The sequence below is a fragment of the Archocentrus centrarchus genome, chromosome 12 (genome assembly GCF_007364275.1).
Source record: "Archocentrus centrarchus isolate MPI-CPG fArcCen1 chromosome 12, fArcCen1, whole genome shotgun sequence".
Taxonomy (NCBI): domain Eukaryota; kingdom Metazoa; phylum Chordata; class Actinopteri; order Cichliformes; family Cichlidae; genus Archocentrus; species Archocentrus centrarchus.
Genome location: NC_044357.1, coordinates 4396075 through 4684432, shown reverse-complemented (window position 1 = coordinate 4684432; position 288358 = coordinate 4396075). Strand labels below are relative to the sequence as shown.

The 288358-nt window shown below is 40.5% G+C and overlaps 12 protein-coding genes and 1 pseudogene across 21 annotated transcripts; 7 read left to right on the top strand and 6 right to left on the bottom strand.

Annotated features, from left to right (window-relative positions):
* Nucleotides 1-54612: 54612 nt before the first annotated feature.
* LOC115789800 (uncharacterized) lies at nucleotides 54613-56735 on the bottom strand. The gene is made up of 2 exons (XM_030743322.1): nucleotides 56139-56735; nucleotides 54613-55418 (listed from the first exon to the last, which is right to left on the bottom strand). The coding sequence occupies exons 1-2, from the start codon at nucleotides 56681-56683 to the stop codon at nucleotides 55310-55312; spliced, it is 654 nt and encodes a 217-aa protein (XP_030599182.1). The 5' UTR covers nucleotides 56684-56735; the 3' UTR covers nucleotides 54613-55309.
* A 10674-nt stretch (nucleotides 56736-67409) lies between these two features.
* Nucleotides 67410-122062, bottom strand: fcho2 (FCH and mu domain containing endocytic adaptor 2). 2 transcript variants are annotated; one of them, XM_030742226.1, is made up of 30 exons: nucleotides 121928-122062; nucleotides 111658-111749; nucleotides 108556-108630; nucleotides 108316-108457; nucleotides 105820-105972; nucleotides 105480-105584; nucleotides 104209-104307; nucleotides 89509-89605; nucleotides 84967-85011; nucleotides 84766-84835; nucleotides 84645-84669; nucleotides 84379-84429; nucleotides 83578-83635; nucleotides 83225-83400; nucleotides 80889-80913; nucleotides 79447-79486; nucleotides 79173-79255; nucleotides 77646-77735; nucleotides 74582-75085; nucleotides 74025-74140; nucleotides 73806-73929; nucleotides 73535-73618; nucleotides 73235-73294; nucleotides 72615-72726; nucleotides 69928-70083; nucleotides 69039-69171; nucleotides 68151-68350; nucleotides 67993-68057; nucleotides 67693-67857; nucleotides 67410-67614 (listed from the first exon to the last, which is right to left on the bottom strand). In XM_030742226.1, the coding sequence occupies exons 1-30, from the start codon at nucleotides 121958-121960 to the stop codon at nucleotides 67592-67594; spliced, it is 3201 nt and encodes a 1066-aa protein (XP_030598086.1). In that variant the 5' UTR covers nucleotides 121961-122062; the 3' UTR covers nucleotides 67410-67591. The 2 variants fall into 2 exon arrangements, with proteins under 2 accessions (XP_030598086.1, XP_030598087.1); XM_030742227.1 differs by lacking the exons at nucleotides 73535-73618; nucleotides 74582-75085; nucleotides 77646-77735.
* A 3083-nt stretch (nucleotides 122063-125145) lies between these two features.
* Nucleotides 125146-148991, bottom strand: tnpo1 (transportin 1). 2 transcript variants are annotated; one of them, XM_030742264.1, is made up of 25 exons: nucleotides 148872-148991; nucleotides 148649-148760; nucleotides 147303-147378; nucleotides 146531-146680; nucleotides 145325-145431; nucleotides 137941-138074; nucleotides 137019-137100; nucleotides 135964-136086; nucleotides 134416-134534; nucleotides 134033-134093; nucleotides 133657-133825; nucleotides 133031-133183; nucleotides 132688-132913; nucleotides 132369-132540; nucleotides 132081-132167; nucleotides 131888-131995; nucleotides 131438-131596; nucleotides 131242-131329; nucleotides 131058-131156; nucleotides 130877-130972; nucleotides 128977-129052; nucleotides 127039-127138; nucleotides 126872-126946; nucleotides 126475-126614; nucleotides 125146-126387 (listed from the first exon to the last, which is right to left on the bottom strand). In XM_030742264.1, the coding sequence occupies exons 2-24, from the start codon at nucleotides 148751-148753 to the stop codon at nucleotides 126507-126509; spliced, it is 2673 nt and encodes an 890-aa protein (XP_030598124.1). In that variant the 5' UTR covers nucleotides 148754-148760; nucleotides 148872-148991; the 3' UTR covers nucleotides 125146-126387; nucleotides 126475-126506. The 2 variants fall into 2 exon arrangements, with proteins under 2 accessions (XP_030598124.1, XP_030598125.1); XM_030742265.1 differs by having other exon boundaries at nucleotides 148649-148784; nucleotides 148872-148984.
* A 742-nt stretch (nucleotides 148992-149733) lies between these two features.
* LOC115789196 (MOB kinase activator 1B) lies at nucleotides 149734-156859 on the top strand. The gene is made up of 6 exons (XM_030742487.1): nucleotides 149734-150049; nucleotides 150996-151162; nucleotides 153915-154008; nucleotides 155102-155235; nucleotides 156455-156618; nucleotides 156723-156859. Exons 1-6 carry the CDS (start codon nucleotides 150036-150038, stop codon nucleotides 156798-156800), a joined length of 651 nt encoding a protein of 216 aa, XP_030598347.1. The 5' UTR covers nucleotides 149734-150035; the 3' UTR covers nucleotides 156801-156859.
* A 4102-nt stretch (nucleotides 156860-160961) lies between these two features.
* Nucleotides 160962-165873, top strand: dck (deoxycytidine kinase). Its single transcript, XM_030742864.1, has 7 exons — nucleotides 160962-161183; nucleotides 161471-161586; nucleotides 162923-163116; nucleotides 163398-163545; nucleotides 163700-163815; nucleotides 164067-164166; nucleotides 165403-165873. The coding sequence occupies exons 1-7, from the start codon at nucleotides 161081-161083 to the stop codon at nucleotides 165427-165429; spliced, it is 804 nt and encodes a 267-aa protein (XP_030598724.1). The 5' UTR covers nucleotides 160962-161080; the 3' UTR covers nucleotides 165430-165873.
* A 293-nt stretch (nucleotides 165874-166166) lies between these two features.
* LOC115789682 (electrogenic sodium bicarbonate cotransporter 1-like) lies at nucleotides 166167-196946 on the top strand. Of its 4 annotated transcripts, XM_030743199.1 has the most exons (27): nucleotides 166167-166507; nucleotides 171559-171632; nucleotides 172468-172635; nucleotides 177107-177239; nucleotides 179235-179395; nucleotides 179489-179668; nucleotides 179880-179978; nucleotides 180587-180663; nucleotides 182077-182234; nucleotides 182336-182423; nucleotides 183399-183553; nucleotides 184521-184637; nucleotides 185048-185222; nucleotides 186058-186191; nucleotides 187138-187400; nucleotides 187826-187878; nucleotides 188014-188199; nucleotides 189504-189617; nucleotides 190094-190255; nucleotides 190581-190759; nucleotides 191688-191760; nucleotides 192483-192551; nucleotides 193618-193791; nucleotides 193903-194067; nucleotides 194208-194301; nucleotides 194600-194673; nucleotides 194772-196946. In XM_030743199.1, exons 1-26 carry the CDS (start codon nucleotides 166488-166490, stop codon nucleotides 194641-194643), a joined length of 3315 nt encoding a protein of 1104 aa, XP_030599059.1. In that variant the 5' UTR covers nucleotides 166167-166487; the 3' UTR covers nucleotides 194644-194673; nucleotides 194772-196946. The 4 variants fall into 4 exon arrangements, with proteins under 4 accessions (XP_030599059.1, XP_030599061.1, XP_030599058.1 ...); XM_030743201.1 differs by lacking the exon at nucleotides 179880-179978; XM_030743198.1 differs by lacking the exon at nucleotides 194208-194301.
* Nucleotides 196947-204053: 7107 nt separating this feature from the next.
* Nucleotides 204054-205602, top strand: LOC115789599 (neuropeptide FF receptor 2). Its single transcript, XM_030743079.1, has 3 exons — nucleotides 204054-204387; nucleotides 204516-204615; nucleotides 204708-205602. Exons 1-3 carry the CDS (start codon nucleotides 204054-204056, stop codon nucleotides 205600-205602), a joined length of 1329 nt encoding a protein of 442 aa, XP_030598939.1.
* Nucleotides 205603-215400: 9798 nt separating this feature from the next.
* LOC115789620 (probable global transcription activator SNF2L2) lies at nucleotides 215401-225017 on the bottom strand. Of its 3 annotated transcripts, none has more exons than XM_030743106.1 (7): nucleotides 224957-225010; nucleotides 224761-224859; nucleotides 222886-223115; nucleotides 219507-219612; nucleotides 216735-216836; nucleotides 216474-216618; nucleotides 215401-216328 (listed from the first exon to the last, which is right to left on the bottom strand). In XM_030743106.1, exons 2-7 carry the CDS (start codon nucleotides 224854-224856, stop codon nucleotides 216195-216197), a joined length of 813 nt encoding a protein of 270 aa, XP_030598966.1. In that variant the 5' UTR covers nucleotides 224857-224859; nucleotides 224957-225010; the 3' UTR covers nucleotides 215401-216194. The 3 variants fall into 3 exon arrangements, with proteins under 3 accessions (XP_030598966.1, XP_030598967.1, XP_030598965.1); XM_030743107.1 differs by having other exon boundaries at nucleotides 224761-224801; XM_030743105.1 differs by having other exon boundaries at nucleotides 224761-225017.
* A 3638-nt stretch (nucleotides 225018-228655) lies between these two features.
* On the bottom strand, nucleotides 228656-238006 carry LOC115789309 (KN motif and ankyrin repeat domain-containing protein 1-like; annotated as a pseudogene).
* A 5342-nt stretch (nucleotides 238007-243348) lies between these two features.
* fbp1b (fructose-1,6-bisphosphatase 1b) lies at nucleotides 243349-246068 on the top strand. Its single transcript, XM_030742714.1, has 8 exons — nucleotides 243349-243656; nucleotides 244094-244256; nucleotides 244344-244436; nucleotides 244743-244883; nucleotides 245012-245149; nucleotides 245284-245403; nucleotides 245536-245725; nucleotides 245836-246068. Exons 1-7 carry the CDS (start codon nucleotides 243487-243489, stop codon nucleotides 245722-245724), a joined length of 1014 nt encoding a protein of 337 aa, XP_030598574.1. The 5' UTR covers nucleotides 243349-243486; the 3' UTR covers nucleotide 245725; nucleotides 245836-246068.
* Nucleotides 246069-256597: 10529 nt separating this feature from the next.
* gas1b (growth arrest-specific 1b) lies at nucleotides 256598-258707 on the top strand. The gene has a single exon (XM_030742844.1). The coding sequence runs from the start codon at nucleotides 257038-257040 to the stop codon at nucleotides 257812-257814; it is 777 nt and encodes a 258-aa protein (XP_030598704.1). The 5' UTR covers nucleotides 256598-257037; the 3' UTR covers nucleotides 257815-258707.
* Nucleotides 258708-263451: 4744 nt separating this feature from the next.
* On the bottom strand, nucleotides 263452-269838 carry c9 (complement component 9). Its single transcript, XM_030742068.1, has 11 exons — nucleotides 269765-269838; nucleotides 269573-269657; nucleotides 269260-269410; nucleotides 269040-269181; nucleotides 266901-267039; nucleotides 266577-266798; nucleotides 266223-266463; nucleotides 265978-266118; nucleotides 265590-265765; nucleotides 264996-265230; nucleotides 263452-264058 (listed from the first exon to the last, which is right to left on the bottom strand). The coding sequence occupies exons 1-11, from the start codon at nucleotides 269836-269838 to the stop codon at nucleotides 263901-263903; spliced, it is 1764 nt and encodes a 587-aa protein (XP_030597928.1). The 3' UTR covers nucleotides 263452-263900.
* A 9295-nt stretch (nucleotides 269839-279133) lies between these two features.
* dab2 (DAB adaptor protein 2) lies at nucleotides 279134-287638 on the top strand. 3 transcript variants are annotated; one of them, XM_030743140.1, is made up of 15 exons: nucleotides 279134-279328; nucleotides 281691-281953; nucleotides 282046-282185; nucleotides 282360-282458; nucleotides 282553-282684; nucleotides 283322-283405; nucleotides 283669-283695; nucleotides 283786-283833; nucleotides 283943-284005; nucleotides 284760-285389; nucleotides 285883-286009; nucleotides 286111-286716; nucleotides 286798-286991; nucleotides 287103-287184; nucleotides 287317-287638. In XM_030743140.1, exons 2-14 carry the CDS (start codon nucleotides 281818-281820, stop codon nucleotides 287172-287174), a joined length of 2358 nt encoding a protein of 785 aa, XP_030599000.1. In that variant the 5' UTR covers nucleotides 279134-279328; nucleotides 281691-281817; the 3' UTR covers nucleotides 287175-287184; nucleotides 287317-287638. The 3 variants fall into 3 exon arrangements, with proteins under 3 accessions (XP_030599000.1, XP_030598999.1, XP_030599001.1); XM_030743139.1 differs by having other exon boundaries at nucleotides 287100-287184; XM_030743141.1 differs by lacking the exon at nucleotides 284760-285389 and having other exon boundaries at nucleotides 287100-287184.
* Nucleotides 287639-288358: the final 720 nt, after the last annotated feature.

The following is a 288358-nucleotide window of genomic DNA, read 5'->3' as shown; positions in this document are numbered from 1 at the left end:
TTGCTCTTGATCTCTCTGAAGAAAGAAGAAAGCAATCTATCAGTTTATTACAGTGCACTTTATTTAGCTTCACATAGGAGGATCTCCACTGTTTTTACCTCATTTCTATTTTAGTGGAGCCTGACAGATTGATACACTCTCTTTAATACTTAATGACTTTCCCAGTCTAAACAAATAATCAGTCTCTCAGTAGCAGAGCTGAAGGGGCTATCAATTCCCTCTTTAGGGATGTAGAAGGGAGGGCTGGAGGGAACCAGGCTTGATGGCAGGAGAGGTGTTCACCAAAGAATTTATCCTCCTTGTCTTTGGCTTTCTGCGTGGTGCTGCTATGAGGGCGGTCAGTATAGTGACCTCTCCCCAGTAGGAGGGGTCCTCTTGTGACCTCTATATTCCCCTGTATCCCTTTCCAGCCCTGGCTCAATGCAGGCCATTCATGAGGGTGTGTTTATCCTAGTGATGCTCCACAGGGACAGACTGCTATCAACTGCTATTTTATGGAGCCTGAGGGGCAAGCGGAGTGAGAAAGGGAGAGCAATGGAAGCGTTTAACTACTCTTCTCACACTCACACACAATAGCATTTCTATTCACCCCTTCACTACATGTTTGTTTTTCTTCTTCTTGCCCTAAAATGGTGCTATAATGCACCTGATTCTGGTTTTTCTTTCTTTCAAGAAGACACCTTTAGGCCACATAAATGTAGAAGGATTGATATGCACTGAAGAATAACACAAACTTTCACTCTCTCACACTGCCTTAGACAAACATACAGTTGAGGCACACCCACCGAGAGCAAGGAGGAGAAAGTCAAGGAAGTGCTGAAGTACGTCTTACGGCGCTTAACCAAGTGAACCTTGAAGTTATTTAGCTTCCTTGGAACCAAGCATCTGGATCCCCCCCAAATCCAATTCCTACAAAAACTCCCCCTCACCAAAACCGGCCTCCAGGGACCTGCCGTAGGACAGGGCAAGGAGGAGGAGATGCGTACACGCTCTGTTTTTACAGCTGAGATCATTAAAGTTGTACGTGTGGGATTAGACAAAGAGCAGAACAAGGTTGGTGATGTCTTAAGACATATTCACATTTATAGGAAAGAATTTGCAAACTCACACTGGTCTTTGGCCCTAAATTGTGGAAAGGTCTGATCTTCCCCCCTCTGTTGACCCATCTCGTTAGCCTCTCATTTGTGAGCTTCTGTCCACGACCTGCATTTCATCAGTTTTTATTTTGTTTGTTGCTTGTTCAATATAATGTTGACAAATACTTTGTTTAAGAAACGTCATTAGTAAGTTACAGTTGCAACATACACTTCCTGTACAGTACATATAAAACAAACATTTACTGTAAGTTGTTTCAGTTCCTTTTCAACGTGGATGCTTTGAGGCAACAAGATTGTTAGATTCAGGGGAAGCTCATGGTTTGAGTTAAAATAGTTCCATTCACAGCATTAACTGCATGTTACAAATCTCCATTTTACATTTTGACATATTTCCAAAGGTTAATGAGTCCTGTTTTGATTCAGTGGTACTTTGGTGACCCAGAGTGCAGTTTAATACTAGTGCAAAAACCCCTTGAACAGGAGCACTGGAAGAATAGAGAGTGCACCTGTTTACAGTTCAACATACCCACACTGCTTTAAGAAAGAAGTCAGTCAACAGTGATCACACAGCTTAAGTATTTTTTTCTCATAGCAGCAGATGTAGTAAAAGGAAGTGGGTATTACTGAGGAGTTGTTAGTGGGTGATGTGTTGCTTGTAGTTCTTCATTTGACAGCTCACTGTAGCTGCTCCTTCTAAATCTAGCACACAACTCAGAGAATCCTCCTACCAACAAAAGCTGATCTATGGAGAGGTTATTATATAACTAATGGTAATCCACTGAGTAAAAAAAAGATGATGACCATGACTACTATAAAAACAGGATCCACCTTCATTAAAATGTAAGCGTTATTACTTATAAAGTAGGATATATGGTTATATCTGTGGCTCACTGATGATTATATTATCATTTACAGCAGAATTTGCAAGAGCAGCACAGATGGACAAAGTGCAAAAAGCTGTGGGTAAAAGCAAAAACCCCAGTCGCTGAATGGTAACATCTTGCCCCCCCACCCCCCTTTAATGCACCTCACTGTGCTGCACTGACTGATTTAACTTCACTTTGACAAGAACACTTCTGCCCACACAGAGTAAACACACACTAATTAAAACATATCTACTTCAGCTGTAATGGCTGAAAACATGTAATTGAAAAACTGTGTTTTTCCATTTAGTGGCAAGCTCATATCAGGTATTGGTCATAGGTCCAGTGCAGTGTAAGTGTAAAGGACATGCTATAATTGATTTATGGGGTCTTCTCTGGAGGAGGTTGTTTGTCTGGTGTGTACTGAAGAGTGTAGCTGCCATTGAAGATAAGTCTTCTCACAAATACCAAAAGAGCATGCTCACATTAGTCTGCCTGATTGCATTGGTTTCCACTTTGGTTTAAAGTCAGTTTTTAAATTGTCTTACTTATGATTACTCAGCAAAGCCCCCAAGGATATTTTGTCTGTGGTCTCCTGGCTGTTTCACCAAAGACAGAGCTTTTGCAGTTGTAGAAATAACTGCAGAAATATTTGTGTATGTTGTTGTCTTGTAGGCTTGTCGCCATGTTGCCACTGCATTAAAACCATCAAATAACTCAACTGCAGAGCTCCAGACTCATCACACAGCTGAAGCCCCTTCCATAAATAAAGCACTTCACCCACTGTCCACTGCTTTTTAGCTACATCACTTGCTTCAGTCTAACTCAGTTGCTACAAGTTGCCTAATGAATTTTAATATCCTGGACAAGCCCCCATTTGTCAGTTTGAATTCCACTCAAAACATTAACTTAGACATAAGAGAAGTTAGGTGGACTGAAGAGAGAGATTAAGTAAACTCACTGGCCAGCTTTTATAGACAGGAAGACCCAGGTGAGCAGTATTTGGTGCTAGCCTATCAGCAAATATAGTCAAAGGGCATGTTCAGTCGGAAAATACTGAAGAACCTTTCAATGCATCAGTGTGCAACAGTCGACACCAAGCTTTAATGTATGTTTTCTTTTTTTTTTTGGTAGGTGTGTCAGAAGTGCTACCCAAGGTTAACATTTGAGGTTAACATTGCAGCGCTTAGGTAACAAAAGTGCTACCTAAGCTTTCATGTTTTTTTTTTTGTTTTTTTTAAATCCGGGTCTGCCTGCAAAATAGTGGGAGTGGCGCCACACTTGAACATCCAACACTGGCTCTTAAAAGCCAGTGAAGGACTACATCATCCTCCAGAGAGCCTGCTGTATATGAAGGTGTTGTGGTGAGTGATGCCCCAGGATGTTTATTTTAAAATCCCCATAAGTGAGGCTGCTGGACAAAGACAAACCACAAGGAAAGCAAAGGAACCTGCACTTAAATGCTGTTAAAAACCAGGCACAGCACAATGAAAAAACACATCTTCCCACCATCATACGCTGCTTTTACACCAATGTGCAAATGGTGATGATTTTTCTTCTCCTCTTTCCTGCTTGCTGCCATCCTCACAATCTACTGTTTATGCAAAACCACAATCATTTTGCAAGATCACATAATTTAAGGGCCCGTGGCCATCAGTGTAAACACAATGTAACACATCTGATATTTTAGGCACCTATCTGTACAAACTTTAACTTATAAGGCCCTCTGCGCGTATGTCTTTGTTGCACACAAGCTTTTATGTGTACTTTAAGGCCCTGCTATCTTTAGTTCCTTGGGAATATCACAAGAATGCCTAAACTGGCTGCTTCCATAAAACTCCTGCTATAGTCCTCCCACTTTGAGGTTTCTGGCCTTAACATGCTCTGACATACTTCAGTAAATATAATTTTCTTTATTTTTTATGATTATTTCTATACCAAGCCATGCTCTTCAAAGGTTTTTAAAATCTTTTTTCTTCTTTTGCTAACCCCCTTTTTTTTTTCCTCAGTTGTTGAGTCCATGGCCAAGGAGCCATGACCTCATGCTGTAATTTTAGTCTAATTCCATTTGGACTAGAGGAACTCAACTGAACAGTGCTTTGATTTGAGACCAAAAGGGTTAAGAAACTGCCACTGACTAATAGCAGAGGTAAGGATGCTTAAAAAAATAGAGATCACTTTTTGACCTTCTTCACTTCCTCTTTCAATTGTGGCTCTCAATCATTTTTCCCTCTGAAGGGCCACAGCTGCATATGTTTTCATTTATGAGATGTTATTGCTGTTGCTCTGCAGTACAGTTAATTTTGCACATTGTATTGGTGCTTGCACTAAACATTCACTTTAATGGATTAAAATGTCTTATCCGGGAAACATGGATATTTGGTTTCTTGCTGAGAACTGAATAAAACATCATGTTTCATGAAGCAAACACCTGCAGCTTTGGATTATTATCTTACCACAAAGTTGGAAAAAAAAGAGCAAACCCCAGTGTGTGCCATGCTGTTTCTTGGAGTGTCTGTAGATTTGTTTGTCCTATACAAGAAGTGTGGTACCCATAACCCAAATCATACACTTTGATTTGTTTCTACATTCACACATGACAATGATATTTTAATGTGTCTTTTTCTGCAAGGGGTGAATGCAAACTGCTGAAATGATCCTTTAATAAAATGACTGCATTGTTAATACAAACAGACAAAAATACCGCAGACCCATGGGAATTAAGCATTTCTCGGTATGAAAAGTGCAAAAACAGGTTAAGCGCGCCTTTAGGTGGGTTTTTCCTGCGTCCGAGGTCACAGAACTTTAAGCTGCCTGATTTGCATAGGGGAGCTTTCCAGCCATCTTGGCACAAAAAGGAAGGTGTGTGAGTTGAAGTCTGGGTGTCAGTCTGCTGCAATTGAATCAGCGGTAAGTTGTGCTGCTTGGGAAAAATGCCAGTGAGTACAGAGCCACCAGTAAATGATCCACTCTGAACTGTTAAACGTTGTCAAAGGATGTGTTTTCCTTGTTTTTGACAGCTTTTTTTTTTCTATTAAATGCTTTATGTGCCTATTATTCCTCTCATGAGGAATCTGTTGACTATGTTGTTGGACATACCCTACTGTCCTCTGAACATTGTTCCTGAGGGGTGTGTGATTCCTCGAGCACGCTTACTTTGAGAGAGCTCACGAGTTAGCAGCACCCCACCCCACCCCCATTCTCACTCCAAGACAGACAGGTCTTCTGAGCTCCCATTAGCACAAAATCACATAATACCCATAATGTGTTTTGTCTATTTTCATCTCAAACACGCACCGTCTCTGTGACACCGCCCTCCTCCCTACTTTTTTTTTTGAGATAGTGGGTCCTCCTCTCCAAAATCCATTCATCTCAGTCTTTTGTCGCCACTATTTCTCATGCGGTGTGTGCTCTCGGCCAACACATCAGGTGATATTCCAGGGCTTTTATCATGACGTGAATAAAGCACAGTACCTTCAGGCCCATTAGGAAGATGTGCAAATGTATCTGGATATCATGAAAGACATGGCAAAGCTAATATTGAGATGTCAAGATGATAATGTAAAGATAATGTCTCTGGGGAAGGAGTGCAGCTGAAACGCTGTATATATATATATATATATATATATATATATATATATATATATGTATGTATGTATGTATGTATATGTGTGTGTGTAGCAGGTTTATTTGCCTGGGTGGTTATACAGTGAGTCCCATATGAGGCATCTCGTGCATAGAGGACCCAGGGACACTAAAACCACACGCAGCATTTGTGAGAGATTATTAGAGCGAAAGATATCGAGTCTGTTTCTCTGGGAGGAGGTTCCTCGAAAGACTGAAGCAGAGGATGGAGATGCGAGCCAGTGCGTGCATGCAGACCATAGGGCTGAAGTGGGGCTTTCTTGGTTTTGTTTTTTGTGTGTGTGTGTGTGTGGGGGTGGTGGGTTCGGGGGGGGGGGGGGGGGGGGGGGGGGGGGTTGGGACTTTAAAAACACTATGACTCACATTTAGATATATAACAGTAACACACATGGTTCTATTGTGACATTACTATGGCAGTGATAGATTCAGTGACATTATGCTACATAAATATACAGATGATGCACTAATAAATCATTTAGGGGCAGAGCAGCGCCTGCTCAGCTTCATTCTTGAAAACTATCAGAATGCAGAATTGCAGAAGCATCACTTGGTTTAACACTTTTTAACAGTGTTCACAAAAACCACGTACGTTACTGGGTAACACTAAGACCTTTAAACCCGCTATTTACAAACAAATATAGAATTTAATCTAATTTTTGTAAAGATGCAAACCCAGTGTCGTGAGCAAAAATATAACTTAGCGATCTTTGCAGCTGGATGCTGTTTGTGAAAGCTGCTTCCCAAAGGAGAAAGTTTCTCTGCGCTCACCTTAAATCTCAGAGGAGTCTCCACAAGAATGCTTTGTAATGTCAGCTAACCTGAAAGCCATTCATAATTCAAAATCAAGTTTACTTAAGTGGGACAAGTAAACTTGCAGTTCCATTGACATTCACTGTGCGAGGACCATTTACATCTGGTATTTATATTTTTGATATTTTTAAAATATCGTGTAATAGATTGTTTTAAATTATTTTAGATTATTATTATTTTGTCTTTTGCAGTACATAATCTTCCCCCAGGTTGCCAGAGAGCCACGCTTTTAGAAAAAAATACCCTGTGAGATGACTTTCACTTCTGAATACTTGTTACCCTGCATGTTACAGTCAGTGTTGTATTATTAAATAATTATGACGCATTTAAGTGTTAGTGTGTTAATTTTGATGAAGATTTTCATGCTAATTTCAACTACCTCATGTAATGTTTCCAATGTGGTGGGTCAGGACTCCCAAATGAGTCCTAATAAATATGAATCTTCTCCAAATTAGTAAATAGTTGAAAAAAAACCCCCAACATGTCACAATTGCGCTTTTATTTAAATTTAGTGCTCTAAAAATTTTTCAAAATAACAATCCTACCAAAGCAAAAACATTGGGAACAAGTGCTATAATCTGCAACATTGCATCATGTTTTAAGAGCTCATACTGGGTTTAATTTATACAGTCCTAATCTGTAAAATGTATTACTGACTATAGATGTCAAATAATGCACAGCAGTGAAAAGCTGCCATGTTTACCTCTGAAACATGCCTGTGGACTGTGGCCAGTGTACAGTCAAATTTAAAGTACCTTGAACATGGCAATCCTTGAGTAAATGCAGTCACATGCCACTCCTCTCTGTACTGTTTTTTTTTTATACCTGTGTAACTGCTGGTTGAGAAGAGCTACAGTCAGACCTTTTAGTAAAAAGTGGCTCAGCAGTTAGTTGTTACTCCAGCTGAGAGACTGAAAAAGCAACACTGGCAAGGCCGAGGGAAAAGTACATCAATAACACAGCTAAACATACAAGAAACAGGCCTGCTCTCCCTCTCTGTCTCTCTCTCTCTCACACACACACACACACACACACAATACTGCCTGTACTTTTCTACATCTCTTGGGGGAAAAAAATGGAGACATCAGATGCTTAAGCTGGTGGAGAAGATGAAGGTGAACGGGCCGGGCTGTATGAATGAAGGTAAATGACACTGGAAAACCCAGCCTGATTCCAAGTGCCCCTGCTCTGAAAGTTTGCGTGAGGCAGCTTAACGGAACGTCGGGTTGTTTTTCCGCTCCGCTGCTTTCTGGACTGAACTATAAACTAAAGACGACATCCTCTCATTAGTCTGCCCTCTGTAGCAAAGCCAGGCCATTTAGTGTACCCAAAAATCCCATTGTTTAATTGTGCGGGTCAAGTCAAAGGTCTAGCAAAATATTGATGAACTTTTTTAGGGAACGGAGGGAGGGGAGGGGGGCAGTGAGGCTTGAAGCGGTGGGGAAGCAGGCGAGGGCAGAGGTGCGAGGGCCACAAACACAGCTGTAGTGAAGCAAACAGAGCCAGAAGGGCTGTGCACTGAGAAAACAGAATGGCCACGTTTCACAGTCACATTTGCACAGCAAAATTACAATGCAAGGGATCAGCAGAGCAACACACATATACAGCTGACTCACTCCTCAGTCAAATCAGAGCTCAAGAGAACTATGCATGAAATTAGAGCAAGAACATTGATGCCAATAGACAACAGGAGAGAAAGCACTCACTTCCAGCAGTGCAGTCATAACAGCAGCAGGCCCGTAACACGAGGGAGATGGTATACAAACGGCTAAGTGTTATGGATTACACTGTTTGTTTAAATCCATGTTAGGTGGATTATGCTCCTTCACTAAAGAGGGTTGTTTGGGGGTCAAAGGCCAGTGAGGCAAAGGCTGCTAAGAAGGTCCTCTAAACACAGCTTTCTCTCTAACCTCAGGGAATGTCTGCACACACCACTCTTCACTCATGACCCACGTTTGTTAAAATCTAAAATGGTCTAAAGGGGTGTGGGAAGGGTTAACAGGAAGAAAAAAAAATCATGTTGTATTTATGCATATGGGTCTGCCTCATTCCAATCCACATTTTTCAGCTTTTAACTTGTTGCTTTATTACAGTATGTTTATGATAAGGCAGTGATTTGTATGGTTTCACATCAGGGCTGAAATGAAAAGAAAAGGGGACACTTTGCTCTTTGGGTCAAAGTTCAAATACTGCATCTTGGCCTAAAAAATAACAAAATGCCAAACTTCTAATAGCAGTGCTCACCTTAACACAACCATTATTTATTAATTAAATTAGCTCTGCGGGCCGTTTAGACACTCCTTTGACCAACGCTCTCGATCCCATCAGCCAGCGCTGGGATTTAAGCACACAAAACAAAAACAAAGTGGTCACTTTATGCCTCAGGCGCGTTTCTGGTGACATTTAACAGCAAGGAAAGCTATTTCCTTTACCATTCAAAGCCAAACGCCCTTAATTGCTCAAGAAGTCTGCTGCAGTTTGGAAAACACTTTGTGATATTTCTCGAGCTTGATCTTTGCGGTTCACTTGAGTCTGTGTTTATTCCTGTGTGGAGAAAATTGGTTTACTCGAGTTGTAATTTTGATATGACACTAAAATATGCCCTTGAACGCGCACCATTTGGAAACCTTTGTAGTTCTAATGGCCATTCATTATGGGTTTCAAGATACGTTTATGTTGTCATTAAATCTGACTAAACACAGAAACAAACATGTCCCAAACGCAGCTTATCTTTTCAGTGGAGTGACCGGCAACGATGCTATTTGGCAGCACAAACGCAGCCTATCAGATCAGGCTGAAGTCATCTGTTAACCAGCACCGCATCGACCGGGATCATTTCACTGATAAAAATCTTGGGAACGTTTCTTCTCGCAAACTACAGCAGATCGCCTCTGTGAGCGGGCACCCGTGGGCTCCCACAGGGAAAATGGAATTTCCGTTATGCTTTGTCAAAGCCTTCAACTTACCATCAGCAAGCATTCACCGAGTCAAACAGCAAAAAAAAAAAAAAGCCCTGAAAAACTCCTCTCTGGTGTGCGCGCAGCGAAAACGTTCACTTTACGAGTTATTTTAACCTCTCACCCACCTCTAAAACTTTAAGACAAAGAGGGGAAATACACCAAGTGATAGCGGCCGCTGTCACTTTATGTGTTTCAGAAATTGGAAACAAGTGTGTGACAAATCACTGAGAAACAGACACATCACTGCCTTCTGTCAAGAAACACCTGGTGACACTGGTGATAAAAGCTCTTTAAGACGCACTCCACAGTTTTATTTTCCACATTACAAACCTTGCAATTATGGAACACTTTTTAAGAGTTTATCCTAAAAATTAAACTACTTCACAAGCGGATTCTTATTTTTGAAATTAAATATTTCAGTTGTAATGATTTTTTTAGGCTATATTTATCAATGTTCCGATTACAGACACATGAAATAAAAATTAATATTTACATAATAAAATCTGGCTAGAATTTTTTTTTAATTTAAGTCCTACCATTAAAAGTGTTTTCCATGTAATCAGTGGTTTATTTTCAATTTTAATTTTTTTGCTAAAGTTAGTGAATTTACAAAGGTGGAGCAATCACAGGGCTGGAGCCACCAGCTCTTTTAGTTCAGCTGAGGTAAACCTGCTGACTGGAGCTTTTCCAGTTCAAACTCTGCAAACTGGCCTGATTAGCAGGAGTTTAGCAGCTCTTAAGGGAGAGGAGCCAAGCGAGTTGTGATGCCCTTTCATGGAATTATTTTCACGGTGTTAGTCCTGAACGTGGAGCGTCGCCTGTCTTTAAAGAACTGCAGTATTTACAGCCCGAGGGTCACTTTGAGAAAGTCTAAATGTACGTTTAGCATCACATAAATGATTAAAAATGCATTTTATTGTGAAACCCACTGACCCTCCCCGCCTGCGCGCAGTATGCGAAGGTGAAAAGTGGTGAGTAGATTTATAGAGGCTTATAAAGTTTGGTCCAGTGTGTCCTTTAAACAAAAAAACTCTTTACAAGTGGTTAAATAAAAGTTTTAAATCGTTTAAAAAAATGTAGCAGTAATAATTATTTTTTGGGGTGTTTTTTTTAACCACCATAGTAAGTGAAAGCAACCTGGCAAATTTTCGTTTATTTCGGCAGGTCTCCGACTTTTCAAAACCTCCAGCGGCAGGAAGAGTTTACGAGACTGATTTTTGAGGTACTTGTAACTTATCTCGAGTATTTAATTCAACGACACAGTGAATGTAGCTGTAAAGCTTTTTTTCTTACGCAACCCAGAACATTTGGACCCAATCTACCACTCCAGCAAAAATAATGATAATTAAAATAGTAGAACAGCATTGCACGGCTACTTTAAGCACGTTTTCTCGCTATTTTTACTTATAACAGCAAATTAATACAGTATGATGTTGCTATTATTTGATTAACACCTTCCACCTCGCTCTATAGTCACACAGGCCTGTAGTCAAAAGCTTTCCCGAGGAAACACTCATCCCGGAACTGCAGCCAGCATCGCCCATGCGCGACCGGTATATTAATTATTAATCGCTTACAGCTGCTTAAGGTTTACAGTTTGGCGTCGGCACAAGCTCCTCAGCGCACAGCAATCCTTTCCTGGTGTCCCTTAATCAGGATTGTGTGTTTGCGCTCTAATTATTCATTATGCCCTGTTTTAAAAAAAAGAAGAAAAAAAAAGAAGAAACAATGCTTTCTGTGCAAAGGGATTGGCAAAAAAAAAAGAAAAAAAAATGTTGCAATTTAATAAATCGACAAATTCTCCACCTCGAGTGACTGAACGGATTTATTCGGGTTTTTCTTTTGTTTGTTTGTTTGTTTTGTTTTGTTTTTTCTCTCCTACATTCAGGCTCAGGCGCTCAGAAGGAAACATATGCGACTCATAGGTCTAAACTGTGTTGCTTGGCTTTACAAGTAAAATATTAATGCCGAACAGTCAAGCTGATGAAAAATCTGTTTAAAAATGGATGTTTTGTTTTGCCGTAGTCTGAAGTGAATATGTTTTGGAGGTGGGGGCTTCATGTGGGGGCTGAGTCGTGGTGGGAGGTAGGCTAATTGATGAAAGGGGACGAGTGTGTTTTGCCCGAAAGCGAAGGAAGCTGTTCTCCTTTCCTTCACTGCCAAACACACTACAAGCGCCTCACATTTTTTTTTTTTTTTTTGGCAGATCAAAGACTTACAAAAGGTTTGAAAACAAACACAAAAGTGGGGCTCCAAGCCTGCCAGATTTAAGGAGCAGGAAAATGATTTTTTGTTTCAGTTGAGATTTGTTTGATTTCCTCACTGGTGTTGTTGCTTTTCGTAACATTAGAAATGCTGTTTGTTTATTTATTGTGAACGAGGTGGCAGCAAGATTTTGTTTTTTGTTTTGTTTTTTTATTATTACCAAAATCCATCCAAAGATCTGCTGGATGATCAACATTTTCTCTGTTCTGTATTTTCGTGCTCACCTTTAATCAAGTGAACACTTGCTGCTTGTGGTGAGGGGGACTTGAACTCTGTATTTGCACACACACACACACACACACACACACACACACACACACACACACACACACACACACACACACACACACACACACACACACACACACACACACACACCAAAAAAAAAAATTAACTCTGCAGGTCTTGTGTCCAGCAGGGGAAACTTTTCTCCGGAGAAACAAAGGATGTGCTTAAACTTTGTAACTGAAAAAGAAAGTGATGCAAATTATTGTTATTAATTTCTTCCAAATTTGTTATTTTTATTTTTGTGGTTATGGATGCATTAAACTCAGAATATAGCCTAATATGAAGATACATTAAGATACATTTTTTAATTAAATAATTACAAATGAAAAACTGAAATTAAAGTTAATAACTACGGACTAATTAGCCAGTCGTGACAAAGGTTGGGCTAAATCTGGTTGCAGGCTTTCTTTCACGCATGGTGGATGTGCTCATTGGCTCAAAGCTGGAGTTGTGTTTGGTTGCAGATAGTTTTGGTTCTTTCTGCTAATTGACCGGTGCTCGGTGTGAGCCATAATGTGGAGGCTGTGAATGTGGGCCACTGCTCCCCCGAGAGCCGAAAGGAGGATACCGAGAGGCAGAGCCACTCTATCAGCTCCCCTTGGAGAGAAGGTGAGACTCTGAAACTTCTTAACAATCAGATATAAACCTGAATGATACTCTGGAGGGACCAACACTGGAGCGTAAGCCAGCGGGAGCATACTGAGAGATTAAAATCCCTCTATCTAATAATCAGCTCAGTGTTTTTATTGCGCCACCTTCACTTCCTCCATTCTCTTTTTAATTCGCATTTGAAAGTCTGGAATTTGGGCACAGAAAGCATTTTATAAGTAAAAGTGACATTACTCTTGACTCTTTTCTTTTATTTAATTTGCACAGTTCCACAGAATTCGTAAAATCTCATTAAATCCCGCGATAAAACTACTGACGCCTGCAAATCAACAATAGGCCATGTTTGGGAGCCTGACAAATAAAAATTTTTAAAAGAAAAAAAAGCCACATTTTTGTTTGTGCTGACTAAATGTAGTAATGTGGAAACCTGCAAATAATAGATTTAATACCTAACAGATGGCTCCATATTTATCTAAAGTTTCAATAATCCACATGTATTTATTATTGCCTCCTATTATTAATGGAAGTCTAATAATCCTCCGCTTCACCGCACTGTCAGTATGATGCTGCATGAAGGCCTTAAAGTGTGAGTGCTATTCCTTTTCTTTTTTAGCAGGTAGATTACATCCCAGAGGGAAATCAAGTTTATATGATACATTTGCCTCTAAATAGCTGCTTTTTCAATTAACAGCAGACATGTGGCACTATTCAGCATCACAATGCATGCTATATAATGAGAGGTGATTATGAAAACTCATATCACTGTGTTCAGAAAATGATCAGATTATGATGTTAATGAAATTCTGCAGACATGAAACAAAGAAGAAGCAGAAGGGAAAATGCTGCTTTAACCTCCTGAATGGGGTTGGGAACATGATGTCAGACTTCTCCACATCCAAATTAACCTCCAGCCGTGGGCATTGATTTGCAAATCACTGCCATATAGACCTCCGGTGACTCCCTATGCTATTCAGTGCATCTAAGTTCAACAAGCGCTGCTGCTCACCTGCTACTGCTTTGACTGCTGCCAGCTGCCAATTAACACCTATGGCATGTTAATTAGGCCGCAGAGTATACCACTTCAGGAGACTTTTCAGACCCCTCACCACAAGTGCCTTTATTTTCACAAGAGCTCATGTTGCAATCTGCATATGCATCTTGCATGGGGAATCAGGAGGACGCCAATGTGGGCTACTGCTGAGTCGTTTAACTGCAACATGTGGGGATCATGTGAAGTTTGGGTTTAATTAAACCAGTTTATTGTTGTGGGTTATAGATTCATGTTTAGGGCAAGGATGAGAGGAAGGTAACTGAATTAGACGAGGCATAATTTAATTAAGAGTTTAAAAGCGAATATATTTAATGAACACATTAAAATCAGCCAGAATGTCACAGTTCTTTCAAATTAGTTTTTTTTTTTTTTTTACAGCACTTACAGACGAGGAAATGACTGTAAAGTCAACATAAAGGCTGAAATTGACCAATGGAAAGCACAGAAATGAAACATTGGCTATTAGATAGGAGCTGTATCCAGTACCCACATGCTGTTCAGTTTCTGCTGCTCCCTCATACACAAGCACGGATGAGTAAGACAAACAAACCTTGAAAGTAATTAACAAATGGCTGGCTCTTCTCACGCACAACTAACCGTGATTCATCTCCACAAATCTGGAATCAGTCAGCTCTCAATAACATAAAGAACCTGCCCGAGCAACAGCTTGAGTCCAGAGGTAGAGGAATGTCTCAGAAAATAAGACAAATGCACAACATGGCATCATTAGTGCCAAAAGGGATACTAGAGGTGAAGTGGGTGTTTGGGGGTGGAGGAGAGGGATGGAGGAGGACAGGGGAGCTTGTGTGTGTGTGTGTGTGTGTGTGTGTGTGTGTGTGTGTGTGTGTGTGTGTGTGTGTGTGTGTGTGTGTGTGTGTGTCCTGGGGTCGGTGGTGGTGGGGTGATCATGAAACATTACTCAGAAAAGAAGAAAACCACCTAAAAGGCTTGAGAAACACAATGACACATCAAAAGGGAAAACCTGAAAACCGTGGCATAATAAGACTCATGAATAAGCTCTGATCCCAAAGGGAACAATGTGTGTTTAAGTGTGTGTGTGTGTGTGTGTGTGTGCGTGTGTGCGTATGGTTCAGGTATTACATAGGTTGTGGGGACCTGCGTCTCTTTACGTAGTCACGTTATGGGTGTGTGTCATCCTGCTGACACACACCCATAATGCTGAATAAATATAAAAGTATATTTAGAAGTGAAGACAAAGTGAGTATGAGAGTAGACAAGCACAGTCCCAGAATTACTCTGAGTCATGTGAAGATATCAGGAGGACCTTCATTCTCCACATTATTGAGTTCACTGCTTCACATAATTTCAGTTCTTGAATCTGTTTCACAGTTCAGCCTCTTCATCTCTTTGATGCATGAAAACTAAGTGAGAACATGTTGAATGTTAAAAACAATGGGGGAAAAAAATCTGTTTTAGTTTATTAAGATGCTAAATGCTTCCATTCAGCTTTAAAAGTTCTCATTTGGCAGTCTCAGATCAGCAATCAGCCCCCCGACAAACAGCTGATAGCAGTAAAAATAATTTTCAGGTATAAAGAACCATAACTCATGGTCACATTATTTAAATGTGCACAGTAAAAATCCATAATTTTTGGAACACCATTTGTGAGGCCGACCTTTTTGATATCAAATGAATATTTCAGCAACTATCCGTGGGGTGCTGAAACTTGGTGAACAGATTTGTTCCAGTCAGCACAAATTTTTATTTTATTCAAAATTTTAATTTATCCAATAAGTTTGGTAAAGATAAATCGATTCATTAAAAAAAATCATCCTGACATATATTTTGTGTTAAGTGGAAGAAAGTAAACATGGTAAATACCGCCTGCATCCATGTATCCTGAGCCACAGACTGTACATAAAAGATGGACATATGTTCCTGCATATGGAAAGTAAAGCTGATGACGAAGTGCCTTAAACCTGCATTCTTGTTAATGGACAGCAGGAGGCAACTCCTTGCAAAAAGAAGCATAGTTGCATAGAAGTCTATTGGGAAAATAACCCTAAAACAAGATGGGAAGAGCCAGTGTGCTGGAGTCAGGGCTTCAAAAAGGGACTTCACAAACCAATAGGCAGCAACTCTGCAGCTATGCACTGAGCATGTCAGCATGTTGCTATTAACATTTAACATTCAGTGTCACACGGGACACAAATCAGTGTTTGAGTGATGCTTGCATTCTTCGTCATCGTCATTTGTTGCTTTGTTGTTAGAAATAGAGTAAAAATAGATATAAATGAATAGTAAACTGTAAGTTTTCCTAAAATATAGGGTTAAAGTTGTATTAAAAAGTGAAAATGTATCTCTACAGGATAATGTTGACTTGCATGCCTGCACTCTGAATAAACACTTCTGATTAAACTTTGCTGCAGCAGATGCTATTGATAAGTAAATACAGAGCAATAAAGTACAGACGTGGAAGAGAAACAGAGTCATCTGGGTTCTGTATGCCCACATAGCACTGCGACCCATTAGTGTGTGTGTGTGTGTGTGTGTGTGTGTGTGTGTGTGTGTGTGTGTGTGTGTGTGTGGAGGTGGGTGGATAACCCATTTCTGCTTTCTTTCTTCAGTTTTATGATTTGTCAACAAACAATTCGTTAAGTGTCCACTGTTTCTGAGCTGACCCCCACCACCACCACCACCACCACCACCAATACTATGACATCATTTCCTTATTGTTTGGCCATTTCTGCTTTGAATCCAAAGTAAAGTGACACTGTGCCAGAAGTTAAGGGATACAATATAATTCCCTTTTCTAAACAGCGAGAGGCCAGGTTGGTATAAGCAGAGTCTTTGGTCATGTAAGGATATTGAAGGTCAGATTGTTCTCATTGTGTTTACTGCCTGTGTGAGTGATGTGGTTATGTAGTAATGCATTATGCAGGTTAACACAAGTTACTGATGGAATTGCTTTTGGACCACAACATTTAAAAGCATCATCATTACCGTGCATCTGAGGTCCTGTAGTGTCAGAACTAGCTTAAAAAAAACAGGAAATGCTGGTCAGGAAAGTTGGTGCCACAGATTAAGATCATGCAAATGTGTTACATTTTTGAGGAAGTTGTCTCTACAGTTGAGTTCTTTTGTGTTTCATGATGTCAACTTATAAAGAAGGGGAACAGAGACTCTAAAAACTGAAAATAAAAATAGAAGAGTGAACACAAATTAGCTGCCTGATAATACACAAAATGTCAAGAACTGGGATTCTGAATGGAATTTTTATAGGAACACTATAAAAATTGATGCACCTTATAAGCTGAGATTAGAGATTGTCAGACCTGTTGCCCCGTGACTCCTTAGGGGATTTTAAAGACTATAAAGATCAAATCAAGTACAACTTCCTCACCTCAGGCTTTGCCACAACAGTGCAGCTTTGCACAGGTTTAAAAAAAAAAAAGCTGAGCTGGAGCTGGACTCCAATTCTGACTGAACTTTAAGAGTGTGATCTTCTAATGCTACAACTAGCAATTAGGGTAACTGCCAGTTCAATAATGTCCAAATAGGATTTTAGTAACCCTATATCTCATTTACCTGTAAATGTGCTGCAAGGTGGCATAAAGTAATTTTCAAAAGTTTAACAATCCAAGAAAGAAAGAAAGAAAGAAAGAAAAGTAAGCCACTTGGATTTTTCCCACATTTGGTTCTGATATTATTAATACCCTTATTTTCCTTAAATTGTTGTTATTGTTACTTAACATGATGAAAGGAGAAACACTGTTGAAAAATTGGTTTATGTTACGGTCTGAGATCTGACAGGGTGCATGGAGTGGAGTTTCCACGTCTAAACACACACACACACACACACACACACACACACACACACACACACACACACACACACACACACACACACACACATCTCAGAAGCACAGGACTGGGGACTTAAGTGGCAAACACTCTGCAGGCCTGCCCAATTTTCAAGGCGATTTCCTAACTTGAGAAAGAGCGGGCTGTGAATAATTGTGGCTCTCTTCATGCTTGTGATAATAATGTTATTCTAAAGGGGTGAAAGTGGTACCAATGGTGGAAAAAACGCTTAAGAGGAGAAAAAAAAGGGAGAAAGTAGGATATGTAAGAAACCACACATTCCAACTTGCTGCCAAATTACTCCTTTATCGTGGTGTTTCATTTACTCTGACAATTAGAGCAACGCAAGGACTTTGGTAACACCACTCTCTTGCTCAAACACACAGACCATGTGGTGATGAATGCTGGTAAACTCTGTTTTTTTTTTTAAATGTTTTCTTGAACTCCCCACTTTTCTGATAAATCAGCTCATTGAAACACAGACACGGAAACGCTGCCGTACAGAACAGCTCATTATATCTGTCATCTTTGGTAACTGCTTCTTAATGTCATCGCACACTCAGAGACTTTAAATTTTGATAGCTGGTTATTTACTTGTGTGCAGCTGGGTATGTATTTTTACACTTCTTAATTAAATGGGATGAATAAATAGCAGCCCTTTAACTCTTTTAAGTTCAAATTGTTTTTTTGGGGAGGGGGGGTTTGCCTTTAATTTATGATGATTTTTTTTGTGTGATTGATCACTACAAGGCATAATTGTCAGTGAAATAGTCACAACAGAGCAGTCTGTTTCTTTGTGTTCATGGACACCTGCAAGCTGTCGATTTTTTCCATTTATAGTCGGCTTGTTTTTGACCAAGCACAGGCCCCCATTCTGCTCTGGATCTGTGTATATTTTTCTAGTTTCTTCTGCTGCCTGCCAGCTATTTTTCACCACGGCTGTTTGGCCAAGATGTCGGACAGTTGTTCAATGGATGCAATACAATCAAAGAGAGCATAAAAGATAGATGTAGCTTCCGAGCCTGAATAGTGAAGCCAGCACAGAAATGACTTAAAACTTGTCACATCTGGCCAAAGCCATAACAAATGACGTGAGGTGAAACCATTAATCCTGTAAAAGAAAAAAAGCTTTTATTTGAAATTAACAGAACTAAATAAAGACACCAAAGAAAATAAGCCAGTCAGTAGTGCTGGCATGTTTGGTGAGTGAGGTGGTGTTTGAAAAAGAAAAGCCAAAATAGTTCTACAGCACATGGCGCTTGGTAGCAGAGTTGTTCTCCTGTCAGGTGTTCCCAATCACTGATGACCCAACCATACCTGCTGAGCACCTGCAACACAAAACAGCCAGACAAAAACAACCTGCCAGCCCAGCAGCTAAAAGAGGCGGGGTCATTACAACCTGCATTCTTTTTAATGGTCACCAGGGGGCGATACCTGTGGCTACAAAAATAATTGCAGTCCTATAGGAACCTGTTGGGAAAATGGCTCTGTGACCGGACCTCTGTACACGTTGTCTTGATAAGTTTCTGGGCTCGATCAGCCATTTCAGGTCACACTGAATAAAATGTTAAGTCTAATTTCATGATCCTAAGTTTCAGAAAGGAGGATTATCCGGGATACGCTCATTGGCAAACAACATGGGTTTGACAAGTCGTTAACCAGTGAGCCGCTCCTTGCTTGTCACATCAAATTTCAAAGCACCAGGATGGTGACAGTGAAAGTGCTCCCCTCAACGGTTCAAAACAGGACACAACTCAGTGGGTGATGTCACAGTGGGTAAGTCTTCTATACTGTCTATCAATACAACACTTAGGCACTCCATGGATTCACAGCTTACAGCAAAGCCTAGAGGGTCAATCCATGAAAAATCTGTGACCCCCTCAGATTCAGCTCTTTTTTTCTTTTTTATCTTTATCATATCTTTGTCTTCTTTTTAGAGGTGATCTAAATACTGGTAGTTTGAAACAGATAGAAAACTGCTCAGCCTGGGCTGCATGGATGACAGCAGGTGAGAATACTGTCTTTGACTGGGTGCATTAACTTAAGCCTCATCATATCATGTATGCAGCTATAAATACGTTTAAGACCAGCCTAAGCACCAATCTGAGATATTATCAAAATACTCAGTGTTAATTAACTAGCTACTAAATCAATCATATACTATACCAGTTACAAAGTAAGTAACTCTTTATTATAATCACATTACTCTTTTTGGTAATGCAGTAATGTATTTTATGAAATTCAGTAATCACATTACAGCTACGATTACATCATTACCAATCTCATTGTACATCCTGTATAATGACAATAAAGGCATTCTATTCTATTCTATTCTATTCTATTACTTGTATCACAAAGGCTCTTCAATTATCTGCACGATGGGCAGATAGAAAGAAAAAAATCCTTCCCCTTTCTTCCTGCACTTGCACTGCAGTCTGTTGATTTCAGTTTGTTTGCAGAGAAGAGAAAAACGGTGGGGCGGTCTACACATTGTGAGCACGCGCATGACAGGACAAGCGTGCAATGGTAAAGTTCAAACTGTGTCCAGGCCAGAAACAACTCCATCTGCATAGACAGCATGCTAACACAGAGTTAGCAAAGAACCCAGAGTGAGTGTATGCCAGCTCCAGTCCAGCAGCCAGATCCTGACTGTCGACAGGTAACAAAGGCAGCGATGAGCAGTCAGAGTAACACACTAGCCTCCACGTCTACCTATACATATTTCTGCATATTTCTGTACATATTTCATTTTGAAGTCTCTTTGGGCAGGTTTCCAACTTTGCGTGCATGCTCAAACATTAAAAGAAAGATCGGATGGATGTACTCATCGGGATGGGGATTTGTGTTGGTGTGTCTGTGGGACTGTAGCCCAAGGTTCATGTTACAGAGTAATGCAGAAGTCATGTACTAAATTACTTTTCCTGGAGAGTAATTAAGTAACATAATGCATGATGTAATAAAAAGTAATAAGGAATGTATAGTGCATTACTGTTTTTGAGTAACACCTCCAAAACTGCCTAGTCACAGATGACAGACCAACAAGGCTGAAAAGACTATGAAAACAAAAAGACTGACAAGCAAAGATAGTAAAGACTCATGTGGCATGCTCCATGTCACCTGACCCACTTGACAAAAAAAAAAGAAGAAGAAGAAGAAGATGCATGACAGATTCATAATTAAATAAAAGCTGCATTTTTAAGTCAGTCTGCACAGGTATCTGCTGTTAGTTCTGCTGGCTCTGTTTAGGAGTTTGTGTGCGTTGGTGTGTTTGAAAAGGAATGAGGGGAGACATTTGTGTACACTTTCAATGTTTTGTCTGTGGTTTGAATGCCCAGACTACTCTCTCATTCTCACTGTGTGTGTGTGTGTGTGTGTGTGTGTGTGTGTGTGTGTGTGTGTGTGTGTGTGTGTGTGTGTGTGTGTGTGTGTGTGTGTGTGTGTGTGTGTGTGTGTGTGTGAGAGAGAGAGACAGAGAGTGAGTGAGTGAGATACCTCAGAGAGTGCTCTACAGCTTCTTTGTGTATGAACTGAATAATGCATCAGGAGATTACCTTCCTCTCATTCTTATCTCACTTCTTATCCTCATCTCTGTCACTCATCTTAACCTCCAATCTCTCGATCATTGTTGTTTTTCTAATATTCACCTATGGTTACATGACCTTTGTTCTGTGTCTCATCCTCTGCCATCAATCTACATCGTCGCCCCTTCTCCCGCTCTCCCCTGCTGCCCTCCCTCTGTCACTCAGCCCCTCCCAAGACTACTCATGCGTAAAGTAGTGGGGTGAAAATGCTGTGCTCTCGGCGCAGCTTCTGCACGCAACAGTGCTGAGTTCGTGTGAGAAGGCCAGCAGACGTGATGCAGCTCCACATGGCTGTGCACAGAGGAGAGAAACAGTGCAGATGGGAGGGGTGTAATAATAATAATAAAAAAAAAAAAAATTCTCTGTGGTCCCTGTTATCCACAGCCAGAGGTCTCAGCTCAGCCGAAACCATGGCAACATTTCACACTGATGAGATTTTTTCATTGCCATCTCCAGGGTCAATCAGGCAGGTCAAGGTGAAATGGCTGCCACTCACGCAATGCCACTCTTAAAGGGGGGAGGGGGAGGAAGGGGAAGTGGACTGACAGAATGCATTGAGAAAACAAACAAAGCTGAGTGACTTTCCATTTGTGTAGGAGGACTCCTAATGAAATCTGCTGCTCACAAATCCCTGGGCATATTTCTTTTTAAACACATTGATTTAAAGTGGTGATTACCGCGAGGGCTGTGGGAGGAGGAATGGGTCCAAATCACAACCATCACTCATTCCCGTTTGATTTTCAGGGCTCAATCCTCAAAGGCCGGCGAGCAAGCTCTTTTGACTCCCACTTTTCCCTCGGGTCGCCCGCAGCCACTCTCCACACCTCTACTGATCCTGGTCTCATTTCAGGGGCGGGTTGTAATGGAGTCCTCGCCCTCTGATGTATGTTCCTCCAAGGCAGCGGGCCGTGTGGGCCGAGCTGCTGAGCAAGCGAAGGCCTCTCCATTACAGACGGGTTAACGTCTTGTGTCAAGCTTTGGTCTGTGTGGCTGCAGTTGTGATAACAACATAATGACTTTCTACCTCTGATTACCAAAGACTCAGAAACATGCAGGATCAAAGTAAATAAAACAGAGTAGCACCTTCAGCTAGAATAATAAACGCCCTCAGAAGTGGTGCATGCTGGGAGGATTACTCATATTTTTTCATCTAATTAGGACAATACATCATTTACATTTCACATAATGAAATGGGGCCAAATGGAGAGGCACAGGTTACTCAACATGAGGTAAGCTAAAACGCATGAGCAGCCCAGGAAAATGAAGCAAATGTATGAAATATAGAGATTATGTCTAATTATTTTAACAAAAAACATGAACATTTTTTAGTTAATTGCTGTAATTGTAGTCGTGGTTTATATCTTGAGTAACACGAGACAGAAAATCATTCAAGATCTATTTCAGTTTCTTCTTTAAATAGACAACTGAATTGGAAGTGTTTGAACGTTTGAGTGTAGGGTCCTAGATCTGAGTGCATGTGAATGGGTGTGTGTGTGTGTGTGTGGTGTGTTTTGTGAGATGCCGCAGGTGTCTCTGTGTGTGTGGTCCCATAGTGGAGGTGCTGGCCATATTAGGGAGGGTCTTTGAGTGAGGAGGCCTCTTGGAGAACCATCACTCGCAGGGTTAATATCTGTTTCCCATCTTTTCCAAGTGGCTCTTGAGGAATTGCGGGTTTCCCCATTTTATTTTCAAAAAGGGGGGAAAAAAGAGGAGAAAAAAGCCTTCTCTTATGAAATTACAAGCACTTGAAAAGATCTAATGTGGTCTTAATTGTCTCGCTGCATTTGACAATGGGTGTGGAGGGAGGCCTTGGGATTGGAGGAGGGGGGCTTTCAAGTGTGTTTCAAATTACAATTCTTCTACAGAAAATGTGCTCAGCGCTGTTGTGAGGCTTTGTTGTCTTGAACAGGATGAGAAGGTGCAGGCTTTGGCGAGGTACTTATTTAGGAACAAAAAATAGGAAATGAAATGACAGGCTCGAATATAAGCTTCTTCTAATTGCACAGAATCAGTGCAAAAAGCACCACAGTAATACCACAAAGTGCGATTAAAGAATTAACAGTTTAGTTCGGATGCTGTCAATATGAGGAAACAACAGCAGCATCTATTTTGTGTTACAGGATTGATGTTGTCTGTATTACCTCTAGTGGCTGTTGGCATACAGAGGTCACCATACAGAGTCTCTGAGTGAGGCACACATCACACACTCCGATCTGCATCCTGTTTGCTGCTGACAGTCAGGGCCTATTTCTTTTAAGCTTAAGCAACTGATATTTGTGTACCCAGCTTTAACTATACTGGATAGAGATTTACACTTTGAGGCACTGTCATTAAATCAGAAAACATCCATACAGGTCAGCTGCAAACTAAAGGTCGTCACTGAATTTAAATAGAATAAATTAGACCGAGGGTTCACAAAGGTTTGACTGAGTGCCAGTCTATAGTGTCAATACATGATTTAGGGTTGTGTAAGAATAATGCATACATCAACACTTTTAGTAAGTGTAATATTTCCTTTAAAATTGTAGTTTTTGTTTATAATTGTCATTTTTTGTACCAGTTTATGCTTTATTTATTAGAGAGGTTTGTCATCACTGAGAAGGTTAAGTCTGGTGTGATGTTAGAACAGAAGAGCTGAAAATGAAGAAGTGCTCCCTTTTTCTCACACTGAGCTGCTAAGGACATTCTTTACTTGTCGCAGCTGCAGGTTGCAAAAAAAAAAAAAAAAAAAGTTACCAAATGCTGCCAGTGGCCTGTGGGCTGCTCTTTGAAAACAGTGCCGTGTCCTCTGGGATGCATCTGTCCGTGTTAAAGAGAGACTTTGTTTTAGCCTGTAAAATGAAGACAGTTCAGAGTCATACAGAGCCATCCTTATCGATACAGAAACAGCTCTTCTCCTGTTTTCCTTCCATGTTACTGTAGTTATCTTTTGACTGTTGCTGTCACCCCTTAAAGTCTCGCTCAAGCTTGTAACATCCATCCATCCATCCATCCATCCACTTATCCTTTCCAGTTTATCAGCAAGTTTCAGTTAATCTAAAATCATGCATAGATTTGAGTGTAATTTGGTAAATAACCAAGTAAAGAACAATCTCCTCTCTTTGCATCCTTAAATGTTGATTTGCACCGGATTAAAACCCAAAGAATCACGTTTCTACATTCAAGTGCAACAAGAACCCACAGAAACTGAAGCCAAAGTGATCCCTGGGACTAACTGATGAGTTTAACTATGTATGGCCACCCCGGCTGCCAGTTTTCTCCTTTGCCAGCTGCTGTAGCCTAATTAGCCAATTTCAGTATCACCCTGCCAGAAAAGATGTGTTTCCATGTATGTGAGTTTCCCTCAGCAGTCATTCACTTAAACATGTTTCCCACCCTCCGCGGCTAGAAATCTGCATGTGGCGCACATCTGGGCCTTCATTCATGAACATTCGGGGTACTGAGGTGGTTATCTGACGAGAGGAACACACAGGGAAATCTGGCAGGCCCTTTTTGCTTACTGTGTGACCGGCTCAATGTTGACAGAGAGATGGTTTGAGGAATAAATGTGTTTGGGATCCCACGGAGCTCAGTCGGGTTGATATACACAAGTGCTTTTGTTATTTTCCTGTTTAACTGTGAAAACTGCCTCCACTGCATCTTGTAGCACAAGCTGCAACAATGAGAACAGCTTACAGTCTTTGATTATTTTAAAAATGAAAAAGTGCAGCCTTTGCTCTACAAGGGATTTATAGCTTACAAAAATAAAGAAACAAAGTGCACACACGCACACACACACGCGCGCACAAACAAACCATCACTAATTGGATCAGGGCAACTCTTTGGGGCTGATTCAGTGACCATGGAGCCCCTATTCTCTGATAAGCAGGGATCTAACCAACACTGGCTGTCTGTGTACTGACCTCCACAGTCACTTAGCATCCACTGACACCTAATGCAGCCAGCTTATTCTCTCCACTGGAGCCAAATGTCTGCTGATGGTAGAGACCACCATCCCCTCTTTAGTTTGGGTGCAGTGGTCCGCGTACGCACAGACCAATAAAGTGTGTCACCTTCCACCCACCCACCTCTCATTAGGACGAGACGACCTGTGCAAATGACTCTTGGGGTATTCTATGCGGGTGGTGGGCACAGGGGTTTCCCACTCACTGTGTCGCATTGGCTCAAAGATAATAATTAGGCTCAGGGCTGTGCTGAAATACCCTCAGAGTCTGGTTCTGGTTGGATTTATACAAGCATTTAACATTATGTGGCTTTTAAAACAATTTAGAAAAATTATACCCCGGTGATAGTGCTCTTAAGTTGTGGTTTTCCCCATTACGCAGAGCATGTGCAAGGCAAGAGTATGTAACAGCAAAAACCTGCATGATATTAATAGTATGCACGGCAGCAAATTTGGCAGGGAGGTGGCTACTTCACAGACCTCACTAACAGCGATGCAGTTTTCCCATGCTTCATAAGTCACCCATAGCCTCAGTCATTTGCTCTCAACAGCTTTTACTCTATTTTTGGATTAACCCTTAAACGCCACGGCCGTATTACGGACAGCGTCAGCCCATCAAATGTGAAAAACACGATCATTTGAAAGGACAAAGCTTCACGATTCAAACAATGCAAAGGTTTTTAAGATGCCAATACCACAGTAGTCTTTATAAATGAGAATAGAAACCTCGTCAAGCATCTTGAATAATGACATGTAAAATGTCTTGGGCTTTCTCCAAATCAGAATTTTGACATTCAAATCACATTCGGTAATTTCCTTACAACAGTCTGCATAGTCATTCCTTTTTTTTTTTTCACCTATTAATTTCTTGGAATAATGACCCAGCAGTACGTGTACGTGTATACATTTTATGAAATAAAGCTCTTTAAGTCTCATTTTACTGAACTTTACAATAAGCAGTAGGAATTTTGCTGAAGATGGTGAAGATTTAAATTGGCTTTTATTCTAATACTTAAATCATGATCGAGCTTTTAAGCAAGGATGAGATGAACCACAGCAGGGGAAAGCTGAGGCGGCAGGCAGAGGGGTAGGATTCAGATGGCATGAGGTAGAGGGAGGGTACAGCAGCAGGACAAGTGGAGCTGGAGAAGGGAAACTTAACTAGGAAGGTTGGCAAGGCACTGTCCAAACTGCAACTACTGGAAGTAGTTGCAATTTGGAGAGCAGGGGTATATATACTGCAGGTTAATAACCACAGGTGTGCTGGGAGAGCAGGAGAGGATTAAACCATGCGTACCACGCACACACAAAGGAAACCAAAGAATAAAGAAAGAGAAGCGCAAGCAAACTTAACAACTGTACTTTTTACTTACTTAATAATGTTACATGAGAAGGTGAATGTAGTAAACATCACACTGCCATGAATTCACCAATAGATATTTGTGCCACTCATAGTTTCAAACCTTTTTGATTACATAGCTCTGCCTGGTGGTAATTGCACTTTTGTCCACACACTGTTTCAAAGAAATAAAAAACTTTGAAGTTCCCTAAAAGATTTAGTTGAGTAAAAGGTAGTTTACTAGAGCAACAATTGCTGAAGTCTACCTGTCTGATGCACTTCCTGATGATTACCCAGCTCTCCATGTCTTTGGTCTGGTACCATGTGGTTTCTTCTCATCTTAAAATGAATAATGTGAATGAAGTATGCTGTTGTCCACAGTACTTTCCAGTAGAAATAAGAAGTACCTTAGAACTATGCCAGTACAAAGACAGCTGAAGACTTTGTAGCCACTGGTTTTTCATGGTTGTGATGCTGACAATAGTTTGCCTCAATTATTCCTGCTGAATTTACAGGAAGTGGACAGGAGTAGGTTAGTTTTGCATGTAAAAAAAATATGCTCAAGAAAAATAATACAAAATGCCATGAAAAAATGTATCAACATATTTTTTTTTTGGATTAATCATTCTATTTTTAACGATGGCTGTAACTCTGCCTTAAGTGGAGTTTTTGGGGTTAAACTCTTTTACAATTTGCACAGATAGATGGATTATTTTATTGAGTGAAATATTCATTTGTAGTTACTTAAAAACTAGCTTACTAGTTTTTAAAAATACTTCTGCAAAAACAGGCCTACTTCACATAAAAATTTTTTTATGTAAGAAACTGTTGTTGAATGTGACAGTGAACACACCGATCAGCTTTTACACTCTGGAAGGTCCAGGTAAGTTATATTGTCTGACAGCCTCCCATGTCAGCATATTACCTTCTAAGACAGGTAAGGAAAGCCTCCAGGTCTGCAAACGGGGCTGTCACAGCACACGCAAGCAACACACGCACCGGCTTGCATGTATTTCTTACACAATTGCAACTGAAGTTATTGCTGGGGCTGGAATTGTTTCTAGATATAAATTTTACGATTAATGGTTCACTGTCATGACTGGGAAAATGAAAACAAGTAGGAAATGAATGTTGTGGAATCTAATGTTCACCAGCAGTAATTGGTTTCAGCTGCCTGGTGTTTGCCTCACAGGTTGGTACAAATAAAAAAATCATCAAACATCCAGAACAATGAGCTGACGGTATAAAGCACCATCAAAAGTAATCGACTGCAGCTTTGCATCAGCGGCACGGGAAAGGAACAGGACATTTTCAGTTGGAACAGCGGTGACAAACAAGCATTGAATCAAAACTTCACAGAGTGGCTGTTAAGTCCTACAACATGTACACAGACCATCATCAGATGCTATTTTGCTGTTAGAAATTGAAATTAATCTCTGACGCTCTTCCCTACTTGAAAATAGTTCACCAGCAAAATGTTAAACGCGATCAGTCTTTACATGGTCATCTGACATTAGTCGCATCCAATTATGGTTAGAAAAAGTGGGGATGACGCTCATTACGATGGGTGGAGATGTTTTCTCTATTCCTCTCCTTCACTTTTTTGACAGATGCTATAATTCAAAATGTGCGAGGAACACTGGTGTAAGTTAAATACTGAGTGTAGCCCACACTCTTGTCTGACTTAGCTGGTGGTCCGTTTGAATTATGGTTGAGGAAATGTTTTGTGCGTGTGTGTGTTTTTAACTTTTGAAAGGGACGAAAGAGTCAATTTTGACAAAGCCATCCTTAAAGCATCCATTATGTCCTGCCTCATGTGCTGTCTATGAACACCACATGTTGCTGGTCAATGGCAAGAAAAATATGACTTTCTAAAACACTTGTGGCAAGTTTACAGTGCGCTTCATTCACTGCGTGTCTGTCCTGCTCTCTTTGTGTCTGTTCTTATAAAAACACACACATAAACGCACATATGAAACCAAAGAAAGAAGAACGAACTGTAATGGCTGACGGACAGCATTTTGGGTCAAAGAAAAAGGTGACATCTGTCAGCAGTGAAATGAGCAACACAAATGTTCAATATGTGCTTTGCACTGTGTTAAAACTCTGAGAACAAAGTAAAGAAATATTCATATCCTCACGTTAAAGGATGGATTTAGAAATTTTTTGATGTTGTCTACAATGCACTGAATCTGTATATGCAAAGGCTGTTCTACAGTAGTGCTCTGTGCCACGTATCACCATCAATGCCAAAAAAACGATTAAAAACTTAAATTAGACACAGCACCAGGCAGGGTTACATATTTCTTCATTTCTACAATCACAGGCCCTTAGATCTTTTTTTGTGGTTCTCAGATTTTGGCTGAAATCAAATCACTGGTTGAAAGCAGCCCCAGTGAGTAATCTGGTTTAAGTAACATTTGCTAAAAAACAACAATAGCAAAAAAGAAACTACAGTCGTTGCCTATTTTAGGTTTTATCAAGCTTTATAAAGAGATGAAGTTATACATGCTAAGTGGGAGTCGGTGGGTTTCAATCTTAGTGACACAGACAGAGAAAAGTTTGTCAACTTGTTCTGAAAACACAGTTTTAGGTCCAGGCCTTCAGTGGACTCCAATAAACCCATCCTGATTTTATTTCTCTAGTTTTGGCCTTTCTTTTCTTTTCCTTTCTTTCTTTCTTTCTTTCTTTCTTTCTTTCTTTCTTTCTTTCTTTCTTTCTTTCTTTCTTTCTTTCTTTCTTTCTTTCTTTCTTTCTTTCTTTCTTTCTTTCTTTCTTTCTTTTTAGGTCTGTTGCTTTACTGTCAGCTAACATAGCACACTTCCCCTGTTTTGCATGTATTCATCACCCAAACAGGCTAGCATCTAACCTCATTGGAGCTTGACATCGTGCTGCCTCGGTGGCATGGTGGTTAAGATAAGATAAAACTTTAATGATCCCACGACGGGGAAATTTGTGCATTACAGCATCTCAATACAGAGAAAAAATGAAAAGGATGAGTAAGAACAAATAACTAAACTAAAAACTAAAACTAAAATTCAATAGAATAAAATAAAATAGCAAAAAACTATACACATATACATAAGCACTATATACATAAATATATATATCAGTGTCAATACCCACATTTACATATACACACATATACACACACGTCAAACACTATATAAAGATATCAAAATATTATATACATTTGTAGCCGGTAAGGTACACAGCATACACGGTATGCATTATATGGGTGAGTGTAATAAATAAAATGTATCTGACTGTATGGATAAAGTGATGGCAGTGTAGGTAAAGTGTCTGTTGCCTCACAGCAAGAAGGTTTGAATCCACCATCTGGGGCCTTTCTATGTGGAGTTTGTATGTTCTCCTTGTGTCTGTGAGGGTACTCTCAGGGTACTCTGGCTTCCTCGCAAAGACATGCAATTAGTGAGGTTAGGTTGATTAACTTAACCTCACTAATTGGTGATTCTAAATTGCCCATAGGTGTGAATGTCTGTCCCTCTGTGTTAGCCTTGCAACAGGCTGGTGACCTCTCCAGGGTGCAACCTGACTCTCACCTTATGGTAGCTGGGATAGACTCCAGTCACCCCCCCACCCACCCGCCTGCCCGCCCCATGACCTTGAAATAGATGAGCAGAAGAGGATGGATGGATGAGATGCTGTAGTGCTTGTGGCTTTTTAATTTATCTGGACTTTGGGACAATTTCTTTTCTAAATACGTGAGATGGTTGGTCTTTTGTCTTCCAGCATGCTAAATATGCCTAAGCTATACAGCAGGGGTGGCCAACTCCAGGCCTCGAGAGCCAGTGTCCTGCAGGTTTTAGATGTGTCCCTGATCCAACACATCTGAATCAAATGGTTGAATTACCTCCTCAGTATGCCGTCAAGTTCTCCAGATTCCTGCTAATGACTTCTATGTGTGATTCAGGTGTGTTGGATCAGGAACACATCTAAAACCTGCAGGACACTGGCTCTCGAGGCCTGGAGTTGGCCACCCCTGCTACACAGGGATTGTTGTATGCGCTTCATCTGTTTTTAGCATCATATTTCCTTGTTGGCTTCAATAATTTAGGAGCCATCTCACCAATATTTCGAATAGAATTGCACTGGTCAACAACCATTTTTGCTACTGGGATTCTTTCACCTGTACTTCAACCACTTTCACTTGCTGACTCCAAATCTGAAAACCGTTTTCATTTAGCACATCCCATTTTTTTTTTAATTATGATGTTCCAAGTATTGGAGAACTAGGATGATGACTTTTGTCCGCCAAATCTGGGCCATGTCTGTGACAAGCATGGGGAAAGATTTCATCAGGATCTAAAAGTGATGGAAAACCAATACCAGGGAAAATTTCATCCGAGTATGATGGGTGACTACTCTCGGTTCTTGCAAAGAGAGACGGATGTGCAGTACAAGCAGAAAAGCAAGTGCTGCGAACATTTTTGAGCACATTGACCTCTTTTGATGCTGAGATAAATTGACAGAAATATATATACACCAAATGGTTGAGATTACGGGACAATGCTACGACTTCAGCAAAACTGAAAGACTGAAATCAATTGAAGAGCCCATTTATATTCTGAATGCTTTCGAGCAAAGTGAGTATGTTCTAATCCTCATCTGAAAGTGTCTCAGTTATGAATTCACATTGTTGGTTTTGGTCTTATTTTTCATTAACAATAAAAAAAATACACAATATTTATATATCTTGACTAACATATGGTAAATGGACTAGTTCTTATATAGCTCTTTTCTACTCAAAGGACTTCAAGCACTTTTTTCTACATCGCTGTGCTGTCTATCTAACATTCGCACTTCAATGAACACATCGGGAGCAACTCATGGTATCTTGCCCAAGCATACTTTGGCATGCAGACTGGAGCAGCCAGGAATCAAACCACCAACCTTCTGATTAGTAGATGACCTGCTCTACCTCCTGAGCCACACCCACCCCAATAATATTAATAAACTGTGTGCCAAATCAACTTTATGTACTACTGTTCAACTTTTGTCACCTTGAAGGAAGGAAAATTAACATAACAACATGCAATACACCCCTGCAGCTCTGGATTTACCAAAACACGAGCTTAAATCAGTCTTGTCCAAACTATAAAAAGATGTACAGTTGAGCTACAGTTGCAGCTTCCATGATTTCTCCAGCCAAGAGTTTAAACTGGTTTCTCTGTTCTTCCTCCCAAAAATTCGCTCTTTCCCCACAGAATATTTCCAAATTTTTACGCTAAGTGTGTGCAACCTCAAAATGAGAGCCAGCCCCACTCATTAAACAAAAGAATTAAAGTTCAATAAAACTGATAATTCTTCAGTTCAGTTTTACAGCTAAACAATGTTTTGAATCAACCATATCAAAATGAGTACGACATCTGTGTGATTGGTCCTGGCTGAAAGAGTCAGAGCCGACTGCTTCCACAGACCAAGATGGGGTTTAAATTACTGTTGCCTTGTATTAAAAAACGCTCCATCATGAAGACTGACCTGGAAAAAAAAAAAACATCTTTAAATTCAGGACACCACTGGATCAAACTTTGAATTGTGATGATACAAAGTATGAAAAGAAATTGATTGATTGGTGACCAATTTGATATCCACCTGTTGATCCACCTGGCACACTGTCAGCTGCTCAGTGAAAACACAGTTCTGCTAGAAAACTCTCAGAGCAATGATAGTGGACTAAAGCAAACACTCAGCCAATAACCTATTTAATATTTTACATCCATTTTGCACTCGATGATTTTTTGTTATTGTGTGAACAGCATGTATAGATTTTGTAAGCATGAAGTGACTGTGAGACTGCGGGATAGTGTTGGAGGACATGGTTGCACGCACTGTAGATAAAAGATAGACTCGTGAAGCCAACATGAAGTGCCCTAAACCATAATTTTTTTCTCTCATGACCAGCAGAGGATAATTATTGTGTTTCTTGATTACATAGAAGTCGATTAAAAAGGATCCCACTTACTTGATTTATGACCTATTTATTGTCACGGTCCTGGCAGGTCCGCTCTCTTTTGCTTCCTCTGTGTTTCTCTCCCTCTCTCTCAACTCTCAGGTGGAGTTGGGCAGGCCTTGGTGCCTTGTCCTGCTTGTGAGTGGGGCATCACTGACCTCCACCCACCACACCTGTTTGTCATAAACTCATGAACTTTTTGGACTAAAAGGCCAGCTGAACCCTCCATTCTTTGCCAGGTCGTTGATGCCCTCACGGTGGTAATCAGGCTCTTAACTCATAAATGTTTTTGCTTGTGCCTTCTGTTACATAACTTTGTTCTCTCCATGGCTGGAATTGAGTTACCTGCAGCATGAAGGATTCCCTCATTGTTCACCTTTTAGGAAAGGACTTCCCTTTAAACCTAAGCTAGCTTTTCCTTGTCATTGATCACCTAAAAAGCTCACTCTCCACTGACTCAGTTTTCTGGAACCTTCACCTGAAGCTCGTAAGGAAAACACAAGTAAGGACTCTATTCAAAGTTGTACAAGCAATTCTGGCAAACTACTGCAAAATAATGCTGCAATGACACGAAACTGGCCTCTCTTCTCTGGCAGTTCTCAGTCCCTGTGCAGAAAACCTACTTACCTGAGCTGGCCTTGAATCCTATCAAAATAAAGGCACCTAAATCTTGGTCTTGAGTCCATCCATTCCTATGATTATGACGTTTATGGCCTTGTTCACTAGATCTTTTTCAGTACAGCTTTATATTCTTTTTGTAAATCATGGCCCCATTTTGAGTAAAATGATAAGAGTGCTGTCCTCAGGTTTCTCACTCATTCAGTCAGAATGACAAATTCAAGGATTCAAACCAATCCACAAAACAATGGATGACTTCACAGTGGCTATTATATACACAGATCAAGCATAACATTATACAGTACCAGATAGATAGATAGATAGATAGATAGATAGATAGATAGATAGATAGATAGATAGATAGATAGATAGATAGATAGATAGATAGATAGATAGATAGATAGATAGATAGATAGATAGATAGATAGATAGATAGATAGATAGATAGGGAAGAAGACCAAGGCAGTGTGACGCTGGGAAATATTGGGTCCTGCCAACCATGCAGATGTTACTTTGACACGTACCACCTATCTAAGCATTGCTGCCAGCCATGTACACCCTTTAATGGAAACTGTATTTCCTCATGGCTGTGGCCTCTTTCAGCAGGATAATGCGCCCTGTCACAAAGCAGAAATGGTTCAGGAATGGTTTGAGGAGCACAGCAATTAGTTTGTCATGTTGATTTGGCCTCCAAATTTGCCAGATCTCAATCCAATTGAGCATCTGTTGGATGTGCAGAACAAAAAGTACGATTCATGGAGGCCGAGCCTCACAGGACTTAAAGGATCTGCTGCTAACATCTTGCTGATACCACAGCATACCTTCAGGGGTTTAGTGGAGTCCATGCCTCAGTGGGGCCGGGCTGTTTCGGCAGCAAAAGGGGGACCAACACAATATTAGTCAGGTGGTCATAGGCAGGTTTGACCAAACAAGCTCTGATCAGATTTTTAGGACATCCAATGTCTACTTTCATTTTAATATATGTTGGTCGGATATGTTGATTATTCTTAGTCAATTTAGGAGGTGTCTAATGAGTTTTGCTGCAACAAAGATCAACAGAAGGTAAAGTTGTTGCAGAGTGACACAGTGTGCTCAAGGAGGAGATCAGGTTGGTTAGGTTGGCCAGCCAAACATGAGATTTTAACCCTCTCAGGTTCAAGTCATCATCAGTGATAAACTTAATCCTATCCTGTCATTGTCTTTTTTTTTTGTTTTCTTTTTAAAAAATGTTCTCTCAAGTCTTAGCAACACAGAACAAGGGGACACAGACATTAGTAACTCTAAATGATACACAGCAAAATCTATTTACGGTTTTTCCAAACAGCAGTTTTTGCTTGTCTTCAAAACATAGGGTCAGGGTTCAGGGCTAGGGTTGGTGCAGTCACTGATGATGACTGTTTGCTTCCTGTTTCCACCTGAGAAACTATTGGAATCTATAAAGTAACTCCAATGCAAAGGTTGGACCATTGTAACAATGATATGATCATTGAGCTCTTTCTATGGATTGTGTGAGTTATACAAGAAAACGGGATCTAGAGTTGTTTCTAAGAAAAGATAAACATCTGGAGTATAAATTTCTATGATGACAAATTGATCGACTTATGAAAGAGACTAAGTAGATTTCATTATAGTTATAAATGGACACTAAATTTGCTCATTGCTGGAACAATGCATATTTCCACTGAACGCGAACTGGAAAATATAAGCATGATGGAGGGAAAATGAAGGAAAGGGACTGATAAAAGAGACAATGTATCCCAGCTGAGTAATGCAAGTGGCAGATGAACTGAAAACAATATCCCATCCACCGGGCTTGCCAAATTCAGTTACGGATTTCGGCTCTAACCTATTGGAACCCTGGAGCTGTTTTGAGGGGAGTGAGCAGGAAAGCAAACAGTATTAATCCTCAAAAAGTTCAAAATATCTTCCTGTCATAACAAAGGATTGAGCCCTTGCTCTGCGTAAAGTCTGCAAAATAATATTAAGTGCAGATGTGAGGGAAGATGGAGGCATAAACACTGGACTCTGTCTTCTATAAATGTTTAAAAATGAGCCCTAATGCAGAAGGGCTGTGGGTATTTGCCCAGCTGTTGGATAAATAAGCAGTGAGATTCAAAGGCTGGATAACCTCCACCAATGCCCATCAAACCAAACAGATGAGAGGCCATAATAATCTGCTCCATTCCCAAATAGGACAACACTGTCTCCAATTAGCATTTTGCCCTAGTTCCACAGCAGGGAGCAGGGTGGAAATTTGAAAAAGAAATCTGAAAGGAGAATTTTGATCTGCCTTAAATGGAGCTGGATGCCAAAATACGTGGCAGAAAAAATGATTTTCTTCTATTGTTTAATGATGCTTTGTTAACATTCTTTTCCTTTTCATCCACAACGCAAGTGCAGTGTTTTGCTATCTAATGCAAGTTTCTCTTACTGTCCGCACAATGAAATCACAACAATTAATAAAAGCAGGCCGGCTATTTTCTTTACAAACACTGACATCACATCCATTCTGTTCAGCTTTTTGCTTCATAAAGGAGCTCAAACTGTGATGATATGTTTTACTTGGTCAGCCGTCGGCTAAAAGATGAACAATTGCACCCTCGGTCACATTTAGATCGAAAATGCTTTGATGTGCAATAATTGGCAACAGCGTCCTTCCAGAAAAAACAGGACATCTTTCAAGAGATTCGAGAACTGTTTTCACTGCCGCTGAGCTCACGGCTGCTCGTTCTGTGCTACGTTGGAGGGGGACGGAGAGCATAAAGAGAGTAATTAAAGTGAGGTGGAAGAAGTGAGCCGACATTCATCAGGATTGAGGGAGGAAAGCTGATGCTGAGTCCTGAGCCAAACCAACAGTCTAATTCTTCATCTCCAGTTATTTTCTTGGCCTTTCCACTCTCTGAAGTTTGTTTTGTCATGGTATGGTCAATTCTTTTCAGCCCAATCTCCTATTTCCATATTTGATCCTCACTATTGATTGCACAAATACAATTTCCAAAGTTATTATGTAATTAAATGTATGTTTTGCCGCTGGATACTTCAAAAGGCCGGATACTTCTGAAGGCATTGCTTTCTGCTGATGTAATAATTTCCCTGGGATATTGAAAGCAAACACATTAGGCCTAAAAGAATTCAAAACTTGTCTTGGACCATAATGCCTGGCTTTTTGATTGGCGTGAGGCATGGAATGCCTCTTTTCAGTGGAAACCAATGGTCGTCTTTAACAGCCTGCGTTTTCCAAGCTCCCATGCAGTGTAAATTATAGGATAATAGGGTGCAGGCGATTGTAGACTCTGTTTATTCAATCCATTTCTTCACACAAGTTCCCATTGCCTTTTTCCTTCTTTCTGCCTTGTGTGTGGCGGTCCTCTGATCCCTGACCCTCGCCATGTGTTTTCACTTTCGGCTCTGATCTCAGCTCTGTGACCAGCGGGGAACCAAATACAAATTGAACAGTAACCATTCACAGGCCACTCTGTTTCATACCACCGCTAAACCCGCTTTGTCTTCCCCAGGAGGCGTTCAGGGGATAGCTCTACCCTGGTTTGCTCCGAGGCTTTGAGTCCACTCACAAGCCATCAGTCATCCGACAACAATGCGGTTTACTGTAGCTCGTGGCACATTAGGCATCTTCTAAATCTACATCACATTATTCCCCTTAAAGAAGCAGCAGACCACAAAAGACAGGCCAAAATGAAAATGTTTAAACTTGCTTCCAGAGTGATGAGCAGCAGCCCAGGGAAAACACTAGAGAAAAGAACAAATCATCAGTGTTTGGGTGGTGTGCTTTTTATTATTTCAGTTAAGGTGAAATTTTCATTAGGCCCGCAAGCCCCCTCCTTTTGAAAGCGAGCCCTTTTTTTCTGTGAAACTCGCTGGACAGCAGCCGCTCGCAAGTGGTAGGGTATGTTTGTTCAGCTTTTATTGGGAGATGTGGTTTGAAGAAGTTAAAAAGAACCCTTTTGTTGTTCTTGGGGTTCATATTTTTTCTGGAGCTGCTCCACGCTCTGTTTGCTTCCCCCGACTGAAACTGAAAAGGGTAAAACCTGAATGCAATAACTCAGCTAAAGTGAAGACAAACTCTCCAAAGACTTGACAGATAATCTCTCAGATAAGATATAAATCAAGAAAACTACCAGCAGCAGGCTTTTGTTGAGAGTGGCTGCCACAAGTCGTGCCTGGACAGTTGAACTTATACTCTAAATGCCCATCTAAGACTTAGCGAGCAATTTAGCGACCTGACATAATGTAATCCGCAAAACTGAGCCCAGGCTTGCACCAAAGCTTTAGAATTTGATTAAATGATATGGCACAGATAACATCTACGGGCTATTATTGAAATATTAGTCCAAGGCAGGACATGCGGATACGCCGCAAGTGCATAAAACATCCCTACACGTGGGTTTATGATGTGATTTTCAATAATTTTTCTTCACCCAGATTCTCCCTTGGAGTCTCTTTATTAGAGTAAAAACACATTCATCACCTGTTTCACATTAACGTTTCACGCATGCAGCCCCAACCCCTTGTATCTTGTAAACTGTGCTTCGTTTACTTAGCCTGGCTTTCATTGCAGCCATTTTGCATGCTTTACCTTTGTTTAGTTTATTAACCCAGGGGGTTACTTAACCTAAACATCCCAGCTGAATGCTTCAGCTTTGTGTTTGAACATTTTTAACAAAAGTCTTCTTCTTTTCTTTTCTTTTTTTTTTAAACACAGCTGAAAGTGGTGCTAGGTGAGGATGATAGAGGTTTTGTTGCACAGGACAAGGAGAGACATATATTTATGGAGGCTAGCTAATCAATAAAGCTCAAGTTTAAAACATTTGGCATTCCAAGATCCAAATGTATAACACAGTGCTGACCTTTGATGCCAAATTTTGCACGTTAAAATTTACAACGTGCAGGAAAAGTGCAAGAATTAAGGCTCCTGCACTCACTATTCTGTCACACTTTGTAGCACATGAGCAATTAAAGCTCGCTCATTTAACTTGAGCACTGATCTTTGTCCTAAAACTAACAAAAGTTTACCTCCTGTCTGTCTCCCAGGCTGCATCAGTCTCAATAGCACATACCCAACTCTCAGGGGACTTTCCTTTATCAAATAAAGGCTCAGAGCAGCATTGAACACAAGAACAGCCCAAAGCCCAGAGTGCACACTGAAAGTTGAGGGAGCCTTTCCTCATGTGCTAAACCAAATATATCCCCAGTTTAAGGACCAGTTCCACGGCTAATGGCAGGCGCTGGATTCCCATGCTCCAGCACTGTGTCTCTTCCAGATGCAGCCAGGGGAAAATGGGGGAGGCACGCTCATGGGTGGTCTGCCCCACATGGTCCCACACTCTGCGGTTTGCGCCCTACATCTGACATCTCTCATCTACAGTGGCTCTCAGCTGGGGCGCTCACAGCTCACATTCTCTGTGCCATTTTTACTGCAACAATGTTGAGCTGCAGGACGAGGCTGGAACTGTTTACCATGAAATATCTTCATCAGAGCGGCACACTGCAGATCCGGCTTCATATATACCAAAACTTACTTTTTTTTCAACAAAGGATGTTGCAAAAATTCTTCATTAAGTTAGTGAAGTTCACCATTTCACCACTTTCACCATTTATCAAGTAGACGGCAGTTCTTAGTGATTGTTACTTTTGTCTTTTTATCCACTTACTGTACGCCTGCATGCTGCCTTTTAAATAATACTTCGACATAATAATCGACACTTTTATCTACTTTTATCATGCTCAGATAAGTGAGCATTAACTACTTATGCTGCACCACAACCATTACTTTGCACGCATTTGGCTTAAAGAGACTCTCACACGCCCTTGCTACGGGGGTAAAATCGATCATTTTTAAGCCAGAAGGTTTTAAAATGTTCATACAAATCATGCTGATATTTTAGTAGTGAACACCATACAATCTAGGTAATATGTGAAGGGGATGTTAGATCATTTATGTTGAAGTGGATTTATCCTCAAGCCCACAAATACCACATTTTATTGACTTTCATATGCTGGAAACCTGATGTGAAGTACAGGAGGACAATTAGCTTCATAATAACATTTTATGGGAATAATCGATATAGAGCAGAGCAGAGATTTGGGCTGGGGCGAGGGCTTCAAGTGTGGTCTTATGCGCGCAATACACGCAGTGAGGATATGGTTCTCAGCTAAGTTCTCATGAGCAGAGAACCAAAATTGTTGCAATCAGCTTTCAACCCAACCACACACGTAGATAAATACTGACACAGATTTTTGCTTTCCCTAATGAAAAAGTGGAGCTCTTCACGGTGCTGCGTATCAAAACAGGTGACATTTTGTCTTTATTATGCTGTCTTCATTATGCTGCTTGTTAATATCACACCTTTTTTATTATAAATAATTTATCCTGTAGATCAAATTTTTGTAATTCATAAATTTAAACATTTCAAATTGTAAGATGTATGTGCAGTTTTGACACAAAGTGTTGTAAAATGTCACTGATAGTTTGACATATGTAAGTGCCTTAAACCTGTATTGTTATCTAATGGCCAGCAGGGGGCAATAACTGTGGTTGCACAAAGAAGTTAGATTGTATAGCTGTCTAAGAACAAATAACCCTACTATAAACTTGATTTATGACTCCAGTAAACCTAATCCTGGTGAGTTTATTTTCCAAATCATTAGTTTCAAGTTATATTTAATACAGCACGACCTTCATTTAGTAAATTATGATCCCATTTGTTGTAAAATAGACAATAAATCAGAGTATGCTCAAGGGAGCGTGACTGACAAATCACCATAAGAGCACGCAGCCTTGCTGGCTTCAACTCGTCAAGTCAAGTTTCAACAAGATGATGACAGTCAAATTGCTCAACTTGAGGCTTCAGAACCGGGCTTCATGAATTGGTGGGTGATGTCACAGTGGTTCCATCCACCTTTTATATGCCGTCTGTCCTAAAAACTTTGATCAGGATGCCTCCTTAGCAGTAAACCTTTGGTCTCATGTCATCTCTTTTAGCCTCAAATTGATTATATTGAACTGCTCAACATGTTGAAAACCTCTCTTAAAAAGGGTAAACAGTGAGCTACAATGGGACGTCAACAACAAAGCATCAGTATCTGATGACTTGGGGGAGAGAGCAGGTTGGGAAGAACATGATCTATAGCTATGGCGAAGAGTCGAAGAGTGATGTTCTGTAAATACAGCAGTTGTGAGAAAATCCAGATGCAATTGTAACATGGCCAAGTGTTTTTGAGTGCATATGTGTGTGTAAAGCAGATGGGTGGTTATAAATTTGTCTACTTCAGAAGCTGTTTTGCAAATATTTTATGCACAACATGTTTTTGAGAGACGTTCTCAAAAATGAGCTCCAGAAGATTAACCGAGCCAAAGGTGATATCATTCATCACAGCACCGCAACTGCGATGCAGATGAAGATGTTTCCGAGCCAAGAGATGACACTGATCGGGGTTGTGAATATTTCACAACCTTATCTACATCACACATAAACTAAAGGCGTCAACAAGTTTGCAGTGAGTCAGACCTCAAGATAACTTTATTGGTTATTGTCATCAGAATAAATCCAGGTCCTATCAATATGTATTGTATGCATGTGTAAGAGATAAATTATGGACAGACGGAAGGGATAAAAATATTTTTGGAAAGTTGCAACAGCGTCATGGAGCAAGTTTAAGAGCCAACTGTAATTCCAGCAATGCTATCAGCTACTACAATGCAAAAAACTCAAGTTGCACCATTTTTGTTCCAAAAATCCAGTAAACCAACATACTGGGGGGGGGGGGGGGGGGGGGGGGCATGATTGCAGCATAAAGCGTCATCTTGCTCACACATTAATTGTGCTCGTCATATGGACCGAAGGTTAGAGCAGCAATAACCACAGCCATGCAAAACAAATATAAACTATATGAAATTAATCAAATGTAATCTGATGAATGTTAACTGTTGTGTTTGGCAGCAGCTGTATTTAAGTTGCTCAGCAGCCTCTGTTTCAATTCAGCCTGACAAGAAAAACCCAGGGTCCTACTTGTTAGAGCAAATTCTCCAGTTGTGTAAAAGCTTTAACCTTTAAGTTTGGTTAAGTCCCCAAAAATAAAAGATGCCATTTTTATCGGACAGTAAAAGGCCTCCCACACATGTGCATATGGATTAAATGCTATTGCAATGTAGCCAAGTCCTCATCGGTTTGATTAAAAAAAAAAAAACTGAGGGATTTTTATTGATTGGTTGTTCCTCATACAGTTTCATCTCCACTGAGCACATCACTACAAAGAAACCCATAATTAAAGGAACATGTTGAAAAGGGCTTTTTTTTTCTAAAAAAAAAATAAAAATAAATATATATATATTACATAATAAAGCAGGGAAAGATGGTCTCATGCTTGCTGACAGTAAATTAATATTTTCAGCATGAAATATTAAATGTTGGCAATATTAGTGACACTTACAAGAACAAACCTGGAATAAATTTAATGCCCTCCACTTAAACTCATCAGAATAATGAAACGCAGCAGATAAACTCTAAAAAAACTTAGTGAATCATTCTGTTAAAGTAATATCTGTGAAAATTTTCTACACGTTTGTCACAATGTGAATCACACAAATTTAAGAAAAAAAGACAAAGATAAAATTCCAAACTCAAGAACTTTTTAAACCAGAATGGAAAAAATGCAATATTATCCTGACTCTTTGGACTTTCATAGATCAGGTAATGATAAGAGGGTTTTTTCCCCTTTCAAAAATTGGTATTCAGTATTTAAGAATACGGCTCTCTGTGTCCTTAAAGAGTCTGGCTAAACTGAACGCTTCCTTTATATTTTCCATGTCTTTTCATGCCTGAACATAGGACTGGATCGTGTAAAGGTAAAAGGTGAAGATGTTTCAGCTGATGTTGCTTTTGGGAGGGAAAGCAGCAGCAGCTCTCTTTGTATCCTTGAAGGTTTCTGTATGTATCAGGTAGAACTGGTCACAGTCTTTCATCTACTGGAAAATGCACAGAAGATCTTCACATTGTGGTTTAGAGAGGGTTTATAGCCTGATCACAATATTTACCCCCTGAAATTTTGAATTCTAGCTACATTTCTCAAAATCTGAAAACAAAAAAGCCACATGTGAAGGATATTGTGTAGCTGCTTGTTCCATCATTTAATTCAGTGCTTACATTACACTGATTGGAAATACATTGTCCTGCGTTGTGTTGCATTCTTTTTTATGGGGATTTCAGTAAAAGCCACCAGAAACATTGTTTTGGAAGGAAATTACAAACGTTATAGCTACAGCAAAAAGAAATTCATTAGAAAAGTGCTTTGAACTAAATGCTAATGTCAACACATTATTTAAATTATGACCAAAAATAGCTGTTTTTATAAAGTTTGGGACCCCAAACTGTTTTAGATATTTCCTGGTGGAAGCGACAACCTGCTTTGGCCTTTACTCTATCAACTCACTTGTGCAAAGAGAAGTGTAAGAATACTACGGGCAATTGTTTGGTGAATTCACTGCAGGCTAGTACTTCAGCTTTCCTGTGTGCTGCTTCCTGCATGCTCTGGTCAGGCAGCACCCTCGACTAAACCGCACAGAGTAATTCCAGCAGTGAGAAAAGTACAAAAGTCCAACCTGTGATCCTTAAGGGAGACATAAATGTCTATATCAGTATTTCATGGTAATCCAGTTGTTGAGACTATTCAGTCCTAAACACCAGTGTCAACCTTGTGGTGGTGGTGCTACAAACTAAAAGTTAAAGGATCTATGAAAACCATGGTGTTTCTCTTGAAAAGGGGAAATGTTATTATTATTATCTTATGGGTGTGTATATTTCTGCTAGTATGACTACAAGGTATAAGTGTGTGCACGTATGGATGAGTGTGGGCATGTGAGGCAGACTTCAGTGTACATACACATACACAATGTTTATATGTGTTTGTCAGAGAAAGCTTTGTTTCTGGGCGTGTGTGGGGCGGGCGTGTTTGATTTCAAAGCACCGCAAATGAAACCTAAAACTCTGGAAAAGCTGACAAAACATGCCGATCCCAGGTGGTTAATGGCCTGGGAGAAATGACCAGTTGACCAGCATCATAGACGACCCCGTTCTGATGTGCCCTCTTCAGTGGCTGACCCCCATCTGCTAGATATTACTCCTATAAAACTCTTCTGTTTGTCCAACATATGTCAAGGATGGGTGGTCCTGAGATAACATGGCACGGAGCCTGCATGTCATGTTGCTGAATAACACTTTACCTCGTGTCCTCAGCACTCTGTCAAAACAGTTATAAAGGGGAAAAAAGGCTGCTATTGTGGCAAGTATGATGTCAGGCACAGAATGACAACCTGCTCATTTCTTCATGACGCCACAAGGATGCAGGAACTTCTATCTTCTTTCAAACTGCCACGGCAACCGCTGATCACACCGTGTCACCCAGATGCCTCAAGAGGACACAGAAAAGAAGAGTCTGTTTCAGAAAGAAATCTACAATCTGGGAGCTAAGTTGTGAAAGTTCCAGGTGTCAGGGGTGAGAGGTTGAAGGTCCTTGTAATGTGGGTGGTTCTGATGAAGCCCTGTTTGCAGTTAATGAGGGCTAAACAGACACACTGATCACCCCTTTAATTCGCAGGGAACTAATCACTGAATATTCCCTTTGACAAGAGAGATTACACAGAGCCTGAGGCCGGACAATAGAGATTTGCCATGTAATGTCTGTGCTATAGACGGGGGACACAATAAAAGAGTGGATCAGACCATAGGAGAGAAGAATTAGAGGAGGGGACAGCAAGGAGGGGGTGGATGTGACACTGGCCAAGAGGTGCCACCTTTGGAACAATGTGATGATGGGGGGGGTATAACAGCGCAAACCTCAGAATCACATGGGTCAATTATGACCTTAAGGAATGACCGTGGGTGTGAGGCATTTTGATTGGCCGACATGAAAAAAAGAACTCTCTGCTTACACTGTTCCCCTTTATAGCAGTGCAGTTTGCTTCAGCGCTGCAGAATTTTACAGCGTCTTTTAGCTTATTTTTCTCAGCAAAAAAAAAAAAAGATGAACCCATTGCCTCTAACTCAGCAGCACCAAGGGGGAGACGCTACAGTGACGCTTACAGTAGCGCCAGATGTTCCTCATAGACTGTATATAAAAGATGAACATTGTCATGGCGCGATCATCCATTGCCTTGAAATTTAACACACTGGTGGTTGCCTTTCTTTGTTTTTTTGGAGCCAGAGGTGATCTTATTTGAGGGCTGTTATGAGAAGGTGGAGTGCTAAGTTACCCTGCTAAAGCTAACAGGCCTGGCTAGCAAGGTGCATTCATATACCGTATGGGTGCATCTCACAGATACAGAAATATGCTAAGTAGTGCTAAGTGGCAAAATTTCATTCACCAAAACTAGACCACAAATGTCTTGGATAAGCTAGTAGGACAATTAACAGCACAAAAATTGTGTAAAATTGGGCACTTTAACATAGGAGTCTATAACTGTTGACTTGCTTTTGGGCTCCAAGCTAAAAGCAGAGCTACAGCTTAAGCTAATGGTGTCCCCAAGAGACATCACTGAAAATCTGTCTTAATTTTCCCTCATTTTTGCTGATCTGTGTTTATGAGCAGGTTTAGCATATACACTTAATAAGGTGGTCAGACACTGTATGTCACTTTCTCCTCACTTTCCCTAAAAAAAAAATAAATAAATAAAATCCAAATAATAAAAGAGAACATTTCACCAAATAATGTGATGCCTCATAAGTGTCTATCAACCACTTGTTCCATGAATGTCGTTTTTGCTCACTGTGGAAAAACCCAAGGGAAGGATTAGGGTCTCAGCCCATCAAGCAGATGGAAAGCTCATAACTTGATGAGGTCGAGTTCGCTTTAGCGGTTTTCAGTGACACAGATGACTTTTACAGGCAAAATTATTCCACACTAAAAGCAGCGTTCACTCCTACATGTGCGAATATACAATATATGCTTACCTTGGTGGTCTGTTATTACACATGACATTTGGACAGTTACATTATAATGTCACCAAATCTAGAGGCTTGGGTTTGTCGTGATGATTTTTAGATTCAGTCGTTAAATAGCGCGCAAGTCAACCCTCTGCCCTTAAAGTGTGAACTGAGATAGAAGCTCAAAATTCTGGGATCCATTTCAGAGATTTCAAGGAAGTTGTATTTCAAACACTGGGAATACTTGTTACTGGAGGTTTTGTTTCACATGCAGCGTGAAGATGCTGATTGTGTGCATAAAAGTGGACCCAAGTGCAGGATTGATACTGAAAGTACAAACAAGGGAAGACAAGGAAGTGAACACAGAGGGAAACAAAGGCAGAGAAACACAGGAGACACCAGGGAAATGTGAACACTTAGGCCTGAATTAGGCTTCTGCCTCGTTCCTACGTACATTCCCCTCTTTGTGTTTCCTGTGTACTGGTAGGTTTATTCAGAAAGGATGTCCTTAATTAAAGCTCATGTCTCTTTGTAAGAACAATTTATAATGTGACAGAAGCTGAGGGTTGAATAAAAGCTGTTCTGCAACATGGGTGATAAGCTGCTAAGCTCTCTAGCTTTCCCTGTCCTGATAGGTCAACACTATCAGGACAGTTTGCTATAATAGAAGTACAATGTTTATCTCAGTGTAAAAAATGCGACTGCCTTTACTTTACTATTGCATGTCCTCTGAAATGACACACAATTTTAATTTTTTAAATGTGGGTGTTATTGGATGCAGTGCAATGGCTGTGTCATCCCATGCAGGGCAATTTGCTGGCATGAGTTAGGTCCACTTGTGTCCTTAGAGGGAATGGTCACTTCAGATCAATACAAAGTTCTGAGCAGTCATCTTATGGTCTTTGCGGTCACCAGATCTCAACCAGATTTTGGACCAGCATGTTAGACCCCATTCTACGGTATCATCATAAAAGCATCAAATAGGGAATATCTTTTTTTCATGTATTATTCCACCCCACCTGTAGACTTCCAGCGGCTTGGAAAATCAATGCCAAATAGCAGTGCAGCTTCTATGGCGGTCCAACACCTTTGTGAAATACAACAAGTTGTTTTTTTCCTTTAATTTGTCACCCGTATGCATATGAACAGTCTCAGTGGGGAGTGCTTTCAGGATTGTGAGAAATACCACATGACAAAGGCTGTGCAGAAGGAGGGTAATAAGTCCAGACTTGCTATTTTTGAACTTGTGTCCTGTCCTGTGTTATTTACGCTGATCCGTTACTTTAACTCATTTGTTGTCTCACCATTTGTTTTCTTCCTCGGCTTGATGTTCCTATATGTCAGTCATATTTTAGACCCGTGGTTTTCTGTTTTGCCAAAACATCCTTTGGGGTTTGGCATGCATGTTGAAATGAAGGGATGCATGCAACATGTTGTACAAGTCTGTGAACTAGGACAGGATTTTCCTTGCCCCCCCCCCCCCCCCCCCCCCCGGCACGGACCACCAAAGATGTCAGTTCCAAATGCAAATTAATTACAATCTCAAGGATGATCCCATTCGTCTTACATCAGCTGCATGTTTCTGATCCTCTCGTCATGTTTGTGTGCATTTACTTTTAAGCTCTATTCCACATAACTTCACATACACTGAAAAAGATGTTGACTCCCAAAGGCTCCGTGGTCATGGGAATATGAAGCTGCACATTGAATGTAAACTCCCAGTGGCAGTCTGATGAGAGCCCTTTGGCTAAGGACATGTACAGTGTAATTTGTAAAGTTGCGGGCCCTGTCACTGGTACTTTGAAGGAAGCGCTATCCTCTCTCACATGCAGTTTGAAACTACAAAGATGAATCGTGAGGTGCCAGGATGGAGAAGAGGGGGTAGATATACTGAAGATGCAAAGGTGAAGATTCTGACTGTGGTGCCTTGATTTAACAGCTGAAGTTTTGAAAGGCCAGTGCGTATAAAAGCCTGCCATCAACACATATAATCTCTTAGCTGAGCCCATTGAAAGCTGGGTCCCAGGGGTTAATTCTCCCTTCACTCCATGTTTGAATCAATTCCTGACTCACATTGAGATGAAAGCCACGGAGTCCCAGGACCGAGGCCGGACTCCGAAGGCCCACTGATCCTGGACGACTGGAGTGGATTATTGCATGTTCGTCTCGTCGGACCTCCATTGGGACAGGGAAACTGAAAAGAAAAACAATAATTAGAGATAATTGCTTGTGTCCAAACACAAGCATTAAAGCCCTCCTCCCTCCCATCTCCTTTCGTAGTATGTGAGGTGGAATGAAAGGGACACCCCCCTGTTTTGACAGCTGGGCAGGCGAACATAATTTGTGACAGCTGAACTGAAACGTCTTTAACCGCAGGGAGACACAGAGAGAGAGCGAGAGAGAGAGAGAAGGATTTGGGCTGAGAAAGTAGTGGTGAGAGGGAGAGAGGGAGAGGAGATCAGACAGAGAGATCCTTCCCAAAAGAAAGGAAGAAGATGTCAGAGAGGGAAAAAAAGAGGGGAAAGAATTAGGGGAAACTGACTGCTGTGTAGTGATGTGGGACCTCAGCAGAAATGGATGAACAAGCTTAAAAGTGGGAAATTCCTCACACACCATAAACTGTTTGAAATAAGTCACAGTAGGACAGCTTAACATCAAATGCAAGCGCTAAAGAACTGAATATTAAAACAACAGAGCTCGGGTGAACATGGTGTCATACCAGGTCTGACACATTGGGTTAATTTGCTGCTCCCTGGAGGTGACCCCTGAACTTCAGGGACACGGGGGTCGTTGAGACCTCGGAGTGAGACAGCCAAAATCATGTCAGTCTGAGAAGCCGGGTCATGGGTCACCTCTGATATTCTCGGTATATGGGCCAAAACAAGGACCATATGTGGACGGAAACACATTTGAAACAAAAATAAGTCGTGATTTTCCATCTTCACTCCAAACTGGTGCCCCCCCACACTGCCCTGAACATCTCGACCCACCACAGACTTTCTGCCCTAATTCAATAAAGTCATAAATACCAGCGTAACGGCAAATTGACATAATGTTGGCTGCGTGCCCTTTAAATTGTCAGTGACAGAAGTTTTCCCAGAGGTGAAATATTAATACAAACACAGGATTTCTTTTCCAAAATACCCAGCTCCCAAATTCTCCCATGTTTACTTTTCTCCTTGGTCCTAATTTCTGTTAGTGTGAAATGTTATACTTACTGTTGTATTTACTGACAGGGGAGGAATGGAAACCTAGGAACTGGGAAAGTGATCTTTATGGCTCACATTGCTCAGCCAAATAAGAGCCTCTCTGTGCTTTCATTTTCACTTCATATGGAACGCTTAATCCTTTCTTCCAGCTTCCCCAGCAGATTACATTAAAAAAAAAGAACCTATGCATTCTGTTAAGTGTGTCAGGGTGCTGTAATTCATGAGACAAAGGTCAAAACATGAGCACAAGCTTCATATTAGAAGGATCACCGCTGTTGTTGTTTCTGTAGTACCTGACTCCAAACTTTCTTTGCATTCAGTAAAAAAGAAGAAAATATGGAAGGTGACAAAGTGAAACCACGTTATTTTTCTAATGTACATCATTTACTGCTATGATACAAGGTCTGAAAATACATTTCTATCATGAATAATCATATCATAGGAACAAAAAATTCATAATTCTGCAACATCATAATACTATCATGTTCCTGAGTGAATTGGTGGAGTTTCAGGGTGTGTGTGTGTGTGTGTGTGTGTGTGTGTGTGTGTGGGGGGGGGGGGGGGGGGGGGGGGGGGGGGTGAGAATTTTTAAGGTATATTTTTAAGCTCTTGTGCAGTGCATGGGGTCTATGTGAAAAGTGGCACATCACAAGGCTGGAGTGATTGTTCTGTGTCTGTCATGGTGTAGAAGAAGTATTTCGATCCTTGAGGCAACTATTTGCTGTGATTTGGTGCTATATGAAAAACACTTAGGTAAAATTCCCCCACTTAAAAGCATCTCTGTTATATTTTACTTCTTAGTTTTTATTTGAATCCTCGAAACATCTTCCCAGAGAATACTGAGAATTGGAGTGAAGAGATTCAAACTGACAAGCAACAAGCTGCAGCAATTTAGTGCAATCCCTGCACGTATCTGAGCAAACATGCGAGTTGTATTTTGATGTATCGTAACAGCTTCTTCAGAGCAGATTGCCACCAACATAAAAACAAAGAGTATTCAAAACATAAAGAGAAAGAAAAATGTGAAAGTCAAACTGGAAGACAGCCTCCGAGACCTTATGCACCATTCACTTTACTGAATCATAACATTTATCAATTTTGTTTTTATTGCTAAAATTATTGAACTATGAGAAACAACATTTACATTCTACATATTATCCAAAAATATAGGATAATAAACTGTTAATCTACATATCACAGTTTTCTTCTGTCTCTTCATTCTACATTAAACGAGTAAACTCGTGATAAAGATGCCCCAAATAATTTTTTTAAAAGGACTCTAGTGGACCTGTAATGTCAACTAAATAAAGAGCTAACCAAAGTCATTATTATCTTGTAAAGGGATATGGGGATTTGGAAACAGAGGAAAAAGAAGAAAACGTTCCTTTGGCACCTACACTGGACTTTTCCTTCTCACACAAATCCCTGAGAGTCCGTTGCGTGATATAACACACACAATTTTAACACACAGGACTTTTCTGCCTGCATTTATCAGCGATGGCCACTATAAAATATCCCACATCTGGCATCATAATTACTAATGCAATCATGTCATTTTAAAAGCTCTGACTTGTGGAAGCAATAAAAAAAAAAATCTTATAAGGAGCGCTAAAGCCAAAATTTGATCAAATACAAAATTAAATGCTGTCTATAAATGTAATCGCAGGACTCTTTTTCTTCGCCGCATGATGTGATGTCCTCCTGCGCTCTAACGACAGAAGACACGTGTAATTGCACTCAGAATAGTCACATCCAGTGCGGTTGCCCTTCTAACATACATGGCAATTTTCAGTAATGTAGCAGATGACCTCGTTGTGCTCTCTCCCAACGAGCTGAACACCTGCTCTCTGAGGTAAGTCACAGAGGGAGTTGGGCCAAAAAAAAAAAAAAAATTGATGGGAAAGTTATTCACGAGTGAGAGAGAGAAACACAGGAAGGGGGTAGAAGGTTAAACACACAGGGGGAGGGTGGCAGCATGTGGCTTGCAGTCAATAAAAATAGCTTGAATATTAAAGTGGATCAAAATAAGTGTGCGTGCATGTGTGTGTGCGTCCTGGGTGTGGTTTTTAAGCACTTTAACTGGCCTTTGCATATGTAAGCATGCCTCTAGTATAACTGGACATACCTGTATAGCTTGTTTGTGCATTCATATGGTGTTGGTTAGAAGTGGGATTGTGAGTTTCTGAGTCCAGCTCCATACAAGAGTGAGCAAGCCAAAAAAATGGGCTATTATGCTGAGGAGATCTGCAGATGATTTCCTGTGGGCAGGCTGTTTATCAGATCTCTTGAGGCTCATCCCCATGCAAGTGTGTGTGTGTGGGTGTGTGTGTGTGTGTGTGTGTGTGTGTGTGTGTGTGTGTGTGTGTGTGTGTGTGTGTGTGTGTGTGTGTGTGTATCGAAACAGAAGTTTCTTCTTCCTGTATCTAAAGGATAAAATTGAATGGAGCTTTGTAGTTTTCATCAAAAGCATGCTTTTGATCTGAAAGTGACAAAACAGCCAGACCTGAGCAGTCAAGCAGTCACTCTGTCTCTGTGGGTGCATGTGAGTTCACTGCATGTGCGTCCGCAAACTTCATGCACAGACACAGATCTGCTCGCCGGGTGGTGACACTGCTGGCGAGCGAACTAAAAACTGCAAACGACGAGAGCTGGAACAACAGGAAGATAATTCAGATTTGATTGGTTTCACGTGTTCTTCATAAACAACAAAAGTTTTCCTGCGCCTCCAGCGTGTTTTTTTTTCCTGCAAACATGGAATCCATTTGTCCCCCAGTCTCCGTGCCCCGTAGTGGCCCGGGCTCTTACACATACACACACACACACACACACATAAACTCAGAGTGAAATGAAAGCAGGCACAGAGTGAGCCCACCACTGTGGCACTGGAAATCTTTTGATATACTGTCAGGAACTTATTTTGAAAACAGCCACTTTCAACTGCTAAAAATAATCACGAGGGACTCTGAGACGAAAATGTGAATGAGGTTTGCCAGCTCTTGTACTCCAGTCAAAATAACAAGAAATGATCTGTCAAATGCTTGTGTACTTTAGTGCCATTTTAGTACAAAAAAAAATATGCTTGAATGCAGCCAGTTCTACACTATATATGTATGGGAGTGTGCATGACATTTTAAAGGGCAGATCCACTCAAATACAAGAAAACATTTTTTTTCATTTACTTCAGGAGTAAAAGTTTTACGAATTTCAAATTTCTTTTAAATTGGGGCTTGCATTCATCAATAAATAAATAAATGAACGCCAAAAAGAGTCATGGAAAGTAAAATTATATAAAATTAAAAGATTTCTGCAAATAAATAAAACCCACCAAAACATTCTGAAAATAGTTAATAAGTGAATTAGGACTCATGATCCACAGAGACTAAAACCCCCTCAGTGCTGTGCTGGGTAGCTGAAACATTACTTTAAATTCTAAACCTTAAGATTATAGTAAATCAGGTGGAAGAGTGGGAGTGTTTAATACATAAAATTTTGTACATATATCAAGATATTTGTTCTGTTTGTGCAGATAAAAAACAGATATTGTGATATTTTAACTGTTTGAAAACCTAAAAAGAACGATGTGGTGCTGTTACACAGAGCTGAATAAGGAGAAAAACTCTAGCACGGCTCCGTTGTTAGCTACAGGGTGGAACAAAAAGAGAAAGTCCTCAGATTGACTGGGGGTAAGAGACCCCGCTCCTCCTGGGATTAAAAGCCTCCATCCCACAAACCCATTCGTTGTGTCTGCTACACTGTGACAATTTTCATTTCAGCTGTTTTGCTGGATGGAGCTGAACTGGGGGGTGGGGGGTTTAAAAAAGTAGCTTGATAGCTGTTGATGTGATGGTTTGATTATTCTGCTGTATTTTGTTGATAAGAAGGTGATCCATTCATTTAAACAAAGCAAAATCTTTCAACAGACTGAAAGTCAAAGCCTCCCATAAGGAATTAAAAGCTCCCAAAACTCATCACCAGCAGAAGTATTACTGTAATGTTTCATTTATTTATTTACTTACTTACTTAGCGTTATTATTTTGAAGATTTTACCTGCATCCATGAATTTGAAATGATCAATTGTGTTTTAAAAACGCAAACAAAAGCATCTGTGTGTGTTAAAATAAATGTAATGTCTAAAAAGAAAAAAAATTATATTTTTCAAAAAATATCATGTTTCTTTGATATGAGTGTGTGTGTGTGTGGGGGGGGACTTCCTCCCTTCTCTAAATCTCACATATAACTTATCATTTAAAAAGACTGTATTTACTTTAGCAGATCTTATGTAGCCTACATTTTATAGTCATAACCAACATAGACAGTCAGTCTGAATAAGTGTTGAAACAAAACAGATTCTAAATATTTTAGGTACGTTTTTCTACAGTCTGTCATGTGCGCTATAGCTTTTAATAATTCAAAATAAAAGTTCTTTCGTGGGTTCAATGATATAAGAGAGTTTCCGCCTGAACACCAACTTCAGCTGTTTGTGAGCTACACAGAGAAAATATTATTACTCTTATTAGCGTGCGCCGTATGGGAGTATGCTGCTGTAACAATGCAAACACAATATCTCCGTCCACTCACTGCCAGCATGCAGAACAAGGTCAGAGCTAATTACTCTAGTCTAATGATGATTCCCAGGGATTATCTGAACCTTTGGTATTTTTTTGATTTCAAAAGTAAAAAAAATCTCAGATGCATTTTCCAAATCCGTCCACAAATGTTTAGCTGGGAGCGAATGTGATGTAAGTGAGAGGGCCTCCGGCTCGGGCCTCCGCCTGCACAATCAGACCACTTTAGGGGCCGCTCAATATACACGCTCAGCCTGAAAAACATCACGTGACCGAAAAAAAAAAAAAAAAAGAAAGAAATTCTGACTGACCGGGAGAGTTAGTCCAGTCCAGAAGAGATAAAAACGAAGGAAAAAAGCACCTGTTGTCTTCAGAGAGAGCTTTACATATTACAGACTGACGCAATCAGCGGTTTAATTTGGAGAGAAGTTACAGAAATAATCACATATTAGGAGATTTTGGAGGCTGCCAAACATTTTCAGCTTTTTTTTTTGTTTTTTTACTCGTGATTGTAAATAATTGATTGTTGCTGCTTTCCTTTCCTTTTTTTTTTTTTTTTTTTTTTTTTTTTAAAGATCTCCAGCTGGAATTAATAAAGTGGTTCGCCTTATTATTAACCACAAAATTACTGCTAATAACCCATTCATAACCTTCAAAACTCATATCAGAAGTCATTGTGGGGGGATTTTGTTGGCAAATATTGCCACTTTTTTCTCCTCTTTTTTTTTTTATTACGGACTTGTTATCGTTCAGCATGTTCCGTAATACTTTCATAAATCGTCTCCAATTCTCCAGAATGGTGAAATAATGGCTCTTGTCGGCCACCCGCATTTTACTGTGCTGTAAAAATAATGAAAGTCATATTGCGCTGCGGTTGCAGAGCTGCACAGGCAAACGGCACAAGTTTGAAGGAGGTCTCGAGGTTTTTTTTTTTTTTTTTTCCCTAAATTGCTATGAATTTTCATTTTTGAGACAGTTTTTGGAGCTGTTTGCTGTAATGCGTGCTTTTTGGAGCAAAGCCGAATGTAAACGTAAGGAGGTGTTTAGCAAGAGTTGGAATAATTATATTTGTACTTATCAAGTCCACATTTCCCGAGCTGAGCCGAGAAAGAAAAATGTAATTCAGTTCAGTTTTCGCCGCTGCCAGAATAGAAAACACAGTGGCCATAGAGAGAAATATCTAAAGGGGTTTTTATAAGTGTTCATAAACGTCTTCTAAATCAGTCACAATTAAGCAGATAATTGAATGAAGCCACGAATCAATAGATATCATCAATACACTCATTCGTTAAACTGAACTTAAATATTTTCCTATGTATCACCTGTCGGTGTGAATGTAACATCTGCTTCTGTGCTTCATATTTACATAAACTTTGTTTAATGATATTTTTTTTTACTTTATGCATTTATTTATTGATTTTTATATCATCAACGTGTCCAAATGAGATGAACATCAGCTAAGATCGTTACGCCCATCTGCGATATTATAAAGCAACTTTTCATCACATGACCATTGGAAGTGCTGCGTGTCTGCCGTAGTGCACAAAAAAAAGGACGCATTTCAGCTTTAACGTGTAAAGAAGCAAAAAAATGCAAGAAAATAAAAACAGATAAAACTGAAATAAAGGCAACAGCTGCACAGAGCAGCGCAGTGTATGAATTTATGCTCACTAAATAAATTGCAGTGGCAAACTTTTATTTACATTTTTATATATTATAGAATACCAGCAGTGGTGGATACTGCAGGCTACCCGTGTGGTTAAATAAATAAATAAATAAATAAATAAATAAAACACGTGACCTAACCCGGTGAATGGAGGTGTATTGATTTCCTCACCCTTTCTGCCCCCGTGTGGTGCAGTGACTCTTGTGTTTATGCCGCACACAAGCGACACTGAACTCTTACGGAAACTTTTCGGCTGCCTTCAGTGTAATGATCCCACAGGACAGCGTGAAAGACGCCAGAGCCTAATATTTTATAATTATTTTTATTTAGCAGTTAGAGGAGTACGAAAAACAATTTATTTGCTTTGATTCATTTATCACATTTTACACAAATCCCATTTTGACACAGATGTGTCTGCTGCATTCTGAAGTGATCATTCTGTTTCTCTAAACAACACACAGATGTGAGAATTGTGACAAAATTCGTGACATAGTTGTAAAGTTTTCTTTTCTTCTTCTTCTTCTTTTGTTATTAATTTACCCCCAACAAAGAGCCTGAAGAGAACAGAACTTTTCTAAAGGCTCTCTGGTAAACTATCCCCATGTTTATGTCAGGCAAGAGTCTGCATTTCCTCTGCTAACATTCACTGGGCATGTACAGTGTTTTGTGCAGTCACCGAGAAACACGCACAGGATGAGTGGTATGTGTGTGTGTGTTCTAAGCTGAATATAAACTTGTGTTTCCAAAACCGTCGAGCGCTCAGACAGAGGCCTGGACATAAATCTCGATCTTAATGAGGTTTTCTTCCAGGGAGCCTCGTCTTAGCGGAGTTCAGGATTTCATACATAATTATTACGTGAAGCCTCCACGATAACACACGTGGCACAAGCTCAGCTATACTTGTTTTGCTGAGGAGTGAAACAGCACAGATACTGGGAGCTTCACGTTGCAGGACATGCTCAAATAAATCGCTTTAACATGACATCTTTTAATTGATTATCAAGAAGAAAAAAAAAGGAAAAATCAAAGGCAGATGTGACACTCCTAATGAGTTTCAGGAGATATTTAGAGAGTGCTGCATTTGCCAGAGGAAGGGGTGATGTCTTTGTATGCAGGTGGATTTGAGCAGGTGGTCTCGTCATTGGTCCCTTTTTCATCTCCTGTCTTCTGTGGGCTTTGAGAAAAAAGAAAAAAAAAGAGGGGAAAAGCATATCTCAGGCAGGCTGAAAGTAAGTGAAGCAGTAGTTTACAAATGTTAACAGGTCCGAATGGTCGTGCTCAAAGAACAACTTCAGTGCTTTCTTTAGGTTGAGCAGCTTTTCCCTTCTATTCCTTTATTTGACAACAGGACCTCTAATAACCTTTTATAATATTACATTGGGCAAATATGCATAAAAATTCCCTCTCCATTAAAAAGCTCATGCATGCTGTGAAAATGTCTTTAAATGGGATGCAGTACCACAGGAGGATGGTTATTTATATATATATATAAGATGAGTGGCTATTTGGGGTTTAATCATTTCAGTTTCACTCACACAGTACTTGGCTGACTCTGTGAAAAGGCTAAGAAATTCTATTATGTTGTTACTTTTTTCAGAGTTACAATAAGCAGCACTCACGTGGCACATTGCTCAGTAATTTCAACAGTAATCAACACTGAGGTGTCGACTATCAGACAGACCTTAATTACACTATAATTGACTGGGAGCGCAGTGACGGCCAAAACCACTTTAGGCCAAGTGAAAAGTGATCTTGTGGCTAATACGAAATGAACTCTGGCACACGGTGTCTGTTTTAATGAGCTCTGTGAGAAGCTGCAAGTTTTAACGCTCTAAAATTTAAGATTCACTCTTTCCCTGTAGGTTTTATTCACTCTAGTGTCAGCATATTGTACCTGCTTCTTCCGTAGCCTGGCTGCGCAAATCCTGCGTTGTTGGCATAATCCACAGCATCATATGGAGGCAGTGCTGCATCAGCATCTTTCGCAGGGCCGTCAGGCTGGGACTCACTGGCCTGCCACACTTCTTCAGATAAATTCACTGGTATTAGTGATGGAATTGGCATTATTGGTGAAACTCGGAACGCGTGTAGCATACTTTTGTTGATGCTTCCATCATCCCTCATGTTCTCATACAAGAAGAAACCAGTGAACAGTAAAATAAGCCCGACCGCGACCTGGAAAAGGCCCAGCATTTGCTTCAACAGCAAGTCGGGATTGTCACGGTGGAGGAACCAATCCAAGGCGATGTAGATGATACCCACCATCATTACTATGCTTCCAGTGGCCATCAGGCATTGCCCAGGCTTCTTCTTCTCCCACAAATTACTTGCCTGAGGAGGGCTTTGAGCAAATGCAGCTTTGGGAGTGGGGTCATCAGGAGCAGTTGTGCAGGATTTTCCAGCATTTTTGGTCTTCATTGCAAGGTATTTTCCCACCATGTTGAAAGAAACTTCTTTAAACTGGGCTACGTTGTCTCTCACAGTGAACACCAAGTTATCCTGGGTGGAAACTGAATAACTCTTTAGACTCTTATAGAGGACGTGTTATAAATTAACTTGTACTTAAATCCTGTTGGCCTTACTGGTTAGATATGAGGACTGACACCAGTCATCAGAGACCATAACATATTAACAAAAAGAGAGATTCCCGCATAGAAAATGAGCCATCCTGCCACACACGTCTCCTGGCTGTGCTGAACTGCATTACTTGTCAAAGACGGCTATTGCTGAAGTCTAGCATGTGTGGTGGAAAGGCTTAACGACATATCACGCTGTAGTATGAGGCTAAGCACAGAAAGTGAAAATGCACATCACACGCAGCCTACGTATCTGTGTGCACTACAGCTAAAAAAAAAAAATGAAAGAAAAACATGCAAAAATGTTTTTCTGTAGAATTTCACAGCAGTCTGCCTTTTACCCAGAGGGCAGCCTGAATTTGCCTACACTGGATCACATCGACGCTGAATTGCGTGTAACCAGCCTGTCAGTCACAATGCAGGATAATGCGCCACTGATGGCAAAGCAAAACAAAGAGTCTTCAGAGGGAAACAACTGACTATCAAACACACCACGCCAACAGCTGATTAAATCTAACCTGTGTGTGTATCTGTGTCCTCGAATGTGCGTCTGTCTGTTTACCATAGCCTCAGCTCATTTCACTTGGCACTAAAGAACAAGGGGACAGATACAAAGGATCCATATGAGCGCAATGTTTAAAGAACCTCCCAGAATTTAAGCTGCGCAGATTCTTTTAATTAGCAAACTCCAAATATTTATGGAGTGAACATTTCCTCTCTGGAAGGAAGGAAAGTTCTCTGTGTGTGTGTGTGTCCTGTTGACTCACTCTGGTGTGTATTGATCTCTGGGGCTTATGCTTCGTTTCACTTCAGCTTTGGCATCATCCTTCAAAACCGTATCTTTCCAGGATTTAGACTGTCACTTTTAAACCAAAATAGTCACAAAGTGGCAACATTACAAAAGGAAAAGGGGTAATAAATGCTGCCACTGAATTGTGTTCTCCAAAAGGCACCAACATCTCAAACACAGTCAAGAGGTCCAGTTCAGTGACTTGGATAAGATGAGGTGACACCACCCCTAAAAATACATTTAAGTCTTCAAGTTTGTTCAGGTTTTCTTTTTTTTTTTTTTTTTTTTTTTAATCCAAGATCCTTATTTTTCATACATGTTGCAATCTGTGGATTCCTCTATCACTCGTCCCACGGTTTCTTACCCCTTCATCCCAGTTAAAGGGCAAGGTGACATTTTGCAGCACTCATCCACCCAGCCACCAGTTTTCTTACCCACACTGAGGGAAATGCATGATTTATGATATTGTTCTATATAAACTAAATGAGTCAATTCATTCCCAAATTAGAAAATGCTCCAATATCATCATCAATATCTTAGAGAGAAGCAAAGCAGCTGCGATCATGCCAGGCCGCTAAAGAAGGACCAAAAGAACCGCCATAGGAATTGAGATGTGACCATTTCTCAGTCGTCCCCTCCCCCATATACACACACTTAGACACACATGCGTACCATGACAAATAGCCTGTGACGTGCCTCTGTGAACATGGCACGAAAGGGTCCACTCCCTTTCCCCAGGGCTAATAAGGCACTGGAGTCTGCTCCTGGGCAGATCTCCTCTCTGAGTCTGAATTCTACTACCAATAAAGAAAAATCTCATGTGAAGCGACAGCTGTATTTCTGTTAGTGTTTGCAGTCGCCAGGTAGCAGAAACACAATTGGTGCAGTTCATTGCATTTTCCTGACCCCTGGGCCTAACAATTTGCATGACTCAACATTGTAATGTGCAACAGAAGCAGAAGGAAGAAAGGACTCACAATTGGTCAGTTGGAATTCTGTAATCAACCAATAAGAAAGCTTGATTAGATTATTTCCAGCTACTTACATTCAGGTTGTGTTTGTCAGTCAACAGAGAAAGCATCCCTGTGATTATGAGATATTAGATGCCTGTTATAACTTCACAGATTCAGACTAAAGGTAACGTTCAGTTACTGTTAGCCAGATAAAAGTTTGAGTTTTTTACTTTTAGCTTCCAGTCAGATCTGTTCTTTGAGTCAACAGAGTTCTGCTTGCTCAGTGGAAAATATGACAGGTGCCCTTGCATGTGAGTATGACATGTTCAGGGTTTGAGTTATTCTTAAAGGTCTGCTGGGTTTTGGTACAAGCACGAGGAGAAAGTTAAGGAATGCAGAGTGGTGTAGTAAACTTACACCATGCTTGTTTACTCAGATGGTTTTTCTCGTGGTGAAGAGGGAGATCAAATAGGCACATCAATTATAAATTGTGCATAAAGGTTACTGATGTGGGTCTCACTTTCAGGATAGTATAACTCAGCTCTATGGCTCCAGTGGGCCTTTGGACAAACACAACTGTGATGGTGGACAGCAAAGACTTAATGCTCCCTGCGGCCTGACTGTTCCACGGAGCTGATGCAACGTTAAGTCTCTCGCAACCGATACCAGACGCAGAAGGACCAATTCTTCTGATCAAGAGACAGCCTAGAACATAATCCCATACATAATATACACTGTTCTTTCTTTTCCTTCCTTTTTCTTTTCACAATCAAATATAATATGGTGCCAACAGAGCTTTAGCAGCGCTGGTCAAATACAATTGACAATACTATCAGTCTTCCCATCCAGCTCTTGAAATGAATAAATTTATTTACACTATGATGTTACCCATTTCAGTTTGGCATTTCCGCTGCTGCTATTTTGGTTATTGTCTTAAGCCAGACGTCATCATATCTGGAAGAGAAAGTATGATTTCTCATGTAACATCAGCCACATGTTGCTCGAGAGATACAACCTATGGTTGCTAGGGAAAAATGTATATTCCCTGACTGGTTAGTGAGTCCAGAGTCTAAAGTCTTCTCCAGCATGCCCCAAAGATTCTCTGCAGAGTTAAGGTTTGAACTTTGTGATGGTCAATCCTTGTGTGAAAGTGCGGGTTGTGTCTCATGCTCCCTGAACCACTGTTTCACAATTTGAACCGACTGATTCCTGATACTGACATCTTGGAATATTCCCATGCCATCAGGGGAAAAAAATCCATTGATGGAAAAACCTGGTCGTTCAATTTATTCAGGTAGTCAGTAACCTAATTTTTTTACTGCATCAGTTAGGGTTAAGTAACCTGTTGCCAACCAAAATACTTTAATCAGTAATGAACAACTTGTTTGTTAAATCCAGGTGGTGACTTTTTTTTTTTCTGTTATTTTGTTATATTAACTACAACAGGAGCCTGGAGTGTCCTCAAGGGACCAACAGGCACAACGTAATGTGTAATAAGCTAATCACTTTATAAGTGAATGAGTCGATAGTCTGTCAGTCTTTGAACCCATCAGCTAGTCTGCTGACATTCAACAGTTTCTGGGATTCCAGTGTAGCCACCACATATCCAGGCTTTACATTTTCATTCTCCAAGCTCTGCTTATGAATAAAGATAAACACCAAAAGCATTGCCAAAAGTATTTGCTCATCTGCCTTCACACACAAATTAATTTGACTGATATCCCAGTCTTAATCCATAGGGTTTAAAATGATATCGGCCCACCCTTTGCAGGTATAACAGCTTCAGCTCTTCTGGGAAGGCTTTTCACAAGGTTTAGGGGTGTTTATGGGAATTTTTGACAGTTCTTTGCATTTGTGAGGTCAGACACTGATGTTGGATGAGAAGGCCTGGCTCACAGTCTCCACTCTAATTCATCCCAAAGGTGTTCTATTGGGTTGAGGTCAGGATTCTGTGCAGGTCAATCAAGTTCTTCCACACCAAACTCACTCATCCATGTCTTTATGGACTTTGCTTTGTGCACTGGTGGGCAGTCATGTTGGAACAGGAAGGGGCCATCCCCAAACTGTTCCTACAAAGTTGGGAACATGAAATTGTCCAAAATGTCTTGGCATGCTTTCAATGGAACTAAGGAGCCGAACCCAACTCCTAAAAAACAACCACACACCATAATCCCCCACTCCACCAAACTTTACACTTGGCACAATGCAGTCAGACAAGTACCGCTGTGCTGGCAACCACCAAACACAGACTCATCAATCAGATTGCCAGATGGAGAAGCGATTCATCACTCCAGAGAACACGTCTCCACTGCTCTAGAGTCCAGTGTCAGTGTGTTTTACACCATCGCATCCAACACTTTGCATTGTATTTGGTGATGTAAGGCTTGGATGCAGCTGCTTGGCCATGGAGACCCATTCCATGAAGCTCTCTACGCACTGTTCTTGAGCTAATCTGAAGGCCACATGAAGGTTGGAGGTCTGTAGAGACCTGACTCAGCAGAAAGCTGGCAACCTCTGTTTACGATGTGCCTCAGCATCTGATGACCCCGCTCTGTGATTTTATGTGGCCTACAACTTTGTGGCTGAGTTGCTGTCATTCCCATTGACTTCCACTTTGTTATAATACCACTAACAGTTGACTGTGTAATATTCAGTAGTGAGGAAATTTCACAACTAGACTTGTTGCACAGGCGGCATCCTATCATGGTACCACGCTGGAATTCACTGAGCTCCTGAGAGCGACCCATTCTTTCACAAATGTTTGTAGAAGCAGTCTGCATTCCTAGGTGCTTGGTTTTATACACGTGTGGCCATGGAAGTGATTGGAATATCTGAATGATATTCCAATCCTATGATATAGTGTGTGTAGACCAGTCAAAAGTTTGGGTGCACCACTTACAAGGACTACTGAGTGGGATGGTTGGAACAACAAAGATCCATGATTGCATCAAGAAGATGGCCACAAAGAATCATGTGCTTAGTGCATACCCCAGACAGCAGAAACCCAACAAAGAAGAGGAGAATAAATCATGGGAAGAATTGGCTAATATTGAAAAATCCTACCAATGGTTGGACAAAGCTGGACTGAAAGACAGTGCAGAGGCATTAATTTTGGCAGCACAGGAACAAGCTCTAAGCACAAGATCAATAGACGCTGGGGTCCATACCACACAAGGCAGGGCCCCAGGTGCAGGCTGTGTAGAGATGCCCCTGAGAGAATCCAGCACATAACAGCAGGTCCAAGATGCACTAACCCATTCATGTGAAGGATGTGGACGGTGAAGGTAACAGTGGTCCTCGTGGTAAGTGTGGAAAGTGACCCCCAAACTGTGAGAATGGCTCCAGCAGATTTCAGGAATGACATTTGAGGTCTCTGTCCAGAAGACTGCAGTCCTATAAACAGCTAAGACACTGCGCAGGACCCTCAAGCTCCCAGGCCTCTGGTAGAGAGCCCAAGCTTGGAGAAGGACAACGACCGCCCGCAGGGCAAGTGGGGAATTCTTTTATATATATGTGTGTGTATAGCTGATGGTTTTTGATTGATTGATTTACTTTATTTTGGACATGTAAAACAACAAACCAATATACATATATTGGCCTATATGTATACACACAGACATGCCTATGTATACACATACACACATACACAGAAACATGTAAATTTCAATTTCTTTTAGACAAATATCGTTCCTGTTTTGCTCTGGACACAAACCATGTACTTGCATGCAATCAAAGCCTGCTCAAACTGTCAGTAACACTTGGGCTACTAGTGGACTGCAAATAAAAACCAGAAAGTGTCAGGTAAAGTCTCTGTAACCCATTCATATCTGTTTACAGAGATTAGCTACAACCAAATGCTGAACAAGATGGCAGCCACTTTTCACTCAAAGCTGCCATGCCTTTAAAGATGCAAATTTTAAGCTTCAGTACAGTTTAAACAGGTCAATAAAATAAATAAATAAAAATATGAAGATTGAGACAGCCTCAAATGGATGTGCCAGGAGCCACAGTTTTTGGCACTTCCTTTTTCATGGGGTTGTTGCTTGGTAGCTCCAAGTTTACCGAGATGTGAAAGTAGTGACCACCGTATTACAAACTTTAACTCTCAACAAGAAAGCAAATAAGTGTTTTTTTCCCCCCACAAAACATCAAGCTGTTCTCTTTGGCTCTCCCACGCACATTATTAGTCTTCCTACCTGTTACAGCCCACACGCACAGATCCAGTGATCCTCTCACACTGTATACATTGTCTGGCCGCACGCAAGAGGCTACATATGGACCAATACACTTTTTGGATACAATTTCAGATCACATATCTCACTTTGGCCTTTCAGAAAATAACATCATACACAAGGGACCCTAAGATCTTTTCCTCTCTGTCTGAGCGAGGCGGACAGGGGAAAGCAGAGTCAACACTGATGGCTCACACGTGTGGCTGTGAATAAGGCAGCTCAGAGGCTGTATTTCAAACAGCAAGGAGGATGTCTTCAGGCGGAGAGACACAAGAAATGACTGAGTGTGTAAACATGCACAAGGTGTTGATGTAGTGCAGAGCGTGTACACACAGTCATGTGTGCACCCTTCTAAGCAAAGCACAGCATGAGATTTTCACAAAGCAAGCACTAAAGCCCATAACTGTGTCCTGAACCTTTGTTTCATGCTCCTCTTACATGCTGATAGTTTTAATATAAACTTTTTGACATGGATTATGGTTTTTATCTTGCAGTGCCAGACAGATGCCTTTCAAGGGCCATTTCAATCAAAGACTATTTTTCCCTCTATCCTGAGGCACTGTATTTATCAGTTCAAGTCAATTCAATGTGATTTTCAAATATTCCAGGCTTCATACTGAGCTCAGATTTCACTTAAAGCACACCCATCTGTCTCAGCACAAACTAAAATGTTCACATAAGGTTTGCTTATTACTGTGAGAATAGACGGAGTCTTAAAATGTGATGCTTTTGTGGTTTGGGTTCCTTTTTGTTTAGTTTCATTTTGTTATATTTTTCGCCTCTTGGCTGTTCTTTAGATCCTCAGTTTGTTGTGGCTAGGCTTTTTGTTTGTATGTTATTCTGGATTTCGTGTTAGGTTGGGTGTTTTGTGTTTGTTCCACTTCCTGTTTTATTTTGATAGTGTCATGTTCCTTGTGTGTTGTGTTCAAGTTTTGCTTCCTCCTGTCTCTCTGTAATTATGGTCAGCTGTTTTCCCACCTGTTGTTACTCCCCTCATTACCCTTGTGTATTTATTGCCTGCTCTTGTCTTTGTCCTTTGTCGGGTCCTAAGTCTATTGACGTTTAGGTAAACGTTTGTGCTGAGTGTTTTGAGTTTTCGAGTTCTTTTCAAGTGTTTGGTTTTCGTGTAGCTGGCCTCTGTCCAGTTTTGTTTTTGTGATATTTTCAATAAACGTTGAGTACTATTCAGCTCTCGTTTCATGTCCTGCTCTGAGGTCCTCTCTGCCCCGCCTGCAGCACCCAGCCATGACAGTTTGAGATACATTCTACAGCAATTAAGCTGTAGTGTAATCATCTCTTAAGTAAATATGGTCAAACTTACATGCCTAAATAGATATATACCCTTTTTTTTATTATTTATTTTGCATCTGTACACTGCCACGATAGGTTTTAGATCAAACAAGCAAAATGTGATTGAAGTGTCGATTGCTTTAATTCAAGGGGTTTAACAAAAGTATTAAATTATAATTGTATATACTTAGACAAACTAAATAATTTTTAATTTAGCAATTTATTTCTAATACTCGACTGTTTTAAGTCTCTTACCCATGGACACCACCAAATGCCGCATTTCCTCCCGGGAGATGTTCTGCAGGCCTTTGGTCACATTCAACAGCACACACTGCCTCATGAGGTACTGATGGACATGCTTTTTGAGACCCAAGATGTCTACATGACTGTGAGCCAACTGTCGTCACAAAAGTGATGCCTTCGTATTGTAATACCTACTCTGAATTTCTTATATCTTGCCCCTGACAAATACTGTGGGGTGAGGGAGGTCCTGGGTTCACATCCCGGATGAGCCCCCATTTATGTTACGACCTGGCTCAAAAGCTGGTGGAGACTGACACCAGAGTTTTAAGAAATATGGGTTTTATTTCAAATCACTTGATAAGCGCCACTACAACAATTGCAACCCAGTGAGCATAAAAGCAAGTAGTGGTGAGTCTCCAAAGCCAATCTCAGACATGCCTCTATCCACACCTCATCAGGTATAGTAAAGCAGCAATTAACCAAGGCAGCTCCTAAAAAATTTCACTGCCTCTGCAAAGAGAGTAGGGGTTGCAGAGGGGCAAAACACCTTCTATGATATTAATAATAATTTTAAAAGACTTAAAATAACTAACTATGCCAACTAAATGCCTGGCATTCCAAACCCTAGAGCCACGCAAACACACCAACATGTCAATTTGACAAAACACAACACAAAAAGACTATAATCATGATGATCGCCCAAGAAATCACACAGAATGCACTTAAAGTAGTCATTTTCATATATTTGTATATATTCATATATTACACATTTAATACAGGCACAATAAGAAATCATAAAATAGAGACAAAAAGTGGCAGAAATATTGGTAAAAATGTATGAGAATCACTTACACAATCTTGCTCTTTTTAAACTCTAATACAACAAATAAAGAAAAAGAATGGAAAGTGACCATAAAAGGAGCCTTGTAGGTTCAATTTGAAAGTCTTTTAGGGACAGCAAGAACCAGCTTGCTAACACTGAATACAATTAGAGAATCTGCATACTATTTTTTAATGCACTTGCCTTCTTTGACCAAAACTAATGATAAGACTAATTCAGAGGGAACACAGTGTGACACGTGATGTACAATTTCAGGACTTTATGTAAACTCATTTCAAATGCCTTCAAAATATTTGGCTTATTAAATTTCAGAGTCAGGTACAAAATTTACTTCTACAGACACTTAAATGAATGTTTTCCTAATCCATTTAAGAAGGTAATATTAAAGGCTTGAAGCTCAAACCAGGTGCTAAGAGTCATGTAAAAGACTAAAAAAATGATTATATAAATCACCCTGGCCAGATATGATGTCTGAAATAAAAGAAATGATCTACTTCGGAATATTTTCAAGTGAAACACTTGATTTAAGTATCTTTATGAGTCTAAATTGCTTGTAAACAGATTACAATGAGCCCTGTTTCTCAGCACTGAGGACACAGTCGTATCTGAGAGGTCAGTTGGCCACATGATGCACAGTGTATCAAACTCCTCTCCTTAAAGGTTTCAGCAATTTTCAATCACAGCTTTCAGGCAACTTATCATGTCTCCAAACATGTCACATTCCAACACATCAACCAATTTCAGGACCATGCTAAGAATGAGGTCAACGGGGGGGGGGGGGGGGGGGGGGGGGGGGGGGGGTAAAAAAAACCTACAAAAGACAAAATATTCAGTTAAGAAGTAAAACAGCCTCTACAACACTAGCCCTCCATTAGTAAAAGACAAGAATGAAGCACTAAGAGTCAAATGTGGCCACTTCCCACAAATCCATCCATTTCCTATGCCTACTTGTGTTGTTCATAGCTACAAGAACTGTACCATTCCCCAGCATATTCCGGCTGAGAAGCAGGACAGGCCACTGATGTAAGACAAATGGCAGTGCTGTCTGACAATATCACTGGATTTCTCAGTATTGGGCAATCATGATAATAATTAATTTGGCCTCAAGGTGCTACTTTTCACTAACATCATCTGCTGCATGGTGAGAGTAAGAGAGGCGTCTGATGAGCTTCAAAGGCCAAAGAGTTATAAAAGAGTACACTGATTAAACTCAATCACAGGAGGCTAACAATAATCATTCATTTCTGGAAGACACATTAAAAAGAGGACACATTTTCCCTTTGATATCCAAATAAAAGAATAGAAAAAAAATATCCACAAATGGCACATTGTTGGTGCTATTCTCAGTGACTGTGCTGTAGCATACAAAAAGGAAACGTTAGATTCAGGCACATTTCATTATTAAAACACAGAAAAATAAATCACTGACAGCTCTCGAAAAAGCCGGCAAGTTAAATTTGGAGAAATGTCCCTTGATTTTTTTTTTAAATATATAAAGCATCTGACTTTTGACACATTTTACAGTCAAGTCAATTAAAGGCTTAAAAAAAAAAAAAAAAAAAGGCATGCCTGAAAGGGGAGTTTACAAGTTAAAATGCACAATTTTAAAATGAGCACACTGATCACAGGACACCAATAAGGACGATTGTTCAAAGAGCTCCATGGATTTCACCACAGAGAAATGCAGCTTAAAACCCCGAACACTAACAGAAATTGGTTGCCTATTGTTCCACAGTATAAGAGGAGGCACTGAGGTCAGATTTTTTATTTATTTTTTTTTGCATTTTCTGAAAGCAATATATATATTTTTTTTAAAGATCAAGTCTCTGCTGCATGTCTGTGACTACTGTTTAAGACAGATTCTACCTTCATTGCTTCATTGCACCAGTTTAAAAAAAAAAAAAAAGAAAAGAAAATCAACTGAAAAAGCTGATTTGTGAGCCGAGTCAAAGGTGGTCGAGCAGAATATTCAGCATTATTATTTACAGTTCAGACAGAGAGAGAGAGAAATTGTTTTTTATATTCCTTACAGGTTCTTGGAAATTGTTTACAAGAGGGGAAAGAGCTGAAAGATTGTTAGTGCACTTTTTTTTCTTTTTTATGATTTCAAATATAACATAGAACCATAAACTGTTTCTGACTATACAAAAAAAAAAAAGAAAAAAAAAAAAAAAAAGGATTTGATCGAAAAGCATTATTAGACTTATCTACACATTTCCTGAAATCTCATCTTAGTTTTCTTTTTTTTTTTTTTTTATTTCTTTTTAACAGTGTTCAATACTCAGTGCTGTTTTTGTTTTGTAGTGAGAGTCTCGCTTCCTGAATCAAACTGTGACAGCTTATCCAGAGGTTCAGGAGGCCTTGCGAGTGAGTTGGCATGTTTTGCTCTTGGTTTCTTGACAACCACAGTGATGGGGTCACCTCAGCAATCTGCCATATAACGCCCTGAAGACAAAAAATATGTTGTTGAGTTACTAAATAGTGGCACCTGGCGCATATACATAGATCAAGCTTTCTACACACCTGTGGCAAATCTCTTCTTGCTGAGAGAAAGTCTGTATCCGGCTCCCTGCAGCTCCATGTCCACTCCTGACAGGGTGCTCCCCTCGTTCATAAACTGCACTGCCAGAGTGGAGGGGTGTGATGGCCCATTTGACAGTTCAAACTTGGCCCTCAGGGACCCAGCACCTGGGGTCAAACACAAACAATTACCTTCACTTACCAGGAAGTGAGCCGATTCTGTTCCTCGTTGTGGGATTGTGCACCAACTTTTATATTAAACACATTTGTAAATATGAAAAAAATAACATATGTATTTCTTACCTTCGTTTTCAGATTTTTCTGAGATGTCGCTCAGCTTCCATAGACACTTATTCTGCTCTGAATTCCTAAAAATTAAATTAAAAAATAACACAGTGAAACATCCATCATAATTCCGTGTTGTCCTCCTGCTAACAGTGCCAAGAGACACTACATCTCACCATATGGAGTTGGGCAGAGACTGCATGCTGGTGACTCCTCCATCAACAGGCACTAAGATCTGTACGTTGGTGAGGGGACCAGGGGAGTCCATGGACTCTGGGTTATAGCGGTAGTCTATTCGTAGGTCCGTTGTACTTGGTGTACATTTCCAGTATACAGCCAGGTTGAGGGGGGTGGAATGGATCCCATCAGACATCACCTGAACACAGCAGTACAGGATAAGTATCAATCTTTTCACAATACTACTTTTTTCTTTACAGGTAGCCATACAGCTATTATAACAAAGGGGATGGTACAGCCACCCCCTTTGTTATAATGGGGTGACAGTGGTTAGCACTGTTGCCTCGCAGCAAAGAGGTTCTGGGTTCCGCTGATCAGCTGGGCACTTTCTATTTGCATGTTCTCCCTGTGCATGCCTTTGTTTTATCTCCCGATACTCTAACATTCTCCCACAGTTCCCAAATTGGCTGTAAATGGCCATATATCTTTGTGTGTTATCCTTTTGTTGGACAGCGGATCTGTCCAGAGTGTATCTCATGCTAAATGTCCAGCCACCTCACAACCCTAAATAACGGTTTAAAGAAGTGTTTTTTAAAATGTCCTTTGTATTGGGATGCAGTATTTTAGGACTACAGTAGCACATACACCAGCACAAGCCCCACATCGTTAAAAACACAGAGAGGTTCAGTGGATAACACCGATGACTTCGTGATCATGCAATGCTCCGCTGGTAAACTTTGGGTCCCAGCATTCACTGTGGAAGCCGACACAACCTTTTACTTATTTTTCAGAAAGATGCAAAAAAATACATATTTCCCGTAGTGTCAACCTACTGGAAATATATTTTAGAAAGCATTCCTATTTCTATTCAATTCTGACTGACTGACCTGGTATTTTAGGATGTCTACATTATAGTAGGAAGCTGAAGGATTCTGTTCCGAGGCTTTTCTGAGGTAGGACGTCAGTGCTTGCATGTTGAACCAGAAGTCCTTGGAACTTGAGTCACTTTGAGAAGGATCACTAGAAAAAAAGGCAAACAGTCAGAAAGATGGATACACATGCACACACACAGAAGTAATAATCACAGGCTCAATTATTCATTGCTCTTCTTGGCTTTGTGTGTAAAGCGCCAATAGCTTGGAAAAAATTACCCTGTTATATCCAACCAGCTACTAAATCATGAATTCCATTTGAGTCAATTAGTCCTGCCATGTGGTCTGGGGATAACTGAGAGGAACCAGAGCGGGAAATATTCAAATAAACAGAAAAAGATGTTGTTCTTCATTACTTTTAGGGCACTCTGCAGTTTTAAAATAGATCCAACTAATTTACTACCTTATTAAAGCTTGAATTAAAAACCTTTGCCTGAGACTAAAGAGGTGAGACATGTAATAAGAGAGTGAATAAATAAAGTGTTGAATGAAGCAGCTGTTGGTGAACTCTTATTTTATCCTTTGCCATTTAAGGCATCTTTTTGAAGAGACATGGGCTGCTGAGAACCTGGCTGTTAATGTCTGGTGGAAAATACTTCCCTGACAGCTTAATGCTAGGTTTATGTCAGATTACTAATTGAATTTCCTCTCACTGACGCAGACTGCATTTCCGTGATTCTTGCTCATATCACCGAGTCCAGAGTCCTCTCTCACTTAACCATGACTGACAAGTTATCGACTCAACAGCTCTGCTAAAATTTTTTATTACTAAGCAAATTACTAAGCAAAATGTAACCTGGTTGTACTTAAACTATTTCTTGACCACCTTTTCTGGAAACCTCACCTGTATAATAGCTGTTGGTTGGGTAGGATCTGCTCCAACCTGCTGGTGTTCTTCAGCTTGAAGGTGAGGATGGCTGGGGAGGGGTTGGTAGTGAACACCTTGATGATGCCCATTGGAAACGACAATGTCATGTCTCCTGTAATCTTCACAATGCACCTGCAGAGTGTCACCAATGGTTTAGCGTGTTAATTTCAAGTAGACTTTTTAAAACATTTTCACAAAGCTACAGGCTAAAGTACAACAGTCTCATGTAAAACCAAATAGGGCCAATATGTGTTTCCAACACTTCCTGGTGGCAGACAACAGTGTATCTTAACCTTTTCCATCCAATATACCCAGATAGCTTACTGGGTATATATGTCCACTTTTTTTTTTTTTTGAATCCTTTCAGCTTCTTATTCTGTATTCATAATTTGAGCTAGCTAATTTATGTTTATCCATTAGGTTTAGTAAAAAGTTTAATTAGTACTCTTAGCTTACAATTTAAATGCTAACCATAATTTCTGTTAAAAAATAATCTACCCAATTTTATATTCCAAATTTAACCCAGCTCTTTAAAATGTTTATCCAGTCACCTTTGAGGTTACATAAGGAAGAGCAACATGTGGAGCCACCTGCTGTGGTGGCCCCTTGTGACAATAGAGCAGCTGAAAGTAGCTTTTATTTAAACTGTTCATCCATTAAGGTTAGCTAAAAATAGAATTTATCAATAATATTGGCTGTTTATTGTTCAGTCACACTAGAGTTAAAATAGGAAAGCAACCTCTTGCAACTAAGAAAATCTGTGATTGTGGTTGTCAGTCTGCACCGATGAGTGCAACTTGTGTGCAACGTGTCTTTGCACTAGGGGACTAGACCGAACTGGTTGCCAACTGGTTGCATTCTGGTTCTAAAAGCAAGGCTGCAAGAATGGCCCATGTCATTCTGCAGTAAAATTGCTGTCCTGCAGGAATTATGTCAGTATTTGTGAAGAAATTTCTGTTTCAAATCTGTGAGGTTCTGTCTGGACACTGAATGTAAGTAGTTAATGTGAATTTCTGTTAAACGTGAATTTCTGTGCATGACAACAAATTGTGATTTTTACTAATTTATCACACTGTTAATTGCTGTGTTATCACAAACAGATTGCATGCAGTTGCCAACTTGAACACATTCAACTGCAAATTGGTAGCAGACTGATAGGAGAGTGACTGTCTTATTGCTGTCTTGATGCACCAACTCCCAACAGCCAATTGCTGCTGCTTTGAAGACAGGAACTGAACGTGAGTGGTCCCCGCCTTCGAAGCAACCATTTCAAAAGCAATGTGATTGCAAGTTCAATTCACACAGTCGCAATATCTTTTGTTGTGGGTCAGATTCAGGAGTTATTCACGTTATTAACAATTTAAAATGTTGCTTTGGTCACTATTTACGATATGTTGAGTTCCGCAGATTATCTTTTCATTGTTCTTTGTTTTGGTTTTTTCTCCCTTTCCTTTTTTCTTTCCTTTTGTAATATTGGAAAAAAATTCAATAAATAAAATGGCTATTAAAAAAAAGTTAGCTATACTCTTTGTGAACTATTCAAACCATTTTGTCCACTGCACAGTATCTATGATTCGTACAACCACCAGCAGTAAAATACACCATCATGGCAATTACTATTTTAGCTTTCTGTTACATACGCATCACAATGAATTTCAAACTCTGCAGATTCCCTTAGGGAAAATCTATTTTCAATCACAAAGTCATCTCTTAGTCTTTTGGATTATTCTATTAATCACCAAATGAGCATTACGACCATTGAGAGCCCCAAGAGTCATTTTCAAAATGCTTGTTTTGTCCAATCAGTAATCCAACAATCAAATTCTACATAATGTTCTATATAATAATATACAATATAAGAATAGACCTTTGAGAAGGTGGAACTACATTCATTTATCAAAAAAAGCTAAAAATAACAAATTTGGTCTAATTAGTGGTCGTACTTTAGCACCAGTAATTCACGTTTTAAAGATCTAAGAGCTAACAAAAGAATGAAAAGCTTGCAAACCTTTTTGTGTAAAAACATGTCACAGCTCACCTCAGTAATAAATATTTGTCTCTTTACAGTACATTCCTGTTGTAGACTTGTGTTTCAGACTTTTATCAGTCTGCAATATACAGTAATATTGTATGCTTCGAGAGTCTAATCTAGAGCCATTTTAGGGGTGAGAAGGGTCTACTTTCAGCAGAAGTCTGGCCTAAGTTGTGGTGGTAAAGACCCACAGTTGGTCTCAACCTTGCACTCCATCGCTGATGCATTGCAAATGAAATGTTCCATTTGCTAATCCCTGCAAAAATAAGCCTTCTGCACAGCAGCAATTTAACAGCAGTTAACCAATAAAAGGCTGTATGTTTTCTCTGCCCCAGACTATAATCTGCTCCACAGAGGTTATCCACTCTGAAAGAATGGTGTCAGACTAACGCAAAACATTCCACACATGCACAGCAAACGGGAGCTAACACTCAGCAAAATGCAAGTCCAGAGGCTTATGGAGTGTGTACTGCACATTTGGCTAGGGACCACACAGTAAAACACTATGCACTGTATAAGTCATAGCATCAACATAAACATCTTATTCTTCAACTTCAAATGAAAACAATGTCTGTGTGAGCGCAGGTCCAAGTCCAGGCCTTGGAGCAGCAGGAGGTCATGTGAGACTCACTTAGTGGGATCAGCTCCTTTGAAGTACGCATTAACTGATTCTGTGAAGGCCACGGCGATGGGCAAAGCATCTTGGGATGCCAGGGTCACAGGGCTGGGACCGCGAGACGTCCCTGAGAACGAGAAAGGCGCAGAGTTAGAGGTCTGTTGACCCAGCTGCAGATCAGACTTTCATAACAGTCCAAAGCTCACATCAGAATTAGGACGGTTTGATCATGCAAAGGTGCATTATAAAATTATTGCATTTCATGAGGTCAGCCACTCATACACTGCAAATCAGTATATTCTGTTATTTTTCAAAAAAAAGGAAGTGCAATTTCTTTTTAGATGTTTATGTTGCTTTAGTTAAAATGAAGTACTATTAGGCAGTCAGAACAACCTTAGACAGCAGTCAAATCATTCCTCGCTTTATTACTTTAACAAAGAAATATTTATCAGGTTAGGAGCTGATCCTGACAAATGTGAGAATCACGCTTAAAATGTCAAAACAAAACTCACAAACAAGACAAAGAACTGCAACCACTGCAAAGCAAGATGTTGGGATTGTCTATCCATCCGGCCCATTCAGCAGACTGGTGTTAGTTTTAGCTAAGAGCCCTCTAATATGAACTTCAATCATACCTGCTGGAGTTTCACACCGCTTCTCAAAGGTAGGCAGCTTCGCTATGAACATATCATCCTCTTTATGCCAAATTAAAGGCATAAAGAGGGAAAAGAGGAGATACACAAACCCAAAGAGAAGAAATATGAGGAAGTGATGCAGAGCACAGTTCCCAAATGTGTGATGACGATGGCAGGTGAACCTTAAGCTGTTGAGGCTGTTATAAATGCATATAAAGTTGATGACAGTCTTGGAATCAGTGAAATGTATGTGGAGTAAAACCACAGTGATAGGAGGTAGGAAAACAAGGGCAGACTCACTTTGGTTTAGTAGAAAGAAAGGAGAGAGGGAGAGCAGCTCAGGCTCTGGGGAGGAGAGGGGGAGAGCAAAGGTGTGTCCAGCTCCTGTAAGGAGAGGTGTGAATGTTGGAAAGTGAGGGGTGGGGGGAGAGGACAGCGGGCAGCACATTGCAGTGCAAAGACAAAGGCACGTGACAGACTGGTGAGGAGCTGAAGAAAAGGAGAATAAAATAAAAGAAAGTAATACAAGAAAGATCATTTAAATATGTGTATGCTGAGGAAATGCTCCTACCAACAGTGGGGGTGTTGCCAGCACTGAGTGAGGCATTGGAGGACAAAGAAGAAGAGCTCTCCGCCCGGGCGAGGGGTGCAGTCGGAGGAGGGCTAGATGTTTTAGGTGGACTGAATGGCCGCACCTGCGTTAAAAGGATTCAAGCAGGTTACTGTTAGAATATATGAAAATAGTTTTAACAGCAATAACATCAATGTATGGATAATAATATAAATGTACAATTTCATTGATTCCCATGAGTTTTCCAGCAGGGAGTTTGGGTCTGGAGGAGGGTCGTGGAGGGGGCACCAAGGCTCCAGCTGCCAGAGGGGTTGTAGGTCGGTTCGGTACTGGCACTACACACAAAAACACATTTTTGTTCTGGTCAGTGCTAGTTAGACTGCATGGAAATTGGGTGTAAAAAAACATGTTTATATGGGGGTGCAATTCATACAGTTAGATACAGCAAGCTCATGCATCACAACTTCTTGTTTAAAAATTAAAAAAAAATTAATTAATTAATTAAATACTTAAAACAGGAAAACAAGTAAAAGACATTCCAAAATAAACTGCACAAAAAAAAGAACCCAAACACAAACATTGCAAACCAAGCAGTGAGTTACATAAAAGAAAAGAAAAGAAAAAGAAAATAGACATTTGCAAATACATGTACCTGTCACACTTAATTACAAAATAAATGCACCAAAAATAACAAAAATAATACAGTTAAATGGAAAGAAAATATCAAAATAATCCAGCAAACCTCAGGCACAAGACATGTCCTTAGCATCAGTTACCATTGAATATTTTACTTGTTGGAGCTGCAGCCCTATCTGTAATCCCAGAGAAGGCATCACTGAAACAGAGGCTGCTGTCATCTCTGCTACTCGCTGCTTTATAGTGGGCATCAGCAGAATCATCACACGGGAAGCGACTTGACCTGCTGGAGCCTGATTGCAGCCTTTGGAGCTCCTTCACAGAAGACCCAGAGCCCTGACACTGAGGTGGAGTGAAATTATCACTGAAGGCAATCCACTGGCTCTGGGACCAGGAAATAGAGGAGAAGGTGTCAGCACTCTTTGGAGGGCTGGGTGTGGCCGTGTTTTTGATGGGGTCAACTGGCTCAGTTGGCTGGGTGATGGGGGCACTCTGGGCTCTCGCCGGTACGGGCTTAAGTGCTTGGAAAGGGTTTTCTGGTGAATCCCATGGAGAGGATGTAGATGACGAGAAAGAGGAAACATCTTTGGATTGTTGGCTCTCTGCCAAGGGAGGAGATTGCTCCCGCTGTGGCGCTCTCTCAGCTGAAGGAGGCAATGTGATTGACAGAGGCGGTAAACATGACAAATGCAAAGACATACTGTAGTACACAGTTAACAGGAACAAACTGCCTTGAATCTAAACATTTTAAGGGAACAAAATTAAATTTAAAATGTTAAAATTAACAGATATATGCATGACTTTACACTGCAAAGTAAAATAATGCTAGAACAGTAGACACATAAGTAATCATGTTGAATTTAAAAATCCCATACCAGCATGGATTAGTACATGTTCACTAGGGTCTATGCTCATTGCAAGTAGCATTGTCAACCAGCTGCTCTCCAAAATAAAAGAGAATGGTGACATCTATGGATTTGAATCCAAGTAATGACTGTGTTAAACAAATTTTAAAGCTTTCGGCTGTTTCTGTTGATTGACTAATCAAACACACTGAGCACATCTTTAGTTCAGGCAGGCCATGAAGTCAAGCTTAGCTGATAACAATGCAGGCCCACATCAGCTGATGGCTCAGCTGATACCAATCAGCATCCAACTGGCAAATCTCATTTACAACACGCTGTATAAGCTGCTTTAGTTTGATGCCCCCTGCAAGCTGCTTTGCAACCCACCCCCATTCCAGCTCCTCCTTTCATGCTGTGTCTGACTTCATCAGTGTCAGATCTGTTGTCACTGTCTCCTGCTCTATGCTGTGCAGTGGCCACTCTCTGCTGCTCTCTTCACCTCCAGTGTTACATGTCAGTGCCTGGAGGTGTGGGGAAGTCTCAGAACAGAGCCAAACCACCAAATATAAATTGCTGCCGTTTTGTGATGCAGTCTGATTTCTGAACTGGTGAGCAATCTCGTAAGCCAAATCCGTCTGCAACTTTGCATTGTGTTAATGTGTTTTAGATCACTTGGGTCAACAAAGTATCATAAGAATAATGACAGTGTACCTGCACATGGGCATTTAATCATACAGTAAAGAATAAGAAGAGAAGATATTTGTTTTGTGTAAGGACACATTAGATCAAAACTAGAACAGCAACCTCCTTGCGACTAGGAAAAATTAGTGGTTCCCCAGTGACTGCATTGAAGTTTTTTGCTGTTGCAAGTACTTGCAGCAACCAACTGGTTCCCCAGAGGTTGATTGCTGGGTAATTGCACAGGTCACCTGGCAGGACGCAACCTTGTCTCCAAACAACTTGAACTGACTGCGATCACTCTCAGACAGGTTGGTGAAGGTTTGCAAATAACTGTTGTCTAATTTGTAAAAATAGATAATCAACATGTTGCAATCAATCTGAGCCAGCCTGTGCCACGAGCACCACTTGCCTGCAACAGGGGACTCAACTCATCTGGCTGATAGCTGGTTGCATTCTGGTTATATTCCTATATAAAAGCAAGGTTGCCAAGCCCATATGTCATTTTGCCATTAATTTTGGTCGTGCCACGGTCTTCAACCACTACTTTCCATAGTGTGACTGTAGCACCCATGTAGTGCCTGGCGAACGACACAATACGACAAAGTTGATGTCTAATTGACATCACAGCCACTGTTTCTGCCAGTCGTGCACCTGCAGCTGGGTTAAAGACACGAGTGTGTCACGATTGTGTCTGCCTTTACCGCAGTCTTATTGATATATCTGTACAGAAGGTCAGAGATCCAGAGATTATACAGAAGGAGATGCTGCAGAGGTTTGAAAAGATGAGACCTTGTGAAAAAAAATTTGGAAAAAAAAAAACTATTGTTCAGGAGAATGCTGCAGCAGCTACCTGCGCCGTAACAGCGAACATAAATGGAAGTGGCTGTGTGGTGATGTTACCGGCGGCGTGCCAACGCAGCAGTGGATTGGGGCCTTTTTAAAGTATAACTGACCCAGATCTATGCTGTCTCTGCGGTCCATTGATCTTTTCACACATTATGCTTTAACTTGTGAAAGTTAATGCATGGCTTTTTTCTCCATAAAAGCAGTGATTCATCAGCTTTCAAGAGTTAATGCATAGCCTTTTGTTTACACAAAAACCAATTCATTGCCTTTCACAAGTTAATACATAACTTTTTGTTCACACAAAAAGGATCTACAGTTAAGATTAAAATTTATATGTATATACAGATATTTCAAATTTCAGTAAACTTTAATTACTAGAAGGCAATCCACTGGCTATTGCTTGATTTTTGTTTTAGTGTAGCACTAACGAGACTGTTGAGCTACACTGATAGCTATAGTAAATAATATTTAAAGAGCTTAAGTTACACAGAAACTCTCTGTAGCCACAGTCTTTAGTCTGTTGGCACATTCTTACAGAAATGCCATGCATATTTGAAATTCAAATATATCCTCTTATTAGTAATTAATGTGCAAGGTGGTGACCCTGATTTTAGATAAGCTTATGGTAGCACATCCTGATTATTATAGGCAGTATAAGTCACATGCATTTGAAGTACAACGCACTCCAGCATTTACATAAGGGGAAATTATATATATATAAACAGATTTGCCATGCAAAAAAAAAAAAAAAAAAAAAAAAGTTGTGTGGTATTGTTTGAAAAAAAAAAAAAATTGAAATTACTCTTTCATAAAAGGGGCGAACAAATTTTACCTGATACCTCTGGCAGAAAGACATCTGAGTCTGAGTCATTCACCAGAAAAGGTGGAGATGGAGGGATTGAAAAGAAGATAGAGGCGAGGTCTGACAAGAACAGGTGAAAATAATCAAGCCAACAATAAATCCAGTCATTTAAAGTCAAACATTATAATGAAACCATAAAAGAAAAAAAAAAAGAAAAAACAAACAAAGAAAAAAGAAAAAAAGAAAATCCATGACCACAAAATAAATAGATATATGCCATATATAAAAAAAAAATCAAAGTAAAGCTTTTAAATACCTCTCAAAGGTTAAATGTGTCATGCGTGTATTTGGAGCTGGTAATACTGCTACACTGTACACACAGAGATTTAAAACGCTGAAAGCGGGGACTTAATTCCCATCAGCATATCCTAATCAGGGCACTTTTTGATGCTCTTTTGACTTTTAAGCCGCGACCTTTGACAATAACAAGACTCTGTTTGACAACATACGTGCCAGCGGGCTTTATAGCTGACCCTCTGACCCCAACTAGGTGCCAATTAACTGTGGATTATGCTTAACCTAGGCAATGGGTCAATGATAATGTCACTCTCTTTAAACATTGGTGTTGCGCATGTAAAGCCATGAGAGGCAAACTATTGATGTTAAATGCATCAAAAGCATTCAAATTTCTTGCAGGAAGGTGGAGAGACATGTAATCACACTACATATACTTGAAGATGTGCAGATATGATCTGAGCGTGAAGAAGAGATGATGGAGACCTAATGTACAGACAACGGTGAATAACTAAAAGGGCAAAATGCCAGGTGGGAGAAAGCCTACAAATTCTAACAATCTGCTGACTTCAGGCTCCTTTTCCTTTATATGGGACTACTCTCACAGCAGAGGCTTCCAACTGAGTAGCTCGGAAGAAGAAACAGAGCAAAAAGTTAATGAGTAAAAACCAGAACCTTTGCAGCATGACTGTTTCTTGAAGTAAGACTTTTCAGATTTTCATGCAACCAGAGGTAATATTTGAAAAGCATTTTTTTTCCCTGCAAAACCCCCTGGTTGCATTTACATTTTGTGTTTAAGTCTACATGCAGTAAACACCTACAGAAATAAAATTAATAAATTATATTAAATATAATGTCTAACAATTGCTCTTCTTTTACCACTGCAAATCTTGGGGAATAAGGCAGTGATACTCAACAGATCAGGCCCTCCACAAGGTCCTGGCTGGACAGCCAACTATTTTATAATTCACAAAGTAAAAATGGAATAAAGAGGCTTTGGCTATTTTTAAGGTTGCATAAACTGCTGTAACCAATGTAACCAGCTCATATCCAATTAAAACCCTCATTTCAACATTCTCACTGATGTGTGCAACAAGGCTGCTTGTTGTTTCAACACTTCCACCACCACTCACTTAGCACTCACCACTCTCCAGTTTCTATATATTTAATATTTGCAGGAAGTGATGAACTCTTAATTATACGCTGTATAATACGCTGTAACAAATCATTTCAAATGTGAATTGTTTGGGGGGGGGGGGTTACCTGTTGATGACACAGTGGCGGAAGATCCCACTGCCTGAGCCGGACTTAACGGGTCCAGAGACAGAAGGTCGTTGTTAGTCAGCCTGCCACGGTTATGAGAGAAAGAGAAAGTCAAATAAAAAGATGACTCATTTTAAATATAAAGCAGCACATTTGAATTCAGAGAAAAACAACGTTAATAACTTAAAGGTTCACGGATGCTGCGAGTAAGAAAAATATGAACACTGGCACTGAGCGGACACAAAAAGGTCTGATTTTTAACCTCAATACTCACTCATACGATGTTGGCACTCTGGGTTTTCCTAGTTCATCACCTGAAGCGAAAGAAAAACAAACAGAAAAGTTAGGCCTACAGTTCCTGACAGTGTGGCGACAGCAAAGACGCATTCACAGCAAGTTACTGAAAATCAAATTAAAAAAAAAAGAAGACTTCTGACAGCGAGCTTTCAAAGATATTTGAAAATTTCACCTTAAACCAGAAACTCTTTTTTTTTTCTGAAAAAATTAAACCACCACCTGTTGTACCACTGAAAGAAATATATTTGCAGTAAGATGTAGGTTAGATACTGATCTTCAATTTTCTCAAAAAGTTTGATCTCTTATCCAAATACTGCAAAACACAGGAGGTTTTTTTTTATTGCATTTTCAATGTTGGCAGCACTTTAAAACAGAGGATGAAGCAACTGGGAATAAAATTCAGGAACTGCCCAGTTGTTTTATACCCCTATTTAAAGATTTACCTTACACTGAAAAGATCCATATAAGCAACCTGAAGCAGCGCTTTAAGCACCAGAAGTAAGAAGGTACTATTGAGAGGACCCAGATTTAAAACCACACGTGTACATAAGTCCTTCAAATTTAGACACTGAAAGTTTGCAGTGAGTCAGTGATGTTAGCTGGGGTCAGCTGGCTTCAGAAGCTGCGTGAAAGGCTCCTGTGAAGGGACAGCGATGAGGGCTGCGGAAGACATTTTAAGTGGAGGGGAAGGTGGGGTTGTAGGCCAACTACTGTAGTGGAAAAAATACTCACCGAAACCCTGAGTCTTAGACCTTACTGTAGACACTCCTGTGATCCCTAAGCGTACGTAAAGTATACATCTATCAATGCCATTAACTTCTGCAAATTGATCTAAATGCTATCAGTGTTTAGGTTGCAGAAAGTGAATGCAATTATCATTAAGCCTCATACAAACACTGACTATAAAAACAAGGTAATAAGAAGAAAAACCAGATGAGAAGGAATTAAAAAAAACTTTATGGGTGAATAATCAATGATTTTATGCTTTTTTTTTTTATTTAATCAAAGACCTCATGCAGTATAACAAACACTTTTTCATGAGCACTTGGGGAAAACACAAACACAGCAAAACTCCCACAAGTGTGCCAGTTTGCAGAAGGGAAAAGATAATTTCTGACATGTCCAAACATAAACAGTTAATTAAGCAATTAATCTTATTTGACCCATTGGGGGGAAATATCCCTCAAGCTCAGATTTATAGAAGAGAACAGTTATTTACTTTTTCTTGGGATGTGTTGGTTTTGGCTAGACTTCCGGATTTTCCATCTTAAAGACAACCTCTTTAAAACCAGCTCGTGCTCGGAAAAACGTGGTTGAGAATCGAGCCCCCCCCCCAATCCCCCCTTCATGGTTCACAGTCATGTAGCGACATAGATAATGAAAAGGTTAGAAAAAGAAAAAAAAAAATTAAATACTCACTGGACTGGTTCCTCCGCATCTGTCCCTGAAAGCAAAAAAAAAAAAAAAAAAGCAGACAGTGATTAATCAAAGATGCAAATATCCCAGTGTGAACTGTCTTTACTTGTTAACAAAAGGACAAAAAGGACAAGGAAGAGGTGATCACGCTCTTCAGGCAGGAGAATGATCTACAGGTTGGAATGTGTTGCTGAATGGGTCCCTAACTCTCTGGAAAAAAAATGAAAATACCTATCAAAATACGTGTTAACAGTGGTCAAAATTGTATTATTAATTATTCCCATTGGCAAAGGGAATTTTTCCACTTAGAGTTCAAGACAGTAAATCACAGGACTATTCTTGACTCACACATACCAGACATTAAACCTAGGGTGAAAAATTCAGCAGTGCTGAAAACTGTGTATGTAAGCCCATATAACGATCAGTCAGGGACAGCACAGAGCGTGCCTCAAACTCTTCACCAGCTTCCTTCACAGACCCTTTTTTTCCCTGCAACATAAATCTGCCCAGGTCCCACTGCGTAACACAACCTATGCAAGATGCACTCTTAAGGTCTGCCATACTAATGAACACGGGGGGGGGGGCATAGGTTTCAATGAAGAATTTATTTCTTAGAAGAAGAAAGATGAGGTTAGGGGGTGGTGGGTGTGTGAGGGAAATAAAGGAGAAAAGGAAACAAAATGGATTTAAGGAACATAGCAAAAGCATTTAACCACCGTTGAGCTGTGAGGCCAGGGTTTAGTCCCACAGGCGCTAAGCGGCAAATGGGTTCAATTATGGCTATTGCTGGCCACACACACACACACACACACACACACCCCTACATATACATGGCTTCCATTGCTATTTCAATAAAGGGGAACACCATGGAGGGGAAACCAAACAGGAGGAGAAATGTAAAAAAAAAAAAAAAAAAAAAGCACTGAGGGGAGGAAAAAAAGAACATCTATCAATAATTCACACCAGATGATGCAATGTTTGTCATCATCTTGGATGGAGTGTATGTTTTAGGTTTTGTGTAAATATAAAATAGGCAGAGGGAGCAGAAAATAAACAAAAGGAAGGCATAATCTAAAGACGATGCTGGTATTTCAATTCAGATCCAGTCAAACACACGGAGGGTACTGTCAGGATGAGAAACAAATGGCAGGTTTAATTCAACCAAAACCAATCTGTGACAGACAAAGTTTAAGGTTCAAATTGTCCTCTTTTTGTTTTTACACTTAATAGGAAAAAAAAAAAACAACCCATCCTCTATAAACTTGGAAGTTATCTTTATAATTAACTCCTATGGCCAAAAAAAAAAGAAAAAAAAAAAAAAAGAGAGAAAACATTTGTAAAAACTACACAACTAACCCCATAAAGTATTCATAAATAACCACAACAGAGTCCTGTCTAGAATAAGCGAGCTTCAATAAAACCCAAAGAGAAAAACCAAACAAAGACATGAGGGGGGAAAAACAGAGTGAGGTACGACACAAATAGTGAGGAGGAGAAGCAACGAGAGCCGAGGGTGAGTGAGAGAGCGAGACGGCCAAAGTTGGGAGGAGGATGCCGTGACAATCGGTTAATGTGCAGCCAGGGAGCGAGGCGGGTGAAACCCACTAGACCCCCTTAGCAACACTGAGCGTGCCCCTCTCAGTCGCTTCACAACACTATTAACAACAACAGTTGAGTGCGCACACGGTGCGTGTTTGCACACAAGCAGTAGTGGTTTTAAATTTTAACGACAGTGGCTATTTTCATAGAGCGCCAGAGAGTGATTCAGAGACTGAGAGATGGTGAGGGACAAGGAGCTGAATGGAGAGCTCCATGACTGAGTTCACAGACTGTATATGTGTGTGTGTGTGTGTGTGTGTGAGAGAGTGTGTGTGTGTGTGTAGATTACCGAGCGTTGCCATAAAACATTTCCTAAAGAGTGTGCGTGTGTGTGCAAGCCCGCAATAAAGACCAACAACGTTGCATGCTTAAGTCAGAAACTGCTTGTGAGTTCTTAAAGAAGAACTAAGTGATCCCAACGTTGTTTGACATTAAACTGAATTCTGAATTAAAAAAGAAAATAAATTGTGTAAACATAAACCTTAATGAATCAGAAAACAATGTAGCATGCAAAATAAACATGAAAAAAATAAAATAAGCTTAAAGAAAGATCAACCAATGGCAAACACCTTTGATAAATAGCATTTTTATCTGCCCTACAAGAGGTTTTATACTCTCACGATGCCCCCTAGTGTTACAGAAGCAGCGTAGCCTTCTGCTGCGGCAGGACATGGCAGCAACAGGTTTGTCTTTGGGATTTTTAGTATCTGGTGTGTTTTCAGAACGCCCTGAAGCCGTACCGAGGTCGAAGGTGACAGGATGATGTTTCCGATGGAGGCCTTAAGCTCATCGATGTTGGCTTTGTTCTGGTGAACGCCGTTGTTTGGTTGAACGGGCTTGATCTGCACGTGGAACTTCCTGGGTTCATCTTCGTCCTCCGAGTCGCTGGACGAGTAGAAGGAATTCTCTTTGGCATGTGAGCAGAGAGGTTAAGGAGGATAACAACAACCACAGCACAGAAACAGAGACATGAATGCGAGTTTCATTTAGTCTCACTGCAAACAGCAGAAGAAAAAAAAATAAATCCAAGGTGTCTCACAAGCTAGACTGAGCCAACAGGCTTCAATGGCATTAAGACAAACAAAAAGGATATCGTTTTCATTTACTTCTGGTCTGATACAGAAGCCCTCTTCATCAACTTGAGGCACATTCTGGAAAAACACAAGTGAGATGTTTTTCTTTTATATTTTGCATTAACCCAAAGTAAAATAAAGGTACAGGATGTGCATCCCTTGCTGACACATTTTAAAGACAGCTGAATGGCATCCACATTGTATTTTTCCTTATTTTGCTCATCTCACACTAAATAGAATGATTTTATTTCCAAATAGTATTTCGTTGGCAATTTAGTCAAGAAATTGCTACAACTAGATATTGAATGGTAAATTACACATTTCAAAATGAAAAAAAAAAAAAAAAAATCAAATGTTTATTAATGCCTAATTCCAACAGCCAAAAAATTCAGATTTGGTCTAAAATTGTGTTTTGGTTTAAGCATAAACTTGTTCATTGTTTCATTCATGGGGTTTCTTGTGACTTTACATAAAAAAAATACCCTACAAATGAAAACAGATACACAGTAAAGGCACAAAATAACCTAAAAAAAAAAAAAAAAAAAAGGGTTAAAGGGGGTAATTTTTATTATTTCACTATTTTATCTCACACAGCCATATTTGGGAGAACTGAAAATTCAGCTGAATCATAAAACACAAGAGTAATTTTTATAATCTGAATTTTCAAATACATTTATGATCTATATTGACATTTTTTTTATGAAATTCAGTGCTTTTGTCTGCTCTGTTATACAAAACAATGTGTGGACATTAATATTCGCTGTTGACTGTATTAGAAAGAGACACTGTGCGTGAGGGTGAAAGGTTATTAGCTTGCTTACAGCATTCTGGATGTCTGCAAAGTATCCAGGAGGAGCGCCGTTGGTAGTGTTCTACAAGCACAGAGAGGAATGAATAAATGAATGAACACATCCACAAAACAAACAAGAGGCAACACAGAGAGAGTGACTGTGAATCGCTCAAACAGAAAGCAGCAATAAATGAAGGGAGATGTTTTCCACCTCCTGCTGTTTGAAATCACAATAACACACCGGGCTGAAACTCAAAGATTACAGTCACTGTGTGCTTTGGTGAAAATTATACTCACAGCAGCTTCAACTTCTGTCGACTCCCTGGAAGACAAAATGGTCACATGACGATGACGAACGAGTCAAGAAATTAAGTTGCATAAATTGTGCTGCGAACTGAAAATAAAAATCTTTACTCACGTAGAATCTGTGTCCTTGTCTTTCCTCCGACCTGGAATCCCAAACGGTTTTCTTCTTCTGGGTTTGGCACCTTAAAATAAAAACAAAGTTTTAACCATAGTTTTTTTTTTAAAGGCAGGTCTCAGTCACATCTAATATTTGTGGCCATTAAAAGCGTTTCTTTTAAAACTTTACTTTTTTTTGTTTAACAAAAAGGCTTACCTTCAGCAGCAGTAGCTACATTACACTCCTCAAACTCAATGGGTCCTAATGAGACCAAAAAAAAAAAAAAGAAGAAAAAATAAATCATTTAGGTTCATTTGGCACACAAAGGGTCAATGACCCACTGCTGTGAATGCTGTGAATGTGAATCACGCAATAATCACACACACACAAACACACAGGACAAACACACAACATGCAGTCTGGCGTGCGATACAGTGAGTGTATACACACAGAGCTAGGCTGCTGCCAGAGGGCAGACAGGGTCAATAGCAGAGTCAACTGTGTGTCTGGTGGCCCATACAGAGATGGGACAATTCCTCCTGGGTGACACGAAGCACCACTCAATACCACTGCAGAGTCTTCCTCAGACAGACGCACACAAAACCTCCACCCAGCATCACCACAACCAGAAGCCAATTCCAAATCCTTGCAGGAGTCTGGGTATTTTCATCAAGCAAGCAGGTATGAAGGCTAAACTGCAGTGAAACTAAACCTCCCCACACGGGACACCCAATGTTACTAACCCCACTACAAAAAGACGAGCGAGTGGAAGATTACACGCGATGAAGTGTTTAAAGACACTTGGGCAAATCTGCTCTTGAGATTTAAGTAACGCCCTTTTCTCTTTCACTCCCACATGTTTCAAAGCTGCGAGAGAACAAGCAAACCATAAACAAACAAACACAATCGACCGAAATAACTGCAACATCCTTGATTAACAGACAAATCCTTCGATCTATTCCAGCTAATGAGCAATGCATCATTTGGAGTGAAACCAGCCATGACTTTATATGGGAAAAAAAAAAGGGGGTGGTGGTGGTGGGGGGGGGGTATTTGGACACGTCATTCAAATGATGAGAAAACAACAAAAAACAACAACGTTTATGCTCAATTTACTCCTCATCAATTATGCATATTTCTCTCTAAGGCCATGCACTTTGATTGTCCCTCCAGAAACATTTATTGAGGTTTTTTAAAGGTCAGCACACACGCACACAAACAAACAAACACACACACACACACACACACACACACACACACACACACACACACACACACACACACACACACACACGCACACACACACACAGGAAAACTGCAGACTGTGTGTGCTGCTGTATCTGTGTGTAGTTAGAATCCATTAAAAAGACTGATGCCTTCATAGCTACACAATTAAACAAACGGTGTTTAAATTATTAATGTTAAATAATCATGTGACTAGAACTATTTCCTCTTAAAAATGTGTGACTCAAGCTATCCTATCAGACAAGACAGACACACATACTGGACACAACTAGCAAGCTTAACAGTTGACAAGATTAACAGAATACAGAAAGAGAGACAGAAAGGCAGAGAGAGGGAGAGAGACAGGGAGAAAGATGGGGCAGGACCCTCTGGCAATATCTGCGATACACTAACATCCCTTGACCTGAAAACAACAAAGCTAATGATATTTTAACTCAAAATGTATACAGTAGCAGTGGTCCAATGCAGTCTCCCCAGAGGAGGCCGGTCACGAGCAGAACTGACTCATTGTTTGGAGTGTGCGATGCTGACTGAAGCGCAGGGAAGCGGCGAGTCACGAGAGGCATGCATCACGAGCAAGTGAAGTGGATAAAGCGCACCGATGACCGATCTACTCTACTGTGCAATATCAGGCCTCTACACTGCTGGCAAACACACAGCGGCAGCATGGAGGCCTGCTGTGGGTTTTGAGTGCGAGGGAGCTTCGTGCCAATCAAAACAACCCTGGCATGCTCATTCAAGAACTTTTTACTCATACATGGAAGTGGGATATAACTTGATCATCTCCTTTCAATCGTTTTTAAGAACAGGTGAAAGTATTTCAAGTGTAGTTGTTTTTGAAGAAGAAGAAGAAGAAACACATTATTAACTCATGACATCAGTGTTAATTTATGCATCAGTGGTCAAAATGGTCAAAAAGCAGTGGGGAAAAAAGGGTCTGCAAAAGGGGAAATAACTGAAAAATGACCCAGTGCAATCTTTATTCGAGCTCTGGGATGTTTAACAAAAGGCTGCAGGAATCTACATAAGACCCAGGGAGAGCAGGAATTCTTTGCCACCAGCATCCTGCGATCCCATCTGACAATATTTATGCACACAAACAGCAGAAAAAGTCTAAACACCAGACGCATGAATATTACCTAAATCTGGACAGACATTAGGAACTGTTTAAGCATCTCCTAAACAGACAGACGACTTTGTTTATACAGAGGAAGATGTTTCTTTTCTTTCTACTCTCTGTGAGGGAAGCATGCAGTCACGCATGAGAGGAGAATGGTTTTTTAAATTGCATATGCTTCACATGGCACTGGGAGTGGGAGAGGGGGTGGAGGTTTGCGTGTCTGGCCCACCGCCAGTTGACAGCTCAGCTGGATATCGTTGAACACTCCGAACCCCCCCGCCTCGCAGCGTGTCACTTTGGGATTGTTTCCGCAATAGAAAGTTTATTCAACCTCTCTCTCTCTCTAAAGGCTCTGGACCGGCCATCCGTTCAGCTATTTCATCAGGGGACAGACAGGTTATTTTTCTGACAGGGCCAGGGCTGCAGCGCAATCCCTAATGAACAGCTTGATACAGGGAGGAATTTTCTGACCGTTTTTTTAGCCTCAATTAATTCTGCTGTCCAAACAAATGAAGGCCACCACTCCTTAGATGCAGCGTCTGGACACAGGGGTCACCATTTGTGTACACACAAACACAGCAGAGTTGAACCCTTTGTGCTCGTGACCTGACGTAATCTAGTACAAGTGCAGGGGCTGCTTATGAAGTAATATTTCAGACAATGTTTTGAACTATTTGCATGACCAGATTGCGGAGACTAACACCAATAAAGTTAAAATACAGTATTTGATAGTAAGAAAGCTTTAGAGACTATAAAAGTAAATAACTATCAACAAGGTCGATGTCAGACTGTGTGTGCGTGTGTGTGTGTGTGTGTGTAAAAGAGAGGGAAGTGAGGGGGTAGAGCCAAAGGAGTCTTAGGAGTTTTCCCTTGATTACTGTGGCATGGCAAAGTTTACACAAGTGTTATTGTTGAGCCCTGACCTCCTGAAAAAGTTGGTTATGCCTGCTTAGTCTGCGAACACAGCAAAGCCCCCTGTGTGTCACATGCTTACTGGAATGCCAAGCCTCCCTACCTTTACAGCAGATTACTGTGATTGACTCTGATGGCCCTCTCCTACGTCTAATTGCCCCTCTCTATATACCCCTCCCCTCTCCACAAGCTGGGGTCAGAAAGAAGGCCCTGTATCCCTGGCAACAATTTATTAAAGGTACAGTCAGTCTTTTTTTTTTTAGATTACTTAATAGAAAAGAAGAATATTGCACACATAAATATACACTGATAGTGTTTAATTACATCTTTGTAATTACATCTTCCAATAAATTGATGCATTCTCATAAACTTGTTGCCCCACCATCATGAACACAGTGGCTGAGATGGGCATCAGCGTTCCGCCTAATTGCACTTTATGTATGTGGCTAGAAACTGGTAACATATGTAGTACATGAAAGGTGGAGGAGAAGATAACTCATATGCATTCACATACCCTGGAGGCAAATTTTAATTTGTTTCTGCATCTTTAGACTACAGATATAAAGAATCATACCTATGGTTTATCATTTGAGAAGGGGGTCCTCTTCACCAAAGAAGCGAAAACACGAATGAAAGAGACAACGCAACCCGCATCTGGAAATGTCATCCTCTTCCTTCTCACCTCAAGCCTCATCTCTTGAACCGAAGTCAGGGCTCAAAACCCACGAAAACGTGCGTAAACATGCTCATTTATTCCTGATATTGTTGCAATTACTTTTTGTCAGTAGATTAGTCATGTGACCCTCCGGTCTCTGGACAGGTGACAACAAGTTGGCTAAACAACAATTACAGTTGGTTATAAGCTAACATTATGCCAGCTAAACCTAGGCTCGAGTGTTCTAAAAAAAAAAAAAAAAAGAAAAAAAAAAAATCACACTTCCCCGCTGATAAACAGATTACATGAGAGTTTGTTCCCTAAGTATAAGAGTCCAACAATGCTAGATCCACTTCAAAGAAAGTTTCACTAACATCAGCTAACACCAGCTAACAGAGGCTAACAGCTGCAAAAACAGCAGAGCTTACCAACAAAAAAACCGAGGCTCTCCTCAACAACTGATCCCAGTATTGCTCTCATCGGACAGAAGCGAGCTTCTATGACTCATTGACTTGTATCAGACTCTTTTCATAAAGTTTTACAGCCTCCACCATAGTAAATAGACATGGACACTTATAGACAGCTGAGGTAACCAGCGGATGACACTCACTACAGATGAATGGCGGCCAGAGTTGTTTGTTCTATGATGGCCATTGTAGTGAGGATTATGCACTTGAATTCAGAGCGGTAAGAAAGCAAAACTCAGTTGACTGGAATCTACTGACATCTAGTGTTGTTATTTTACATACTGTAACTTTAATGCACAATACAGACACTGATAAACATTCATTACTAAAATAAAACATACAGGACTCTGGTAGCTTACCTGGTCTCTCCTTGCCTGTTCCTTTGCTTTCGGCCAGTTTCTGAATTAAGCTCTCCACTGATGTGTTCTCAATGTTCCTCACAAATTCATGGTGCACCTAGAAAGATCAAAATAAATCACATTTACTAGTGGTCAGCTGTACTTAAAATTCAGAGACTTCTTTAGTTTAATTAATGTAGTGCTAGGGTAAGAATTTACTCAGTTAATTGACAATTGAGCAATTTACTTCTTTTATTATTTGGTGCAACAAATAAAAAAAAAAAAAGGTTACATTTTTCTTAAAGAAATTGTGATAACCAGCAAAATTCTCTCTTGGCAAAAGTGCAGCACAGCCAGATTAAACCTCAGCAGGATGTATGGAACAACACGAATAAATAAATGTAGTTGCTTTGAATCCAACTGAAGAGTTAACCGCCTTCCTCTAAAATCTGTCTTGTTTTACCATTGTACTGTAGTTAGAGGTCACTCTACAATGTACCTTTATTATTACATGCATATGCAGCATGTAACAACTAAATTTATACACAACTGAAAGCTAAACTAAGTGGAATCCTTCCAATTAGTGGACACTTACTTATTCGCTTCTTTTTGTTTTCATCAAAGTGCAACAGTAACTGTAATGGTGTTTTCCCATTTGCATTATGGGCTATTTGCAACGTGATTCTTCATTGGTAGTGCATTGGCAGACCGTAGGGAGCTAGAGACTTTTTGGCAGATGGTGGCAGTCCAAAGTACACTAAGTTGCCAAAAGTATTCACTCATCTGCCTTCGCACGCATAAGACCTTGAGTGACACACTGTTTTTTTCATAGGGTTTAATATGATGTTGGCCCACCCTTTGCAGCTATAACAGCTTCAACTCTTCTGGGAAGGCTTTCCACAAGGTTTAGGAGTCCCTGGAGCTTGAAAAAATGCAACTAGACTTCTTTTTGTTTATTGAAAGTCCAGTCGCATTTTTTCAAGCTCCAGAGATTACTATGACCTGAATGACTGAGAATCTACACAGGTAAGGTTTAGGAGTGTTTATGGGAATTTTTGACAATTCTTGCATAAATGCATTTGTGAGGTCAGACACTGATGTTGGATGAGAAGGCCTGGCTCACAGTCACCACTCTAATTCATCCCAAAGGTATTTTATCGGGTTGGGGTCAGGACACTGTGCAGTTCTTCCACACCAAACTCGCTCATCCATGTCTTTATGGTCTTGCTCTGTGCACTGGTGTGCAGTCATGTTAGAACAAGAAGGGGCCATCCCCAAACTGTTCCCACAAAGTTGGGAACATGAAATTGTCCAAAAGTCTTGGTATGCTGAAGCATTAAGAGTTTCTTTCGCTGGAACTAAGGGGCCGAGCCCAACTCCTGAAAAAGACCACCACACCATAATCCCCCCTCCACCAAACTTTACACTTGGCACAATGCAGTCAGACAACTACTGCTGTGCCGGCAACTACCAAACCCAGACTCATCTATCAGATTGCCAGATGGAGAAGCGATTCTTCACTCCAGAGAACACGTCTCCACTGCTCTCAAGTCCATGATGGCGTTCTTTGCACCACTGCATCCAACACTTTGAATTGCACTTGGTGATGTAAGGCTTGGATGCAGCTGCTCGGCCATGGAAACCCATTCCATGAAGCTCTCTACACACCGTTCTTGAGCTAATCTGAAGGCCACAAGAAGTTTGGAGGTCTGTGGCGATGGATTCAGCAACTGACGCAGAAAGCTGGTGACCTCTGTTTACTATGTGCCTTAGCATCGCTGACCCCGCTCTGTGATTTTATGTGGCCTACCCCTTCATGGCTGAGTTACTGTCAATCCCAGTCACTTACACTTTGTTATAATACCACTAAGAGTTGACTGTAGAATATTTAGTAGTGAGGAAATTTCATAACTGGACTTGTTGCACAGGGGCCATCCTATCACAGTACCATGATGAAATTCACTGAGCTCCTGAGAGCGACCCATTCTTTCACAAAGGTTTGTAGAAGCAGTCTGAATGCCTATGCACTTGGTTTCATACACCTGTGGCCATGGAAGTGGTTGAAATACCTGAATTTAATGATTTGGATGGGTGAGTGGATACTTTTGGCAATATGGTATATGTGGTACAAAATGTCTGTGGGCTACTCTTACTTGTACTGTTGCTGGTCCTTCAGCCAGCCATGGAGAAGAGTGAAATTATAACACACAAAGAGCTGAAGTGAAACAAAGTGTTAAAAATAAGTGTCTACTGTCATTTTCTGTGCATTTCATATTGTAATTTTTGATCTGTGATATTTTTTGTGCCTCTTCTGTTCCTGGTGAACTTAACTGTCAGTCCCGTCCCTGGTCTAGCTGGTTTATAAAATGGTCAGTATTCAACCTTATAATCAAGTTACATGCTGGTTTTTGTTTTTTGGAGGACTGCATGGCAGCACGTTTGTATAAGCTGAAAACTTCTATCAAACACCTACACAAAGACACAGCCTTGGGATCATAACACAAGCATTAATCTTTATTTTATGCTACAGTACTAATTGGACCTCCACGAAGATGAGATCAACATATTGTTTACTGTAATATAGAGCTGCTCTATAATGCAAAAAATCATAATCATGATTATTTCAGTTAATATTTAGATCATTATTATTTAACTCAATTACTCATTAAATTTGGACTTTTATATAAATCTGATGAAAACAAGAAGAAGGTCAGCAAAAACAAATGTGAACTGAACTAAATCTCCTACAGCCTGGTGGCAGTGACTTTGGACTTTGAAGGGCTCAAAGTTGCTATTCAAATGGTAAAGCAAGCAGTGGTTTAAAAAAAAAGGCTGCACAATAATTGTTGAATGCCTTGTTTCCAATAACATTGGGACCCAAATCTTTATAGAAAATAATAATCAATTGATAGCCCAGGTACTAACCTTTTTGCATGACAAAATGTAATTTACTTTATTACCTCCACCCAAATGAGGTTATGTCTGGTTTGTCTGTTTGTTGGCAGGATTACTCAAAAGTTTTTTTGATTTCAATGTAAATCTTCTAAGACCTGGGGGCTTGACCCAGAAGTCAGAAGAAACATTTGGAGCCAATCAAGATCCAGAAATTTGGGAAGTATACTTTACCGCTGTGAGACATTTCACATCATATCTTCACAAATAAATATATTAAAATATATTTATTTGTGAATATATAAAATTGGGAAATACAAGAAAATATCACAGATTAATCTGGATCCAGCTATCCTTTTGAATCCAGGGACTCAATTTGTGCAAGTTGTGGAGGTTAATTTACTACCTTGGTGGATATATGCAGTTTTGGACTCCCCTTGTTAAACATTTTCTCTACATAAACTGCTCTGTTTGATACAACGTTTATAGTAAGGCACATTAAACTTAATGACTGCTTTTGATATCAATATGTTCGATTATAACATGACAGAAAACAGTGTCATTCATTTAATATATGAGCAGATATCTGACAGAAGTAACAAGATTTCTGACACTGGAGGCTTTCTGGGTTTCACTACTAGTATGCTTGTAGTCCAAGTTCTACTGACCAATCACGTTTCAACACAACAGGGAGTCTTTGCCCGCTGGCTGCACTGGAAGCCCCAAAACATTGACCACTGCCCCCAGATGATAGGGTTGCCTACCAATGGGTTAGTGCTGCCACTTGTTTTATGATATACAGTAATAGAGACAGTTTCCTGCTGTTCCCCTGTAATTTGAGCTGCATTGCCTTTAGTCGGCATTTATACCATTTGTTTTGTTTATTTTGCATGTGGAGAAATAATGTACTTTACTGGCATTCTCTTGTGTCAGGTTGCATCATTGTTGCTAGCACTGAGATACCCTTCGGGTAGTTTGAGAGGAAGGACAGTGTTTGTTTGCTTGTTTGTTTTGGATGTGCATATGTGCCTGTGTGTTTAGCGAGGGGGAAGTGAAACTGACTGGCTGAGCCATCTCAACAAACCATTTAGATTTGCGTGATACTGTAAGCGCATAGTGGCTCCGCTATCAAAAACACGCATACACACATATGTGTTTGCCCCCCCTCGGGCCCCTGTGGTGAGGTGGAGTGCATTAGCCTTCTGTGCCCTGGCAGGAGAGGATGTTGGTGGGGGTCGGATTGGGGTAGGGGGGTGATGTGGGGGTTGCAATGGTGAGGAAGTGTACTCAGTGCAGCACACGCAATCTGTCAGGTGCTGCTGCCATGATGGAGGCCACTAATGTCATCAACCCGCCTGCCCCGCTTGCTTCTCTCTCTCTCTCTCTCTCTCTCTCACACACACACACACACACACACACACACACACACACACACACACACACACACACACAAACAACGAAACTCATCTCAAAGAGTCTTTCGCCCACATGCTCGAAACATGTATCTGCCTTGAAGGTATCCTCGCTCGCACACAAATGCTCACTTACAAAAACAAACACAGCATGCACACTGACAGACCCACCTACCCTTCTGTGAGTTCAAAGCTCTCTGAACAGCAAACCACACTCAAACATGAACTAAACATAGCTTTCAAACCTTCATGCCCACTGAGCTTGTCTGCAGAAACTTGTATGTCTAATATTATCACTGCTTTTTTTTTTTCGTTTTTGGAGTGAGAAAGGGAGAGACTTTCATTACAGGTACCCCGTTCTTCCTTTCAACCACTTGCGTCTAGTAGTTTGTCGGTACATTGACAACAGCTCAACAATGGACTCTTCAGTTACATGATGTAAGGGTGTTAGGGCACTCAGAGATTTGAACTATCCCATTAGGAGGTGCTAGTCTATTTGCTGGCATGGTGCAACAGTAGTGCAGGTAAGAATCATGGTCCCTCATCGGGCTTATACCATCTGTGTCTAATGACGACCAGATAGTGACTTTTTTTTCTTCTTTTTTTGTGTGGGATAAGAAATAAACAAAAAAGTACAATAGAAAGAGTGCAAACACTAATTAAAGAAAGAAATTTACATGAAAGAAAATGGCAACAACATTAAGAAATGCACGATTTTTAAATTCAATTCTGGATTTAAATTCAATACATTGGACGGTTTTCAAGCATGAACGGCCTCTTTAAGGTCATGCCAAAGCATTTCAATTGGATTTCAGTCTGGACTTTGATTAGACCACTTCCAAAAATTTCATTTTGTTCTTTTTGAGCCATTCAGAGGTGGGCCTGCTGTTGTATTTTGGATCATTGTCCTGCAGCACAACCTAAGTGCTCTTGAGCTTCAGGGCATGAACTGACTGGACATTCTCCTTCAGGATTTTCTGGTAGACAGCAGGATTCATGGTTCCATCAATTACAGCAAGTTGTCCAGGTCCTGAAGCACCAAAGCAGCCTCAGACCATCACACTACCTCCACCGTGTTTGACTGTTTTCATGAAGTTCTTTTTTTTGAAACACTGTGTTAGTTTTATGCAGATGTTTGTGTTCTTTTTGGTCGACAGTGGTTTTCTCCTTGGAACTCTCCCATGGATGCCATTTTTCACCAGTCTCTTATTGTTGAATTGTGAACTCTGACCTTAACTGAGGCAAGTGAGGCCTGCAGTTCTTTAGATGCTGTTCTGGTTTCTTTTGTGGATGAGTCGTCAATGCGCTCTTGGAGTAATTTTGGTAGGCCGGCCACTCCTGGGAATGTTCACCACTGTTCCAAGTTTTCTCCATTTATGCATAATGGCTCTCACCCCTAATAAATGATCATCATTTAAAAACTGCATTTTGCATTTACTCGGGTTATCTTTGTCTAATCTAAGTGTGCCAAAAAAAAAAAAAAAAAGAGAAATCAGGAAGGGGGCAAATACTTTTTCACAGCACTATACATAAATATACAGGCCCCTGGTGGTAGTAAGAGTGATGGTGTACTAATATAAACAATTCATCAAACGCTCTTTGAAAGATTTGCCATTTTATGCATAAACAGATGTCTGGCTAACTGAGGTACTGATATAAAAGTTGCCTTATGGGAGGGGTTAGATTAGTGGAGCTGAAGTGCTGTGGTTCTGCTCAGCAGCAGAGTCAATACAGCCCATCTCCTCCCCTGTTCGCTGCATCTACAGTGTGTAAAGAGGAAACAGTTTCTAACGTTTGAATTTCGTTTTGTGGCTTTCACAAATGTTTGAGGTTCAATACCACACCCCTGCGAGGATCATTTTTAGTTCGCAACAAACTAGTTTTTGTCATCATTCAAATAAAAACATGAAAAACTGCATTTCAAACCACAAATGTATTTTCTTGACTTTGTTATTAGTGCTATTATGCCCGTTTCAGAAAAACTGCTCTAACTAATCAAAATGCTTTTATGTAAAAAAAACAAACAAACAAAACAAAAACAACAAATTTGGATTTATTCATATAAATTTAAGATGTATTCAAAAACATTTTGATTATAAAGTTTTTAACAAAATGATCATTTTGAAATTAAAAGCACAGGTTTAAGAGACAACATTAAAATCAGCTGTAATCCATTTAAGTAAGTTAAAATATCAGTAACTAAAAGACCTTGTGCCTTCTTATGCTTTTTTTTTTGTTAACATCTATATACATATACATAAAAAAAGATTACATAAAAAAACTTCTATACTTTGAAAGGAATTTAAACTCTGTAAAACAGGAAGGATGTACCAATACAATTTGGATCTGATATCGGTACGATACTGACCCAAAAGCGGATGGGATATCTGTGACAATGAGCTGATCCATGGTTCGATCCATTCAGTTCAGTTCTATGTTGTTCTGTAGCAGCTAGCAGCAGAGCTAATGTAGCATGGAGGAAGGACGGGACAGCAGTTTGGAGGTATTTAACACCTGCTACACCACCAGCTTCTCTTTGTGTTTTATGCTTAACTACAAACTGTGGTTAATATGAGCTGACATGTTTGTTCAGTGCAATACTTGTCGGTAAACTTTAATTCTACTTATGGTGACATAGTGTGTTATGTGTGTCAATGTGATTAAATATTATTTCACTTCAGCTGTTTACCGGCAGCTGGAGGAAAAAGGAGAACCTGCTGTGACTGTGAAGGACAGCAGTTTCTCACTTTGATCGGGAACAAGGCCAGTGCCAATAAATTAGATAAATAACTCCAGTCCATTATTTATTTTTTCACTGTATTTAAAATGGGCTTTCTTTCATTTATTTCTCTAAATACCAAAAATTCTTTACATTTATATTTTGGGTTGTATTTATTTGTTAGATTTTATTTTACAAAGTTAGGAAAGTTGTTTAAGCTTAAACATACATATATCCCTCACAGTGAGGGAAACAGACTATTAATTTAACTCTGGTATTGGATTGGTACTTGGTATCAGCAGATACCCACAGACAGGGTACAGGTATCAGATTGGAACCAGAAAATCTGGATTGGGCCATCCCTAAAAATAAAACAGTACATGACTTTTGAGAGAGAGCAAACTGTAACATTAGACTGATTATAACTGATAGTCTCACCTCACCTCAGAATAATTCAGAATAATCAACTTTTCTCCATTCCCTTTGTCCACATATATTCAATCAGTGAAAACCTGACATTAAGGCTTGGTTTACTTTCATTTTAGTGGAAAACAAACTGTTGTTAGCTTTGTTGTATTTGCTCCCCTCCAAAAGTATTGGAACAGTTGTGCCAATCTCTTTATTTTTGCTGTAGATTGAAAACATTTGGGTTTGACATCAAAAGATAAATATGAAACAAAGATCAACATCTCAGCTTTTATTTCCAGGCATTTATATCTGGACCTGACACACAGTTCAGAAGATAGCACTTTTTGTCTGAATCCACCCATTTTTCTTGCAAGCAAAAGTATTGGAACATGTGATTGACAGGTGTGGGATTTAAAGAAAGATCCAAACAAACTGATTGGGAGATCCTTCATTATGCAGTAAGACAATGACCCAGAACACACTGCCAAAACTACAATGGAGTTCATCAGGGGGAGGAACTGGAAGGTTTTAGACTGGCCTAGTCAATCTCCAAATTTAAACCCTATAGAGCATTTTACCTGCTAAAGAGGAGACTGAAGGGAGTAACCCCCCCTCCCCCAAAAAACAAACAAACAACTGAAAGGCCTCAGTGAAAGTCTTCAAAAGCATCACAAAAAAAGAATGCAAACATTTAGTGATTTCAGTGGGTCACAGACTTGATGCAGTCATTGCAAGCAAATGATTTGCAACTAAGTCTTATTCACTTTAATCCAGTTTAATTTGATCTGTTCCAATACTTTTGCTCACAAGAAAAATGGTTCTTTTTCTAACTTCGTTCGGTGTTTCACTATGGGAATCGCCTTGGCGTGACCAACTACGGAAGCTCCAATGACACCACGTCTGTCTGCGACAGACCTGCCAAGCCGTGCTCAGGGCCCCGCCCCTCCTACTATCACGGCTGACCAGCTCCTCCCTACTCATTCTCGCTTTCTTCCCGTGAGAAACTACATCGGGCTCCCTCAGCGCGCCCAGGCTGGCTTGGTTAGCTGTTTAACAGTTCTCAGGCGTCCCGTAGAGGAGTACGTCGCCGAACGCAGTTCTCCAGTTTTCAGTCTGGATTGTGCTGAGTAAGTCCTTCGAAAGAAGTGTACTGGTAGTTATACACCCTGGACAGCGACCGCGTCGTGGCGAGCTGTCTTCAGCGGTCACCTGGTTTTAATTAGCAGGGTAGCCGTTGTGTGTGTGTGTGTGTAACTTGGGCTAACGCGTCACGGCGAGCTTTTCGGTGTCCGGCTAGCATTAGCTTGTTAGCGGGTCAGTACCGTGTTAGGTCTGGCTAGCATTAATTTGCTAACCGACCCTAAACAGTGTTAGGTTTCAGTTAGCATTAATTTGTTAGCTGGATCAACTGGTAGAGCTCAGCTAACGTGTCACGACGAGCTGACTCTCACGGCGACTAGCTCGGACTTAACCCCGTTGCTAGCGCTAGCTACAAACAGGCTAACGTGTCACGACGAGCCTTGTATAGCTCAGTCTCACCATCTTTCCGACCACGATGGCTACGGCTCCTACCCCCGCCAAAGGGTCAGAACCGAAGGCCAAAGAGGCTGCATCCCGCCCATGCCCCGCATCATGCGGTGCTTCCATTTCGGGCAGGGACTCTCATCCGATGTGCATAGCTTGCATGGGTGCTAAGCATGCTCAAACTTCTCTGGCGGACCCGCAAGGTTGCTCTCATTGCGCCTTGATGCCAGAGAAAATCCTGGAAAGGAGGTTGAGAGTAGCAGTGGCTAACAGCCAGGACCCCTGTCTGTCAGCCAACAATGCTACGATTGATATCCATCAGCCGACAGCCACAACGAGCTGGGCGGACATAATGGAGGAAGTGTCCCCGGTTATGCCCCAGTTGTTCGAGGGGCTCCTCGACCCAACTGAGGGTGAGCCGGCGGATGAGGATGCGGATGGCGATGCCAACTCCGACCTCCTCGGCCTAGAAGACATGGAGGAAGGGGAGGATGACTCCACCTTCCCTGCCCAGCAGTCCAGGCCCCCAAGTGGGGCTGAAGCTGTACCCCCAGTGGACAGCAACTTGTATGATGTTTGCAAACGGGCTGCTGCCAAGCTGGGCATCACATGGCCAGCAGCCCAGGCGGCTGAAGGGGCAGAACGTGACCTGTATGATGGCAAGAGGCTCCCTCCAGCCTCACCACCTGCAAAGCAGCTTCTGCCAGCAGTGCCTGCTTGCATGAAAGAAATGAGTCGCTATTGGTCTAGCCCTTTTAAGAGCAAGCTTCCTACCCAGGGCTGCTCTAAGCTGGAGATGCAAGGAATGGGTGAGCTGGGGCTGACCGGACCCCCAGCAGTTGAGCCTTCAGTGGCTTATCACCTTCACCCTAACCGCAGGTCAGTTTCAGCTTCTTCTAATATTTCTCTGCCCAGTAAGATGGATCGCCTCACCGCATCCATCTATCAAAGGATGTACAAATATTCAGCACAGTCGGTGTGTTCCCTTAATGCGGTTACACTGCTGTCAGCTTATCAGGCAGAGATTTTAGAGGACATGGGCCGTCAACTGGACTCGGGGTCTCCAAACCCGGCCCTCTGGGATGAGATCTGTGTGGTCAACGATCTCATCCTACGCTCCTCCAGGGGAGCAGTCCAGGGTTGTGGGCGTGTAATGGGTCTTGCAGTCTCAGGTGAGAGAGCTTTATGGCTAAACCTGTCAGGATTGGGAGACACTCAGAAGGCTGAAATCATGGATGCAGCCTATGACCCAGCCAAGGGTCTCTTTGGCCCAGCTTTGGAGAAAATGAGAGAGACAAGCACTCTCAGAAAGCAGGAGGGAGAAGCTTTCAATCTCTGCTTACCCAGAAAAGTGAACCCACAATCTCACCAGGTGCCTAGAGTAGGCTTCGCAGCAGCAGCTGCAGCCGTGAGGGGTAGGCAGAGTGGGGCTAAAGTTCAGAGGCAAGCGGCAAGACTGCAGCCTTCCCACCAGGTCAAGGCAGAAAACCCAAGGCCTTGGGGCAAACACTCCTTTGCAGCAGCTGCTGCAAAGAACCGAACGTCACACCCCGGGGAAGGGAAGAAGAAGCGTTCAGCCTAGCAAGCCTGCAACGTTGTGCATCACCTCTCTCTCCTCCCTCAAAGAGGAGGAAGGTGCTGGAAGAGGCAACCACACCTCCCAGGGTTCATGGTTCAGAGGCTCCTGGGGTTCCCAGTTCATCAGGAGCCCTCTCTCGGTTCCCACACCTAGTTCAGAGAGAGGAGATGTGGGGTCAAAGGTCGCAGTGTCACCATGCACTTCCCCGGTTTCATTATTCACTTCAAAGCAATCTATCAGTGTCACCAAGCACTGCCCAAAGTTTTCAGACACTTCATTGTGTTTCGGGGGTTCAAAAAGAAATAAAGTGTGCATTCCTGCAACCAGGCAGTTTGCCAAGGGCAGAATGTCCCCCCAGTTTAAAGAAAATGAAAAAAATGAAAGAAAGTCACTGTCATGTCACTACGTTCCCTGCGGAGGGAGCTGGCGCTCTTCGCGAGGGGGACACCTCCATGCGGGAGGCAGAGGTGACGTCACACGTGTTCATGGGCCCGCTCTCTGCGCGGCTGGAGCAATGGCGCGCATGCGCAGTCCATCCCTGGGTTATGGCCACCATTTCCCAAGGATACAGGCTTCAGTTCGCAATGAAACCACCGAAATTCAACGGAAAGTTGATTTCAGTGGCCAAGGGAGAGTCAGCAAGCGTATTGGAGGACGAAATTGCTTCCCTGTTACGCAAACAGGCGATCAGAGCGGTCCCGAGCGAGGAGGCTCAGCAGGGCTTTTACTCCCGCTATTTCCTCATTCCAAAAAAAGAGGGTTCCTCTCTCCGGCCCATTTTAGATCTACGTGTATTGAACAAACACTTGAGAAAGTACACGTTCAGAATGCTCACACACAAAGCGCTCTGTCGGGCCGTTCACCCAGACGATTGGTTTGTGACAATCGACCTCTCAGACGCATATTTTCACATCGCCATTTATCCTCCACACAGGAAATATCTCAGGTTCGCCTATCAGAACGCAGCATACGAGTTTCAGACTATCCCATTCGGGCTATCATTAGCCCCAAGGGTGTTCAGCAAATGTGTGGAGGCAGCGCTGTCTCCGTTAAGGAACAGCGGCATCAGAATATTCTCTTACATAGACGATTATCTGATATGCTCCCGATCGCGGGAGCAGGCGATCAGAGATTCCAGGGTGGTGGCAAACCACCTTACGGAGCTCGGCTTCAAAATCAACCTGGAAAAGAGCCGCTTGAAACCCGCACAGTATACGGAATATCTGGGGCTCATTTTAGATTCCAGATCTTATCGTGTCACGCTTTCAGAGCGCAGGATCGCATCCTTCACTCAGTGCCTCTCCCTCTTTCAAGTGGGGAAAGTCGTGCGTTTCCGGCTCTGTCTCCGCCTCCTCGGCCTTATGGCCTCGGTAATAAATGTGGTGCATTTGGGGCTGCTTATGATGAGGGATTTTCAGCGTTGGGTCACGTCCCTACGTCTGTGCCCTCACCGCCATCTCGGTCGCAGTGTAAAAATAACACCGTCATGTATAGCGGCTCTCCAACCTTGGAGGAACCCAGCAGCTCTTGCGGCGGGAGTACCTCTGGGCGCGGTGTCATCCAGGATGACCCTGACCACAGATGCATCTCTGTCAGGGTGGGGCGCAACCATGATGGGGAGGGCAGTAAATGGTGTTTGGTCTCGGAGGCTCTCTCGGGCTCACATCAACATACTGGAGCTGCACGCAGTGCGCTTAGCTCTAAGGCATTTTCTGCCGTATCTCCAGGGTCGACATGTTTTGGTGAAAACAGACAACTCTACAGTAGTTGCTTATATCAACCGCCAGGGTGGTACTCGTTCCCTGCAGTTGCACAGACTGGCCAGGGAAATAATTGTGTGGAGCAGCACAAAATTCCTCTCCCTTCGGGCAACTCACGTGCCGGGTATTCTGAACAGGGGGGCGGACCTCCTGTCCAGAGGCGAGGGGATATATATCATCCTCACCCAGACCGGGTGGCTCTGTGGGCCTGGCCCGTGAAAGGTCGAATTTGAATGCTGCGGGTCTGCCTCTGAAGGTTATTGACACCATTCAGAATGCAAGAGCTTCCTCCACACGCTCTCTTTACAGTTGTAAATGGCGTGTTTTTGAAGAATGGTGCTATGAAAGGCAGGTTATCCCTTTTCAGTGCTCTGTGGTGGAGTTGCTGTGTTTTCTTCAGGATTTGCTGGACGGAGGGAAAGCTTTTTCCACAATAAAGGTCTATTTGGCAGCTATTTCAGCCTGCCATGTGGGATTGGGTGATAAACCTATTGGTCAGCACCCTCTTGTGTGTCGCTTCATGAAGGGGGCACGCCGTAAGCTCCCAGTCTCAAGGCCACTGGTCCCATTATGGGATTTATCACTGGTTTTGGATGCACTCTCCTACCACCCCTTCGAGCCAATCGAGGCTGTAGGGTTGAAATTTCTCTCACTTAAAACCGCTCTGCTGCTGGCTCTAACTACAGCCAAGCGAGTTAGTGAGTTACAGGCTTTGTCCATTCACCCCTCTTGTTTACAGTTGGCCCCTGGTCTTACTAAAGCATGCCTGAGGCCAAACCCAGCCTTTGTCCCTAAGGTGATAGAGTCATCATACAGGTGCCCCACAGTAGAACTACTGGCATTTCACCCCCCGCCTTTTTCCTCTGTAGAGGAGCGCAGGCTTAACACATTGTGCCCTGTGCGGGCCTTGGGGTCATATGTGGACAGAACAGCTGGGTTCAGGAAATCTGATCAGCTGTTTGTTTCCTGGGCCCACCCCCACAAGGGCAGGCCTTTGTCCCGCCAGAGGCTGTCTCATTGGATTGTAGAGGCTATAACTCTAGCCTATAGCTGTAAGAGTACTCAGCCCCCATCGGGGCTTCGAGCTCATTCTACTAGGGGCATGGCTACATCCTGGGCTTTGTTCAGAGGGGTGTCAGTCCAGGATATCTGTGCAGCAGCGAGTTGGGCTACACCACACACATTTGTGCGGTTTTATAGACTGGATGTCGCTCAGTCATCCCTGGCTCAGGCAGTCCTGGAGTCTAGTGCCTCAGGTCTGAGCTGAGATCCTGGGCAGCACTGGAGCACAGCTTCGGGAGGGCTGGCGCAATCCGGGAGTGGGCTATATCTCCCATAGTGAAACACCGAACGAAGTTAGAAAAAGAACGTTGGGTTACATAACGTAATCCCTGGTTCTTTGATAACAGAGTGAGGTGTTTCACCATCACTTCCCTCCTTGCTTGGGCACGGAAAGAAATCTGCTTAGAATGAGTAGGGAGGAGCTGGTCAGCCGTGATAGTAGGAGGGGCGGGGCCCTGAGCACGGCTTGGCAGGTCTGTCGCAGACAGACGTGGTGTCATTGGAGCTTCCGTAGTTGGTCACGCCAAGGCGATTCCCATAGTGAAACACCTCACTCTGTTATCAAAGAACCAGGGATTACGTTATGTAACCCAACGTTAGGTTCAGACATCTTCTGACCTGTGTATCAGATCCAGATGTGAAAACCTGGAAATAAAAGCTGAGATGTTGATTTTTTTTAATATCATACCCAAATGTTTTCAGTCTCCAGCAAAAATAAAGGGAAAGGTCCTTACTGTCTTACACTGTATGACAGAATGTTATTCCTAGTCTTGCACACTGAAGAGTATTTTTTTTAGACTATGATTCTCTTGATGGAGTTGTGTCGCCCTCTACAGACCTTAAGGGAACTACAGCAGCATCATGAACACAAAGCAGCTACAGATTAATGAAACAGAGCAGCAGATTGTAGTTAGTCATTCTGTGTGGCACTGGTAAGTATGAGTGCTAAATAAATAAATGAAAAGTACACTCTGATTCACATTGAATACTGATTGATGTAGCTCTGAATGATATTTGAAAGCTTTCACAACTGTGCTTGATGCCAAACCCAAACACACTCTTCCAGAGAGGAAAGAGGCCCGTGCGGCACTTTTTACTACCAGGCGCAGTATTTGGCAAGTGTCTGGACTTTTGATAGACTGAGAGGGAGTTTTGATCAGTTTTTAATTGCTCAGCATAAAAGGATGAATGGACAATTTCCTGCTTCTCAGTTAAATTATTAGCAAGATCAAAGACGACACTAATTGATATGACGCACAGTGAACCCAGTGAGCACAGCCTCAGGTCAGCGAGACACCTACTCCACCCACAGGAATGTTTGAGAGAATGCTGTGTGTCTGTGTGTGCGTTCATGTACACACTCACCTCTCCTATCTGAATGTGTGTTTCATCCACAGACAATGAGTATGACTGAATGATCTCCTTCATGTGGAGAATGTGGTTTTCTTCAATGTCTTGGAATTTCTGTAAGACAGGGTTATGATATTTATGGTACAGCCACGCAACACCGGTCACTTTAATAAGGCTTCTCCTGGATAAGGATTAGTCTTTGGGGGATAACTATGCATGCAGGTGGACAGCGTACATTAAAGAAAACAGGTGTTTCTTTATGCAGTAAAAAGAAAAAAAGCCTGCTTGAAAACAAGTAAACTGCATGGCATCAAATCCGCATAAACAAAAATGAGTTAAGTGCAAACACAAAACTTTGCTTCCGTAATCTGTTAATGTAACTTCCTGTGTCTGTCTGGGTGGTCTCTGGCCCCTCAAGCACATATAACTCCTCCCACCAAGAGTCAATTCTGGACGTGACATACAGTGATGAGGATTCATTTCTGGTTTTAAGCACAACTATGGTGCAGACCACAAACTTAAATGCTGGTATTTACTTCCATTTGTGTCTGACTTTGTGTCTAGCTTTGGGGGAAACCGAGGAGAATGAGTATAAATAATCATAAACTGGAAAATCACAGTGAGGACAGGGAAGGAAGATGAGCCTTTCTGACCACAAAAACACCGGATCAAGAGCTTCTGCATCTACACTTCAGAGGCTTGCACGCAAAATAAGACTGTACTTTTGTTTTTTACCATGATGACAGCTTGCGTAGGCTCACACACACAGACAGACAGACAAAGAGAACACACATGTCGGAGACACGGTGATGTCAGAGAGCACATGTGTTTAATGTTTATAATACTCGTCTACATGTGTTGCGTTGGAGATGAGCCGTAGACTGTGATTCAGGGGAAGCAGAGCTGCAATGCTGCTTTCTATAGGGGAAAACAAAACCGCTGGGCTAACTGGAACCAGCTCTGGTGGCAGCGCTGCTGTGGTACAGGAGGATATCAAGACCAAATTCTGTTGATCTGATTTTAATTTGGAGTTTATCTAATCAGCGCTTCAGATGGACTCAATTACACAACGATTCCGTTAAGGGGGAAAAAAAACACAATCTGGAGATGATGATAATGCAGGGCGCAAAACGTGGAACAGACACACACACACACACATCCACAGGACTAACAGATTAACCAACAAAAGTGTTGCATACCACAGAGATAGACAATAAACAGTTTGTGAACATGTATTTGATTAAAGCACATGCAGAGAGAAGGAGGGAAAATCAGCTAATAAATACCTGCGCAGTTTCTGCCATCTTCTGTTCGAACTCAGCCTTCGCTGTGGCATATTTCTCCACGTATGATTTGTAGGTCTCTGTGGCTTTTTTGGCTTTCACTCCAGCCTGCAGAGTATAAACAAACAGATAAATGACTATTACGGTTTGGTATACTGTAGACAATGACTGTCAGTTTTTCAGGATCCCCTGACAAACTGGCAACAAAACCAAGCTCCACTTAACATCTGAAGCCTTTGGGGTTAAAGTTTCTGTATAGACTCATGCATTAAGGCACTTCATCATGCCTTATTACCAGACCCTGATTATGTGGGAGTGTGTACGTGCGCGTGTGACCTCCCACCTTGTCTACATCTCTCTGGGTGGCCCCCTCTTTGCGGAGGCGTTCCTGCTCCACAATTTTGGCATTGTAGTTCTCCTTGGACTTCTGTAGAGCCTGAGAGATGCTCTGGATGTTCTGGACGGCCTCGAGGGTAGATGCCACCTCTTCTTTTGTCTGCAAAGACACGTCTAACAGAGTAAGTCTGAGCACAACAGGCTCCTGTTTATGATGTGAGTTTGCACGTATTTGGTGCTCCATTTTACTCTACTGCACGTGACGAAGGCCTTTGGCACAGCATAGCAACTAGCAATTAATGCTATATTGTGTAGTAGCTTTTTCTAAACCGTATAAACTCAAAGCTTTTGATCTATTTTTAAATCCCGTCTTCATTCAATACCTATATTTAATGGGTAAATGCTTATAAAGACTATGAACACACAAAAAGCTGGGTTGATCATGTTTTACTAATTGGCATCATCACTGAACACTCTTAGGTAATCATTATGACACCACTATGGTATAATGTGCACATCACTGGATGAAAAAGAAAAAAATAGGTAAATTATATCATATTATATCATGTACTAATTTTGAGCACTGGCATTTATCTAAATACAGTTTGTATTGTTTCAGCAAGTTAGTCAAGAAACATAAAGCTGAGAGGAGCAGGGAGTTGTGGGGAAGTGATAGAGAGAAACTGTGACAGCCTTTTTATCATGCTGAAAGCACAAGCACAATTCCACTAATTCCGAGCTCCTATTTTACGTTGTGCTCTGTGGCTTCATGCATCAAATATGAGTTCATAGTGTGTCTCAACGAAAAGAGGAGGCAGAGTGAGGTGTAAAGAAGCGCCTCACAGAATGAGACCACACGCACAACACTGAAGTTTTCTCAAGATGGAATCCACTAAATTATTTCATGCCTCTTATACATGGTTAAGTTTCAGCTACTTTGACTCTAGGGATAACTAGAGTGTGAAACGACTTGTAATGGTGAGAGGTAAGAATGGGTTTAAATTGGAGCAGAAAACCACTGTAATCTAACTGGAAGAAAAACAGTTCAAGGGAATGGATGAAGCATCAGTGCGATACAAGTATCAAACCTCAATAGTTCTTTCTGGTGTTTTAGCGGAGTGCGAGTATCAAAAATGCATAGTTCAAAATGTTCCCTTTTTGTACTTTCATGAGGTGTCAGAGTAACTGGGAAGACATAACAACTTGGAAAGTCAGGGACAAATTTGGTACAAGGCTTGCTACGTTGTGACTTCAAACACAACACAACAAGACCCATCACTGATGGGGTCATGCTCCCGCGATTAATGCAAATATAAAATAAATGTAGAAGTCAGGATAACATTACAGCCCATTTCATAATAGAAACCCATTCAGCAGACATCTTACTACCTTCTGCAAAACTATTTTGCCCCAATTTATAACATCACTATAATCATAAGGCAACCGTGTACAAAACATAATGTAACCATGTTGTTTACATTTGAGCACAATTGCTGAGTAGTAGGTATGGTTTCAATATTGCTTTTTATGGCCATGAATCATCTCTGGCCAACATGTTAGACAATGCTCAACCAATCAGAAGGTGGCATCGCAGGCTAATCAATAAACCTAGTGGCCTAGAACTGATGCTATTATAAATAGACTCTCTACAAATTTGGGATCCCCCAGTTTCTCAATATCTAGCTACTGCCAGCTGTTCAGTGAGCAGCATGATAATAGTTGCTAGATATGGGGAATCCCCACTTTCTCCATTTCAGTCAATAATGATCAAGTAGGTATAGCCAATCACACATCACAATATGATCACATGACTAGGCTAAGCCAATCAGGCACAAGAAAGCAGCTACATATTATTAGCATATATTATCACAGCATTAGCAGCCGGAAATCCTCCATGTTGTTCAGATAAATATGGCAGAAGTATACAAAGGGTCCTTAATATCCAGGAATATGAATATCATGTTGCACATCTTTGAAGAGTAAAGAAAACATTTGCCAAATTTTATGGCTCAAGTCATCCTTGTGGTTTTGGAGTCAATAGACCAGAAAAACCTCACTGACAGACGCCCGGGCAGACTTTAAGATAACGCTATCCTCCCACTTTATTTTCCACGGGAGGATAAATACAGGGCACATAAAAGTAAATATTTGGTTGATGGTAAGAAATTTTAGCTAATATTTCATTGTAATTGTGTAACATATCACTTTTTTGCTAGATTTTAATTAATTAGTTAATTAATATTGTATCATGTTGTAATCTCTAGTTGTGTCTGTACAGAGCAATCTTGATTAACCAGAAAGTAAGAAGTAGAAGGCAGGTGAAGCAATAATGGAAACACCAAGTGTGAGAAACAGAGAGAAAAATAACATTATTTTTGTACTGTTTTTGTTATGTTCCCATTTAAAAGCACACAAATATACCAAAATTAGAAGAGTGACTTCACCACATTGCACTATATCAGCATTTGGTGCTCACAGTTTCCCTAATACCAAATTTCCTTACCTTTTTGTGTGCTTTAGACTGCTCTTCCACATACTTCTGCACCTCTTTTATAAGTTCCTGTAGCTTCCTCACTAGTTCCATGTGACAACTGGCCAGCTTCTCTGTTGAACTCTTAAACACATCCCACATTGGAGCAAACGTCCTGTGATGAAGACAGGCATATTTAGATTTAGCTTTTCATATTCTTGTGAATTAATTTAAGTACCTTCTTCAGAAAGCCAGAAAGATGTGCATACTCACCCAAGCTGAGAAAAGTTGCCAGCTGTCTTGGCAAGTTTGGTCATTGACCTGGCATAGGCCTCTTCAATGGTGCTCCTGCAAGAGAGCAAAAATACAACAACACACAATATATAAGCGTCAGTTTAAATAAACTGTTCAAGTAACCATGAGTTTACACTATTATGTCAACAATGTCAAAATAACAATTATTCATCTCAAAACCAATGGATAGTGTTGTATAGTATGATAAAGTTTTTCCAATGTATTTGCAACTAGGTTGCGGCTCAAACAAGGGATGTTGCTAAGAATCTGAACATCCGAGCCAAAAACACCCACTTAGAACTTGCAACATAAATGTTTGACCACATTCACTGTGTGTGGGCAAATAAATGTGGTTTGGCTTGTGCTTTGTTCGTAAACCTCATGCAGAAGATGACAGAGTACGAAAGCTAGTGTTTGAATTTCATGCTTCTCTCAATTTCCTTTTTTATTCCATTATTCTGTAACAAAGTGACAGGAGGGAAAGAAAACTGCAGCAGTGTTTTGTAGTGAAAGCTTAAATTTTGCATTTGTGTCTCTGGAACAAGGTTCAGCCAGGGGGAACCAGGCCACACATGCACATACACAGATGCACACATCCAGCATAGAGAGAGAGACACACACACACACACACAAACACACAGAGGCTACTGTGACACTTTCTACAGCAAGGTGGAGATGGGCTGCATTTCTACTTCTATATATTATATATGTCATTTACTTTCTTTTCCCTATTTGCTGCCCAGTATATTGAGAAATTTTTTTTTTTTAATTATTTTTTTTTTTTTTTTTGAGGAAATCTCCAACAAACTAAATGTATCTTATTAGCTATTGGAGCCTAATTCTTGTTTTTTTGTAGCTAAACAGCATTTATTGTTTTTAGTCAAAATTATGATTAACTGGATTTGATCGAGGCCTGCCGTGCACTAATAAAATATTGCATACAATATAAAGACATAAAAAATTAATCAAAAGAACCAGTCAAACAGTAAAACATAAAACTTTTATACTGTCATATGCTACGCTGACATCCATTCTCTCATGGTCACTAATTACTGTGAGCTTAACAACTGATCATTATTTATTTTTTCTCTCTCTCCCTCAATATTCTCTCTCTATTTCACTTCCTCATCTGCTGAAAATGAGAAACAGACTCCATGCTGTCTCTTTCTCCTTTCCCACTTTCAATTTTTTGAGTTGAAACAAATGTGAAAATCTGCACCACATTTACTAAGCGCGAGGACCTACCAGTTGCTAATCGTGGACCGGCAGAAGACGATCGCAGTATTTTAGAACACCACATACTGTGTGGATCTGACTGCTGTAAGCCAAATGTGACTCAACAGTGAGATGATCTTAGTGAAACTGTAAATGTTTGATACTAAGTAGAGATGATTGACACCACTTAAAGAAGACCATCCATTCATCCTCGTCCACTTATCCATTTCAGGGTTGCAGGGGGCTGGAGCCTCTCCCTGTTAACATGATGTGGTAAAGTACATGGATTTTACATACTAATTATTTTGTATGTATAGTTGCAAACTGTCTTCAAGTTAAAGTTGAATCATGTCAGAAATCTGCAATTGCGATAAGAACTCTGAATGAAGCAGCAGTGTGTAAGCAAAGCCATTTTTCTAACTGTCCAGTCCAGATTTTATGGATCTGTGTGTGTGTGTGTGTGTGTGTGTGTGTGTGTGTGTGTCCTGGAGATTTTTAACATTGCTTTAACCACACGCTGCTTTTAAGGAACAGGACATTAACTGACAGACGCACTAACACAGTGCACAGCGCTGCTTTCCCCGGCAGAGGAAGCCATAGTGCAGTTTTTGGGAAGAGAGAAACCATGAAAGTCACTACTCTGTGAAAGGTAAAAGGCCAAGCTGACTATGAAGCTGGTGCAGAGCAACATAACCACACAGTAAGTAAAACACTAACCGACATTCTGTCTCCTCCATGCATAATGCATTATTTAATTTTAGTGCATAGTCTAAACAATAGCACACCTGCAGGGTAGGGGGACGGTTGATATTTAAGCAAAGTGAAAATGCAAAAGATTATTTATAACAATAAACTGAGACTGAATGCATTAAACAGTGCAGGTGAGCATCAAAAAATGGATGAACAGCTACTAGCAAGAAATATAAAGAAGACAGTTTTCCTTTTATAATAACTGCACATGTGCAATTGTTAAACGACCACCATAACCAACCCATAACATTAATGTAACTGTGTTCCCTTATTATTATTAATAATTCTTTCTAGGGGTGTTATAGTAAGTGTATATTGGTATTTTAAAATAAAATAATGCTTCAATAATGCACATGTGATAATACTGTAAATAATTACTTAATTGTTGATGAATCTGATTGGTAGCATGACTGCTTTTTTTTGCACATTTTCTAAAAAAATTTGAAAAATATTTTTATTGTGAACCTTCTTGACTACAATAATCATGAAGTGGGACTTCACTCATGACAGTCTGATTTCTTTTTTTTTTTAATCCTTCAATAAAAGCAGCTCGTTAAGCATATCAAATCTGATCAGCTCAAAGCGTCTGAGCAGCTGAGAGCATTCCTAAACCACAGGAGGAACGAACTGTGGAATTCACTGCTGAATTCCCGTGCCAACTCATCTGTCATGTGGCAGGTTACAAACACACACCTCTCACACAGAAAACTGAATCATCATGTTTGCTTTTTGTCAACAAAAAAAAAACAACTGAGCATTTTATAGACATCCATTAATCATTCAGTTATGAAATATAAAAACATAATAGAGGTTTCTATGTTATTACTTGCAGCCCTTTAACAACCCTGTATAGTTCAAGATGTTAAACTGTAACAAAAATGCAAATGAAAAGTGGATATTCGTGGAAGTGTCACCTAAGAATCTGGGTGCACAATATGAGGAACTGGACCTGCAGGTATAGACGTGGAAACACATTTAAATACCAGAAAACCACATGGAGAGGAAAGAAATGTACTGAAGGGCTAGACAGAGTGTAACCAGTTAATTAGTAATGTGTTCATTGTGTTAGATTTACCATATCGTTTCCTTGATGCGGACCAGAACACTGTGTCTTACCTTTCTCTGATGAAGTCTGTCAGCTCCTTAGTGGAAATTTGGCCATGCTTCATGTTATGGTAGAGCACATCAAAGCCATTATTTTTTTCCCCCTGTTTTCCAGAGAGAAAAGACATTAAAGACGATGATTAGTCACAGCAAAAAGGCATTAAGTGTAGCAACAAAACCGCCTTATTGATTACACATTACCGTTAAGGCTTTTTCTACCAGCAGCATTCTCATTGTTTGCATAGCTTCTAACTGCACCTGAAGGAGACTCTGGTCAACCATATTCATCCTGGCCATGTTTGAGAGTAACAAGAGGAGCGGACTGGTCTAAGGCTAAAGCCTACAATGAAAGAGACACCTGGACACTGCTGTTACCATGCCACTGGGTAACAGTTTCCAACTGCACTTTAAAAATGCAAACATGTCTCTAAATAATTAATACAAATGAAAAATGCTGGGCTTTTGTTTTAACTAGAATTATTGTCTACTAGTAGTATGTATTCCCAAACCACATACGCTGCAGATCACATCCACGTGTGTCCAGACTGTTGAAGGAATACTTTGGGCACAAAAGATTAGTGCCACCAATTCAGTATCTGACCAAATGTAAGCTATGTTCACATTGACACTTCTATTGCTGAGATATGGAATTAAAATATGACCAGGAAAGTGTTTTTGGTGAAAATTATGATGCAACTGACAATGAACTTTAACTTGCGGCATGTAAATTAATCTATGTATAATCTTCCCATAATAAGCATAAAGAAATCATGATATAAAAATGTTTAGTGAGGTCAAAGTACAACAAATTTGTCATCTAAACAATGATATCAGTCAGTTTCTGCTCTCTGAATGACTCATCTAAAAGGTGCGTCCAAAGAGGAAGCAATACGCACGTCACGTGTCACTTTGTATCTCATGGTTAGTCATTAGCAGACATTTCAGGCTCTGGTTGATTGGATAATCCTCTAATTTATTTGCCACTCTGTCAGATGTCAAACATATCTGCTAGTTGCTTCAACTGCTCACCTCAGAGTTGAGAAAAATTTAAACACAGGACCCATTTTACGGGTTATTTCGACCATGATCTCTTAAAGTCACTGAATGTTATTGACTTTTTATAGCCTCTGGTCACCACGCCGCTGTTAGTGAATTACTGTATGGACGCACCTTAAGTGTTTCTGAAATAACTGTTTGGACTGTTTCCAGTTTAATGTCTGTGTTAAGGATGAGGGTTGGAAAATGCACAAATGGGTTTTGAGCAGTAGACTACTGAAGTAGGATCAGGAAAAGAAGCCTTTAAATACATGTTTTTACAAAATTAAACACATCAGACAGCTTCATTTTCTAGCTTACTAGGTGCACATCTTACATGGACTTACTCACACAGCTGCTCACACAAGACAATTTAACAAAGAAGATATGGGGTCAATTTCTGCGATAGGACAGTCTCTATGGGGAGCTTGACCTTCAACCAACAAACTCTAGCCAGCTCATCCTTGAATTGAATTGAAAGCTTGTGGCAGATGTAATGAAATCCCCTCCAGGTGATGCTGAGCTATTGCATTCATGAGAATAGGATGAGCAGCCTTGAAGCTTAATGGCTATGGCCAAAGCAGCTGTGAATGACTGGGTGAAATAACATGTTTGATACTTATAAATGCTCTATAATACAAATTAAACTTAAGCTACTTTTGGCTGCTCTCGTATTTACAAGGATAGTTCACAGTGGGTAGTTCTGCATGTTTGATTTGGCAGATTTTTATGCTGGATGCTCTTCCTGACACAACCCCAAAGGAATTTGTGTCCTGTCCTGGGATCAAACCAGGGATCTTTCACTTGTTAGGCAAATGTTTAAACCACTACAAAGTCACTTAACCACTACACTAATGGTAATTCTTTCCTTGTTGTTTACAAGAATATGGTAACAGGGACACGTGAAAAATAAACAATATCAAGATAATAAATAAAACTTGCAATTTACTGCAAACATTCAAAGGATGATATCCTTTGAATGTTGCCAGACCAACATATTGACGCATTGCTTATCAGCTTATTCCATTTTGGACATTTTTAGACATTTTTTGAAGATTCAGGCTTGTCAAGAATCTGCAAGAGTGAAATGATGGAACCAAGGATGCATACTGCCACGTTCCTCTTCTACAGAATTAGGCATGAACAGGCAAATGATTGGTCTGAAGATCCATCCAGGGAAAACAAAAAGCATAAAGGCAAGTTGTACCATCCAGGATCCAATCGCCATCAAAGAGCAAGCCATGGACGAGGTACAGTTTTACGTATCTTGGAGTGAAAGTTACAAGGAACTGAGACAGTTAGTTAGAGGTTAACACCAGACTAGCTAAGGCTTGTTACACATTACACATCACTGAAACCATTTGGAATATAAACAGCATCAGCTACAAAACCACGTTTTGCCTGGACAAGTCAAATGCCCTGAGTGTTCTTTTATATGGATGCAAGACTTGGAAAGTGCCAAAAACCATCAGTCATAACACAGATGTGTTCCATAACAAATGTCTCAGAAGGACTGTGAATCTCTAGAGGATGAAATAAAGAGGTGGAAACGGAGGTGAACTGGACACATATTTAAGATACCGCAAATGATGATACAGAGGGTAGACTTATACTGGCCAAGAGAGACCTGAAGCAGAACAGTGGAAAATGAGATAAAAGAGAGGGGTGGAGTTGGCCTACACTACAGAAGACAGCCTGAGAGCAATCCCAGTGGAGAGCACTGGTTACAACCTCATGCACTGACAGGCACAAAGAGGACTGAACTGAATTACAGCAGACACGTTCTGTGCATATGTCAGCCAATAAGTAGCCAGACAAACACAAGATATGTGTATTAGGAATGCATATTTTGTGTGTTTATAAAACTGTGGTTGTCTGATATGTCTTCTTTCATGTTGGCTTGTTAGCTAGACTACAGGAAGATACGGTGACGTGCTTTTGCAGCTTCACAGCAGGGGAAAGCTGCACAGAATAACCACGGCCAATGTCTGAAATATACTTGAGTGTAGAGAGAAGCCAAATATTAAATGCTAGGACCGATAAGAAAGCTGGCTTGTTTAGACCAGTGGAAAGGGAGCATAACCAATCAATCAATCAATAGTCAGTCAATCACTCAGACTACCCACAGAGCCACGTGTGGCTCTTTTGCCCATCTCCAGTGGTTCCCTGTGGCTTTGACAACATGAAAAAATATATTTTATTTGCTTTTGTTATTCTGATTTACAGGTTCAAGTATTTATTTATTTTTATTTTTTTACTTTTACTATTTTCAAAGCTACAAGGCTGATTTTATTTGTTATCAAACTAATCTACTTTTAATTTGAGTGGCACACATGGCTTTGTAGCTAATTTAAGCTAGGCCTCTGCAAAGACCTGACTTCACATTTAACCCATGTGGTAAAAGATTTATTTATTTATTTTTTTTACCCCTATTAGCAATGCTGACATGCTAATTTATACTTAACAGGATGTGTCACCTTGATCACGAGGCTCAAATATACTATATTGCCAAAAGTATACACTCACCCATCCAAATCATTGAATTCAGCTCTTCCACCAGTCTGCAAACTGCAAACAGTTTGCAGACTGTTTCTACAAACCTTTGTGAAAGAATGGGTCGCTCTCAGGAGCTCAGTGAATTCAGTGTGGTACTCTGATAGGATGCCACCTGTGCAGCAAGTCCAGTTGTGAAATTTCCTCAGTACTAAATATTCCACAGTCAGCTGTTAGTGGGATTATAACAAAGTGGAAATGATTGGAAATTACTGCAACTCAGCCACGAAGTGGTAGGCCACATAAAAATCACAGAGTGGGGCCAGCAGGTGCGGAGGCAAATAGTGCGCAGAGGTCGCCAACTTTGTGCCGAGTCAATCACAATGGACCTCCAAACTTCATGTGGCCTTCGGATTAACTCAAAAACAGTGTGTAGAGAGCTTCATGGAATGGGTTTCCATAGCTGAGCAGCTGCATCCAAGCCTTACATCACCAAGTGCAATGCAAAGCAGCAGATGCAGTGGTGCAAAGCACGCCACCACTGGACCCTAGAACAGTGGAGACGTGTTCACTGGAGTGATGAATCACACTTTTCTGCCTGGCAATCCAATTGACAAGTCTGTGTTTGGCAGTTGCCAGGAGAACGGTACTTGTCTGACTGCACCGTGCTAAGTGTAAAGTTTGGTGGAGGGGGGATTATGGTGTGGGGTTGTTTTTCAGGAGTTGGACTCAGCCCCTTAGTTCCAGTGAAAGGAACTCTTAATTCTTCAGCATACCAAGACAATGTCATGCTCCCAACTTTGTGGGAACAGTTTGGGGATGGCCCCTTCCTGTTCCAACATGACTGCAAAAGGACCATAAAGACACAGATAAACAAGTTTGGTGTGGAAGAACTTGGCTGGCCTGCAGAGCCCTGACCTCAACCCAACAGAACACCTTTGGGATGACTCAGACTTTGAGCCAGGCCATCTCATCAAACATCAGTGTCTGACCTCACAAATTGGCTTCTGGAAGAATGGTCAAAAATTCCCATAAACACTCCTAAACTTTGTTGAAAGCCTTCCAAGAAGAGCTGAACCTCTTATAGCTGCAAAGGATAGGCCGACATCATATTAAACCCTATGGATTAAGAATGGGATGTCAGTCAAGTTCATATGCATATAAAGCAAACAAGCAAATACTTTTGGGAATAGAGTGTATGATTTATGGCTTCACAAGCAGTTTTTGGTCAAAAATTGCTCCAAAGTAGCTCTTTGATAGTAAAATGTGAAAACAGCGTAAGTACAGATCTCCGGGACAAAGACGGCCAATTGAAATTTCTTTTTTTTCCCCAGCCATGTCGACAAACAGACTAGTTTTAGACTAGTGAACGTCATCAGATTTATTTTTGATTTAAAAATCTCCTCTTCTTCCTGCTTTACTTCCTCCTTGCCATCCTCGACTGTTTCAGCATGGGACGACGCATACCATTCCAATCAGCCTCAAAAAAATAAATCTGCCATCTGATGTCACACAAATACAAATTATAGAACTATAAACTTTTACTAAAATACATGCTGCAATATCAGAAGACTCTGTTCACCAGAGTTCACTTGTAGAAAGCTGCGGTCCTAGTTCCTGAAGCAATTTGTTTGGCCTAAAGGCTACAGCATCAACTCATTTTGGACATATTACAAATCAAATACATATTAAAAGGAAAGCATCGTTCTCTAGGTTACAGCTCACTGGCCTACATTCACCCCAGTGAGCAGGCCACTGAAGTGTGCTTCCTGTTGCGACAAGATAAACAAAAAAAGGTTTAGCTCTTACTCTACTGACCCCAAAGATGGCAGGCAAACTAAAGCATGCATTAGATGTGAAGATATAAAGGTAAGGCAGTTCATAAGACCAAAGTTACACAACACTATAAGACACAATAAGAGAGACATTTAACAATTGGACAATCATACTACAAAACAGGGAAGTGACGAGAGTGAGTGAAAACACAGAGCAGAAAGGCAACAGGAAGAGAGCCCATTCTGTGCAACAACTGTGTTCATTTGGAACGTGATATCAATGAATACAAGAAAAAAACAAACACGGGAAACAGCTTAGGGCGTATTTTTTTTTAAAAACTTTTTTAACAATTGGCAATCCTGGAATAATTTTCCAGAGCAGTAGAGAAAAATGCATAAATACAGAATTTTTTTAATGAACCACAGCAGGGTGAAGTGATACCAGAGCGATGCAGTTTTTCGACACTTATGTCTGTGATCTTATTGATGAAAACGCCGAGTGTTTAATATTCCGACCACACATTGAAATTCAGAAGTGCTCATTATGCTTAGACTGAGATAAATTGGTTTTCAACTCTATGCCCGCCCCAACTGGAAGATATCATACTGAGAATTTAGCCTACATCAATAGCGGTTTGTTTGAGCAAACAGCACAGTTGAGCTGAGACAGCTTCCTATGAACCGACTGAGTTCATAAAAAAGGGAAGATAACAAGCTGTGTCAGCTGGTTGTACCATTATTCCAGAAACAGGTGCCAGAATGAAAAAATCCGGATACACTGTACTGACCACAGGGAACTAAAGGATAGGTTGTATGCTTTAGGCCACAAAAAAAGTAGGTAATAGTAGTTTCACTCATGAGGAGAAGGAAAGGAGAACTGTTAAATCAGGAATTCAATTTAACTTCAGGTTATATAGTGGAAATTAGCCTGAAAGCCATTGCACCTGACCATTGCACCTGACCACTTTCAGAGGATGTTTTTTTTTTTTGTTTATTTGTTAAGCACTAAACACTGACCTATGAATCATTCAAGCATTAAAAAGGCACCTAACTCAAGAGATGAACCAGTGCTGTGTCTACACATGAGACAACTTAGCAAAGAACCAGGACCAGGACCTGAGAGATGAATCTGACCTGCCAGCTGATCTATCGAACTAAAGCCTCATCAGAAATGGTCTCAGTGGAAGAGCGGCTGTCAAAAAGCCATTCTTAAGGAAGGGAAAAAGGGAGAAAAGGCTGAGGTATGCCACACTACATTAGAACTGGACTGAAAATCAGTGGCAACAAGTCTTACGGAGTGATTAATCCAAATTGGAAATTTTTGGTTCAAACTGTTGTCAGTATACATGGAGGAGGTCAAGAGGTACAACAGTGAGAGTCTGCAGCCATCTGTAAAACATGGTTGGAGGCTCTGCCATGATTTGGGGCTGCATTTCAGCCAGTGGTGTTAGAGAGATTGTCAAAATATATGGAAATATGAATGTAGAAAAGTACCGTCAGCTTTTGATCCACCTTATGATTGGCAACAACTTTTTCAGCATGACAATGATCCCAAACACACTGCCAATGCAGTAAAAGCATACCAGGATAGGAAATAATGATCATGAAAGAAACTCTCTACATGTTATCTCACATTATGTACTAGAGTAAATGGCTTTCTGATCAGCATGCAAGTCTAATTCTTAAGTCAGTAAGAGATTGTGGTGAGCAAAGCAAAACATATGAGCCATTCTATCAGAAAATGATTTGGTTTCATCTGCAAAACATATCACATACTGCTTTCAAAATCTTTTTTGTATTTACAGTGGACAATATTAGCAACTCAATAGTTAGCCGACAGCACAAAAATAAACTGACATCTTTAATCTTGGCGGCCACCTTAAAAGGACAGATAAACTAAACCACAGTGCTACAGTTTATCACGTAACATCTGCTCCACAGAGATGGACAGGAATTCACTCTCCTTCTGTTAGACTACAATGTAAGGTTCAATATCCTGTGTGTGGGGAATCAAGTGGTTGTTGCCTAACAGGCAGTGACAACCCATGTTATGGGAAGAGCCTTGCTTATGTCAGTAGCAGGGTTTTGTTATAATACACCTTCCAAACTGCAAAAAAAGCTAAAATGAACTAAGCTTGGGACTTGATTAATCCTTCCCTTATTTCCACCTATCAAAAGCTACCAAAAACCTCAACCAACCTTAACCATAACCAAATAATTTCCCATGCTTGTTATTACAGGACTGATGTTGTGACTTAGGAAGGGGGAAACATTACACAGGATTAGAAGCGTCTCAGCTGACATGACTTCTTCTCCAGTTCTGGTGTGCGTCCTCAGGTGAAAAGCAGTGGAAAGAACTGTACACTCTCCCTGAGGAATTTAGACAGAGCCAAACAAGACGGCCTCTCTCCACACAGACTGTAAACGATGGCCTGGTATAGCCTGCAGAGCACGCAGCCATGAACCCTGTAGACGGCGCCTTGACATCAGAGTGTCTGGCCTCAGTCATGTGACCAGAGAGGTCTGGGAGCGGTGCACTGAGCTATCACAGCTCATCACAGACAACAGACGCAGCTTTAGCATGTGGTATGCACACAGAGGCTGGGCTTTGTTTGCTGTTGAAACAAAAGAAAAAAAACTTGATCTATACTTAACTGTTGAGGACGTGACACAGAGTGTTAATGCCAAAAGTGGTTGGTCTAACACCACTAAACCCAATTAGTACCTAAGTGTTTATTAGAAGGGGAACACAAACAGTAACATGAATAACAACCAGCAAGAGGCAGGATGCTTGTTTCAAGCAAAAACCATAATTAGAATAATGTTTGCACTCAGGGGTACTGATTCTCAAGGCTGTTTGGCTGAATCAATCCAGTTCCAAAACCTCAGCAAGCCTTTCTTCTGAAGGCAAAGACATATTGGTTTGATTTGAGAGACAGCTGAAGAAATGAAGCAACCAGAAGGAAGTGTGTCACTCTTGTCCACCTCTTGATTTGCCTCACTGTTTGCAACACTGCATGTGAACTGTGTGAGAATGAGGAAGACCACACACACAAACAAAATGCAGAGAGAAGACAGCCATCCCGGGGGCTACTAGCTGTCTCGATACTGCCTACTCAGTAATAATCTGTTTTATTTCCGTTTTATTTCCCATGACACACTGGAGGCTGAGAGATTACATGTTAAGCTTAAGGTCATCATAGTTTTGCTTTAAAAAAAAAAAAAAAAATCAGGCTACTTGCTGCTATACAACCTGACAACTCAAGACATTTCAGCACAGGGAACACATCCTGCCCCAAAACCTACATCGATAGACCGAACTCTAACCTAGACTTCACACAGAGAAAAAAGGAAATGAAATAAAGCCTGCAAATAAAATCAAGGAGTAGAAACATTGCAGCTGGTGACCAGTCCACTGCTGCAACTATAACAGATGAACAACACTTTCTAAAAAAAAAAGCCAATGAAAATAAGTCTAAAAAAGTGAGAGCATGGGACGGGGAAGGGGAAAACCTGCATGTACAAGTTCCTGTCTGCTTAGCAGTGTAACAACAGGCCGAAAAACTTAACGCAAGTATGTCTGCTCACGATGATGATGATTTGTAGTCAAGTCAAAGGAAAATGGATGCATCTCCAGCTACTGCCAAGTATGTGTGCGCGTGTGTGTCCTGCATGTTAAACACACAGCTGATCGCCGCCATCACTGGATTCTCTTGTGGCTCACAGCAGGGCACAAAGGGCAGATTGAAGAGTCAGGAGTGTCTCAGCTCTCCTCTTTTCCATTTAGTTAATGATGAACTCTCATTTAGGGAAAAAAGGGTGTTAGAGGGTAACAGCAGTGTATTTGTAACTACTTCAAGAACTTGTTTTCAACAAATATTCATTACAGCCGCTTTGTAAGCACAGGATCACCTTTAGAGTTCAACTGAGGCTAAAACTTAAGGATGTATTTGCCCACCTTGAAGAAAACAGGGACACAGACTGATTGGTGTTTTCAAGCTGAGAGACTGCCTGTATAAATCAGTAATAAAGCCATTGTACAGGCCTATTTTAAGATACATGTTTTTAGCAACTTTAAAAAGAAGCACTAGATTTTAAAAAGAATTAAAAAGGAGCAAGGTTAAAACATTCAGCCAATCAACATTCAATTTACTTATGGCTTTTATTCAAAACCATGTAGGTCTCAGAATTTGTAATACTTCTGCTATAACTCAATATAACAGAAAAAACGCATAACCCATACTTGCTGTAGTGGTTATAGTGCCCTAATGCGCATATTACTGCGTGAGTTTCACTTTAAATGCAACTATCTTTGTGGCTTCATGTAGTGTAACAAGTAGTAAAGGCAGACTTCTACTTTTCCACCTGCTTTGGCATAGCCACGTCAAATTACTATCGGAAGAGAAATGACCTTTAGGCAGTACGCAGAGAGGGCTGCGCTCAGTTTGATACTGAAACACGCTCTACGATATAGGCTATGTAAAATAAAGGATATTTATTTAATGCGGTATGAGGCTTAATTGACGTTTTAAAGCTGTTCTAACTTACTAACATCTGACCTCTCACTGAAACTTTGTTACGGAAGAAAATGACGCGTACGACCAACCACTATGACTGACAGCCGAGGCGTCCAATAGTATTCAGGGAACTGACCATAAACATTCCAAGCGATCCTGCCCGAGCCAATTATCGGAAAACAGGGTTGGACGTTTCCGATTTTTCAAGTTAGATTGGTTCACAGAGGCCCAAACCCCGGGCTGGCAAAATATTTGCCGAGGAAAATTAGCGGTGGCCGCAGCGCTGCTGACCAGGACACTGCGACTTCAGCGGCAACTAAGCTAGTGAGCTAGACCACTACCTCCACACAATAAATAACATTTGATTCCTGATTGACATGGACATGATAAGGAGGGAGCATAGCAAGAGAATAGCGAGGAATAGCACCGGTGTAAACACCGTGAATAAAAAGCACCACCTACCCAGAAATTCTCTAGGAAGTACGGCGTTATCATCTTGTTTTATTCCTCTTTGCCACAACTTTTAAATTTGTTGTAATGCAACTTTTAAAGCGTATATCATCCACCGTCCTCCCCCCCGTTTCTCTTGTATCTGCCTTTCCCCGTTTTCCTCCTCTCCCCTTTCTTCTCCCTCCCCACCTACAGACTCCACCTCCACCCGGCTGTACTGCGTCTCTGCCCGATGATTTCTTCCCGTCGAAATGCAGACGTTCAGTAGAGGAAACAGCGCTACCAATGGCGGAGAGACACCGGCGGTCGCTGGGTGAAATGCTGCCTTCAGGTGCTCTACGGAAATTCCTGTGTCGAATATTTAAATGGACTAAAATACACACACCAAAACTCAGAAATGTGAGATACTAAATTAAAAGTGTAGAATTTTTTTTAATCACAATAATAATGATATTGTATTAGTGTATATTTAAAATTACTTATGAATTCAGCATCCACAAACACATCTCCCTGTTTAATACTAAAGACGGAAATACCTGCTGAAGTGTCATTTTCCAATAGAGATGGTGTAAGAAACACAAGTTCCATAAATAATGCTAAGGCAAATACTCATGTTATATCTGTAGCTTATTTAAAGTATAAGGGGGGTGCATTTTTTTGGTCCTACCTCAGTGTAGCCAAGAGTGGTCTTAAGTTCTTCCAACACTATGTCTCTGAATCTTGTTGCAGTATGTCACTTTTCAGGGTTTTGTAAAGATTTCATTTAAAGATCTATTTAAATTGACCATAGACAGTGGACTCGTGGTGCAACATGTATGCAAAGTCAAAAATATAGGCTTGGGTATACTAGTTAGAAGAGATGAGGCTCTGCAAATCTGCAGTTAATAGAAAGACAGAGTTAAGCTGACTTATATAGGTAAAGGGAGGGTAAAGGAGTTTGAGATGGTTTGGAAACCTTTGTTGGACTTTCTGGGACACCAGGATGCAGAGTCATTGTGATGCAAAGCTGAGTGCTTTGAGATGCGATTTTTATATCATTTATTAGTTGGGTTTTTTTTTTAAGCAATTGGGCTCTTCTGTTTCTGTCAATGTTATGATATACTATGTATGTGTCTAATGTGTTCTAAATTCAATTAAATTGTTCAATTGTTTAAAATTTTTTAAAAAGTTGCATAACTTAGTTTTCTACCAATTCCATATTTCCTCACCTGATAAAGTAGCAGCGATGCTGCAAAAACAAATACTCCACAAATTTGGCTCCTGTGTGATTTTACAAGCAAATGTCTTGGTGAAAATTTGAGAAAATACAAGATAAAATAGCCATAATAATGTAAACAATTTATTGGAACAATGTACAGATTCAAGCAATGGTAACCAGTCACACCCACTATATCATCTTACAAATATTACAAAATTACTACAGTACAATATAGAGTCTTTGCATGATCCAAAATATTTGGTGGCCCCAAAAGTATTACTTTTTAAAATTCACCAGCTTTTTAAAAAAAAAAAAAAAAAATAAGGAAAAAAAAAAAAAAACATGTCTATCAGAATGATGTTTTCACTTTTATTAGCAAAAGGATGAAGGCAGATAATCTAATCAAGTTTAAAGGCTAATTCAATTGCAGAATACTAGAGCTCCTTGACTAGACATTCCTCAATATTGGTGGGTGCTTTATAAAATACAAATTTTCAATAAAGCTTCATAGAAAGTCAAACTTATATTTGCAAACGTGTTTTTAACATGTTTTTAAGTTGTCAGCATATGCATTTGTTTTAATATCCACTTTCACCTGCTTCTCTACATACAGTACTGTATTTCTATTGCAAAACACCAACAAAAATCCTCAAAAGTATTTGCATTCAAGGCATTTGTGCAGAGATTACACCATTTACCGAAGCCTGATAACAATCACTTTTGACAATAAGTATGTGCAGGCTACCATTTCTGAGTCATTCCTACTTCCTGCTTTGCAACTGTAATCCCCATTCCTCAGCTAGCAGTGTTGCACGCATTAACACTAATGTGAATTAACACCCATTTTGAAGATGAAGGGCTTTTTTACCAATCTATACTTGTTTGAGGAGATGCAGAAAGGCGCAGACATTGGGGAAAATGATTTAAAAAACAAAACAAACAAACAAAAAAAAAAACACTAGACAAAAACACCTGAGGTTAACACAAAAAAACATTTTCAAATAGTGAAACAACTACATTGTATAGCAGCGCTTACATCAGAATTACAGCACAGAAATAACGGGCATTGTTTTGTGTGTTTTGTAAAACTACAATCTGTGTGCACATCCACCCTGTCAAGCTGTGATTACTCCATTTGTTTTCTGCATACCAAACAGCTGGAATGTGACAAGACAAAAAAATCACTTCTAAACACAAAATGATGTGACACATACAAGTATTTGCCTCTGTATTCCATGATGCATTATATCCTGCATTCACTGTGTATTTCCTTAAAAAGGTTTAATCTAAGATCAGTTATATGTGGCGGTTTACCTAACACATCAAACTACTTCTGCACTCATAACCCAAATGGATCAAGATGCTTAATGCAATAACGTCTATATATTTTAGCAGCAACGCTCAACAATCTGTCAGGTCATATTCTTAAGTGTTTGGCTACATCATTCATTTTAAGCACTTGCTAAGTAAATTGTAGGTGCATCGCAAAGTATTTAAATACTGCAGTTATTACTCTGGCCAGCAGAGGAAGAATGACTGGATGGGCATAAAACAACAAAACAAAAAAAACTAAACAAAAATAATAATAATAAAAAAAAATCCATCATGGAATACATTCAGGCATCTGCAACTTAAACATAGACTTAAAAAAAACACAAAAAAAAACAAAGCAAAACAAGAGAACGTGTAATTTCACAGTATTTAAAAACTATACATCCAGCTACAGGGGAAACACTGAGGGAGAACGCTCCAGCAAGTTTACGGTGAAGTCATTAAAAGTCACAGTGATGCTGAACATGAATGGTTGCTATGCAATTAAAAAAAACAAAAAAACAAAAACAAACCTTAATTGAAGCTCCTGTCCCCTTCCCACATTAAGCTGGGGTGTGAGGGGCCACCAACATGCAAGAGATGAAAGTACCCCACAGTGACAACCACCCAAAACATTATAAAGTCATCCTCAAGATCATGCTTTTAGCACAAAAATTCCAACAACCAATTAAAATAAAAAAAAAAAAAAAAAAAAAAAAAAAAAAAAAAACATCACTACATTGAAAAATAAACATAGTTAACATTGATTTGATGGTTTATATGGTTCTGACAGCCAAAGTCACAAAAGGAAGAAGAATAAAATAAAAATCACTGAGACAGGATTTGTGTCATTGCAATATTTACGCCCAAAACACAACGAGACAACGATCAGCAAACAGGATCTCGTTATCCTGCACGCTTCTCCTTCATTTGCCCTTCCCGGGGCTCAGACAATATAAAGGATAAAGTAAGTATCTAAAGCTTTGATATGCCTGCAGATGAATGTCCATGTCACATTCACACCACAAGACCAAACAGATTCACCTGGACATCACGTCACAGCCAAGATTTTACACGTTTTCCTAAAAATCAGTGTGCGTAAACCCCGTCATGCTACATTACAGCTGATTGCCGTAATTCTCCGGTAGAAGAAAACATGAGTACTGTAAATACAAATTACAAGGAAAAAAAAAAAATCCTTATCAAAGGGCAATGACAGCTGTCAACACATATCACTACAGCTTTTCCACAATGATATACACATGCTACCTATTTCCAGGAAAGCTGTTCATTTATTTAAGAAAAAAAAAAAAGGACACTGTGAACCCCAGTGACACACAACAGCCTCTTCTGTAGGAACTTTGAAATAATCTGAAATCTACACCAGTGATAACTTATTCTTGTTGATGTGCAGCATTGCAAAATTCGGCTTAAATGCTTTCACAGCATTTTCTTAGCTTTAAGCCATCTCTGTACTTAAAGGAAATGTATCTCAGTGAACCTCCAGCGTTACCTCATACTTCTCATTTCCTCTTATGAACACATATCTGATCAGAAGACCAACGTTTCTCCTCGTCTAACAGAAATTACAGGGTTTTGTAAAGATTCCTCCATTTTCGCATTCATTTCTTGTCAGTAGTCTGGAAAATAAGATGTTCGGAGAATAAATGGAAAGTGCGAGAAAGCGAGAGAGAGAAAAAAAGAAAGGTGACAGTTTCTGATTGAGATATGATTACATGAATTTCCCTCCAGTGATAAGGTTATCCTGCCGGTCCCTTTTGCCCCTTGCCTGTGCATAGGGGCACTGAGAACTGCAGCTACCATCTCCCTCCCACCCCGTCCACCAGGTTCAAGGAGGGGTCAGCACCCCTTCCCCTTCCCTCAGCAGGCAGACCCTTCCCCCCAGTAAAGGGTAACATGCTCCCTGGGATGGTTCCCTATATTGTCTCCCATAGTGAATGACCTGTGCAAAAGGAGAGGCTTCATTAGAATGCAGCATTTCTTGGGTTAAATAATGAGAAGTAACTAAATTTCAGAGAGGGGAACTGACCCCAGTGATGAGGCACAGTGCAGCGGAAACAGTTACACCCCATAAAAGGTTGCCAGCCGTTCCTTCAGTGGCATTGGGAACTGATCTGCGAAGCGTCTCCAGTTGTCATCTCCCACCTGGTTCTTAAACCCATGAAGGATCTGAAATTAAACATCACGGAAAGTTTATGCTGCGTAGTGCCAAAATATGCATGAGAGGATTTATATCAATGCGTCAACTGCAAAAGCTGCCATTCCTGAATTTGGTCACTAGGGAGCAGCAATAAGTAATAAAGGGATGAGTGGGCATGAGTGAAGAGCCTTTTTAAACTAGGCAAAAGCTTTCACAGAATTTATTCAGTCATTTTTTATTGTGGCTTAACCTCAACAAATGTCAGTGAGTGTTTTCCAGCTTTTACCTTGTAGAACATGTCTCTGAGGTCATCCTTTGGATTGACCCAGGAAGCCACTGCGTCACAGAAGAATATAAAATCCTGTTCCAGAGAAAATAAGTGAGGCGATGATTCAACTTCCAGAGCCGTTAACATCACAGTGACCACACTGTCATCTTTCTGCTGGATCTCACCTGCACTACACCTCCTGGATTTACACTGATCATAGTGCAAATTCCTCTGAAGGCAGAGTCCTTCTCCTCGTTGTCCCTTATATTTCGCAGACAGGTGCACCTGACAATAGTGACGGCCAGATTTAACATCACACTTATCAAAAGAATACTTGAGCAATAATAGAAGCCTACATAAATCTAGAACTGCAGCTACAAATAACTACACACAATATATATTACTAAATTGGCATGCATGTTTATAATCCCAACTTTTCTTTAAATAAAGCCAGTTACCTCCTTTGATACAAAAGTATTTTTATTATCAATCTTTTCTTCCTATGCTCTAAAAACACTAAACTCTAAATTTAAAGTGTGATCAAAAAGTCCTGCAACTAATAACCCATTAAAAAAAAAATTTTTTTTTTAATTAAAAAATTAAGAACCACAGCAAATTTAAATCTGCACAAGGTTCAACTTCAATGTTGTCTCCTTGTATGCCTCTGAACTGTTCCCAGTGCCACTGCCCTGGAATTCCTATTCAATAGCATCTGCATTTGCAGGGCTGTGCACTGTCAATTTGTCCCCCAGAGTCAGCCTGTCTGCACAGAGTTACACAGTAATGTCCTGATCTATGTGAAAGAGAAGATTCATCACTGTGCACGCCTGCAGCAATTTATTCCCAAACAAAAATATCTTCATTCACTGTAGGGGTAGGAATAAAAAAACCACACCTCCAAGGGTGTACTATTTTTAGTCAATGCCGGCACGTTTTCCTGATATTTGTACATGAATGTACAATGATGTCAAACTCAGGACAGCTTTTGCACACCTGAGCAGGGAAAAAAAAGCCTTTTTTTCTGCATCTTGCACAAACTCTGTTGCAAACCGCTGCACTGTTGCTGAAAACCTGTGAAAGTCTGCCAGTTTTCCACCCACACAACTGATCAGGAAGAACTAGAACTGATAATGGCATCAATATCTTAAAATGTAAAATGACCCTCCCTGCTTTCTTCAAATTTCACCAAAATGAAGTTCGTGTTGAAGAGTCACACAGCGGAGGAGATCCCGCAGGCACTGCGGATGCGCAAGTGAAAGAAACACGACTTAAACTGAATGATTTAAAAGTATCAGCAGCTCTGGAAACTCTCCAGAGGTGCACAAGGAAGCAATGTTGATGAGGTCAAGTTTGGTATAATTTTGGTTGTTTTTTTTAAGCCAGATTACAGAACGTTTTGATCACACCTTTGCACGTATACTTGAATAGGAAATTGTGTCCTGAGATTACAACAACACATGAAGCATGCACACAAAAGAGAATCAAGTAAAACAAATCAAGCATTTTAATATTTAACACAGCAACTCTGATCTCTAATATCTTCACTGATGTCTTTGAGCAGTGTGTTCAGCAAAACCTCATCTATAGCACCTTGAACAGAACATTACTTTTATTTTTTTTTGGTTTTGAAGATTGACTAGAGAAGGTTTGGGGTCGTTTTGGGACAGGCACATGCAGCTGGGTGACTACTAAATGAGAAAGGAATTTAGGAATGCTCTTTCTCATTAAAGGACTGCATCCTTTCTCTGTTGTTGAACCAGCAGGCATGTGACAAAAAATCTGATCCCATGCATCTTTTAGGTTGTTAGCGACAGTTTACAATGACAAAAAAACTAGAAATTAAACAAATTAATGTATAAAAAACACATGAAGGTGCTACTGAGGCAAAAACAAAATCACAAGTAGGACCTAAAAGAGGACAGGGTTAGTCACACGGTTGGCAATGATTACAAACTGATAGGAAAAAAACAACTGAAAAGACCGCTTTTGAGAAGGAAAGTGAGGAGAGGAAGAGGAGGAGAGCAACAGGGGAGAGGAGGGAGGAACAGGCGACAGACGGGAAGATCAGAAGAAAGTAGAGAGAGAGAGAAGATGAATTAAATAAAAGATTGAATAATACACACCAGGGTCTTATAAACTGCTGTAGCATGGGTGCCACCTCTTGAGGACAAACGTAACCAAGACGACCAATTGTTATTGCTAAGGTAACGCAATCACGGTTACACACCACCAAACGCCAACCAAGACATGAGCAATGAGGAGGGGGAGGAGAAAAAAATAAAGAAAAAACAAACAACTCAGAGACAGAAATTAACAGAATCTGTGTATGATAATAAACAGAAGATTTCACTAGCGTTGATTATTACTGCCCCTTCAGTCAAAGGGAGGAATGTAAAAATATGACACTCTAAAAAAAGACATACAACACGTTTAAGGGAGAACACATTGACAACTTTGACAGGACATTCATAGAAAAGGCAAACAATGGCATCTGCTTTCAGGAATTATACGGATCAAAAAGCTACTGAAATTCATCAATTTGATTAAAAGTATATACGCCCCAAGACACAAGCTAACAAAAGCTGTAGCATGTGTGAGTGACTGGCATAAAACAAGAGCAGGTCACTGGGAATTTTTTTTTTTTTTTTTCCCTTAGAGATTTCTCCCTTAAACTCACAAATGTTAATTTTCATAAGAAACAGAAATGTTTTTGTTTTTCTTTTGGAAAAGAAATGACAGATTACTCCAAGCCAACTACATGGAGGGAGACTAGTATCCAGCACAGCAGGTTCTTATGAGGCAGAGAGGAGGGAGGACCTAAGTTTAAGAAGACACAAAACTATGCAACATTCTCATTAACAAACAGGCATTTATGAACAGTCCAATGACACATGCAGAAAGCAGATGGTATGCTCATTAGAGTAGAGTTCAGTGCAGGATCAGCTGATTAGAGGCCGCTGTGCGCGCGCCGAGAATTTACAGCCACCTTCAAACGTTGTATTTCATGACCTAGTTTAAAAATAGTTCCAGTGGCTCTCGTGGAAATCTCTGTGTGAACAAGATTTACACATGGCTGTGTTCATTAAGGGTCGAGTCACTGCTGTGTTTTCAATTTAAATATTGAAAACATGCAACAAACTGTTAAAAAGGTTATTGATCAGACACTTCAAAAATTTATGAAGTCTATGACGCCTGATTAGTAAGACGTGGTTATTGATTATCATGTATCCTGCATCAAACATTGGCCATTCTTAACAACATTTAACATCTATTGGCAGATATGCATCCACATTTAAAGAACAGTAAATAAAAGCAACAAATAAACTGACAGCAAACAAACAGGAACACATCTATAGAGTCCCCAGTTTTACTTTTATTTTGGCAGGTCACACTTCACCCTTGCATGCATATTTTTGATGTGATGTTTACTAGACTCATCCAGTTAGAATCGCCAATTCATTTGGTTAAAACAAGAGTAGAGTGTGCAACCTAAAAATAATCTTCTCAGCTAGGTGCCGGACAGTTAGTCAGTTTAGGTGTCATTTGGGATTAGTCGTTTAGCTGATCATTAAATATGCCTTAAGTAACTATGTGAGGCTATGCAGTCATCTATCCTTCCATAACTCTGCATGAGATTTGCACTTTGTTCTATTACAACATTCTACTTCACCTCATAGAGCAAAGTCAGTCCACATTAGTTCATTCCAAGGCAGGGCTCTTACATGGTTCGCTCAGTTCAAAAGAGTTAAGAATTTCACACCAGGGCTTGGCCAGGGCTTCATTTTTCTCTTATCTCAACTTACAGGCCACTGCGCCAGGCTGCATATCTGTACCTGAAATACTCAGCACACTTTGGTGAAACAAGCAAAACTAGTAAGGCTCATACCTTGGGAAGGACTGAAATTAAAGGGCAGGACAGGCACCCTAATAAGTATGGTCAATCCTGGCTAAGTGGACCTGTGTTTGTGTGTGTGTGTGGCAACCTGGCTGGCTGACGGGCTCAGCACTACCACCGAGTGGTACCTGTGTTCTCCAGTAGTGTCTTTGGGGTATTGGGCCTGTTAATGATCTCCACCAGTTGGTGCAGCACCATCGCAATGTAAGGCTGCATTTCAGGCCCTAAGGGTATAAGAACTTAAGTTAGGATTTTCAATGTTTTATTTATGGTGCACACTGTAAATAGTCTTGAAAACAAGGAACTCACCCATTTGTATAGATATCTCTCCAATTGCCCACGTTGCATTGTTGCACACTGATATTAACTCGGGGTTTAAATTAGTACCCAATATGGGCATGAAATCAGCTGAAAGGGGGAAAATGAACATCTTAGCAATTGACTTGGAATTTATTGTTAAACGGTGCTTCAGGGTCAGGTGCACAGAACATACCAATGCATGGTTTGACATGTTGGAAACAAGCCTTGGTCAGATCCCCCAGCAGAGCAAATGAACTCTGACGAACTTCTGGCATTTTGTCCTGAACAGATGGAGACAACAAAAAAAAGAGAGCGGTGGGGAAAAAAAGTGAGCAATGCAAGTCAGGTTAATTATTTTTGTCATGTTATATACTATGACAGGTCCTCACCTGCATGCACTGGTACATGAGGGTGAGGATATTGCTACGAGCCACCAGCTGCTCAATGGTGCCTCCCAACCCTTCAGCCAGTCCACTAAGAAGATCCAAAGCAACGATCATGAAGTCTTTGTCAGGGGACTCGTACTGTTCTGGTTGGGACTGATGAAGCTAGATAGTACAAAGTGAATTAATTTAATGGTAATAAGTACTAAATACGCAAATGAGAAACAGAATCACAACATAAATTCTCTTGTCATGAGGCTTCCATCAGCAGATCCAACTCACTGTGGCAGTGGTTAAACTTGCACTAATTTCCTTGTTCACCACTTGGGGGCAGTGTAGCAAATTGTAAACATTCCTATGCAGAGTATCCAGTGGCTTCAAATGTGTTCATTTTGCACTAACGGACAATCGAAAAATGCAAAGTAAGTTTTTATGTCGTGGGTCCTAAACACTCACCATGGCCTGAGCGAGGGTCTTTTGGACCAGGTTGACACAGCGTTGGTACACAGGCTCACAGTAGGGCAGGAATCCACTTTGCAGTGCTGTGGCTACAGATGACAGACACTGACAAAAGCAAGCAGGGGTTAGAAACAAAATCATGCGTATAATGCAGATTTTTGCAACCTGTAAGTGCAGGTGAGAAACTCACTTCTAACAAAGGGAAGAGATCTTTGTCTTCATCTTTTAGCTGGTTCCATTTCTGGATCAAGGGAGGCATCAGCATCTGGATGTATTCCTGATAAATACCACAGACTGAATGCACTGATGTATCATGAACAGTTGCTAACGTATTCTATTGTACTTTGAAATAAAGGGCTTCTTTTTTTACTTTTGGGCATGCTGTCTACATCACCCTCATTTTACTTTTTATAAAAGTACCAATGTTAGACTTACATAGAAATGTGAAGTGATATTGGGCAAATACTGTTCTGCATACCGGTTTATTGAGATGGTGGCCCACTGAATCTGCAAGCGTTCCTATAGCATCATAAAGAATTAGCAGATTTTTGTGCTGGTACTTGCTGAAAGCGAACACCAGCGTGTCCAGGATGAATGCCAGGTAGGGCACCAGCTCTGTACAAGCCTCCTCCTCCAAAGTGGCAAAGGCACTGGCAGGGAAAGATTAAAAACGAGGAAAGGGAGGAAAACATAAAGCAATGTTGGAAAGTAACTTCTCTGGAATCTGTGTGAGAAACACCGATCAAAACTCAGTGATAATGTGCTGTAAAATGACATGCTTTTATCATCTTGCTCACCTGCAAGCAGCCTCCTGCACGCGCTTGTTGCTATCCAGAATGCGTTTGAGCAGCTCTGTCATTAAAGGCTTCAGGTAAATATCCGGGGGCTGGCTGACAACCCAGTGCGCATAGCGGCTCAGTGTCCAGCAGGTGATGGACCGCACCAGGGCTTTCTTGTCAGACAAACACTGGATGAGATGAGGGATGAGCTCAGGCAGGTATGGGATCATTCCCTGCATGCAGCCTGGAGAAAAAAGGATAACAAAAGTATTTCAAAGTGGTGTTTCTTCTGACATCATATTCAAAGACCTCACTCCCTTCAGCTTCTCTTCATTTCTTCTCTCATTCCCCCCCTTCTTACCTTCGGCAATAGCACCCAGCACTAGGATGCCAGACTCTTTAACTACCCACTCTGGATGGAAAAGCAGCTCTTTGAGGAGGGGCAGAATGTGCATCAACAGATCTTCCCTGAAAACGTTGGCCAACACATCAAGTGCTGCTGCTGAACACTTGCCTAACATTTGGAGAAAAGTACAGACATAGAAACAAAGAAGTGTGCAGACAAACATACAGACGTAACAAGCACAATACAAACAAGCAGAAGACAAACAATTAATACATCATTTACTTCTTGGTACAGCTGAAAGTACACTACGTAGCATTTTGTGTTGTACTGTGTTATAGATTTTTTGTGAACCAATGAGAACGTTAGATAAAACCTAAAAATGAGACCTTCCACATGTTGTCTGGACTGCCTTGACTATTTGGAGAACTCGGAGCAAAGTTGTATTTTGCATCTTTTCTTCTGGCTAAATGAACACATGAAGTGCATGCAAATGCTAGTGTTTGCTTAATGGCCACAAGTCATTAATAATCATTTTAGGGATTTCACGCAGGGAGCCTTTGAATGGAACCACTTTGAATCATTTGGGAAACACTATCAGGGAGCACTCTAGACAGCTCAATTTACATATGCACTGAACTCACGCAGGTTCCAATCAGAGATAGTATCATCATCATCTAGTTCATCATCCTCATCTTCCTCATCCTCAATCCCATCACCCTCGTGCTGTTGGGCGACCGTGCGGGAGCGGTGGAAGCGTGGTCTGATGTCTTGCTCGTTGTCTGGAATAGCCTCATCCTCTTCAATGTCCCCCTGATGGTGAATGCATGATATGAAAGTTTCACTGACACTGCAGTTTGGGGGCTGTACATGGTGTGGGCATTATCATGCAAATTCAGTCAGCTGGAACCACTCAAATATGTTTGCACATCACAAACAACTTAACTGAACTGCATCCTGACTCATGAAGCAATGTATCACTGTACCTTCAAGTAAACATATTAGGCAGTACAAACTGACCTTGAGCAGAATAATGTCAATCTCAGAGTACTTCATCCCGTTGACAAGCACCGGAGTGAGCCTGGAGCAGAAGCCACAGGAAAAATGATAAGAACAAAGGCCAAGGATAGGTCAGAACTCAGAGGCAATTACTCACATGTGATCCCTGCTGTGGGCAGTTTAATGTGACAGTTTGGTGACAGATGTTAAACCTGAGGTCAACAGCTCGTCGAGCTCTTAATCAGCCACCGTGAGGTGAGGAAGAAGAATACCATCCTGGTACAAGGTCTGCACTGACTTACTGCCAAGGTTGCTATGAATCAGCTACTTTCACAACGAGCACAAGTCTGCACATTACATTTGGCTCTGTGTGTGTGTGTGTGTGTGTGTGTGTGTATTCTTACTGGGAGAGGTGGCCACAAAGCACTTCCTTACACACCGGCTGCTCCGCCAGTGTCAGCCAGAACTCGCAGGCCTCCAAGGCAACATTCTCATCATGGTCCTGAGTCCTCTGCAGCATGTACTGAAATAAAGACAGGAGACACATTTAAACATTTCACACACAAAACTGAATATTTCATTCCGGAAAAAGAAATACAACCAGATCTACAACCTGGTACAGGTTCAACTGCCTGTCCAAAGTGAAGTTATTTCAGTCATTATCAAATACAACCAAAACTACCAGTGCATTTCTACTGTATAAACCTGTTTGTGACATCTCAAACCCATCTGCTTCTATTGAATAAGCTAGAAATGGAAACAATAAATCTTTACAAACTGTTCATGAATTGAATTGTGCATTTGTCAGAAACTATCATCATTTCATAGATTTAGTGGGCAGGCAAGTATTTATTCAGCAGCGTTGTGTTTGCAAATTTGAAAGATAAAAAGCCAGCCCTACATCAGCTCGTGTTCATCAGAATGACATAACATGACCTCCAGTGCAACAGAGCAGCTCACTGACGTGTTATTAATAGAAGTTTATGGCATATTTATTCAGGGCTCATGCACATTTTCCAATTCAAAATGTCATATCTGTCCACACTCCTGAGCCTCTCTTTTCTTCTTTTTTTTTTTTTTTTTTCTTTTTTTAAAAAACCAGCCCAACATTTGACATCTATAACTACCCAGATGCTTATCATGTAAATACATTGTTTTAGAGTGGTCAAATAGCACAGTGGGTTTTTTTTTTCCTTTACTTTTTATATGAATACACTGTAGTGGTTTTGGCTTGCCCACTAACTGACTCACTAAGGTAAGTGGTTCAGTTCTGGCTCCTCAAGTATGCATGTCAAAGTGGCCTTGGGCAAAGTACTGAAATGCTTTTAGCTTATGTATAAAAGATGCTGTATGAATGTGTGTGAACACGTAAGCATGGCTTGCACTGTAAATCATACTAAATGGTTAATAAGACTAGGACGTGCCAAATAAATGCCAGTCAATTTATGTTACTACATAATCTAAAAATGTTCACTCAAGCTTGACATTTGTTTATTTTTGATGCTAAGTTTATGCAATTCAAAGATACTGACGTTTTCTTTCAAGCTAATTTGGTCGGTGCAAAAATAAGGTACTTGGGTCTGAGCTGTTTTGCAGACTGTAGGGGAAACTGTGTAGGCGTGTGCATTCAGGTGCAGGCAAAACTTGGACTGTGCTCTCACACAGCGGTAAATGTTTTGCCTGCACTGCCTGTTTTCTCCAAATGCTATTAAAAACACTGCAGAACAGGGAGAACCTGGAACGATCTGGAATGAAATATTCTCCCAATTGCGTTTTCTCTTTCCTGACCTGGAAATTACTAAAAATCAAATCTGCACTGATACCCTGATTATTGGTTTTGGGGCTTCTCCTTTTAATACATATATTCATTCTCCACCTTTATAAAGCGTCACAGCAATATTTTGTTACGCTTCATATTTCTGCTCAGTTTCTCAGCCTGTAAATACACTCACCTCTATGATGTTATGCATGTGTGGCAGGAGACGATCCAGGCGGACCTCAAGCAGCATAACAAGAGCTCTGCAAACATTCTTTCTCACTTCTGGCTCATCGTCTGTCGCCAGTGCGAAAAGATTCTACAGAGGGCAGGGTGACAGCTTAAAATTACTATTATTGTTGGCAATAATGTGGAAATGAATAGGTTTTCAATGATAAATATGATTTAGAGGGGGAAAGGTCAATGCAGTAGATACTGCATCAACATTTTAGATGTTTGTGAATGTACACAGTTCTGCAGCTTGCTAAATGATTCAAGAGATTTAAGGTTTTGTGTAATATAGTTTTTTTTTTCTTTTGCAGTAGGTGTGTTGAGATGTTTTCAATATGTGATGCATTCTTTTTACATTTTGGAATTTTCTCTAAAATTTCCTCAAGAGGGTTGCCAGGCTGTCATTGTAAATAATGGACAATGCACCATCTTGTGGTACAAATTGGTATTACACAAAAGTACAGCCCAGGCCTTGCTCGACTTCAGTAGAGCCATCTCCAGCACAGTACATAAATGTTTTGGCCATAAACTCAGCTGTTCATCACATCATCACTTTAGTTAATTTATTCTACTTTTAAATAGGAACTGACAAAAGTACATTTAACTATTCAGTTTTTTTGTAAAATATATGTAAAATTGTTAATTAAAAGCCCAGAACAATGTTAAATACTGTAGCAAATCAGTAGCATAAAAGCAAATTAAGTTTTAAACCTTTCCACTAGGGTGTTACTAAATACCATTTTATTAACAAAACTAAATAATTTGACTGCAAGAATTTGCATGAGGCTTGGCAGAGACACTGATTGTATAAAGACACAAAATGGAGAGGTAAACCACAAGGTGTCAGAGGAGTAGCTGGTATTTCCCGAAGTGAAAGATAGTGACCCATGGGGACTGCACCAGTGACCTCTGTCTTGCGTTTTTGGGGCCAACGATTACTTTTATTTTGTCTATAAATGTACATAGAAAAAAAAGAAACATACAATAAAGATGCATTTGAGTGAATAGAGTCACACTTGCCTCAATGAAAGGATCGATGTGAAGCATAAGAGCCTGAGTCCTGCTGATGATGAACTGATTGACGCAGGCGATGGCATGAGACCTGCAACACAGTAGCCACCACATTAGAGTCACACAGACACATTTTCCTCACATGCTTCATGCTGTGAATGTAGCCTCTGTATTAATCTTGCCTCATCTCCACTCTAACCTCCAAATATGAGGAACCCTTCTTCTCTCAACAGGCGTGCTGCAATGCAACATGTACTGTGCTGTCTCTAAGAAACGGTAAGGACGGACTAAAAACGTCCATAATGGCCGTGTATTCAGATTAACACTGAACATTTCATCACATCCAACAAACTGAGAATAGTTGAGACAGACCACAAATGTCACACAATCCTGGTATTGCAGCTGATATCAGCTGATTTTTCTGCCAGGTCAGATCAGTGATAGCTCAGCCAATGCCCTTCTATGAATCCAATTGGCAAATCTCGCATAGGGGGCTCTATTTAAACTGCTTTAGCACACCTACAGTTGTTGCATCCTTTGCATTAGCAGGCTGCTTTGCAACCCACCCCTTTCCAGTTCCACCTTTTCATGATGTCTGACTTGATTGAGGGCATTTATGTTCGGTACCATGGTTCTTGCTGCTGCTCTCCCTCAGAAATTCCTTGTGTGTAACGTGGAAAGTCAAGGAGGTGCCAGTAGAACCATATCACCAAATATAAAATTACTGCAGAGGGATATAACCATCTTCTTTTGACTAAAGTGGTCCAAAGGATTCACAATTTAAATGTAATGCCATTCATATTCTAAAAGAATGTAAAAGCTTAAGTCACTTAAAATAATAAAACCTCCACACAAAAGTGATAGGTTCAAATGGTGACGCGATTAAAATTTAACTTGAGTCAGCAAAAATGTAAAATAAGAATTATGATACCTAATCTTAGGACTGCTGTGTTTGAAAAACTGCAAGAACTTGGGGATCATGATGTTCAGAGGACGGTCTAGCATATCACTGTCCAGGATTTCAGCAGAGTCCTCACAGATTTTCTGCAGAGCTCCAAAAGCTCCCTGAGGACAAAGAAACATGACAAAAGAAAAAACAGCAATGTAAGCAATAAGAATTTTTCTACAAAGAAATGATGGAAGATTGAATATTTCTGCCATTTTAATCAGGAAATTAAGCCCAATTATTATTGATTGCTGAGATACTGCAGCAGACAATAATAATAATGGTGTTTGGAATTTGTCTCTTTTGCTTGATCCTCATCCAACCTTGAGGCAAGTCAGATGGCAACACTGTATCTACTCATTTGTTTTCAATTATGAAATGAAGCAAAAATAGTTTTGCAATCAAAAGCACTGAAAAGAACCAAAGGTTTTACAAGCTTTTGAGCTAAATATGATGGATGGGATCTATGTGGCAGTTCTCAACACAGTGACAGCTTGGAAACCACTACAGCTACTGCAGTCAAAATTTAAAATGTTAAAATGTTTTCATCTCCTGCTCTGTGAATTGCCACCTTATAGTGGTGAGGGGTTTGTGTGTCCCGTTGATCCCAGAAGCTATGTTGCCTGGGGGCTTCTGCCCCCTGGTAGGGTCTCCCAAGACAAACTGGTCCTGGGTGAGGGGCCAGACAAAGAGCAATTCCAACAACCCTTATGGAAAAGACTTCAAGTGAACACTTTACTTTACAGGGTTACCGCAGCCACACCCTGGAGCCAGGCCTGAGAATGGAGCTCGAGGGAGAGCACCTGCTGGCCAGACCTTAGCCTGTGGAACCTGGCCAGGCACAGCCCGAACAACAGATCCTGCTATAGACCTACCACCTGCAGGAGTCATCGTAGAGGTTGGGTGTAATCTGTGTCCCCAGCTATCAAGGGTGGCTATTGGGACATTGAACGTCACCTATCTGATAGGGAAGGAGCCCGAGCTAGTGTGGGAGGTTGAGCTAGATATAGTTGGGCTCACCTCAACACATGGCCTGAGCTAGGGAAGCAGTCTCCTGGAGAAGGGCAGGACTCAAGTCTGGTGTTACCTCGGTGAAAGGCGGCAAACTGGGGTGGGTATCCTTGTATACCCTCAGCTCGCTGCCTTATGGGCCAAATAACAGTTCAAAGTACCCAGCCTTCTTGTAGTAGCCGGGCAGGGAGATCGAGGGTGCTCCATCCGGTGACTGTTGTCCTACCAGGAGATTTCAACGCTCTTGTGAGCAACGATAGCGAGACCTCGAGGGGTGTGATTGGGAGGAACAGCCTGCCTGGTCTGAACCCGAGTGCTGCTCTATTATTGGATTTCTGTACAAACCCCAGTTTGTCCATAGTGAACACCATGCTCAAACATAAGGATGTCCATTAGTGCACATGGCACCAGGACAGCCTAGGTCGCAGGTCAATGATCAATTTTGTAATCGTATCAGATCCCTCCAATCTCATTGTACATCCTGTATAATGACAATAAAGGCATTCTATTCTATTCTATTCTATCTGTGGCTGTATGTTCTGGACACCCGGGTGAAGAGAGAAGCTGAGCTGTCAACTGATCACCAGAGTTGGATCAGATGACTTGGGGTGGGTGGGGGGTTGGACAGACCTGGCACACTGTCTATGAGAGTATGTGGTGTCTGGCCTGTTTGACTTGTTTCCTGTGGGTGTTGGAGTCTGCCAGGGCTGCCCTTTGTCATGATTCTGTTCATACATTTTATGGACAGAATTTCTAGGCATAGCCAAGTACTGGAAGGCTTCCACCTTGGTGGCCTCAGAATCTCATCTCTGCTTTTTTGCAGATGATGTGGTCTGGTCAGCTTCACCAGGTGGTGGTCTCCACCTCACACTGGAGTGGTTTGCAGCCAAGTGTAAAGCGGCAGGTATGAGAATTAGCACCTTTAAATCTGAAGCCATCGTCCTGCAGCCGCAGCGATGTGGGTACTATACCAGTCCGTCATGGTGATGAGAGAACTGAGCGTGAAGTGAAGCTGTCAATTTACCAGTCGATCTACGTCCCTACCCTCACCTATGGTTACGAGCTTTGGGTAGTGACCGAAAGAGCGAGATCATGGGTGCAAGCAGTGGAAATGAGCTTCCTCTGAAGGGGTGGCTGGCCTCTCCCTTGAGGGTGCAGTCATTTGGGATGGGCTCAGAGTACAGCTGCTACTCCTCCACACCGCAAAGAGCCAGCTGAGGTGGTTCGGACATCTGACTAGGATCCCACCTGGCCGCCTCTTGGGTGAGGTGTTCCGGGCATGTCCTACTGAGTGTAGGCCCCAGAGAAGCTGGAGGTGGTGGCTGGGGAGAGGGAGGCTTGGGTTTCTCTGCTTAGACTGCTGCCCCCGCAACCCATCCCCGGATAAGCAGAAAAAAATGGATGGGTGGTTTGGTCTCGAAACAATTTGCATTTTAAAAATCAAATTTATTTAACATAATTTAAATCAAAGTCAATGAGGTTTATCTTTTCAAATATGCATTTCTGAGTGAATCTTTTGGAGTGAAGCTCATATGCCACGCTATCCTGTGTCTACACAAGTTTTATTTCCCCCTAACAGAAATTTTTTTGGCACATTTCAAAAATGTTTGTTAGGTCCAAATAAAAATATCCTCTTTTCTGTTGTTGTTGACTGGAATTTCTTTTACGCAAGCAAAATAGGTGTAGGTGTGTGTGTGTGAGAGTGTGTGAGTGAGAGATATATAAAAATTGTCTTTGTGGTATGATACAATCATGCAGAATTATACCCCAAAACCCAATTCAGCAACAGAAAAAGACCCTGTTTCTGTAATTTCATATTGAGTGTACAAGGTCTGCAACATATAAAGACATGGAGGATCACAGTCCCAGTATTTGCACTAAAAATATATTCCGCCTTCTCATCCATGATGTTCAATAGGATTCATCCACTTCTGCTCTAATAACCTTCAAACAGTTGGCAAGCAGACACACACACACACACACACACACACTTAATATAAGCTGTTTGACAGATGGTTAGTATGCATGCTCACGATATGCTGCAGACTTCAGTGTCTCTCACAAAAATGCAGTCTGAGAGGCAGATACAAGAAACGGCACAGCACTGACACAGACGCTGTCTGAAATGTGTTTCCATGGAAACCACTCCCATGTCGGCATTCCTTTTAGAGGACGGATACAGAGCCATCTCCAAAAGCGAGGGAAAAAAAAAAATGCGCAGAACCGCAGGGGTGACACAAGATGAGGAGGGTAAGGTTAAATCAAGGTCACAAATAAGAGGGGACAAAGGATATTTACAGAGAATAAAGTATTCATTTCCCTCATCACACTGAAGCTCGATGCCAGCAGATAAGCAGAAGCAGCAGTGGAAATTTCCTTTTGGAATTTAGAAATGATGGGGGAAAAAAAATTACTGGTAATGGCACCTTGAAACAGACAAAAGAAGAGACTAAGTGCATGGCCCGTACATTTAAAGACCTACTTTCAGGTCTGCTGTTTAGGCTTAGAAATAATAAAAGAACAGACCCCCAAAAGACTGACAATGGAAATTATGAGTTTCTAATCAGTTATTTAGAAGAAAGATTTATTCCTTTTCTTTTCTGTTTTCTATCCATATTCACTCAATATTGCTGGAGCTTGAACTGTTAATTGGACAAAACACATGGCAGTTAATATTAAGACACCAGAACTAATCAAGAATAATGATCAGATTAAATGATCAAGTAATTGCTGGTTACAGGCATGTGTGGGAATAAACATTTAAGTGGCAGCTTTAAATCTTCCAAAGGAACCCAAACAAATATTTCATATTTTGCAGAACTGCACTCCTGCACCCAGTGACATAAAAACAGAATACAGGCATCTGTGTGTGTCAAGAGAGAAGGGCAAAGGGATGGGAGTGGCCTACGAGCGTTATGGTGATACACAAGTAACTGAAGCGTAATCATCCTTTCAAGTCCTGCTATTGAAGGTCGTTCGCTGTGAGAATGTAAGTTATGCAGATGGCTGTGAGCCAGAGCACTGAAAAATACACATTTAGTGGAATAAACGGCTCCTTCAGATTCCTGCCCTTGAAATGTGAATAATGGTACTAATGAGCACCGAGGTAGCAGAGCATTATCATAGGTGATCGTTTTCCCCTTGGGAGTGGCATCAACACTGTTGCGGCCACTTGTCAACTGCCATTAATCAAAACATTAAAACTCCTCTCAGGCATAACCTATATTAAGCCATCCACCAGCATTACACTTGGCATCCGACACACCTGCTTGTTTCTTTTTATAGAGCATGCAGCGAAGGGTACAGTGTGGCGACACAAGGAGCTCTTCCAGCAACCGCTCGTCTTAAACCACAAACAAGACAGAACTCACTGGTAGGGCTGCAACTCCCGATGCTACTAAAAACAGACATCTGGTCTGATTTTCTGCTTTACGTTTTGCATATGCTAATCTTGAAACGGCGATGACATCACCGCTTGAGAATAGATTATTGAAAGCTAACAACTGCACACTGCAGTTTCACTGTGTACAGAACCCTGTCTTTACACACGACAGCAGACATTATGTCTCAGTGTGGGACTGTTGAGCAATCAGGGGGAGGATGATTCACCGGCAGAGGGACGAGGATCATCTTGCACAGATACTGTAAATGCACAACATGTATTGATCAAATGGCCCGAGGCCAAAATGCATTTACACATTTCTCAAAGCATGGATTGCAGATCAGAAACAGTACACTGGCAGTCACTAAATATATTCCCAAAGTAGATGGCAAAGCCACGGTGGTACGAACAGGGGAGATTATTTAAGGATATCAGTGGCAACGGGTGCGTGAACTTCTATGTATGATACGCTTAATCGAGGCTAAAACTTCACCAAGGGCTCTTCTCATGAAGGATATGACGTGCTAGCTGTAACTGGAAACACTGTCCCTTTAAAGTGTGTCTATTCTGTTCATTTTCAGCTCAATATTTGGACTCTACTAGACTAACTCTGAATGATTCACAATTCCCAATAATCCCTGTCTATCTTATACTGAGACGTCACGTAGCTCCAAAGTTTATCCTCTGAAACGAGCCCCTTTAGCTCCCCTCCGTTTAAAGTCGCGCACCGTTTGAACCACATCTATTCTGACTGGCTGCCCCTTGCAAACAGAAGAGGTTTTTATTTTCAGTTAAATAAAAGCTGCATTAAATATGGGCATCCACCATACGTGACAGAACAAAAGTCATGTGATGTAACAGTGTTAGAGGTACCAAATGTGAAATTCAAGGTCAATACAAACACTGATGTTATTTGGTTGCTTCTTAGTTATTCATAATCTTATGCAAGGGAAGACTCTTTCAGCCCTTCACCACACCATTTTGAAGGAGTGTGATAAAACACAATATGTAGCTAGAGCAAAACTAATGCAGTCAACATGGTGAGAATATACCCACGTTCATCTGACTTATCGAAGTTGGTGTAACCCTTGATAATGGAAACTCACAGTGCTGCGACTGCTGCTAACATTACTGCTGCTCACGATTTCTAGATGCTCCACTGAACAGCCAAAAATATAAAGACTTTTGAAATGCATTAAATGCACCTTTAAACCGTGAAGTTAGAAGCCTTTTTTTCATTCAGCACCAACTTGAACATCTTCAGCAACATTAAGAAGCTTTCCAGCCCTCAAGCTGCTTTTCAAAAACATAGCTGGTCTTATAAGGAGTTTCTACATTTGGTTGCTTCAGTGTTAAGCCTCTCTCCCTCTCTCACACACACACACACACACACACACACACACACACACACACATATACACACACTTCAAGAAGGTCTGCAGTAACTAGCTGACCTAAATCTCAGCTTCTGAGCAAGCTTTACAAGAGAGGCTGGCAGTGGTGCTACAAGGAGATTTAGTTTTTTTTATGTCACACCTATTCCTTAAATTTCTGATAATGCAGCTCACTGCAAATCATGTCAAAGAGTAATAATCCTGCCAGGATGCATTTTAATTGCCCCGTGACACAGCTGAATTTACCATGACAGTTTAACATGTTTAATTAGTGCATGTACTCCAATACATACATACATATCCAGGGTAGTGGCTGATGTCACAGGCAAATGCAGCTGACAGAATACTAATGGCCGGGGAGTTTTATGTGAGCCAGAGTATGTTTACACAAATCAGATGATCCAGCAGCCACAAAAAACTCCTGTATTGTATTTAGTGGTCACTGCAATGGAGCACTTAGAAGATGTTAAGCACTTTATACTGCAGAGCATTCAAGGGAATTAAAGATATTAAAAAAAAAAAAAAAAAAAAAAAAAAGGAAGAGTGGATAACGGTGGACTGTAGAGAATAAAATATGACAAAACGACATGTTATTGGTGATACACAAATGAAAGCAATTTTGGGTAAAGACGTCCAAAAATGGGGTCATGTGGTTTGCTGGTAAAAGGACAGAAATAAACGAATAATCTAGTCTGTGGCGGCTGCTCCAGCTGTGAGACTGTCTTTAGCTCATCTGGCCAGCAGGATGCTATCCAGATGCTGCTTTACAGCTGACCCCAGCTCTTCTCTTTCCACAATAAATAAATTAATAAACAAATAAACAGACATGCACAACACACCGTGTGCCCAGACAGGGAAACATGCTTAAGTATAGCACACGTGTGCTGTTACAGCCAGTCACAAATGTGTGTTTAACAGCTTTTTGCCATAGCGGAGGTTAAATGCACACGCACACATTTTGTTCAACTCCTGATGAGTTGCAAGCAGAGTAAATAAAGAAGAAGGAATCAGAGTTACCAGAAATGTCCATATTAGGCAAAGTAAAACTATATTCTTTAAGCGTTAAGTGTTCTTTTAGCTAGCTGGAGACGATTTTACTTTGTGTGATTTTTTTGAATGAAAATGAAATGTTACATTCTGACAGTTTCCTGTGGAGCACAGTCTTTATGTGCCCACCGTTACTGAGTTTTCTCAAAGGACATTTTTATTCAGAATCATCTAATATTTCTGATTACTGCAGAAGATTTTTAGAATTATGCTGCATTTATATGCTCCATTTTCACTCGATTTTTAGCAGCTGTCGCAATGATCAAAGCCAGTGATTTCATGCTTTTGTACATCCAGCTCATTTCTCATTTCTGGAGCTGCTCTGCTAGACAAATACTCCATTTCTGAATTATTCCAAGCATGCTTTTCTGACTTATGGTCTGTAAGAAGTTTTCATATCGGACAACACGTGCACCCACATGAATGTACCTGTGATAAGCCAACAGCAAACATCAAACAGAGGGGCTCTATGAGTGCTGCATTGTGTCTAAAAGATTAATTCACAAGCTACTATATCTGATTTAATTATCCTCACTTCACATGTGTTGTAATCCTCAGAATCCAGCAGCAGGCAGAGTTTGGGTAACAGCTCCGGCCAGTTTTGCAGCTCTCCCTTGGAAGCAATTGTAGTGATGAGGATACCTGTTAGCAGAGGTTTTTAGCAATTAATCCCAGAACACACATACTAGACAATGAAATGCAGACATTCAACATTAAACAAAATAAATAAATAACACTTTTGTTTATATTCCATGTGAGAAGAATAGTTTAGTACAAATGTGCATTCAGTTAGCAACATCACAAAAAAGCAACACAAATTTAATGCAGCAAATAAATAGCCTTAAGTTAGCTTAATTATGCAAATATAAATATCAATGTTCTGCAATAATAATAATAATAATAATAATAATAATAATAATAATAATAATAATAATAATAATAATAATAATAATAGGCATTGCTTGGGAGAACAAACCAGCACTTAAAAGCTGGCCTTAACATGCTGATATAGTTTAAGTGCTCTGAGTTAAGAAATGCTATTTAGATATATTTAAAGCCGGGATAGGCTTTATTTTTTTCTATCAATGGATTAAAATAAAAACACGTAGTAGCCTTTAACCATATTGTAACTGAAGAGTCAGAAAGAACTGAACCCCCTCTAAGCTCTGTTTTCAGGCCTCACAGTCTCTGGCCAATTACAGGTCTGCTGAGGCCAGATCAGGCGACTAATGCAAGAACCTGGGAGAGCAGGTTTCAAATCCCTTGTGAAGTCAAAAGTCAGCAATGACGTGCTTTTGACAACTATGAAACACGTCTATACGCCCGTGCTCATCTGATGGGAGGGGCTGAGGATGGAGAGGGGAGAGCTGCAGAAGTACAGATATATATTTCTAAGGATTTGTTTCCTAGATGACCACTGGATATTTAAAGAAATATACAAAATTAGATTTCTTTCCTGCTAAAAACATAACCATCTCAATCAATTAGAAGCCGTTTCATAAATATTCATTGTAATCAACTTCACTGGCTTGTCTCAGTCTACTACAACTACTGACAAAGTGACTGATGACCTAATACCGAGCTGTAGGTTCAAGTGACAGCACACGAGTTAAGCGAGGAAGTCTCAGCTACAAAAGGGATCGACAATGCAACATACATACCAGCAGAAAACATCAACATAAAACCAGCATACACGTTAAGAGCAACATCACAATCAGAAGACCCAGAGGATGAGACTCACCCACAGTGGCTCGAATGAGAGGAGATGAGTCTCCAATGTTTTGGAGGCACTCACTCTTGATGAAATCAGACACGCCATTAGGGAAGTTCTGATAGTGAGCTTTTACATTGTTCTTAAGTATCAGCCCGCTCAAGGACCGAGTCGGTTCATCTTGGGAGAGAAAAGACCAAGGAAAGAAATGTGAAAAGCCATTCTCGCTGTAATCAAGCTGAAGGCTGGTGACTCAGACATTAGGAATCTTATTGCAGTTGCTTTCCTTTCATTTTTCAAGCAGCAGAGCATGAACAAAATTATTAAAGAACATTTTTTAAATGCTGCTGCTTTGAAAACATTCAGAACTGTATTTATGCACACAAAAAATGGATCTATACTTTGTAATTTGCATAAAATCGGTAACTAATACCTGGACTTAATATTCTGCTAATTTTTTAAACACTTGTGGCTTGTTGCATCTGAGCTAAGGTCATCACGCATCCTAAAAGGTCTTAACACCACTTAACATTTGGGTCATCTGTTGTGCAGAGAGTCAAGCCAAAAGTTGAGCGGTGCCAGGATTTAGATTTAAAATTAGAGTGACCCATATTCCGAGTGGCACATCATCTGCAACAGAGATGCCGTCGAGTCACGGCCAGGCTGACCCGTCGATGAGCGGTTACATAAAAATGCCAGGTTCGACATTCACCCGTGCTCCCCCGGTGCCTTTTGGATGATCTAGGAATGCAACACAGACACAACAAAACAACAGAGCGAAGCAGACGGGCGGACGGCTTACCTTCCGATTTTAACTTTGTCAAAACAAATATCAAATAGTTGTTAAAGTCCGGATACTGGTTCAACTGCTCGAGTCTCTGGGAGAAATGGTTAAGGGTTATAAATGTATAAAGAGCATGTTACAAGGCTGAGAGGATATCACCACTGCATTCTATAATGATAATAATAACATTAATAATGCCAGATAGCAGACCCCACCCCACCCAGACAAAAAAATATAAAGAATGGTACTGTAAGGGCACAATGATGTGAGTGTATGTCAGTGTGCGAAAGTGGACTGGCCGTATGCTTGTGTGTGGGTGGGTGGGTGTGGGGGGGGGTCATAAATGTGTCATTTAGCACGAGTGATTACTGTAATGGCAGATGGCGTCTTTAGGGCTATAACAGCAGCTAGTCTGAGTTAATGAGGAGGTCCATATGAAGGGTTACATAAGAAAACCCATTTAGGATCCACATGCAACCAGACAAAAACATAAAGACCAGCAGCGTGGCACATGATAATTACTCTCTAATGTAAAAGCATGAAGTCGCATGTGCACAAAACTGTAGCAAAGTATTGCAGCTGACAATAACAGTGCATGGGCTACAGGGGAAAGCTAATAAAGGACTTACATGCACAGCCACACTTAACAGATGTCAGCATGTCTGGGTTTAACGCTTGCCATTTAATCTAGCTGGGAGAGGTCACCTTAATACGCGTTTGTTTGACAATCTGTGGAATCCCTTGGAAAAGTGACATGGAGCAAAGTGTCACAGGGGAACGCTTGAATAATAATAGTTTCATCTTCCATGTTTAACCTAACCATCGGCTACCACTGTAATGCAAAATGAGGGATTCCAGATGCTGTAGCGCTGATCAAATCCAGGAGGTGGAAGGCACGGACAGATGTTTTGATTGGGGGGTGGGGGGGGGCACCTTTCTGTCACCATTTACACAATCACCATTACATCATTATGTGATGCAAAGAATTTTTAAATCAGTTGTCTATTTAAATTGGATACATCGGCATGTTTTCCGGTAAGCTTAGCTTTGATTGAGGATTAAGTTTCAGATAAAATATGTTTTATTATGTTGTTCTGCCGGAGCAATATGCAACGTGAAGGTGTATAAGAGGGGCGATTATAACCTACCGTCGCTTGTTATTCACCAAACAAAATGCAGCCATTTGTGATGTTATTCATGTCAGACGATGTTAATTCGGCGCAGCACGACCTGCTCTGCTTGTAACGGTAACCACCCCGGCTAGTCTTAGCTCCCGTTAGCCTGTTGAGTCTCTGCTGTTATTAAGCACTAACAGATTATAACAGGTAAGTTATCATCCACATGTGGCTTAAGATAAAGGATACTTGCTGGACGGATCTCTGTGTGGACGTATCAGGCGACTGAGACTCTTTCAGCAGCTGTAAAATTTGTTGAAGTCCTTGCTCGTCTGGCTTCCACTCACACTCCATCTTGCTGCTGCGGATAAAGAAATAACACAAGCTCACACACACAGAGGACACCAAACGTCTCACTAATGTGCTCTCTCCCTACGAGGTAAATGAACTTCAGATAGAGAAAAGCTTTTACCTCTTCTGGCTTTTTTGACCTGTGTAGTTGCCTTTCTTCTGCTGAAATGCGACCGTGTGTCTGGGTTTTCAGACATGGGCCTGACACAACGAGCAGACCCGTTTCCCCTCCCCAACAAGCTGAAAAAGCTCCGGGCCACCGTCTGGCGTCGCATATAACCGACCGTCGCGTCAGCTGACACGGAGCTGGAGGGTCCTAGTGCGCGACAGGTTTTCAGCCAAACCTGTCAAACTAGGAACACTTATTTACAGAAGGACAAAGACTAGTTCACAAATCAGCATACTCTTATCATTTAACGCAAGTGCACCCAGAATGGGTTTGAATTTCTTTCAGAGAAGGTAAGGAGAAGACGTAAGAGAGGAAATATATATATTTATATAAAAAAGCTATCTAAATATATCTAAACTGATATTTCCGACGGATGTGAAGGCAGCACAGCTCGTGACATTGCTGTGAAATTTTCCATGTTGTAATTCAACAAAACAGCTCCATCTTCAGGCTATATTTTTATCTCATCTTTTAAATCACATTTACATCTGAAAATTTAACTTAGCAAGCAAAGCCAGTTAAAAAATAACCATTTTTGAAGCGCAATAAGAAAGAAAGAAAGAAAGAAAGAAAGAAAGAAAAGACGTGTAGCCTAGGCTACTACAAAATATGAGTGAATGACATGGATGAACTAAACACTGAAGTTTGCACCAGTTTCATAAAATATATTACTTTATGTAAGAATTATAGCATACATACTTATGTTTTACAAAATTCCGATTCAAACAAAAGAGCAGCGGTTCAGTTTATTCCACTAGAGGGCAGCACAGGACAGAGCTGCCTCTGCTCTGTCTTCAAAGTTAGATGAAGAAGTGAGCATTGCAGTCAGTACGCTGCTGCCTCCCTGGGTACAGCAGCCAGTGGACTCGTTTGCCTATAAAATATATCTATTTCGTTTTATTTATTTATTTTTTTACTAGCGGATAGTTATTTCTCTTTCATTAATATTTATTTCGGATATTTAGCAGAGACCGTGCGACGAAGACCGAGAAGAACTGAGGAAGTGTGAGGCTTTAGAGTTTGTTTTTTTGGCAATCCCCTTTGCTTTGGTCTGCCTCCACTCTGCTTATTATCTGCTGTTTGCCAAGAAGGGAATTTTCTACGACCCGAGGAAACATGAGCTTTCTTTTGTGAGTTATAACCGTTCAGTGGACGCTCGTTTTGGCTTGCCATTCAGTTTCGTATTTGGAAAATGTCAGTTGTGCCGCACGGCTAGAAAGTTAGCTAGCGGTAGCATTTACCGAGGGCTAAGACTAGTTCCTGGACGTACCTCCGACTGTTCTGTGAGACTCGTTGCTGTCTGTAGATTTCATTGTAAAATTTACTATCTACACTAATCGAATATTCATCAATACTTTAAGGTTAGTGGTTAAAATTGATAAAATCCGGCCTTTTTACTTTTTAAAACAGATCCATTGGTAAATGGACCTGCTCTAAGAACTGGCTCGGATATTTGCTGGTGTCAACACTTTGAAGCCACTAGCTAATCTAACACAGCCCCGGTACGTGGAAACGCACCAGTTTGATTAAAGTAACACGGTATGTCGTCGATATTTAGCCGGATATTAAAGTGATGCTTCTTTGAGGGAGGATGACAAAAATAAGACGCACCTACTGTGACAGGTTGTAATTAGATCGAAGGGAATGAGGTAAAAAAAAAAGAAAAAATAGGGGCAACCCCTGGTAATGGCATATACTTAATTTAATCACAGAAATATTATAGAAATGATAGGATATTTTGGCTTTGAGCTTGCCATTAGGAGATGCTCTAATTAAACGATTTTTGCGTCCAGCCCACCATGCTGTGACGACCCTCAAATTCTTGTTTAATGGGGCAGTGAGTACCTCTCCAAATGGCCTCATTATACACAGAGGGGCCACACTGTTTGCGATCACCCACTCTGATTCTGCTAAACCCAAACCATTTGTCATCTTTCTAAGAGCGTCTTGGCTTTTTGTTTGAATAGTTCCTCACCTTAGTGTTCACTGACATCATGATTTCTCATCATAACCCCCCCCCCCCCCCCCCTTCTTTTATCCCACTTTTTGTCTTTCTGTTTGATGTGTGACTCACAGTGGAAACCGTTCATCCAAAACATTCAAGCCCAAGAAGAACATCCCGGAGGGTTCTCATCAGTATGAGCTGTTGAAACATGCAGAGGCTACTCTCGGGAGTGGAAACCTGCGCATGGCAGTCATGTTGCCTGAGGGTGAAGACTTAAATGAGTGGGTCGCAGTCAACAGTAAGCACTAAGTTAACTTTTTTTTTTTTTTTTTTTTTTTCCTCTCTTGTTACACTCCTTTTTTTTTGGGCCGGGGGTTCCTGGAGAAATAGAAGGGCGCAACACAATTTTTCATTTTTATATCTCCAATTCTCTTCTTACATTTGCATGCTTCTCATTAGTCATGTTCCTGACACTTAATTAGTCTAAATCACGAGTCAGTTGCAAGTGAACTATCAGGGTGTAAGATCTTGGCATTGCTTCCGAAGACCATGTGCATTCATGCTGGTGAAGCCACTATGAATGTTAAATAGACTTTATTGTCTGCGCTGTGAGGGCCTTGTTTACTTTCCTCTAAAAGGAGACAAATGGGCAGTAGATGCTTATTTCCTCATGCATCAAGAAGCCTTTAGGCTTAGCCCAGCATGCTAGCACGTGATTATTTTTCAGCCATTTTCTTAACATTTTTAGGTGTGCCCATTTACTAGCTTTGTTAATTGTGCCTCAAATTGTTTGTGCTCTCCAGATTCACAGAGGGTTAGAAGCAGTACATCGAGGTTTGCCAACATTGCACAAGCTTTTTTAGCTTGCACAATAAAGGGAAGTCAAAATTAAAGTGCTGTGAGCAATAACTTCTCCCACCACCAAGTACAAGTGACTTTTCACATGATCTGTGTTCACAAGAAGCAGTCCACTTCATGTTTTTAAGATTGTTTGGATAATGAATAGTGACAGCAGCCTGCCCAGGGTGTATCCTACCACTGTCCCCGTGACAGCTGGGATAGCCAGTGATCCTAAGTTGGATGACTGGTTAAGAAGATGGATGGATGGATAGTGACAGTAGAAGGAGAAGTCTGACACGCAACAAAAGTCTCCAGGTGGAATTGAACTTGGCAAAGAAATTTGGCAGGCATCTTAACCAGTGCCCTAGCAGGAAAGTCCTCTGTTCACTTCTTCATACGAGCTGTTGGAGGTAGTACACTCCTTTCCAGTATGCTCACTGTAGGAAGTGGGTTCAGCATTGTTCTTAGAAATTCATTTTTATGATCTTCTTCAGCACTCTTCGAAGCACAAGAGGAACATTGAGTAACATTTTCAACAAAAAATGTTAACAATTTTAGCCTTAAAAATAGAACAATACACTGAGACATGAACTGACAGTGAAGTCATCTCTTTATTGAGCCTACATGTGGGAAAATAAATATACAATGCAGTTTTGCTTCAACCAAGCACAACATAAAAATCTTCACTAGGATTTCCCCTCAAATTGCTGTTGGGCGTTCATCGCACAATGCAGCAATGTAGCGAGAAAATAAAGAGGCTGAAACAGGATTACAGGACAATAAAGGACCACAACAAAGCCTCTTTCCCACTAACAGGGTTCCGGAGCCAGTGCCTTTATTTGAACCGTTAGGTGGGTTTTGCACCGCGGAAGCACTTGGTGCTCGGCCGAAAAACTGGTTCAACTCCGGCCCTGCAAACTAGCTGGTCTCGAATCAAGAACGCGTGACGAAAGCGGCAGAAGGGCGGGACTCTGCCATCGCAACATCAAGTTTTCTACCATATTACATGTGAATTACATGAGAAAAGCGAAGTGATTTTCACGGCTGTGAATTAGGTTGGGCTCTAAGGCTGAACTTGCTGCTTTGTATCAGTTCATATCACAGATAAAAGGACACAAAGTGCGCACTTGTTGTCTTGCTCTAATCGCTGTCTGTGTTTACCTCTGTGCTGCACACAGATGCTGCAGTAGTTTGGTTTGGACTGTAAAACGTATTTGCAGCACAAGAAAGGGGAGCGTGTTCTCCCACGTTTGTGCACTTCGGCTTTGGTTTTTCAGTGAGATTAGTAAGTAAAACTCCTCTTTGAATTGCTGCCCTTAAAATGGATCTCCCCAACTGAAGCTAAAGTTGGCGGTATGCTGCTGGGAATGAGTGGTAACACAATTTTTGCCAGATAGCTGGACTGTGCACTGGTCTACAGTTTGGGCTGGGCAGTGAAGTGGGTACAGGCATAGGGCTGTGGGGGTAACTTGATGCCAGCAATTGGTGCTAGCAAACACTACATCTGGTGTCATATAGCAACACGTTTTATCCCTGGGGTCATAAGCTGCCATTCTGTGAGCTAATATTGTCCTTGCAGAAGTACCCTCAAGTAGCCCTTTTCACCGACGTGATATTGGTGCCCAGTTTATAACTAGTTCCACAGATTTTTCCACCAAAAAAAAAAATGATGGTACCACTGTGCAAAAACTGGCACCCGTATGGCAACACAAAATTCCTGTGCCAAAAGTTGGACAGCAGCAAAGGAAGGGACTAGTACAAAAAGAAATTCACCAGTGATTGGCACATGAAGCTCAAAGATTCTGTCCAACATGAGCCATTGAAATGTGAGCTGGTTCTTAAAAAGCAACAACACACACCAGGACTGGCAACAGCTCTGTGTTGCTGGAAGAGACTTAAAAATGTCCTTTGGTGCCTGTGTCTTAACTCCAGTGCAGTCCTCACACTGTTTGACCATCGTTTGTGTACAGTGTCATTTTGTGCCATTTTACTCCCACTTTCACATGATGGTTAAATTTAGGCACCAAAAATTATATTTACTTATACCCAGTGTGTTTAAATGAGACACCATTATGCATATGTGAGTGATTACAAGTTCACTATTACTATAACCCAGAGTGAGACAGCACAGATGACACTGGGAATGAAAACAAGCTGCATATACACAGTTTTAATGGGTTTTTTTGTTGTTTGTTTTTTTGTTTTTCCAGCTGTGGATTTCTTCAACCAGATCAACATGCTGTATGGCACCATCACAGACTTTTGCACCGAGGAGAGCTGTCCAGTCATGTCTGCTGGTCCCAAGTAAGTGGTTAATTGCAGGACTTCAAAAGTCCCCAGTCTCGTAAAACTAGCCCACAGCCCATTCTTCAGTCTTTGTGGTCTGATGAGGCTGAATGAGGTTTGGGTTTGGTTTGGAGTCAGGTTTGTAAAATGCACTTGGCTTCATAATCGTAAACAACCTATGACTTAGATCGTTTTGTTTTGGCCTCCTGCTGCCACGCTCCATAGATTTTCAGAGGCTGTCTTTTATATGCTGATGAAAATTTAGATTTGCTTCTACAAAGCAAAATGGATGCATTAGAAAATGTTTGGTGACTAGCATCAGCCTGTACTCATCGGGACAATTGATATATTATCTGCCTATTCAGAAATACCACTTTGATTTACAGTTTATGACATTATTGTTAAATAAACCCAGATGGGATCCATAACAGCGTTTTTTATGCCTCAGTATGGGCCTTTGGCTGGTGACTACCCACATAAGCACTATTAGTCCTTGTAGAGCAAAGGGGGCAAATTCCCTATAGGTACTGGGCCTCCAGTTTGATCTCAGGTGGACTAGTGAAACAGTTGCATAATAACAATCCTTTTTTTTTAATATAAAGAAGTACACATTTAAAAAGCCACCTATTAACAAACAATATGTCTATACTCTGCATTTAATCATTAGTTATTATTAATCTTTGTCTCTCTTCCACGATTAAAACAATTTGTCAGTGTCTTGAAATACTTTTTTTTTTTTTTTTTTTAATTTAATTTTAGCTTTCCATACATTTTCGTCCCTGCGTAGTAAAATGAAGACGTTAAACACTGCAGTTTTCACACTTCCAATGGTCCATATTGGACCCTTTGGTACTCTGGTTCTGGATATATTGCATATTTGACACCTTCTTCATAGAGTAAAGGCACTGAGTCTGTGTTAACATATTTGACAAAAATCTAAGCATTTTTCTCCTATTTCTGAGCATTCGCAAAACATGAATATCTATTGTGCTTAAGTGAAACTCAAATAAATTAAGCTTTTGTTATAACACTAGTAATTTTCCTCCTCCTCTTCTGATTCTTCTTGCCACAAATATGTTCAAAGTATGTTTTTCATCTTTATTTCCTGTAGGTATGAGTACCACTGGGCTGATGGAACCAACATCAAGAAGCCCATCAAGTGCTCCGCTCCCAAGTATATTGATTACCTCATGACCTGGGTGCAAGACCAGCTCGATGATGAGACACTTTTCCCTTCAAAGATCGGTATGATTCACTCTAGTTGTGGCTTTCAGCCCCAAGGAAAACCTAGTTTCTTTTTTATGCATGTACATCGAATGATGACGTGTGTGGAGACGCAGAATACTTATACACAATTTTCTATTACCAGTGAGATTCAACTGCCATGCAAAATGAATGCATGCAATAAAATGGAAATTCTCCATGATTAACTTAGCAGCCATATGATGTGTCTTTCAAAAGTTTTACTAATTTAAATGTAGAGGTGTGGTTCTTCTTGAAATTCTATACAGCAAGCATTTAGGTGTAGTGACATGGATAAGTGGTAACATAAGAAGCAACTAAATTAGTAAAGCCTTTTAAGTAGATCAGCTGAGTTGCTGCAGAAAGATACATATTGTGCATTTGCATGCTAATGATAATTAAGCAGGCTAACCAGTTTCACTTTGTAGAGGAATGTTTGCATTTCATGTTATAACATATTTATAAATCTCCTGGTTAGCGGTGTCCAGGATTGTTGGAAAGTGGTAGCATTTGTGTACCTACACGGTTGTCAGCCTTCCAACTAGATGTGGCTTGTGCAGTCTAAGATGGAGTTTTATTGTAATTGGATGGCAGCCAAAATAAATGAAAGTGTGATGGACCCAGTGGAAGTGGTAAATATGCTGCCCTTGGGGGTACAGAATTTACTTCATTGTCCATGATCAGTAGAGCTGTGGTTCACTTTGCCAGAAATAACCTCAAAGCCTGCCAACATCTTCAAGGTTGGAGCATCCTGTGAGGCATGTGTTGTGATAGAGTACCCGTTGCACACTTGTTAAAATCAATTCAGGACTCGGTAGCATGCATTCAGATGTCCAGCAGGTAGTAGCTTTTATTTAATTGTCCTGATGTCTTCACACTTAGGTGATTGATGTTGAGTTGTACAGTAGGTGGCTCTCTGTGGAAGCTTCCTGCCAGGCTTCTGTACTCCACAGCAGTTCAGTTAATCAAAGGAGCACTGCAAAGCACACTTGAAATATAAAGAGTTGTATTGGAGTGTTGAAACTAGCAAACTTTCCTTCCTGCAGATGAATACTTGGCACAGTGAACACGAAGCAGTTCTTTGTTTGCAGTTCTCTGAGTTCATGCTGCGGCCTGCCCGTGAGGATCTTTGCAGTGCAGGACAACAAACTGTAACGTAGCTGCATCTCAATCTCTCGGATGTTTTTCTGACCATTTTCTTTCTCTTTCTCTTTCTTCCAAGGCGTGCCCTTTAAGCGTAACTTTATGTCTGTGGCGAAGACAATTCTGAAGCGTCTGTTCAGGGTCTACGCCCACATCTACCACCAGCACTTTGACTCTGTCATGCAGCTGCAAGAGGAGGCCCACCTCAACACATCGTTCAAACACTTCATCTTTTTTGTTCAGGTAAAGAATCTGACATTTGACTAATACAGTACATTGGCAACAACAGATGTAACACACAGTGAGTCATCTGGTAATGTTTGCTCCTTTTCTTTTGTCTCTCTCAGGAGTTCAACCTCATTGACAGGAAGGAGCTGGTCCCACTACAGGAGCTGATTGAAAAACTGACAACCAAGGATAGATAAACGGCTGTGTAATCTTTATTTTATTGTTCTAGTTTTTGCACAGATACCCACCCCCCCACCCTGGCTATATGTATGCAGTATGTACTATATTTCCATTTGGGGAAATGTTTTTAATAAGGCCAGGAAGAAGGAAGGGTGTTGATAGGTTAAAGGCACCAGGACTAATGCTATCAGGGATTAAGTTAATTGAGCAAACCACAGATTAACATTAGCTGTATGGAGAAAAAAAATCCCTTATATTCTATCATGGCTTGTTTTAGGATAATATAGACATATGTTTATTAATTTTCTGTCACACTGCACATATTTTTATTTTTTTTTCCTCCCACTTGAATTTATGCCAACAACTTTCTCACTGGAGAGAGGAGTGTGTAAGCAAAGATGCTGTATCATAGGGTGTTGTTGGTGTTGTGGCAAGAATTTAAGCCATTTCAATAGCTATAACTGATTATTATTGGTTTATTTAATAGTTTACATAGAAGGATCTTGATCTTGGTTTGCTACTGTCCACATCTGTAATATCTAACATCAGTCACAAAAAGAATCCTAAGTGCCTAGCATGGCTCATAATTGCCCTATTATATCAAAGGCCATATACCACTGATGTGATTGATTCATTCAATTTCCTCACCTCTGCCCTTTTAAGTTTATGTGACTCTAAATCCCCTTTTTCTATTTGTCCTGTAACTTGGCTCAAAATGTTTTCTTCTGCTACTGGCCAGCTTTATTTAGTTAGAAAGTCTCTTTGCCAAGTGTTCTGTGCAGGTTATGATAAATGAATGTGTGGAAGGACATAGAAGTGAAGGTAGAATATTATCTCGTTGTAGCAGGGACTAAGAAATAATGAACCTTGTAGCATTGTCTAGTAACATGTCCCTGTGTACTAGTTTTTCCCCTCCAAAACTTTGAAATAGAAACAGGTTTTAGGATAATTGCACAAGGGATCGGAAACCTTAAATTTCATAGAAATAGATGTAGAAATCTGTGTTTATACGCCACTGTTTAAGACATACAAGCATTATGAATTGGATACAGATGAATCCCTTGTTATCACACTAGCCGAAAAGCACTTTGAACAATTTTCCTGCCCACCCCTCCCCGCCCCCAGATCGATTGTGCTTTGTGAGAAGCCGTACCATGTGACTGACTATAGTTTATTTCCTCCTTTCTACTTCCCCAAATGAATGTCAAATAGTTAAATCTCCTCTTAAATCAGCTAAAAGGCACAACTGAGACTTCTTATGCTTTTCTCTGGTTTGGTTTGTTGCTGTGATTCAAACAGGAGATGCATGTACCTTTCTCTAATCTCAAAGTGTAGTTTTGACTATGCAATAATTGAAACAACACTAAAAGGGGTTACCAGTTGGCTCATTCATACTTTATACCCAATATCGACATTTCTTCGGTGGTTATATTTGGGTGAAGGATGCATACAGAAGTGCTTCTCTGTCAGGTTTATTTAAAAACGGTGACATGAATATTTTATATCTGAAATTGGTCAGAGGGATAACACTTACAGGCACACGTGTAAATACTGAGGGTTAGCCCTGTCTTGGAAATAATGTTTCAGCAAGCATGGAGTGGTAGCTTTTGGTTAAATGAATTGCATTGAGTCATTTTAGAGGCTGCTTCCTCCTCCCTTTTTGGATATTAAGTCTTGTTTGTTTTGAATGTTTGATATCTTTTCATTTTTAACTTCCTTAGCTTACTACAATGAATGTTACTGCTCACCAGGTATCTGAAAATGTAATAGATTATCGGTCATCCTGCAAGCATCTCATCCTTATGAAATGCCCATAACATAGCCTGTTGCCTACAGTTTTTCCTCCTCGACTGTAATAATTGGTCAAATGTCTGTAAATAAAGGCTTGGTAGGGGGGTTTCAATGCTACTGAATTGATTTATGCTGTTTACAAGGCAAATAAAGGTGGTCTTGACTCTTTGAAAAAGTTGGGTGTTGATTATGTACTGTGAGCTCAGTGCTACTGGTGATCAGAGTAAAACATTTAATAAAGTACTGTACTTAAGTACAGTTGTAACTCTTTTTTTCACTACTTCATGCTGCTATTCCAATACATTTTGAGGGGAAGTTACATGATTTTTACTCCATTTATATTTACTTTCCACCTTAAGTTGCATTAGTGTAAAAGATTTGACTTATAGCAACATGAAAATGGCTCAGGAGATCCAGCAGGTCACCTACTAATTGGAAGGCTGCTGGTTCGATTCCTGGCTGCTCCAGTCTGCATGTATCCTTGGGCAAGATGCCATACCCCAAGTTGCTCTCCGATGCAACTGTCAGAGTATGAATGTGTGTGAATGTTAGATAGCACTTCCTTTAGAATGAAGTGCATGTGTGAATGGGTCAATGCAAAGCGCTTTGAGCACTCAGCTAGAGTAGAAAAGCACTATATAAGAACTAGTCCAGTTACATATCAGGGCATAATAAAAAAAAAAATCATAGCAGGTTCTAATGTTTAAATACAGTCTCAGGTGAACAACAAAATAGGACATATTATGTCCTCATTTATGTAATAAAAACTAAGCCAAAATGCAGATGCAGTGTGTGAAAAACTAAGTCAACCCTTAATGCTTTAATGGGAATACGGAGGGAAAGTAGCAGCCAGGTGCTGCTAATCAAATGTATTTGATTGGTTGTCATTAAGTGTGAGCACCTCTATAAAGGCAGAGGTTTTGTCAGTTTGTAATTCCAGAGCATTCAGGTGTGTGTTTTCACAATGCCAAGGAGGAAAGATATCAGTAATGAACTTAGAGAAGCAACTATTGCTGCCCATCAGTCCAGGAAGGATTATAAACATCCCAGGAGTGGATTTCCCAGCCTATTAACCCCATGTCTTTGTGGACCTGCTTTGTGCACTGGTGTGCAGTCATGTTGGAACAGGAAGCGGCCACCCACAAAGTGTATTATTAACACCTCATACCAACTGTCAAGCACAGTGGTGGAGGCCTGGTGATTTGGGCCTTTTTTTTTCAGCCATAAGACCTGGACACCATGCAGTCTTTGAAATGACCATGACCACCTCTGTTCCTGTCATCAGTCTGACAGCCAGAGCTTGGTCAAAACTGGGTCATACAGCAGGACAATGTTCCCAAGCACAGCAGCAAATCTAAAATCAGAACGGCTGAAAAAGGAAAGAATCATGGTGTTGCAATGGCCCAGTCAAAGTCCAGACCTGAACCTGACTGAAAGGCTGTGGTGGGACCTTAAGAGAGCTGTGCATAAAAGAATGTCCACAAATCTCAATGAACTAAAGCAAAGTGAAGAAGATGTGAGAGACTGATAGAGTCAAACAATTCAAGTTATCACTGCTAAAAGTGGTTCTACAAGTTAGTGAATCACAGTTTCACTTAGTTTTGACACACTTCTGCATCTTGACTCAGTTTTTATCAAATGTACTGTCTTGTTGTTGTACATCTGAGGGTATTTTAATAATTTTAGAAACTGGTAAGGACAAGATTTTTTTTGTTTGTTTTAATGTACTGACACATGAACCTTAATACAACCATTTTTTGTAGTTAAAGTTACATATGCAAAAAGGCATCTATCTGACTGCATGTAAAATATAGTAAAATGTAGACCTAATGTTTATTTTGGACAATTTTCTCTATGAAAGAAGATGTCTAATAAAACATAAATAGCCCCAAACCTCAAAATTGACCAGTACATTAGTGCCTCAACATAAACAGAGCCGTGAGCATTCACATAATGTACTAATGTACAGTTTTGAATTATAGTATATTGAGTTCACACTACTTCATATTGCAACTCAGCTGCAGTTTAGAGAGAAGTATTGAACCTTGTACTTAACATGTAGTTAGTTTTCATATTAAACTGATTTTATATATAAAATACAGAGAAATTAAATACTTTAAAATACTACTAGCCTGCATTATTGTGGATGTTGAACAGCATAAAAATAGTTGCACAGTTCGCCAGTTACTATAATTACATCACATAATTCAAAGCTTACATAACTTTTACTTTAGGAAACTCGCAGTAATGCTAATATCTCTGTTCATTTTGGTTGTAAATGAGTATTTCTTTTTTTTTGTCATTTTTACATGACTGCGTGCTGTAAGCAGCAGTGACGTAGGCAACAGCTGCTTCCGGGGCAGAGCATCAGCTGTGCCAGCTACCGCTTCCTTGAGCGCCAAATCTAAACTAACAAGCTGACATCTCCCGCAGCTGCTGCAGTATCCTGAGCTGTTTTTCTTTATTTCTTTTTATTTTAAGGAAGATTTGCTTATTTTTTCCGAAGATGTCTCTTACTCCAAAAAGGCGCTGCCCAGACTCAATGAACGACTCAATGAATGACTCAATGGAGAAGAGGATAAAGCGGATTTCTATCGAGGGGAACATCGGTGAGAACTGCAGCATATCACCAAAGTCAAATTTAACATAATAAGTCACCTTAAAATGATGATTTTCGGAGGCATGTGACAGGTGCTCCTAGGGGTACCTGTGTGTACCAGGGGCAGCTTCAGGTGGCGATTTATTCGTAATCGACTATTTTTGCCGCCAAATTTCTACTCCTGTAGTTTTTTATGATACTATTTGAGGATATCGCACGTGTTCAGCGCGTGTGTAGGTACACACAGTACAGCGTGTGACATGAGCGAAATTTAATTTCTGCATCTTTTGTGTCCAGCGGCGGGCAAATCTACCTTTGTGCGCCTTTTGGAGCAGGAAAGCGCGGACTGGGAGGTCGTACCAGAGCCGATCGCCAGGTGGTGCAATGTTCAAACAACAGGCAGTGACTTTGAGGTATTTAAAATACTGTATTTGAAATTCCAAGTGGAAAAGCCATGAGCAGACCACTCAGACAAACAGAATATTGTGAAATCAGTTTTCTGAGGTTTTTCGTAACATCTGTTTAGTTGTCAGTTTATGGCAAAGTTGTCATAAAGTTGTCACAAAGTTGTTGTTTTCTCAGCACATTATAAGTTGTGGATGAAGCAGACTGCTTACTGCTACTATTGTGCATGCATGCAGTCAGGGGACATGTTAACTGGGAGACTCCCTCAACTGTATTTAGAGTGCAGCTGCTGTCTGCCCATATACAGTATCTGCACCGCCACACACCCAGAAGGACAGATGGTCCCACTGTGGATGAACATGGCATCATCAGGCCAAACATCTGACCTCCCACACAACTGGAGGTCTAATATTCACTGTCTTTACATGCCCTGAAATTATGGATGACTGGTTACTTTTGTAGCATTAATAAGTTAGGTAAATTATTCAGTGTAACCAGTTTTCATTCAGCCCAGTGTGGCCAGTTTGAAGGAGTTAAACACTTCAAATAAAAAAAATAAGGCCCATTTCATCTCAAATCTAAGTTTGTTTTTTTTTTTTTTTTGGTAACTCAGTAAAGAGTACAAAATGCTACTGGCACACTGTAAAACGATAGTATAGAGGTAGCGCTTCAGCTGAGCCATTCAGGGATCCTCAACAAGGCTTCGCTACTGCCACAGCTTTTAAAGGTAGTGGTCAAGCACCCTCTGCCAGTCATTGGACAAAGTATTTTTGGAGAGCTGTGGGGGTGAGGAACCCAGTAAATTTAGAAAAATGTGTTAGTGCTTTGCTTATTTTGACTAGATGTGGGCCGAGATGTTTATGGAAAAGCTAGCTTCAGTTAGTGGTCATGGTTGTTGATGCTACTGTCAGCAAAATGCAAAACTTAAGTGTTGTGCAGTCGATGGGAAGATAACACTAAATGTAACACAAGGTAACTGTATAAAATAAGATGCACTGGATAGTTTTAAACCGGATGGTTCAGTCCTTTAAAAAGACAGCAGATACGGCATAAAGTTGTCTTCTCTGATATTTGCAAGCTCTAAAAATATTTATTTTGGTAAAAGATGAAGAAACGTGTGTGCAGAGTTTTTTATGCATCAGTACATCTTTGTCTTTAAATATCAAGCAGCTGCTGTTTTACCATTGCATTATTCCCACAGCATTTTGCGAATCTGGACATCTCACAGCTTCATTTGTTCATACCTATTTGTTGAGCATGATGACAAAAGGCTGCATTTGTTATTCCTATGGTGGGTAGGTGGGTGAAAATTAAACTCAGTGGGGGGGCGTTTGAATTGGACAGGAGCTGACCACCTCTCAGAGGAGTGGAGGGAACATCTTGCAGATGATGTATGAGAAGCCAGAGCGGTGGTCCTACACTTTCCAGAGCTACGCCTGTATCAGCAGGGTGCGCGCCCAGATCCGATCAGCCAACGGGAAGCTCAGAGAGGCCGAGAATCCTGTGCAGTTCTTCGAGCGGTCCATCTACAGTGACAGGTATCAGACCTATCAAAGGATATGTGCGTTTAATAAAAATAATCTTTTTATTAGAAAGAACAGCGACAGTGGATTTTTTTTCACAGTGAACATGAGCCACATTTCCACTGTGGGAATTTTCACCAGGGGCTAGCAGCCTCTGGAGAAAGTGGGTGCTTTTCCACCACAGGGAAATTGTTGAACCCCTCAAAAGATATTTTAAAACAGCTGGCAGTTATGTGCATATACAGCTTGTGATAAAAATGCAGAATTGCTCATCCATGTTTTACATGTTATCCCAGGTACATCTTTGCAGCCAACCTCTATGAGAGTGAATGCCTGAATGAGACTGAATGGTCTGTCTATCAGGACTGGCATGGCTGGCTGCACAACCAGTTTGGCAAGCACATCGAGCTGGATGGCATTATCTACCTCAGAGCCTCACCAGAGGTACCCTCCTTCTCGATACTGCACATGTTTAAACCTAAATTGCATTATCGTGTAATGGAGAGTTTTGAGTTATTCATCATTTATGATTAAAAAAAAAAAAAAAAGAAACTCGCACTACACGAAGTTAACAGTGTCCTCCTTTTTTGGTATACAGAGATGTTTAGAGAGGTTACACCTGAGAGGCAGAGAGGAAGAACAAGACATCCCTCTGGAGTACTTGGAGAAACTTCACTTTAAGCACGAGAGCTGGCTGCAGCACAAGACCCTCAAGTGAGCAAACTTCTGCATGCAAACAGTGGCCTGTTCAATCGTAAACTGTGTGCATGTATATGAGAAAAACAGATGGATTTGTATTGTAGAATTAATGCAAAAGCCTGAGGGGAAACTGAGGCTTGAGCATGTGATCTTCATCTGCCTCATTCATTCTCTGTGTGATGGGCTGTTTCTGTGGTCCACCGTGTATACATGGCCTTACAAAGTTTCCCTGATGGAAACTCTAACATCATCATGTCTGCTCACAGCATGGAGTTTGAGTATCTCAACGACGTGCCAGTCCTGACCGTAGATGTGAATGAAGATTTTAAAGGAGATAAAATCAAGAGTGCTGACATGATTGAGAAGGTGGGTAGTGTTTAAGCCTACACAAAGATCCAAAATGGTCACATAATGCTTTCATGCTGGTTTCACTTTGAGTATAACTTTACAGAAATACAGTTTTGCATAAGGGGAGCATTTACCCTCCGATTTGCATATCCTCCAGCCCATCGTGCTGTTTATCCACTTAGATTATTCTGCAGACATCAGCTGTGCAGACTGCTGCCTTCTCTTTAATATTATAGAAGTAAAATCTTTTGATTCTCAGTGTGGCAAAGTAATACATTTGATAAAACTCAGCAGTGGAAATCATAACCTGGTTGGTGTTGGGATCTTGTCAAAAGTACGGTCAGATTTCGATCCACTGTACCGTCTGGAAGGCATCTGATTGAAAATGGCTTCATTTTTTAGCATGACAGCGATACGCAAAACACTGCCGGTGCAGTAAAAGTATGACTGAATAGAAAAAAAAAACACACAATGCAACACTATCAGTCATGGATTGGCCTCCCCACAGCGCAGACCTCAGCATTATTGAAGCAGTGTGGGATCATGTTGACAGAGAACAGATCAAAAGGCAGCCAACATCCAAAGAAGAGCTTTGAATGTCCTTCAGGAAGCCTGAAGAACTGTTCCTGAAGACCGCACCAAATAATGACTTTCAAGCTTGTTAGAATTATACAAACTCTGTTTTTGCTTTATATGCTGTATTTACATCTTTGTTTTTGCACATTTGAATAAATTGCTGCACCTGTTTCCCATTTTCCAAGCAAAATATAAAGAAATGAGGGGTGGCTCAAGACTTTTACACGGTACTATAATTGCCAAAAGAGACTAATGTAAAAAGATGTTTCAAATCCATTCACTTGGTGCTTTAAAAGAAGACATTTAGGGCACAGTGCCGCATTTGATTTCACCAAATTTTGAAAACCAGATCATTTCTTATGTTTCAGGGCTCGGTAATACAATAAAATGTATTGAAATGGTACTTTTACTCTCATAAAGAGACACTGTGGGGGACCACGTGTCCTAAATAAGCGCTTGGAGGGTTGTGTTTCATTCGATGTAATCAGCTGTGGTTAACACAGGCACTTATTTTCACATCAGTCATATTGAGCAAGAAATAAATCCACTTAAACACACAACCTGGTCCAGTTATATAAACCCAGCTGATTTTTAACGGGTGTAATCCATGTGGAGAAAAAGGGAAATTAAAGGTTTTGATTTTAATGGTAATAATTTATGCTTTTTTTTTTTTTTTAGGTCAAAGAGTTCTTGAGCGCTCTATGAACACCACCAGGAAGAAAAGGAAGAAGATTGGATGGATTATTCCTTTTAAAGCCTCAACAGTGACGCTTGCTTGTCTATTCGTCAATTAAAAAGGCCGGGCATTAATATTATTATTTTTTTTTTTAAAGCTTCTTAGTTTTTTTTTAAGGATTTTATCTGTGTTGATGTGTACAAATGATATTGTAATGTATGTCCCCTGATAACAATGACAATAAACTTGTTTCTTTTTCTTGATTGCTTTTCGCAAAAGCAAGAACCGGCTCATTCCTGGTCTTTCTGCTCTTTGCAGCTCTTCCAGGAGATGTCGCCAGTCTCCATTAAAGCAGCCCGGCTATTTCTCACTTCTCTGCCTGCCTTTACAAAGATATCCGAAATTAGCTTCATTTCATTTTTACTTTTAATGTTTTTTTTTGTTTTTGTTTTTTTTAAAGCAGAGAGAATACATAACTAAGGTTCCATTACCTTTTTTTTTTTTTGCTCTTGCCGGCTCCAAGCCCCAAATGAATCCCCCTTCTCTGCGAGTGTGCAAATATTACAAGCTGGACTTGTTTGGGTATTAATTATTAAACATAAAAAAAAACAGTCATATTTCTATGTGGTGAAAGTTTGTTTAGTGAAACAGTGGAGAAACAATTTGTCAAGTTTAAGGCTGGCGCGTCACCCAGCAATAACTTTCTGACCTCCGCCCCCCGCGTGGCGTCACGCAGGAGGAGGATGGTACTTTAAATATGGGAGAAGACACGCGCCACACAAAGGCTCCCGTGGCACTTCCAAACTGGCACTTGGGCCAAGATGTTACCTGGGTACTACGTGTGCAGGTCCGTTTAGATATGACGATCGTGTATTATGCGTTAGGTTCGATTTGTAGGGTCGAAGAGATCATCCCAGCGAGATAGCCGCAGCTCCTCGACTTGCTTTCTTACTTTTATTCACTTTAAGCGCGCAGCAGCTCGATTAGGTAACGATCTGCAAACACACAACAACTAGTACAACTCGAAACTCAAGAGGACGACAGGTGGACGCCGAGCTGATCATCCCGGAGGGCGAAATTCGTCACGATGAATTCCGACAAGAGCAAGTAAGTGTGTGATCGCTCGCCTTGTGAAACTGAAAACTGGATATGGTGGGAGTTTTACCTTGTAGCAATCAATCCACAGATTTTGGCTATTTCCCGGCAAGTGCGGTCAGTAAATGAGGCGTCAGGAATATCGCTCACCTCTGAATAAGAAATTAGACACATTGAAAGCATCAGAGGGTGCGTAAATCTGATCTTTGCGTGGCTTCTCTAAGTTTAATTTCCCAGTGATGCCATGTCATGGTAACACTACATGTAGGCTATTTATAAGACTACTAATCTTTATGAAACAAGTTCATTCATCCAAGTGGCACCCTTGGATAGATAAGCCACAGTCGCCGCACTGCTGTGGCTATGAACGGACTAATCTATTTTCCAAGAAGCTGTCGCTGTTAATTAGGGAGAGGAGAGCGCAGGGCAAGTGTCGGAGATATCTTCTGCACTGCATCTTTCTGAATAAAGCCGTGCGTAATACGTAGCGCGCGTCGCGCACACTCCCTGTGGTGTACAATATGACACCCCTAAAATCCACATTCAGCGTTGGCCCACGTGTGGACACATGTGCATCAGACTTCACAATACTATCAAACGGGAAAATCCACTTACTCTGCACTTTCCTTACAAGCGCGTCATTCACAGTAACTGGTTACAGATATTTTTGGCTTAAAAATGCAATCCCCTCGGAATAGGCGAGGCACCCATTAGGTGACGCGCAGTCACCTAATGGGTGAGCGTGACACCCTCTCCGAGTAACGACGAAAGAAAGCAGAAGTGACCTATTGGGCCCTGTTGTGCCTTGTCAGCAGAAACCATAAAAATGCCAGCCGATTCCTCGTTCCAGTGCCTCTTTCTTTGAGATTGTGACATCTGGTTTTGCAACAGGGAAATGTTTTATTTTTTTTTACTATTCCTTTTGTTCTGGTACACATACCTGTGGGACTTCTCCTGGGTGTTAACTGGAACTTGAAATGCTCTTTTGTGTTCTGCGCAAAGATATTTTCACCAATTAGATATCTGTCAGTTTTCTTGTTCCTTTGTGTGCTACTAAAGAAAATTCCAAAAGTTAGACCTAAAGGGCACTGAGTTAACTACTCTTTGGTTGTTGCATAATAGTCAAATAATCTCTTGACTGTACTAGCGATATGTCCATTTATTTATTACACTTCATATTAAAGTTCAACAATGATAAGGTAATAAAAGTAATAATATTTGTATTAATTGGTAATAAGTAGGTGGTTACCAGTTAATAAATAACTTAGTGTTGTCAGCGGTTATATCTCAATAATATTAGGCTTAACAGTATGCTGCAATAATGCAATACTAATATTTTAAGTAAAATGCTGACAATACAATGGTTTTATTATTGCAATACTCTATATAGGTGGATGTTCCTATATTATCACCTGCGCTCAGCTTGATGCCTTCAAAGTCACATGAAAGCTGCTGAAAGTCCAAATGGGTAATAACCATGTTATATTGCTAAAGTTCATCATCCCCTCTGTTCCTTCGAGGTAATGAATCAGTGAATCAAGGCCGCAAAATTTGTTTGTTTGTGCACGTCAAAGATTTTCACTGCAATCCAATGTTTTACAGTGACGTGTAGAATATCACTTTGAGGCTTTTAACTGACCACTATACAGGTTTTTGCTCCAACGGTGCTGAGGGCATCTACCCTGATGGCAAACCTGGCTGTTGGGAATGGGTGCGTCATTCTGTAAAGAGATGGGGATGATCCCTGATCCCTAACAGCTGATCCTGGCTCCTCACGCACTGACAGGTTTATCCAGACGCAACGAGGTCACCGAGAACTAAAACAAACGGGAAAGTTAACAGTGAGAGATGGATGCAGCTGGTTGCTCAAAACCTTCACCCAGACTTTCTTTTTGATTAATCAAGCAGAGAGAACCACAGCAGGAAATGAAAAACAAGATCAATTAGATTTCCTGCATTTAAATTGACGCAAATAAAGAGGTGTAAGATCTAATCTGTTTTGTGTTTTTATACACAAAAGATATGCACGTTGATCTGATTTTAAATTCAACAAGTCATTTTGACTTTTCTGGGTAATGCTAAAGAACAGATTTAAGGTTTCCTCCCCCCCCAGCCATATTTTTTCCATTTAGCACACCAATCCAAACAGGAACGATGCACATTTCTCCTGCATCCTGCATGTCTGTGAACCACCTGTGGTATGTTTCTCATGGTTAGGTGAGCCCTCTCCGAGGCCACAGCATGGAGTGATTAACGTGGCTCTGTGAAGTTGCCTTAGCCAGCAGTAAAACCTGAAACATGAGCTTACTTTGCCCTCCTGTGTGCTCACTGGTTTTTCACTATGCTACATGAGCTGCTTTCATCCTTACCACTGCATCACCAGCACTTTGGTACCTGTTGTAGAAGTAAATGCCCGAGCTGTGTTCCTAAAAAGATCCTGAATTGCAGTTCATTCATACACAATAGCTGTTATTGTGCATGAATGAATTAAAAATGGGCCACCCCAGGCTTTTATAATGTGTCTCTTCTGATCATTGTTAATATGTCTGGTTAGGTACAAGGTACAAAGAATACAGAGCGCTCTTTGAAGCTCGTGCTATTTTCTGTACGCTCTGTCCTGGGTTGGAAGAAGATGAGAACAAGCAGAACAGAACGCTGGAAGCAATCTAGAGTAAATGATAGTGTTGATTTTATGCGCTCAGTGCAATGTGGAAACTCTTTCTTTAAGCAACAATGGGCAATAGAAAGAGGGTGCAGAAGTTAAAGATTGCACATAAACTTGGTACTAAGCCCAACCACTCCTCAACACTTTGATCCGGGGAGCTGGCTACTCCACGTTGCATCTGTTATCAGCGTAACGCTCCTATCGTTCTTAAGGCCAGAGATTATATCCACTGGGAAGATGATGAGCTCGGAGTGCAATCAAAGGAACATGCTGTATCCTTCCTGCCTTTGTTTATTTAGTGCACTGCTCCCGTCCCCTCTGTGCTGTGTCATCCTCAGCCTCAAATTGTTTAGTAGGGAATGGAAACAGTTCGTGTGTTTATTGACATTCTTGATACGCATCCTAGAGCAAATATTTATTTTTGTTGTTGGACAAAACTACTGCCAAAACAGAAAAACTCCTAATTTGATAGTGACACGCATATTTAGTTCTATTGCAGTTTGACGCAATAAACTGACACACAGGCACAGGCTAAGTAATATTTGCAGCCTCCCCCCCCCCCCCTCTCCTTTTCATAGTAAGAATCAGGTGTATTGTTTCTCATATACCCGCTTTGGAGAGAAGAGTAGTCTCAACATGATGTGCTCTAAACCTGCTTTCATAGCCGGGATTAGTCTACACTTTGCTTGACTGTGGGAGCCGCATTCCTTCCAGCTTTCGAAACAGATTGAAGCTGCACGATCAAAGGGAACTCAAGGTCACAAAGTTTAGGAAGATGTCTCTGATCTACAAGTAAACCTAATGACCTCTGCGTGGTGAAGATGCCCCTATACATCTGCAATTCAAAAAAATAGCTAGCCATGCAGGTCTGTGTGACTTGTAAGTATCAGCAGTTCAGGGGACGTCTTTGGTCCCATGTGTGCAGCAACATCTGAAATGCCAGCGCATTCTAAATTTTACAGTACATTTTAATTTTGTTTGCGGTACTTTTCTGCATTCATAATTCCATCAATTTTGACAAGATCCCCCAACACTGCTGGCTGAAATGAAGCTCCAAACCATGACAGAGCCTCCACCGTGTTTTACAGGCGGGTGCAGGCAGTCACTGTTGTGCCTCTCTCCTGGCAAACCTCAGCCTTCCCTCCCTATTTCCCTTCTTAGCAGCCGCCCTTCCACTGAGTCTTTTTTCCTATTTCTTAAGGACATGACTTTCAGATACTGTTCATCTGCTATACAAAGCTTTTTAAGCCGGACACGTCTTCTTTTGTCCTATACTTGTCTATTTAGGAATTACCATGTTAGTGCAAAATGCTGCCATGTGTCTGTCAAACTGTGGTATCTTTGCCATTTTTCATGGGGATAAATCTTTTTTTGCAGCAGGCTGCAAAAAAGAAAAAAAAGTGCCTAAAGATCCAGCCAAAAATTGTCTCTTTGCTAAGTTGTCTGTTATGTTTAGACACAATATTGGTTCATCCTTTCGCTAGATGCCCGTTTTTATGCTTGAATGACTCATAGGTCAGTGTTAAGTGGCTTAACAAACAAACAAAAAACCCTTTTCTCCGAAAATGTCAGATACTGGACTGAAAATGAGTGAAAAAGCAGCCAATGTCCAAAGAAAAACTTTGAAAGACCTTCAGAGAGTGCGGAGAACTGTTGCTCAAGACCCCTATGAACAATTACAAGAAAGTCTGACTGCTTGGAAGCAAAATACAAAGAAATGAGGGGTGGTTTGAGACTTTTGCATGGCATTGTATCTATTTATAAAACATCACTTGCAAGCCTGAGTGCTGTGGCTAAAGTCAAAAATATTAATATCACACATGGGTTGACCTCTTTCTCTTCTTTTGTTGTTGTTTTCTTAAAAATGAATTTCACTGTACTGGGCATTAGAATAAAAACATGGCATCGGTTAGTTAGTAGCCCAGTGATTTGGAGTTTCAATTAATCTAAAGATTTTTTTTCTTTTTTTTGGAACATTTGTGTGTTTTTTTGCACTTTGGAGACAAAATGGGAGAGGTCAGGCTGTGCAGAGGAGGGATAATAAATATATTGGGCTGAGGATGTTGAATATGGAGCTGCTGCATAGGAGGAAAAGAGGAAAACCATAAAGAAGATTCATGGATGTAGGGAAGGAGGACATGCAGAGGGTTGGTGTGAGAGAGGAGGATGTGGGGCAACCCTTAAAGGGAGCAGCTGAAAGAAGAAGAAGAAGAAGAAGAAGATATGTGTTTTGTTGTGTTTCAGATAATGTACAAACTGTAAAAACTGTCTTTTCTGGGATGTATGGTTACATTAAACAAGTACAGAAATTTACAAAGAACAAGCACTGTTGCAAGCATAAGTCATCCTGTCCCATGTGATGATCTTTATTTAATACATTTTTTCTTATGTTTTTTAGAATGGAGGATGAAGCGGTCTTGGACAGAGGAGCATCATTTGTCAAACATATCTGTGATGAAGAGGAAGTGGAAGGTAAAGATACATTTTTGTAGCTTTTTAGCTTGACGTATCCCCGTCTTATCACACATACACAATGCAGACCTGCGCAAATGTGTCGGCACAAAATTAAACATACAGGATAAATATTATCCACCTTGGCTAACGTTTCTGTACAGGAAGATGTCTCTTCAAGTGTTCTAATCCTGTCCAGTGCTGGCTGTCAGCTAAAGCCACAAAAGAATGCAGCTGGAGACACCCACATGAATTTACTTTGACATCCACATACTTCACAAACCACCACTTTCAGATGAACACAAAGCAAAATGCTTGGGGATTATGTCAAGCTGTTTGTGTGTATGCAGTAGCTGCAAGAGCTTTTGCTCGCCTGCATGGGAGTTTGGAGGAAGAGTGTGGTTTCGTGTTCACGTCAGCTGTACTTTGGTTTCTGCAAGAAAACAAGACTAACCATCAAGTATGAAAGATATTATTTAACCTCAAGAGACGTGATTATGAAATGCATGGTTGAAAAGAACTGGATTACTAACTGGCTCAGTTAATCCCGGTCTCCTCACACCCACTATTCTTTCTAATTACTTCCCGGAGACTTTAAATCATCATTTCCTGTATGAGCCTCTGTTTAGGAAGTCGTTGGCATTTATTTAGTTTTGCAGTGTGACGGTATAGTGTGCCTACCAGGGAAATAGAAGAGTTTCAACCTCAGAAAAAACAAACAAACAAAAAATCATAAAGCCTGTGTTGATTGCTAGTGGACGACGCAGATGATCAGCTTTCAGGATTAACGTGATTTCCTTTTCAACTCTGATTGCAATCTGATCTGCATTCTCTGTATTGTGCTGTGTCACGGCAGGTCACCACACTGTGTACATCGGTGTGCACGTTCCCAAGAGCTTCCACCGGAGGAGACGCCACAGACGCAAGTCCGGCCACAAGGAGAAGCGGGAACGACCTGAACAGAGCACAGAAGGGTCCAAGTCCGATGGGGAGAACGCAGATGTGAACATCCTCAAACCTCTCAGTGAGTCCCGCTGACACTAATGTGATGCTTAGATAATCATTTAGGAGAGCCATGTAAGTGATGGATAAATCACTCCTGAGATGATTGTTAAGTCAGCTGGATCAAGTCCAGTGGAAATTACAGGCTACAGGATATCAGTGTTTCCATAGTTAAGGAGGTAGAGCAAGGAGGCCTGGGTGGGGAACTCGCTTTCTTTAAGGCGAAGCCTACACTCAACTGAATAAATGGAGCAGGGGAATGGGAACATGCCGAGTACTAATCTGAAAATGACACTGGAATGGCTTAATGTGTGTCAAGTAAACATAAAGGGGGGTGTTATCTGTCACCTTGATGATTAACACAGCACTCAGAGATTTGTGGGAAAGGATTCTCAGAAGCTAAGTGGTAAAACGGAACATTCAATACACATATCAAGATACAGAGATGTTAAACAAGATAAATAAGACTGAACGACAAGGAGCATTGATGCAACGTCAGTGTGGATAAAGAAGGACTAATCTTAGTGTTGCTATAGGGAAAAGACACCCTGTCTGTCCCTACAGAGAGGCTTAGAAAACTGGCATGGATGAAGCATTAATCCCCTGATTGTTTTCTACAACCAGAAGAATTAGAACAGACCGAGTTTGCATTTAATGAATGAGAAGAGACATTTTTTTTATTTAGGTAAGACAGGTGGGAAAGAATTAAACCCACAGTCATCAAAGGCAACATTGTGATTTGGCTTCAGTGTACAGTAAATATGTGTAATTGTAATGGAGAGCCCCACCGCTGTAGCTCCACACAAACCTCATGGATGGATGACTTTTTTTTAAGAGTCCCAAAAACTAGTATTACTACTGGATTTCGCTATAAAATTGTGGTGGAAATGATGGAAACTTGCATAATAAGAGGGTGTACTGTACTTAGTGCTTGTGGGGGTAACATATAAGGTTTGGAAGTTTGAGAAAGGGATGTACCTCTCAACTCATCAGGGCAGGTGTGAACAATGACAACACGGCCGCAAAGGCCAGTAGGATCAATGTAAACGGGTAATTCCACTGATATTTAAAGTTCAGATGAATCCTTAAAGGGTATCGATTGTGCTCATTTTCAGTTTCATATTTACACCTGCGACTTCAAACTTCATTACATGAGCCACAGTAGGTCTTCAAAGACTTAAAGAAGTCCAGCTGCCTTTTTTTAAACTCCAGAGACTACCATGACCTGGATGACAGAGAACCCACACAGACAACAATAAATCAACAGAATATAAATTGAGAAACTTATGACAAATATGAATTCACTGTTTCATTGAAGGGCTAGTCTGTGAAACTGCTACCTTCCTAAAAGTACAACCAATTCCTAAAAGTACACTAAAATAAAACTAGACGCTTGAAAATGGATCGGACATTTAAAGATCCAACTCACTACTCAGGTTTGGGCAGCACTGGGAGCCAGCCTGACATGAATGGATGAATAGACACAATGGGATGCATTGTCCACATTTTGGATTTGTTTACGAGCTACAGTTGCAACTTTCTCGGTTTTGCCGGTGTAACGTCAAGCTGCCTTTTCACAGGCTCTCGCAGCAGCCGCACACCTGAGTAATCTCCTCTGACGCTGTAATCCTCTGCTACACCTTATGCTCAGATGTAAACCAGCCTGAGTACTTAGTCATCGAAAGGTGCCATGATATGAGAGGAGCTTTGCTCGCATTAATCTCTCCATCTAGATGTCACAGGCCCCGCCTGGTTGCTGTCTGAGTCATACAAAGTTTGTTTACATTTCCACAATGCTGCAAAAACTAACATCTATGCACAGTAGAATTATTCCTCATCAATTAGTTGCTTTTCTAATACTCAGGGATTTGTGAAATAAAGTAATGGACAGCTTCATAGCTAGTTATCATAACCTGTCACCTCAGGACATTTCACATAGCAAGTAACGTCATGATCTTATGATATTATAGAGAGAAATTCCAACGATTGTTTTTAATGGAAAAAGACCTCAGGCAGAGCCAGCCACAGGTAGAGCCAGCCACAGGGAGAGTGTGTCTGCTGCAACCGGTTGGGGTGAGGAGAAAGTGAAAAAGATGAGCGTCGAGAGATGGCAAACAACAAACACATTAGCACAGCAATTAACTGCAGGTCAGGAACATGCAGCTCCAGAGGCAGAGATACCTGCAGGAGAGAGTAAACACAAAGTTAATGCAGTATGCAGTAGGACCATGAAATCCACGGGAAGAAAACATTGTAGGAGAGATGCTATGTGCATGATGTGAGGTCTCCCTGCAGCTGGGGCATAATGCAGCAAAACTAATCAATGTAACTTCTATCAGAAAAAATGGTTTGACATCGAATTTTAAAAATGAAAAGGTTGTCTGTTTCCTGGACCCAAATTGGGATCTGGCTACACAGGAGAAGGGCCTGATAACTGAAGGCTCTGGCTCTTTTTATACTTTTGGAAGATAAACGAAGGAAGTCCTGGAGATTTGTTTACTGTGTGAGTTATTCTCATCAGCACCCCCAAGTTCCCTCGGAGTAGTAGTGGAGTCCAAGATAATTGCATTCAGAGAAAGTATCTGGTTAGACACCATGTTTTTTGTTTTTTTTTAGATCTTTATGGCTGAATATGATAGCTTAAGGTTTGTCTGAATTTAAAAGTAGAAAAATACACATCATTCAGGCCCTAATGTCAACAGCAGCTCTATTCAAAAAGCCTGCAGCAACAATATGATACATTTCTGTGAGAGTAAATAGTATCGAGCATGGCAGTGGAGTATTAGTGAACTGACTTTCTTTTAGTTACGCTATTTTCAGACAGACATCTACTGTGATGGGATTTTTCCATCGAAAAAAAAGAATTTAAGACCATCATTTTTGAAAACTCAGCCGCTGTAACGATTTTATCTGTAGTGATAAAAGCTCTGAGAATTCAGATAAAAATTGACCGTGGTGGCCGTAAGAAATGGAACTTGTGTTTGGGGTTAAAGACAGAAGCAGATTTTAACTGAATCTGTCATCCCTATTTAAACGTGCCCTCGAACACACACACACACACACACACACACACACACACACACACACACACACACACACACACACACACACACACACACACACACACAGTGAGACACTGCATACAGAACCTCGCACTTGTTGGATTTTTGGCTGTTTTGTCCTGGCACATAATCCTGTTGATTCTGGCAAGAACTGTGGAGCGGACCACTTGAAAGTCGTGTGTAACCACAACAAAGGTCTGGTTTTCATTGATAACACCTGTTGTGAAATGCAAGAGGTGAAGAGTGTTGTGTACACTGCATTGTGTCAATAAGTCATATTTGCAAAAGGAAAGCAGAAAGGTCCCATGGGCCTGAAGATCTCCGGTGTTTCAGTTCTGCATCCTTGCTGGATCCACTGAAGAGACCTACCCATACACAAGATGGGATCCTAAAGGTGTTTCATCCACTTTTGGGTCACTGATCTTGACCTTCACATAGCCTATTATTAGATGTGCTCTCTATATTAGTACTGTTCCAGCTATACTATTTTAAAAACAACTAAGCTAAATTAAGCTTTGGTGCGCTGTTTCAGGATTAAAAGGTTAAAGGCGCTATTACGTCCTTAAGCTATCAACCTGCAGCATCCTGACAGGTACAGTAAATCAAGGCACCTTCATAAATAGCCTCTAGTGTCTTGCTCTTGATCTCCACCTTGCTTCATGGTTGCACAACTTTCGTAGAAGTCTTAACAAGAACAAGTCGCTCTTTCCACATTTCACTTAGTCATTCAGATTCCTGTGAAACACAGAGCTCACTGCTTTATTTTTGGTTAAGAGCAAGATCAAAACTTAAATATAAAAACAATAGTTACACAATTTAAAGTGACTCAGACTATCCTACTGTGGCGGTCCAGTCACAGCACCCTCTCTCATGGCATCGTATTCTTTCACTGTTTTCATATTTTTGAATAGAAAAAAACATGTGGAGGATGAACATTCAGTGGAAGTTATTAATATTCACTGGAAAAATAAAATCTTGTTAAACTTTCTCAGAAGGAAGTAAAATGTATTCTATTGAAAAACTTTTCCTCAAGTGGGCGTGCTGTCAGTGTGTTTCCTTCCAGCCGAGATAACACTGCTCTTTTCATGCAGTCATGTACTTTCACCTTTTTTGCAGCTCAATCTGCCCCCAAAACAAAAACCTGAGTGCTAAAACACAAGCTTACAGAAAATATTGTGTTTACATTTTGTTTGACGTCGGAGAGATGTGTGCCAGATTGTCAGACCAATCAGCTGTTTCAGCTTTGTCTTCTATGTGTGGCTCTGCAGCTGCAACTTCTCTCCTACACAGGAAACTTGAAAGCCGCACAGCAGACACATAATATATAGATTAACAGAATGATAGTAACTAGGCCTTACTATGAAACTCAGATGAGTGAGCATTCAGTAAAGGGATTGATTTGTTTTTCTTCTGACTTCTTTCTGCTTGCAGTTTCTCCTGCTGAGAGAATCCGGTTTATCCTGGGAGAGGAGGATGATGGCCCACCGCCTCCCCAGCTCTTCACTGAGCTGGACGAGCTGCTGGAAGTGGACGGGCAGGAGATGGAGTGGAAGGAGACGGCCAGGTGAGCTGCTAAGGGAAATGTGCTTTCAGCTTATCAGCCCACCCAATTTTACTTTAAGAGGCATGGGAAGTGGCTCACAATCCCGTGACTGGAACACAATCCCTTATAAATAATCATGTTTTGTGTGTGTAGGGAAGTAGGCAGTACCCCAGTGAACTCCCAGCCTACTCTTATCTGATTGCGATCTATAGTACCTGCTCTGTGAGACCCGGAAAAGGCAGCAACTCCCACATGATCAGAATAGGATTTAAAGTTACAGGAACACGTGAACTTTTGACATCTATAAGCCGAATCCCTAAACTCTTTAATGCTCCTGACTATAGTGGATTTCTGTTAATTCACCTGTGGCGTATTGGTCTTTTCTTTGTTCATTGTAATAGAAGAACGATAGTTTTGGTAGAACAATGAATCATCAGGTATTCCAGACTGTCACCCTAACATTTTGCAAAGATAAAGTCTTACCAGCCATTGGTACTTGTGATACTAGCTTTTATTCTCTAATAAGTGGAAAGACTCTTATTATCTCAAATCTGAACTCCTCTGATCTGACCCATTTATCCTGTTCACAGCAATGCTCCTGATGATATGTGGAAAAAAACCTTTCTTCATAAAAGACTTCATAAAACAGACAGTAGCTGACTTAGTTCCTGAAAAACAAGTGAAGAGTGAATCAGGAATGATCTGATAGTTCATGAGTTGATTATCGTTACTTTTGTCATGGATCAGGAGGTAGTACTCGATAGTACATAATGATTATACGCTAATGAAGCAGCTGGTAAATAATTTATTCATCAACACTTTCACACCCCACTTTCTTCATGAGTCTTTCCTGATTAAATCTGATCACTGAACAGCGCAAAGTAGTACCTGCCCATTTTAAACCAATTAGTTACTCAGTATGTAGTCATTACTTCAGGATTACCTCGACGTTACCCACTCTTTCTCTACTCTTTCTCAGTGTAGTGCAGTCTAATTGATTTACAGATAATTATGAAATAACCAATGCCTAATGGGTCACTAATGCAATATCGCCCAGCTGATTCTTTAGCTAAGAATTATCTGCTATGTAGTCCAGGATCAGGAGCTATTAGGAAACAACTCCAGACAAAAGCACCATAAACTTTCTCTACTAGTCACATTGGTTATTGAGTGAATTAGAAAATCTCAGCAACTATTGTGTATTTTTCCACGGATCCAAGTATTGCGTAAAGCTTTGTCTATGGAGCATTCTTTGAGAACCACAGACGCAGTGATGACTTGACAAACTGTTGTATTTTTCTGATTCTTAGTCTTGTTTTGTGAAAAGAGAGATGGGGTTACACGGAAGGACTTGTAAGTGAATTTCTTAAGACTTGCATTGTCTCTGTGGCCAGGCTCTTCTCCCAGCAAGAGGGCTGGTCACAGACACGTGGACCACAGCCAGCGAGATACTCTATCCCCAGAGGAAACTCCATCCCCGGGCCTCAGGAGAATGGTTCTTTGTAGTGGTGACATGTGAGGCATTATTATTAAAAAGAGTCCTTGTCCTGAGCCTTACCTTCAAGGCAGAGCTTATTCATGGCAGCAAAGTTTAAACGTTAAAACGGGGTCCTGTTTAAACGTTGTCTCCGAGCAATATGTGGTCTGAAAGTTGTGGAAGGCTGTCACCATTCCAGTATATATTAGACTTTCTCATGTCTAGTGATTTATTTTTTATTTCTATGCTCTTCTGCATCCCACATTCATGCATTGTGAACTGTGACCAATTCAAAACATGGCGGTGCTGTTTTGTAAAGAGGAGAGAGCCCATATTGTCGCCATTTGTTTGACGCCTTTGTTTATTTTTAAACCTGCAAAAGCCACCATAACCTTTGACTTTAACCTTAACTATAAGGAACTTTCTTGAAGGAGATAAAAACAATCAGAATTATACTCGCTACTCCATCTGAGCAAAGTACAATTACAGTATGGCTTACACATATTTTGCTTCTGCGCCTCTTCTCCCACTCTGACCAGATGGATCAAGTTTGAGGAGAAGGTGGAGAAGGGAGGTGAGCGCTGGAGCAAACCTCACGTGGCCACGCTGTCCTTGCATAGCTTGATGGAACTGAAAGGTTTCATTGAGAAGGGCACGATCATGCTGGACCTGGAGGCCGCCACACTGCCGCAGGTTGTCGGTAAGCGAGGCTGACTAGATCTAAAGCGCTCTTGAAGCCTTGGAAGAACCTGATTACTACTTATTCTCGATCTTCGATCTATCCTTCTAACAGAAATGATCACTGACAGCCAGATTGAGAGCGGTCAGTTGAAGGCGGACCTGAAGGAGAAGGTCACGTACACGCTGCTGAGAAAGCATCGCCACCAGACCAAGAAGTCCAACTTGCGCTCTCTTGCAGATATTGGCAAGAGTGTTTCCAGCGCGAGTAGGCTGTTTTCTAGCCAGGAGAATGGTACGTTTCCCCCACCTTCTTAACCCAAACACTTCCTCCTTATTCTTCTGTAACTCTCACTACTGCTGTAGGCTTTTCTTGTTCTAATACAAACCTGTCACTTTTCCTTCCTGTTTCCCCCATCTTTGCTGTACTTTTCTTTTTCCCTTTTTTTTCCTCTCATGGGGGGGCGGGTCTGTACGTTCTCTGACTTCCTACGTCTGCGGCGCAGCAGCACGCAACCCCCTCGAGCACCCCGTGCCTTGTTTAAACCCACAAGACTCAGAGGAACCATGTGAGGTCATGAGGAGCTCCAGCATGGGATACCTCTGTAAGTGAGGTCACAGCCCTCTAGCTGAAAGCAGCATCGTTGGAATGTAGTCCCATGAAAGACTAGCGTCCATGGAGATATGCAAATATGAATAGAGAGGAAAAAAAATGCAATAGTGTTGAAGTTTCATTTAGTCCAATGTGTTAAAAAAAAAAGAGCTTGATGTGTTTATTCAGCAAATCATTGTGGAAACATATTAATGTGCTGGACAAAGATAAATATTTATTTGCAAACTAAAAGTTAAATAGTTATTGACCCTGTTCTCTAATATTGTCAGTAACAGTGGATGGGTAAATGGAGCATATCAAACTTCCACAGTTTACGTTCTCAGTCATTCCCAAGTTGCTGGTTAAGCAGCTATTAACATCTATAAACAGCAGCTCTAAGACAGCCGTCTATCACACGCTCTTCTCTCTGACCATCCGACATTTTTCAGTCTTAAGCCCTGTCACATTTACCTTGTTCCTGAGGTTTCTGGCTCTTTTTATGTAATTTCTTCATACCTTTGTTTGCCCTGACTCTTCCTCCGCAACCAAAAATATCTAATTTTAAGCTCTGTAAAATTCCCTATCCTCTTTCTTCCTAACAGTATCTGTCCCTCTCTGCAGGTAGCCCAACTACAACCCACCGAAATCTCACCTCCAACAGCCTAAGTGACTTCTCTGACAAGCCAGAGAAGGATCAGGTAATACGTTTGTGTATACGTTTGTGTATAGTCATATGGATGTTGTGCCACCGTTGCAGTTGAGACTTTAGATTTCCATTGACTAAGCTGCAACATAGAGTGGAGACTGACACCTGAGTTTGTAGAAACATTAGTTTTGTTTTAAATTACTTGGTGATCTCACCAAGTAAAAAGAAAGGCATGCATTTATCCACACCTTGTCAGGTGTAGACAATTGAGAATTAAGCATTGACAATGCCTATAGACTCTGCCACTACAAGGCGGGTAGGTGTTGCGCAGGGCCGTAACACGTGAGGCGCACATACTGATAAATGAGACCTGGCCTTATTCTGTCTGCTCTGAGTAACAAAAGCTTACTGTCTGAGGTTCCACTGTAGTTTCTTTCACTGTCATGACTCATGACAACTGTAAATTGTCTGTATTGTGTGGGATTATCTGCATATCACAGAAGCAGTTAAACAGTAACTTAAATCACCCTCAAGCAACTGCTGGTGAAACTGAGCATTTGTCCAAATGGTCTGTTTTTTTTAGCTCGGCTGTTTTCAAAGAAAAAGTCTTTCAGCAGGAGTCCACAAAAACACCAATGTTGGCCATAACTCGAGAACGATGTGACCTAGGATGTTCAAATTCACACCTTCTATAAATCTCGACTGAGTTAGACTCTCGGCAAATTTTTTTTTTTTTTACACCTGTTATGACTGGCATTTTTCACAATCGGAATGATGATCCGACAAAAGGAAGAAAAGAAAAAAAATGAAAAAAAAATCGAAGAAAAGTAGATATACACACTCACATATCCATACACACACACACACACATGCACGTACAGTCTCGGCAAACTTGACCTCAAGCTAAGGGTCGGAGGTCAAGTTTTCTGAAAACCTTGTGAGCGCAATAACCCGAGAACGCTCTCACTGAGAACTGACCCAATAGATCTAAACAGTTCAAGCTAGACCCCTCAAACTTCACAGACTTGTTCACTGACTTTACTATATCAGCACGTTGATCAGTACCCCTCCCACCTTTCCCCCTTTTATGAATCCAAAGCAGCCGAGCCTTGGCATCCACTCAGTGGTGCTCTTGTTTTTCATCAAGGTCATCTCCCTGCATTTAAGTTTTTACAAGTACAATTTAGATTTGCATTAATCCAGAATGAGGGCCATGTAGACTTTGGATGTACACTGCAGGAAAGTATGTTTATTAGGTGGCATAAAATCAAACTGCTGCTCAGTACATAATTGTAGGAAGGGCAGGGACTGCCTGTTCCTACACACTTACATACAGACACCAAAAAGCACTGCTATGTTTACATGTACATGATGTTCTACTTATTTCTACAGGAGAAACTTTTGCATATATTGTTGCATTGCATTTTGATTTTGTGACTTATCAACCCATGCTCTGCCCTTCCAGCTGAAGAATAAGTTCATGAAAAAACTGCCCCGTGATGCTGAGGCTTCAAACGTGCTGGTCGGTGAGGTAGATTTCCTGGAGTCCCCCTTCGTGGCTTTTGTTCGTCTGCAGCAGGCTGTCATGCTTGGGGCACTCACTGAGGTCCCTGTGCCCACGAGGTAAAGCATCATCTGCAAAGCCATCCGGGACCAAGCTGCAAATTTGAAACATTTATCAAAACCGTCACGTTGTAACGTGTCATTTTCTTGCCCTTGCTTAGATTTCTCTTTATCCTGTTGGGTCCCAAGGGTAAAGCTAAGTCCTATCATGAGATAGGAAGAGCCATTGCTACACTGATGTCAGATGAGGTATGAAATAGCTTCATATTTGTTACTTTCTCTTGTAGAGAGGGGACTGACAGAGCCCTTGATTTTTATGGTTTCAACAGAATATATTTTATTTTCTTTAAAGTTAGTTGGATCCCAACTGTTGCTGTAAACCTAAGATAATGGTTTTGGACTATCCAGTTACATTTATTAACATATTGGTAACTTTCCCATTGCCATTTGAAGTTGGAACCAAATCTCAGATCTTTTTGATATCGTTTAACTATCTGAGGATTTGGCCTGTCCACTCCTGCTGGCATTGACCAATTTATAGCTTAATTGTTAATCTCTGTGCTGACGTGTGAGACAGATTTGTTTTGGCACAGGCAGAACACATACAATAAAAATGACTGATAAAGTCATTTGTCTTTATTATTGCCCCTTTTTATGTGCTCCACATTTTAACACCTCTGTATCTCTGCTGTGTATCTTCACTCTTGGATGAACTTTTTGCTGTTGTCAGGAATGTTAGCGGATAGCTCATAATATTCCTAATCCTGCAATCACCTGGCTGGCAGTTTCCCACAGGCCTCAGCTCTTCCCAACATATCTCCCAAGCCAACATGTCTAGATAGGAAGTGTTTTTTTCCAGGATTTCCTCAAGTTAAACTTTAACTTCTCAGCTCTCCTGTGACAGTTTTGTTAAGCTGTTATCAGATGTTTGTGTTTTTGAGTCATCACCTCATGGTACTGCTCTACATGCCTGTTCCAGAGGCCCTGAGACTCACAGATCTCATTGGCTCATTATTTGGGTACATAGTGGAAAAGTTGAGAAAGGGTTACACTGCTGAGATTAGTATGATTTTCATCTCACTGGCATGTTGCACTTTGTTCCAGTAACCAAAAGTGTGTGGCCAGTGAGTCATTATAGTTGGACATTTTGTTTTGTTAGTTTTTAGGGTTAAGGAACACTGTGAATTGTTTGATTGATAAAGGTCCATTTCTGTTTGCTGGCAGGTGTTCCATGATATCGCCTACAAAGCGAAGGACAGGCAGGACCTGCTGGCTGGTATTGAGGAATTCCTGGATGAGGTCATTGTCCTGCCTCCTGGCGAGTGGGACCCTGATATCAGGATAGAGCCACCAAAGTCGCTGCCGTCCTCAGACAAGAGGTCCGCTGCTAATCCACATGACCTAATCCAAATGAATGATGCTCATAAATCTGTTAAATCTATCAAGGGTGGTGCATGAACATACACAGTACCTGAGACATGAAAATGAAAATCTTCCTGCATTATATGGTTTTCTTTTTCTTAAAGGGGACCTATTTTGCTTTGTTCAGTAACTTGTCCGGCAATTTTTTGTACTTTTGTGCTGTTCTGATGACACGGCTTTCCATATGGATCAGCTCTGGCTGTTTTTTTGGGGGGTTTTTTTGTGTGTGTATAAATGACAGTTATTGGGCAATGTTAAATGAAAAGAGCAGTTTAGTGTTTAACTAAAAAGCTACTGTAACACAAGTGGAAAAGAGTCTTAAAGTCAGCAGGCTGGCAGCAAACTCAGACCCTTAGTTACACATCCATCCATCCATCCATCCATCCATCCATTCTCTTCCGCTTATCTGGGGCCGGGTCGCTGGAGCAGGAGCCTAAGCAGAGAAGCCCAGGCTTCCCTCTCCCCAGCCACCTCCTCCAGCTCATCCGGAGGGACCCCAAGGCGTTCCCAGGCCAGCCGAGAGATATAATCTCTCCAGCGTGTCCTGGGTCTACCAGTTATACATAATGTTTAAACATGAGCTGCAGGTCAAATAAGAAATTGAGAATCTTACTTCTTCTCTCAAACGTTACATAATCTCTTATCTCACAAATGTCACGGTAGTTGTTACTAAGTGTAATGTGAGTAATAACTGCTGTTAATATAAAATTTATATAGACTAAGCATGGCTACTGTGCATATTTTGTACTTGTACTTGTGCCACTCAGCGAGCACTTGCATGTAAATTTACGGTATTTGTCATGGTTTTCTTTTTTGACGGTAGAAACATGACAGTGTGTCTTTTTGATGGACTTCCTGCAACCTTCTCTTCATTTTCAAGTTAGTGGAAAGCTTGTGAGTTTTGTTTGTCTTCTGTTTTTATAGGAAAAACATGTACACTGGATCAGAGGCACCTCAGATGAATGGCGACACTCCCCATGATACAGGTCACGGAGGGGGAGGAGGACACCAAGTTGGAGAGGAGCTTCAGCGCACTAGAAAGTAATTGTGAAAAAAAAAAATCTGTAGCTACAAAAAACACAGAAGACAAAGAAATCAGAAAAATAGGGGATTCAAAACTGTTTTGTCTAAATAAATAAATGCTCTTGCAGATTAGGGCATTTTCATCATGTTTATAATCCTGATGGTGTTCCATTGTTGGAAGTAAAACATGCACCACGAAGTGAAAGTTACAACTAAGAAAAATATTTTAGCTGTAGACTTTTGATCTTCCAGTAAGTTTCCAACAAGGAAATATTCTAAACGCGAACTTGACAACAATGCACAAAGCACTTCACTGTTGAATGACTTTGTGAGCTTTTCCCACCTTATGTAAATCTTATGTCACTGTTACAATTGAAGTGAACTGTACTGTATTACACTTGCTGACTTAAATGTCTATTTTTTTGAAGGTTTTGCGGAGGTCTCATCTTGGATGTGAAGCGGAAATTGCCATTTTTTGCCAGTGACTTCTATGACGCACTGCACATCCAGTCTCTGTCTGCCATCTTGTTCATCTACTTGGGCACAGTCACCAATGCGATCACCTTTGGAGGCCTACTTGGAGATGCTACAGACAACATGCAGGTAAAACCTTTGTCTCTTATTAGCAAACACTGTCCATTTATGAGCATGAGACTGACTTTTTTTTTTTTTTTTTTTTTTTGAAAGGTGTTTTTGTTGTCACCTCTGTCATAGAGCCTTTAAACTAATACACTACAGCAGATAAGCCACTGCAATGTTGAGCTCAGAGGCTCACACGGCATCCATCTGTTGCACCTGCTGTTTGCAGGAAGAGTTGTATGATAGAGAAATGTCGGCATGCGATGCCTGCTGCGTCCATCCTGGTGCCTCTCGCTGCAAAAGCATAAAAGGCTGAATGGTGATGAAGGTGCTTTCTTTGGCCTCTCATGTGACAGAGAGACCTGAGGAACACCGGCCTCAGGAGATTTGCCCCGGCTGTAAATAACCACAGATCCAGATTAATCAGCCACTGTAGCCTCGTCATGGCTGTGTTTCTAATGACCCCCCCCTCCCCTCCCTTACCATCAATGAGTCCTCAATAATCAGGCATCACTGCCCTTTTCCACTCAGCAGAGGGAATCCCTGTCCTCACATGACCTTTCTCTGTGTACAGCCCTGCTATCAGTTGCTCATCCAGTGTGAGTTGTGTAAAAAGTATGGAGAAAAAAAAAAAAACACCAGTGTGAAGGGAAACTAAACAGGCCTGTCCTGATGGACAAGAACAGCAGCTGAGTTTGGGAAAACAGTATTTCTGTTTGAGTAAGCAAGACTTATGCAATAAGGTTGTGTGGAAAAAAATAACAAGTATGCGGAATACAGGAACCAAGTTCACAATATGAATATTTTATGACTGTGGGTAAAGTTTTCTTTTTTTTCCCCTGCATGTGCTGTGTCATAGGGAGTGTTGGAAAGTTTCCTCGGAACAGCGCTGACAGGGGCAGTGTTCTGTCTGCTGGCCGGCCAGCCCCTGACTATTCTGAGCAGCACCGGACCGGTGCTGGTCTTTGAAAGGCTCCTCTTCAATTTCAGCAAGTGAGTATTTAATGGCTAAAACTCATTCAGGCTCTTTAAGCTGCATGAATGTAAGCAGAGGTCAAAAACAGCAGCAGCACAGCATGGGAGATATTTATAGATTGCAGTCTGTCCCCAAAGGACAGATGCTGCGTGTGTGTTTTACCTCTATAAGAAAAGCAAAAATATAAGCATGAGGAATTCAAGTAGATTACTCACATTTAGAGCAGGCTCGTGACTTTGTATGAAAGGTTGCTTCACCGGAACTTTTTGCACTTACTGGCAATAAATGATGGCTAAGAATGGAGTTGTCAGCTGATTGCACGTGTTTGAGTTTTCACCTGTTTTGCCTTCAATTTCCTGTCCTGACTATGTGGGAGACAAGAGCAGCAAGGACACACCTCCTATATGATGTTGGTGCCCTGAGGAAAAAGTGAAAATGTCTTTGAACTAAATCTCAGATATTTATTACTGTGCAGATTAAACCTCATAAATGTTATTTTACTATAGTTGTAGCATATTAAATGCTGCCCACTCCCACTTTCTTCCAACTATACTGCTCCCCTCACTCCCAAAGAGTCTTCTAGCATTACCAAACACCATGCTGCTTATGTTCCATTATTAATAATTCACTCTCATTTTATTTTACACTGCGAGTGAAGAATGTTGCGGCGTTTGTGTCCTCCGAATGTTTCCAGGCCTCGAGTCAACTGTTGCTAAGTCAGTGGCAGCTGCTGGGCTGACTACAGCTGCTGTGAATGTATATTAATCTACAGCTGCCATATAGATAAAAGCCTGACACTGTTTTCCTTTGAAGGAACCCAGAGCAATATTTACATACCTGTGAACGCCTGGTGTTTACTGAAAGTGCAGTGAATTCTTGGATGGATTATAGTTGTTGGGAAATAAAATACTGAGATGTAGGAGTTAACTCGCTCACTTGTGTGAAATGTATCCTCTCCTTCAGAGATAATGGCTTCGACTACCTTGAATTCCGGCTGTGGATCGGCCTGTGGTCGGGTATATTCTGTCTGGTGCTGGTCGCCACAGACGCCAGCTTTCTGGTGCAGTATTTCACACGTTTCACAGAGGAAGGCTTTTCGGCGCTCATCAGCTTCATTTTCATCTATGATGCCTTTAAAAAGATGATAAAGCTGGCCCACTACAACCCGATCAACTCTGACTATGATCCCAACCTCATCACTCAGTACGACTGCCGCTGTCTGCCTGGTACGTAGTCTTCATTTTCGCTGCTGCAGGTGAAGAGAAGTTATCAAACAATTGCTTAAAGATGGATTAAAGGAAGAGTTTTACCTCTAACATGAGCAGTGGGATACCCCCGCTCTGTTCTGAACCACCTTTTGCCTGAATTTTTTGGGCTGCCATTAGAGTTTCAGGATACCAGATGCTGAAAATTGAATAATGACACACGGGGTTGTCTGGATTGGTTTGACTAACTTTCAGTTTTTTTTTTTTTTTTTTGTCTTTGCAGTGGAAATAACAAACAGTACTAGAATGTGTGACCCTGTAGATACCACTTTCTCAGCAGCCTTATCAGTTTCTGTACCATGTGACTTGGGAAATGTGATACTGCACGTATTAGGAGACATTTTCTCATTTTGATGATAAGATATTATGTTTTTTTTCTTTGCTAGGCAACTCATCAGAGCTGCTCAATATCTCGGCCCTTACAAACAGTACTACTCTGGTATGTGGCACCCTTGTTTGTAGTCGCATAGTATTAGTATCAGTGATTCAGAAGTCATTGCTTTAAAGCAATGTTTCTTTTGATGTTGTTGCTTTTTCATTTAAACTGATCATTTTTAAACATTTTTCTCTCCAGCCAGTAAATGCTACCTGGGCATCGCTGAGCAAAAAGCAGTGCATAAAGTATGGAGGACAGTTAGTTGGAGAAACCTGTGGCTATGTGCCTGACATCACCCTGATGTCTTTCATTTTGTTCCTTGGGACCTACACCTGCTCCATGTCTCTGAAGACGTTCAAGACGAGCCGCTTCTTCCCCACCCGAGTGAGTGATGGCCCCTTTCACAGCACATTCAGGTTTTTGTCAGAGGTTTTAGCCAGCATCAAGTTGCAAGGTTCAGCACTGTCACCTCACATCTGCAGTTCTGGAGTCAATCCTCTTGGATGGCACAGGGCTTTCTGTCTGGAGTCTGCATATTCAATTCAAGGATCTTTATTGTCCCATATCACTATTATTAGAACATACATTGCACAAGTTGATTGTATTTTTAACTGATTTTGAAATCCAAGGTTTATTGTTAGGAAATACTGTTTTGGATTTCCTGGGATTCCTCACAGAAGGTTACATATGATGAAATAGTGTCTCTGCACTTCTAGGCATTTCCCAGTCAATGTAGCTAAAACAGTCCTGAAGGCAGTGGATAGACTCCTGTGACCGCACCAGAAACAAACATTGCTCTTGCCTATGTTATTTTCAGGACAGGTTTGTAGGACAGAACCAAATAACATGAGCCAAGTGGAGCTCAGCTCTAGGATTTGTTAGTGTCTTTCACTGTTACGTAACACAAATCCAAGGACCTTGTAAGTCAAGTGGAATACATCACATATTGGTAAAAGTTACCAAGTGCCTTCCCAAGCCCGCAATGGCTAAAAATCCCCTATAATAAGGTTTGGGGAGATTCCCTGAAGCTCCTGCACAATCCTCACAATAGCCTGAGAAGCTAGATCCACAATAGCCTCAGGGTGGATGTAAACATGAATAATAAAAACCTGCGGAAATTCCCATGGCAGGTAAAAAGGGAGCAAAGACATAAAAACAGAAGTTCAGAGTTGGGAGCGCACAGTGTCTCCCTGATGAAAGTCGTGTTGCATCACGAGCATGAGGAAATCCCAACTATACTGCAGATGTGCTTGGTACTCACAGAGTACACCCAAAAAGTGACACAAAGGTGTCAGAAGGACCAAAAAGTACACCACACAAGCGCAATTCATGATTGTTGCCTTCTATATTTGCACCCAGATCATTAAAAGGGGTTAATAGTACTGATAAAACTACGTTTAATAAAAAAAAGTACAGATAGTACACAGAACTAGCTAGTGCCTACAACACCTGGTATTCCCAGGCGGCCTCCCATTCAAGAACTAATCAGGCCCAACCCTGCTTAGTGTCTGAGATCAGACAAGATTGGGCCTCCCTGTGCCTGTGTGGATTTCCTCTAACCTAACAAGGCATGCTTGTTAAGTTAATTGGATGTGGGAGTGTGTTTGAGTGTTGAGCACAATAACTTCTAGTCCCACAAACTCTTAAACACTGTCAAACTCTCTTTGAATGTGTCCTCCTTCTTCTAGGTGAGGAAGCTTATCAGTGACTTTGCAATCATCTTGACCATTCTTCTCTTCTGTGGCGTGGACGCCTTAGTTGGCGTGGAGACTCCAAAGCTCATAGTGCCAAGTGAATTCAAGGTACAAATCACCCATCTCACAAACTGTAACAAAGAAAGTGTGTAAATCTAAAAGAAAGTCTCTATTTCATTGTGCCCTTTTGAAGTCATTGCACTGAACTGTCATTCAGTGGTGCTCTGTCATCGTATTACACCTATAATGAACCATGTTTCTGCAAGAATGCCTCTGTAATTCTTTCAAATCCAAGTATAATGCTTTTCTTTGTGGCTTTCCCAGTAAGATAATGCCTGAAACTAATGAGTAGTCATTTTTAGAGATCACTAAGTTCCAATGTTCCTCAGGTGGACCCCCCCCCAGCCAGGTGGACTGGGAGCTTGATTATAAGTGATGTGTTGCAAGAACAGAGCTAGCTTTGTTTGACCACAGAGTCACTGTTTTCTGTCATGTATCGCTTCTATTTTAGTCCAGCCAGGCATCAGATACTGTTCCTGTGTCAGCAAATTTTAACATGCTTCTTCTTCCCAATTTTGGTCTAGCCCACAAATCCACTGAGGGGCTGGTTTGTTCCTCCTTTTGGAGGAAACCCTTGGTGGGTGTACCCGGCAGCTGCACTTCCTGCTCTGCTTGTCACCATTCTGATATTCATGGACCAACAGATCACCGCTGTAATTGTCAACAGGAAAGAGCACAAACTCAAGGTTGGTGCATCATCTGAAGGTTTTAGAAGGATGAAATGATTAAATATGTTCAGCAATAAAACTAGACAGAAAAATAAAGTCCTATAGACACATGTTAAAAAAAGAAGAAGAAGACGACTTCAAAGATTTCTTTTCTGTTCAGGCAGATGAGTTTATTGGGCTGCATTACTATTACAGTACCACAAAAGAGGCTGTGAACCACTGCAGTTATTTTCATATTTCAGCTCCATATGCTAGTTCATTGTGATGATATCCCCTTTAGTTCTGAAAAACTTTTTGTCCTACTCTTTTGCCCCTTTTTTTAAAAACTAATGTCTTCTGTTAGAAAGGAGCAGGGTATCACTTGGACCTCTTCTGGGTGGCCATCCTGATCATAGTCTGCTCTTTCATGGGCCTGCCATGGTATGTGGCTGCCACTGTCATTTCCATCGCCCACATTGACTCTCTGAAAATGGAGACTGAGACATCAGCCCCTGGGGAGCAGCCGAAATTCCTGGGTGTCAGGTGAGTTGATGAAGTCGCTGGATGTGGCGTTGACGTCATTTAACAATTAAATAAATTCTAACATGCTGATCTTGAACAATAGCCTCCCCGACCCTCTCTGTTTTCCCAGAGGACTGTTAGTATTTGCCTGTGCCAGGTAGTTAATTGCATTCATTTGGGATTCAGGTGTTTAAAAAAAAAAATCACTCAGGTGGTTTGCATACTGCTTTGTGCGGAAATAACACAACAAACTCCTATGCACATGTGACAAAAATGCCTGTCTGCTGTATGCATAGTCCTTTCTTTAGAAAAAAAAGAAAAGAAAATCATTTTATCTGAAAAGACAATTATTTCTAGCAAGAAGAGGAGAAGGGGAGGAAATGGAAAGATTAAATTAATCATGAATTAGACAGTCAGGAAGGAACAGAGGAACATAAAAAGAGAGAAAACAGTCTCCGAAAATGACAGAAAGGGGGTAAACCTACACAGAGCTCTCTGTGTGTACATGCAGATATAAATACTTGTGCAGTTGCTCTTTAGAGAGAATGACTTCACTCAAAAATGGCAGTGAAAAGGAAACAAACTTGTCGGCAAGGTGGAGATCAGGAAGAAGGTTATTTTGGTTACCGAGTCTGTGAAGATTGTGTATCGTGGCATCATGGATTTGTATAGCTGATGACAGTAATTTCCTTTATGGGGTTAACTGATTGGAGTGTGAACCATTTAAATTTGTCATGCTCATTGTTTTTATGAACCTTAACTTTTGGACGTGAAACCATTAGAAGTAAAGTTCCAGGACTCAGATCATCAAAAAGTTTTATGTGTGACGATGCGGACGTCATGCTGTCTTTTGTAAATTTTGTCCAGTGGAATGAGAAAGCTAAGCAGTGTAAACTTTCCTGAATCACATCCACTGATTAATTTTGTGACGTTTCGCCCTCCAATCCAGGGAACAGCGAGTCACTGGCATCTTCGTGTTCCTCCTGACAGGACTCTCTGTCTTCATGGCTCCCATCCTCAAGGTACTGCTTCAACTTAATTCTTCCGTGGAAATATGGATTACTGTCTGCCCGTTTTAGGACAAACTCCTGTCATCCCTCTTAAATTTACAATAATTTCAGATCTTTTATTCATCCGATTAGGAGCTTCCATAGCTGAAGTAATACGATGTGAAATAAGAATGTGCATCAGGGCTTAAGCTCCGATTGCAGCAGCTTGCCTTCTCGAATTTCCATTTCTTCGTTAAGCAGCCCAGTAAAAAATGTGAAGCCACCAAGAGGAGATTGTTGGACCCGATACTCCCCCTTGAGGGGATTTTTTATACAACATTCTGGTTTTGCCATCAAGTGTGTTATAGTGGCATGAAGAATGATTACTGATGCTGCTTCAGATGTCTTTTGATTTTTCACCCTTCATCATCATAGCCTCAAACGTTTATTCAATTATTTATTATGAAAAATAAAATTTTTGCGCTTTAAGTTGACTGATTTTAGCAGATCTGTTTGTCATCCTTTTTAAGTTGATGTAGGAGCAAGAACCTATAAGTCCTGTACAGGCTGAAAGGTCACGCTGATGCGCTCAGTAAAAAGAGCATTCTTAGAAAAGCTTCTTGTGAACTATTTTTAGCATCAGTGACGGCCAAAAGAGGAAAGAAAAAGTCTCGTTGCTTGTAAGATGTAACATTTAACTTTTGTCACAGTCACATAGGAGATTAATATCTTTTACTGTGTTCTGTGTTCTTCAGTTCATTCCCATGCCAGTCCTCTATGGTGTGTTCCTTTATATGGGCGTAGCATCACTCAATGGTGTCCAGGTGAGTCACTACCTGCTAACCAGTTTAGAGCAAGTTGCTTGTAAAACATAGCACATGTAATAATACTAAAAAAACCCAATTCTTTTTGCATTTTGTGAAGGAAAAAAAAGTAGTAGCAACACTTGAGCACGTCCTCTTACAGCACTTTAATTACTTTGAATTACTATGACTTTAGAAATGTAACACATATGTGTGTGTAAAGCCTTTGTGGCCCAGCTAGCTTTTGTCACATGCTAACAGAGCTACCTGTAGCTACAGCACAACACATACTGGAATTTGTAACTAATTACATTTAATTAAAGTCTAATAATAACTTATTTTTCTGTTTAACATCCACGTAACACACCCTTAATCTGGTCTTAGGAGTGTATCATTTACATATTACATATTATTGTAGGTAATTTTTTTTTGTCTCCTTTTTATTGTGAAAAAAGATTTTGTTCATCATTGTTTTACTTTTTTTTTTAAAGAAAAAGTTCCTTTATTATTTATTAGAATTATTAGAAAATAAATCTTAATTTTCAGAATTTCATATAATTAAAATTCTTCAATGCAAATAAATAATCCTTTAGTTTTTACAACATTGAAAAGAAATATAATTATCTATAAATGAATAGAATTGGTTTAATTTATTTATTTTAAAGGTGGAAATTCAAGTATTTTTTTTATTTTATTTTCATTGTTTAAAAACTCCTTGAAATATGCCAAATACTAATAAAACAAAATTAAAATTTAGGAATACTTGGCATACCTCATACTTTGGTATATTTTTGGATATTTTACTATGAAAAACACTTAAAAACAGATTTCTGTTTAAAATGTAAACATTTTTGGTGTCTTTTTTATTTGTAAGTATAGCTTCATAATTTGTAAATTTGAATCCTTTATTGTGAGGCATTACTGCCTATCACTGCTGTCTCAGAGTAACAGCTGTAATTTAAAAAGTCATACGGGAGCATAAAATCTGTGCATCAGTTCTCAGTCTACACAGATTTTGTCCAGATTCTGACTGCGGCACGTCTGGTCTCTTAACCAACTAAACTTTTTGTCTGTTTGCTTGAGCCAGTTCATGGATCGCCTGCAGCTGCTCCTCATGCCTGCAAAGCACCAGCCGGACCTGATCTACCTGCGCCACGTTCCCCAGAGACGCATCCATCTCTTCACTTTCATCCAGGCCCTGTGCTTGGCCTGTCTGTGGATCCTCAAATCTACTGTTGCCGCCATCATTTTCCCTGTCATGGTGAGACGAGGCTGATGTAGCCAGTTGTAATTACACAGAGCTTAGTATTTTGAATTAAACAATTCATTCATTCATTCATTCATTCATTCTTCTTCTTCTTCTTTAAATAAGATTTTGGCTTTGGTTGCTGTCCGGAAAGGAATGGACTATGTATTCTCCCAACATGATCTCAGCTACCTGGATGATGTTATCCCAGAGAAAGACAAGAAGAAGAAAGAGGATGAGAAGAAAAAGAAAAACAAGAAGAAGGGAAGCATTGACAGTGAAATGGAATTTGTAAGTAAATGTCCAAAAAGAAAAGAGAAAGGCATGATACAGTTTCATGACCCCATTATAATCGTGTGATTGTGCCTCCAGTAGTTCCCCACCTGAAAGAAATCCATGAGTGTTAATGTTCTCATTCCCTCCTCCCACAGTCTGACTACCCCTACCATGCAAATGTCCCCAGTATAAAAATCTCTATGGATATGATGGAACAGGAGCCCATGTTGGGGGATAAATCTTTGGATAGTGAGTACTAGCCAGGGTTTGCTTTGCTTTAGCTTCAATGGCCGCTCCAACTAAACACTTCATTTTCCTGTCATGCTTGTCCTCTTGCATTTTCTCGTGTAGCATTTCTTATCTTTAAAGATCAGCAAACTTTTCTGTCTGTTTTTAATGCTTCTGTACCCAGCCAGTTTGGACTGACAGTATTCCAACCCTAAAAGCAGCTTTGCAGTGCTTATTTTTATTTTCTCTACTACTGAAATTTATGATTGACTGATTTTATAAAAGGTTTTTCTGTCATTCCCCCCCCCCCCCTCCTCAGGACCTCCAACATCAACTTTCCTTAAACCCCATTCACCGTGCTGAGCACTACTTTTTTTCTCCCACTGTGGCTAAGTAAGTGACTGCCAGCTGGCATTTGCATCACTTCGTACTGTGTGATTTTAAGTTCACGAGACATAAGATTTTTGACTCTGTGTCTCTTCTTCTTTCAGTCTTGACAGTGGTTCGTACAAAAAAGGTTCACCTCAGATTTGGATAGACCGCGACTCTGTGGACAGCTGTTTCATCTGTAAGAAAGGCTCTGAGAGCATCCTGTGAAGGAACCAGCACAACACAGGAAACACGCCCATTCTCTCTCTCTTTTTTTTTTTGTACTGTAATACCGCCTCATGGCGGTGTTTTTAATATGCCTCACACGAGGATTTGAATCCAAATAGCTGGAAGTATTTGTCTTAACATTGAAAGACTTTGGTGGTACTGAATTTTAATAAGGGCTGGCACAACGTGTTTGACCATTTGCATAATTTTCCACAGGTAACAAAAGGGCTCCTCAAGGTCACGCAGTTTCTCACTAATCTTACCAATTTGCATGTTAATAACAGAACAAGAATCCAGTTAGAGATGTGCAATCATCAAATAGATCTGGGATACAATTTTGAGAGAGAATACAGATGGCTTTCACTCCGTACATATCACAACAGTTCTCCGTTATTTTTTTAACAGATTATTTTTCTTAATAGTATCCAACATAACCAGCCTCTCTTCTGAAGTACTGTGTTTCTGAGTTATTTTAAAAAAAAAGTTTTTAAGGCATAACTTTTGGAACCGTGAGATTCAAACACAGTGGAGGTACTGCACCGAGGATTCACGAGTCCTCCTTTAGTGAACAAAATACTTCAAATCATCTCTGCACAGTTACGTGTGGAACTTGATGTGAAATCGTAAAGCATCCATCTAAAGATGCATGTTCATAAACGTGCACAGAATATAATGAAACATGCTTGAGTATGGTAAGAAGTAAATGCTTCAGCACCATACAGACTAGAACTACTATATTTGTTCCCTAATCTTCATTGTTGCTCCCCTTTTTTTCTATTTATTATATTTAAACTCATATATGTTGCTGGTTGAATATTTGCCATTTAACCTTTTGTGGAAATTTGAAGTTATTCTCTCTGTGATCTGTATCCACTCAGCTGTCGCTTCTCAGCTGTAGGGATTTAAACCTGTATGTAGCTCTACCTCCTATTTTCTGTAGGTGCCAGGCGCGATATATTAATACATCTGCTGTGCAATGATTTGAGATCAAACACTACTTTTTTATTTAACTGGCACTGCATAGGATCCCTGAATCTATGCTCTTCAGTTTCTCTCCTCTTTTTGAGATTTAAGGTATTTTATTTTGTCACAATATTTAATAACTTTGTGTAAACTGCAGTGATTTTAAAGTGCCACCCACATTTCTTATAAAAAAAAAAAAAAGCTAATATTTTAAAGTGTTTATTTAACTATTTTAAATTGGCATCATTAGATAAATAAAACATCCTGATGTTCCAAGTGCTGAAGTTTGGTGGAAAAGTATTTTAGCCCATTTCACGGTTGATTTTCCCACACACGTAACCATCAACATGCTTCTTCGTCTAGTTCAGTTAAATTGTAAAATGTGATCTTGTTCAAAATATGTTAACTTAATCAAGTTTCAATCTTTAAGCTTGTTTGTTTTTTTAAAAAAATGTTTTTTAATGTAAATCAACAATCACTGTGAGATTAATACTATAATGCAACTTCTGGTTCTGGAAGACCTTCTGCTTTTTAGCATACGAGGATATTTGTGAGTGTCTATGCATTATCCACATTTCTTTTAGTGGCAGTTGGATGAGCAGTGAAACATGCCCGTCTTTGCATTTTATACATTAGATGAATGTCTTGATCATGCTTATTGTGATTGAAGTATACAGTGGTAACTCTAACTGATTGGGTTTTAAGACATCATTGCATATCTGAATGTAATAAATCCTAATTAACTGAAATATAGATATTCCTTTAAGAAATGACACGCACAGTTATTGTCACTTCTGATTTGTAGTGCAAATAAGGGCTCTGATTCTTGCTTGTAGCGGTCACTTCCACGTGCTGTCTAAATGTGAAGCACAAAACTGTTCAAGTAGCTTTGAAACAAAAGCCACACTGTCTTCCACTTTGTGCTTTGAGCTGTGCATCTTGATCTCTTTGGACTTTCTGGTTCTGAATCTGCAGTTAATGTAATATTTTTTGATGTAAAAATTTTATACAAGCATCTTATGTGATCAAATAACCCTAGGCTACTCAGAAGGAAGGAAAAATAGCATTTGAAATGAGAGCAATAAAACTATCCAAATGATTCTTAATGATATCGTTGTCCTTTTCTTTTATCAGAAATCTCTCTTCTTCATATATTTTGACAAATGTTTATCCAAAATCTCTAAGGAATATTTCCAGGACCTTGTTGCTGGAAATGCCATGAAGAATTAAGGCAGCTCTGAAGGAAAAGAGCGGGTCCAACTCAGTACTAGCAAGTTGCACCCAATACCGTAACCAATTAGTCTGTGTTTGCATTCAGATTTTGCTGATAGAGGTTAGCTTAGGTTACTTTAATTGTATCTGAAGATAAATTTGTTTTGCAGTATAGTGAGTCAGTTCATACAAACATCATTAAAAACAACAGTTTATAAAACTACATATAAAACCACAACATAATAAAAAACAAAAACACATACAACACAGCATGGGGTTAGATTTTGATAGGGCTGTGGGGACAAAACTGCTTCTATAATGCTTGGTTTTACATTTTGGTATTCTATATCTACGTCCTGATGGGAGAAGCTGAAATTCACAATGTAGTGGGTGAGAAATATCCTTAAAGACGAATCCTGATGTCCTCTGTATCTGTCTGGTGTGCAGGGACTCTGGATTTAGTTGCCTCTCTCCTGTCAGCTTACTGGACCACTTCACCATTTGGTTCAGGCAGTTCTTGTTTTTAATAGATTGCCAACCCAAGACATCAAGCAAAAAAGATAAAACCAATTCAATATACGCACGATAAAACATTCAGAATGAGTCTTACCACATGGAGTAAGAGACTTTGTCAAGGTTTGCTGACAGTAATCACAGAACTTGAGCTGAGTCAGTAAAGGCCTCAGCTCATTAATATTTGAAGAAATATTCATTTTCAAATGTCTCTTTGCTCCAGTCATTTTCACTCATTTAAAAAATCAACAACAGGTGCTTTTTTCCCCCTCCAACTTCTGCATACATCTTTATATACAAATGGTTTACCCTCTAAACACTGCAAATAATAGAGTAAAACAAAGCACCGTCCATCCTGCTGCCAGTGCTCAGTCACAGAGAGAGGAGAAGAAAGGAAAGCTGCATACTTTCCATGATCATAGGACTTGAGTTGGCTTAAATGAAACAAATTGGCTCATTACTGTGAGACACTGTGTTCTTTTACTTGCCAAAGGGAAAAAAAAAAAAGAGTAATAATTACCTCATCCACCGGTGCAGGAGAGAACATCACGTCCCCCCTATGTCTGCTCAGGTTTATGCTGCATAATACTGAATATTACAGGTGTTGTCCAATTAAATAAACGTTAGTGATGGCGTGACTCGCAACACTCAGGAAAATATCACCTGACTAATCAAACACGATGTATGTAAAACGATTCTGATTTCTAATATTTACGACCTAATATTACATTCTAAATATCAGTCAGTGTATTGCATGCACTTTAACATTCAGCCACTGAAAAAAAATCTCTTCAGTAAATACATCTGGTGTGATATCAGTGTTACATTTTTGAATTTTGCTCAAGGGGGCAGTAGTGACTCTTATAAAAAAAGCACGCGGACGTTCAACAGCAGCAAACCAACTCAGAAAGTGTGACCAACTCAGCACTGCATCAATATAGAGTGACTGAAGCTCTGTAATTGTGATTCGGTTATCCATGCTGTGGGTACCAGTTTTAATTCTCAACAAAAAAGCCTCATCTGTAATAAGTCTGTATGTGCTGGGCTGCTAGTCTGTGATCAGTTGAAAGGTAAAAATGTCCCTTTATAAAGCGGTGCCACTCCTTTTGTAACCGCAGGTAAAAGGTAATGGTTCTAAGGTCAGTTGCCAGGTTAGCAATATCCATTATGCCAAACTAAATGTTGTTTTTATTACTTGTGACTAATAATTTCTTGGTAAATGATAAGAAAAAATAAGATAATATTTTATTTATCATATATTTGGGAAATGCAAACGGTTTCTGTCCAAGAAGAAAAAAGGTCACTCAGGGTCTGCCTGCTAATAAAGATGAAGCTTTGTGTCTGCTCTTTGAACGTTTTCTTAGCCAAAATCATGTCGGCACATTTGTTGAGACGTTAGAGTGTCTGAATGTTCAGATTGTATCCAGAGCGCTGTGGAACAGACTGTTCGGATTAGCGGTGACTCCCCAATTAAAATACTGATTCCAAAATGTGAAAACTTGACCTGAGGAAAACAAACAGCTTATGCCACAGGTGGAAACAGACATTCTGCTCTGTGGCTTACTGCCCAAGCAGCTTTTATGGCTCTTAATAAACTGCCCGCTCTCACGCTGTTCATCTCTCCCTTGACATGGGCTCCAAGGTTCATAACAGTGTCCTGTGATTGCTTCTCCAGATTTTGCTCACTGTTTTATTTCCCAGTCGAGAGAGGCCATTAGTGTGTTTTCCCCAGGGGGCATTATAGGGGGTTCAACAGGGTCATGCTGTCAGTTATTTATTTATTTTCCAGAATAAAATGTCTTTCACTCTGCCAAGCAGTGAAGTCATTGATTTGTTATTAGAATCGACACATCTAATAGAAACAATATGTATTCACTTTATGAATTAATTTGCTAGTCTGCCACTTATTCTGCACATTGTGTTATGCATCTGCTCAGGAATATTTCGTATGAAAGGAACAAGACGTTAGACGTGTTGTAACAGCAGGCACCAGGATGCTGGTGTGTAGCACAAACTGTGCAGTTTGGGTTCGATGACAATGACAGCATCAGTGCTTTGTAATTATGCTATGATTGCACTGTGAAATTTATGGGCATTTTGCACTGCTGCAGAAAACCAAGTAAAGTAACACATACTGTGTGAAAAATGTGTTTCAGCTCACAGGAAGCTCATCAAAGGATGAGTGGGACTTTTATGGTACCCAGATAGCACTGAACGTTTGGTCTAAATGTGGTCATCATCTGCAGTCCTTTCAGTGCTCAGTCAGAGTGAATCTGGCTGCCTCAGCTCAACCACAGGTCCACCTTACATCTGTCTTGTGTTTTGGGCCATGTGTAGCACACATAGCCTCCTTCTTCAAGTTCTCTCCTCTTGACGAAGGTTGAAGTCATTCCTGTCACACATCTTGATGTTATCAGACCAGGCCTTCCTCTTCCTTTCTTGGCATTCACTCTTCCCTCCATCAGTGTTCTTTGGAGTGTGCTATGACAGATGCGTGGCCAAAATCCTTTAGCTTCTTAACTTGAATGGTCTTCAGGAGGCGTTTTTTTCCATTTTGATCTTTTCCAAGACTTCTTTGTTTGTCTTCTTTGCTTTCAATGATATTCTCGTCATCCCCAGTAAATCCGTAGTTCTAAAGCTGTGATTCTTTTAGCCACTATGTTGGAGATTGTCCACATTTCTGCGCCATACATGACTGACTTTTTTGCATCACGTTTCTTCTTTGGCTGCCTCTAAAACCCTCCCCTTGAGTGCTTTCCATTGCAATCTGGTGTCATCAGTTCCATCAGCCTGCAGAGTCTCTTCATTTATGAGCAGCTCATAGTTATTGCATACCACTATGTTGCACTTGTTATTATAGGTGTTATATTTCAGCATGTTCAGTTCAAGCTGATCCACTATCTCATTCCTCCTTTCACATTTTAGTTTCACCTTCATGCTCATGACCATGGGATAATGATCAGAGCCAACATCTGCACCAGGATAGGTCTTCACTTGTGCAATTATATAAATAAATAAATCTGATTGTGATGCATATCCTCCGGGCTCTTCCAGGTGTATCTTCTTCTCCAAGGATGCTGAAACACCCTCCTCCCCCACATTGGCATTTACCAGCTTGTTTATCCAACACCCTCTTTCAGCCCTCTTTGATCAGCTTCTCACCACATTCGTTTCTTTCCCCTACTGCATATCTCCCTGCAACTCATAACGTAATCTCTCCTGTCTTGGTATGTTCTCCATAATTTCTTTAATGTTGTCACAAAACTGGTCAGTCTCATCCTCCTTATGGTCAGACGTTGGTACATGGATTTGTATGGTGTTCCCTTCAACTTCCTCATGATGGTTCTGTTTGACACAGGCCAAAAACTGACCGCTAATGGGCCAATTCTCCTCTTCATCATGATGCCAATTTTATACTTGTGGACTTAACCTCTGGAGAATATCATCCAAACATCAATATCAATATCATTGGTTATTCTGCCTTGATTGATCCATCTCATCTGTACTGTGCCCAGGATGTCAGAGGTGAGATTTCAGCTTTAAGGTTGTCATACTGTCCTGGTTTGTACAGTGTCCAAATATTCTGGGTAGTAACTTTAAGCATCTTTCTTTTTGTTTTCAGGAGGCTGACATTAAATGCAGAAACGATGCTGAACCTACTTCATCATTTCTAGCCACAATAGAAAAGAGATGTCTCCTCTGTAGCCATCAGAAGATGTTATTTGTGTAGTTTATCTTTTTTTTTTAATGATGTTTCAACAGTTTCATGTAAAGTAACACTGTCACATGCTGTGCACTTTTGAGAAAATTAAAGCACCAGTTGGGCTATACTATGTTGTTAAAAATGGTGTCCATAAAAATAGAGTTCGGCCAGGTGAAACTGAGTTGATCACTAATGGCAAATCAGCATTTCTTAAGGATGAGGCCCTGTGTGTGAAGTGTGAAGAGAGCAGTGGGGGAGAGTTGGCAGGCAGGTGACTCCTTCTTTTGCAGGTTACAGAAATCTTCAGGGAGGGGCTGGAGGCAACACAGAACTCCTTTAAGCAGCAGTTTGTTCAGTGGTCAGAATCCTTAGAGTTTTGCAAGGATTTGTAATTTGCATTTTAATGTGTTAATTCGGCATTCTGAAGCAACTGCAGGTAATGCCTGAAGTGTTTTTCTAACACTCACAGTAATTAACTATTTTTCATGGCATCTTCATTTCTACTCAGCATTCCTCTTGTGAAGCACCAAACAATCAACATTAGCACAATCAGTCCTCACACTTTTTTCCTCATCTCTCAGTCCTGCATTAATCAGATATTGATCCTTTATAAAACTTCCTTCCTTGCTTCTCAACCTTTGACATATTATCTCTTAGCTGTTACCTTCAGAGTATACTGTTTCTCCATTAATCATGAATTCTGCTTGCAGTAATTTTTTTTACAGGGCTTCCTCCTCATGTGTATGTCCTGCACGTTTTGCAGAATTGACAATAAAGTTGATTTTGACTTGATTCCATTAGAATGCTGCACTACAGTTAAATCTAATTCAGTTGCACAGACTTTCATCACTCAGACTTCACATTTTCTGCACTCATGCAATGTGGGTGTGAAGGTTGAGTAGTAAAAGGTAAGATCTGAGTAACACCAGACTTAGCACTGAGGAGGACGATGCTGATAACTGAAAGGCTGATCCAAGACAAGCAATGACTTTCCTCAGCACCTAGCTGTCTGATTTGTGTTAAAAACAAACAAACAAACAAACAAAAAAAACCCCAGATGTCTGTTCAGATGCCCAACCGTTGGCCTTCATTGGCAAGGAGACCTTGTCTAAATTCACACACACGGTGTCTCGGGACATGTATTGCTCCCAACCCATGCACCACCCAACCCATTTCTCCCAAGTGAGTCTTGTCTTTGTCATCTATAAGTGCTACGGCAGTCTCCACTGTGCAGACGCTCTAAGGGGATGCACAAGGTCTCAGCGTGCAGCTTGCTGCTCTGAATGAGTGAAATTTCTGTCAAATGGATATTAACCATCTGTAGTGGCAGAAGAAGGGGGCTAAAAGTCAACTGCTTAAGGTAAGAACACAAGGTTCTATCAAAATTATTAAGTAGGCTTATTAAAAAAAATTAGAGACAAAATGAATTTTTTATCAGTTATAAATTACATTCTCATAAAGCTTATTTATGGTAAGTAGAAACACTCAGTTGAAACACTCAGATCTGCAAAAAAAAAAAAAAGACTTTTAATCCCAACTATTCCAGTTTATAAAAATCTCAAAATTAGTGAAACAATTTTGAATCTGGAAAAGAAATTTTTGCCATTTGAAATATGTACATGAGCAGAAGCAACCTTTTTTTTAACAGCTCAGAGCTTTTATTTTGATAGTCTAGCAAACGTTGTGTAACAAACTGAGGCACTAATCTTTGTCTGAACATATTGCTTTATTGTTCTTTATCAGGAATCACAACTGTGTTTATTTGATCTTTGTTTAAATAGTCTGGATGAGAGAGGAAACAGTCTCAGTGTTGACCTGCCTCTTTAACCATTTTAATGAAAAAAGCTACACTGTGCAATGCGGTATTTAAATATTTGTATTAATGTCCTGAGACCTGAGCTCTTCTTTGGAAAACATTTTTAATTTCTCCTACCAATATGGGATTAGTTGGGTTGATAAGTATAAAAACTAATCATCACCTTTGAACAGTGTTTTTAAAAGTATGTCCTCATATGGGGACAATGGGTTATTTTTACAGAATAACAAAATAAAGTGTTTAAACAAAGTATAAAACACTTTGTTGAGCAGAAAAGCCAAAATGTGATGTCCTCAGGTGGTTTAAATACATGTGCATTTAATTATCAATCATGATATTTATAAAAATATTTACCTTGCCCTAATTTGGTCTGTTTATACTGCTGAAAATAATATTAGCACAAGCAAGCCTACAGTCTGAATTGACAGTCCATTTTAAATAATTGATTAGCTGAGCCCAACATGGAAAAAAAACAAAAAACTTTTAACTGATTTAATTGAAGTCATTGTTTTGTGGGAAACATGAGTACAGTGTTGCAGAATTCGAAAAAGATTCCAATAAAGTTGTGCAACATTTACAGACCACAAACCTTCAGCGGTAACCTTCCCAGACTGCTGGTTTACAGTAACCGGGCAAACCAATCTACAGGCCAGCGAGCAGATGTTCCCACAGCTCTCAGAACAGATTGATCACTGGTGACAGCATGCACTGAATCAAGCCACCTGTACTGACACAAGAATTGCTTTATTGATTACTGGCGAAGTTCTATTGTTTTATGTTATTACCAATTGATTCCTTCTTCTGGTAATCAGGATTGCCTTCCCACTGGGAGGATGATGTTGATCTGGCTCACGATTAGTTTACTTTGCTTAAAAAGGATGTTGGAAAACATGGCCTGACATGCCAATCCCATAGTAGATTACAGTACTGACTGACCCATTTCTCCCTCTGTTTCTCACAGATATCGCCATGACCCTGAATCCTGTTCTGAACTCCACCTTATGGGAGGACCTGAACGCCAATTCCAATTCCTCAGGAGTCCACAAAAATCCTTTGACCTTCCAAAACATCACTTATGTTGATTTCTACCTCCACAAGCCCTCAGTGGCTGCAGTCTTCGCTGTCTCCTACCTGCTTATCTTCCTGGTGTGCATGGTGGGCAACGGGGTTGTATGTTTCATCGTGCTGCGCAGCAAAAACATGCGCACGGTCACCCACCTGTTTATTCTCAACCTCGCCATTAGTGACCTGCTTGTTGGCATCTTCTGCATGCCGACCACGCTGGTGGACAACGTCATAACAGGTAGCTTGTTCTCTCCTTAATGTGAAAAAAATGTCAGTTACTTAATAGTTTCACTTTATACACCTCTGACTTCTTTATTGGCTCAAACAGGAAGTGGTGAAATGGTGGCTTTGTCTCCTTTTCTGCAGGCTGGCCATTTGGTAGGGTAGTGTGCAAGCTAAGTGGGATGGTTCAAGGCATATCTGTGTCGGCATCTGTGTTTACTCTGGTGGCAATAGCTATTGACAGGTGAGGGTTGTTAAGCCATTACTGATTCTCGTGTGTTTTATTCTAAAAGATTTATTTCCTTCATGCATTTCCTTTAATCCCCATTCAATCAGGTTCCGCTGCATTGTCTACCCTTTCAAGCAGAAGCTGACCATCGCTACCTCAAAACTAATAATTGTCATCATTTGGGCTCTGGCTGCAGCCATAATGTGTCCTTCGGGGGTCATGCTCCAGGTCACAAAGGAACAGAGGGTGCGAATAGTCCTCGGCAGCAACAATGACACCCGTCCCTTCTACTGGTGCCGGGAAAATTGGCCAAATCAGGAGATGCGGAAAATCTACACTACTGTCCTCTTTGCCAACATCTACCTTGCTCCACTCAGCCTTATTGTCATTATGTACGCCCGCATTGGTTTCACCCTCTTCAAGACCACTATTCCTAATGTGAGAGGAAGTCGGACTGAGTCTCTAGAAGGCAGTAGCAAGAACAAATTGAGCATGGAGGGTCGTCACACAATCACGAGGAAGAAGAAGCGAGTGATTATGATGCTGCTGGTTGTGGCTCTTCTCTTCATCTTATCCTGGCTGCCTCTGTGGACGCTGATGATGCTGAGCGACTATGTCAACCTGACACAACATCAGTATCGTGTCATTAATATTTACATGTATCCCTTAGCTCACTGGCTGGCTTTCTCAAACAGCAGCATCAACCCTATCATCTACGGGTTCTTCAATGAGAACTTCCGTAGAGGCTTCCAGGCAGCATTCAAATTCCAGCTGTGCTCTGCTGACATTCTGCGCCAGAGGACCTACTCCCATCGGATCAGAGGGAACGCTGTGCTCCCGGTTCAGCCTGTTGCCCCCAGCAGATCAGGCTCTGGAGTTGGATCAGGGTTAGCAGGAAACAGGAAGAGCTCAAGTCAGGAGGAAGAGTGCTTGTCTGGTAAACATAACATTAAAGAACAAGTTGTGATCATGGAGGACCTGAAAATGGTATCCAAGATTTAGACAGACAGACAGACCGTGTGCATTGACTATACACTTTCACAAGCACAGAGGTTTCTGGAGTCATTTGTTGTAGATGAATATAAGTTACTAAATATCTCTTATGATTTTTAATGTGTATTTAGCAAAGTTCATATAAGCAGAGACTTTAAAACCCTTGAAAACTTGGTTTACTACATTTTTTCTTTTAAACCTGTCTTGTCCGGCAGCTTAAGCAAGCAGAATTATTGTCTGCATGCTCTGTTGTGCCAAACACCACTGCTGTGCCAAGAGGAGCTGTATTGTTGGCTGCTCTTGTTAGTTTTTTTCCTTTATTTACAAGTTTGAATGGCACAACACTGGAGCCAACAGGCAGAAAGTGGCTGGTAGGGGTGTGTGTGGGGGTGGGGGGTCACCAGTTGCTGCATCTGTAATAAAATACAAAAACACACACACACACACACAAAACAACTCCCACAACAAACAGCACCTGAAACAAACAACAAACACATGCTTGTGTGTGCATGCATTTGTCATGAAACTTACTTGGTAAATCCCTACAACATTTTAAATGCACTATGATGCCCACTTCCTGATCCATAATTTTATTCTTAGACTCTGGTGGAATAGAAACACCATCCATTCATCCATCCATCCATCCATCCATTAATCCAATTTCTGTCACTTATCTGGGTCTGAGTCGCAGAGGCAGCAGTCTCAGCAAACATACCTAAACCTACATTTCCCCATTTACCTCCTCCAGCTCTTCTTGCAGGACACTGAGGCTTTCCAAAGCCAACTGAGAGCGATAATATGTCCAGTTTGTTTGGGGTCTACCACAGCATCTTCTTCCAGTTGGACAGGAGGCATTCCAGTCAGATGCCTGAACAACCTTAAATGGCTCTTTCCTATCTGGAGGAGTAGCAGCTCTGAGCCCCGCCCAGATGACCAAGCTCCTCAAAGGAGAGCCCAGTCACCTTTCGGAGGAAGTTAATCTGCGCTGCTTGTATTTGGAATCTCATTCTTTTGGTCACTACCCATAACTCGTGATCATAGATAAGTTTGGGAGGGTGTGACTGGACCTCAGTATTAATCCTTATTTATCTTTTACTGGGCCTTGGTGCAGCTCCTTTGTTCATTCAGACAGTGAATGAACAAAGGAGCTTCACTATGGAGTTAAACCAGAGGAGAGAAGATAATCTGTTTTATCTCCCCTCCCTTTAACTCAGTGCTTGCTTTCAGCCAACTTTCCTCTGATTGGCTGACCTCTGCAAACAAAAGATTTGAGCAATGGATAAGTGAGGCTTATTATAATCATAGTAAAGAACCTTTCTGGGACATCATATAGATTCAAGAGTTAACAGAAAAGGAACAGAAACTGAATGTTTTCAGTGGTCTGAGGCCAGAGCTTTTGGTCCTCAGGGATTAACCCCCCCCCTCCCCATTATTCATGACTAAATAAAAATTCTAATCGGCTATCCACAATTAATGTTGCCATCCTTAAGATTTCCATGGCAACAGCAGGCACGGTAGCGCATCGCCCCCGCAGTTACTTTGCCAGAAATACAAAAGGAAAATAACTGGCGCACCTTCACAGCAGAGCCACACAAAGAAATCTGTCAATAGTCAGTAATAGCAGGCCCTGCTATTGTTTCGCTATTGTTAACTCGCATTTAAAAGTCGGATTTGCTTCATGAAGACTGTGGATGCTGTTTTATCACATCTGGATGGCAGCACACTGCTAGCATAAGAAGCTATTTCTGAAGTATGCTGACATGCTGGAACATGGGCAGTGTTTAATTATTTAACAAATAAAATAATAATAATAATAAAAAAAACTCTCATAAGAGATTCCCCATCAGCTCCCACTTCACCAGAAAATAGTGCGCAGCCTGAATGAGGAAAACGGCCTTTAAAATATGAGAGAAAATCTGAATAGAATTTTTATTTTTGCAATCTAAAAAAAGTTTTATATGTAGTAGCTTCAGTTCTGTTTCTGTTCACATTCTAACTCTGTTCATTTATTAGCGACATCAACACGACTACTCCAAAGGGATTTATTGCTCCAAACCTGACTTCACAACAGTTTTATGGCTGTGAGTAAGCCCAGCATTGTTACATTATTATGATGCTATTTTGCAGCAATTGCAGCAGTCAAGTGTACATCATTCTCTGTGATTATTAGTTATTCTTTATTTGATTGACTAAATTTGCAACATTTATCATGAAAATCGTAAAAAGTCTGGTATTAACTCATTTGACAATCCATTCATTTTTGCTACTGTCGTCTCATGTGCTGTTATTATTCGTTCTGATTTTCTACTAATAGTACCAAAGCAGCTGGAAGCTACAGTACATGGTTTGCACATGTTTGCACAACAGGAGACTTCCGTATACCATTTCGGTCACTGTTTCAAAGCTACTTTGTTGCCAAAAGCAGTGAAAAAGCAGGAGACTACAAGCTTGCAAATATACATGTAAATAATTTGTGATGTAAACTATTTACAAAATTGATTTGCACATATCTGACTAATGTTATTTATTGTCTCTTTTGTGTATGCTGGTAATTGTGCATGATGTCTGATTGGTGTGCAGAACGCCCTTAATGTAAAAAAAAAAAAAAAAAAAAAAAAAAAAAAAAGCATTTACAAAGCATAAACAAATATTGTTCATTTCTGCAGGTGTGGTGGTTATAAAAGTGCTATCAGTGGCTGAACTGAGAGAAGCCAAATAACCAGCCAAAGTAATAACAAGCTGTTGATATGCTGTGTGTAAAGCGTATGCTGTTTTTGATGATGTCTGGAGTGTTAAGCCTGTGTGCAGATTTAGGATTTTACACTTGTCTCTCTGCCATGACAAAATGGATGTAATGAAATATGAAATATTGTTCCTCGTAATGTCACAGTCTGAAGGTGGAACAAACATATAACCAAAAAGTAGTGTTTTCAAATAAATAAATATACTAATAAAACAGGTTCTAATATGTAACATGTACTCTAGCCATTCATTTTGGGTTATAATTGCCTGTTGGTATTTGTAAAATATCCTGTACTGTAAATGGGAAAGAAACACATACTAATCTGTATCTGTGTCTGTATCCCTGTAATTTAAATGCAGGAAATAGTTCTCGTGCTCCTCACAGTTTTAAAAATCCTTGGACTATCTCTCGAGTTATTCACTCATGCCTTAAAACACAAAGTTTCAACTGAGTTGGTTGAATTGCTGCTGCTATTATTCACTAGAAAATATTGGTCATTCAACGTATTTTAATGGCTTCTTAAATTTCATATCAGCTTCATTGTTGCGTTTTATTAAAAAAGGGTTCAAATTAATTTAATAAAGAAGAAGAGCAAAATAAAATCACCACAACAATCGTCTTTCTCTACATGTACACATAGATAACATAAATGCTGGAGAGCTTAAAATAGATGAGAGATGCTACTTTAGGCATTTTGAAAGAACAGATTAAGACTGCTCATCTATGCTCGCATCGTGTTGACGGCACAAATGATAAGGTGCCACCCACGCGTTCAGCTTAAATGAATTTCATTTGGACCACTGGACAACGAGCCATAATGAAGTCCACACCAATCAATAAACACTAACTGTACAACAGCTTTAATGAACTGACCATTATGTGGAAGTGGCTGAATAACCATTACATTGCTTCTGCTGCCAATAAGGACTACTGTGAGACAGAGATTAATAGAAAATCTTAAACACTTCCAGGTGACATTATCTGGAAACCAGCAGACCATAACTGGTCCTCAGATCCAGTCTTCATTTTATAGATCCTGATAGCAGTTGTGACTTTCCATGAATTCTCATCATTTAGTGCACAATAATGCTGTAATTTAATAGCAAAATTCTCATTCTCAATATGTTTTCAGAAAATGCCAGTATACAGGCTCAGGGGTGGGTGGCTTGTCGATGATCATTGCTGTTTATGTTTTTGCAACCTTTATAATAACCCAAGGCTTTCCCACAGAATATTGTTTAAGGCCTTTTTTTCCATGTCAGTGAGCCCGCTTTGGTCCTTTTGCGTCCCGGTGATGTAAAATTCATCATCAAACGATAATTGTCAGGGTCCCTACAAATATCCGCGTACCTAATTTTTGCTAATTGTTGTGACCGCGCTGAATTGTCCACAAATATTAAAATGCACCAACTGCACATGTTCCCCAGGAGGCAAACTGAAAAAGGGCTTAAAAGAAGATTATATTTTGTTGGGGACACAGACAGTTGGAGACACCTACAGTACTAGTCATTCCTGTTGTACTTCTTTGAAATCTGCTTGAAGTCTGCCATCTAGGATGCATGTGCAGTTGGTACACTGTAATGTAAAGTCTTCACAGGAAAGTCTGCAGTTGCTTTATTTTAAAATGCCCATTTTCTGGGATGCTTACACCTTGGTACCAAAACCTGCTTCGGCCTTGGTAACTGCTTTTTAGAGTCAAGCCCATGGCCGCTTTGATTGAGAGGTGTGCTGAACAGGCACCTGTAGCCAATTTCTGTACTGCCGTAACTCTGCTGATTTGAGCCAATGAAGCCTTCACGGATATTCACAAATGCTGTGCTTCAGTTTGGTGAGTGAATTGCTAGTATTTTAAAAGTCTGTTTTAAACACTAATAAGTGTCTGTGTCTGTGTTGTACCACTACAGTTTATGAATCCAGCTTTCTAACACAGCTTGCTAGCATACTGTAAACTGACAAATTAGCACTCTACCCTTTTGTCTAAATATGGTGGTTTACAAAAAAAGAAGATCAGGACTAAAAAGCTAAACTGAGGGCTTCAAAATGTGGAGCTCGAGAACCACTGGCTATGTCCATCTTTTATGTACAGTCTATGGTTCATGCCAATTTTAATTGAATAGATTTAATAATTTAATAATTGTGCAGACATGATTTATTCTGCTTTATCGTGTTTTTGCAATCACAGCGATAGCCTCGCTGTGGTGCTTCCTTCTTGACACAAAGAGATACCTGGTTTACAGCCAGGGAAATATGACTTGTATAACAGATGGGTAACAACTGGATGAAAAAGGTCTTGCCTTGAAAAGTCTAATAAAGAGGAAATGAGCTCTCTCTTTAATCCTTATGTGCGAGCTGGACAGCAGGAGAAGAGACAGCAGGTTGATGAATACCTCTGGGATAACAAATCACAGCTGTTCAGTAATAAGTGGACCTTGGAAAAGGTCTTTCTGAGAGTATGTTACATCATTAATTCAATCATAATTATGTAATTAGTGTCATTATGAGCTTTGTGGAGGGGACATGCAATTTTCTTATACTTCAGAATTTCTATTTAATGGTAAGAATTAGCATGTTTCCAGAATAAACCATGTGCTCTGTTTGTACCACATTTAAAAAGAAAATCCAAAAAAAGTCTTGACTGAAATTTGCTAAATGCTAATGCATGTCAAGTCACAATGCTTCTTGGAGAATTTGCTTGACAAGTTCAATAAAATCTTTATTTTTAGTTTAGTTTTTTAGTAAGTCGCACCAGCTTTACATCCTGAGAATTTATATGAAGCTCCTAAAGAAAATATCCTCTCTGTGAAATGTGGAGGTCAGTCAGTGGTGTCATGGATTTCCTTTGTATGCCTTCTACTGCTGAAATTCATGATGATACAGTATTAGAAGAAAGCATTCTGGGTCGAAAAATCGCAGTAGTGTTGGACAGTTCTGTTCTTGGCTACGGTCGTGGCTCCTATAAAATGGTACTGGCTCAAAACAAACATGCAACAGACTGAAAGAATAGAAAACATCAGAAACGTGGTCTGCCAGGAGTCTGAAGAGCTGAAACTGGCAGAGCGATCAAACGCTGTGGGTCAGCTGAGAAGTGTGGAAGTCTCACTGAGAGTTACACAAAGTGCCTGATTGCAGTGAGCTCCTTAAAAGGGTGCGCAACAACAACAACAACAAAAAAAAAAATAGGTCTAGAGTCTCAATATTTTTCACTCTGCCTTTTTCATTTGATGTATTATGTAAAAATAATATGTCAAAAGCAAAGATCAGTCAATCAATTTTCTGGTAATCAGGTTTGCCACTTTAATTTGATTTCAACAGAAAATTGTGTCTTTTTCTTTTTCTGAAGGATGCAAAGAATTTAGTCACCTCTGTAAATTAATTTCTAAAAAGAAAAGATAGATAGATAGATAGATAGATAGATAGATAGATAGATAGATAGATAGATAGATAGATAGATAGATAGATAGATAGATAGATAGATAGATAGATAGATAGATAGATAGATAGATAGATAGATAGATAGATAGATACAGTAGATAGATAGATACTTTGCTGTCTTCAGTGCAAAGGAAGTTGGAGTGTTCAGTAAAATATCTAAAGCAATACAAAGTTGAGCTTTCTCTGAGATCATGAATTTAAAGTTATACATTATATATACTCAGTGAACCAGAGAACTGCACCACCAGCAGAGGAAAACAATAAAGACATTACTGACGTTTACAGTCAGGTCATTACTGTTCACTGTGTGCAGTAATGTTATATTTTTCCTTGAAACAGCAGCTGTGTAAGATGAATGATATTTGTTTCTACGCATTGTGACAGCAGATATTTTTTGATATTTTTAAAATCAATTTGTCAGCGTTCTGTCCATCTGGTTTATTGATTTGGAAACTTTGTGAGGCAATACTTGGGCCTCTTATAACAGAGACAGCAAATGTGTCACACAAATGATGAAAATTTCGAAACGATCCAACTTATCTGGCAAATTGAGAATATTAAAGATGTTGATGTTGCCATAACATTTTTTACAAACACTGTCAATGACAAACCAATGGTTTTAAATGCAATTAACTTATATAACAGGTGATTAGTGAAGGCTATGATGTTAAATCTGTGTCCTGTGGGTAAAGACAAAAAAAAATAGATTACGTTCGCAACAGATTAATGTCACCTTCTGCCATTAGCGCAGCTGCCTTCAGCAATATGTCTATCCATGTGCTTCCATTAGGTTTATGTGTCATTTTGTGTGAGGTTTTCATCGAGAAGATATAGGCCTATGTGCCATTTTGTTCCCAGAGCTATTTATCGTAAGAGCTTACACCTTTTAGTTGCTCTAAGGATGCTGTTAATCTGTGAGCACCTGTGAAAAGCCTTTTACTTCTGACACTTGCCAATTTATTAAATGTTGAGGAGCAGAGTATTTTACTTAGGAAACACATTCTGTAGCTTTGACTAAACAAGATAATGGACACTATGTATATATATATACGTATATGGATATGGTAAATGGACTAGTTCTTATACAGCGCTGTATGAAGCGCTTTTCTACTCTAGCTGAGCACTCAAAGCGCTTCATACATTTACATTTACATTGACCCATTTGCACCCATTCATACAAGCACTTCCTTCTACAGCTATAAGTGCTTACTGTCTAACATTCACACACATTCATACTCTGACATTTGGAGAGCAACTTGGGGTTCAGTATCTTGCCCAAGGATACTTTGGCATTGGAGCAGCCAGGAATCAATCTGCCAACCTGCTCTACCTCCTGAGCCACAGCCACCCCACGCTTGTGGATATGTGGTGTAACCAGTTGGTTTGAGGACTTGTGTAGTGCAGTGTTTGGTGATGTGGTGCAGTGCTAACTTTTAAACTAACAATAACCCAATGCCATTGCCAGTAAAATCAATTAAGCTACCTCTAAGCTACAGTAAGTGGACATTTTGGAGACTGACATACCAGCATGAAGTGGCCATTTGAGGAACTGCAGTTTTGGCACTTCCAAATTGGCCTCATTTTATAACCTAATTTCATAACAAGCATGTTAATACGCTCAAATGCCAAAATACCAAATGCCAAAAACCAATTAGCCTGTGGATTAGCTTCTTAGCATGCTAACGGTCACTAACTGGTATTAAACACAAGTTAATGCACAGGTTTATTTTCTGAGCAGCGTCACTAGCTTTGGGCTGGTCCCTGCTGTTAATGTACAGCCAGGATCAACTTTTGAGCTGTTAAATTTTGAGTCAGTTTCAGTTCTTTTTACTACATGATGCTGTTTGATGAAACAATATAACCAGTTCAGACGGCGTATGTTGTAATCCGTTCATTTTGTACATTTGGATGAAAAGAACACCCAACACATGTTTTACACCTTGTATGGCTTAACTACTGATTAGATATCTTCCATTATTGTATTTTCTAAAATGTAGCCAACTCATGTGCTCTAAAGTTGTGTCTTTTTGGCAATTCTGAAGTTTAATGCAATTCAGTGCACTTATAAAATCTATTCTTCCAGCCTGCACCAGTGTCCAGAACAAAAGGAGCAGGTGTAGTAAGTTTTGCAGAACAGTACTTCATTTTAAAATATTAAATGCATATACAGTATGCATTTAATCTCTTGACACAGTTTATTCTTTGGGAATCAAGATGATGTATGATCATGGCTGTAGCTACATAAATCAGCATTGTTTTCCAATAGACTTTGATAAATTCAGACTTGTATTTTGCAACCAGTCACCCCCTGCTGGCCATTAGAAAGAACGCTGGTTTAATAGACTTTTGCAGTGGCTTTGATTTGCAGTTCTGAAAGCCATAGCCAACCTTTTTTTTTTTTTATAGCCACAGTCTATTTTTGATATGAAAAAAAAAAAAATTACCAAAATACAAAATGTTTGTAAAAAACTGACAAATAATCTGCTCAGTGTGCAGCTTTTTGCACTTTCCTGCTTTTCCTGCCATGATTAAATTTTAGTGACTCTTGCTCCTTCTTATAAAGCTAAACCTTTCTTTTTGGCTTCACAGTGTAAAACAGTGCTGGTAAGATAATGTAAGATAATGTAAATCGGTGGCTGGCAAAAAATGAACTGAACACCTGACAAGCTAGAGAGAAGATTGGTCTTTAAAGAACCTTAACAGGCCATGCCTAAAATAATATGGGTGGATTAGAAAAAAACAACTTCACATCTTTAAGTAAGAACTAAACTACTTGGAAATGCTTTTTCACTTTTGTGATTTCTTTTTCTTACTTTCATGGATGAAACTATAAGAAAAGCAAGAAATATAAAACACAGCCTTTTGCTTTTATATTTGCTTAAAGGTTACATGAAAACAGAGTTGACTGAGCTTAGTGAGTAGAGTGTAAGTTGTTTAACTTAGATTTTGTTCCTTATTCAATAAACATGAGAGTACATTGATCTAACTTACTGCATGAAAGCTCCTGAGTTTAGGTCTCAAGGTACCAGATTATACCTTTCAGGCTGAGATTCTTTTTGCAGCCTTGAGCTCATCATTGGAACACAATATTGTACAAACCTTCTTGTAAACGTGGACTTACAGACTGCCTTTCAGTTTAAATTGCAGCATAGAAATCAGTGAAGGCTTCTATGGTATCCATGTCACTTATATCACCATATCTTATATAAGTGTTATGATGTGTTACGTTCAGCTTTTCTAAATGACACAAAGTGAAAGTCTTCGAGATGGGCGACTGGGTGGGCACAGATAGGCTGCCGTAGATGGGCCCAAATGCCATAAATGCTGTAACACTGGATTCTGACTGAAGCATATATTAGAGCTGATTAAATGACACATAAATACTACTCTGTGCCACTTGTAATAATAGCAGGTGCGCGATGTTGTATGGCATAATTATTTTAATAAATTCTCTCTGTCTTTATGTACAGACCAAAATCCAAACAAACAGCTCTCTTCCACCACCTACTGGCAAATTCTTTAAAACACAGTTCTAATATGTAAACATTTACAGGGACGTCCTGCTTGTCACATTAAAAATAATAAATACCAACCAGTGGGACTTTTTGGTAAAATTTATTTTGCAAGTGTGTAAGTGATACAGGTTTTGAGGGATTGTCTTAACAATGATGTCTTCCATCCTCCCCAAATACTAGGAGAGTAAATGAAAAGAAATTTAGTTACTTTTCACACAAACTGTACAATATGTGAATATACTGTGTAGCACAAGGGATACAAATGTTTGACTTAAGTACCCTTGGTGAGACCCAAAATTTTTCCACCAAGTATCAGAAACAGACAAAAGGAATACTACCAGTATCAGTATTTGTCACATGTCTTTGACTTGTATCCTCTCTAAAATCACATTCAGAGATTTTGAACAAGTTTATGGTGCTCGTTTGTTCTCAGATTCATTAAACAGACCGTTCTGTGTGCTTCAATGTCCTAGCTCTGAACACATCATCATCATCAGCAGGTTTTCCTCTGGAGGAGCCAGCTTCAGGAGAGAGACACACATCATGCTCCAAAGACATATGAAGGCATTTCATACAATCAAATATATTGATTAAAAACAGTCAATAAAACTGGTTCTTTACATTATATCTGCAGAAGCTATCACGGGGACTAAAGCAGATAAAACGTAAATCATAAGTATTATAAAAGACCAGCTAAATGAGACGAACAGCACTGTGCAGCAAGATGTGTTTGAGTAATGTGAGTCATCTAAAAAAAAAGAAAAAAAGTGCCTCACATTGAGGAGTCCTTTCACTGTTATTTTCAAAGACCTTTCCTTTAATTAAAAAAAAAAAACATAAAGAAAACCAATGAAAAGGGATGTGGCAGAGAACAGACGTGGACAAGAATACAAAAAGAGCAGGGTTTTAGTTCAACCTTCATCTTTTGTGGTGCTATCCTCTAGATCCTCATCACTGTCTAAATCACTGTGAACCCTCTTGGCCATAGTATTTCTGCTTCTCTCCTCCTTAGGCCCCTTCTTTATCTGAACTGGTAATGGTTTCACTGGTTACAAAAAGAGAAAAAAAATATGTGATAAGTCCAATGCAAAACACAAATTTTAAAGATGGCCTTCTTAAGCAAGGAAATACTTGTCCTCATCTCTTTTTTTTTCTTTCATTTGGCCTAGTTATTAAAACACAGCCCTCACCTGCTGATGGAACAAATTTGTCTTCAGCTCCAGCACCATTATTGCTGTGACTGGCGCTAACCGTCTCTTTCTGTTCCTCGTCTGTGACGATTCTCTGTCTCGCACTCTCAAAAACAGACTTAATGACAATAGAATCCTCATAGATCTGCAGTGATTAACACACACACATGCACACACCGTCAGATTTGTTACAACTGCAACATTGGAGACTGTGAAAAATCATTTTGCTGCTTGCAAAGGAAAGAATTCCTCAGAGCTCACCTGAGATCCCTCCAGGTTATAAGTCTGTGCATTGTGACACAGGAGGAAAATATCCTTTTCCAAATCTCCCACACTTCTGTACTTGTGATTGCGAACACGTTCCTGTGAAACACAGTTAGCTTAGCATTAAGACCAAAAACAACAGGAGAAGTCCTGAGGTAATAAAATACCTACTGGCACCTTCACATTTCACACAGATACTGCACATCTTTTGCAAGAAAGCCAAAATGTGACTTTATGGAGAGTTTGGTGCTGCAACAATATCTTGGTCGGCAAAGTGACTTCCTGGGATTGTTGCTGGCTGCTTGGCAGCCTCAAGATGATGGCAAGACTCCAACAATCATCTGCTGGATGCACATGACCATAGACAGTATACATACATCACTGTTGTATCAATTTCATTAACTCTCAGTAAGAAAGTAAATATGTGTTTCCCCCCAATATGTTTACTTTAAACACTGAGTAAAAGTCCAGGTCTTTTTGTTTGGAAAGAACCGCATATAACAGGGTCCATATTTAAACCCATGCAAGACACATTCAGCCTAGATACTGTAAATTTAGATTTGGCTTAAAGGTAGAGTGTGCAAAATCTCACCACCTGATGTCAGTAGATTGCAGATTGTAGTCAACTGAATTCTGTTTTCTTACCCCTCCCAATTCAACTGCATAATCCAAGCCATTAGTGAATAAACTCTCATACAATGTGAGTATGTAATCAAACTGTTTATAAGAGAGAAAGTAAGATTTAATATAATAATGAATTAAAATTTGCCACTAAGGCACGCAAACACCTGTGAGTTCTCTCCTCCTCCACCTTTGGTGCACTATATTTGGTCTCTAGCAACATACATGAAACACGATTATGGTGGAGCAGCAATGTTCATCTTGGGCACTGTATTGAAGCTGGTGGGATAACAATGTGGCTTCCACAAGTTGGCTTCTATTTATTTTTAATAGATTAATTCTAAGCTTATGAGAATGCATGTACACACTAGTCAATGTATTTTTATTACATTTTTCCATTATATAAACTCAAAAATGACTGACTGGACCTCTAGTGTCTAGCTTTATATCGTTTGGAGACAAGTTTTTGGAGTCATTAATATGAGTTGGCCTTTGTTGTTAACACTATTATTTTTTTGTTTGCATGTGTATATTACAATTACAATATATTTTTTTAAAGATTCTAACAGCAAATGCCATCTTCTCTGCAGCACGACTCTAAGAATGGTGGTGATGGTGGGGAACATGGTACACCTATGTGCTAAAACATCAGATGGATAGCAATATGTTAGCATTTAGCTCACAGAGCTTAGCGTTTTTCATGCATTTAGAGTTAAACGATGGCGATAAATTAAAATGTCCTGCAATTTTAAATAAATAAAAAAAAAACTTCCATTAATGTGAACTCTTAAGTTAAAAATGCCAAGGCTGTCACTATTCAAGTCATGTAAATTAAATACAGTGACATATGTGTTTTATAGCTCAGTTTAAATCCTCTCAATCAGTACTTTTTAAAAAAAAAATTAAAGCTTGTCTGGCAGGTTTTGAAATCAGAATTATGATCTGAATGCACTGTTGTGCCAAAGATATTTGCTCTTCCAAGATAAGCTCTAGAGATCCTCTATAGGCTCCTCTTGTTAGCGTTTTTCCTTTTATTTTATTTATTTAATTGTGTTATTTTTTCACATAAATGTACATGTATTGTAGCAATGCCAGAGTTAACAGCCACGCTAGACACCGAAGCGCCCACACCCTGGGGGGCAGCAGCGACCAGTGAGGAGCAGTAGGGAGGGGTAACGCCAGCCCTCCAAGGCGCAGCAAGTCTCAGGCTCAGGTCCAGCCACACACACACACACACACACACACACACACACACACACACACACACACACACACACACACACACACACATTCACCCACCCATATACAACCAAACAAACAGACAGAGACAGGGGCAAATGCACAGACATACACTCATCCACATCCACTCACCCTCTGAAGTGGGGCCGAATGGACACCCCCCCCAAGTCCAGCAGCGACCCCAGAATGCCGCCAGCCCAGCCCCTGAACCACAATCCGACTCCCACCCTGGGCGAGATGTAGGAAATAGGGGTGTAGGATGACTTGTCCACCCCTCTCCCTCCCCCGACTTGTCAGTGATATGATGGGTGCATGTGTTAGTGTATATGAATGTATGAGGTGTAAAGCTGTGTGTGAGACGCTAGGGTGCTGTTAAAATTGAGGGGACAGATGTGACATGAGCCCCCGACCACTGGTTGTCAGGACTCATCCACACCGCTCTCCCCAAAACCCTCAATGTCTAAGGTGCAAATAAAATCGAGGGGCAGACAGCAGTGAAGAGATGAGTGGGGCCACCTCAGTAACCTCACCTGATCAATTTCTGAGTAACAAGGCCCCCCCCCCCCCCCCCAAGGCCCTGTGTGTATAATGATGTGTTGTGAATCATAATGACCACAATGTAATTAAAAAGGAGAAGCAAGCGGCTGCACAGCATCACATGTAGCCTCTCCAATACCCTGTGTGTGTGAGTGATGTGTAGTCTGTGTGTGTGTGTGTGTATGTGTGTGTGTCAGTGGGGGTGCATAGGACCAGGAAGGAATCAATGTTTCAATCAGTATTTACTAAATGAAAGTTTTGAATACTGAATACAGATTCCCAGTTGCCACTGATGAAATTTTATCTTTGTAGATAAGATAACAGTGAAATCTGTATTGTGTCTGAGTTGTGAGAGTGTTCAGTGACACATACCCTGATCCTTCTGAAGTCCACAGGCTTTCGGATCAGCTCGTAGTACTCAGGTACCTCCTTCTTAGAGGGAAGCTGCACAAAGCCTTTACTGATCTGTCGTCCCAACCTAGAAGCACAATACTTCATGTAATCTCATTCCAATAGGAAAAAAGTTTAATTATTGTATCGGTATATTTTAGAGAAATTTTGTTTGCTTATTTTTGATATTGTTTTCTTGCTGTCCCCAGTTATACACAGTATCCTTTCACGTCTAAATTATAAAGGGGGCACAATCTCAAACTCAACTGTTGATTGATTAAATCTTCAGCATTCAAAACTTGACAAAGTAGCTGCACTACAATTTTGAAGGCAGGTTTCCCTTAAAAAACTGAAATTTGTGACTTTTGGTTCAAAGCTCCACTTCTGCTCTGTGTATTGCTTCACTGAGCTGCTCAGCTTTAAACTCTCTTTTTACAATATAATCCATTCATCCAATCACAGCGCTAGGCCAAAACAAACAGACCAGTATGGCCAGTATAACAAGTTAATGTAATGTAATATAACTGTCTTTGGTCAATAGGAGGAAAGGAGACCATCCTGAGGATGCAAACTCTCCAAAGAAAGGCCCTGGGAGCCAGGAACCTTCTTGCTGTGAGGCAACAGCACTCACATTGTACTACGGTGTTGCCCCTACATAGACTAATTTATTTAAAAATATTAATAATAATAATAATAATTATTATTATGATGATGTTAAAAAATACCAGAATTAGTATAAGCTTTAAAGGGGACCTGTTATTCTCATTTCCATCTCCAGATTTTTATTCTTGGACTCAACTAAAGTAGCATTGTGCCATTATGCTAGACTCTGGTGCAGTACCACAGTTTATTTACTGCATGAATCCAGTTATTTCAGCCACTTCCTTTGAACCGGCTTTGTTGTGGCTGGCTGTTCCACACAAACAGAAGGTTTGAACAGCAGGTGAGTGGGGGCCTCTGTGCCTACAGCCAGAGCTGAGAGCTTGGGATGATTGCATGAAGGACATTCCCTCCCTCTGATATCATACAAAGTCAAAAGCAAAAAACTCTGAGTGTTTATAGATTGAAGCCTGAGCTTTGGGATTACTGAAATTACTTACACATATGCTGACATCATTATATAATTTTTTTTTTATAAATTATGGACTGTTGCTCACTGGTAATCACACAAGGCCAGTTATCTTTATAATTTTTATAAATTTTGTCAAATATGGATAAGAGGTCCCCTTTAAGATGTGATTGGGTGCACTGTATTGTAGGAATTACTATAACTACTAGATCATCTCAAAAAAACTAATTTAAAAAGGTGAATCTACACATATTCTATATTTGTTACAAGTAAAGTGAAATATTTCAAGCTTTTTTGTTTTCATTTTGATGATTATGGCTTATAGCCCACAAAAATCATAAATTTTCATTTGTCATTACTGAAAAAGGTGGCTATGCACAATGCTTTATTGAAGCACATTAATGGAAAGTTGACTGGAAGAGAAATGTGCACAAGCTACAGGCAGCCTTGAGAGGATTGTCAAAAAATATTGATTCAAGAACTTGGGAGAGTTTCACAAGGAGGGGACAGAGGCTGGTGTTGGTGCATCAAGAGCCAGCACACGCAGACGGGTTGAGGAAAGGGGCTACAACTGTCACATTCTTAAGATCAGCCCACTCCTGAACCAGAGACAAGATCAGAAGCATCTTACCTGGGCTGAGGCGAAAAAGAACTGGACTGTTGCTCAGTGGCCCAAGGTAATCTTTTCAGATGCAAATGCTGCATTTCATTTGGAAATCAAGGCCCTAGATGTTTCCCTTCAATTCAATTCAATTCAATTCAATTCAATTCAATTCAATTCAATTCAATTCAATTCAATTCAATTCAATTCAATTTTTAGAGACAGGACAAAAGACACACTGTGGAAAAGAGCCAGAAATTAATAATAACTAGTGATTAAATGCAGAGAGGTAAATGAAAAGAAACACTCAGTGCATCATGGGAAACCTCCAGCAGCCTAGGCCTATTGTAGCATAACTAAGGGATGATTCAGGGTCACCTGATCCAGCACTAACTAACTAACTAACTAACTAACTAAGCCTAATCTTAAAAATAGAGAGGGTGTCTGTCTCCTGAATCCAAGCTGGGAGCTGGTTTCACAGAAGAGGGGTCTGAAAGCTGAAGCCTCTGCCTCCCAGTCTACTTTTAAATACCCCAGGAACCACAAGTAAGCCAGCAGTCTGAGACCGAAGCGCTCTACTGGGGTAATATGGAGGTCTTTAAGATAAGATGGGGCCTGATTATTCAAGACCTTGTATGTGAGGAGAAGAATTTTAAATTCAATTCTGGATTTAACAGGGAGCCAATGAAGAGAAGCCAATATGGGAGAAATCTGCTCTCTCTTTCTAGTCCCTGTCAGTACTCGCTGCAGCATTTTGGATCAGCTGAAGGCTTTTCAGGGAGCTTTAAGGACAACCTGATAGTAATGAATTACAATAGTTCAGCCAAGAAGGAATAAATGCATGAATTAGCTTTTCAGCATCACTCTGAGACAGAGCATTTCTAATTTTAGAAATATTGCACAAATGCAGAAAAGCATTCCTACATATTTGCTTAATATGTGCATTGTTTGAAGTCCAATGTAAAGTCTCTGCGGTCTATGGCGATTTCAGGTGCCATGTCCTGCTCATGTTGATTTGTCCATTGTGTTTCATCAGGTTCAAAGTCAACACAGGTGTCTACCAGGAGATCTTAGAGTACTTCATATTTCGATCTGCTGATAAGGTTTATGGAGATGTGGTTTTCCTTTGCTACAGGGCCAAAACTACTACCAAATGGCTCAGAGAATATATGAGGTTTTATCAAGAGGAAGCTGAGAAACACGCAATCCAAAAAATACAGACAAGCTGAAGGCTGCTGTCAAAGCAACCTGGACTTCAGGAACACCTCAGCAATGCCCCAAGCTGACCACCTCCAAGTTGTGCCACACTCATGCAGTATAAGCCATAATAATCAAAATTAAAACAAAAAAGCTCAAAAATTTTCACTTTACGCATAATGAATATAGATTACATGAAAGTTTACCTGTTTTAATTTTTTCTTGATATTCAAATTGTTTGAGATGCACTAGGGTATAATCACTTGGTTCAAATAAATGCTAAAATAAATGGGCATAAACAAAACCTACTAAAATCCATCAGTATTTTCAGATAATAAATGATATCATGCTCATCAGAGGTTTGATATTATCACATAAAAACATTATATTGTGGTGTTTTTTTTTTGTAAAAAGAGGTCTGAAAAATTGTGACCGATTAATAGAAACTATTATATGTGTCACGGCGCAGCCCAAAAGTATTTCACAGCTCTCACCCATCTTTGTAGTTCATGACCATATCCACCAGTGTGTTCAGTGTTCTGGTGAGTTCAGGTGGGTTTGGAGGGAGTTTCTCAGCTGGTGGGCGCCCTCGCTTCCTTTTGACTTTTTCGCCAGTTTCTTGCCCAGCCTTCAGGTCTTTCCCTGCATGATGATCGCCTTTACGCTTCTTCAGACTGATGTCCTCCTCCATGTCCTCCAGGGAACCGTTCTCTCTTGCCTCGAGCTGCGGAGAGAGAGCGAACAGTGGGTGGGGAAATCTTATAAATGCTTTTTTTTTTTTTTTTAACTCCTACTTGAGCATTACAAAGATAATATTGACTAGCAAATGGGAGGAAAGAGCTCAGTTAAAAACTTCATTTTCTATTCATTCTAACTCTGTCTCTTTGATTTTCATGTGACAGCTCGTGGAAACACGCAGTATGCGTTTTCCCAGACAGAAACCTGAAGCACTTCAGACAACAAACTATAGATTCTAAATTTAAAACCTCCAAATTAAAGCACTCTAAGTCTCCATCTAATTAGCAGCTGGGGTTCAGGCATTTAGAATTATAGAGGATGGCTTTGTATTCAAATGAAACAGGACTTATTTATTTATTACAATAGAATATGAATTTACATGGGCTGAAGCAACCCAGTGCCATCTCTGCAAATTTAGGACAGATTATTTGATCTGGAGGCTTTGATGTGAGATGATTATCGAGGGGATGCTTAATTTTTAATGCACAATGAGTCGGAGTGGATTTGAAGAAGCCCCTTTCCACCAAAGCACAGAGTCTAAAATGCAATAGTGCAATAAATATGAATCTATATTTCGCTGCTTTGCACTCAGCTTCGTGCACACAAGAGAAAAATGAGAGCTGGAATCATTATTTTAGGTGTGCGGTGTTTGACAAGGGTGCGTGCTGCATCCTGAGTTATTTTCGACCATTTCATCCGCGCCTTTTCGAATATGCAGCAACCACTGTATTTTCCACAAAGGCAATTAGAGGCCAGAAACAAGAGTGTGCATGCAGCACAAGCAGCTCTTGCAGCAGCAGCAGCAGCAGCTGGGGAGAAGGGGGAGGAAATAGAGAAGGCATGCTGTCCAATCTGAACAGAATATTGATGGATCAATAATAGAGGATCATACAGTACACACATCAGCTTTCACATCATATAATAGAGCGTGCCTGGTAATCTCTCAAGGACGCAAACTGAGATGTTTAGCACATACTGATCAGAGGAGCAGTTAACAGTGCCATGCAGAATTAGATATTAAAACAATAACAAGCCCCCAAAAATGATGATACATGCCTGCACTTCCAACCAAAAAAAAAAAAAGAGACATGGCAGAAAGCTGAGTTAGAGGAGACAACAGCACTAAAGGCAACAATAGAAATCCTGCTCATCATTGTTCGGGCTCAAATGTAGGCTTTGAAAGCCCCGCTACTCTCTCTAAGGGAAAGCAATCGTTCCAGCAGAATACTGGAGGGATAGAGGGTAATCCTCAAAGATGTATAACACAGCTGAGAGCTGCCTGATTGACTGTGCATGTGTGAGTGGAAGAGTGTCAGAGTGTGCATGTGATGCTCCATGCCTGTGCTATCTCCTAACAAGCCTGCCTCTTCCCTGACTAATCTGGCAAAGATTCCCTCTCATCTGTTACAACACACACCCACACACCTACACACTCTCTCTCCCTGCTTCTTACTCACACACACACACACACACGCACACACTCACACATACACTCGCTCCCTTTCCCTGGCGCGCGCGCGCACGGACGCACACACACTCACACATTTTATCCATCTCTTCCTCTCTTCCCATGCGATGTACCCTGGCTGAATCCTGAGCCCGAGAAGAAAGACATGGAGGAGGATATTTACCTGACTGCAATCTGCAGGCTGGCTATCAGGATCGGCTGCAGCTGTGGGGGAGAGAATTAGCAAGCCAGCATAGCGGCGAGCTGCTAGTCTCTTCATCAGCTGATCACTCAGAAGCAGAGCCCAGAAGGGGGGAGAATAAAAGCGCTATGTTTTCATATACAAATCATTGGGCAGGGGGAAAATACAAATGCCATACCCATCTCCTGTCTGCAGCTCTCCGAAGTCTTTTTCCTGACTCTGGAAGGCCCCGAGCTTGTCTCCCTCTGCATGTTTTTAATATCGACTGTTGCCAGACGTTATTTTTTTTTCCTCTCTCTCTCTCTCTCTCTCGTACTCCCTCTCTCTCTCTTTCTCTCTCTTCCTACCCCGCTGTTAAAGTTATCGGATCCTTTTCTTTTTATTATTTCTTTTAAAAAAAATCTGCATTTTGATGTCACCTAAGGCAAGCAAGAAACTCCTGTTCAAACCAGGAGTCCAAACCTGCAGCAGCACGGACATTCATGAGTTCATTGAGAGCACGTTTGTATGTGCAGCCTCAGAATTCCAGCAGGGTGATTAATGCATAAATATTGACTCAGATTACACTTAAGTCCTCAGCCGAGACAGCAAGAAAAAAAAAGGTCTCTGCAAGTCCGAGTTGCAGAGCTGCAACAGTTGCAGGAAAAAAACAAACCAAAAAAAAAAAAACAGGACTTTTTCTACTTTAGGCTGGTATTCAAACCCATGTGGTTTCTGTAAAGCAGTTAAGAAAAAAAAACTGCTGGATAACAGTACATGAAACAGCACAGAAAAGCATAGACAAGAAAACCGATGCATGTTCTCGGAACAAGGCTGGACTCTGATGCCAGAGCGCCATCCTTTTGTACAATGGAAAAACTTGTGAACTGGAGGATCTCAGTAGAATGGAATTCAGTGAGAGAAAATCATAATGCACCAATTAAACAGGCAGTCCAGCACTGCTTTCATGCCATGTGGTTGGCCAAGGCCATTTGTCATACTTGCCATACTACAGTACACATACACTCACCGGCTGTTTTATTATGTAAACCTGTTCACGCAAGCATCTAATCAGCCAATCACATGGCAGCATCTCAGTGCGTTTAGGCATGGTCAACAGGACCTGCTGAAGCTCAAACCGAGCAACAGATTTAAGTGACTTTGCATGTGGTATGGTTGTTGGTGCCAGATGTGGAGAAACTGCTGATTTACTGGGAATTTCCCACACAGCCGTTTCTAGGCTTTACAGATAATGGTCCAAAAATAAAAAAATAAATAAATAAAGTGAAAAGTGAGCAGTATTTCTCTGAGAGAAAATGCCTTGTTGATACCAGAGGTCAGAGGAGAATGGCTAGAGTAAATCGAGTTGACAGGAAAGCACCAGCAACTTAAATCATTACAACCAAGGCGTGCAGAAGAGCATCTCTGAACGCACAACACATTGATCCTTGAAGCAGATGGGCTACAGCAGCAGAAGGCCGCACTGGGTGACACTGCTGTCAGCTGAGAACAGGAAACTGACTCAGACTCACCAAAACTGGACAATGGAAGATGGGAAAAAAATTTATAATACCTGGTTTATCAGTTGCTAAATGTTCACTAGCTCATGTGGTACATGGCCGGTAGCGTGTCATGGCTCTTTAAAGCTTTATAATAAAAATACCAAGAACCAGCACTGTAAGAGGGATACTGAATCAAAACTGCAAAGTTGTGAGCCAAAAAACTAAAACACACTTTGCTGTACACAGTTGTGCCACGATGTCCTTCAAGCAATAAGTAAGAATTTGATCTGTTTGTCATGAAAATATTGATTATAACTGTGTCATATCAAACTGATGCAGGGAAATATGTGACATCATCCACTTCAAACCAGTGAGAGGAACACAAGACCAGTGGCTCTGACTGTGTGGTCCACACACATGCACATGCCACCACATTTGATTAAACCTATTCTGACCTAATTATCCACACACCAAATCAAAGTTGTTGGAATGTCTTTTCAAAGTCCTGTAACTGCATTTATTAGTTCATTTAGTGTTTGTGGTTTGCTGGATCTCATTCCCAAAATGGCCCAAAACATCAAGAATGTTTCACAGACATCTGGATTGGTGCAGGACTGTTTTTCAAAGCCTTTTCAAGTTTCACTTTTATGATATGGCATGGTACCAATAATTACAGTATTTTTTATAACCTAATATATAACCTAATTTAAATGTAAACTTTATTATGATAGATTGAGCATCCAGCAAAAACATGCAAATATTGCAGAAATATTAAACTGCAGGACCCCAAACACACACACACACATATACACCAGGATGGTCTGCACCATGAATTACTAAATCATGATCTAATTTAATATATAAGTCCGTACGTGTCATGTGCAACATATCGCACAGATGAAGACAGATGCACCCTGCGGACTTCAGCAACCAGTGTAAGCGTACAAAAGGGCTTCACTGGCATAAAACTGGGACTGCTGATTTTCCTTGCATGTCAGCTTCATGTGACATTCATTAGCGTTTCACAAAACAATTTTGTTTTCAAGATTGCTTATAGCATCATCTGTTCTACTAAATAATATGGTAGCGATGACATTTCAGCTCAAACAAACGGCTAAATTAAATGAACGGATTAGCTAACCCCAGTGAAATAGAAATATCTTTCCAGACTAATGTTCCCAAGAATCACTTGCTGAAAACTGCTGACTGTTACCATGGCAACAGCAAATTTTGATGGTGGACCTTGTATATCATTGTGTTTTATTGCTGTTGCCGGGAAATGATTCAGAGTGCTCTCAGTCACACAGGCTCTCAGGAACTGGAGACAGAGCGGTACACTGGGGGGAAACGAGTGCGGCGGGAAGCCGAACAACATAATTTTATAATCTTTCTTTTCTGTCTTCTGCACTCCAGCCCCACTTTTAAAAAGCAAAAGCAAAAGCAAAAGGGAGGAGAGACAGCTAACTCATTGTGACACTGCATGTTTCACTGCTGAGAGTATCTTACTTTGTAAATGCTAAAAAAAAAAGGTTGAAAAGCCTTAAATTTCTTCTATTCAATAATTTGCCATATGATCGCTCACTAACAGTGCTCTAGCGTAAAATTAAACAAAGATAATCTCTCAGTTGCAGAACTGAATTATCACCACACGCTCTCTCTTCTCACACCAACGAAGCTCATGGGGAATATTAATTAAAATGGTGAGAACTGTAGGGCACAGGTTATTCTGAATGGCTGATAAATGATTTACAGCTCATTCAAAGCTGAAATTCACTTAATTTGCAGTAGTATAAACAGCAAGAGAAGCAAGGCTACTTGGATGAGCTATCTAGGCCAGGATTTGCTGTGTTAGGTCACAAGGCCAGCTTGTAATTCATTAGTCATTAATAGATATTTTCTGCATAAGGTATTTAAGATCTAAATAATCTTGCTTATAAAAAAAATCAATGCAACTTATCACACTCAACCAAGAGGGGACAGACAGGATGAGCACTGAGGGCAGTACCTGGTGAAGTGGAAGAAACAAGGGGGTGGGAAAGGTGTGTAGTTTCTGTGTAAGAGGAGAAAAGAGAACTGGATGTCAGGATGAATGAAAATTGGTGCCTGCCAGACTGAAAAAGGGAAAGAAACGTCGATGACCAGCTGAAGGTTCAGCTGATATTTTTTTCTTAAATGGTTGAGAACAGCCGTAAGCACTGCTGCCTCACAGCAAAGGTGGTCCAGGCTTTGAATCCAGCAGCTGGCTGGAGCCTTTCTGACATCTCTGTACCTGTGTGGGTTCTCTCCGTGTGTGTGTGTGTGTGTGTGTGTGTGTGTGTGTGTGTGTGTGTGTGTGTATGTGTCACAAAAAACATTACCACAGCTTGCGGTTTTCTGAAGTTTAATTAAACTCAACTCATAAAACGGATCCAGTCAAAGTGTTACACGAATAACCCAGTCTGGCTCTATCTTAATATTACACAGATATTTGACTAGTATTGATCTTGTCATCTGACTCTCAGCTAGACAGTAATAACTGTTCATATTTATTAAACTGTTATATTTTCATCTACAGACCATCAACATCAAACTTCTTCCGTGATTCGTAGTAACAGATGTGCTACAGCTGTATAATGGTTCATGCTTCATATTTTTTTCTGTTGAACTAGTAAAAAGCAGATAAAATTAAATTTTTATAGATTACAAAAATATATACATATATTAAGTTTGCCCAGGTATAAAATGTAACATTTGTTAGCATCAGGAACAAAAGTGTATGTTGATAATTACAAGAAAAAAACATGTACTCATTGCAATTTAACATGATCTACCATCAATTATTAATATGGGACAGTAAACTACTCTGCCATGCAAATATATTCCTGCTGAGTTATAATAAAATACACAATATAGGGTCCATAACTTTAGCATATTTAATGAAGCCATGCAAAACTTTTGCACTTCTCAATTTTTGTTACTTTTTCCAACATTTTTGATTCCTCAAATAGCTCAATATTTCAGCTTATCCCTGTGTACAATCTCAAGTCCAAAAACGTTTGGGAAATAATAAGGATGTAAATAAAAACAGAATGCTATGATTTGCAAATCTTTAAAGAAAATGCTGGAAAAGTACTTAAAAGAAACAGCTGGAGGAACATTTTGCAACTCAAGTTTCTCAGAAGTAAAGATGAAAAAAAAAAAAAAGAAATGTAAAGATGAGCAGAGGTTCACCAATCTGCAAGCAATTTCATACATAAATTATGGAACAATTTCAGAATAATGTTCCTCAATGTAAAATTACAAAGACTAACCCTAAGAATATCTCATCATCTGCACAATCTCTGTATGCAATGGACCAATCACTGTCTGTGAACACAGTTCACTGAGCCAACCACACATGCAGGTTAAAGCTTTCTCGTGCAAAGAAGAAACCACTGTTTTCTCTGGGTCAAAGGTCATTTAAAATGGACTGAGGCAAAGTGGAAAACTGTTTGGTGGTCAGACAAATTGAAATTTGAAATATGGAAAGGAAACATGGATGCTGAACGATATATACAGGTTTTAGAGCAACATAATGCTCCTTTCGGGCATCTTTTTTCAGAGAAGGCCTTGCATATTTCAGCAAGACAATGCTGAAATATACTGCATCTACTATACCAGCAACTATAGCAACAACTATTACAGCATAGCTTCATAAAGAGTTCTAGTGTCCAGCTGGCCTGCCTGTAGTCCAGATCTTTGATCAGCTGAAAACTTTTTGAAAATTGTGATTATACTTGAAGGACCTTTGCATAATTTTGCATGCATTCCTTGAATATATATACATATATGAAGTATATTAAATTTACTTAAGTTATTGTACATAAAAATTCAACTGATTTTGAAGGGGAAACTGTTCAGATCTGGTTCATTTTATATGGAATTGCCAGTATTATACACATGTACGCATACTGCTGGATAATTAAAAAACATTTTTTCAGTTGATGAATTACAATAGATAAACAATCAGTCAAAGAATCAATCACATACTCTTGATAAGATTGAAACTGACAAAGTGACACAAATCAGGCTTTGGGGCATCTCATCATTCAAAGATATGTCTATCACTGGAAGAAGAAAAAGACCTGCCACTGTGACGGCCAACTGCCTGCTGAGAGACACACAAACACAAAAATACATAAAATGCTTGAATACACACACACACACACACACACTGTGTGTTAATGTAAAAGTGGACCCACATACCGATGCATGTCCTTTGGAGAAGTTGGCATGAGCATAAAGAAGCACTGCAATGTCATTGTGTCCCGCCTCTAATGCGATAGACATGGCTGTGCTTTCATCCTGTTTACGCACAAAATACAGCAGAAGAGGTTCAGTTGTTTATCATACATTAACAGACAGACATTAAACATTCTGAACATAATTAGTTACATACAATTTCTATCCCTTTGTGTTTCTCCTGACACATTTAAAGTGTTTTTCTTTAACGAATGGTTACTCTGCTTTTGTAATACAATATCTAAAACAAAGTAAGAACACTTCTACTTCTCAGCTTGAGGCCACCAGGCTCACAGAAGCTGCAAAGCAGAGGCAATGACTCACATACACTGTCAGTCAGGGTGGCATCACACTCCGGCTGTGCCAGCAGTAGTTTAACAATGTCAGCGTGGCCATGCTCGCTTGCACACATCAGCGCCGTGGAACCCTCATCATCTTGGAGATTGACCTCCGCCCCTTGTGCCAGGAGTGCCTGCACCATGTCCATCCTGCCATGGCTCACAGCGAGCATTAGAGCTGTCTGACCAGCCTGGGCAGCAGAAGGCAGGGGTCAAACACAGGAAACAGGGCTAGGAATACTGAGTCACACGCCTCCAAATATAAAGATAGAGTCAGAGGGTGACTTGTGGGGGTAAAAAAAAAGAAAAAAGAAAAAAACAGGACTGTGGGGCTAGTTAAATGTATTTCTTCTTTATTGCTGTAACATTGTAACCAACTGTATTTGCAAGAATATTTTCACCTTTTTAAATATTTCGATGGAAACAAATTGCTTGCACAATATTCTCTGTCTCGTGTTTTGTTCTTCTTTCGGACACAGGAAATGCAATCGAGCATTAATAAATGTGGATCGCAGATTTTAACGTGTGATTCATGCAGCGAATGACTGTCGGCTTACGACTGATCTTTTCGCGTAGGAGTGTGGCTGTTCCTCTGCATCAGCACATCACAGCAGCTGCGCCATCAGTTGCTAAGCCAACAAGCCTCGGATGTAACAATTCCTCAAAGATTCACATCCAGTTGAAATGACAAGTTGCAGATCTCAACTTTGTAGGGAATTCTATCAGGCATGTGTTTGACGGTGACACTCAGTAGTAATATCTGCAGGATTTTGGTATCAATTAAAGATAAAGGAAGTACAGTTTTCATTATATTTGTGCAAGAAGTTCCAATTATCTGCCTACATAAAATAAACTCCAAAAATAATAGAGTAAAACAGTGGGCATCTGTAATTAGAAATTCCCCAAATGTAATCCCCAGCTGTTTTGAAATATACATGCAGATATTGTACATGATATTAACTGTGGGTTCCACAGAGTGCCTCTTGTGTGTTGTCATCCAACATCAACATAGGAGAGTGAACTGAACGATGCAGTAAATTGTTTTGGTAATACCCACATTTGGAGATGAATGACTGTAAAAACACCACGAGAGCCGCAGCAAAAAACAAAAACAAACTAGTTGGTAAAAATCTTTAACTTCAGTGTAATGGCAAATGTCCAAATGAATTCGTGAGGTATCACCACTTTTTAATTTATTGTCTGTTAATGCTCACTACTGGTTTGCTGGCTCTCACTTATTCAAGATCAAGATGACATCACATCCTCACCAGTAACCTACAAACACACCGACCTGACTGGCCTTGGCATTGACGTCTCCTTTTGCGAAGAGCTGCTCAACTACTTTCATGTTTTCTGGATTATCCACAGCAGCAAGCGCTGGGTGTGTAACCTGCCGAATTCTGCTGATTCACGTCGCACACTTCTGCAGTGATGGCGGACAATGGATGTAAGCGGAAAAAACAACAGAGGGGAAAGAAGAATGTATATTATTTTGTCCTGATAACAATTCAAACTCTGTCGAACGATACTAATACCAAGATTTATTTTGAAAGGAAGATCTGTGCAAAATAGGCCTTTGTGTGTAACAAAGATGTTACACAATATTCACAGATTCACAGGAAAAGGTAGGCACTTACAGATGGAGTGATATACACACACAGCTCGCCTTTTAAGCACGAAATCATATATAAGTTTAAGTCATGTTCTTTGCATCAGGAAAACTGCGAATAACAAGAAGGATTCATTTTTTCTTTTTTTTTGTAGATTTTGAATGTCTGTTCACACTGCGACCAGGTCAGACAGATGTAGCTTAAAGTTCTTTTGAAATCTTTAGCAGGGACTTTACAATACCACACCTCCCTCCATATAACACCCATTCTGTGCCTGAATGCTCAGTTTCTGTTGATCAAAGTCTCTGAATACCTCGGTCCTGAATAGTCTTTCTACCTTTCGGTCCCTTTTACACTCATTCGTAGCTGGAAACAAGGTTAAAACATTTTATTATGATTTTCAAAAGGAGATATCTCAAGGACATCATTTCCTATTTCAGAAAAAGGGGTGTTCAAAAATCTAATTTATCACTGTTAAGAAAACCAGGTTTATCAGTACGAACACTTATTTTTCAATAAAGTTTCTTGAAAACAACTTTCACAAGGGAAATATGCCTCTCTGGTATGGTCTGTTAAAAATAAAAGCTTTTCCAATAAAAACCATCTCATTTATTGGCTACTGAGCAATCAGAAAAAAATATTCTATTACCTGTGTTGGTTTAAGAAATCAGGGTTTTATTTTGATCAATATTTTACAGTCCAGTTTTCTATTGGAGCACTTTGTGCCTCACTTTCGCCACCTAGTGGCTATTGTCTGATTTGCTGAGGAATTAAATTTAAAATCACAATTCTTGTGGCATTTTTTTCAGTTGCAGAGGTTCAAATAGCCCTGGCGGCACAATTTGTCTGCAACCTTCTTTAAATGTTACACTGCTAATCCAGACTGCAAAGAAATAAATTGTGTGGTAATAAGTACCTGCATCAAGCAATTTTTTCACAATGCCAAAACTGGAGTGAGAAACGCTGTAGTGTAGAGCTGTGTTTCCGTTGCTGTCAGCCATGTTAACTATGTACTGCAGTACCGAAGGTGAAATGGCCTGAAACGTAGATAAGTAGTCCTCTACAGTGTCAGGAGAAGCTGACTTGTGGCTGGACACAGAGAACCACTCTTGCTGGAGTGTGTGCAGACAGTCCTGCTGCAAGAGACAGAAGGATGTTTTTTTTTTATTTTTTAACACATACTTCTTGTCCTAAATTAGTTTAGAAGAGTAATTATGACCGAATAGGCACAATCTTCCTGTAATTACAGGGATGTGAATGAAAGGAGAGAGACAAACAGCAACATAAAGCAACAATTCTATAAAAGACGTCATAAAGGAAGAGGAATCTGTCCTTATTTCAAATATAAAAAGGGGAGTTGAGAGTTCTTGTTATTCTTTTTAGTGTTTCGGCTTTCACAATGGAAGCTGTCACTAGTTATCTTGCTGATATACTTCTTTTGAATTCCACTTCTCTTTACCCGTTTCGCATTTTACTGTGAAAGCGAGTAGTGTCTTTCACTTAGAAAGAAAATCCCCCATTATTCTCAAGTTCAAACAAATTATATGGCTAAAAATTCTTCTACTGAGAAACTCTTTTCTTATCCAATGGGAAGAATATTTCTTTACAAATGACATACTTTCACACGCCGCGGCCCAGCATCTCTCCACACCCATCCCGACACATGCTAATTAAAACATGCACAGACACACACGCGTGGCACACAGTGGCTCTCACGCTGAATATGGTAAAACAAAACATACCAATTCCCTCTTGGTTAAAGCTGTGTCATCACTCAGGTGCATTTTTAAGGCTTGACAAGCAAAAAACATCCTTTCGTTCATCCTACACCTGAAAATGAAATTCTATAGGTTAACAGATGGGCTCACACAGTAATGAAGACTGTTTTTTTTTTTTTTATTGATGCAGTTTAATTGGCTTCAAACCCTTTTATACCTCTCCCACGTTACCTCTGCTGTGCACATAGTCTCGGAGCTCCTTTTGATCCCTTGTTGTCTTTTTCCTTTCGTGCTTGCACTCCATCATGAGGAGATTCCCTAAATGTTCTTTTCATTTTTCTTTCTACATCATCATGCTTGTAATTTGACACTGGGTCCAGTCTGGGGACAATTAAACAAGAGCTTAATATCTATTAATATATCACATCCATGATTTCAGCATTAAGACACCTACCCTGCAGTCACCTCCATAAACTTCATGCTCTGCCTGTTGCTGCTACAGCACTGGTCACCATTCTGTTTCTTTACTACAGTCCTCGGCTTACCAGCAATAGGTGACCTGTCTAGAAACAATGACAAAGCACTTGCCTCTTGATCTTAACAAAAAACACACACTTAAGAGTATATTATATTATATGCACCATGTATAGCAAAACAGTTGCAAACCTAACTAGGTCAGTATGAGAGGATATACACACAGGATGCATTATACATTCTTACACATTCAAAAGCCTCGGTGGAAAAGAGAAAGCATTCTTTTACACCAGTTCCTCCCACAAAGCAGTTCAATTTTAGATCTTAAGCCACAAAGTGCTATGTGGCACACAATGTCTTCCAAAACCAGATATCATTCCACACATCGCAGAAAGTTAACTTGCCAAGCTGAAGGCAGCCACTTCCCCCTGAACCTAGTTCAAGTTTAAAATTGGGCGTCGGGAGTGGCTTCAAAATAAAATATTTTTAAACTAAAGCATTTTTAAACTGTTTTCACTGAGACAGCATTCTCACCAGCTGAGTATTTGCTGAATACCTCATGAAACTGCTGCTGTTTGGATTTATAATAAAACATAGAGAAGAAAGATTACCTCGCGGAGCAGAGGACGTCTGCCGTTCTATCATTTTAATCATTCGTTTCACCTCTGAATCATTACCGCTCTGTTGACAAAGTCCTGCATTTGCTTTGTCACACTTTGAGGAGACAAGTGAAAGCTGAGCTTGGGACTGAGAGTCTCTGTTTGCTGCAGGAAAATAAGATAATAGTAGAGAGAACAGTGCAAACATGACATTGCTGATTTGAAGTAACTGTTAATTGCATTGCCTTTTATTTATGTAGATTCCCTTTTTTGATCTGTGCAAAAATTAAGTAAAAATCTGGAGCTACGCTTTGACGTGCGGATTCCTCGTGCTACATACACGACAGCAATAATGAAAGTGTTTCAGCATGCAAGCAATGTTGTGCACATTGCTTTCAAACTATTTAAACCCATTCAGAATTTATGGTAATTAATTACCAGGAAATTTGCCGCTGTATCAGCAAAATGATGGGAAAACTCTGGCTAATGAACTTGGATGTAAAGGGTATTTACACTTTTAAAACATCAGCTTTGCAAATGTTTTATGAAGAAGCCATGTTTGTGGTCTGCAGTGTTACCTCCTGGTGGAGAATGAAATATATGGGTGTCTGTCCTGCCTTGTGCCACAGCTTTTTGATTGCAGGAGCTGGTATTTCCTTGGCTGCTGTAATGGTCAGTGCAGTCCTCTGTGAGCAAGTCCCCATGCTCCATGCTGAGAAGCCTGTGCAACTTCTCTATGTAATGGTTCAGCTCGTGGTCCCACTGTAACTGTGCAGATTTCTGGAAATTCTGTCCAGGTGTACTGGAGGAAACTGAAAAATCCCGTATCCTCCCTTCCCCTACGCCGATACTCTTTGTCTTGACAGGGTCGGGTAGATGGGACGGTCCGGACGCCATATTTCGAGTTTTCAGTCCAACCAGGAAATTCTCATTAATATCTGTGAATCCAACACCAGTGTCCCGCGTTACCCTGATGACTGTCTCTGGTGTTTGCTTTGAAATACTTTCTACTACATTTGCAGTACCCACACCAATCGTGCGGGTCTCTGTGACACATCTGATGTCTCTGACCCTGTTGCCTACAGACACTGTCCGAGTGGATGTGTGGGTGGTGTTGGTGTGCTTGTCTTGGGTGCTGAGGAGTGTATTCGTGCTGGAGTCAGTGCTGAAGGCATGTCTGGTGTTGGTAAAGCGAGACACTGAACTGGAAACGGTGTTGGTACGCTGTGATGCCGTCTGGGGTGATACCATGATTCCAAGTTCAACTCCTCTGACTCGATCCATGGAGACTACTTCCTTTGCCTCACAAATGATCACATCAACAGAACAATCCCCGCATGCCACTGAACAATACTCTTTCTTAGGCCTCAGATTCGCCACCGGCACCTCCGTGTTGCTTTCTGCATTACATACCTTTATCTCTGTCCCAACTCCTTGTGTGTTTGTATAAACCTGCATTCCCACAGCCTTTTCACTGGTCTCCACTCTCTCCCTGATCTCCCAGAGGCTCATAGGTACATCTAGTCCTGTGCAGGCATTCCTCATTGTAGGCTCACAAGATACTCCCACAGTCTTTACCTCCCTTTCCTCTCCTGTGCTGGCATCTCTGAGCTCTGTGTGATTACCCACTCCCTGGCTTTTGGTGTGAGGTCTTGCATCTGTACCCATGCACGCAGTGGATGGCCTAGCAAAGCAGGCCTTGTCAACTCGGTTCCTAGCTCCTGCAGCCTGCAGCTCCAGTTTCAGACGAATCAACTCTGTCTGAAGAGCCGATTCTTTCAACTCTGCTTCTAATTGACAAATTCTCTCCTTCAGGGCACCGTTTATTAATTCTTGGGCATCAAGCTCTGCCTCCTGCTCTGTGTAAATTCCCAGACTGAGTTCAGACACTTCTGTTGCAATGGATCTTGTCTCTACCTGATCAGTGTACGTATATTTGTTTTCTTTTGACGACTTAGTCAAGATGATATTTAGATCTTTGTCAGTTCCCACAGCGACTGACTTGAAAACTTTGTCATGCAGAGGGTCACCTTTTCCATGTAATGCTCCCGGCTGTCCTCCTTTGATGGCCCGCTCCAATGCCTGCATCTCTTTGGTCAGTTGACTGACCTCCCTCAGATCTGTGCAGCTACATTTCAATTCAAGTTCTTCTTCAGTATTTCTCTCCTTCTCAATTTCAGACCCTTCTATGGTATATGAGCTGTTGCAGGTTGCATCACTCATGCTCTCTTCCTCATTCTGGTCCTTGAGCTGAGAGATCAGTTGTCTCTTTTCCTCCTGAAGGACTGAGATTTTTACTTGGAGGATTGGGATGATTTTTACTTGCTCCTCCAGCTCTTTCAGTCTTTGCAGAGCAACCACCATTTGGTCACGGACATGCTGCAGGTGCATGGAGCCAAGACTGGTAACTGGAGTTGTTCTACCTGAGCTCTGTGGGCTCAATCTCAGGCAGCCTGTGCTGCCTCTACTGCCCAGGGATGAGCCGAGGTGGACCTCAGCTCCAGCGCCAGCGGGCTGGTTTCCATTGTTGTTTTGATTATATGCACCCAGGCCAGTGAAGGGTGAAAGTGTCCCAGGGGAGCTCACACCTCCAAAGCTGGCCAGTCGTCGTCGGGGATAGGGCTGGGGTGGAGATTGGCTCTTCGCCTCCTGATTCAAGGGTTTGTGAGCCTCCACAAAGGCCCTCTCCATCACAGAGCTTTGACTTTGTAAGAGAGATCGTGCAGCTGGCTGAGGCTTTGACTCAGAGGTTGTCAGACTTTCATTTCTTTTATTGCTATCCAACAAGGAACCGTGTGGTGGAGGAAGAGGTGGTCTACCTCTAGCTGCAGGGGACATGCCCAGTAGTTTTGAATCATCACCGCTAATTGATGACAAGGACTCTGCAGAATACCACTGGCTGGATGAAATGCCACTTGGTGTTTTTTCCGCATTATTAACGACCACTCTGGGCCTCCTCTTTAGGCTTAGTCGCTTAATGGTGGCGGTGTTTTGGAAACTGTCCACACACTGGATGCAGTCCACTTCTGACTGATAGCTGTAATCGATCTCAAGGTAGTTAGGGACACAGTCTTCAGTGCTTTGGCCTGTTAGACACACAGTTGGACAGCTGTACTTTATTCTTCTTGTAGAGCAAGAGCATTCAGAAAATTAAAGTTAATAAGAAAAAAGAAAAAAAAAAAGAAAAAGAAAAAAACTATACCAAACATTATGCAGAAAGGTGGAAAATCTAAAACACAATTAAATGTAAATTTGAGTTTAAAATTAACAAAAAAAACCTGACATTTACCTAGAATGTTTTTTCTTATTACAACTATACAGTATAATCCCCAAGGCTTTATCTTGCTTTAAGTTATATACTTTGAGTTCCTTTTTCTTTCCTTACCTTAGTATAAGTTCATCACTGAGCATTTCTCTGAGTCTCAAGCCTTCCTCCACCTCAAAATGTTTCTGACTCTAATCTCTCTGAGCCTGTCCCACAAGAGGAGGAGGGAGAGAGGAGTGTCTACCAGTTGTGCAGACACTTCTTTTTTCAGTAGTCACTCCTCTCCCAATGGTATGTCTCTCTACATAGACTGAGCTCACTCTATAATTACTCTGCAACTCTCCCTCTAAATGCCCAACCAGTCTCTTGGCAGGACTTCTCAACCACAAACATATTCCAAGTATTTTAGCCACTGGATAAAAAAAGCCAAGAAAACACCTAAAACACAATTGTAACTTATTCTAACTATATTTTAATAGTAAATGTTAAACACATTAAGCTGAAGGTGCAATAAATTCCATTACATAACCCACATTTTGTGCATCACATCCAGAAGCATGCACAAGCGACACATTTTTGTAAATCACAGCATTTATCCGTTATAGTTACCTGACACATTTCTCAGGATGCAATAGCCTTGAGCCATGAATATATTTCAGAAAGTATCAATAATGAAGTGATTCAGTACAAACTTTGAATCCGTCTGCAAACAAAAGGAAAACACATCAAATTAACTTCGATTTGCATCTCAATTGTTGGCTTTTTCCACGCGAGGTCTTGCTGCCTCTTTTCATATGAGCTCGTTCGCTCTCCCGTCCCAGGTCTGCCGGTCGATAACGGCTAACATTACAATGCTTGCATAAAGGAAATGCAATACCGGGCCACGACACATTACAGTTATTTCTGCACAACTACAGAAGGGTGAGGCTTAGCCTCAACACACTGTCACTGAAATGCTATCCCCTATCACATTCTCACTGATAAGCACCTTTCTGTTCTCAGCATGCTGGTGTTTTAAGGAGGCTTCCTCTCTTGTTCTGTCAAATCGATCAGCCATATTAGACAAGGTGACCATTTATTTAGTTTTTGTCCTAGTAAGGTGGTTGCATTTTTCTACATTTTTCAACACTTTGTTGCCCCAGAGAGTGAAAACTAATCTGCAGAACAGCAGATGTGTAAGTAAAACACACCAAAAAACACAGACAAGCTGCTATTTGCATACTACTGAGACATAAGACATAAACAATTTGGAAAATACTGTTTATTTTACGGAACCAATCAAAATGGTTACTATGGCATTACTATGAAAAAGGGCTGGATGTGAGGTTGACTAATCACCTCCTGATTCAAGGGTCTATATAAGAGCCTCTTCCATCACAGGGCTTTATCTTTGCAGCTGGCTGAGGCTTTGACTTTTTAAGGATCCGAGGCTGCTGGACTTTCAAGTCTTTTACTGGAGGAAGAGAACGTCCACCTCCAGCTGTAGAATGAAGGGATCTGATAATTAATATGTCTTACTATTCCCCTTCCAAAATTCGTTTCAGATCATTAAACAAAGTTTAATATTAGACAACAATAACCTGAGTAAATATAAAGTGAAGTTTTAAAATGATGATTTCATTCATTGAGAGAAAAAAACTATCCAGACCTACCTGGCCCTGTGTGAAAAAGTAATTGCCCTTAAACCTAATAACTGGTTGTGCCACCCTCGGCAGCAAGAACTGCAATCAAGTGTTTGTGATAACTGGAAAAGCGTCTTTCACACCGCTGTGGAGGAATATTGGCCCATTTTTCTTTCCAGAATTGTTTTAATTCAGCAACACTGGAGGGTTTTTGAGCATATTTCAGATCATTGTCCTGCTGCATAACCCAAGTGCTCTTGGGCTTCAGGGCACGAACTGATGCTGTCCCGTAGAGAGCAGAATTCATGGTTTCATCAATTACAGCAAGTCGTCCTGGAGCAGCACAGCAGCCTCAGACCATCACACTATCACCACAGTTTTTGACTGTTGGTCTGTTGTGCTTTTTATGAAACGCTGTTAGTTTAACACCAGATGTAACGGGACTCAAACCTTCCAAAAATCCAAATAATTCTGTCTCGTCAGTCCACAGTTTTCACATTTTCCTAAGAGGTTTGGAGATCATGTGGCCTGTAGGTCTTTAGATGTTGTTCTGGGTTCTTTTGTGACCTCCTGGATGAGCCGTCGATGCGCTCTTGGAGGACGGCCACTCCTGGGAAGGTTCACCACTGTTCCAAGTTTTTTTCGCATTTGCATTTTGTATTTACTCAGGTTATCTTTGTCTAACATTGAAATCTGTTTGATGATCTGAAACATTAAAGTGTGACCAATATGCAAAAACGAAAAGAAAAGACATCATCAAAATACATGTTTTTCACAGCACTAATATATATATATATATATATATATATATATATATATATATATATATATATATATATATATCCTGATCAGAGATACCCTATTTAGGTAAACCTGGTCGCAGTCCAAAATCTCACTAACAGATGTGGTCAAGAAATTATGAATAACAGGTACTAGTGAAAACTCTCAATTGTTAAAATCATCATCATCATTGTAATTTCAGAATATTGTGAATTGCCAGATAATTGCAGTGCCCCCCCCCCAGCGACCGCTCAAACTCAGTTACACTTTACAAAACTGGCTCGTCTGTCGTGATTAAAGGCGAGATAAGAGGAAACGTGGACAAAAATATGCACTGACTGCCCTCCATAACAGTGGTTAGAAGGAATGGTGCGCCAGCCTGCCACCTTGTGGTCATACGTAGAAAATATGCTGCAAGATAAAGTTAAACCATAACACGATGCTGGTACATATCTCTTACTTTTACTAAAAACTGAAGGTTTTTAAGGTGGTCTTATAAAATGGTAGCTTATGTTTGCTTAACATGAGAAGAAGTAACTCACCTGTGCAGCAGGTGGACATATACAACATGTTCGTGTGATGTAGACGTTGAATATTGAGACAAAAGCTTACCTTATAGTTGGAAAATGTTTTTAAAAGTATATTTTAGACGCTAATTAGACCGCTTGTTCATTTTTACCTCCTTTCTCATTCATTTTTTAATGTTAAACGCCACTCAAAAAGAACTAACCTGTGCATGCGTAAGACGCAAACCACGCATGCGCATAGTGCTATCAACGTGCACAACAGGTGCTCCCGGGAGTCAGTTATTAAAATATTGATGAGGTCCTTTCTTCTATTGACTCGATTACACAGCATAAACACCACATAATGTCTGTCTCAGCATCTGGTTTCAGAGGTGGTAATTACCAAAATAATTAACTTAAATTATTATTTTTTCTCCAGTGGCATAACTGGGAGGAAAAAGCTGAAACGTTATTTTTATGAAGTTTGCATAGGTTTAACTATAGGCTTCTACTCTATAGCTGTTATAAAGAAGCCTATCGCTCTTCCATCCTGCAGGTTGGTACTGTTTTCAGTGCTGTTTTATAGTTTAAGGGTCAAAGAAAGTGGTTTTACTTTCCAGAACTCTGCAAAACTCACAATGATTCAGCGCACAGGACAGTTTTCTACAGAGTATAATACTCTTGTGAAATGCATCTTTTACCAAACTCATGATTAATACTTTGAAGCTTCACAGCGACATCGTGTGGACAGAGTGCAGAAATACATCCTGGTCTAAAAGTTGTTCCAGCAGAGTTTTAGTGGCATTTCCACGTGAAAAAGCCTTCATATTAGTTAGACTAATATTTGCAGACAAATAGCCGGTATGTTTTAAAAGTTTCATTCATTAGAGTCTGTCTGTGGAGTTTTATCAGTAAAATCTGTTGCACAGTTTTCTTACATGCCAGATTTTTAAAAAATCTCTTTGCAAACAGAGTTTTTTTTAATTCAAAAAAAATCATTAACTTGCTTACGTAATATGCTTACGTTTAGCATGCTACCATCCATCACATATTACATCACAGTGGAGGTTTTATCAAACCTGGTATCTTTTAGGTTCAAAGATTTTTCTTCAGCTTTGGGTTGTGAAACTGCTCTGTAACTCATTTTGTGTAAGTTTAACCCAAGTAGCCCGAAGTGTGCGAACTTTAATCTTTTTTCTTTACATTTTCACAGAGACTGCCATAAGCTTATTATCTAAATGTAGAGACACACTGACACAGACAGAAAGCTCTGCCACTTCATCTCAATGTTACTGTTGATTTTCTTGCACATGGTTGTATTAGTACATGTAAAAGTAAAGGCAATACATAAAAGGAGGTGCCTGCTTGGGACAATGAGTCCTACCATTTGAACTTTACACTTTGGGATCACGCAGGGAAAACATGTTTACACGCTTGAAAGTGCTGAGTTAGTTTTTATCCAGTGAAAGGTGTTCATCATTTCTTTCTATTGTCCAAGTGTTGTATTTGTGACTGCGTGTTTTACACTAAAGTCTCTTAGTTCTCATAAACTGACAGGTGTAAAACTATACATGATTAAGAGAACATCTGCAAATACTGCAAGGGAAAATGAACTGAGCTTGGTGTTGAAAAGTTGTGTTATTTCTGTTAAAAGATTTGGAGCAATTATGTACTTCAGTGCATTAAATGCAATGAAACCGAATCCAGCTGTGCTGAGACTCAATGCTCCTGTTTACTGTTCAGTAGTTCAGAAGGGAAAAAATTGTGATCAGAGATTAAATCATTGGGCCACGGCTGATTTAATTAGGTCATTGTTACTTTAAAACAAAAATGTCCACTATCTTTGAACTTTGCTCTTTAAACCCACAGACCCATAAGTGATCAAACCAGCTCCACAGTGTAAGAAAGGACACTTGTGATTGGTTAGAAGACTTGCACACCCCTGTCCCTTCCCCTATCTTCATTCTACAGTCCACCTTTTTAACTTTGGTGAAACACTTACCTAGTTAACTCAGGGCATTAGGTCTCAGTCCCGGTTCCACACCTGACAGCAGGATGTCTGACAGAGGAGCTTTTGATACCAATGTGCAGACCCTCACCAGGTTTGTTCTGGAGGATGGCAGGAGGGCCCAGGGAACAGGCGAGCTGACGAACCTCATCAACTCCATCTGCACAGCTGTCAAAGCCATTTCCAGTGCTGTCAGGAAGGCTGGGATTGCTAACCTGTGAGTATTTGTTCTTTTTTTTTTAATTCAGTGTCTGAATGGTAGCAAAAACCTGCATGTGTCTAAACATTTGGCACACTGCAACCGATGTGATTTCATTAGCACTGCAGCATTTTTGGCTGTTGTAAAATGGTTATAAGTACAGTTTAATTAACTGATTGTTGATATTTGGGTTTAGTATGAGTTGAAGCACATGCAATGCAACATGCAACCCAGTAAGCAGCTTCAACTCAGCCCCTGGCCAAAGGTAAATCTTGCACACTGTGCACAATCCCCCCCCCCCCCCCCCCCCCCCCCCCCCCCCCCCAGTGCAGAGGACAAGCAGATAATAGCTTATGTTAGACATTTCTCACTTTATCATTATAATATTTCTTTTTATTAAGTTTTAAAATTGCCTCAGAATGAATTAGCTCTGCTCCTTTCTCATATCTGGGAAGATATGGCATTGCTGGGAGCACCAATGTGACAGGGGACCAGGTGAAGAAGCTGGATGTCCTGTCCAATGACCTGGTCATCAACATGATCAAGTCCTCCTTTACCTCCTGTGTGCTGGTTTCAGAAGAAGATGAGAAAGCCATCATCGTGGAACCAGACACAAGAGTAAATATGTATATATGTGTGTGTATATGTCTGAATAGGTGCAATATACTTTGGGATATTGATAAAATTCTTTTTCTTACCTGACAGGGAAAATACATTGTTTGCTTTGATCCTCTTGATGGTTCCTCCAACATCGACTGTCTCGTCTCTATAGGAACAATCTTTGCCATCTACAAAAAGGTCAGTGATTCGAGTAATGTGTGCAGAATCCAAGCACATCAGCCTGTTGCTCAAAGCTGCAGAGTGGTGCGCTGCTCAGACCAGAGTGAACTAACAACAATTAGAATGACATTTAACTTTGTAGAGAAATAACTGGTCACCAGATAATTAAATGTACTCAATATGCTGACCTACCTTGAACATAACGGTCAATTCAATACCAGGTAGATCAACAAGGATTGCTGTCCCAGGTTATGTCCTAACAATACTTCCATATCCCATTGGTTCCAAGAATGCCCTTCCAGTTTGTGATATTTTCCCTCATAGACCACAGATGGGGAACCATCTGAGCAGGATGCTCTGCAGCCTGGAAGAAACATTGTAGCAGCTGGTTATGCCCTGTATGGCAGCGCCACAATGATGGTGCTCTCCACTGGTCAGGGAGTCAACTGCTTCATGCTCGACCCTGTAAGTTTTTGATGCAATAGATGTAATTGAAATTGTAATCTCACTATATATATGTTTTATTTATTAGTGAATTTTTATTGCTAATATCATCAATATATATTTTCTGTATCTTTTTTTTTTTTTTTCAGGCAATCGGTGAGTTCATCTTGGTAGACAAAGATGTGAAGATTAAGAAAAAGGGAAAAATCTACAGTCTGAATGAAGGATATGCACAGCACTTTTATCCAGATGTGACAGAGTACCTACAAAAGAAGAAGTATCCAGAGGTAAAGTCAACAAAATAAATGAGAATCCTAATATGGAATTGGCCATCATAAAGGCCAGGGTAAAAATCGAATACAGCACTGAGGAGTTTTATGAAGTTAATAGAAGTATAAATTCTACCTTTATTTGTTTTTAGGACGGCTCTGCTCCATATGGCAGTCGATATATCGGATCAATGGTGGCAGATGTTCATCGTACTTTGGTGTATGGAGGAATCTTTTTATATCCCGCTAATGTCAAGAGTCCTAAGGGCAAGGTGAGGAGCTTCTGCAAATGGTCATTAAAAAAAAAAAAAAAAAAAGAGATTTTCAGATAATCTGTGTAAAGTTGCTGTAAAATCCACACATCTCATATTTTTATCACGTCACTCCTGTTTCCTGCATTTCAGCTGAGGCTGCTTTATGAATGCAACCCCATGGCCTTCATCGTGGAGCAGGCAGGAGGCATGGCCACTACTGGAGCCATAAATGTTTTGGACATCCAGCCCACAAGCATCCACCAGAGAGTCCCTGTGGTCCTGGGATCCCCTGATGATGTGCAAGAGTACACTGCCATCTACAAAAAGCATAACAAATGAGGTACTCATGATTTGCTGTCATGTGTACTCATGACAGAATAAATAAGGAAGTTCCCTAGGACAATAAATGGATGTTTTTTTAATTTTTTTCAATGTCCCCAAATTTGACAGGTCAAATGTGGCGGTGAGCAGCCTAAATCAGGAATGACAACCCAATCCGGAGGCTCAGTCAGCATATTCACTGCGTATCTCTCATTCGCTCTGATGCACTGATGAAGAAACCAGCAGCTTCAATGGATTTATTAACTCTGCCTTGCTCTGTGCCGATTCCGTGTTGTTGAAGGGTGTTATTTGTGGAGCGTTACCCTGTATTTTTTAAATAAAGGCAATCCAGTATGTGTGTATGGGCTGTTAGTATGTCCCCATGCAAAGAAGATTTTTCCTATAGCGAAAAAGTCACATTTCAGATCTCAAAGAACTGCAGAATCCCTCACACTGTCAGCCTCATGCATAATAACTTTATTGCTTTATTGAACAAGCCCAAAAGAATATTTTGGAATTGACATTTACACATATTTACATGTGAAAGAAATCCAGTAGGTCAAGAGTTTTGCTTAAAAACCTGTTCATTGATGGTAGCATGGGCAGAGTCTGCTCTTTCAAGCTCTCCACCCAAGGTTGAGCAACCATGCTAAGAATGCAAGCAGTCTGCTTCTTTATGGGCTCTGATTTTTCATGAATTTGAGCAGCTTGTGTAATTTTTATGCAAAAACAATACTTTCCTTTCATACTGCTGCTAGAAAAAGCTGAGCAATCGACCCATTTTTTAGTTCCAGCTAATGGCAGATTGAAGTCCACATTTTCCAGGACAAGAAAAATGATGTAATTACTTCTTCGCTATTTAAATACCCATAAATCAGTAAGTAGAGGAGTTGAGCTTATGTTTAAACAAACAAAAGCAAAAATACAGATGAAAACTTTAAGGTAAAACCCACCCTTTAGACCACTTCATTCATCTTAGGAAAAAAGATTATCAGAAGAATTTTACCTTTAAAAAAAAAAATTTTCCCTGAGAAAGATAACTTCCAAAGATAGTTTCTCAGCTTTTTTTCTGGACTAATCTGGGGTTGTTTTGACATCACTGATGACATACACTCACAAGTGACTTCACTATTTACACCTTGCCAGTCCCAGTTTGGATCCTCTTCTGTCTTCAGAACTGCCCTAATTCTTCATGGCAAATATTCAACAAGGTGCTGGAAACATTGCTCAGAGATGTTGATGTGATAGCGTAATGTAGTTGTTGCAGATTTGCCAGCTGCACATCTGTGAAGGCCATTTGAGTACAGTGGACTCAATGTTGTGTTCAAGAAACCAGAGGATTTTCACTTTGTGACATGGCGTGTATCACGCCACATAAAGCTGACCGTGTGGCGTGTATGGGAGGAGCCAAACGCAGGACTCAGAAGCAGGCAGACTTTATTTTGGCTGATGACTAAAAAGAGCAAACAAGGAGAACAACAAAACCTAAACTGGGGAAAAACTAAGGAACATGGGGGGGACACGGGCACAAAAACACTACTGCAACAATAAGACTGTGACAAATGACAAGACTGAGACAATAAATACACAGAGTGAAAAGGGAGGGACACTGAGGGAAAACACAGGGAGAACTAAAGTCTAAAGCAACTGTGAACTTAACTAAGAATACAACAAACTGACACAGTGATCATGAATAACTATAAAAGTCCAGAAAATAAGAAACAAGGGGTCGCAGACTCAGGACCATCACAGCGTGTCATCCTGCTTGAAAGAGCCATCAGAAGATGGATACACTGTGATCATAAAGGGATGGACGAGGTCAGCAACAATACTCAGGTAGGCTGTGGTGTTTGCTCAGTTTGTACCCAAAATATGCTAAGAAAATATCTCCCACACCATTACACCACCACCACCACCAGTCAAACTGTTGATACAAGGCAAGATGAATCCATGTTTTCATGCTGTTTACACCAAATATGACAGAAATCAAGACTCATCAGACCATCCATCCATCCATCCATCCATCCATCCATCCATCCATCCATCCCGCTTATCCTGTTCAGGGTCGTGGGGAGGCTGGAGCCTATCCCCGATGCCATAGGTTGAGACACTTTTCACCCAGAGAACTGCTGCTCACTGCACCTCTCTTTCTCTGTCCATTCTCCATAAACCTTAAAGATGGCTGTTTGGGGAAAATCCCAGTAGATCAGCAGTTTCTGAAATACTCAGACCAGCCCATCTGGCATCGACAAGCATGCCACATTCATTAGATATGCTGAACAGATGTACCTAATCAAGTGGCCTAAGAGAGTATATTTCCTTTCTTTCAGTTATTGTGATGGAAACAACAATCATGCACATAATGCAGATAAAGGAACAATTATTGCTTTCATACTGAGGTTTTAAATAAAAAAATACAAATGAATGAATGAACAAAATTCATAAAAAGTGAGCTTTAGCAGTGCAGGTGAGGTAGATTTTGCCACATTTGAATGGGTTTCCCTTCTTTATGCTAGACTAAGCTAACTAGCTGCTAGCCCCAGCTTTATATGAGAGCAACACAAACTTTCTACTATTTGCCCATATTCCTTAACAAGTTTTATTTCTTTTAGTCTTTGTGGTTCTTTTCTAGCTCCTGATGATCTTTGGCAGCAGCAACATGCTGACAGGCTTTAGCGGTGCCAAAAAATGTTTCAGCTTTGCCGCGGCACTAATGAGCCATAAAGACTCATAGAGAAAAACAAAAAGATCCAGCAGAAAAGGCCTCATTCAATCAATCAAGTTTATTTAGGCAAGCAGTCATCGCTGTGTGTAGCACAACAGTGACTACAAAGTCAGTATATACAGGCTGAATTATAGCCTACAGTAGCTTCCATCACAGAAAAATAAAAATAAGTAAAGCAATTTTGTAACACAGTAATAACAGTTGTGTGGATCACTGGCTGCTGATGTCAATCGGAAATTTAGCGTGAAGTTTAAAGCTCCCCTGAGAGTATAATAGAACTATTATTACCTTTTTTTAAAACACAAATTTGGTAATTTAAAACCTCTAGATGTGAGAAAATCATATGTGACTCATAAAAGTTCAATTATGTCAACTTAAAGCAGATGTTTGATCAGGCACTGAAGGCCCAGTGCTTTTGAAAGAGCTCTTTTGTATATAGAATGCAGAATAATTTATGTAGCCCCAGTATGCTGGGTGGAATCCATACTGTCTGCTTTTCTCTGAAAGCTTAACCACTTCCTTTTTAGTGTCTCTTTGTCAGTGTCAGCGTTCAAGGGCCTCGGTGCCCATGAGACCGACTAACACTTACACATTGCAGGCACACTTGTTTATTTCGATTTTGTTCAGACTGTGTATGATTATAGGTTACAGAGTCAATATTTAGATTCTGCAGGAAAAGCAAAACTCAGCCTGTTTATTTTTGCCATGCTACTGTGTGTGGTGTGTGTGTGTGTGTGTGTGTGTGTGTGTGTGCGTACTGTATGCGTATGTTCATATATAAAACAAGATAAGAGGAGATATTTTTGTTTGAATGAGAGTAATATATTTGGAACAATTATTTAAAATATGTGGACAACTTCAAGAATTGCTGCTTTTTAAGAAATCTGTTTCTCAAGAAAGAGCTATCAGGCATAAAAATACCACATTAAAAGAGGCTACAAACAACAATGCATTCTAGACAACACATTTTTCTGTTACATTTACTCTTTTGCCATTTTTTTCTCCTTCACCACGGCAGGCCAGTACCTGTTGTCTGCTATCAGAGTCCATCACCCGACTGACACTCAGCCTATGTCCAGACAGGCTCTGTTTATTTTACACTCTGACGAAGAGAGCTACAGTTGTGTGTCTGTGGCGTGTCTGCGGAGCTGACAGCTTGCTCAATAAAATCAACAGCATTCCCGCCGCTATCCCACATCAGTTTTGCTTGCGCTGACGATCACAAAGACAACAGATCCTCCAGTTTATGTGCGTGCAGAATGGAAAGAAATAAAGTAAAATAATAAAAAATAGTCAATTAGAATGACTGAAGTGAAGCAATGTTAGCTGGTTTTCCAGTCAAAAACACACAGGATGGATTGGTTGTTAACAAATTTGGTCCAGAGATGAGATTAATGTTTTCATTTGTCCTAAAAAAAAAAAATAAATAAATAAAAATTAAGTTAAAGTTGGGTTTATCTTTAAAAGTTAGCATATTAGAACAATAAGCCTGGTACCTTTGGTGACAGTTTTAAAAAGACTGTTTCCGTCAGGTTGTGCTACATAAAGAAAAAAACAAAAAGGCTTTAAAACGTCTGCCATAAAACTAGATATCAGACTTGCCAGCTGATTTGCAAAGCGTTTCTCTGCACAGTGACAGCACACAGACCCAAAAAGCTTATGTTTAAATTAAACAAACTCTGTGTTTCCCAGACCACCCTGAGTGGAGCCGGCCCTGCAAATACTTAATCCTCCATCCAGTAAGAATCCGTATTTGTACCTGGTACTTCAGACATGAGGTACTTTTCTTTTTTTTTTGGGAGTTTCCATGGTCACTACACATGAGACCCCACTTTGTGTTTCCACATCTACAATCCAAAAAATTCAGTCTGACATCTGAGTGATTGTAGTACAATGAAATAACCTCTGAACTCACCAGTAATCCATTCAAAGCTTTTTTCATAACTATTGCTTATTCTCTCGTTCACGACTCCAAACAAAAAGGGTTGCACGAAGCCAAGTTTGCTGACAGAAAATGGATGGATGGATGGATGGATGGATATTCACACAGCATGACCAATAACCTTTGACATCTGCATGCATCAGGGATATGTATTATATATTCATGATGACTATTTAATGGCAGGAAAATAGCTGACATGGATCAGTACATCAGGACTAAACATTATCCTGTTTTAAACGTGTGTCCTTGAAATGATTGTTTGATTCTGCAGAAAGGGTGGCGTTTCTTATTTCATTTGAGGTGGTTCAAATCGAGTACCAAGGTCTTCTGTAGCATTTGTATATAGGAGTAGGAAAAGAGTTTCCTCAAATGATCTTGATTTATTCTATGGTGTCATGGGTGAGGACAGTCGAGCCAGACCACCACCAGTGCTGCGCCTTACAAAGGGTGGTGTGTTTGGATTAAAAGCATGCATGTGGTTACTGTCACTGAAGATAGCCTCATCTGAGCTCTGACCATAATGTCTTCATTAGCTGGAGCCTCTATTTCTTCTCCTTGTAGGGATTTCTATGTATTATAATTCAATTGTATGTAAAATTTAAAATGTGTGATGTTTATAATGTAGAGGGAATCTAAATATCAGATATTGTTCCCATAAACAACAATAAGTTTACATTTGTGTATGTTTCAATGATTTTGCATGAGGCTGCTGACACTCAGCAAGATCTCAGAAACCAGCCTGCATGTATTTACTACGTCTAGCCCCAACTTTCCAAAAATACTCATCACGTGGGAACAATGGCACATGCCACTCATACTGTGTCTTTAGTTCTGCCCTAAAGACTGAGCTTGAATGTGCCCCACACTGGCAAGATGCCAGATGGACGGAGTTACAGAATATACCACGAAAATGAAAAACTAGCAATCTTGCATCCTTCTCTGCAGCCCTGCACAATTCATGACCTCTTTTTAAGTTGCGAAAGGAATAAGTCATCATTTTTGGAACTTGGGCAATGGTTGTTGATGAGAAAATGATAATGGGCTACCACAGTCATAACTCTGGAGATGCACTTATTTGCTTTTCTTAAAAAAATTATTTTATTTTTTTGGTGACGGTAGGGTGATCCTTTCTAAAGGTTTCTCAATAGTCAAAAATCCATCATGCACACCAAAATAATGCTTAATTATGGCATAAGATTGGGAGGTTAAGCCACGCCACAATATGGCAAGTGCCCTTAAAAGTACTGTGTATTTACAGTGTAAGCTGGAGAAATATGGTTCATTTTTTGGAAGTTAATCATTGCTTACAGTAGAATTGTTTCTTTTTTGCTTGTCAAATTGTTCTTTCCTGAAAAAAAAAAAAAAGTTGTTGCCCTCTTATTCTAGTGTTGCCACCAGTAGGTATTAATAGGAAAATAAAATTACATTGTAATTTCAGATAACATACAATAAAATTCCATTTGATTCTAAGGGTTCACACTCAAACATTTTACATAACACAGTAATATGACACGCATAAAGTGGAAAATGTGTAGACATGAGGAAGCCAGAAGTGGCATACTATTTATTCAATTCCACCATATGGCATAAATTTTGCAGCCTACTACATTTCAAAGGAATCAGACTGAACACTCATGTTAATTGGTGAGTTTTATAAGTGCTAATAAGAAGACTTTTATCATTCTCTTCTCTTTGCTTTGTTACCAGTCTTTTTGCTAAACTAACCTAACTGGCAGCTAGCTGCAGCCACGTATTTAACAAACAGAGGTGGAGGGTGTATTGATCAAATCAGATAGCTATAAACAGATTCCATGGATTCCTAAATAATATAATATAGCAAGTGTTGGTGCCGTTACAAAATAACGGCACCAACACTTGTATTCGAAAACATGTTTACAAACTCAGTACTGACAAAGAAGTCTCCTGAGAAAGAAAAAAATAACTTTCTGCTGGACAAAAACGCCACTCAGTCTGTAAGACAAGGTGCACTTCCTGTTTTCTCTTTGGCTCCTTAATGTTGCATAGTAGCTTTCTTCCTTTCACTTTTTTAGCGCTTTGACACAGTGCACAATGACTTGTCTGTGCTTGGGTTACAGTGGCATATCAGTCTCTGAGTGGTCATTTCCTCTTGGAGAGATACTCAATCATAGTCTGGAGAGGAGAGGAGAGTTCCTGTTTCCAGGAAAAACTAAAACTGCTCTCTGCCATAAAGTATTTTTTTCTTAGATTGCTACATACCTCCTTCACAGATAGCCTTGGAGGTGGATATCTCTGGGAAAATTTGTGTGCAAGCTGCAACTGAGCATAGTTTGCCATTGTTCTTTATAACAAAACATTTACTGCAATGCACTACCATAAATTATGCTCTTTTGTGATGGCCAAACTAGCGTCTACTGCTCTATCTGAAGTTTCACTCTCTGTTCCAATCAGTTTAAGAGGCCCCATTTGTTTTCTTCCAAAATTGTCAAAAGGAACAAAAAGCCAGAACATGAGGCTTTTGTAATGTTCGCTTACTCCCTGCGGTCTTTGTGTGTCCCATAAAACAAGCCAAAGGAATTTTTAAAGTCTTGCTGATGGGAAACCAGTACAGCAAAACAAATCTGTTATTCCTCACATCACACACCAGAATGACCTTTGTTTGAACCTCTAGATCTGTTCTCGTCTTTGAGTTCAAAGTCAGTCAAATCTTTTTTCCTGCTGTGGCACACTACTTCCTGCGTGGGGATTCAGTAAATCACAGAAAATGTGATACAATCCTAAAAGATATCTGGTGTGATATGAACAGGGGATGTGCTGGAGTCTGGACAACATGAAAAGAGAACAAATATTCTGCAAGAATACAGATCAGCATGCCTACATCCCTAAAAGTCTACAACCATGCAAACAGGTCTGTCTGTGAGTACACAGAGTGCTAATTAATTACTCTAGGATGAACCTATCCAACCTAATTATCTTAGCCCAGAGTCCTACTGTATGTCTGTGTAGGTTCCTGAATCACACAGGTTAGTGACCATCAGGCAACTATCTCTAGGAACAAATGTTCCCAAACCAGTTGGCGAGTGGTTGCTGGCAGTCAGTTAGTTGCAAAGATAAATACCGTGCTGCACCAGAAAGCTCCTTGTGATTGCTTTGGTCACTAACAGGTTGCCAGGGTTGCCAGTAGTTAGCATGAAAGACACCACCTTGTCTTCAACTGCTTGCAAACTACTTGCAAAGTGGTAGCAAAACTGTGAAAAGTGTAGTGCAAACCAGAAACAGAGACCATTTGCCTTCAAAGTAAAAGCTGTCCTTTTTGAAATGTGTTGGTTGCAGGTGAGGCGCAACATTTATTTTGAAGGTGAACAGTATGCATTTCCTGTTTGTGTTGCACTTTTTTTCAACTTTCACAGCAGCTCAGAGAGTAAATGGCGAGACAACTACAGGTGACCTTGTCAATCTACTCACAACCAAAGCAGTCACAAGGAGGTGCAGCACCTTTTTTGTGGCCAATTTCACCTTGCAACAGCCAGCAACCGCTCACAAACTGGTTGGGGAATACACATTTTTCTCTAACAACCAGAGAATGCCAAGAGGTTGCTGACCAGTCTCTAGACCTATGTGGCTGAGGCCTTAAATAAGATAAGACAGATATCAATAATTACTAATCACTGCTGACTAAAAGGTGAAAAAAAAGTTTATAGGTATTTGACTAGAATGAACACAAAGTAAATAAATCCACTTATGTCAAGCACAGAGATATATGTTTATACTTTGCTTGCATTCTATGTGTGACATAAGAGGAAAAGTCAGAGAGTAAAATAAGTCAATACTAATTGACCAGAACCAAGAATAGTTCTACAAAATTTGCCTAAAAACAAGAATTTTAATCCTTTAATCTTCTGGGGACCATAATTTTCATTCTGTGCTGGTCTTGCTGCTATTTTGTTAGCAAAACTAAAACTGCTTCAATCCCTGTGATCTGATCATTCCCGTCTAATCTTTCAGGTGCACACCAGAAAACCAAACGACTTCAGTGTTGTGTTGTCAGCTTGAGTTGAGATGATACCTATGCTGCATATTCGTGTCATAACTATGCGCAGTCAAGATTAAGTTACTTTCTGTCATTTGTGTAAAAACTTCTGAATGCTAACATCAACAGATTTAAAACAGACATCTGAGAACTTCCAAGAGGCACAGCAAAAAGGAAAAAAAAAATGTAGGCAGCAAAACATTTGGCAACGTCTTAATACTGACTCCTTTTCTAGCCTCCCCTCTCCCATTTTTTTTTTTTTTTTCCTTTTTCTGCCTCTCTCGGGGCTTGGAAGCATTTGAATACAAAGTCCAGTTAATTGTTCTGGCAGTTCAGCGTGTGTGTAATGACTTCTGACAGCAGTGGAGACAAACTGAGGAGCATGTCTGTCTGTGCATGTGTATTTACAAATCTGCTCGGGGGGAACCGCATTCCAATTCTGGAAACACTATTACATGCAAGTCTCCATGAACTACTGCATGTACAGGATCTGGAGATACTCGTTTGAAATAAACAGAAGACAAGACCACGCAAGACAGCGGCCTCATATTTCCATCAGAACAACGTGAGAAGTTTGGTATAAAAGCTGAGAATGTAAGTGATGTATTGGAGTAATTTAAGAGGTACAATTTAGGGGAGAGCAGTTGCCTCCTCCATTGGCTCTGCTGAATCTGGCCGTTGTTCTTAACTGGCTGTCATCCAGCACGGATGGGATTTTGGTTCTGCTATGCATTATGAACTCCTTTTTAAAAGTGAAAGGCGAGTGTGATCGGGGTGTTTTCTTTACTTTGCTCTCAAAGAAAGCTTTGTAAAAGCTTCGTACATCTGAGACTTTGAACATAAGGAAAAAAACAAAGCAAAACAACACAAACCCCCATAACAAACAAAACACACACACAGCATTGTAGGTCTACAGCAGTTATTTATTTCTGCTAAGGCCCGTCGTTTGCCTAAGCAGTCCTGGATGATGTCAGTTGTTTTGTAGTTAATGGGGACCCTTGAACAGTTCACCATTTGGGCTTTTTCTAACCTCCGCTTTGATGTTGCTTTAAAGTGAGTCTGTAGTCAGCCTGTTGCTCTGGAATGCCAGCTGGATGAGGCGATAGAGGGTGCTTGGGTTGTTTGGCTAAGAAACTATTCTGCACTTGTCTTGACTCCTCTCTAATCTCTCTAATTGGAATCGGGGGTCCAAGAGTTGAGACCTGCCAGATCTTTGTGGTCATCGCTTGGTGAAGCGACGAGGTCAGAAGAGCGGTTACCCAGAAAGGCTCCCTTCCCTGTACTTTGTTCTCTTGGCCCCCAACAGATCCATTCTCTCCTCATTTATGGTGCTTACACATTTGATGTTTGTTTACATTGCGTGTCCCTGCAGTTGTTATCCCTCTTCAGACTTTTTCCTTCCTAAGTGTTATTGTTAGGAAAGAGGAAATACCCTTTACCAAATTGTAAAGCACTGGATTCCACTGGATTTCACACTGCTGCTTGCTAACACTTGCACAGGACGGACTGTTAAAACAAAAAGAGCCATAACTTATTTTTTTGTTTTACTTTTTTTTTTTTTTTTTTCCATGTGGAGGCATCTGGTACTTTCCCAGCTTCCTATATGGAAGCCATAGTTCTTAAATCTCTAAGCTGTAACGCCATTAGCGATGCGTGTGAATGTGTAAGTACAGAACTCTTGGGTATGGTGTATCATATGGACTCCAGGCTTGTTTTATGATGGAAAGTGTAAGACAGGAGCGCTGCATGTGTTTTAACAGCTGTTGTTTCTGGCTGCAGGGAGGCTGCAGAACCCCAGCGTTTCCCAAAGAAATTCCGCTTCATTGTATCACATTCACATTGCAGGGATGAGCAATTTTCAAGCACTGTGAACTATGTTTATTTTGAATCCAAATTTTGTTCTCCTGTAATTTGAGGCTACAAAGCAAGACATCTGTGCAGAAAGCACAGCGAGCATAATTCACTATTTGGGCAAAACCTCCATGCGCACAGAAGACAAGTTATAACTAATGTGTGGTGTCCTAAAACAGAAATGGACAAATATTTACCTTGATAATGAATTTTCACGATGAGATCACAAACGTGTTACAGTGTCCTCCACGTACGTCAATTATGGTCTTCAGCGGTCTGCGTCACGACCGCGTGTGACGAGCGAATCACAACAGTTTATCTGACCAATGGGACGTGGTTGCTGCGTAACCTATTCACCCCACAACTACACAGCCCGCATTTCAAAGCGACTGCAGCAGCAGTGGATGTGGATTAATACTGCAAAGAGTTACTTTAGGATTTGTGTTTCCCGTTCCATTTTTTTTTTTTTTTTTTTTGTAAAGTTCACCAAAACTTTATGCCTTTTTTTTTTTTCTTTTGTGGTTGCTGAACGACAGATGCAAACGTGAAGCCACTGAAGAGGAACTCCAGGGACAGGCAAAAACGCGAAACTTCATATGGATTTTGGAACTTTTTTCAAAGATCCTAATGTGATGTACTTGTTATGTCCATCCTTGCTGAGCAACTGCTTACTTTGTGGCGCCCCACTGACTTCAAGTCACCAACTGTGACGTGATATTAAAGCATCAGAGAGTAGCTCTCTAACTGTTCAGGATGGAATAAGTTTTTTTGTTTGTTTTTTTTTAGGATTCATTCTTGGAGGAAATGGGAAGTCGTGTCATATTGATGGAGCGAGCAGTAGTTTTTGTATACAGTGTACTGATTCTAATCATAGGTCTCTGCGTCGGATCTCCTAACCACAGCCATCGACTGGTCTGCTGGAAAGCCATCCTAAAGTGTCACGCAGAGCCGGAGTGCCAATACGCCTATGATCAGTACATATATGCCTGTGCATCTGTTTTGAGCGGAGAACGCAAGAAGTGTCCCAGTCACTGCATATCCTCTCTGATTCAGCTCAATTTAACCCAGAGCGGCCCGGCTCTGGAGGACTGCGACTGCGCCCAGGACCCGAACTGCAGGAACACCAAGCGAACCATCGAGCCGTGCCTGCCGCGGACCAGCACCATGGGCTGCACCGAGGCCCGACTGCAGTGTGAAATGGACCCGTATTGCAGCTCAGCTATGAGGGATTATTTATTTCACTGCCGTAAACTTTTCGGAGGAGGAAGGTGCTCGGATGCGTGCCGCAAAGTAATAGCCAACATGCGTTCAATACCTAAAGCGCAACAGCTGGACACCTGCGTGTGTGACGGCACTGAGAGGAATATATGTGAGTATATCAAAGTCAGCATGAAAACTTTCTGCTTCGGTTCCAGTGACAGGGACGCGGGAAGCGGATTTTCAGACTCTGAGGACGATACTGAGTACGATTACATGGATCAGGAGGATGAACCATATGTGGAAAACTCGAGTGACACCGCACCTTTCCAGACTGCGTTCAGTACTCTGACCACCATTTTGGTTTTAACCAAAATTATCTGAAGAGTCCCCTGCCATTAGGGGCAGCTGGGGCAGAGAGTGGGCTCATAGCCACCAGAAACACGCACCGAAATCTTCTTATCAGCATATTTTGTCGGTACCATTTTTGAGCTTTTTAAATTCAACCAAAGACTTTATATCTACAAACATGTATTTAAAACAGGGCATATGATGTTTATCAATTATGATATCACTGCTGTGAAAAGCATGCAAGTGACTGTTGTGAATCAGATAGTAGTTATATTTGAGTTACACAATAAAAATAAAACAAAAAAAAGATCATCTTTTAATGTTAAAGGAACCTATTTTTGTATGTTGGTATACATAAATATAAATTGTATAATGTAAAAATATTTTTTCTAAGTATTGGTTTGGGTGTTAGAGAGAGAGAGAGAGAGAGAAAGGAAGATTTGCACTGTATCTAACAGAAAGTCCTGTACTGCATTATCACCACAGAGGGAGGAAATATGCTCCATCAAAGTGCCTCAAGGTCGTTTTCATTCACCTTGAACCGGCTGTGAAGGCTGTACAACCCTTTCACTATAAGCCAAAGTTGATTAAAGCCCCTAAAATGTGTTTTAATCCCACATCTGCATAAAGAATCTCTTGACCTTGTCAACATAGTGTTTGCTTAAGGCATAAAGTGTTAATTGCTAACGCAAACAGACTGGAGAAAGGTAAACCCCTCCTCCCGGGGATTTGCAACACAAGCGATGCCAAGAAGCATTCACTCAGTTTGTTTATCTTCACCCTGTGTGTTTGTTAGAAGTCTTAACAGAGACGTACTGATTAAAACAACATGTCTGTGTTTGGGGGGAATGCAGATACTTAGTGCCTGTTAGGAACACAGACTTTTGAATGTACATGCACATTAAATAAATAGCATTTTAAAAATGTTTCACCTTTGGACTTCCATGTGTAATTTATTTTTTTTATTATATAAGGACGATTTTGGCTTCATATTCATCAGTAGAGAACAACGCTACAGTGGTCCATTCACAGTATTCTGTTTTATTTTATTTTATAACAGAAAATGATGTGATTTTAGGGCTTTTTCTTTCTGATCTGCACCACTGGAAACCTTCTGAAGCCTGAGCTGAGGCTGTAGTATTTTTGCATTTATATTTTGTATTATTATTTTGTAATGTCCCATAATATGAGTTCCTTGGCAAACATCTTCCTTAGCATCTACACTTTTTGGGTGCTTAAACCTTAAGTGACTTACAATATTAAGTCTCAGGACTGCCCAGAACAGGTAGAACAAACCCAGATTAAATGCTCAGTGGGATTATAATTACCTGTAAGGATCAATATAGTATTCCGTTAATTAATATGTGTGTCGTGTAGCAGTGAGAGAACATGTCACACATTGGAGACATTGCTCAGAATCTTTGAATTGTGTGTGACTATCATGTTTTTGGCTTCAAGAGTCTAACATAGGTTTGAATGACTGATAGCAATGACACATGTTGCCTGTCTACATGCCTGTGAGTCATGCTATGAGTCAGTCAGCTCACTAAAACGGTGGCCTCTCCTTCTGGCATCTTGAAACCATTAATGGCAGCCATTTTGCTTTTCAAGAAAAAGAGATGGGCCCTCCAGCCCATTGATTGGAAGAGAAGTCGAGTGGCACCTCTGTTATGGAGATGCAAAAAAATACAATGGCGCTCGGGCACAATACGGGTTGCACTTCATTCACTCTGTTCCAGTGTTATCCTTTTCAGGGAGTGGGGGGGCATGAAGAGACGGCAATCTCAGGAGATGAGAGGGATATGCTTCAGCTTCATGGCTTGGATCTAGTTCCCACTGACACTCTGTTAACAGTTCATCATCTGTTTTCAGTTTCTAATAAATAGGTATTTAGTCATTTTCTTCGACCTCTATCAGAGGCTGTGAATATAAATGTCTTCGGTTTGGTACACAGACTCCACTGTGGAAAACATGAGCTGAGATCTGATTGTTGTAAACAGAATAATCCAAATAATAAATCTTACAATGGCAGTAATTGTTTAAATAAAAAAACAGTTATGCAGAAGGAGCCTTTGTCAGGAAAGAAAGGGACTGTGGCACTGTCACTTTAAGAGAGTAGGCCTCCAATCCAACCATTAATAATTGTAATGCCTTTTTATTATTGTTGAGGATAATGAAGGAATGAGAGTCATATGGGGGCCCCTGACAATACATTGCCCTGAAATGTTTTCAATTAACTTTTGGCACTAGAGAAAAATGGGAATGTTGTGTTTTATTCCCTGTGCTGAAACAGAAAAGAGTCAACGGGGGGCTTTTCGTGCATGGACCACAACCTCATTAAATTTGTCTTATCATAACTCAAACTGTTGCTCGACCATCCTCCCCGCCGCCCCACCCCGAATCATTGGACCTCTAGAATAAGCTAAAGAAAAGAAAAGAGGAACCTTTATTTTAACTTTGCAGACAATGTTCAGCCAGACCGCTGCTGTTCATATGCAACTTTTTCTCAGAAGTTATTGTATGGCAATAAGAAAAAAAGAACATTAAACTATAAAATACATTCTTTGAATGTAAGGTGTTCGGGCCAATCTCGTGGTTTATTTTGATTTGACAACCTGTTTCTGAGCTCAGTGGCAATAAAAGAAGTCATTTCCTCTTACAGTACCGCTGGACTTCTAAAGCAGCTCAGCCGCCAGGCTGACTCTTTCCTGCTGAGCCTATTTTGACACTCCCAGTCCGGGAATATAGAAAACTGCTTCTAATTCCGTTATACTCTAGCTTGCCTGATGTTGGTCCTTAGAAATCAAGTAAATAATGTGGAGAAAGTAAAAAAGTGAAGAAAGAGAAAAGTATTTTAGAGCAACAAAATGCTATATATGATAAATAAAGCTAAAGCTGCAATAGACAGCGGTGAACAAAAAACAAAAGGAGCAGAAACTGGCAGAGTTCTTTAAACCAGCGCAGACACTCAAAACAAGTCAGTGAGACATCTTACTTGAGTAGACATTAGCGTTCCCTTCAATCTCATTAAAAGTCATGCAAATGATTAATATGCAAGTTGAAAAAAAAATTGGATAATAATGACTATAATCATTTGTTGTAGCTCTGTAGGATCAATATCTGCACCTACAGGGCCTTCGAAAGAAAAAAAGAAATCACCACATGCTGTATTTGACTGCTGTAGCTAATGTAAACTATAGCGTGCCTAAAAGTGACTATAAAACTCAAGTGAAATGACTTTATTTATTTATTTCTGTGGGTGGAGTTTTATGTGATTTCTTTTCTTAAAGCTTAGTTTAGTTTTTAGGTTAGTTTTGATCGAAAGTAAACAAACATACTGCAGAAGCAAAGTAAAGTGAATAAACCCCAGTGACCCGCAATAAGAAGAGGTTACAGGGCGAGCTTGAGGAAGGGAGTACCCAAAGCTTTAGAGAGGTTGGAAAAGTGGAGGAGGGGTTGATTTATGATTGAGGGTTAACGGGGGAGGGGATTGGTCTGGGAGAGGGCGTTGAATGTCAGGGGTTTCAAGCCACTCTGAATTATGATGCAAAGAGGGAATATTTGTTCAACCAATCAGATCAAGTCCTCGAGGATAGCCGGAGAGGAGTTGTCCTTTGGTTCCCGCTCCCGTTCCCCTCTCGCAGCCTTGCTGAAGAGCACGTTTTCAAGGAGTGAGAGAGGGAACACAAAACATCGCTGACAAGGGGTATAACTTCATTTCCACGGTGCTGGGACAGCTGTGTGGAGTAATCTGCCTTAGCAGTGCTCTAAAATTTCAATGCCTTTAGTGACCCATGGAAGAGGGGTGGGGACAACTGTGTTCAGTCATTTAAGTGTGTGTGTGTGTGTGTGTGTGGGGGGGGGGGGGGGGGGGGGGGGGGGGTATTTTCACACTCTTTTAAGGGCTTTTGTTAAAGCAAAAAAAAAAAAAACCCTTACCTATTGGTCACTGACAGCATATGTTTATGAGATACAAAAACAATGCAGCAGAAAGGAAAACTCAGAGTTTCTTTTCCGGCTTTGGGGAAACAAGCTTTAAAGTGAGGAACTCTCTGCATCTCATAAATTGACTGTTTTTCATACACTGATTAAAACAAGATGAAAGTCACGTTCATTTTATTTAAGTTATTATTCAAATTACAGAAGCACCTCAGATTGTTTTTTCTCAGTGTGTATAACCAGATACTCATTAATAGTCCTTAGACCATTTGGTTAAAGAAAAAACTGTATTTATCTGTGTTTCTGGATAGTACATTGAATAGATGTATTTTGACGGTGACATGCACTTTAAATATGTCTGAAATGGCAAATATTGTTCCCCTACAAAGAAATTAGTTCAGTAATGTAAATTGATTATATGTTAAATTATTTGAATGAGTTCTGAAAGTCCAAAATTTCAAATAATACCTTGTGACTCATGTAATATGAACACTGAGCACTCTATTGATGAAGAGGAGTTCATTATTTTGTGCAAACGGTGCTGCTGGAGACTGAGGTAAGAACAAAACGTTTTCGACTAAGAGAATGGCTCGAGGCCGGGTTGCTGACTGCAGTGAATGGAGCTCAATAAGGTCCCAAAGTTTTACTCCATTATGCTGACATCCTAAAGGCCAGGGGCCACCACCCCCTGTGGTTATTTCTCAAGTATGCATTCATTCCCCCACACACAAACACACACACTCACACCCACACACACATTCATTCACTTCAGACATGCATGCATACGTGCACTCAAACAAACGCACAATCTTTTGGACTTTTAACTCCTCTTGAAGTAACAACAGGAGGTGCTACTCCCACAAATCTGACAGCAGAAGTAATAAATACAAAATACTTCACTAGAGTATGTCCAAGATTCTGAAACCCCATGAAAATAAGCAAACACTGATGTGTGTGTGTGTCCTCGAAATCTGTGACCGGTTTTAATAGTTTGCTTTGTCCTTTGCTTGATGTGCAGATGTCATCTTTGCAGGTTTGTGGACATTTCTAAATATTGTAGAAGCGTTACACTTATCTCACTCTTTCACTGTTGCCTGATACGGCCTTCTATGGCACTAGGGTTGTTATTCATGTTTGCATGGTGCCAGTATTTCACAAAAGGAGGGAAAACAGTGAAAAAGACCAAGGTTGGCCACTGTATCTTACAGCATTGGACTTTTGACTTGTCACATTATAAAAAGCACATGTGTTAATAATAAGATTGGCAATGAGATGCTTTTCAAGCGTTCTGGGACGCTATAACTGGATGACAGCATGCACATTAACAGGAAACAGGAAACAAAGCACATTCAACCCTCATTCCTTTCATTTGCACTTGAGCTTTTCTTCTCTTGTGGCATGTCAAACAACTTATTTGGAATTTGTAAACCCAAGCTATACATATCTATACATAATATGTGCTGTGTTTAGGAATATTTCAGCGGAGACACAACTCCTTTCAATCATGTGTGACTCAGACTCACCGAGTTGCAGTTATAAAGTAAGATGGGTATGTTTTTGACTTGAAATCCAACATAGATGATCTATTCTCCAGGTATGGCGGCATACAAGGTGTATGTTTAATTTTCATTGGCACTCGTAAACAGCCATGGCCAGTGTTAGGCAAGCAGCTTTGGATTCAGCCTGACTTCCATATTTAAAAATACTTTATGATCCTTTAAGGTTTAACTTACATGCATGAAACATATTTTGGGGACTGTAAAATGCATATAAACAAAGCAGAATGGACATATGTCATCCCGTATGTTGTGTTTATTGTAGGTCTAACACCTCCAAATCTACAGTTTCTGTCCACTGGCTGTTTCTATTTCTCCTCAATTGTCAGTTCTCTTTCCACCCAGACGTCTTCTACTCATCTGGTTCTTATTTGCACAGTGCAGCCAGATGGAATGTGGCCACATACTTTTAAAAATGAGTTATTAGCCCATTAATACATATTTCAGCCAACAGTATCTGAGTGAACTAAAGTTGAAAGATGCACAGACAAAGCCCACTTGAACCTAAATGTTTAATTTAGGTCCAAATACATTTTTTACACCTCCTCATGTCCAGAATATGCATTTAAATCTCGTTTGTGAAGTGGAAAGAGAAAGAAATTCTGTAAATTGGTTCTTTTGCTGTTAGCAGTATTCTTCACTGTTTGTGTCTCCTCTGCACAAAGCACCAGAGAGGCCATCTGTGTTGCAGCTACGTGACCTGGTGCGTTTCCCTCCTCTGCAGGCGGACCAGGCAGACCAGCATGACCAGTTACCTTCCTGCGTAACAGTTGGTCTTGAACCTGCCACACATTATTCAAATTAGCAAACGCAGGGAACACGACTAAAAGTGACATGAACGTGACCCAGTTAGAATACTGGAATTTACAACCCCAATTCCAAAAAAAAGTGGGGATGCTGTGTAAAATGCAAAAAAAATAAATAAATAAATGTCAATAAAATTCATGTTTTATTCACAATAGAACACAGAAAACATATCAAATGTTTAAAGAGACGTTTTGCTATTTCATTAAAAAATATTAGATCATTTGACTTTGATTGCAGCAACATGTCTCCAAAAAGTTGGGACAGGGCAATGTGGCATCCATGCTTTCCAAAAAAATTTTCAAAACTTATTAATCTGACTATAGAAAACTTTTCCACTTTATCTCAGTGCATTTTAAGGAACTTTGGCCCAGAGATGACAGCAGTGTGTCTGAATCATGTTCGCTATGGCTTCCTTTTGAAGAGCTTTAACCTGCATTTGTGGACAGCACGACAGAATGTGCTCACGGACAGTGATTTCTGGAAGCATTCCTGAGCCCACGCAGTGATTTCCACGGCAGAATCTCACACCATTTTTTTGATGCAGTACTGCCCAAGGACCCAAAGATCACGGGCATCCAATATTGATTTTTGGCCTTGTCCCTTGTGCTTAGGAATTCCTCCAGATTCTTAGAATGGGCTTCTTCCTACCATCTTTACTTCTAAAATGCTCTTTTTTGTACCCAATCACATTACTGACCCCAACCCAACTTTTTGAGAAGTGTTGCTGCCATCATATTCAAAACGATCTAACATTTTTCTGGGAATAGTAAAATATCTCAGTTTAAACATTTGATATGCTTTCCATGTTCTCTATTGAATAATATGGGTTCATAAAATTTGAAATCATTTTACTCAGCAGTCTAACTTTTTTGGAACCGGGGTTACGTCTTGTAACCCAATGTTCAGTCTTACTTGTGATTTTACGTTTATCACCCTTGAAATCCTGGCAGGCGATGCCTTCAAACAGCTCAGGGCACAGACACATACACTTCCCATCTATCAGAACAAGACTGGCTCCATTTTGACAGGGCTTGCACTTACAAACATTATATTCTGCCACATAGTCTGCTATAGCCTGCTTCAAGTTTGATATCCTGGAGTTAGCATCTGGGATTTCCAGTGGAATTAACATGTAGATGGGCTCTGGCTGCAGAGAACAACAAAATATATGCATTATGTTAGAATATATTAGAATGCATTATCTGTCTCTTTCTTGTGCTTGCATGTTAATCTTTAGTAGTCAGTGGTGAACTCAAGGTAGCCTCAAATTTCAGCCTCGTGCTTGGACTGGAGTAAAAGTTAATGGGATATGTGTGGTGGAAGCTGTCTGTAAAAATGTTGAGCAACCAGTTTAATGAAGACATTGATGATAGCCCTTGATTAAACTAAACTTCTGCAATAGAAATCCATTAAGAATTTTCTTTATACAGTATATGCTATTTCAATGTAACCCATTAAAATTTTGCCATCATGATGTGGTGATGTGATATGGTTTATTATTCATACGTCACTGTGGAGCAGTGCAGGGGCATCTGCGATGGTCCGGGCCCATTGCTGATATGTAGCAACATCCATCACTCCATCCTTATTTAATTTAGCCCTCATAGAAACAGCACTTTCCAGAGTCCCTCCTTTGACTGATGTCATCACGTCATCCACCAGTGCTTTTCCTTGACTCTTCTCTGTGTGGCAACAGGAGAGCAACTGTTTTCATAATCAATGCAACAGATTACATTTTAGACTTTAGTTTTGGATTTGTACAAGTCTGTTTTAATACAGTTAGCAAAGTTATGCTGTTTTTCATGCATAAAGTATTATTAAGACATATTTGAAAAATCCTCAAGCATGTAGGCTTTGTTAATCAGTGTGACCTGGAAAAACAGGGCGCACAAACCTTCCTTGCTATCTTTGTTATTTGTACAGTGTTTAGGCTTAACGCGCCCACCAATATCCGTCATATTCACGAAAGTCAGAATATTTAATTCTGCTCCAATGCCTACTGTGACACATTCTTGAACGTCTCTCTCTGTCAAATCTGAAAAAAAAAAACAAAAAACAATTAAGAATAGACAATTAGTGCTCATACCATGAGGTCGGAGAAGATTCAAAGCAGAAAATAAGTAATCTGAAAAGACATACTTCTCTGCAAAATGGCATCGTGGTTGAGGACATAGATCAATTCATATTCGCCGCCTGACTTCCCATTTTTAGTGTAATGGGTTCCGTAGTCTTCCAGGAAGGCAAAATAAATACCCTTCTCGTACTGCAAAGGTAAAGATTTGACATGCTCCAGGAACTCATCTGCTACTCTGAGGTCACGAGAACGCATCCTGTAGGTGCTCAGCTGTACTTTGCCCTTCACCCGTATAAAGGAGTTGTTCTAAGTGTACGGGGGGAGAAGCATGGATAAATACTGATGCAGATTGTTCATAAAATATTGATTATTTTTGATTAAAATCTGTTGTGAGATAATTGCCACAATAGGATATTTACCTTGATTTTGGTGTTCTCAGAGACCTCTTTGATCATGGCTGTCCTTCCATACTTAAAGTCTACATTAAGATTTAGCGAAGAATTGGACATAGACATCTCAGTTGTTTTGAATTTGAAAGAAAGTCCAGCATCAAGGTCAAAACTCTTTTCATTTAGGATTTCCCGCAGAAGGGTGTGTGTGCTTTCATAGACTTCTTTGGATGCTTTCTCCTCCACTAAAGTCTGAGACAACGGGATATGTACAAGTGTTAAGTGGCAAAACAGAATCCTTGACATACGTTCATGAACAGTTTACAGTAGCGAAATTCTTTTGTCACGGCTAACCTGATAGCTGAGGACACCGATGTTCCAGGGCAGCCTGTCATACGTCCCGATGTTTGGATTCCTCACTCGATCACATCTCCCATTGAAGTAATCATTGTTGAAGGGGTTCATTCGAGGATCTGAACCCAAGATGTTGATTCTGGTGCATGAATATAGAAGCCACTTTAAAACTATTTGCAGCGTTATCCCTTCTTAAGTAGCTGCAGTTGGACAGTTTTAAAGAGCAACTGAATATACATCATATAAGATATGCTCATTCTGAGAAGACTGATACCGCTCACATCCTCTATCTGTCCATTAAACAGGAATTAAAGCCAGGAGAGGGTTACAGCTGCTCAGCTTAGCATACAGCCCAGACATGAGGTTGTCCGGCTGTGTCCAAAGGTTAAAAACAGTGAAGCTGTGGGCCAATACTACTGATAAAAACAAACAAACAAATAAACCTCAATGTAGCTGATGTTTAATGATTGATTGATTGATTGATTTATTTATTAATTTATATAGCGCTCAACAACAACCAACTAAGGTGACCAAAGCACTTTACAGTAAAAATTGCATCAAAGAAAAATACAATAAAAATTACATCACTAAAAAAAAAAATACACAAAGAACAAAACACCGAAACAAACAAAAACAAAAACAAAAACACAAAAAAAATGCCATTCCACTACATGGTATTAAAAGCCTGTCTAAAAAGATAAGTCTTTAGCTTAGATTTAAAATTTATCTGGCCAGAGGTTAATCGAAGATCTAACGGGAGGTTGTTCCAGAGTCGGGGTGCTGCCACTGAAAAGGCCCAATCACCCCAGTGTTTTAACCTAGTTCTTGGAACGTCTAATAAAAGGTAACTGGATGACCTCAGAGATCTCCCATGTACAGGAAAACTTAAAAGCTCAGATAAATATGGGGCTAGCCCATTTAATGCTTTGAAAACAAACATTAAGATCTTAAACTCAACTCTAAAACGGACAGGAAGCCAGTGCAAAGAGAATAGAACTGGGGTAATGTGCTCACGTCTAGAGCTGCCGGTTAAAAGGCGAGCAGCTGCATTCTGGACAAGCTGAAGTCGTCTTAGGGAAGACTGATGGACACCAATATAAAGACCATTACAGTAATCAAGTCTAGAACTGACGAATGCATGAATGGCCTTCTCTAAGTCAGTGCGGTTTACAAAACATTTGACTTTAGCCAGCAAACGCAGATGATAAAAACTAGATTTGACTACAGAGTTGATTTGTTTATCAAAATTAAACTCCTGGTCAAATATTACCCCGAGGTTTCTAGTTGTTTTGTTTAACTTAAAAGGCAGGGCACTGATGTCTGTGGTTGCAACGTCACCAAATAAAATACATTCAGTCTTTTGATGGTTTAAGAACAAAAAATTTTCACCCAGCCACTGTTTAACAGCAGTTATGCAGTCTACAAAAGATAAAACCGCGTTAGTAATATTTGGTTTGAGAGACAAATAGATTTGAAGGTCATCTGCATAACAGTGAAAGGACATGTTATGCGCAGATATAACCTCCCCTAATGGCAACATATATAGGGAAAATAAAAGAGGACCGAGGATGGAGCCTTAATGCCATTGCCAAAACTTTTTTGTTTAGTAGTTTTGCTTTTGTTGTTGTTTGTCCCCCTTTTTGAGCAAGAAAATACATTTTAAAGTCTCTCAAACTTTAGTTTTTCCATCTATTACCAGTCTTTTAAAAGGAAGATAAGCTATGGTTGTCCCAATCTGGGAAAATAATATCCTTCAGTCAGATGGCTTAGACTCAGGGGATTATTTCTAAGCATCCAGTATAGGCAGTGGTCATCCAGGCCAAGATTTACTCTTCTGTGTCCTTGTCACTGTTTACGAGTTAAATATATGAAAGCAAATTCAAACTTCAATTGGCTGGTTATAATCGGTGGTTTCCAGATGCTGCCAAACATCTTACCTCTTTTTTTTCTCTTCAACTGTTTAACTGCATAAAACCAGAACCTGCACAAGCACGATTGGTCAATGGTGCTCAGGCCACAAATGAAGCACACACAGCACACTCCCAGTGCGAAAAGCTTACCCCTTGCCTGAAGATTCTGTATGTTCACATGAATCTGAATCTTTATTTCTCACTGATTTAGCTCTTTAATTACGCTTACCCGTATCCTGCTGTTCTGCCTTGCTCATTGCTATCAAGGGCTGCTGCACCACAGGGTTTACGCCCTGCTTCACAGTCCTCATCGGATCCGTCCTCACAGTCATAGTCCCCGTTGCACATTAACCTCTTTTTAATGCAAGACCCTGTGCAGAGATAGAGCATTACATGATGTTGCCCAAAATAAAGAGAGAGGCACTATGACTGGAAATAAGCTCTGGTACCTGACTCGCACTGGAACTCAGAGTCTGAGCATTGAGGGGGAGGTGGCAACTCGCATACATCATCAGTTTCACAGAACTGCCTGTCTCCTATTGCATCCTGGCAGGATCTACCCTCAAACTGGCCAAATGTTTCTACACTTCGAGAACGCCTCTGAGGATAATAAATGATATCACATTGCAAAGACACAGAGTAGAACTACAAAAAAAAAAAAAGACTGGATGTTCTGAGCCACACTGTGCTGATTATCATTATTATTAACTAATATGGGAAACTAAAATTCTCGGATGCAGACCAGTATCCTAATGTACTCACTCGGGTTTTCGTGCAGGGATCACAAGAACTCCACTCTGACCAGCGGCTCCATGCACAGTCCACAGCTGGTGGGCCAGGACTAGCCCTGAAATACACACATTAGATGCAATGCAATGATCTCTCTAAGACCCACAGTGAGTGATCAAACAAACAGCGTTAATGTTGTGTAAATGAAGCAGGAAATATACATACATGCCTTCCCCAAGGAGCGCCAGAGTTAGACACAGGCCACAGAGGACCACCTGGAGAGCGACTCCAAGCCTCATCACGAAACTTTGAAAGCACAAATGGTGCTGCGTATGTCCCCATTTAGTCTTTTAAGCTGCCACGTTGTTAATGATTGTCCTATTGCAAAATGACTGTGTCGTTGTTGTCGCAGTCAATAGTTTGGATCTCAGGCGCAGCCAAAATCAATTCAGTGCTCGGAAACTCCCAAAGCAGAGTTTACAGTGTTTACTTGAGTCAAAACATTTCACTCAGCCAACCTCTATACTTTGTTTTTCACAAAGCAAGCAAAGCACCTGCAAAAACACAATAAGTGCAATAAAAGTAAGTAATTACTCATTTACTCTCGTCATCTATAGAAAGCTGTTATTTGTCTTTTTGTTACATTAATTTGTTTGATTGTTTGTTTGCAAAGAAGGCCAAGTACCGCACCAAGTAAATTCACAGTAACACATTGAGGTTTTTAAAAGTTGCTATACAGTGTATCACAAAAGTGAGTACACCCCTCACATTTCTGCCGATATTTAAGTATATCTTTTCATGGGGCAACACTGACAAAATGACACTTTGACACAATGAAAAGTAGTCTGTGTGCAGCTTATATAACAGTGTAAATTTATTCTTCCCTCAAAATAACTCAACATACAGCCATTAATGTCTAAACCAGCCTGGCAACAAAAGTGAGTACACCCCTAAGAGACTACACCCATAAATGTCCAAATTGAGCACTGCTTGTCATTTCTCCTCCAAAATGTCATGTGACTCATTAGTGTTACTAGGGTCTCAGGTGTGCATAGGGAGCAGGTGTGTTCAGTTTTGTAGTCCAGCTCTCACACTCTCTCATACTGGTCACTGAAAGTTCCAACATGGCACCTCAAGGCAAAGAACTCTCTGAGGATCTTAAAAGACGAATTGTTGCTCTACATGAAGACTGTTATATAAGCTGCACACAGACTACTTTTCATTGTGTCAAAGTGTCATGTTGTCAGTGTTTTCCCATGAAAAGATATACTTAAATATATGCAGACATGTGAGGGGTGTACTCACTTTTGTGATACACTGTATCTACCAATTCCTGCCACATACCACCCAAATATGTCAGAAAACTGTCCACTGAATTATTTTGAATTGGACTTGGTTTATAATTTTAAATTTAAAAATCTCAAAAATGTGTTTTGTTGATGTCCAGGTTTCCAGGATTATGCAACCATACAAACAGGTCAGCAGCAAAGCAGAACAAATATTGAAAGAGTGACTGTTGCAGTCCATTGGGATGATACATCCATGGTACATGTAGGTCATCATCTGTGACTGGTAAATGGAATGACAACACTAAATATGAAAATTCAACTTCACTCACTCCCACTCCCACAAGACAACTGCACAAGTTGTCCCCTCTTTGTCCACAAGATGGCAGCGCTGAACAGATGACGGCAGGGTTAGTTTTGTCCCTGTCTCACATTCTTACCGTTTCTGGATTTAGGTGGAAAGGAATGTTGTTTTATTCTGCAGTTGTAGAGTCTGGGAAGGATACATATGAATTACAGTAGGTTCTCAAGTGTGTGTTTTCATTGTTAAATATAGATATTAAAAAAAATAAATAAAGACTTGCACAATGCACAAGCAGGGTTTGAACTGTTGCACCCAGCTCTGTCATGTGATCGGGGAGACTTTTGCTGAGCCTGCAGAACTTTGTTCTTCAAATGGAGGGAGTGCAGTTTGTATAAAAGGTTTTTTTAGGGCCCGAGCACGAACTGTGCGAAGGCCCTATTGTAATTGCTTCGTTTATTATTATTTTTTTTTATTATTATTATTATTATTATTATTCAGGCAAATGAATTGGCTTTTTGGGGGCTTTATCATATTCAAAAACTCATGAAACTTGGCACATGCGTCACACCTGGTGAAAATTTAAGTATTTTAATGGGCTCGGGCAAGGGCGCGCCCAAATGGCTCGCTAGCGCCCCCTAAACTGGAGCCCCACCGCTGTGTTTCACGTACATGAATGAAACTTCATACACATGTATATCATGTCCACGCGCACAAAAAATCCTCTGGGAGCCATGCCCTAAACCCAACAGGAAGTCCGCCATTTTGAATTAATTATGCAAATTTGGCGATTTGCAGCCCTCACACTTTTTCTAATAACTCAGAGGTTTTAGACGTTATCATCTTCATATTTGGTTTGTCTAACCTACACCCCCAGGGGAATCTAAATCTCGAAAATGGTGAGTTTTTGCCAAGGGGGAGGGGTCCTTATGCCCCTTTGAACTTTGATCATTCGCCATGAAATTTTGATTGCCTCTCATTCATACCTACATGATCCAATGTGCATCAAACTTCTCCAGTAGGATGAGGGTGCCCCCCTGAACACATACATATGACAATATTTAATATCAGTCGCAGCGCCACCTAGTGGGAACAGGAAATGTCATATTTTACACTTGGAGGTCCAGCTCCAAGGTGGTTTAGCAGAACCATCTCAAATTTCACCTGGAAAGCCTTAAGAAGTTGGACTTACTGTGTTTTCAAAACTGTGACTTTTTGACAAAAGGGCGTGACCCTTATGGGACGGCAAAGTTCGATGATTCGCCATGAACACAAAAATGGCTGTAACTCAAAGCCAACTTGCCCAATCTGGCTCAAACTTCAGTGGTGTGATAAGCATGCTGCCCTGAACACATTCATATGCATAAAGTCCATAAACGTTAGAGCGCCGCCTAGTGGCAGCTCGGAATATCTTAAAATAGCATGTTTTTTGAGTAGCCCCGGAGCTACGTTTTATCTACATGTATGAAAATGTACAGGCTCATGTAGCATACTAAGACGTACAAAAAAGTCTCTTGGACCCATACCCCAAACCCTACAGGAAGTCGGCCATCTTCAATTGAAGGTGTCAATTTTTGCGATTTCCACGCCTGCTATTTGAACGAACTCGTCCTAGGGCATTTCACCCACTGACACCAAATTGGCTCCAGATCATCTACACAAGTAGCCCATCAAATATTGTGGAAATCTTTAAAAAATATTAAACGGCCTTGTCACACCAGGCCATTAAATTTGGCCTTTGTTTTTCTCCCTCACCACCAAAATTGTTTGTGCACTTGTTCGCACATGCTTTGTCTGATCAGGCTGAAAATTTAATCACTCATGTACACACCCAGGCTGAATCCATAACTACAGATTCAAGACTGTAGGCGCAATAGCGCCCCCTACAGAAGCAAATGAAAATTTGTATGACCGTCCACAGAATTAGTTTTGCTCTGAAATACATGAAATATCTTTCACCATTCCTTACAAAATCCTCATCTATTTGATAAGCCTCCTGCCCTGAACACATTGATATGCATAAAGTCCATAAACGTTAGAGCGCCCCCTACTGGCAGCTTTAAATATCATAATATACCATGTTTTTTAGCTAGCCCCTGAGTTACATTTTATCTACAGCTCTGAAATTTTGCACACTCATGTAACATCCTAAGACATACAAAAAAGTCTCTTGGAGCCATACTCCAAACCCTACAGGAAGTCCAGCATCTTCAATTGAAAGTGTCAATTTTTGCCATTTTCAGGCCTGCTATTTGAATGAACTCCTCCTAGGGCATTTCACCCAGTGAGACCAAATTGGCTCCACATCATCTAGACAAACAGCCCATCAAAAAAGTCAATCAGACCCATGCCCTATTTTGCATGCTGGAGCCGTGACCACACCCCCAAATATTCCATTGCGTCTATGCCGAGAGCAAAAGATACCTTTTCCTATAAAAGAATTCAACTTTCTAGAGACCCATCACGATCACAAAACCTCCGAGTGCGGCACGGGTCGACGAGCGCCACAGGTCGACGCGCGCGGAGTGCGAGGGCCCGATATCACCGCTTGCGGTTTTAATTTGTTTTGTTTTGTTTTTTAAGGGAAAACAGAGTAATTCTCAGTGAGGAATGCTGAAAGCAGCATTTAAAAGTAGGCATGCAATATTAAAACTACAATAAAAGTAGCTTATTAGTCATGATCGAGCAGATCATCATTGATGGATAGAAAGCTTGCAAAGTGTTGAGAAGTGAAGGGCTGAGAGGTGTTTGCTTTTATTGCTCTGAGTGAGTAACTCTGGTGTTAAATTCCAGAATACTCTACATGCTGACAGGTACTTTTCTGTCGACTTAAACAAATACACTCAGACTGTTCCCTGATGTCTCCAGAGTCAGTCTGGAGGCTTCCCCGTCCTGTTTCTTTCCCTGTATCTGCAAGCAAAGCTGGGGTAGTCTAGGGGCTGTGTGGTCATGGCCCGATGAAGAGGCACAAATATGTGCTGAAGTCACCACTTTTATGAGGTTCGACAGTTTCCTCCCTGCTTTCCCAGGAAACCAGAGGGTAGTTAAGGTGCTTGGCAAATGTTTCTCCTGACTAGAAAGACTTCCTGTTTTTTGAGGGGGGGGGGCTGAAACTGTGTGGAAACACTTGTGGGACAGCACACTACCCAGCCTTTCTACTATCAGTAGAATGCTGTCATCGTATTTAACAGAATATGATGACGGTGTTTCCTGCACTGCCATTTGCCCTGCTGCTCTGTGTAGCGTTTTTAGAACTAGCTGCTAAAGGCACTTGAGGGTTAAAGAACAAAGAGGGACAAAGACAAAAAATCTACCTCAATTACGGACTGGAGATAAGTGGCTATCTTTGGTTCAGGCTGTGGTGGCAGCCAGTTCCAGGATTCACGCCCTAAAATGCTTGATGTTTGGATTGTGGCCTTCCTGTCATAAACTAGGGGAAGGACGCTTCCCATTGGACTTTCTCCGTCAGCATTCTATCATAAAATAAAAGGTCTAATGCTGACTTGTGCCATCTGTAGTTTTTGGCATAGAGTTTCTTAAAAATGTCCTTTTTTCCTGAGTACAGAGCATCCAACGTGCAACTGCGAGCAGCAACGAGTGCGTCACTGACCTCATCTGACAATGAATCACATTCATGAGAACAGGGAACCATATCTTTAATTATAAGTCACTGGACAATGACGCTGGATTGGAAAGACACGTCCAGACAGGAAAATGTTCCCCGAATTTTATTTAAAAAATTGTTTTGCTATCCTTGATATGCAGTAAATAGGATTCTTGTACTGATGCACATGAAAAGGAAAAAACAAACAAAACTAAATATATATAATATTAGACACTTCAAACTATTCTGCAAAAAAAACCAAAAAAACCACCAAACAAACATGTAAATACAGCATGGTGTCAACTGCAGATGAGCTCCAAGTAGAGACAAATATCTGATAACATCAAAGTGTTTAATAAGAGGTTATGAAAAAGATCATTCCAGTGGTTGGCGACCAAAGGGGAAAACAGACTCTCAGCGAGTCAGTAATCTGGCTTCTGTGGGGCTCATCTCCTAAAAACCAGCCTCCGTCAGCAGAACACAGGATACAGAGTCAGGAAAGACATCCTTCCTCTGTCCTTTTCTCTCTCGTTTCTCAGCTCGAAACCCTCAAAGCACATTCTACTGTACATCTGTTAGCATCAACAACATATCAAGTTTGCAGTTTTTGAGGACTCTGCAGTGTTTGGATCAGGTTTGAAGTCATCGTGCTGATTAAATAAGTCCTCTTAGGTGAATTCAGGTTATATTGATGTTTACTGACGTGCATTGAGATTGTTTTTACTTTACATTACAGTGAACGCACTTACATATAAGCAGGTAAAACATTTCATGCTGTTAGTATGGCTGAATAGAAACTAAAAATGATCATTTTCATCATGAAAATGTGAAAAAAGAAAAGAAAATCTGCCAAAAACACGAGTGAAAAGCACACTGACATCACTGCACATGTCACTGCGGATGTCAAAGCTGGTGTTTTTATTAGTTTTGTAGTTACTGCACATACTTGCTTTCCTTTCCCAACAGCTCGCATCTGCTGAACACCACCTGGTCTGCGTAATTGTACCCATCTCTGCTTATGCATGACTACAACCCAATTCTCTTAATTATCCCAAACAAACATCTGCTGATGCTTCTGCAAACATGAAACAAACACACTTTCTATGTGACTTGAAGATTTACTTCCTGGGAACGCCGTACCTGCCACTTAAAACCGGCAAATATCAAAACGGTTATTACATGAAATCACCACGGGGCATCAAAAGGAAAACAGAGGTTTATACAGTGGAAGCTGTTGACCCTTTTTCAGCATCCAGCTTACTGTAATTGTGGTAAGATTGGTGCACAGCTAAGAAAATGTCAGGCCTGCACTTTTAAAAATTGTGCTGCGTTAGCAACAGACGAGCGCTGCCACTTTGGCTGAGGTTCCTCAGTTCCCTTTCAGTCCTCCATTTAATAATATGACACTCCGGGTATACTGTTCATTTAGCCTATATTATTATTATGATGAAAAGCTTGATATAGCTTAGCTTTCAGGATTCCAGTCTTTTTTTTTTCTTTTTTTCTTTTTTTCTTTTTAACGAATGTTAAGCAGTGAGGAATCTGATGAGTCAGCCAAGCATTGCTCACTTTCTACTCATTCTCATGCAATAGGAAATATGTCTCAGGTCACATGTTTTGCAAAAGTATTAATGAAAGATTTACCTTTAAATAAAGGAATAAAGATGAAAGCTGTGATCTACTTTTTAAACACTATTTGGGAAGAAACTTTTAATTAAAAAAATTCAATACAATTGAATATAATTCTTTGTTTGAGAGGATTAGAAAGTCTTCAGTCTACTCGCTCTCTTGTTTTTTGAGGGTTATTTAGTCAGCATGACTCTCCCAACAGCTTCCATACCCAATCACTGAGCGGCGCAAAGGCTAAGGCCAAAGTACCTGAAGAGCAGCCAGGTTTTGCCATGGGAACACTGCAGTCTTTCCAAATGCCTTAAATGTGATGAATAAGATTTTTTTTTTTAATTAAAAATGAATTAAATAGACTTTTCCCTTTTTAAAATCTGTTTCTGAAACCAGGCTTGCGAACACAACACTGACATTGCCTTTTGAGCATACATATCTAGCTGGTTAGCAAATAGTTCATTTAAACTTCATACAAAAAAAAGAACAACATTCATGTGGAGTTGCGCGTCTGGCTGCCTGGGAACTGCACTCTACCTGTGGATTTGATTTTGCTTTGACTCTTAAGCTGCTAAATGCTCCACTCAGTCAACAATAACTTGTACTTGTACCAACTGGGAGGCAGGGTACTAGTACTTTATTTTGTTCAATTGATTAATTTTTGTAACTGGATAAGTTGTTTTCTTGCACAAATACTACACATATCATTACACTATCTTCTCAGATCTAGAATGTAATACATTTCCTTTTAATTATACTGATAGTTGGAATTTATTATTGATATTTTTAAAATTTTTTGGGGTTAGTTTAAAAGCCTTGTAAATGTGTTTTTTATATATATATATATATATATATATATATATATATATATATATATATATATATATATATATATATATATATATATATATATATATGTGTGTGTGTGTGTGTGTGTGTGTGTGTGTGTGTGTGTGTGTGTGTGTACAAATTTTAAAATATTTTACATAAAACTATACATCATGTAAAGTAGTGAATCTTATGGAAATATGGCACATGATGCTTTAACATCTGTGATATTCCACATTGTTAACCCTTAAGGTGGGGTCAATAATTTTACTCTACAAGTCAGGTATTTGTTGCAGTTGCAGTCAAACTCATCTGTTGGGGGTAAGTAGAGTTGAGTGCAATGATAAAATCTCTTTTGGAATCTGTTTGCTCTTGTTCGGATACACCCTCTGTTTGGATACAGAGGGCATCAGTTCAAAGAGCTGGTTTCCTGGGTGGGATGAGTTTTATAGGATATTACTGGCTCTGCTGAGGCAGTGGGAGTTGTAAATGGCTCTCCAGAGGGGAAGTGGGCAGCTGAGCAATTTTCTAGGCAGTGTAAATGACCCTCTGAGCACTCTCCTGTTTCTCCTGAGGTGCAGCTGGCAAACTATGCAGAGATGCAACTCAGCAGGCTCTCAAAGGAACATCAGCAGAAGAACAACAGTGATTTTTTTTTTTTTTAAGTCAAAATATTCTTTCAAAGGATTCCCAGTATACAGAGTTGCTGCTGAGCCTTCCTGTCTACTGTGATGGCATTCGTGGTCCACTGGATGGTAACAAACACTGTTGACATTTTCCTCCTGGAGTCTGTGATGAGATGGTCAGAGCAAGATTATTCTCCACGCACCAGCTTGCCAGACTCTGAACTCCCTTTGAGATGAGCCCCACCATTAATGTGCCATCTATGAACTTCATAATAGCACTTTTAGAGGAGCTGGGGGTGCAGTTAAATCTGTAGAGTTTGTAAAGTAGGGAGTTCAAAAAGCTGCTCTGAGTGGAGCTCAGGCTGAGTCTCTGAGAGCAGACAGCCTGGACATCCTCGAATGAAGGACCAGTGGAGACAAACCCACGTCTGCTAATTTACCAAACATTCTCCCTGAAGTCTTCAAAGACCAGGTCGCATAGCTCCCCTGGCATTCAAGATGGCAGAGTGCAGCGTGAATGGCTGTGATGGTGTCCTCTGAAGATCTGTTGGCTCAATCTAATATTAATCAAAGTTGGGTAAGAGGCTTGTTATGATATGTTGCTCGACCAGCTTCTCAAAACATTTCATGGTGGTAGCGCAATCCACTGGTGACGCCAACACAGTTCATTTGCCAGTGCCAAATCTATAACAGGTTCCACACCAAAAATAGAGGGCTCATGCATGGAAACACTGATGTCAGCGGCTATGGGAGGGGTAATGCAAGAAATTCACCAATGAATGGTGGATGCAGCCTAGAGACTTCTCCCACCGTGACAGATATCAGATAGAAAATAGCTCAAGCTCATTCAAAATACAAATGTAGAATATATACATCAGAAATATCGGTTTCATGATACACAAGCTATTCGAGTCGTTCCTGCTCATTCTTGGGGTGACATACTTTTACTTTACACATTATTTGTTTGGAATCTGACAAATTTCTCCACCACTGTTGGTGCTAACTGCAAACCATGTAAAATGCATGCAGGTTATGGGTCTTGCACAGGTGATGAATGAAGAAATTAATAACAAATCTATAATCTGCAAATGCCTATTTTTGTCACATATGTTACTTATATATTGTTTCAAAAAATACAGAAGTGTGGGCAAGCAATGAATTCAATTTGATGTAAATAAATACATAAGTCACGTAATTTCTTATGGCACATTTTTATGACCCACTTCCTATGAGCGACGGCGATATTTTGCTGGGCTGCATGCGAAGAGCCCGCCCCTCTACCAATTAAAATGTGCAGCGAGTTATCCCCGTCAGTCAGTGAAGGGTTAAACTGGCAGTTTGCAGCAGTCTCTCCGCGCTGTCCACGGGACTCGGCGGAAAACATCACACTCTCGCTCGTTTTTTGCCAAGCTGTGTTTGATTCCACTCACTTTGCAGCCGGACTGCGGAGGCATCACGGCAGAGAAAAGCCGCTGTCTTCCCCGAGAAGGTTATCGAAGTATCATTGCGCGTTTCCAGACACAGGTAGGTCCCTGTGGCGTTTGACTTTGTTTTCCCATCCCTGCGTGAATTAAGAGTCCGCAAAAGGGGCTACAATACAGGTCGTCGTTTTAAGGCTACAGATATTTACAGAAATGCTTGCCTGAAAAGTTATATAAACCAAGTAAAAATAAAAGTTGGCAAAGCCAAAGTTGAGTTTTAGTTAAAGGCAAACCGTCTTCCATTAAATGTACCATATTTGGAAGAAACCCTCCTAGTAATGAGTTGTTTTTTTTTCCCTTCTGGTTCATAGTTTCAGATCCTTTTTTCCTTTGCTGGGGTAATGGTCCACTACTCTGTTTTTGTTTGTTTGTTTGTTTGTTTTAAACTCAGTTTCTTTCAGCTGTAACCCGGACAGACTTTTTTTTTTTTTTTTTTTTTAATGTTGAGATATTTTACATAATTTCCAATGCGCTTTTAAATTCGTGTACTTCACCACTCCCGTGTCCTTGTTTTAGCGCAGAAGCGTTTAGTATGAAAGTGTTCAGTGCTGTGTGTTCACAGTGGGCCTGTGGTATTTCACCATCTCATTCACTTGCAGACTGAGTCATTCCCTGATTTCCTCCAGATGTGCACTAGTTTACGTTTCCTGACCAGGATTGTGACATTTCTTCTCTTCGCATTGCTGTGATTCTGCTGACAAACATAAATTTCCACTTGCTTTCCGAGGCCGTGTTTGTGTTGTGACACGGTTGGATGCTATACTGCTCCCCAGCCCCCCAACCCACCACCTCCCCCTGGTATTTTATTTGGCTACCTGAGATAGTTGTTAAACTGTAATCCTTTAACTCAAATCTGCAATCAACAGACATTTTTACCCTTTTTATTAGACCATCGGCCAGCTAGTGGGACTATAACACCACTCCAGGTACTGGACAAGTGCAATCAAGTGTTGTGTTCATGAAGGCTTAATGATGAGCAGCAAGTGCTCAGGATTGGCTCATCCTGTGCTTTCAAGCACTGCAGCAAAAACAGCATGTCTGTCAATGTGATTTGTGGCAACTTGCATGACAGCTTGGTGAACCAAGTAAGCAAGGGCTTAAGGGCTTACTGTACTTGTTCCTTTGCCTCCAAAACTGGTACAGGCAGATGAAGAGATTTAAGAAAAAAAAAAAAAAAGCTTTACAGTTGTACAGTGGCTCTTGTGGCATGTCCCTAATATCAAAACAAGCTTAATTTAAAATCTAGCGGCTTCTACTTTGTTGGAAAAAAATGTCTCAGTTATGGTCAGGTGTTTACACCCCCCCCCCCCAAAAAAAAAAAAAAAAAACTTGTCACAAAGCTAGATTAGCCTCAGTGACCTTAAAGTTCTGTTATCTTATCCTGTCTGCCTCTCATTTCCTTTATGGGTCTAACACAATTAGCTTGCTTAATTACTCTGAGCCTAAGCACTCATTTTTAGAGTAGATTTTGTTCTTTACATTGTTTTGCATGATCACACGGGGCAATTTGGTTTTTTTTTTCTCTTCTTTTTAGTCGTGTGTGTGTGTGTGTGTGTGTGTGTGTGTGTGTGTGTGTGTGTGTGTGTGTGAACTGTTTACTTTGATTCTGCAGTATCAGTACATCAAGTTTAGCTTTTCCGTGAAAGTCAGAACCCTATAGGTAAATTATCCTGTTTAAAGCCTCCAATTTCCGTTTGCACTTTCGTAGCTGGACATCACGAGATCTTTTGCTTTTCTAGCGTAAGATTAACTTCAGGTAATTGCTCGACCTTTGCTCGTTTTCAACCTTTGGACTGTCCTACAGTGCTCACGGGCTCTTTATGTTGATATTCTAGCCAGTGTAGCCTATAATCCGTCGTGATGTTTGTGCCTCTTGTGATGTTGCTGTGCATTTCCTACCAGTGAGTGTAAAGGAATTCACTGATTGCATTCAGTACGGCAGGAAAAAAAGAGGTTTTCCTTTATCATGGATTTGTTATGCAAATGCAGTTTACCAACATGATGCTGCTAACTGTAATATGGCTGGGATTATAATGGCTGTCTCCAGAAGCAGGAGATTCTTAATCTTTAGGAGATTTCACTACTTTATGGAGCCAAACACCTGACGCGGTGTTTAAAGTGTCTGCTGTGTTCTTATGAGATGACTTTGTTTTATTGGTCGTCATACCGTCTTGTAATTCTCCCTCTGCATGTTTCTCTAGTTGTAAATGTTTACTGTGCATTGTTAAACACGATGATTGCTTATGATGTGCAAAAAATCTTTTCAGCTGCAAACTGTAGACATTTGCATCTGTTTTTACAGGTTTGCCAGGAAAGACTGTAGTATGTTTTATTTGACCTCCTCTCCTTTTCCCTTTCTTACCACACACACAACTTAGTGTCCAACTTCACTTTTTCTGCTTCAGACCAACGCCAAGAGAAGCATGTGTGGGTGTTAAGTCATATGCTTGGTTGACCTCACTGCCCCTGAATACGGAGCTGCTGTCTGCTTCACCTCCGATTGCCCAGTTGTCCCGAGACTGACTCCACACCATGTCTGCAGAGGTAGACAGAGCACACGCATCTTCTGCCGATCCCAGTGTCCCCTCCACCGCTACAACCTCAACACCCCCCAACTCTCCTACAACACAGACATCCAAAGTCCCATTCAGGAAAGAGAAGAAGAAGGGTGAGTGAAAAGCCATCTTGATGCTTCTGCTTTTGATCAAGACTTTAACTATAAAGATGCGGCAGAGATAATAATTTTACTTTCTTAAACAGTAACAGAGAAGACAGATGAGTACCTGCTGGGCAGGTTTCAGGGGGATGGTGTCAGATACAAGGCCAAACTGATTGGCATTGATGATGTTCCAGAGGCCCGTGGAGACAAGATGTGCCAGGACTCCATGATGAAACTTAAGGTATAAAATGGGACCAGAAACTTTTCTCTACTAGCGCTGAGATTCATGGAAAAAAAATATCAAAACAGGTTCTTAAAGCTGTAATGTTGACCTTTTGGGTTATCCATTTGTTTGGTGCCTATCATGTTCTGCAATTGAGTAGTATTATGTTTTGTTTTGTTTTTCTCTCTCCAGGGTATGGCAGCAGCAGCTCGGTCCCAAGGTAAGCACAAACAGAGGATCTGGGTCAACATTTCCATCTCGGGTATCAAGATCATTGATGAGAAATCAGGGGTGAGTTCTGATTATTGTCACAATCCAACCTGGACTTAACTAGAATTGATTTGCAGTGCTTTAAAAAAAAAAAATGCTTGTCCATATTACCCAGGTGATCGAACATGAGCATGTGGTGAACAAGATCTCCTTCATTGCCAGAGATGTAACGGATAACAGGGCTTTTGGATATGTGTGTGGAGCTGAAGGACAGCATCAGTTCTTTGCCATAAAGACTGCACAACAGGTAAGAGACCGCCATGGACCAATGTGCTGTAGACTGTATCTTTAAAAATAAATACAGCCACTACAGCATCATCCACTGCTTTGTGAACGCCGACTGTGAAATCTGGGTTTTAGCATTATGGGCAGAAGTGACCTTGTTTGGATGACCTGTAGAGTGTTTGCTTATCGGCTAATACTAGCAAGTAAATAAAATAGTCAATTTACCTGAAGCATAATCTTCTCGGTCAGTCTTGGAGCCACGTTATCTTTCAGATACCCATAAACCTGGTCATGGTCAAGTTCATGACTCGAGTTTGCTAAGGCGTAGCCAGGTAGCTGCCTAATTGGTATTCAGCTGTCACTCAAAGTGGCCATGCTTTCCATAATTTGAGCTCATAAAACAACAGTTAACCCTTTTACAGAGACCTGGCTCGTACCTGGCTGTAAACATTTTTATTTCTGCTGAAAGGTTGGACATTTTAACATGCGAGTCCATGAAGAGTTGACCTTCTTTTGGAGACAGCCTCAAGTGGCAACTCGAGGAACTGCAGTTTTGCCACCATTTTTTTTTTGTTCATACTGTGGGGGGGGGACTGCACAAACACCGAAGACAAACTGACTCCAGTTTGAAAAAGTGTTTTGTTTCTTTCTCCGTACAGGCAGAGCCACTGGTCATCGATCTGAAGGATCTATTCCAGGTCATCTTCAACCTGAGGAAGAAAGAGGCGGAGGCTTCACAGAAGGTAACAGACGCATTTGACTTCAAACTGGAAAAGTTTTTCTCCAAGAGTCAGTCAATGACAACATTTTCTTTGTGAAAGAAAAGCTTTTTCATGCAGTCCTCTGGGAGTGCTGACAGAGTACACACTGTATGTACCTCCTGAAAGTCAACACTGCCTCTCTGTGTTCTTTCAGTGAATCACATCTTCAGACTTTCTGTTGAAATGATGCATGCGTCAGTAAAATGAAAAACAACTACGTTGGTTAACAGTCTCTCTGTTCACAGGCTGAAAATGGGAGCAGTGTAGTTGAGGTAAGGACTTGGAAGTTCCTGTTTTCTTAAAGCAGTTTCTGACTTTTTTTATTTTTTTTTTTGACTTTTTTTTTCCTCTTTACTCTCCAGAATGGAAATGGTGCCTTATCTATGGACAGTGAAGTAAAATCAGCTCAAGTAAGAGTCATTGCTGTTGATTCCAGCTTAACAATCAATGGAATGTTGCTGTCTTTTGTTTTTTTTTAAAGCCAAATTAAAAACTGCATGTTTTCATTTTGACATCCAGCCAGTTGAGCAGCTTGACCTTTTTGGAGACATGTCAACCCCTCCAGACATTCAGGCTCCAAATGTAAGTGCTGCACCCTGATGTTAAATATTCCTCTTTATCCTGGAATTATACTTAGTGAAGTGTATTCTTACCATGTTTACTTTTTATTGAATACAAATCATGATTAAGATTTGTAATCTTTTTGAGATTATTTGGACGCGTCTAATTCTCCCAGTAACTTTTTTTCCTAAATGTTGCTTCTTTGGAAATACGTTTAACTCCAATGGAAAACCTCAGATCGTTCCATCTGTATTTACATGAACTCAATTCTGAAAAGACCCGAGCTTTGTGTTTAATCACTGGTTGTAAATTCATCAGATTTAACTTTTAATTTCAGGAATATATGAAAAAAATCTTTTAAGAATTGAGTTCATGCTCTTGTTTACTAGCCTCATAGTTATTAACTTTAAAACTGCTACAAGTAGAATCTATCAAAGGCACTTGGAGTTGCTGGTAATCTTTTACCTAAGTGCTGCTGAAATATCCCATTAACCTGAATTTATGGGCAAGTAGCAAGTGCTGACTTTGGCAATTATACCAAGTTACTGCTGTTCAGAGCAAGTAAGACTATAGTAACCAAACTGGAAGGTGGACCTTAGACTCCAGCTGTCAGCATTCATTTGACAGGGATATTTGATGTTCTACAAGTAGCAGTTTTAAACAGTCATTCCTTTTCACACCACATGATTGCTCATTTTGTTAACACATGGTTGCCACCCTCTGCAGAAATGATTGATCTTTTTCTCTCTCTCACTGTCCCTCTCGTGTTAACCAGGACTCTAATGATACTCTCTTACTGGACTTTTCTGCTGAAGTTGACAGCAATCAAAATTGCATAAAGGGGAGCTCCTTTATAACTTCCTGTGCCCCTGACTATAGGGCATATCCCCAGACAGAGAATCCGTTTTCCTCAACTTTTGGCTATTTCCCAACCCCAGACAGTGACCCTTTCAAAGATGACCCCCTTTCTAAATCGCCCACTCTGTTGGCATCTGATAATGCCCAGATCCCCCACACCATCACCACCACCAATCACCTAAACAGCACTGCTGGCAGCACTAGTAAGACAATTATTAATGGTGGTTTGAATGGAGACTCTGAACACCTCAGTCAGCAAATAAATGAGTTATCCAGAGAAACCATGATCCTGGCTCTCAGTAATGGACAGTGGCCACTAGGGGGCAAAATAACTCAGGGAAACACAACTACCATGATGGATGGAAATGAATCTGGACAAGTTCTGTCAAACAAAAATCCATTTTTTGACTCATCTTTGAAAACTTCCCCTGTCTCTAATGAAATAACTCATCGCCCAGAACCGCCAGTGACTCATAGCAAGGATTCAGTTGTCATAAACCCGCCTCCGCACAACTCTAAGTCTGGACGAGGTCGAAGAAGTGCAAAGGTGAAATAACATGGCTACATCAATGGTAGTAGACTTGCATGTGTTGAGCATAAAAATGGGTTTGCTGCACATTTTGAGCTAACATCTCTCTTTCTTAGCTTTTGGATTATGCACTGGTGTCTGACAGGATATGGCAGCGAATGCACTGGGTTAGGGACTATAATTTAGACCTGTGGTTATGGTCTTGTTGTTTGGATCTGTTCTCTCTTTATGCATGCACCGGTGGTCACATGCTTCTCAGACTGGCTTGAATAAACAACTATAACAATCCGCTACACTTTTCTTCTTCTTTTATCATCTCTGTTCATAATCTATTTTCCTAATATTCATGCTTCAGTGAAAGGAGCAGTGGTAAGTGGCAAAGCATGCATTAGCATGTATAACTGTAGTCAAATAATTAGTTCCTCTTAAGTGTTACATCTTAACTATTGCATAGATCTGAATTACTAAGGAAATGTGTTGCAACATTATTATTTTATTTTTTTTTTACTAGTCTACATCAAGTGATCTGTTTGGAGCAGAGCTGTTTGCTGCTTCCAGTCAGTCTGAGGGGTTCTCTGCTCCAGACCTCTTCAACAATACACCGGCAAACCCTGCTCCCTCTGCCATAGCTGCTCTGGGTAATACACAAGAGGGGAACTTTCTGTTTCATGCACATCTGTTTTTCAAGCTTTCTTTCATTGCTTGTAAATGTTGATGGTGTGTTTTTTGTCATATTTAGGGAATCTCCAATTGGGTCCACCAACTACATGCATCCCTGCTGTAAGCATGTGGGGAGCCTCCAATGCTGCACCCAACATGTTCCCCATGCCAGGAGCGACCATTCCAGGCCCTAGGCCTGCCTTCCCACAGCCATCTGCCTTTGGTGGTCTACCCATACCACCAACAGCCTGGGGTCAGCAGGTGCCATCACAGTTTGCTGCCCCGCCGCTCTCTCCACCCCACCTTGCTTGGGGGCAGCCTGCCTTGACCAATCCTTTCCAGCCTAATGCATTCCCAGCAATGGGTGATCAGCAAGGTCCATCACGCCCACCTCCAAGGGCACCTGTTAAACAGGCCCCTCCAAAAGTAGAGAACAGTGCCTTCACAGCTTTGGATCCCCTTGGAGAGAAAGAGAGGAAGACTGGGAAAGACATGTTCAAGGACTTCCAGCTTGCCAAACCCCCTGCCATCCCAGCAAGGAAAGGAGAGCTTGCATCTAGCTCAGGTCCAACTTCAAGCAGCAAAGAGGCAGGGGCATTTGATCAATACTTCTCCACTAAAGTGGGCCTCGCTCAGGATGCTGCAGATCACGATGACTTTGAAATCAATAAGATGCCATCATTTGGTAATATTAGCTGAAACATTATATGTCATAATCTGATGACTGAGACATGTCACTAACTGTGTCCTATGCTGTGATGTTTAGATCCCTCTAAACCAGCTTCTGTACCAGCTCCTGCCCCAGCTCCAAGTGTAAACCCTGACCTCTTGGATGCTGCCTTCTCCTCCTTCCCAAACAATTCAGCACCATCCCAGGGACAAGGACCCAGTCAGGACATGTTTGACAAAGCATTTGGAGCCCCTGACTCCAGTCCATTTGGAGTGCCACCTGTAGCTATGGTAGTTCTATTCATAAACACCTTTTGCTATATTATTATAGGCAGTGATCCTTTTTAATAACAAGGATATCAATACAATTGAATTAATTTTTTTCTCTCAATCTTATAGCAGAATACATCTGTTGGTCAGAGCTCTGGTTCAACATCTGCCTTTGGGGATGCTTTTGGGAATCCCTTTGCTTGACCACATCTTTGTAAGTGTGTGTGTGTGTGTGTGTGTGTGTGTGTGTGTGTGTGTGTGTGTGTGTGTGTGTGTGTGTGTGTATAATTCATCTGATTTCATTTAGAAGAAAGACTGTCACAGTTTTTCTCATCTGCCCTCACAGTTGGAGTAATTGGAGTAAATGAGATTTCCACAACCATCACGATGTTTGGGAGAAGCTGCTCGGTGCATGACAATCCAGAAAATGAACTCTTCTAAATGTTGTCCCAGACCCACCCTTTCTTTACACCTCCACCTCTGAGGGTGTTTTTCTATTTCAATCAGTAGTTCCCTCATTTTTTTTGAAGACCACTGATCTACAAAGTAAATGTTATGTCATAATCTGCTGAAGAGAGAAAAGTGCTGTGTGAGAGAAGGCGTGTCCAAAGTGGGTCACTGCTGATGCTGTCTTTGTCAAATAAAATAAAATGAATCATTCATAAAGCTGCAAAGTTTTTTTTTTTAACTGAAATTACATAGCTATAGGTAGCTTTGATACGGTTCTGCTTGTTACTGGTATTGCATGCGCTGTAAGTCCTCTTTTCTGTATTAATGGGGAGTACTCAAGTACTCCCACATTTATCATGCAAAGCTGTGCAGTTCTTTTGCATCTTAGATCCTGAATGCAACGATCCTAGCTGAGATCCTTAACATTAAGATCCACAAATTTAAAGTCCAGCCATCTGTTGTTTTTTTTTAATTAAACCTTTCATTTTTGTCTTTGTGCCAGCTGCGAAAAGTGAGGGATGGAAAGGATTTTAATTCAGCCATAGAAATCCTAAATGAGTAGGAAAGTTGTACGTGTCACTATTCATCAGGGAAGTGTAAGAAAAAATCTATTTAAATTTATAGGATAGATTTCCTAAGTGGGGCAGATTATTGTGATGCCATAATTGCTGGGTGATCTACTAGCAGTGCGCTTTAATTTTAAAACTGAGCCACTGAATATTAACCCACATTCTGTCAAGAGCAGCACAAATTAACGACTCTAAAACCAGCAAACTCATTGAGGGACAGAGTGATGCAGGTCTAACCAAAATAATAAGCTCAGCATTTATATGTTTCTCTCAACCACGAGCCAGTGTACTCCTAATACCGGTGTCCTCATCCCAAGCCCAGATAATTGGTGAGAGTTGCCTCAGGAAGGGCATTCAGCAGAAAGTCTG

What these genes read in the sequence shown, in the direction of transcription:
- LOC115789196 (XM_030742487.1), top strand. An exon ending in TGAGTGGGTCGCAGTCAACA is followed by an intron (nt 151,163 to 153,914) that starts GTAAGCACTAAG and finishes TTGTTTTTCCAG; the next exon opens with CTGTGGATTTCTTCAACCAG. An exon ending in ACTTTTCCCTTCAAAGATCG is followed by an intron (nt 155,236 to 156,454) that starts GTATGATTCACT and finishes CTTTCTTCCAAG; the next exon opens with GCGTGCCCTTTAAGCGTAAC.
- fbp1b (XM_030742714.1), top strand. Translation starts at nt 243,487, where the DNA reads ATGTCTGACAGAGGAGCTTTTGATACCAATGTGCAGACCCTCACCAGG. An exon ending in TCTTTGCCATCTACAAAAAG is followed by an intron (nt 244,437 to 244,742) that starts GTCAGTGATTCG and finishes TTTCCCTCATAG; the next exon opens with ACCACAGATGGGGAACCATC. An exon ending in AAAAGAAGAAGTATCCAGAG is followed by an intron (nt 245,150 to 245,283) that starts GTAAAGTCAACA and finishes ATTTGTTTTTAG; the next exon opens with GACGGCTCTGCTCCATATGG.
- LOC115789620 (XM_030743105.1), bottom strand. Translation starts at nt 224,856, where the DNA reads ATGAAGAGACTAGCAGCTCGCCGCTATGCTGGCTTGCTAATTCTCTCC. An exon ending in TGGACTTCAGAAGGATCAGG is followed by an intron (nt 216,837 to 219,506) that starts GTATGTGTCACT and finishes TGTGTTTCACAG; the next exon opens with GAACGTGTTCGCAATCACAA. An exon ending in CAAATTTGTTCCATCAGCAG is followed by an intron (nt 216,329 to 216,473) that starts GTGAGGGCTGTG and finishes TTTTGTAACCAG; the next exon opens with TGAAACCATTACCAGTTCAG.
- fcho2 (XM_030742226.1), bottom strand. Translation starts at nt 121,960, where the DNA reads ATGATAACGCCGTACTTCCTAGAGAATTTCTGG. An exon ending in AACAGGCAAGGAGAGACCAG is followed by an intron (nt 85,012 to 89,508) that starts GTAAGCTACCAG and finishes TGGTCTCATTAG; the next exon opens with GACCCATTGAGTTTGAGGAG. An exon ending in ACCAGAAGTAAATGAAAACG is followed by an intron (nt 83,401 to 83,577) that starts ATATCCTTTTTG and finishes CTCTCTGCTCAC; the next exon opens with ATGCCAAAGAGAATTCCTTC.
- LOC115789599 (XM_030743079.1), top strand. Translation starts at nt 204,054, where the DNA reads ATGACCCTGAATCCTGTTCTGAACTCCACCTTATGGGAGGACCTGAAC. An exon ending in GGTGGACAACGTCATAACAG is followed by an intron (nt 204,388 to 204,515) that starts GTAGCTTGTTCT and finishes CCTTTTCTGCAG; the next exon opens with GCTGGCCATTTGGTAGGGTA. An exon ending in GTGGCAATAGCTATTGACAG is followed by an intron (nt 204,616 to 204,707) that starts GTGAGGGTTGTT and finishes CCATTCAATCAG; the next exon opens with GTTCCGCTGCATTGTCTACC.
- c9 (XM_030742068.1), bottom strand. Translation starts at nt 269,838, where the DNA reads ATGAGGCTTGGAGTCGCTCTCCAGGTGGTCCTCTGTGGCCTGTGTCTA. An exon ending in TGAGTTCCAGTGCGAGTCAG is followed by an intron (nt 269,182 to 269,259) that starts GTACCAGAGCTT and finishes ATCTCTGCACAG; the next exon opens with GGTCTTGCATTAAAAAGAGG. An exon ending in GGCAGAACAGCAGGATACGG is followed by an intron (nt 267,040 to 269,039) that starts GTAAGCGTAATT and finishes TTCATGCACCAG; the next exon opens with AATCAACATCTTGGGTTCAG.
- dck (XM_030742864.1), top strand. Translation starts at nt 161,081, where the DNA reads ATGTCTCTTACTCCAAAAAGGCGCTGCCCAGACTCAATGAACGACTCA. An exon ending in CGGTCCATCTACAGTGACAG is followed by an intron (nt 163,117 to 163,397) that starts GTATCAGACCTA and finishes ATGTTATCCCAG; the next exon opens with GTACATCTTTGCAGCCAACC. An exon ending in GTGCTGACATGATTGAGAAG is followed by an intron (nt 164,167 to 165,402) that starts GTGGGTAGTGTT and finishes TTTTTTTTTTAG; the next exon opens with GTCAAAGAGTTCTTGAGCGC.
- tnpo1 (XM_030742264.1), bottom strand. Translation starts at nt 148,753, where the DNA reads ATGGAGTGTGAGTGGAAGCCAGACGAGCAAGGACTTCAACAAATTTTA. An exon ending in AGACCCTCGCTCAGGCCATG is followed by an intron (nt 131,597 to 131,887) that starts GTGAGTGTTTAG and finishes TGTACTATCTAG; the next exon opens with CTTCATCAGTCCCAACCAGA. An exon ending in ATCCAGGAGGTGTAGTGCAG is followed by an intron (nt 126,947 to 127,038) that starts GTGAGATCCAGC and finishes TCTCTGGAACAG; the next exon opens with GATTTTATATTCTTCTGTGA.
- LOC115789800 (XM_030743322.1), bottom strand. Translation starts at nt 56,683, where the DNA reads ATGGTGGGAAAATACCTTGCAATGAAGACCAAAAATGCTGGAAAATCC. An exon ending in CCAGGCTACGGAAGAAGCAG is followed by an intron (nt 55,419 to 56,138) that starts GTACAATATGCT and finishes TTTTTCTCAAAG; the next exon opens with CCCACAGAAGACAGGAGATG.
- gas1b (XM_030742844.1), top strand. Translation starts at nt 257,038, where the DNA reads ATGGGAAGTCGTGTCATATTGATGGAGCGAGCAGTAGTTTTTGTATAC.
- LOC115789682 (XM_030743198.1), top strand. Translation starts at nt 166,488, where the DNA reads ATGAATTCCGACAAGAGCAA. An exon ending in GAACATCCTCAAACCTCTCA is followed by an intron (nt 172,636 to 177,106) that starts GTGAGTCCCGCT and finishes TTCTGCTTGCAG; the next exon opens with TTTCTCCTGCTGAGAGAATC. An exon ending in CTCCAGCATGGGATACCTCT is followed by an intron (nt 179,979 to 180,586) that starts GTAAGTGAGGTC and finishes CCCTCTCTGCAG; the next exon opens with GTAGCCCAACTACAACCCAC.
- dab2 (XM_030743139.1), top strand. Translation starts at nt 281,818, where the DNA reads ATGTCTGCAGAGGTAGACAGAGCACACGCATCTTCTGCCGATCCCAGT. An exon ending in TCATTGATGAGAAATCAGGG is followed by an intron (nt 282,459 to 282,552) that starts GTGAGTTCTGAT and finishes CATATTACCCAG; the next exon opens with GTGATCGAACATGAGCATGT. An exon ending in AGGCGGAGGCTTCACAGAAG is followed by an intron (nt 283,406 to 283,668) that starts GTAACAGACGCA and finishes CTCTGTTCACAG; the next exon opens with GCTGAAAATGGGAGCAGTGT.